The sequence below is a fragment of the Bubalus kerabau genome, chromosome 11, assembly GCF_029407905.1.
Source record: "Bubalus kerabau isolate K-KA32 ecotype Philippines breed swamp buffalo chromosome 11, PCC_UOA_SB_1v2, whole genome shotgun sequence".
NCBI classification, from domain to species: domain Eukaryota; kingdom Metazoa; phylum Chordata; class Mammalia; order Artiodactyla; family Bovidae; genus Bubalus; species Bubalus kerabau.
Genome location: NC_073634.1, coordinates 14292419 through 14527819, shown reverse-complemented (window position 1 = coordinate 14527819; position 235401 = coordinate 14292419). Strand labels below are relative to the sequence as shown.

Here is a 235401-nt window from a genome sequence, read left to right as displayed (position 1 = left end):
TCTGACTCTCCTCCTAACCGTGGCCTGAGTGGGAGGAGGGAAGCCCTAGGGGCCAGTGGGTGGGGATGGGGCCAGGGGAAGCCACATTCCTGGAGTGTCAATGATCTCTGGGCTGGGCAGAAGTTGAGCCCCCGAACCAGCTAAAAACAACAAACAGCTCCCAGGAGGGATTTGCGTCTGTCCAGAGAGTCGAGGATTTCCGTCCGGATGGCGGCCGTGGCCAGTGAGGCTCTTAGCAAATTCCCCAGAGACCAGAAGGCCCCTGACCTAAAAGCATCATTTTGAGAACAGACCCCTCCCTTGTCCTTTTCCTCCTCTCACCCTCCTAGGGAGGCCCTGTGCCTAGGTAGGGGAGGCAGCAGCCCCTCTGACGCCTGGGAGGCGTGTGGAGAAGAGTCTGGGTGCATTCCTCACCTGGTCTCTCCAGTACTTACCCCAGTCCAGCGAGCAATGCTGTTCTTGACATTTTATACCCTTAGCCACACCGAAGCGTTGCTGGAGATGCTCCATAAACACCTGACTGAATGAATGGGTGAACGGAGGAAGTGATCGGCTAGAAGTCACAGTCATGCTGAGGCCAAATTGGAGCCGGAACCCAGGGCTGCCTGACCACGAACCACACATCCACTGCCTGGCAGGGGAGGGCATCGGCTCCATCAGCTCCTCCCTGCAGAGGGCGGACGGTGCTTGGAGGTCCCAGAGAAGAAGCCAGGCCTCACCTCCTCAGGAACTCTGGGAGCTGCCTGGAGCTGGAGGAGCGAGAGCTGTCAGGAGGTGGCCAAGGCTGGCCCTGAGGGACTGTGGAAGAGTCTAAAAGAGGCAGAGTTGCCAGGGATGGTAGCATGCACACGATGGTGCATGTCAATGCCAGGTAGCTTTCTGCCTGGCGCACACCTCTCCCTCGGAAGTCCCTCCTGGCCCCCAGGCAGTCCAGAATGCATCCCCCCTGCAATGCCTCCCTCCTGTCTTCCGGCTATCAGCAGCTGAGAATCTACCAGAATCCCTTTTCTACTCCTTTCCTTGCAGTGGGCCCTTAGTGGGTGCTCCATTCAGCACCTGCTTTATAAAGGGTCCCTCGGCAGAGTTTCAACTCACCCCCTCATCCAGCTTTCTGCCCTCTCCTGCTCCTCCATCCTTCTGTCTCTCTCTCCCTATGGGCCTCCCAGCAGGCCTGACCCTCCTAGAGGATAGGTTTGCACCTTCCTCAGGGCCTTCCCACAAAATCCTGTCAGCTGTTGGCTGGTTGCCACTGTTTCCCCACCCCCACCCTTCCCACCCACAATTCACAAAGCCAAGCCCTGATGCCTTAAATCCATCATTTATTGCCCACAGCTCAATAGTATTACAGAAATCACAGAGTTTGAGGAATTTTCTGAGAAGGTTAAAAAGACACTGCAGAGTACCCTGGGAGGGAACGCAGCGTGTGTGCTGGTGCCTCGCTCCCTCTGACCCAGGGCTGGAAAACCACCTTGCTTCCGTGCCCCGGCCCTTCTCCTCTCAGGCCATCAGGACAGGACACCCGCTGGCTCACAGTCAGGGATTGGAACGGGGTCGGTCGGTCCTCTCAACGTCTTGGGCTTTTAGTCCCTGTGCACTCAGATTACTCTCTGGGATGGCAGCAGGGTATCCCCAAGCCTGCGGGAATGTTTGAAGTGACCAGAGGAGGGTGGGCTGGGACATCAGGGCTCAAGAGTCAGTGGCAGGCATGCCCTGTGCTCTGGCACAGCTGGGCCAGGCCCTGCCCTCAGTGGGTCCTGCCTCAGCCTCCATTCCAGATGTGAACCAGTCTGCCCACGAGGCCTCTTGTCCTCTGGCCTCAGCAGAGTAGAGGGTGTATGTTGACCAAAAGTTTACCCTCACGGTATTTAATGCAGCCAGACCAGGACTCAGCACCTGAACCGGGACCTCTGTCACTATTACACTGAGCTATCGGGATCCTTTGCCACCCACCCCTCACTTCCCTCTCTCCAGGAGAAACCCCCTTAGCTCACATGAAATTGCATTGGGAGCATGACAAGAAATCACCCAGGAGACAATGTAAGTAGGTTATGAGACGCCGAGGCCACAGGGCTCCCAGGGTTGGGGCAGCAAGCACACAGACTGAGTTGGAAAGACCCCCGTCTCTGCCAGGGCCCGGGAGGGGATGGGAGAGGGGCTGGGGTGGGCAGTTTTGGTCCCAAGGTAAAGTGCAAAAGAACAAGACCCTGTGAGAGGTGGGGCAAGGTGAGCTTGAAGTGAGCTTTTCACGAGAGGCCCCAGACATGCCCAGCCCCGAGTCGTTGGCACATTCCCATTACAGGGGGATTAGCTGAAACCACCTGCCCGTCCAACACTGCTCACACCCTCCATGTTTGTCTCCGCCTTCTGCCTTTACCGATGGGCTGCTCCTTTGGAAAGTGGGGAGCCCTCAGAGCAGTATCCTGCAGAGCTAGCAGGGGGCATCAGGGTTTGGCTGGGAGGAGAGAGCAGCAGGGGCTTCTGGGGGTACCCGGTGTCAATGCCTGTGGGAGGCGCACCTCACACTACCCTGCCCTAAAGACAGGAAGAGCCGCCCATGGCCACGCATGTTCTGCCCTGCACTGGTCCTTTCCTGCCCCTGTGTGTGTTCAGCTCTGGCCAGGTCTCTTTCTCAGGGTGAAGTCACCAGGGGAGCATATCAAAGGCTCCACTCCAGCTAGGGCCAGGTGAGGGATGCCTGGAGGCCAGGCTTCCTCTTTGGGCCTTTCAGACAGGGGTGTGGCAGGGGGGTTATCCTGTTCATCCTCACCGCAGGCCCTGCTTCCCTCTGCAAAGCTCCTGCAGAGCTCTCCTCTTTCTGGCCTGCCAGTGGGAGCCAGCAGCAAGGGGCCTCAGAGACCTGTGCACGGTGAGAGGCGACGGCACGGGCACGTGTGCACACGCAGGCCCAGGCGGGCACTCTGCCCCCTGCTCCAGAACTGTAAGGTGTTTGGCAAAGGTCAAGTGCTCCCAGGATGTTCACATACAGAAGGGCAAGGTTCCGGTGCTGAGGCCAACCGCTGGCCATTCCAAAGGAGCCTGCCCCATTCCCAGTCCAGTGTCCACACTGGGGATGTGCCTGGACTGCCCAGCCACTGAGCAGGACGGGCAAAGATGAAGTTTAGCGGAAAGAGCAGGTGGGAATGCCTCCGTACAGTCCTCTGGTTCCAGACAGAGAGTGGAGACTCAGTGAAAGGAGTAGACTTGTCCAAGGTCACACAGCCCATGAGTGCCAGAGCCAGGGCCCGCTGTTCCGGGGTTGACACTCTCAGGTCGATGCCTAGAGATCTGGGCTTTGGGCACAAGACCCTCCTGCTCGGGAAATGATGAGCTGGGTAGCCGACCTGGTGGCTGGAAATGACAACAGGCAGCCCGGCTCCAGCCCCACCCTCGGCCCCAACACCCAGCTTCCAGCCTGTGCCTGGAAGGAAGACCTTCCCACAGAAGCCAGAATGCAGGCACAGTTTCCGCCAAACACTGCTCCTTCTTAGGGCCTCCTGCCTGGAGCCAGAATCATCTCGGGTCCCAAACGGATGAGGGCTCCCTGAAGGGTGACGACAGCCTCGGTGTGTCACTGGGCTTCACGCAGAGGGATTGGTTTTGCAGGAGAGGTGTGAATGAAGGCTGGCCACACTCAGAGCCAGCTGCCCAAGGAATCTTCCAGTGCCCCTTGACTTCCTGGGCCACTTCCTGAGCAACTTCCTCACAGCTGGTTCATCTGCCTGCCTCCCCTCCCCAGCCCAGGCAGCCATCGGGCCTGGCCTCAGTAGCATCTTAAATCCAGCAGCCCAGCCACCAGGACCACCAGCTCCCAGGCCTTCTCCTCCTCCCACCACCTGCTGCCTCTGGGCAGCTGTAACCAGGCTTGATTCTGATTAAAAATAAAAAAGAAACTAAGTATAAAAGGATCCTAACCCTACCCCGTGGGCACTCTACAATTTTTCAGCTTCACACATAATTGTGCTAAGTAGAGTTTTGACAACCCCACGTAAGGCCCAGAAATGCACTTGATTATTTTTTATAGTAAATGTGTCAGAATTCTTCTCCCTTATGTTAATTCGTGAATAGATTAGTCTCCCTACCACTGTGGGGGGAGTGCTCCCCCAGGTGGCCTGGGACTGGGGGTGGGGGTCAGCTTGTCTCTGCCCGCAGGTGCAGCCCACAGGACTCCTTCCTTGCCCCCAACTCCTGGCCTGGACAACGCTCTGTCCCCAGGCCGGCCGGCCACTGCTCACAGTCCCTTGTTGTACACCACTGTCCTGCTGCTCGTGGCCCGGGCGATCTCAGGCTCTAACTGGCTTGTTTCGATCTGAGGAGAGAGTGAGAGCAGAGAGGAAAGGTGAGGGGAAGGGAGGGAGGGGACAAGCGGGGAGCTGGGAGCAGCAGTCAGGACCGCCTGGTGCTGCCGCTTCTCCTCTGCCCCCGGCCCCCAACCAGGGCCCACGCATGCCGCCTCGTGGCACATCTTCCTCTTTTCCTGTCCTTTTGCTTAGGGGCTCACGACACCCCTTCCAGCCAAAGCTGTACCTCATCCGCTGCCAGCACGTCCATGTAGGGGAAGGTCCTACCTTGAGTTCTCCATCTCCCTCATCTCCAAGGACCTCATCCCCCAGGGCTGTTCCACCCAAACTCAAATCCAAACCCCACCCTCTTGCACCCCACTGTCCCCTGTCCCTCCAAGCACCCTCCTCACTCTCCTATCTGCTTTCAGACCACCGACCCCAGCCCCAGACTCTCTAGAGCTGTCTTCACATCCTCCCCCTCCAGCTTGGATGTGAGAGGCCACCACTTGAGCCTCTCCAAGCTGCAAGGTCCTTCCGGCCTGACTGGCAGAAGGAGCAGCTCCATCACGCATCTACCTTCTCCCCACTTGAACCTGACCACCTAGCAGAGACTGCTCAGCGTTCACTGTCCTTGACTTTGGCTGGACCCTCACAGTGGCCAGAAAACCCCCACCCCTGGGCCACATGGTTGGTCAGCTCCATCTCCCATTCTCCACAGAGGCTGCCTAAAGCCTCCTCTGCTCTCCTCAGCCTCCCCGCCCTCAGCTTTCCACTCATCTTCCTACCTTGGAGTGAAAACAGAAGGCCTCACGAGGCACCCCTCAGCTTCTCGTCAAACCCATGACCTACCTGTGTCCACACTCTGCTCCGGATCTGCCCTCCTGCTGCCCCACTGTGGCTATCCCTGCCCCCGGAGGACCCCACACCGGAGACCATTCCCAGATAGCCCACCCTGTTGCCCACCTTTTCAGGGACTCCTGCTCATCAGCAGAGAACCTCCCATCTGACACCCTCCCTTACCCCGGGTCATGTTCCTGCTACCACTGGGGCTCTCTCCCCCCATAACAATCACGCTTCTTTAAGGCATTGTCCACTCCTTTAAGGGCAGCTCCAGCTCCTCACCTCCCACTGATTTCCCAGCCCACTGCAAACCTGGCTTCTGTTTCCACTCCCCTCCACAAAAGTCTTTCTCTCCAAGCTTACTGCCAGCTGCCTTTTTGTGACACCTACTGGACGCTTCTCAGGGTCTGGGGGTCCCTCTTCCCTGCGCACAGCTCCATAGGTACTTCTACTCGACCCATCTAGAACAGAACTGAATTCCTCATCTCTTCCTCCCCGACCCCAGCTTCACACCACCGTCCAACGGTGCTCTGGCCAGGGACCGCGGGGACTTCCAGACCTCCACTCTCCTTCCCTCCCCTCACTGTCTCACCCCCTCCAGCCCCTCTTCCACCACAGCCAGGGTCAGCCTTCTCAGCAGCAAGTCCGATCATGCCTCTCTTTGTTGTGAAAGGGCTCACCGGCACCACTGCCCTCAGGGCCCCAGACCCTGCCTCGCTCTCGCCACCCTGTCCGTGGGAGTGGAGACACAGCGCACCTGCCTATCACAGTGCCCCAGATACGCTGGCTTACTCACGCCCCGAGTCTTTGCCTGAGCTGCCCCGCTGCCTCTTCCTCGCCTGGCCTACTCTGAATCCCTGGTCCTCCGCTCAGCTTCCAGGCCGCTGCTTCAGATATCTTCCCTCATCCAGGCTGGGTGTGGCCACCTCTCCAGCCCCACACTTGCCTCCCTCTGTACACTTGTAGCACATGATTTGAGGCTGACTGCTTGCTCCTGCTCCTCTTCCCACGGTAGATCGCAAGCTCCATGAGGCAGCGAGTGCATGCTGCTGTGCATCGTGCATCCTCAAGGCCGGGAGACAGCAGGTGTTCTCAAGTGTTGAGCCAATGAGTGGAAAGAAGAAAGGCAGAAAGTACCGGGAGGGTGGGGTCCCCTGGGAGTCCCCACAGCAGCCCGGATGTTGACCCACAGCTCTGGGGGCTGAGCCAGTGGGAATGCCGGAGCCCCTAAACCTGAGGGAGCCAGGAGGGAGGCTCCGTGAGGAGCCCCGGCCTGACCCCTGCCCTGGGTTGAATCAGGAAGCACCAGTCAGCTCAGCTGAGCCTGGTCCCAGGTACGTGCTATATATCAAGACATGGCAGCCCTGGGGAGCAGGCAGGGGGTGCCATAGCCTGGCCCAGCTTTCGGAGAACTCAGGTCTGAGGCCAGACAAGAGGGGATTCACTGTGGACTGCAACTGGCAGGGACCCTCCCCCTGTGGTCTCTGGTATCCCGATACACAGCCCACTTGAGAAGGCCAAAGAGGCAAGAAGCAGGCTCAGGGCCCAGGCCTCATCCCCACCCGCTCCCCTCAAACCACCTCCTCCCTGCATACCCCGCTGGCCTCCGAGTCCTCTCCGCCCCACCCGCTCCCCTCGAACCACCTCCTCCCTGCACACCCCGCTGGCCTCCGAGTCCTCTCCGCCCCGGCCGCTCCCCTCATCCCCATGCTGCCCCGACACAATGCACAGCGCCCACGCTTAAAAATCTAAATGCTTTTGAAAATGTTTAACCTAGTTAGACAAATTAGCAAAAATTTGTGCAAAACAATTTAGGTATTTAAAATATTCAATGTTTTTAAAAAACTGGAAAACTGTTCTTAGCTTTCAGCTGCAAAAACCAACAAAATATAACATCCCAGCAATCTTACCATGAGGTGTAACATAACCCTTCGGGAAAGCTGTTAAACAGCTACTGAGGCATCCTGGGAAATAGCACTTCATTTATTCAAATGCACATATGTCAGGCTTTTGCACCATATGTCATTCCAAGCTATTTACAGTAATAATTAAATCTTAATCAACGTTTAACCTCTGTAAAATGTTTGAAGAATCCTAATCACCCTTCAGACTGCACTAATGAAGGAGAAATATATAAACATAAAAGGAAAATGATGCATAGATATCACACTGGAAAGAACAGTAATTGCAAAATTGTATTTCTTTTAAATATAATCAGTAAATGATGTAAAGTAAGCCAAGGAGTATTTTAAGTTAAGACATCTTGGATGTCAGAGGTGTGAGCAGCTAATTTTGTTCTGCTACCCATAACAGATGTAGCATATTTTATTTTAGTGCCATTATTAGCAACTTCCCATGCCGGCTTTCACTGAAGCACTGAGTCCCGCATTAAAATCAGAGAGGCTGCTCACCACCATGGTGGAGGACCACGGGCCAGGGCCACAGCCTCCTCGGCCCGTTCCCTGGAGAGCACTGGCCCTGGTGGAGACCGAGACCTCATCCTCTCAGTGGGGCTGTCACAGACCCAGGCTCCCTCCTCCAGCTCCCCACTGAGCTGAGGACAGCAGGTAGGAGGGAAGCAGGGGGGAGACGCAGGCAATGGGAAGGCTGCGGGGAAGGGCGGTGGTCGAGGCCCTCAACTCAGGAGCAGGCACTTGGGGACAGATGGCATCTAAGGCTTTTCCTCTCATTTCAATTCAGTCGGCCCTTAAGTAGCGGATGCTTACGGCTGCCAACGCCATACAGCAGGCTGGGCACACAGAGATGGACAAGACCAGCCCGTGCCCTTGAGAAGCTTCAAGTCTAGGGGAGGAGTCAGACAGGGAAGCAGATGGGTTCCAGAGAGACAAAGTGCCATGGCAACTGGGGAGGAGTTACCACGCATTGGGGGTTACCATGCACCGATGAAAGAACAGGAAAGGAAGACTTCTCAGGGGAGGGAAGCCAGGAAGAAATGGGTGTTTTGATGAGAGAGGGCAGAAAAAGCTTGCTGGGGAAGAGAAAAGCATTAGCTGGCCAGCACGGCATGTTTGGTGTGGGCAACGGTGGACAGGTTGGAATGTGGCAGAAATGGAGGCGGAGCTGGGACAGGCAGGCCCTCGTAGGCCACTTGAATATGTCAGCATTTTATCTGAGGGCAATAGCCATGCAAGGCTTCTGAGCAGGGGTGGTCCAAGATCCCCATCTTGCTGGTGGTGGTGGGATGGAGGAGTAAGTGAGGGGGCAGCTTCAGGCATCAGAGAAAGATGCCAGGTCTTCCCTAGGATGCCGCCAGTGGGGGCTGACAGGAGGGTGTGCGGGGATCCTTTCTGAAGACAAAAGCCATAGGAGTTGATGACCAATTCCATGTGGGGGTGAGAGGGAGGTGTGGAGGATGACTGTGCGTTGGATGATTGCTAATTCTAGCTCGGGAGCCGGGGTGGCTGGTGACGCCATCCTCAGAGGCAGGGGAATATGGGGGGTGGGTCGGAGTGGGAGTGTGGTAGGCTTGGGTCTCCCAGGTTGAGGAGCGGGGGAGGCAGGTAGGTCTTGGGGGTGGAGCTCTGGGCAGGTCCCTGGGCAGAAGAGTGAGCCCTGGATGTGAGAGCACAGTCGGAGCCCCGGAGTAGAGGAGCTTGCCCAGAAGAGCAGATGGCAGGGGAGGGCGCCAGGCCTAGGGAACAGGCACATTTGAGGGGCGGGTGTAGGGAACAAGCCCATGATGGTGGCCTTGGGGGTCCAGCCCAAGGAGCGGAGACAGTGACAGAGGGCGCCACAGACCACAGCAGCATGGACATCAGGCAAACACAACGGCCCCGGCGAGGACTGAGAGGCTCAGTCTTTGCTCTTGGCAGCGGGATTTGGGTGGGATTTGGGTGGGATTTGGTGACCCCCTAGAATCCAGGAGGACTCCTAACCCTCACTTAGCCTCTCACTTCTATCACAGGCCAGTTCAACTGCTCATTGGTTAAGGCCTCTCCAGTTCTCTGACCATAGCTAGGGCTTGAGCCAATGCCCCAGCATCTCCTGGACTCACGGATGCTGGGACCACTGGGGGTCCTCACCACTGGGCCCAGCAGGGGAGGCCGGGGCAGGGACCTCTGTGCTACCTGCCCTTTGACGATCACCTCTCTGCGGTTGGTGGTGGTGGGTGGTGTGGGCCTGAGTCTCCTCCACAGAAATCATATCCAGGGCTGTGCTAGTAAATGAATGTGATTCAGGTACCTGAATGAATGTGATTCAGGTACTGAGGGAGGGCAGCTAACCAGCTCCAGGGCCCCGAAGTAGAGACCAGGAATGTGTTCTCTGGAGCTCCCCCTGCTTCACGTGCTACGTCAGCAGCAGAACAAATAGTGTGATGGCCACACTGGCTCACAAGTGGGTTGTGGATGGAGGGAGAGGCCAAGGCCCAGTGAGAGGAGTGAGTGTAGCAAGGAGAGGCCACTAGCATCAGCCCAGAAGACTAGAATCCCTGGGGAGGGGGCCAAGGGCAGGGGCTTGACCACAGAGAAGCTCTGAAGGGCCTCCTCTGGGGAGAAGGTGACAAGGAGAAAGAAGGCTGGACAAGGACTGGCCACAGGGAGAAGGGTGACCCAGTGCAGGCAGCCCAAGGGGCCTGCAGGAACCTATGGGTCCCTTCCTTCATCTGACAAACCCCTCCCCAGGTGCCTGTCGACCAGCAGCCTGGGCCTCGAGAGAAGGGATGTCTAGGATGGGGAGCCAGAGCCCTGGCTGAAGTGATCCAGCAGCACTGGCTGATGGTACCCCACCCTAGAACTGGGGGTGTCAAGAAGACATGGGTTGCTGGGAACAGCCCCACTTTGCCTTGAGATGAGCAGTGCTGTCCTGCTCACACTCAAGGACTGCCAGGCAGAACTGCACCCTGGCTCCCACAGCCTCATCCAGATGCCCTCCCCAGCCGAGGCCCCACCCTAGTCTCCAGACCCAGCTCAGACTCTGCTCCCCTTGGAGCAGATAGCCCCAGACTTCCAGCTGCATCTATGGTCAGAGGCAGCAAGCAGGAAGCACCAGCCTCCCCGGAGTACCCCCAGGCCCACTGGCCCCGGAGCACCCTAGAGCGGCCAGATGGGCTTCCTTGGTGGCGCTGGAAGGGTTAACCCTGAGCTATTCGCCTCTGTCTCCTGGCTCATCTTGGATAGGGGGCAGAGGCAGGAATGCATGTGGGGCCACCTCTGCCTCCGCAGCCTGGGAGCACACACACCTGCAGGCCGCAGCCCCCGGATAGTTTACATATTTGAACCTGGAGCTAAGGTGCTGAGACATAAACAGGAAACTGGATCCCCGGTCTGTGCCCCATTCTCTGCGGCTTTTACCTACTACAAAGAAGTTCCTCCTCCTTGCCTTTCTTCTGGTGGCTTTTCTGCCTCCCTTTCAAAGGCGCTGGGCAGGGGGTGGGGTGATACGCATGACCCTGTGACATGGCTCAAAGCTGCCTCCTGCTCCTGGTCAGGGGTCTGGGCCTCTGAGGGTCTGCAGGCGGTGGCGACATTGACACAGATCCAAAGCCCAAGCCGGCACCAACTTGTCCAACTCTGCCAAGCATGGAACCAACTTGCCCACTGGGCAGCCGCAAACCACCCTCTCTCATCAAGGCTGGGCAGATCTCAGGTCCTGCTTAGATATGCACGCCCAGGCCTGAGCATCACCCTGAGCATTCTCAGAGGACAGGGGTGTTAGGCCAGGGCTGGGAGCAGCTGGGGCCTGAGCCTAGATCCCTGGGCCAGGCCTCCAGTGGCAGCGCTGGGCCCCACTGCCTTCCCAATGAATGTCAGACTCATCAACTGGACACTCAAGGCCTTCTGCCGCCTTCTCCTGCCTCCTCATCCACCAACTCCTCTCCATCATGTGTTCAGGCTTTGAGGCCTAATCCGCTAAGGCTGCCTACCACCTCCAGGAAGCCTCCCCTGATCTTCTCAGACCAAACCCATTGCTGTCGCCTCTGGTGCCCCGGGCACTTGTTTCTTCTCCACCACACCCCCAGCCTCGCACTGATTCGTACTCTTACCAGCTGTGAATCCCGGGCCCGCCCCCACATCAGTGTGAGCCATTCAGGGCAGTTTCGGTCACCTTGTGCATAGTCAGTCCTCCATAAAAGTTGAACCAAACCGAACTCCTCAAGTCCGGGGATCTTATGTTATGTTTTCCATCCCCCCCACCCCCGCCAGGCAATGTGCATCCAGGGAATGTGCAGAGCCCCCTCCCCATTTGGAGCTCCCAAGGGGCCCCCTGCCGGGCCAATCTCAGAATCATTCTACCGCCCCCATCTTCTTCAGGTCTCAGTTTCCCCATATGTGTGGTGGGGAGATTTTCTACTCCTGGGGCTGCAATGTGGATAATACCAAGAAGTGGATGAGAGAACCCTTTGGAGGCTTAGAAAACCTGCTTAAGGAAGTCAGGACTCCATGGTTATCCCACCACCAGCCTAGATCTTGCTTACCTGTGTCTCCTCACAGCTCACAGGACTGAGCCCTTGCTGTGGGCCAGGTACACCCGAAATACTTTGCATATACTGACCCGTTTAATTGTCTCCGCAAAAGCTTTGCATAACCAAGCCTCCTTCCTTCCTGGCCTCTATTTAGATAGGTGTTCTAGAAGGTCCTGGAAAGAACTGGGGAGGGATGGCCTGAGAGGTGGCCCTGCTGATGCCTGTCACCAGGGCACGTGTGTGCATGTTCGTGCACGTGCTCGTGTGTGGGCTTGCGTGCACGCGCAGGTTTGGGGTGGGGGTGTGCAGAACAGGCAACATGACAGGTGGCGTTGGCGTTCCTGGGCTCCGAGCGGCTTTGCCATTCCCATCCATCCCTCCTGGGGGGTCCTGTGGGCAAACTCCAAGAAAGCAGCGGGCGGGGAGGCGGCAGATTTCTGATGGCAAAAATAGCCCACTTCAGAGTTCAATAGGGACTGATTAAAGCAGTAAAGGAGAAAAGCCCCAAACAAACATCTCCAAGCAAAGTAGGAAATGGATTCAAGATTGGAGGGGAGGAAACACCTGCTCTGGGAGATGGTCAATCTTGGTGGACCTAAGAGGGACACGATGCCCCCTAGACATCGCTCTGGTCTCGTGTCAGCCCTGGAAGAGTGGGAGAAGCAGGAAGCAATGAAGTCAAGGTGAGCCCAGATAAGCCATGCTCTGCATTAGGTGTTGCTAAATAGCACCAGTTCTTAGCCTTAGCGATACCCGGAGACAGTACTACCATCCTGGGGAGGGAGTTGGGATGCAGGAAACATGTGACCAGAGTCTACACGTGTTGGGTGAGACAGATCCTAGTGGGGCTCATCAGGGAGGACTTCCTGGAGAAGGAACCTCTTCCAGAACAGCTTGCGTGCTAAGTTCGGTCGTGTCTGACTCTTTGCGACCCTATGGACTGTAGCCCACTAGGCCCCTCTGTCCATGGGATTCTCCAGGCAAGGATACTGCAATGGGTTGCCATGCCCTCCTCCAAGGGATCTTCCTGACCCAGGGATCGAACCCATGTCTCTTACGTCTCCTGCACTGGCAGGCCGGTCCTTTACCATTAGTGCCACCTGGGAAGACCTGAGTATGAACCTGAGCTCATTCCCAACTCTTCCCCATTCTTGGTTGGGAATTCAAAGGCTTTCTCAGAGAAAAAGAGGCAAGCTAGGAGAGACATTTGTTTCTGGCAGGTCACAGCTTCCAGCCAAGCTGGTTGCTATCATTTACTTGGGGGCTAGTGATGAGGAGAGAGATGGTGGAAGCTCTGGTACCCACTGGGGGTACCCACATTTTTTTCCCATACAGGGATGGTGTGCCTCTTTGTTTCTTAACTATGGAAGCTGGGAGGGGGACCTGGGAGGAGTAGGGGAGTGAACAGGGGCATGGCTAAGCTTGACCTTCAAACACCTCATCTAGAGCATGCACGTGACCTCTAAAAGCCAATCTCTGAGACCAGGGTGACTAGAGTGAGGACATGGGAGGGCCTGAGCTTCTGGTGCCCTGGGCCCTCCAGGGCTGAGTTAAGGAAGGGCTCGGCTGAGAGGGAGAGGTTGGGGGTTAGCAGGGCTGATGGGGGAGCTCTGAGCAGGAAGCCCTGGGGGCTCAGATGATGTCTTTTCTTCCTGTCAAGGTGTTTGGCAGAGCCTGGAGGGGCAGAGGGGGTTTCCCTGCTGAGGTGTCAGGGACCAACAAACCAACAATCCACAGTCAGCAATCATAGGGCAACAGCCCTCGCTGCTGGTGAACCAGACTCCTGGCCCCACACAGACCCTGCGAAGCTGGTGCAGGGGAGAGACAGAGACATGCAACCCTCGCTGCTAGTGAACCAGACTCCTCGCCCCACACAGACCCTGCGAAGCTGGTGCAGGGGAGAGACAGAGACATGTACACACTCGGGGAGCCCTGGGCCCTACAGAGGCAGTCCAGCCACTCTTTCCTGTGCTCCCACCCCTATTGCTGCAGGGAGGGCTGAGGAGCTGAGTCAGGGTCCAGGGCCCCCAAGGCATGTTCCAAGGAAGGTTCTGCCCATTTGCCACTCAGCACCGTTCACAAGCCATGCCTGGCCCCGGAGGGTGGTGCACCCACACTACCAGAGAAGCACCCTACAGTCAGCATCTGACTTAAGGTCCTACAGCCCGCCATCAGCTCTCCTGGCTCCAGTACCAGGGCCCAGTTTCATGGGTTCACTTCCAGAATCCTAATGGACAGAACCAGGAGAAAGCTTACTTCCAACCCCTCATCTTGTGGCAAAGGAAACGGAGGTCTTGGGGTGAAGCCCAAACTCACACAGAGAGTTGAGGTGGGGGAATGCCAGGCAGAGGCGAGGAGGGCATACCCGGGGCACGTGGGGCAGCCCCCAGCCTGAACCCCACCTAGGGACAGGACAGAGCCCCCAGGGGCCCCTGGAGCCCCGAGCCTGACTCGTCCACAGAAAAGCCCCACCTTTTCCTGTGGACACATTTCAACCTCACCAAACCAGCTAATTATTGACAGTTGGTGAAGAGGAGATCTCACTTTTTCCTCCTGTTAAACTGCTCCTAATTAGTTCCCTGTCACCACGGCTGGCTCGCCCGCCCGCCGCTCGCCGTCGCGGTAATCCCGCCGCACAGTGTCTCATTAACCTTTTGCTCCTCTCCTGCCGCCTGCCAACAAGATGAAGACAAAAACAGATTGTCGAACAATGGCTCCGGCTTGTATGTGCTGCCCGGTTCCCCAGCCCCCCAAGCTCCCGGGGGAACCGCGGGGGGAAGAGAGGGGAATGGGGTGGGGGAAAGCCCAGAGGAATCGAGGGAGAGAGGCACAAAGAGAGAGGGAGACAGAGCGGGCAGGGCCACAGGCGGGGCACTTGGCAAAGGTGCTGCCTCTTGCTGTGGGGAGACAAGAGGTTCATTAAATGGGATTGGAAGTGCTCCCAGGTGGGGAACACTGGCTGTCAGAGCGGGAGGGACGTTCATCATCCCCAGGTCAGCCAAGCCCACGGGCCCGGAGACTGGACCTTGGACATCTCCCTTGAGGGACCCTAGGCACCAGCATGTGTGTGTGTGTGTGTGTGTGTCTGGGGGAGGACAGAGTTGGCAACGTTGGCCTGGAGCCCAGAGCCCCAACCTCCAGAGAGGGCAGGGCCAGAAAGGTCAAAACAAACCAGGCCCCACATGCCACAGGGCGGCCTCTGCGACCGGCGCGGCCCTGGGCGAGCTCCAGCACAGCACCCTGCTTTATTTCCATCTTAGCTGTGCCGCACCCGACATTCCTTGGTTATTGGGTTTCTATCTGCCTTCCCAGAACAGAGCTCCCTGAGAGCAGGGGCTATGACATGGGCCTCCCAATTACAAGGAAAAGGGGAAAGCACCCCAATATCTGCGGCGGGGATGCAGATGGGCCCATTGCTGCCTGGGCACAGCCTGGCTGAGTTGGCCTTGGCCAAGCCTTAACCTGTAGGCCCCAGGATCCACCAGGACACACCCCACATTCCCTGTGACAGGACCGGGGCTCAGAAGGGAGGCCAGACCCTGCTTCCCCATTCTCACACTCAAGCTCCTAAGGAAGCTTCCTACCCAAACTGCTGGCCTATAGGCCCCCATCCCCACCTGACCTCAGCTCTGGGTTGGAGAACAAAGGCAGACTTCAGAAGGTCCCTGTGAATGTGGACATGGATTCCCCATGAAGGAGGAGGGCTGGGGGAACACACTGGGAAGTTCCTACTGGCAAATTAGCAAGGAGCCCTCTGGGGTTCAGACCTGTGCCTTCTCACTTGACAGTAAGGTGGGGGTGGACGGGGAGGGTGCTGGAATCCTTCTGTGAATACAGAGCCCCCTCCATTATTACCAACTCTGGGCCTTGGGCACATTGCTTATATGCCTCAGTTTCCAGTTGTAAACATGGAGTAATACTGGTCCTGCCTTGCAGGACTGTCATGTTCTGGAATCACACTTCACCACCATATCAACCAGGGTCCTCTGCTTACTGGACCCCAGGACCCCCGGGAGGCCAGGCCTTTCCGCCCTGGGCTGTACGACTCCTTCCCCATCACGGCCCTCTCCCCGGGCTCCCAACCCCCCATCTCACAGGAGAGCGGCCACCCGATGTGTCCCATCCCTTGACTGTCTCACAGAACACCGGCGAGTGACACTTTCTTTGCTGTTCTCCAGTGGCTTCCCATCCCTGAGCTCATTTCTCAGAACAGAGACAGAATCCTGACCACCACTTTGCCTCCTCAGCTGCTTTGTCCAGCTACAGCCCCGGGCTGCCAAGCCTTGTCAACCCCTGCTAGTCCCCTCCGCAGCAGCTCACTTGCAGGGAGCCCCCTCCTCCTCAAAATGGCCTTGTCCTCAGGGTCCATGAAAGCGCTCATCAGGTTTCTCCCCTGGCTGCTGCCTCCCATGGCAACCTCGACACTTCTAGGGCTTTAGTCTCCCCCATGCATCAAAGGTTCCATGTTCCCCCCCCAAAATCTCTCCCCAGAGCCTGAGACTCATATATCTAACTGTCTAGGCAACACCCCTTGATAAACAGGAGTACTCCCTTGACTTAAGGAATATTAGGAAGATTTAATACAAGGCACTCAGAGACCCCAGCATGCTGCCTGGCCCAGTAGATGTTTAGTAAATGGTAGCTATAATTATTATCATTTGCAATTTTAATTTTAAAATTAGCACCATTTTAATAGGCAGAAACACTAGTTTGAAAAGAGTAGACAAAACTCTCCCAGCAATTGAAGAGGGGATTGAAGTTGTTTCTTCAACTTCTGGGGTTAGTGGGTTGGAAACCCCATACCAATCACTGCAGGCCAGCCATTCTAGGAACAAGTTCCTAAATTCCATCTCCAGGTCACCTAATTAATTAATTAGTGTGCCAGCGATTACTCCTATTGACAGCCTTGGTGGCTCTTGGCAAGGTTGGGTCAGCCCAAGCAAGTCCAGACTCATTGTGGCAAATCCCATTGGCTTCTGGGATGTGAGATGTGATCCCCACACAGCAGAAGCAGCACCTCGTTAGAGAGAATTAATTGGGAGGAAGAAAGAGGGAACGAGGTCCTCTCGGCCTGATGGCCTTTGTGCCACAGGTCAGAGACAGGCCTCCAAACACCCCATAATGCACAGGCCAGCCTGCATTCTGTGGGGTTGATGCAGGCGAGGAGGTTGCTCTGAAAATCATGGCCCTACCCTCCTTTCCCAGAGAAAGTTCTAGAGATTTATTACAAAATGACTATGTTCTTCTCAATCTAGAGAAAGAGGCTTGGGTTGCAACGAGAGGGACTTTGGTTAGACACCCAGAACTAACTTCCACGCCTATTTGTGGCAGGCATGGGGGAAGGAAGGAGCCTGGACGTTGCTCCCTTAGACCACCTCTCGGCAGCCAGAGCTGGAGGCTGGAGTGGCTGGACTGTGGCCATTTCTCTGTTACTTGTCCCAGAGCAGCAGCCTCCAAAGACCTACAGCTCTAGACTCCACCACCACAGAGAGGCTCCAGCTCCCTCCTCTCTCACTGCCCCAGGGTAGGTGAAAAGAGAGAAAATCCCACGAAACAAGTAGATGCAACACCTCCTGGGAGCTCTGAACTGGAAGCCGGCATCTGAGGTGTTCTCCCACATCAGTTTCTGGCTTATCTGTGACTCTGGGCTGGACCCTCAGCTTCTCTGGGCCTCCATTTCCCCCCATAGAGAGCCAGGGGGGTGCTAAACTGGATGACCTTGAAAATTCTTCCAATGGGACAGGCTCCAGTTCCCTCGTGGGCTTTCTCTGCCCTGGGTCTCTCCCCTGTGCAGAGGGGTAGAGCTATGGGAGCTACTCCAGGCTTCTGAAAACAGGGGTGCTTGCAAGCACCTGGAGCACTCAACTCTTGCCCAGAACTGCAGACGCGGCCCAACTGCACAGAGATGCAGTTCGTGACTATGGGGAGTGTGGGCTCAGGCCTTCCACATGGGGATGCTTGGACCACTAACAAGTGCCCTCCCTCCCATCTTCGGAGCTTCCAGGCAACCTGGAACCCCCCGTTCCATTTAGAGTCCCTAAGCATCAGGATATAGCTGTTCAGCTTTGGGAGTAAGCTATAAGGTTTGGAAGGGTACCCCAGCTTTGTAGCAAGGCTGGGCCCGTGGGCATGAGGATACTGCTTTCCATCCACGTGCCTTGGGCTGGCCCCCAAGACAGGAGCCCCTTCCCATTATAGCTTCCTCCTAAAACTCTGGGACTCAGTGGAGGGAAGTGACGCCAGTCCATACCCTCCTTGGGGCCTGGAGGCTGGGTCACTTCCTCCTGCTTTAAGACCCTATGTCTCCAGTCCTCGCAGTCTAGGTGTAACACCCAGGACCTTACTTCCACCTTCCTCAACTTCCCTGGGGGAGCCTGGCCCCTCGCACTCCCTCTGGCGAGGACTGAGCAGGGTTGGTGCTGCAGCCACAGCCGCCATCTTCCCATGAGCTCAGTGACGCCGTGGTCGTTCTTTGCCTCCATAGGTCTGCCTCTGCACCAAACCTTGCTCTTCTCACTCAGCTTGCTAGTGCTTCTTCACCCCAACCCAGCTAAGATTCTGGAGTCCTCTGCTCCTCCTGAACTCATACCAGCCTCCCAAATGCCTCACCCAGCCAGACAAAACTGGAGCTGGCCCCGTACCTCTGGGTAGATGATCCCTGGCCACCCCCACAGCCCTGAACCTTCCCCCAGCCATCCCCTCCGCTGGCCCCTGGCCCTGCCCTCCAGGCTCTCTGACTTCCTTGGTCCCCAGTCTCTCCTGCTCTCCCCTCTGAAGGTCTCCAGCCTTCTCCATGGCCCTCTGACCTCCCCTTCCCACTCTCCTCCTTCCTCTGCTCAGTCTTGAGACCCCAGGAGCTATCAGAACAACTTCCTTAACCTCCCACCCCTGAACTCCACCCCAACCGCATCTGCCTCTCCCTACTGAAGGGGAGAGGGGTCACCGCACCGAGTGAATCCTCCGAACTGCTTTCCGTGCCCTGCCTCCCCAACTTCATGGACATGCTCTCCATCCTCCCCCTCCAACGTCCTCCTTCTCTCCTGAGGTCTTCCCTTTGCATTTGCTCAAGCTCCAGTCTCTCCCATTTGTAAACAGTGAAAATAAAGCCTCTCTTGACCCCACATCTCATTCCAGTGGTGGGGCTGCTTCTCTCTTTCCCCTTGGCTTCCTTCCTCTTCTCTCTTTTGTATCCCAAGCCTCTAGACCAAGCGGTCAGCCTGGCACCCTGTTTCCTCACCCCCACCCCCCGCTGAGCCCCACTGATCCCTTGGGATGGGGTTTGCCTTCATGTCAAGAGATACCAAGGACACTCTTCAACCTCACAGAGCTTGACCTCACAGGAAGGTCTGCTGTCTAAGGACGCCCCCACGTCTCATCCCACTTGGCTCTATCCCTACCTCCCTGGCCACTCGTCCTTGGGCAGCACGCTTCTGGAGGCCTCTTTTCACCACACACTCCTTGACTGGTCCTACCCACTACCCTGGCTTCCATCACTGTTTAGGCTGGGGGCCCCTGCTTCTGTCCTTCCAGCCCAGGCCTCTCTCCTGGATTCTAGACCCAAAGCCAAATCCCACAGGGCACCTCCGTTCATGTGTTCCGCAGGCTCAAGCCCCATGCACGCATCCAGCTCCACTCGCTGTCCTCCCGCATGTCAGCACCTCCGTGTCTCCATCTTGTTTAGTACCTACATCTGCCTGGTAGCCAGGCGCATATCCTGCCGGTTTCTTGTCTTCCCACCACATGCAGTTCTTTGTTAAATCCGGATAAAGCTGCTTCCTAACTCTCTCTTCAAGGACCCACTTTTCTCCATGCTCACTGCCAACAGCCTGGTCCAAGCCACCATCCTCTCACTGGACGCGCGCCACTGCCTCCTGAAGGCTCCTTCTCCTCTGGAGCTGCAACCCAGCCTCACCATGCAAGCACAGGGACCATTCAAAATCAGGACTCTGGTCCTGCTCTGCAGAGCTCTTCTGTGGTGGCTTCCAGCTTCCCAGCACCACCTGACCCTAGGCCCCCTTACCCAGCCCCTCATCTTCCCCCCTCTCCGCCAGAAATGCAGGCCTCAGTTGCCTACCTTCATACCAGGTGACTTCAGCCTATGTGTCCCCTCACCTCTTACATGCCTGGGCAGCTCTAACCCATCCTTCAGGCCCCATGAAACGCCATGTCTCTCTAGGCGCCGTTTGGGCCCCTACTGACCCCTCCCACAGCCGAACACCTCCCGTCCTCACACCACTCACCGTTCACTTGTTATTCCTTGTGTCATCGCTGTGTTCACTGCCTGACCTCGGCTCTTTGAGGTTAGAACCTGGGCCTGTCTCATTCATGTTCTAACCCCAGTGCCTAGTTAGCCCCTTGCTAAGGAGTCAGCACTAAGTATTGGTTTATAAATGACCAAACTGCAAACCTTCCCTGTCCTGCCCTTGAGCCCCTCCCTCCACTGACCTCTGACATCTGAGGGAAGAGGCTGATGGCCAGCGGCAGGGCCAGGCCGAAGGCTGCCAGGCACACAAGGCTTTGCACAGGGAGGAGCAGCCGGGGACGCGCCTGCAGGAGAGCTGTCCTGTGGAAGAGAGCGAAGGGGGAGCCATGAGACCCGGAGACAGAGTGAGCTGGCCACTAGCCACCACGCTGGGTCCCACTGGGCCCAAGGGCCAGTGCTAGCCAGTAGTCAAATAGCAGTGGAGAAATTCTGTCTTGGGGACCTTCACCCATTGGCACCCATTTCCCCAGGCCCTGCCCTGAAGAACATTGCTGGTTGAACTCTCAACCACAGCTCATAAACGAGCACTTGTGGGGGCCCCACCCCACTGCATGTCCACTGTGGAAAGAAGACCCCGAATGGGGACAATAGAGGAAGCTGCCGATCCCTGCTCCTGTGCAGGGGCTGGGGGGACCTCATGGGGATACAGCAGAGGAAGATGGTCCTCTGCTGTATGAAGGCAGCACATAACAAACCACACACACATTCACGCGTGCACGAACACGCATACACACATGTGCATAGCCAGGAGGGGATGATCCTCTTCTGGGTATGGGAAGATTACATGCCGCCTGGTCAACTTTGACCCAAAAGCCACAGAGGAAGACAGTGACTTGCCCAAGGCCAAGGCCAAGTCTGCAGGAGGCAGGCAGGGCTGCTATCTGGACTCCTGACTCCCAGCAAGCACTGTCACTGAGCTGCTCCGGCTCCTGCCTTTGGACCCTCTGACCACATCATCGCCAGCTCACAGCTAACACCCCTCCCTGCAACGAGTGTCAGGAGGGATTCTTGGACAGGAAAGGGGTATGAAAGCCTCCTCCCTCTGGGGCCAGGTCCCCCAGCCCCATGACGGAACAAGCTCTCCAGACAGAGTGGGGACCATAGTGGTTGGCAGGTCCACCTTCACTGTGTTGTCCATCAGAGCATCTCGTTCTGTACAATCCACTGGGTCCTAGTGAACACCACAGGCCATCTACCTGGGGGAGGCCTGGGGTGGGATGCACCAGCAGGATGGATTATTTGCCAAGGGATGTTGGGTGGGTACTAACGCTGCCCTCAGGAAGTGTCAGCCTTCACTGGAGGAAGACCGGTTCTGTGGGAAGAAGACGGAACTGGGACTCTTGCCCTCCCCTCCTGGAGCAGGCAGGGGAGAGACCCTCCTGGGGGCTGTGCCTCAGTGTGTGGGCAGGCAAATCCCACACCTCCTGTAATTACCTCCAGACACAAATCCCAAGAGTGACTCTGGCTCTAAGGGGACAGCAGAATTGGGAGCAGTGGTTTTCAAACTTTGGTATCCAGGCTGGGGTTAAACCGGGCTCACCTTCATGAGATCCTGATTCTGTGGGTACCACACCTGGGAACCCTCCCTGAGTCTGAAACAGGTGATCCCCAGACCACACTCTGGGACAGTCTGGCCCAGAATGTGCCTGCTAAGGTCCCAATAATGATCCAATTACTTGTCAGTTCTATTCAGTAAAAGACGGGACACACTAAGTACTCAGTGAGGGGTGTTAATGTTGCTGTTGTTACTGCCCTTGTTTCCAGCTGGAAGGAGGTAGATCCTGGTGGCTGGGCTGTCCCCCAGCCCTCCCCACTGGCCTAGACCCCACCATCTGACCAGCTGTTGAATTAAGCCTGAATTGATCTACTGGGGAGGGGAATTTCCACAGGATTAAGAGCAGTGGGACAGAATGGCCCAAATCAAACTCAAACCCTTCTGGCCTTCCCTCTGCCTCAGTCCAGGGGGCTTCCTAGGTGGCGCCGAGGGAGGAAAGGAATAGGCTGAGCTGACTCCATCTTGCAAAAGAAGGAAACTCCATCTTGCACTTTCAGTGAGCTTTGGACCACGTGCCTGGTAGAGTTAGGGGAAGCACACTGAAACTGCCCACCCTGGCCAGGCTCTCTAGGAACCATTCACACGAACTGTTTTACGACAGGAGGTCCTGGTAAGGAATACAGAACTAATAAGCCACCACCAACCGGAAGAGTTCAGGAAAGGTCAAAAGGAGGCACCGCGTGTCCGTCCACTTCCCAGAATCCTTCTCGCTAGCATCCATCTTGGCTGAGCGATGCGTGTGCCACCAGGAAGGACTGAATCAGAATGATTGGCCACCTGGAAACTAATCCCATCACCAAAAAACCCGAGACTGCGAGCCACTTGGCAGAGCAGTTCTCCTGGGTTCCCTTACCCTACTCCTCTCCACCCGGGTGCCCTTTCCCAGTAAAATCTCTTGCTTTGTCAGCACATGTCTCCTCAGACAATTCTTTTCCGAGTGTTAGACAAGGGTCTGCTCTCGGGGCCCTGGAGGGGAGGCCCCCTCTTCCTACAACAGTAGCAATGGGGATAACATACCTATGGCCGAACTGGCCTCCTGGACTGATAAACACCAGATTCCATACCAAGATTTCCCATTGCCAAAAAGAATGTAATAATCCCCTACGCAGTCAATCACCTTTGTAATCTTTATGGCACCGATTGGTGTAGGCTACAATGTATAACCAGCTGACCCTTCTGATTATGAATCATGGCTGTAACCTAATTGTGTCTCCCTTTAACACGTTCCAGGCTAGGTTTAAGGAATTTGGGGATGTGGGCTTGAGCAGTACATTTAAGGTATATAAGGTTTTCACAAAAGTCGGTCAGGCTAAGAGGAGACTCTGCCTTGGGCCTGCTGGTGTAATAAACTGCACTCCACTATCTGCATTGTGCTTCTGAGTGAGTTTATTTCCCGGAACGTGTGGCTACAACAGCGCCAGTGATAAAGAGCCTGCTTGCCATTTCAGGAGACATAAAAAGACTTGGGTTCAATACCTGGATTGGGAAGATCCCCTGGAGGAGGGCATGGCAACCCACTCCACTGTTCTTGCCTGGAGAATCCCATGGACAGACGAACCTGGTGGGCTACAGTCCATAGAGTTGCAAAGAATCAGACATGACTGAAGAGATTTAACATGCACAACTTCTCCAGCAGGACCAGGAGGGGCAGTGACTGGGACCTCAGGCCCTGAGGGTGGCCAGAGCCTGGGGACAGACAGGAGGGTGTGTTTTCCCTGGAGGCACTGTCCCTCCCCCAGGGTCATGGAGGGAGGTTTCCTCCCTGAAAGGTGAGGGGCAGGCCATGGGTTCATTCCAGTGGGGACACTGGACAGACTGGCCCCCTCCACGTGGGGCTGTGACCTCCGCTCCTCTCTCAAGGTGGCTGGCTGAGGTCTTCACTGTACAGGCCTGGCTCCCCACCCGGGAAGGAGGCGGGCTCAGACAGCAGCCAACAGTGGGCTCTGAAGCCCCAGCCCGGGCGGGAGAGTGAACACAGCAGGACAGGGGGAGGGGTGGAGGAGAGGGAAATGGCAGGGAGGAATTGGAAAGGCAGCTGGGGGAGTTAGAATATGCAGATGGAGAGATGTGCGAATGCCTGGGAGAGAGGAAAGACCCGGATCCCAGGGACTGAGGGAGGCTGGGGAGCGGCCTCAGGAACCACCGTGGAGGGTGTGGTCTGAACCGCAACCAGCTGAGACCCGTCCTGGGAGGGCAGTGAACCCAAGGCCCCAATCCAGGGCAGGGACGCAGGGCTGGGGGAGAGAGCCCCACACCTGCCTCTGAGTTGGGGGGATCACGTGGGGGTATGGGGCTGTTCTCCCAGCCCAGAGTCCAAAACCAACTTCCTCCCCAGGACCCTGGAGCAGGAGTGTGAGCCCCGACCTGAGAGGAGGGGTAGTGGAGGGTGTGCAGCTCCTCAGAGGGGTGCCCTGCTCTGGTGCTAAAGGCTTCTTGGCTTCTGACTTGAGACTCCTTTCCTTTCAGTCTCAGAGACGGGACATCTGAACATGCCCCCCACCTGTGCTATCCTAGCTGGAAACCCAGGGACCTCGTCTCTGAGAGCTCCCCTCGAGGGGAGAAACTGAGGCCCGCCACACAACAGCTTGTCTCCCCATTGTTGTGCATTCCCTCAGCACTTGGAGCAGTTTTACTTTGCGCTCCATTAATTTGCAAGTAGGCTGCTTTGTAAGTGTTCTTTTGTCTTTTTTCCCTGGCGGTCCTGACTCCCTCACCCAACCAGGGCTCCCAGGGTCGAGAGTCAGGCTGCCTCCCCCAACAGCCTCCTCAGCAGAGGCCCCGCCATTAGCACCCTGCATGGGAAGGCTCTGGGGTGCTCGACAGGGGGGCCTGCTGGGTGGTGTAAAATGCCAAGCTGTAGCAGACCAGGTAGTTAGGGGGGCGATGCAGTGGTTCTCCAGGTGGGAAACTGACCAGCCAGACCCGGAAGCAGAAGCGGTGGCGTGGAACCCCGCCTCCAGGACTCTCAGTTGGTGCCTGCGCGGCCCCGCCCCCACCTCTCAGTCCGGCAGTTCCCCCTATATGTGAGGTTAGTTATGTCTCTGAGGGTGCAAACTGAGTCTTGCCCACCTTATATTCCTGGGGCAACCCAGACTGGACTCTTTCTCCTCCCTCAGAGACCCTCCCACGAGCTTTAAGAAAGAACCAACCAAATACAAGGCTGCCAGGAAACCCACTAACCCACACCTACCTGCCTTCGGGGCTTTTTCAGGACTCAGAGCTGAGCCAGACACGGGGTGCCCGTAGTCCAGGCTGATTCCAGGCCAGGATGTTCAGAACTGGAACAATCTCACCCCACCTCCCGTGAAGCCTCCAACTCATGGGACACTAACCACCACTCCACTTACTGCAAACCCAGTTCAGATGTCACCAACAGCCATCACATACATTTTCCCTCTGCAAATTTCAGGTTCAAGATTCAGTCGCCTTGAAGACAGAAGCCCCCCTACTTCCTCTTTGCCAGGTGGGGTCCTTGTGTGCCCTAGTAGTCACTGGTATTTGGGGACAGCCTCAGGTCACCAGAGAGTTATGTCTACAGGGTCAGGGGCACCAAAGCAATCACTTCCAGGATTTATTTTTGCAACTTCTAGAGGAGATTAATTTTCTTAAATCTCAGTGTTCAATATGCCATCCCCACTCAGGTACTCACTCCCACCCTGCACCTCCCCTCTTCCAGGGGAGAAAGGGATCAGCCCCATAGCTGGACACAGGGCTCCTTTTCTTCTCCTAGGCTGGGCTCTCCAAGGTCCACACAACAGGCCCAATCTTGCCCCCAAAGCCTTCCTTTCTACCAAATCCTATCTTGATCTCAGAGTTGGCTGCAGCCCCTTTCCTCTGGACCAGAACCTCCTCAAGATCACCTTGACCCTGTTCACACACTGCTGGGTCCCACCTGCAGCTGACCTGTGTGTGGGTCTCCCCCTTTATCAAAACACAAGCTTTCTGAGACCAGGTCCCCAAATTTGCTCCTCCCTTGTCTCTATGTGGGGTGGATTCCAAAGACGTGATTATGTGCTGGATCCAAAAACCCAAAAGGCAGCCAGTGTGGTAGGAAGAGCCCAGCTTTGCAGCCATCTTCCTGGGTCACGCTTGGCTCTGCCATTTCCTAGTGAGTGACTGTAAGCAGATGATACACAACCTCTTTTTGCCTTCCTTTCCTCATCTGTAAAATAGGGATACCATACTGACCTCATTGCACTGTTGTGAAGGTTAAATGAGATTATTCATTCATTCAACAAACACTGAACATCACTATGTGCCAGGAACTATGCTAGATACTGTGCCAGGCAGAAAACAAAAGGAATTTACCCACCTCCATGGGCTTCCCTGGTGACTCAGATGGTAAAGAATCCTCCTGCAATGCAGGAGTCTTGGGTTCGATCCCTGGGTTGGGAAGATCCCCTGGAGAAGGGAATAGCTACCCACTCCAGTATTCTGGCCTGGAGAAATCCATGGACAGTGTAGTCCATGGGGTCACAAAGAGTTGGACATGACTGAGTAACTTTAAAAACAAAAGTGTAGATGACATTCTAGTGAAGCAGACAGATAATATACAGCTAGAAAAAGAATCTCAGATATTGGTAAGTGCTGTATGTAAAAATAAGTCAGTGTAGCCAGGGAAGGAGTCCTGGTGGCTGTCATTTCAATGGGGTGGTCAGGGAGGGCATCTTTGAGGAGATGGCATTTAGGTAGGGACCTGGCTGAGAGAGGACTGGGATGTAACAAGTGTTTAATAAGGGTTCGATGCTAATTGTCATTTGGTTTGTGAGAATAAGAAAGTCCCTAAACTGGGGAGAAGCCCCTGACCCATGCCTTCCATGGAGTGCCACCAACCCCATCCTTGTCCTACACAGCCCCAAGCCCATCTACAGCCTTGAGGTGCCCCCTTCCAGGCTGGGCCCCCAGAGGGAGGGAGCGATCACCTCTTCACTTGTACCTGCACCAGACCTCCAGGCCTTTGCTTATCTTCCTCCCTGCACTTAGAACCATTCCCTGCTTCTTGCCATCCTCCTAGACTTGCCCTCATCTTCAGGGATCTGCCTGCTTCTTCCCTCCTCCCCTCAGCCTTTCCTCCCAGCAGCATCCCCATCTTCATCATTCAATTTTACCCTCATTAATTAATAGAATCACTACATCACTGTTCTTATTATTGTATCTCCTCTGTGCTGTGTTGTGCTTAGTCGCTCAGTAGAGTCTGACTCTGTGACCCTATGGGCTGTGGCCTGCCAGGTTTCTCTGGTACATGGGGATTCCCCAGGACAGAACACTGGAGTGGGTTGCCTTTCCCTTCTCCAGGGGATCTTCCCAACCCAGGGATCGAACCCAGGTCTCCCTCCTTGCAGGTGGATTCTTTACTGTCTGAGCCACCAGGGAAGCCCAAGAATACTGGAGTGGGTAGCCTATCCCTTCTCCAGGGATCTTCCCGACCCAGGAATCAAACTGGGGTCTCCTGCATTGCAGGCGGATTCTTTACCAGCTGAGCTACCAGGGAAGCCCTTACAATGGGATATCACTTGTCAATTAAAAGGAACTGACTACCATAACAATTATATTAAGCAAAAGCAGATATCTCTTTTAGAGACACAATCATGACTCCTGACTCTTTCTTTAGAGTCAGGACAAATATGTTCTCAGAACATCCCTCTGAGGGTGGCATGAAGGTTAATACTATTATTTTAGAAATGGAGAAACTGAGGCATAGCGAGGTGGAGACTCACCTCACTGCAGATACTTGAAAGGGGTATCCTGGGTCCAAGTCTTCCCACCACAGTCCTCAAACGCTCTCTCTATCACTGGTCCTGTGCTATGCACTAATAGAGTGCGTACACACACACACACACACACACACACACACACACCCCCCTAAGAAGCGCCAGCCCTGCCTTGTACGTCAGGACCTCCCTCCCAGCTCCTAGCACAGGGTCCTGAGCAGGGAGAGTCCATTAATTCTCACAAGATGATTCCAGCAGTCCTTTCAAGGACAGTCAGAACAAACTAGGGCCCTTGCCCTGGGCCAGCAGGGCCCCCTCCCCTCCACCTCCACGATGGCCGCCGTCCTGGCCCCACTCACTTCTCCAGCATGGACATGACGATCGGGGGTAGCACCAGGATGGGCATGGGGAGGACCACTCGTGTCAGCGCTGTCTCCAGCAGGGCCTGAGGGGCAAGCAGAGGCTTGGTGAGCAGGGGCTTCTTGGGGGTGGGACAGCTGCCTGGCAGCAAAGCCCGCCCTGGAGCCCCTAGGTGTGTGTACTGCTGCTAAGCACATCTGGCTGAACAGAATAATTCATGGAATTGCTCGCTAAGCTGTATTCCCGACAACAGAAAAAAGCTCTCCCTGTCTTCCCATCACAGATTCCCATCACCTGCCACGTGTGGGGGAGGGGTGGCAATACAGAGGCAGTCCCAGGAAGGGGCCTGAGCCCAGGGAGGTGCCCGAGTTGGGAGTGGAGGGTGGCGCTGCGGCTGAGAGGAAGCACATGGAGGACTCGAGATGCTCAGAAACAAAGCAGGCGCTGGAAGGACCAGAACAAACAGCTGGGACCTGCTGAGCTGCCTGAGGTTCCTCGTGCCCAGTGAGAACAGAGGTTCTGGGACTGACTTTCTCTTTTGGGCCCCTAAAGCATCTCCTGGCTCTGGAGGAGAGTCTTTCTTAGCGACAAGAAGTCAACTTTGTAGTGGGAAAGGCTTCTGCTGAGTGTCTGCGGTCCCCATAAGGGGTCTGCCTGGGGCCTGGCTCGGGGGGTTCCCTCAGGAACCCCGGGCAGTGGCGGCTGTCGAGGTATAGCTCAGTGGCATCTCTGCATCCTGATGGTCGCTGTGATGCAGGCTTCTGGCTCTCAGAGAAGGCTCAAGGAATGCTTGTAACACGTGGGTCCCTGGAGTCTTTCTCCAGAATGGCAAGGGGCCGGCAGCCTCAAGACAAGGGAAGCCCAGGGCTGCAGAAGAGTTGGGGGTCCCTGCTGTTTGGACCACGTGAAGGAGCTATCACTATTGACCACCCTCTCAGGAAGTCAGGGAAGAGTCTAGGGCTGGATAGGAGGTTAGGGTCAGGTGGGAAGTTGAGGCTAACTCCCCTCTGATGAGGGATCGGGGGCTGAATATTTCTCCCAGGAACCTGGGTTCTTCATCATCAGCTGCAGGAAGGCCTGGGAGAGGGTCCCTTCAGTCTCCTGAACAGGCGTAAGGATGTGGGGTGGGGGTGGGGGGGCGGGCACCCAGAGCCTGTGCAGAAAGCAGAGGATGTGGTGTGGACGCCAGCACCCTCGAGCTCCTTGCCCCTCACAAGCCGTGCACGGACACTTACTTTCCCAGTGGGGCCAGAGGCTTATGGAGATGGCCTCGCTGACAGCGCAGTGGGGGCCGCATGTGCAAGCTGATGAGGGAGAGGGGCTGGAGAAGAGGGGACCCAGCACTCAGAGGCTAGAGCAGGACATGACACTAGTCGCCATTAGGATGAAGGCCGGAAAGCACAGGGAGATATATATACAGACTGGAATATTTTAAAAAATTGTTAGAGTGGGTGAGGCTGGTGAAAAGTGAAAGAAGTGAAAGAGGGCCTCTTGAAACAAAACACTCTTCCCCAAACCATCTTCATGGCTTCCTGCAAGCCTGAAATCCCTTCACCTTGGCCACACTCACTCCCTGGTGATGTATCACCTGCAGAAGCGCCTGTTAGCACAGAACCACAAATCATCCACTTCCACCTGTCCTCTTCTCACCCAGGGGGATATGAAGGCCCCAGGAGCAGGGCTCTAGGTCCTGGGGAAGGGAAAGAAAGCTCCGGGGCAGGCGGGGGGGCCTCCTCTGCCCTCACCAATTAACAGGTCAGAGAAAGCAGGTCCTAAGGGGCTGGGATAAGAGATGGGGATGCTTCCTAGGGGTGAAGAGGTTGCTGCAGAGAAGCAAGGGTGTCTAAGAGGCAGGGCTGGCGAGGGCCAGACCTGAGGCCTGTGGTTCACATGGATGGGAGTGGGGGGCGGGGGCGGGGAGGTGCGCTCAAGAGGAAAGGCAAGGGCACGGTGGACAGAAACCCCTGGGGAATAATCATGTCGAGGGAAAACTAACCAGAGCCTCCCCACCAGCCCCCTGCGCCCCCAGATGACCCACATGTCTGGCAGCAATCTTGGAGGAGCCCACGAGGTTGCCATCACCGTCCAAGACGTCAATTCCCTCCTCCAGCTCCCCGTATCGCATCAGAACCACATTGCAGATATTGGCGCTGGCTGGAGAGAGAGAAGGGAGCAGGAGTGAGGGGGGAGATGGCATTCTACCTTGTGGAGAAGACCACTGGGCTCCACCCACACCAAGCAACGAAGCTTCTGAATAAATGCCGGGGCTTCCCTGGTAGCTCAGCGGGTAAAGAATCCGCCTGCAATGCAGGAGACCCTGGTTCCATTCCTGGGTTGGGAGGATCCCCTGGAGAAGATCCTCTCTGGGTACCCACTCCAGTATTTATGGGCTTCCCTGATAGCTCAGATGGTAAAGAATCCGCCTGCAAGGAAGGAGACCTGGGTTCGATCCCTGGGTTGAGAAGATCCCCTGGAGGAGGGCATGGCAGCCCACTCCAGTATTCTAGCCTGGGAGTATTCCCATGGACAAAGGAGCCTGGTGGGCTACAGTCCATGGGGTCACAAAGAGTCGGACACGACTGAGTGACTAAGCACGGCACTGTTCCGATAGTGGATGGAGGCATGGCTCTGCTGCCTATCAGCCTGGTGAAGGATGTGGGGCCCTTGGGAACCTGGAAAACAAAGGTGGAAAATAAATAACCAGTGTGAGTGGGGAGGGGAAACTGTTCAGGGCTCAGAGAGCAGCCGGTTATCCAGGACGCTGCTTTCCTCTCCTCAGGGGCAGGCCCCACCGGCAGGCAAAGTGGATGCCCATCCAGGAGGGCTCTGTGGCTTGAAGGCCAACCCCCACTGGTGCCGGACACTCCACTGTCAGCTCCTCAGTCCCGTGGCTGCCTTTCTGGGCATCCTCTTAAAATGCCAGCTGCCCCCCACACTTAGCCCCTTGCTCCTCAGAGTGAATCAAGCTCGCAGAGACTTGCTTCCCTGACAGCAGGTGCCAGAGCAAGCAGGAACCTCAGTGCTCACCCAGCGCCTCCCCCTCATCATATGGATGGAAGATTGAGGCTCAGAGAGGGGGGTGACTTATCTGAGGCCATACAGCCAAGTGGGACAGAGCCGAAAGGCTACAGTGCCCCATCCTCTGGGTACCCAGGAAATGGACGAGTTTGGGGTGGGGGCTAAAGGCATGCCTTCTACATGCTTGATTCAGATGGTTGGGTTTCCTCCTTTGGCCATGCCTCCACATCTCAGCTGAGATCATGGGGACCTGGGCTGAGGGGACGGCTCCTGGCTCCTTACTTCGGCAGAGTGTGCCGACTTTGGGGGGCCACCCATTAACTGGCTTCTCTCCCCTGGGATTCACATGGCTGGGCCTGGGCCCAGGGCCGGGTGTGGGTGCTGACCTCGCCTGAACCCTGGTTCTGCTCCAGGATGGAAGTGGGGGGACTTGGGGATGGTGGGAGGGTGGGCAGTTGGGGGGGTGACAAATGTGGAGCCCGCCTGCTTCACTCCTCCCCCCAAAGCGCCTTGCTGTGTTTAAAGTTTTAATTTTTGCTAATTAATGTCAATTAATTTTGTATAATGAGTGTTTAATTTTGGGGAGTGTGTGAGCCTGGGAGCGACTGCAGTTCTGGGCTGTGAACGCTGATTAGCATCAACACCTGCTGCTTCCTCACTCCCTCCAGTGAGGGGGGGCGCCAGGGTTTGGGGAACTGGAGGGCGGCAGGGCCTAGTGGGCAGGTGGAGTAGGAGGAGGACCGCAGATGCTCCTGGTGCCCAAGCCAATGCTAGGGAGCAGAGCGGGCCAGGGCGCTTGCAGTTGGGGGACCCGGCCCTGCAGGTGAGGGGCCGCTCGAAGCCCTGAGGGTCTCTGAGCCTCCGTCTCCTTTTTCAGTAAAGCGGGGAGGTGGAATAAACAGAGGGGAAGACCGAGGTACTTTGCAGCCTTTGGAGAAGAAAAGCAGGAGACCCAATACAGTTTTGAAACGTATTTACAGCACATATGCTGTCTCCGAGTAGCTCTCGTGTTTCCACACGACACACAGTCACAGTGGGAGCCATGGGCAGACCTTGTCGGCTTCAGTCCCTGCTGTCTCCACAGCAGCCACACTCTCCTGTCTCAAACAGGGGCTCTCAACCGGGGCTGATTTTGTGAGGCATTTGGCAAAGTTGGAGACATTTTTGATGATCACGATCTGGGGGGGGGCAGGGGTTGTTACTGGCATCTCTGGGTAGACCAAAGACTAAACATCCTTCAATGCACAGGACAGCTCCCACAGCAAAGAATTATCCAGCCCAACACGTCAGTAGAATTGATGCTGAAAAGCCCTTGTCTTAAACACACCCAGAGACTGAGAGTCAGGCAGGTGAATCTGAGGTAAAGGAGGAGAGAATGGGAGCCTGGGTTTCAGGCCAGTTGGCCTTGGGTTCCAAGCCTGGCTCTGCATCTCCTGCTCCTCACCCTTAGAGGTGAGCTCCTGATAGCCCCAGGGCCCCTCTAGGGCTTAGGGTCCAGAAGGGCCCCCGGAGAGGCCTGGGGTAGGGACACCTGGCCTGTGTTAGTGACTCGCCCTCTAGTGGTGGCAGAGATGTACTGCAACCTATCACACCCTTGGGACAGCCAGGCCCCTAAGTACTAGGAGACCCAAGAAAACCTTTGGAGATGATATTGAGGTTTTCTGCCCTGAAAGGCATTAATCTCTGCCCTCTGAGAATGCATTCTACCACCACCACCACCACCATTTCAGGAAAGGCAAGGCCACAGGAATGTGGTTCAGGGGAGGAGCAGCTGCTTAAACTCACTCTATGAGTTCTGCTCCCTGCCGGCCTCCCAGGTGTAAAAATGGGGATGCATTTAGTGTGTCCGTGAATTTCTGGGTGCTGGCTGAGCTAACAGGCTTGTCCAGGTAGGGGGAAGCCAGGGACAGCTGAGACATGTCAAGTCCGACTGTGTGCGTGTGTGTGTTTTGACGTGCATGCGGGAGACAGACAGACAAGAGAGAGCATGGTTTTGGAGGTGATGGAGTTGCTCCAGGCTGCGGTGGTATCTCTGCTTTCTGAAATTTCTGAATATGTGATGTGGCCTCAGAAGGATAGAGGAGGTCGTTGGTTCAAACACAAAGCCACTTGAGATGAAAGATAAAGCATGAAAGGAAGTGAAAACCCAGCGTCCCTCCCTGTCTGGACCCTTTTGAGAATGACAATGTGCCCCTCTCATCTCAGCTGCGAGATGGAAAAGGGATGGCCACCTCAGAATGATGGCAACCCCAGGCTCCTCCCAGTGAACATCAACTTTCTTACTGTCAACTCAGACAGCACGCGCCCTGTAATCTCTTCAGTTGACTCTGTACAGTGGTTAGCCATTTATTGAGCACTTGCTGTATGCACCGGTACTAGCCATCCCTACCTCTGAGCAACAAGAATGCCAGCCTGTCTCAGTGATTCCATTGTCTCTTCCAGAGCTTTAAGTTCTACTGTATTCCTTTCAAACCCTCCCAGATCGCTCTTATCCCACTCCTGAAAAGTTCAGCTCCAGCAGTATGGTCACTGAGAGACTAAACAAATGAAAAGAGAGAGAGAGACCAACCGTGGGCTACGGGTCTTCTTTCTAGCATACCAGCAAGATCCATTATTGATAGTATCAGCAGGTTAATTAAGCAGTCTGTTAGTGATAATGTTAAGAAAGCTGACACATTTTCAACTCAGATTGACACCATTCAAGACTCAGGCATAACTGATGTTGGAGCAGCGATGCTGCGAGATGTCAGTGGATGAGAGAGAGAGAGAGAGAGAGAGAAAGCGAGAGAGACTGCTTCATGCTGATGGCGAGCTCCGTGTCAAGGCCTGAGGAAAATATGCTCTTGACTACCGCAGATGTTCTCACATCAGACACACCACGATGCAAAATCATGCAGATTGTGAGCAGCTAATGAAGTGCCCGTGTGAAAAGGACAGCGTGGGGAGGAAGAAAGAGCAGCAGACAGAAAGACAAATGTGCAAGAAGGTTCTCAAAAAGAAGACTACAGGGGAGCTTGCCCCTTGAACTAGCACCGGAACAGAGGCATAGATCAATGGAGTTAATAGTCCCGAAACACTCCCAGCTGTAGGGGAAAGGAATTTCTGTAAATGCGGTTGTTATCAACTCACAGGGCAAGGGCCATTCAAAATATGGGGTGGAGCAATGGGCTATTTATCTGGGAAAATCAAACACCATAACTGCTCTGTTCTAAGAAGCATTTTCTCATATTTTAACAGTGCAAAAATCGCAATGTGCCTTACAATGCGTGTGGCAGGGGAGACCTTACTTGCTCTTCACCACAACTGCCTGTGCATGGGCGACCTTAGCCACGTGTAGAGGCATCTGTTCATCCAAGTGTCACCTCAGCTGCCCACAGCAATCCACACAGAATTTGAACTTAAACTTAGATTCCTAATTGTTGCCTAAAACATCTTTTTAAAACTTACACTATAATAGAGCATGGACATGAAAAGTTATTGTACATGCAGAAGATCGTCTGCCAGATACCAGGCAATGCAATTAAAGGCAGCAGAAATTGCCAAACCATAGATAGCTACCCTAAAGAAATGCTTGCCCATATGCACAAAGAGACATTTACAAGGATGTTAATTATAGCACTGTTTGTAACAGCAAATAATTAGAAACAGCCTAAATGTCCACCATTAGGGAACTCACATGGGGAGATCGCCAGAACAAACTTATGTGAGCAGACTTACTGAGTATGTACAGGGTGATTTACTGAACGTAAACCACATAACTGGTACACACACGTGTCTGCATAAATCCCTGGATAATGTTCTGGAAGGGTCACACCTCACCAAGTGATCCTCTTGGGGAAGAGAACCAAATTTGGAAATTAGGGATTATTGAAGGACTTCTACTTTTTTACCCTAAATTTACCTAGACTTTGCATTTTTGCAAAGAGAATGTAACCAGGCTTTTCTTTTCTAAAAGTTGAAAAGGAAATGCCAAACTTCTTGAAGTAGATCAGAAAAATTTCAAACCCCAGCAGGAGTTGGTGTGACCTATGCATGGGTCCTGTACTTAGGCATCTGTTTCAAAAACTTTCTAAAGAAGCTGATTAACTTTAAAAATATTTTTTTCCCTCAAGTAAAGAATAAAATGAAACCACAAGTATATAAAGTAGGAGTTGAAAAAAAAAACTCAATAATCTTTTATGTGTTTTGAAATTATCCTGTTAATTTAAAAGGGACTAAAAAGGGTCAAGAGTAGAGGCAGAGATTACAAAAAGCAGTGCTGTTCATGATGCTGTATTTAACAATCAGTGCCCAAAACAGAATTGTAAAATGTGGAAAAGGCTGAGATTCAGACTCTGTGATATTGAAAAAGTGATTTGGATTGAATGTGCAGTATATGCTTATTTATTCCTTCAAATGAAATATAGTCCTCTCCTCTTCGGAAAGATTGTTACATTAATGCCTCACAGCTAAGGTATCTTAGAATTAAGAAACAATGGCATTTGATACCTATTTATGAACCATATTACAAGAAATGGGAAGCTTGAAAATATATTTATTATATATGACAAAGGACTACTGATATGAAGGGTCTAATGGAGGGTCATGGTGACTGACTCCCCATAATTAAGTATAATATCCTTCCCTTGATCTAGGATGGGATGTGTGACCAACTTAAATAATGAGGGTGTCTGCAGGACTTCTGGGAAAGTCCTCCACCCACTAAAAAAAAGGTGGTGGTCAGCAGAACCTTCTGTCCTCTGGACAGTGGTGGGTTTGGATATGAAGTTTGGAATTGCGGTTGCCATCTCACAACCATGAAGGGAGTAAGCCTGAAGATGAAGCCCCTGGCAGAGCAAAGATAAGGAAAGATTGGCCTTGATGCCTGAAGGGACACTTGAGCTCTGTAAAGTAATCATTATTATTTAAGCCGGTTTGAGTTGAGGGTTTCTGTTACTTTCAGCCAAAAATGATCATAAAATACATAAAGAGCTTTAACAATTATTAAGAAAAAGATATAGTGATTAACAGACTCAAAGAATGAACTTTAGGTTACCAGGGTCGGGGAAGGGTCGGAGGAGAACATATTTGGAGTTTGGAATTGACATACACACACTACTAATAATTAAAACAGATGGCCAACACGGACCTACTGTATGGCACAGGGAACTCTGCTCAATATTCTGTAATAACCTAAATAAATGGGAAAAGAATTAGAAAAAGAACAGATACATGTATATATATAACAGAATCACTATGGTGTATATCTGAAACTAACACAACATTGTCAATCAACCATATTCCAATATAAGATAAAAATTAAAGAGAAAAATACAATGATCAAACTCACTGAAAAATATTTAAGTAAAAATTCATAAAGAAATACTTTTAAATATTTTAAAATTTAATGAATGTGAACTTATAATCGTCAAAGACTGATTTTTGAATCTAAGAAAAAAATTAACCTGCAAAAATTCTTCATCTTTGGGTGTAAGCAAAAAATAAGGGAGTTTGACTCATTGGTTTAATGGTTTACAAATAGCTTGGGCTTGTTTTCTCACTTTGTTGATGGTGTCTTCTGTCATGCAGTTTAACATACATATGTGTTTGTGTATGCTCAGTCACGCAGTCATGTCTGACTCTTTTTGACCTCATGGACTATAGCCCACCTGGTTCCTCTGTCCATGGAATTTCCCAGGCAAGAATACTGCAGTGGTTTGTCATTTCCCATTCCAGGGGATCTTCCTGATCCAGGGATCAAACCCATGTTTCTTGTGTCTCCTGAACTGGCAGGCAGACTCTTTACCACTACACCACCTGGGAAGCCCTTTAACATACAATAGATCGTCATATATGTTGTCAAATAAGCGATCCTTTCCTCTCTGGTATATACATTTTGTATTACCAAGAAACTCTGTCCTTACTCCAAAAATGTTCATCTACATTTCCTTCTAGAAGCCTTAACATTTTATTGTACACATTTAGGTCTTCAATCTGTCTGAAATTTGTTGGACTGCAAGGAGATCAAACCAGTCAATCCTAAAGGAAATCCATCCTTAATATTCATTGGAAGGACTGATGCTGAAGCTGAAGCTCCAATACTTTGGATACCTCATATAACAAGCTAACTCATTGGAAAAGACCCTAATGTTGGGAAAGATTGAGGCAAAAGAAGGAAGGGGTGGAAGAGGATGAGATGGTTAACTAGCATCACCAAATCAACGTACATGAATTTGAGCAAACTCAGGGAGACAGTGAAGGACAGGGGAGCCTGGCATGCTACAGTCCATGGGATCCCAAAGAACAGACAAGACTTAGCAACTGAACAATAAATGAAAAGAAATCTCCTTCTCTCTCTTCTATTTGGAAACCCAAATGCCCAGTGAAGTTAAGAAAAGATTCTCAACCATACTGGGAATTGGAAAGCGCAAATTAAAATGAGGAAGATCCATTTCAGATGGATAAAAGTTAGTTTTAAAAACTGATAATAGGGAGGAGGGTTCAGAATGGGGAACACATGTATACCTGTGGTGGATTCATTTTGATATATGGCAAAACCAATACAATATTGTAAAGTTAAAAAATAAAATAAAATAATAGAAAAAATTGATAATAGCAAATGTTGAAGAAGATGTAGGGAAACAAAAATCACCCTTGCAGGCAGAGTAAAAGCCAATCTGCTCATTTGGTGCAGGTAGAGATGGATTTGCTCCTTGGAAGAAAAGTTATGACCAATCTAGTTCAGTTTAGTTCAGTCACTCAGTCATGTCCAAATCTTTGCGACCCTATGGACCACAGCATGCCAGGCCTCCCTGTCCATCACCAACTCCTGGAGTTTACCCAAACTCATGTCCATCGAGTCGGTGATGCCATACAACTATCTCATCCTCTGTCGTCCCCTTCTCCTCCTGCCTTCAATTTCCCAGCATCAGGGTCTTTTCCAATGAGTCAGCTCTTTGCATCAAGTGGCTAAAGTATTGGAGTTTCAGCTTCAACATCAGTCCTTCCAATGAACACTCAGGACTGATCTCCTTTAGGATGGACTGGTTGGACCTTCTTGCAATCCAAGGGACTCTCAAGGGTCTTCTCCAACACCACAGTTCAAAAGCATCAATTCTTCGGTGTTCAGCTTTCTTTATAGTCCAACTCTCACATCCATACAGGACTACTGGAAAAACCACAGCCTTGACTAGATGGACCTTTGTTGGCAATGTAATGTCTCTACTTTTGAATATGCTATCTAGGTTGGTCATAACTTTCCTTCCAAGGAGTAAGCGTCTTTTAATTTCATGGCTGCAGTCACCATCTGCAGTGATTTTGGAGCCCAAAAAAATAAAGTCAGCCACTGTTTCTACTGTTTCCCCATCTATTTGCCATGAAGTGATGGGACCGGATGCCATGATCTTAGTTTTCTGAATGTTGAGCTTTAAGCCAACTTTTTCACTCTCCTCTTTCACATTCATCAAGAGGCTCTTCAGTTCTTCTTCACTTTCTGCCATAAGGGTGGTGTCATCTGCATATCTGAGGTTAATGATATTTCTCCCAGCAATCTTGATTCCAGCTTGTGCTTCTTCCAGCCCAGCGTTTCTCATGATGTATCTGAATATAAGTTAAATAAGCAGGGTGACAATATACAGCCTTGACATAGTCCTTTTCCTGTTTGGAACCAGTCTGTTGTTCCATGTCCAGTTCTAACTGTTGCTTCCTGACCCGCACACAAGTTTCTCCTGTATAGCAAGTCAGGTGGTCTGGTATTCCCATCTCTTTCCGAATTGTCCACAGTTTATTGTGATCCACACAGTCAAAGGCTTTGGCGTAGTCAATAAAGCAGAAATAGATGTTTTTCTGGAACTCTCTTGCTTTTTTGATGATCCAAGGCATGTTGGCAATTTGATCTCTGGTTCCTCTGCCTTTTCTAAATCCAGCTTGAACATCTGGAAGTTCACGGTTCACATATTGCTGAAGCCTGGCTTGGAGAATTTTGAGCATTACTTTGCTAGTGTGTAAGATGAGTGCAATTGTGTGGCAGTTTGAGCATTCTTTGGCATTGCCTTTCTTTGGGATTGGAATGAAAACTGACCTTTTCCAGTCCTGTGGCCATTGCTGAGTTTTCTAAATTTGCTGGCATATTGAGTGCAGCACTTTCACAGCATCACCTTTTAGGATTTGAAGTAGCTCAACTGGAATTCCATCACCTTCACTAGCTTTGTTCATAGTGGTGCTTCCTAATGCCCACTTGATTTCACATTCCAGGATGTCTGACTCTAGGTGAGTGATAACACCATCGTGATTATCTGGGTCATGAAGATCTTTTTTGTACAGTTCTTCTGAGTATTCTTGCCACCTCTTCTTAATATCTTCTGCGTCTGTTAGGTCTATACCATTTCTGTCCTTTATTGTGCCCATCTTTGCATGGACTGTTCCCTTGATATCTCTAATTTTCTTGAAGAGATCTCTAGTCTTTCCCATTCTATTATTTCCCTCTATTTCTTTGCACTGATCACTGAAGAAGGCTTTCTTATCTCTCCTTGCTATTCTTTTGGAATTCTGCATTCAAATGGGTATATCTTTCCTTCTCTCCTTTGATTTTTGACTCTCTTCCTTTCACAGCTATCTGTAAGCCCTCCTCAGACAGCCATTTTGCTTTTTTGCTTTTCTTTTTATTGGGGATGGTCTTGATCCCTGTCTTCTGTACAGTGTCATGAACCTCCATCCATAGTTCATCAGGCACTCTGTCTATCCGATCTAGTCCCTTAAATCTATTTGTCACTTTCACTGTATAATCATACGGGATTTTATTTAGGTCATACCTGAATGGTCTAGTGGTTTTCCCCACTTTCTTCAATTTAGGTCGGAATTTGGCAATGAGTTTATGATCTGAGCCATAGTCAGCTCCCAGTCTTGTTTTTGCTGATTGTATAGAGCTTCTCCATCTTTGGCTGCAAAGAATATAATCAGTCTGATTTCGGTGTTGGCCATCTGGTGATGCCCATGTGTAGAGTCCTCTCTAGTGTTGTTGGAAGAGGATGTTTGCTATGACCAGTGAGTTCTCTTGGTAAAACTCTATTAGCCTTTGTCCTGCTTCATTCTGTATTCCAAGGCTAAATTTGCCTGTTACTCCAGGTGTTTCTTGACTTCCTACTTTTGCATTCCAGTCCCCTATAATGAAAAGGACATTGGATGTTAGTTCTAGAAGGCCTTGTTGGTCTTCATAGAACCATTCAACTTCAGCTTCTTCAGCATTACTGGTCGGGGCATAGACTTGGATTACTGTGATACTGAATGGTTTGCCTTGGAAATGAACAGAGATCATGCTGTCATTTTTGAGACTGCATCCAAGCACTGATTTTCAGACTCTTTTGTTGACTATGATGGCTACTCCATTTCTTTTAAGGGATTCCTGCCCACAGTAGTAGATATAATGGTCATCTGAGTTAAATTCACCCATTCCAGTCCATTTTAGTTCGCTGATTCCTAGAATGTAGATGTTCACTCTTGCCATCTCCTGTTTTACCACTTCCAATTTGCCTTGATTCATGGACCTAACATTCCAGGTTCCTATGCAATATTGCTCTTTACAGCATGGACCTTGCTTCTATCACCAGTCACATCCACAACTGGGTGTTGGTTTTGCTTTGGCTCCGTCCCTTCATCCTTTCTGGAGTTATTTCTCCACTGGTCTCCAGTAGCATATTGGGCACCTACCCAACTGGGGGGGGGGGGTTCATCTTTCATTGTCCTATCTTTTTGCCTTTTCATACTGTTCATGGGGTTCTTAAGGCAGGAACACTGAAGTGGTTTGTGCCATTCCCTTCTCCAGTGGACCACCTTTTGTCAGAACTCTCCACCATGACCTGACCATCTTGGGTGTCTCTATATGGCATGGCTTAGTTTCATTGAATTAGACAAGGCTGTGGTCCATGTAATCAGCTTGGCTAGTTTTCTGTGACCAACCTAGACAGCATATTAAAAAGCAGAGACATTACTTTGCTAACAAAGGTCCGTCTAGTAAAAGCTGTGGTTTTTCCAGTAGTCATTTATGGATGTGAGAGTTGGACTATAAAAAAAGCTGAGAGCCAAAGAATTGATGCTTTTGAACTGTGGTGTTGGAGAAGACTCTTGAGAGTCCCTTGGACTGCAAGGAGATCGAACTAGTCAATTCTAAAGGAGATCAGTCCTGAATATTCTTTGGAACAACTGTTGCTGAAGCTGAAACTCCAATACTTTGGCCATCTGATGTGAAGAACTGACTCATTGGAAAAGACCCTGACACTGGGAAAGATTGAAGGCAGGAGGAGAAGGGGATGACAGAGGATGAGATGGTTGGATGGCATCACCGACTCAATGGACATGAGTTTGAGCAAGCTCCGTGAGTTGGTGGTGGACCGGGAAACCTGGCGTGCTGCAGTTCCTAGGGTCGCAAAGAGTTGGACGTGACTGAGTGACTGAAGTGAACTGAACTGAGAGATGGGCATTAACTCTGACGTGATCATTTCACTTCTCTGTACTGACCCTCGACCACTGATTCTCAGTACTGGCTGCACAACCGAAACCAAATTGGAGGAAGGACCCAGATGTCTGCATCGCTTTTTAAAGCCCCCCAAGGTGGTCGTTTGAAACCTCTGGCCTGGAGAAGCTCCTACTCGTGTGCACATGGACGCGTGTACAAGGCTGTCTGGTGCAGTGCATATAATAGTGAGAAACTGCAAACAGCCTGGATGTTCCCAATTAGTCTTCAGAAGCTGAGATGAATGCATATGTATTAACACAGATAAATCTCAAAACCACAATGAAGAGCAAGTTTAAAAGGGTATATTCAGCACAACATAATGTAAACTTAACATATAAACAATGCAATTTCTGGTTTATGATATAGACACATAAGATACAATATAAAGACACAAATGGGGAAGGTGAAAGTCAATAGCCTTCCTCAAGAGAGAAGAAGGAAAACAGAATTAAAAAGCAGAGGGCAGAGAAAGCTTTGGGTGCATCTAATATTTTATTCTCTATTTCCTATATTATTCCATGTGTTGAAATAATATATCACAATCTTTAAAAAAGCCACAGATGAATTATTGTGACTATTAAAAGGATAAGTTGGAATTTTATGACTGTCATGGAAAGACATCCAAAATTGACTGTGAAGTTAAAAAGAGATTTATGACCCGTATACACAATATGATCTTACTTATATCAAATATGTATTTATATTGGCATGTTTATAGTATATAAATACAATAAACAGGCAGAGATTCCTATACTTTGAGGTATTTATTTGAATTTGGAGGGATATATACCAAACTTATCTCTGAGGAGAGAAGTGAAATTGTTTAACTTATATAACAATCAAGTATTTTCAGAAAAAAAAACAGAACAATTTTTATTAAAACAGAACCCAAAATACTCTAGTGGAAACCAGGAGACTTGAGCTCCAAGCTCTCCAGACTCCACTTCTTCTCTCTCTTCTTATTTTGCAGGTAACAGGTACATACAGTAAACAATCCAAATCACGAAAAAGAGTAAATAATAAAAAGTAAGTCTCCTTCCAATCCCTGACCTTTAGTTTACTCCCCTCCCCTTAGGCAGCCACTGTAGCCAGATTCTCATGTCCCTGCCAGACATGGTCTATTTACAAGCAGACATGTATGTATTGATACATCATTCCTTATGTATACACACACACTTGAATCACACCAGACTATACAGCCTTTGTCTTTGGAGGAGTGGCTATCAGATGGGAGTGTGTAGCCTAATACTGGCTTGATTTCGTGATATCCCTCACATTCTGCCTGTGAGGCTGGGCTGTATGGCACACGTGCGTACATGCACACATGCTTCAGTTGCTTCAGTCGTGTCTGACTTTTAGCGACCCCATGGACTGTAGCCCGCCAGCCTCCTCTGTCCATGGGATTCTCCAGGCAAGAATACTGGAGTGGGTTGCCATTTCCTTCTCCAGGGGACTTTTCCCGACCCAGGGATCAAACCCAGGTCTCCCTCATTGCAGGCAGATGCTTTACCATCTGAGTTACTAGGGAAGCCCAATACACCAGTTGGGTGGACCTATTTCAGGCATGCAGTCCACAAAATCCCCAGTCGTTATCCTAAGTACCCCAATCAAATCAAGTTCAGCACCTCCACACTTGTGCAGCTGCATTTTTTTAATAGTGAGCTTTACATCAAAACTTGTGAGATCTTTTTGGACCCTGGTAGGTGGCTCAGTGGTAAAGAATCTGCCTGCCAATGCAGGAGATGCAGAAGACCTGGGTTTGATCCCTGGGTTGAGAAGATACCCTGGAGGAGGAAATGGCAACTCACTCCAGTATTCTTGCTTGGAGAATCCCATGGATAGAGGAGCCTGGTGTTCATGGAGTTCATGGGGGGGTCTCAAAGAGTTTAACATGACTGAATGACCGAGCGCGCACACACACCCTTGCCTGTGAATTCATAATCATTGCCAAGTTGCTATCTCCTTTCCTTGTGTGTGACCCCTTGACCTCCTCTGACCAAGGCAGGTATAAAATGAGTGAGGGGACAAGACTGAAGGCGGAGCCCTAGAACACACCACTGGGAGCCTTCCCTCTGCTTGACTCGGGCCCACTGGCCCTGTCCTCTTGGGGCCTGACACACACCAGGGCCCCATGCCAGTTCTAGGGCCCTGATCCTGGCACCCAGCCTGGCCCGCCTCCCCACCCAGATCCAACCAAGAAAGGCTGAAGAACGTGCCCAGGGTGACCGAGTCATCCACCCTAGGCCTGCCAACGGAGTGAATGACAGTGACTGCAAAGACTTGCATGAGAAAACAAAACATTCAAAAAAAACAATTAAAAAAAACACACCACAGTAAATTCTAAGCAGCCACAATGCGGCTACCAATGTCATCTAAGGTGATACAATGTGGTCACAATGTCATCAGGTGGGGTTTCCCTTCTGGGCGCCCAGTTGCAAGCCATTTTTACTCAAACGCTAGGTGCCGAGCAAAGAGCGGGGCTGGGGGTTGGTGATGAATGAGATCCAGTCCCTGTCTTGGAGAGCTCACAGTCTGATGAGGGAGGCGGACTCAAAAACAAAATGAGCAGTTCCAGGACAGACAGAGGCACACACAGGGTGCTGTGGTGTAATCCTGACTGGGGCTCCCAGGGAGGGCTTCCTGGAGAAGGTGGTGTCTGAAGTGAGAAATGAAGGCCTGGCAGCCAAGAGAAGGCAGAGTGTGGGAAGAGCAGGCACTCCAGTCAAACAGAGCCTTGTGCAAGGGCCTGGGGCCCAGACAGAAGGGGAGGCACAAGATTCGCCACAGTGCGACAGGGTTCGAGCAAGGCCAGAGGCCACGTCCAAAAGGTGACTCAGGGGCCTTGAGGCTGCCTAAGGTGGGTGGATGCAACATTAAGTATCACTGAGCCAGACAGACGGAGGGTAAGTCACAAGGCCCAGGACACAGCGGACACAGGTGTACCCTGCTGCCTTCCAACCACAGGGATGGAGGAGGCGACGCCTAGCGATGGACCTCAGGGGCTTGGGCACACTGCCAGGGCCACATCCTGGTGAAGGAAGAGGGCGGATTGAGCACCAGGAGACAAGTGGGAAAATGAAGGGGGAATCAATGACAGGGAGACCCGTGGTCTGGGGCGAAGGGAAGCATAGAGACGGGGGTGGAGGTGGGGCACTCTGGCTATGAAGCAACAGAAGACCTCCCCCAAAGGCTGCCCAGACACCCCGAGCAGCAGACTCCCTGCTGAACACAGAGACTTCTTCATGGCAGTGAAATAAGCTGTGACATTTAATGTAAGGGACTGCTGCCAACAGCACACGACGAAGTCACTTTCCACAAAGGGATAATTGAGGCTCCATGCAGGAGGGTTATTCCCGTGCAAGGAGCTGACCGGCTAGCACTGAGGCTCAGGCCTCCCCCATCGGGGGCTCAGGCCCAGAGGGGGCCCTGAGCACATGACACTACCTGTCCGCTGCTCCACGTGGATGCAGCCGGGCAGCCTGGGGGGTGACCTTCAGAGCCTCCTACCCTGCCCCGCGCCACATCCACAGAGCCGGGCACACAGGGGCACTGCCAGGTGACACCCGGGCCTCCACCTCCCAGCTCCAGGCCACAGTCCCTGCCATGCCCACTTCTCACCAGGTGGGTCTATGCCCTTCCCTGGTGTCCTATCATGGAACTGACACCTGCCTCTGACCCTGCCTGCCACTCCTCCAGGCTCCCACCCCAAGGACTCACAAGAAGGCTGTTTGTGGAGCCCGCCTCCCCTGGAATGGACTCTGCTCGTGGAGACTGGTGGCTGGACCTGGGGGCGGGGGTATTTTTCCGACGCCTCCTCGATTGACCTTTAATTACACTGTTTGCCCAGCTCCCCAAACCATTAACTTCCACCTCACAGCAATTGCACATCAATTAATGGAGGGCCTGCTCTGAGCTCCAGCTCCTCAACACAATTAAGCGTGACAGTCCACAAATAAGAAAGAACTGAAGAATTAATTAAGGTCTAAACAAATTAATTACCAGTCCCCAATCAATTCCAATGCCAGCACACATGCTCCTGGGCTCACCGGCTTTCCTAACATCTCCACATATAAATAGAAAGTGAGATTTCCCACATGATTGCTGTTCTAGACCGGGCATGGTGAGGCTCTGAAACCACCTTGAGGGAGAGAATTGGCTGCAGAGAGCGTCCTTGGGGCTTCCCACGTACTCAGCACACACTCACGCACACACATCAGTCGCACACACGTGTGCACAGCCCTAGCTGAAAAACGAGGGAAGAACTGGTGGAGTGCTCCAGGTGGCAGAGTGCTCCAGGTGGCAGAGTGCTCCTGGTGGCAGAGTGTCTGGGGCTTGGCACACCCAGGGAAGGCCTGAGGTGACTGTCACGGAGGCCCCCACGGGGAAGGGCTGAAGCAGGGTCTGGCCTGATGCCAGAGAGGGGTGGGTGCGGCATGAATCAGGTGTCCTGTGCCCAGTCTCGAACCTCTCTCCTGGGCAGCAGTGGGGCACCTCCCAGACTTCAAGCTGGATCAGGACAGGGCAAAGCAGTGGAAAGAAGCAGCTGGCCCCAAGAGCTTCCTTGCTCCCCAGAGCCTGAGTCCCCAGCCCACCCAGGGGAGAGGAGGGAGGGATGTGGCGGCTGAGCACAGGGCACCTGGGCCCTCTCAGGACCCTCTCTCACCCTGAATGGGAGACCTTCTGCTGCTCCACCCTCCCACCCCCACCCTGGCAATCAGGGCTTGATTTGATCCCTTTCACTTGCCTCAACCTGCTCCCCATGTGCACTGAGGGCTCCATGAGTTCTGTCTCTCCATTAGTCCAGGGGTCCAGAGAACCAACAAGCTCTGAGAAGACTTCTCAGTGGCCTTGATGGTGGCCAGCCGAGAGGTGGACGCCTGGAGGGCCCTAGGCCCTGCCAGTGTGCAGTGGGGCAGACAGGTACTCTGTCTGGCTGGAGGCCCCAGGGGATAAGGTGCAGGAGGCCAAGTGCAGGAACTATTCAGTGGCTTAAGGGGACCAGGGGGCTTTTAAGCCCCTAGGGGGTGAGGTGCATGCCTGTTTACCCTGAACACTACTGTGTCCGTCTTGGCTAGGGGAGTCAGCAAATGCCATTGTAGGTGGGCCTAGGATGGGCATTGGAGGCCAGAGAGATGGAAGCCCACATGTCGGAGAGGAGAAAAGGGGCAGGGTGTGGAAGGCAGGCACACAGCCAGGACTTGGACAGCAGTCTGAGGAAGCAGATAGAAAGGGCCCATTGCTGTTAGGATCCTGGTGAGCTAGGACCATCAGGGCTGCAGACCTCACCATGAGCACCCCGTGCAACTGGCTAGGGACGCGCAGGACTGCAAGACCCTCTGTGACGGCTGGACCAGACTCCGCCTCAGCAATAAGATAGGAGAGGAATCGGCTGGAGCCCAAAGAGGGACAGGTCAGAAAGCCTCGGAAAGGGTCAAACCTGAGAGCAGGGGCCCTTCTCCTGAGGGAGCCCCCAGAGAGATTAAGACCACTTCCAAGGTCACACAGCAAGATAGCTGGCCGAGCAAGGCTGCAATGGGTCCTGGTAGAGTCCTTATCTGAAGTTTGGCTCAAGGACAGATTACATCTTGTCTGAGACCAAGATCCAGTCCAGTGCAGCTGAGAGCTGCCCCCTCCTCAGGCTGCATCTGACCCCCCAGCTCAGGACGGCGAGGAACACCAGATCGGCCGCTGTGTTCACTCAATTAGGCCCCTTAACAAAGTCAGATCTAAAGAGTTATTCCATTAATGGCCCACACCAGAAATAGCTGAGAGTTCATTAAAAGTGTGGAGTTGCTATAGCAATTATCTGGGTCGGCTGAGGATCAGCCGGGTGGCTGGTCCTGGGAGTTCGTTAGCCTCCGGGCCCAGGAGGAGGTGGGGCTGCTCAACAATGATCTCTCACCTACTCACAGGGGCTTTTCAGGTGCTTCAAAGCCCTTTCTGAAGAACAGAGCTAGTCTGCCGTCTTATCTGCTCCTCACTCAGCTCAAGGCTGTGGAAAGGGAGGTACTGGTGCCCACATCTCACAGATGGGGAAGCTGAGCCCTGGAGGTAAAGAACAGGGTTGGGACCATGAGCTTGGTCTCACACCCTGCTCTTCAGACCGAGTCTTGGCACCAGGGAGCTCTCGGGACCTCTTGCCCCTTCTGTGCGTGCCCCAGCTTTGTCCTCTGGCATCAGATGGGGGGCTCGATGTTGTGGTTCAGACACTTGTTTCTCCTCTTGTACCTTCTCCCCAAATAAAGTGTAGGCTTCTTAGGAGCCTGGCTGCGCTTTATGGGATCTCAGGGCCCAGACCTGGAGCATCTATTGTGAATTCATGACTCCAAGACCAGCTAAGGCTCTGCTGAAAGCAAGTGAAAACACCTACACACATACACACGCACGCACACACATGCACACACACACACACACACACCCCTACCCATCCCTATGATTAGAGGTCCCTGAAACATAAAGGGCTTGGAGCACCAGATTTAGTGGGAGCCTTGAACCTTCTTTTGTGTCAGGAACCCGAGGCCCCTACACCCCTCTCCAAATAATGTCTCTAAAGTTTATGCTTTACAAGCCAAACAAGTGGGATTACAAGGAGATTATATTGAAATAAATTATCAAAATATTTTTTCAATTGTGATATAGTAAATAGATGTGCTTTTAAACTACTGAATAAAAAAAAAAACAAGATCTTTAAGTGGATCTATTAACTTATAATTTGGGGTTAGTGTTAAGCACAAATGGTATTTTTAAGATCTCTGTAACAACTGTAATATGACATGAAAATACCTGTGATTTCTACTGGGGAGAGTCACGGTCCTGCTTTCTACTGCAATTTGCTGCCTATATTCACAATGGAAGGAAATGTTACATTTCAGTTTGTTGTTTACTTGCTCAGTCCTGTCCTACCCTTTTGTGACCCCCTGGACTGTAGCCCACCAGGCTCCTCTGCCTGTGGGCTTTCCCAGGCAAGAACACTGGAGTGGGTTGCCGTTTCCTTCTCTGGGGGATCTTCCTGACCCACGGAGAGAACCCACATCTCCTGCGTTGGCAGGCGGATTCTTTACCCCGATCACCCTTTCTTCTACCTGCATACATTTTCCTCCAGTTGCCCCAGGCAGAACTCCCCCCACCGCAGTGTCAAGAGAGGCTTGGAGGGGCCTTCCAGCTCCCCAGAGCCCAGCAGCCCACGTGCCCAGACATTCCTGTGCACACGTGCACAGAAGCTCCTCGCTGTGCAAGGCTTACCTACGGCAGGGAATGGCACAAATCTCTGGACGAGAAGGCGGGTGGCCGGGGTGAACTTGTTGGCTTTCTGAACCAGGACATTAAGGCCCACCTTCGAAAGAGAAAACAGAGAGAGTGTGTGCTGCTTCAGCGGCCTGGGGAGGAAGGGGCAGGCGGGGGAAGAGCAGAGAGCGAGGGCCACCATCTTGCCCTACAACTGCACCCCAGACCCACATCCTCAGCCCCACCTGAGGCTGCCGAGCCCCAGTGCGGCTCCTTAAAGCTTCACTGCCCAGGCGTCCCAGTGAACTGGCCTGGAGATAGCTACACACACGCACGCAGGCACACAGCCTCCTTGGGGACAGGACAAGGGATGGTAGGATGGTTGCTGTCAGAAGAATATATAAGCTGGAAGTAGGTGAAGTACAGGACGCCCCTCATTCCTACTCAGCTTCTTTTTTTTAACTTTTTATTTTATACTGGAGTGTGGGTGTGGGTGTTAAATCGCTTCAGTCGTATCCGACTCTTTGCGACCCAATGGAATAGACCGCCAGGCTCTTCTGCCTACGGGATTCTCCAGGCAAGCATGCTGGAGTGGATTGCCATTTCCTTCTCCAGGGGATCTTCCTGAGCCAGGGATCAAAGTCTCATTTCTCGTCTCCTGCATCGGCGGGCGGGTTCTTCGCCGCTAGAGCCACCTGGGAAGCATGGTTGATGAACAAAGTTGCGTTGGTTTCAGCTGTATATTAACGTGATTCAGTTATACATATACATGTATCTATGCTTTTTCAGATTCTTCTCCTATTCAGATTGTTATATAATATTGAGAAGAGTTCCCTGTGCTATATAGTACAACCTTGTTGGTTATCCATTTTAAATATAGCAGTGATACATGTCAATCTCCCAGCCCCCCAACCTTTGCCCTCCCTGCCCGGTAGCTGTCAGTTCATTCTCTAAGTCCGTGAATCTTTTCTGTCTTCCAGCATCTTAAGCACCACATTTCTGGGGTCCCACTGTGAGCCCAGCCATAGGCCTGGCCAAACTGAGAGGGCTCAACACAGGGAGACCCATAGGTGACTGGAGAGCTAAGCAGAGCCGCCCAGAGCAGGATGGGGGTTCAGGGGACATCCTGGGCTCAGTGACCACCTTCAGACTCTAGCTCCCTTCACTCAGGCCGGGGCATCTGGGCCTGCCTTGCCTTTTCCATGGGCACTCCCAACTCCAGTCCACCCCCTACACTGACCCTCATCTTCCTAGAACACAGGTTCAATCATATCCACCTCCCCATGGCCTGTGAAAGAACTGCCATCTCCATGCAGCAGTCGTGGCCTTCATAACCTCCCTTCCCCACTCCTCCAGCACTCCATTCATTCTCTCCATGATCCAGTCAGCTGGTCACCAACACCATCTGCGTTTCCCACCTCAGGGCCTTTGCCCATGCTGGTCCCTGTGCCCCAAACTCCCTCCTTCCTCTGCTCAGTCCCCGCCTGTCTTGTAAGGCCCACCTCTGCACTCTACCTCCCATGTCGCTAACACTGGGAGTCATTTAACCTTTGTCTGCCTTGGCTTTCTTGTCTGTAAAAAGGGATGATAACATCTGACAGCACCTAGGGCTGCTGTGAGAACGTACTCACAGTGCCTGGCACGAGCCTGGCACATAAGAGGCCTCAGTGAAAGAATCTAGGTAGGAGTGATGTCACCTCTCCCAGCAGAAAGTCGCTCCCTCGCACATCACTCCCCTCGTCCCCAGCACTCACTACCCTGTGAGTCTCTGAGCATGGCGCCCTGGCCAGACTGAGGGGGAGGGACTGCGCCGTTCTCACCTTCAGATGTCTGGGCACATAATACAGGCTCAGCAAAGCAGTGGCTGAGGAATAAATCAAGAAACCAACAAACAAGTGGATGGATGGAGAGACCAGCAACAGCTGGAGGAAGAGCATCATGGAGAAGGGGGGATTGGGCTGGGGAGGACTCTGGTGGGAAGACAAGCATGAGCGCAGACACAGGGAGACAAAAGAGGAGCCTGTAGCCTAGACGAAGGGTGTGTAGAAGCCTCTGCTCCCCCAAACTGAGGCCAGAGCCAGGCCTCCCCTGGGGGCCTCCTGGCCTGACAGGACCACGGACAGCCTGCTCTCTGGTACACCCGGCGGCTCAGCAGGCCACCCTGCACCCGCAGCCCTGGCTCTGGCCTCCACCTTCTGGGTTGTCGGGGAGAGGCAGAGCCTTGGGAAGGCCTCCAGGGCATCGGGGTGGATGCCACAGCAATCAAATCAAGCCATGGCCTGGTGCAAATGGCCCAGACCAGGCTGCAACTGTAAGACCCGGGAAGAGAGCAAGTGCCAGCCCACCAGCCGTGGGCAGCCCGGGACCCCACACCAGGAGCCAGAGTGCTGCCAGGCAAACCCAGCTTGGGCTCTCGGGGGCCTGGCTTCCATTTGAAGCCTCAAGCTGGTGGTCAGAGTCCAGTTCTTGTCCTCTCTGCCTGCTCAAGGAGAGGCAGGGAGACGCACGGCAGCTTGGACACACTTAGGGGGCAGGGCAGTGCAGGTGGGTAGGCTGAGGGGATGCCAGCCCACCCTGGGCCCCGCAACCCTGCTACACAGAGGGAATTCACCAAGGCCAGGTCTCCCCACTCTCAAACAGCAAGTGACTATTTTGGTGACTCAGAAATGGTCACCCCCAAGCCCTCCAAAATACCAGGGGATATGTTCTTACAGAATGCCAGTCTAGAAGGAGGACACAGGCAGGCGTAAGCGATGAGGAAGAAGGAGGAAAGGGGCAAGTGGAGATACCAGGCCAAGTGCTGAGTGCATCACACGAAACATCTTACTCCAATCCCCACTGCCAGCCTTAGAGACAGGGCGTGTTGCTCTTGAACAGATTCAGGGAAGTTCAGGCAGATTCAGAGAGGTGACGTAACTTTGCTCAAAGACGTCCTAGGTAATGCTAGGACTCAAACCCACAGTCTGCTAATTCCAAAGCTTTGCTCTTGGCCACGGTGCTATTTTCTTTCCAATTGTCTTCTATCTCAGTCAGGAATGTCTGACAGGCCATTTTTTTAAATGACCACAAGCCATTTCAGACTGGCTGTCTATAGCACAAAAGCCTCCCTGAAGAGACCAGCCTGGGGCCGAGGCCCAGGTGAGCGGAAGGCAGCTGCAGGTAGAGAAGACGGGGCCCCTGAGCCACCTCTTAAACCTGGCAGCTAGAAAACTGAAGGTCTGGGTTCAAAACCCTCTGCATTTGTTTGGAAAGACACAGGGAGTGCTGGAGGAATGGGGAGCAGGAGAAGCCAGCAGGGAGCTGGAGCCCTTCCCGAGGCAGCCTTCTGGGGACAGGCTGGGCTGGCGGTGGGGGAGGGCAGGAAGGAATAGGGGCCACTGGTTGAAGCAAACACTCAGACTTGCCTGCTCCGTCAACCCTTCCCCACACTTGGCTGACCAGCTGACGGTGCTTCCCAGAGGCTAGGATTAGCACAGCCCAGAATGATGACCAGCCTGTCTCCCCCAGGCAGGGGGCTGGGACCAGAGAGCTTTGGTATATGTAGTCGCAAGCTCGCTAGGAACCCATGAAGTCACTCTGTCCACTCATCGAGGATGGGCCTGGTGGCAAGAAGGCATGAATACAGGTGAGGCCTCGACCCAGACCTTATTGTCCCAGCAATTAGGATGGCCACAGTCTGGGAAGGAACCAGGGTGGGCTGCAGACTGGGGGTTGGGAGCCCGTCTGTTCTGGTTCCTCAGGGACCCTTTGGCCTGGAACATTTGGTAGAGCCCATTAAAATTAAAAAGCCAAGTGGCTGATGGCTCTGAATGCCAGCTCACTTTCCCTGGCATGATGGGTCCTGTTTAAGGGAACCAGCTGGCATTAATGGCACACAACTCATCACGAACAGCAGCTAGCGATCAGAAAAATCTGAGCTAATAATCGGGTTCGGGAAAGATAATGAGATATGGAACAGTCACTGCTGAGGGTCCCCCAGGGTTTGTTTTAACAGCCTCCAGATAAACCACAAAATAGAAATTAACCAAACAGGGGCTCCATTTTGGTGGAGGGGAGCACAAACAGGATGGGGATTTTGTATAAGAATTCCCCATGGGGCCAGCCGCAGGGGGCCTGGGAGAAGCCACAGCCCAGGACCCGTGGACAGCAGGTTGGGCTGAGAGAGCAGGGGACCTACCTCTCTCCAAGCTCTGCTCCCAGGAGGCTGGATTTGCCATGGGCAGCTGAGAGCGCAGGAGGGGAAGGAGGGAAGTCTGGCAAACCCCCACAGTGGAGAGAGATGCTGACCGGCACCAAGAACTGGGGAGGGGTGGGAGACCCGCGTCCCAAGACCTTCAGTGTCCTCGGGGAACACAGCTGATAACTGTCTCCTTGAGTAGGAGAGGCCTTCCAGGCCAACACCAGCCTAGCTTCTGCGAGGCCAGAGATGAGACACCGGATGGGACTGGAACAATGCCTGTGTCCTCCACTCCAGCCCACACAGCTGGCCCCCTGCAGGATGCCTCTATCTCCATGGGCTTCAGGCACTCCACCTGCACACACAGCAAATGAGGGTCATCTTGATCTTCCTCACCCACATCCTGTCTGCCTCTCCCATTCCCAGCTCAGCTCTTCAAGCCAGAACCTTAGGGGTCTACCTGGACAGGAGCCTCTGCTACCCGACACCCAGCTCTGTCTGCTGGGTGTCTTAAGTACAGCTATTTCTCTCTCTCTGCTCCCACCATTTAGCTCAAACACCCATCACTTCTCCCTGGACAACTGCCCACCTCCTAACTGGGCTCCCAATTTGCACTCTTGACCCTTCTAATCCACAGCAGCCAGAGTGGAACCAACACGCATGAGTCTCTCAGTGGTTTCACTGCATTTAAGCCCCACACGGCCCTACCTGACCACCTGGCCATGCTTGCAAGGCTCCGGTCACCTCAGCCCCGCCCTGCTCCTCCAATGAGCCAGTTCCCTCCCTCCTTCTCTCCCACCTTTTCTCGCAAGCCCTGTCCTCTCTCGGCTTCCTCGCTTTTCAGCTTGAACATCAGGCCCTCAGAGAGGCCTCCTCTTCACTCAGGGCTCCCCTTTTACAGCCTCTCACGAAACCTGGAGCTCTTCTTTCCACATACCTATCACAGTCCCTAAGTACATTCATTTACTTCTTAAAATGTTGGGAATCAAAGTAACACGTGTGTATTATTTAAAACAGAATTATATGGAAATATTTTTATCTGTGGACACTTTACTAAACATCCGTCTCTCCCCGTAGGCCCTAAAGTGCTGGGCACAGGGCTTGTGTACATTCTTATTCTTTATGGAATTTCTGGTGCCTGATGAAATGAGTAGGTGCTTCATAAATGTTTCTAGATAAATCAAGTGACTGATTTCTGAAGCAGAGAAAAAAAAAAAGAGCCGCAAATGAGACTTGCCTTGTGCAGCCACCGCTGTCCACCTTGGCAAACACAGCTCTATGGGGCCAGATGCACCTGCAGGTCTAAGGCCACCTGAGTGGATGGTATATCCACTCTGCCAGGAGGAGGGGCTTTGAGGGGGCATGCCCCCTCCCCCAGGGATATGAAGGCTTCTGAGAAAGGGGATGCCCAACTGAGCCCTGAGGGAGGGTAGGAGGCAGCCAGGTAAGAAGGGAGGGGGACTCTGCAGGCTGCAGAAACATGAAATACCAGGTTGTCTGCAGCCAGTTCTGCAGACTAACGGCACCTGCCATAAGGGGTCCAAGGCACCCTGGAGGACAATAGACGGGGCATGTCTGAAAGGAGGGAGGGCATGAGGTCAGAATTTAGGATCTACTTTTGGGTGGTGGATAATAAAATAACCAAGTGGTCATACAACCAAGTATGACAGTTGGACCATAAAGAAGGCTGAGCGCCAAAGAATTGTTGCTTTTGAACTATGGTGTTGGAGAAGACTCTTGAGAGTCCCTTGGACTGCAAGATCAAATCAGTCAATTCAAAAGCAAATCAACCCTGAACATTCATTGGAAGGACTGATACTGAAGCTGAAGCTCCAATACTTTGGCCACTTGATGGGAAGGGCTGACTCATTGGAAAAGACCCTGATGCTGGGAAAGGTTGAAGGGAGGAGGAGAAGGGGATGACAGAGGATGAGATAGTTGGATGGATCACCAACTCAATGGACATGAGTTTGAGCAAGCTCTGGGAGACGGTGAAGGACAGGGAAGCCTGGCATGCTTCAGTCCATGGGGTCGCAAAGAGTTGGACACGACTGAGTGACTGAACAACAGCAACAAAGGGGTCAGGGGTTTTTGCGGGCCCTGGTGGAGCAACGGCTGGAACAGGCCAAGGAATCTCTGAGGTACCAAAATTGCCCACCAGAGGGCGTGCATTGATTCAATAGAATAAAATCTTGATAGCAAGCGGTGGGCCCTGAGCCTCTATGGAGGTCAGTTTGTCCTGCAACCCCAATCAGGCTGTTGTTTGGCAACAGGTTCAAGAGCAAAGGGCCAAGGTGGCCAGGACAGAGTTGTGCACAGGTTCAAATACCAGTCAGCTCCAGCCACAGCTGTGTAGCTTCTTTGCTAGCAATAGTAACCAACACTGACCCCTGAACCATGCCCCACAGGAACCTGCTGGCCACTTGCTGGAAAACCATTTATATCAGACCCCTTCTGTCTAGGAAGGGACAACAACTTGTCCTCCCCAGGATAGATGTGGAGCCGATATCTGCTTCAGACTTGTCACTGCCAGCGTCACCATCTGCAGGCTTCCAGAACACTTCAGATTCTGATACAGGGTCCATACAATGGGCCCTCCAACCTGGAAGCCACACAGAGTGACAGAAGAGAGGCAAGAGTCTGGTCTGGATTCCCAGGCTGTTGGTCTCCTAACTCCAACAGGCTCAGAGAAGAGTATCTGGGCCTGAGCTACACCCTGGACCACAGAGGACACCCAGAGCTATACCCTGGATCACAGATCATACCCTGAGCTACACTCTGGACCGTGAGGACATCCTGAGCTACACCCAGAGCTACACCCTGGACTGCAGAGGACACCCTGAGCTATATCTTGGACTACAGTAGACACCCAGAGCTACACCCTGGACCACAGAGGACACCCAGAGCTACACCCTGGACCACAGAGGACACCCAGAGCTACACCCTGGATCGCAGATCATACCCTGAGCTACATTCTGGACCATGAGGACATCCAGAGCTACACCCAGAGCTACACCCTGGACCACAGAGGACACCCAGAGCTACACCATGGACCACAGAGGAGACCCAGAGCTACACCATGGACCACAGAGGACACCCAGAGCTACACCCTGGACTGCAGAGGACACCCTAAGCTATACCCTGGACTACAGAAGACACCCAGAGCTACACCCAGAGCTACACCCTGGACCACAGAGGACACCCAGAGCTACACCATGGACCACAGAGGACACCCAGAGCTACACCCTGGACCAGGAGGACACCCTGAGCTACACCCTGGACCACAGAGGACATCCAGAGCTACACCCAGAGCTACACCCTGGACCACAGAGGACACCCAGAGCTACACCCTGGACCACAGAGCACACCCTGAGCTACACCCTGGACCACAGAGCACACCCTGAGCTACACCCTGGACCACAGAGCACACCCTGAGCTAAACCCTGGACCACAGAGGACACCCTGAGCTACACCCTGGACCACAGAGGACACCCTGAGCTACACCCTGGACCGCAGAGGACACCCTGAGCTACACCATGGACCGCAGAGGACACCCTGGACCACAGAGCACACCCTGAGCTACACCCTGGACTGCAGAGTACACTCTGAGCTACACCCTGGACCACAGAGTACACCCTGAGCTATACCCTGGACCACAGAGGACACCCAGAGTTATACCCTGGACCACAGAGCACACCCTGAGCTACACCCTGGACCACAGAGGACACCCTGAGCTACACCCTGGACCGCAGAGGACACCCTGAGCTATACCCTGGACCACAGAGGACACTCAGAGCTACACCCTGGACCACAGAGCACACCCTGAGCTACACCCTGGACCACAGAGGACACCCTGAGCTACACCCTGGACCGCAGAGGACACCCTGAGCTACACCCTGGACCGCAGAGCACACCCTGAGCTACACCCTGGACTGCAGAGCACACCCTGAGCTACACCCTGGACCGCAGAGGACACCCTGAGCTACACCCAGAGCTACTCTCTGAACCATGGGGACACCCTGAGCTACACCCTGGACCACAGAGAACACCCAGAGCTATACCTTGGACCATGAGGACACCCAGAGCTATACCTTGGACCATGAGGACACCCAGAGCTACACCCTGGACCACAGAGGACACCCAGAGCTATACCTTGGACCATGAGGACACCCAGAGCTACACCCTGGACCACAGAGCACACCCTGACCTACACTCTGGACCATAAAGCCACTTGAAGCTACAACCTGGACTGCAGAGCACACCCTGATCTACACCCTGGACCATGAGAACACCCAGAGCTACACCCTGGACCATGAAGACACCTGAAGCTACACCCTGGACCATACAGCACACCCTGACCTACACCCTGGACCATGAGGGCACCCGGAGCTACACCCTGGACCACAAAGCACACCCTGACCTACACCCTGGACCATGAAGACACCTGAAGCTACACCCTGGACCATACAGCACACCCTGACCTACACCCTGGACCATGAGGACACCCTGACCTACACCCTGGACCACAGAGGACACCCAGAGCTATACCTTGGACCATGAGGACACCCAGAGCTACACCCTGGACCACAGAGGACACCCTGAGCTACACCCTGGACCACAGAGGACACCCAGAGCTATGCCCTGGACTACAGAGGACACTCTGACCTACACCCTGGACCATGAGGACACCCAGAGCTACACCCTGGACTGCAGAGGGCACCTGGAGCTACACCCTGGACCATGAAGACACCTGAAGCTACATCCTGGACCATGAGGATACCCAGAGCTACACCCTGGACCATGAGGACACTGAGCTACACCCTGGACCACAGAAGGCACCTGCTGAGGACGCTGATGAAGACACTGAGGCACAGAAGCCAAGTCAAGGACAGACACTATTTTACTGACTAAAGCCACTTTTTCCTTCCTGCCTCCCTGTGGTGTAGGGAGGTTGGAAAAGTCAAGCTGTGCTGTTGGCTCCCCACTGGAGGACTTTTACCCTGCCCCCTGGTAGACAAGTGTTTCCCAGGTGCTCTGAGACCAGAGGGGACTGCAACAAAAATTTTGAGGGGCTCTTTAAGTGTAGCAAGGGGTTGCACTCTACCTACCTGCATACTTGGTTCCTGGGCGTTCTGCAAGACTACACCTGGCTTGCTCTGTGCTTGAGCTGTAGCTCAGGGTGTCCTCCATGGTCCAGGGTGTAGCTTAGGGTGTGCCTTAGGAAATGCCTGGCAAGTTGAAGCCACTCCATAAGTGTTACCCACTATGCTTACTTGCCAGTCTGACTGTCACGGGGGCATGGAGCTCCAGTAAGCAAGGGGAACTGGGAGGGGTGGGGCTCAGCCCAGGCACCCCCTGGGATACCTCCTTGTGCCCACTGTCTAGGTTAACAGACAATCACTGCATCCTATACAGAAGGCAGTGGCACCCCACTCCAGTACTCTTGCCTGGAAAATCCCATGGACGGAGGAGCCTGGTGGGCTGCAGTCCATGGGGTCGCTAAGAGTCGGACACGACTGAGCGACTTCACTTTCACTTTTTCACTTTCCTGCATTGGAGAAGGAAATGGCAACCCACTCCAGTGTTCTTTCCTGGAGAATCCCAGGGGCAGGAGAGCCTGGTGGGTTGACGTCTATGGGGTCACACAGAGTCGGACACGACTGAAGTGACTTAGCAGCATACAGAAGGGACCCTCCAGGGCCCAGGCCCTTTAGGAATAGAGGTCAGCATTTCTCCAACAGGGCAAGCCTTTGACCAGTGAAGACCTGGCTGAAGGTGAAGAGTTTGAGGATCAGGCATGAAGCAACGTTCATCCTGTGGCTCTGCCATCCAGCTCCTGACTGTTCCCATGAGCCTTTAGCCCTGCGCCTTCCTCTCTGGCCCCAAGTCCACTCTTAACCAGGACCCCGTGTCCAGACAGGTGGTCCACCTACTGGCCCTGCCAACTGCTCACAACTTCCCCTCCAACCCTCTTCTGTCCACACCCTCTGCAATGCCCCAGGCCCCTGAGCCCAGGCAGGGGTTCCTGGCAGGGCTCTCCTCAGGACTGACAAGGCACTCATGGTAATTCATGGCCGGCCCCTGCTGCCCCACCCCCACCCGCTTCATCGTCCCCCCATCACCATCACTCCTTCCACGGCAGCCATGCTCATTCCAGACAGCTTCTGGAATCTGTCCTGCTCTCCTTCTCCTGGTGCCCCTTTGGGCACTGTGCCCTCTTTCTGGAGCACCCAGGCCTGCCCTCACCCTCCAGCCTGTCTTACAAGAGCCAGCCCTGCCCTCGCCCTCCAGCCTGTCTTATAAGAGCCAGCCCTGCCCTAGCCCCTGCAGCCTGTCTTACAAGTCAGCCCTGCCCTAGCCTCTGCAGCCTGTCTTACAAGAGCCAGCCCTGCCCTCGCCCTCCAGCCTGTCTTACAAGTCAGCCCTGCCCTCGCCCTCCAGCCTGTCTTGTAAGAGCCAGCCCTGCCCTCACTCTCCAGCCTGTCTTATAAGAGTCAGCCCTGTGTGAATTAGGACGCTCCCAGTGTCTTTCCCACCAAATCACTTTTATCATAATCATGGTGACACCACAGAATATCCTCAGCTTCTTCCCCTCGCAGCACCTTGAAGGTCACACGGGTCTGTGCCATCCCCCAGCACTGGCGAAGGGCCTGGCACTCTTGCAGTCCTGAAGGGAATGACTGGGTCTCCCTCCAGTAGCCAGGACTCGGCGGGGGTGACCACAGAAACGCTCAACACAAACGCCCGAACTGAAGCACAGCGAGCACTGACAGAACTTCCTTTGTTAAAAGACAGCAAACTGCTAGATTTCAAAAATAACTTAAGACGAAATTTCTTTTTTATTCCCGAGTAAGAAGACAGACATTGCCAGATCTATTTAGAGGGTTCACCAAAAGGCTGCTAACCCCCCCACTGGTGGTCCTGCCGCCAGTAGGAGACCGCAGTTAGGGGGCACACAGTGGGGACTGATTCTTGGGGCTGCTGCCCAAGGTCAGGGGCTCTTCTGAGAGGGGAAACGGGCTGTCCCAGGTCCGGAGAGAGGGCTGGACTCACAGGGCCTAGCCTTGACTCAGCAGGTCCTCAGTCTAGGGGATCTGCTCTGGGCTTGTCAGCCCTCATCCACGCCGCCTGCTTGTAGGACTCACTTTAATTAATGCCAGAACTGGGCCAACCACTGGGGCCGTGACACTTGTTTGCAGGTCATCTCCTCCTAACAGGCTCACCCTGGGGCAGGAGGGAGAGGGGTGGATTTGTCACTAATTGAAGCAGAGATCAGTTAATGAGGCCTCGAGGCCTGGGCTTCCAAAGAACAAGGGAAAAGGAAAATAAAATAAAGCCTCTTTCTTTGGAGGTTTCATGATTTACACACACAAAAGAAAAGCAAGCAAGCTGCAAATTTTCCAAGTCAGAAACTCCACTCCATCTGCCGGAGTTAGACCCTCACTGTGCGCAGACGTCAGGCGGGGGGACAAGCCGCTGGCGGGTGGAGCGCAGAGGGGCCTCCAAAGCCAACCATCGATCAGCAACCTAATAACAAGTGATCATGGAGCACTGCTCCGCACCCCGCTCTGTGGGGGAGAAGACACGGGGCCTGTCCCTGTCCCTGGTAAATGTGAAATCCGGCAGAACGATGAGAGGACAGGACATGGGGCGTAACTGAGCGAGTGTATGAGAAAGACAGAAGTTTCTAGGACTTGGGGCTGGCATAAAGGGAACACTTCCTCCAGGGGCTCTGCAGCTAGGAGGGGAGGGGAAGGAGGGTGTCCCCAGCACAGGTACACCCCCTGGGGGCTATGACAGCCCAGCACGAGGCCCCATCCCCTGTGAGTAAGGCCCTGGCTCAGCAAGCCTGGAGGGCCCTAAGTCCCCAGGAACTCTGCAGCTTGGGCGTCAGAACCCTCACCCCACAATCTGGGCTGGATCCGGCCCTACAAAGTTGGGATGGAATGACTGAGGGCTGCAAGTGTGGGGCAGTGAGGACTGGGGGTGCAGAGAGCCCGGAGCCCTGGGAAGAAGCCATGTCCCCATCCCTGCAGCCCCAGGCCTGCTGGAGAGGGCTGTCCCCCAGGACAGCGAGCCCCTTGCACTACAGCCCAACCCAGCCAGACCACTCCCCGTGTGGCTTCCTCCTCCTGGCTCCTCCCCACCTCCCCGTACATCCCCTTACATCTCAAAGAAGGAACTTGGGATTTTGAAGCCACTAAAACAGGCACAGCCATGGGCCCCGTGTATCATAAGGAGCAGGAGGAAGGTGACAGAGCCCCTTCTCCTCTCTCACAAGGTCCCCTGACCCTGACCAGCAACCCCCAGAATCAGAGATCCCAATTAGTATGACCCTCAAAGATATGAAGTCTCATGCTGGGTTGCAGGACCACCGGGGTGGGTTAGCAGCCTCTTGATGAGTGATCTAAATGGATTTGGCAATTCTGGCTTCATGCTTGGGTAAGACATAAGGAAAGGAGAGGGATCTCAGGCATGAAGTGGGGACCCCCCCCACTCTTAACAGGTATTTGGAAGTGAGCCTGGTCCACGTGGGAACAGAGTAAATGAGGCCATCTCAGTACAGCCACAAATCCCTGTTTTGGAGAACGGTGAAATAAATGGTGGTGTGTGGTATCACCACCATACCATATGGGCATCACCCATACCAGTGGGTCAGTACATGGGTGTGAACCACTACATTTATTTAAAGACTTGGGAAAGATGCTGCTGTGGCTGCTGCTAAGTCGCTTCAGTCGTGTCCGACTCTGTGCGACCCCATAGACGGCAGCCCACCAGGCTCCCCCGTCCCTGGGATTCTCCAGGCAAGAACACTGGAGTGGGTTGCCATTTCCTTCTCCAATGCATAAAAGTGAAAAGTGAAAGTGAAGTCGCTCAGTCGTGTCCGACTCTTAGTGACCCCATGGACTGCAGCCCACCAGGCTCCTTCGTCCATGGGATTTTCCAGGCAAGAGTACTGGAGTGGGGTGCCATTGCCTTCTCCAATGGGAAAGGTGGGTTTTACAAAAAGATGAGTATATGCAAATTTTTATTAAGTGTAAACGTTTTTAATTTTGCATTTCCTGATTATTTTTCTTGCCAACTACCTGTACTTATTGGGTAATGAATAAAATAATGAAAGTGTAAAGTGACTCTTACCCTCCGGAGTGGGCTATGGGAGACCACCCAGCCAGGATGGAGAGAGGACCAAAGACAGGCGCAGGGGTGGGATGAACATGCCAAGGTCTTGGGAGCCTGGTCTTCACTCTGGCTCTGGCTCAGGCCCTTCGCTGGGTTACCTGCCCTCTGCCTTCAACTGGGCAGATAGTCAGTCTAACATAGTCAGTCTACAAACCTCCCCTGCTTAGTACCTGCTGTATTCTCAAAGCCCTGTGGGATTCAAAATGAGTCTACTGCCCCTGTCTTGAGGAATTCACAGAACTCCAGGAGGGCTTGGACATGTGACCACATGACCAAGGCCACCAAGAGGGGACCCAGGGAACACAGGCAAAGACTAAAGGGGAGCTGACATCTGGACCAATCCTGGGGCTGGATTGCGAGGCCCTTCACTGCTGCATCAGCCACGTTGCTGAGCTTCCTCTGAGGAAAGCGGCAGGTAAACATGCATCCCCCTAGAGCAGGCTTCCTGCCCCGGCGGCGGGCCTGTCAGCCCTTCTCATGGCCCGCGGGCGCTGCCTCCCCTCCCCTCCCCTCCTGTTCTCCCGAACCTGGAGCACTGGCCTGTGCTCTCCCTCTACAAAAGCGTCGCCTTCTCTACCTATGGTCTTCTTTTCTTTGCCTGACAGCCCCCACACAGAAACCTCTGCCTCCCGCGCTGCTTGCCCAGCCCTGACCCTCAGACAAGGTCTGGCCCGAGATGCTGGGGGGACAGCCGCAGAGCAGCAGGGTGGCGTGGATGGCGCGGGGTGGGGGCTACTCACAGCAATGGAGACGGCACTGATGACGGCTCCCAGGTAGCCCTGGATGAACTTGGATGCAGGTGAAGGCTGAAAGATACAGAATTTCAGGACCCCAGGGTGCCCAAAGCTCCCACCCTTGCAAACGGCCTCAGCCACGAGGGACATTCCCGCCCAGTAGCCTGAGGGGCAGGAGAAAAGGAAGGCCTCTGGGAGCCAAAGGGATCCATGCCTCCCTCAGCACAGCTCCGCACATGGAAACACGGAGCAGCTATGTCCAGGGAGATGCCGAAGGGCCCACTGCTCTTCTGCCCTATTCTAGAAAAGTCCTTGGCAGACATTTGGCTGGAAGTAGAAGACAGCAAGGGCCAAAATAGGTCACTTACGGCTGGGGCAAGCAGATCCAGTTAGGAAAGCTAAATGTTGCGAATGGGCTGTTTGGCACCCAGAGTACGTTCTCAGTGGAAATGGCAATGTTGAGGTGGCCACAGCCTGACTGGCTCTCACAGGCCTCGTCAACCAAGCAGGTCTTTCAGGACACTAGGAGGCTGTTGCTCCATATTTCTATGGGAAAGTGGATCCCAAGTTGTGACACACAAAATTAAGCGAGAGCCGCGGAACTACGACAGCAAGTCTGGAGATGTTTGGTCTAAGGTGAGTGGAAGCCAGCCAAGCAGAGCTGTCCAGGTGTGGAGCATCTGAGAGAGACGTGGGCCAAAGGTTTAGACGGGAGAAGGTGGCGATGTCCCCGGAGAATCAGGCCCAGAAGTTGTTCCGTTCATCCCAGCTCATGACTCCCCTGTCACTCCCCACCAAGGCTGTAAGTGCCCAGACCTTCTCCTCCCCAGACTGAAAGCCCCCAAAGGGACCTAGACTTCCCCTCTCCTCTGGTGCCTTTGGACAGAAGTGTAGGGCACCGACACGGGGAGAGAAAGCCTTGCCAGCGCAGTCCAGGAGCCCAGCCCTTCCTCGCCAAGAGAAGGATGACTGGGCCTCTGCTGTGAGCTCATCCAGGAGTGCAGGGCACTTTAGGGGGACAAGCTAGTCCTCTCAGACCCCTCACCCTCACAGGCGGCCCTTTACAAAGCTTTGCAGCCAGCAATCTTGGGGCACCGGGGCCGCTTCCAGGCAAACTTGGAGGCAGATTTAGAGGAATTCAGTCCCCACGTGGCTAATGCTGTCCTGATCCAAGGGCTGCCCTAGAAATGTTCAGAAACCAGCGGGGCTTATCCCTTTTGCCTTCGGCACCACACTCCCACGTGATGGGCCTTCGTCACGCTAGGTGAACAGCCCCTCCCTGGTGGGGCCCCTCCGGAAGGGCTGGCAGTAAAACCCCGAGGAGCAGCCCTGATGGAGGCATGCCACATGGCAGAGAGGAGAGGGTCACCCTGCCTGCAGCCCACCGCCAGGCGACGGTCTGCCATGCTCACCTTGGTAGCGTTGCGGTTTGCATAGTTGACACAGGCGTTGTGGCTCTGGTTCAGCCACTGAAAGGCAAGGAGAAGGGGCGGGGGAGGAGAAGTCAGGAGAGCTGTGGTCACCTCCCTGGAAGCTAGGTCTGAACCTGGGAGGCCACAGTCCTCCAGAAAGACACGGGTCTCTATTCATGGTGGCTCCATCCACCCCCCAAGGTAGTACGACCAGCCATCCTGATTTGTCAGGATGATGCAGGTTTCAGCGCCGAAAGGCCCCATTCCTGGGAGACCCCTCAGTTCCTGGCAAACCAAGACACTGGCCCCATCCCACCCAGCTGTCCATCTCAGACCAGACCCGGCCCCCTCTCCCAGAATTCTAGGGTCCACTGCCCCGGATGGGCCACTGCCTCTGTCCCATCATCCTTTTTATATTGATGACTGGACCAAAGGTAGACACCACTCCAGAAGGGCCCTGGAGCGGCTGGCAGCCTTGGGCCCCTTTCAGAATACCGCAGCCCAGTGTCCCGCACCGCCTGCAGAGCCTAGACATGGACACTATTAGTAGTTTTTTCCCCCTTCAGGAAGACTCTGACATTTTCTCCTGAAGACTAACAGGTTTTTCTTCCTGTCCTGCTTTGCCTACACAGACACACACAGAGCTACTGTTCTGAGACAGCCACAGCCCAGACTGCCTCCAAGGGCAGAGACCAGGGGACGTGATGCTCTTTCACGAACCTCACTACCGTAGGGCTGAGGGTGGATTATCTCCCCCATAGATTTGGATGAGGCTGATGTCAAAATGAGGCTGAGGGCCTCGGGTCACTGGCCACGGAACAAGCATCCAGTTGAAGCCAGCCCTCATCCCCTCTGGCCCAAGGGCTGCCGGGACCTGCTCAGCAGGACCGAAGTCCTGGGGTTTCTCCCAGTGGCTTCCAGGTTGGGGAGGAGTCGGAATGGGGCAACTTTCCACAAGGGGACTAGAACCAGCACTTGTTGGGTGCCCTCTCGGGAGCCTTCTGTTCGCAGGGAAACTGTTACCTGCCAGAAGACAGTGGATGCCAATGTCTGATTGGGCAAGAGAAGACCAACAACCTACGAGAGAGAAAGAAAAGGTTAAGGAAGGCAGAAGAAACCCCCTATACTTTAGCAAAGAAAAAGGACACAGTCACAAACAAAAGTCAGCTCGATCTGTACAAACTGATGTGCTTGATCTGTACAAACCAGTGCCCAAAGTGAGTTGACATACAATGAAGAAACCATGGTTGCAGAATTATATGACAGCATAATCCCATTTTTATAAAGGGAAAAAAACATCACATATATATCATATACACAAATACACATACATATACATATCTCCAAGCATCAAAAAAATCTATAGCACAGCACGTAGATGTCCCTGCAGGTCAGCACTTCTTCACATTCTTCTTGAGTATTTCTGTATTCTTTTTAACAACAGACATGTGTATTTTCATAATTGGTGTCCAAGGGAACAATAAAAAGAAAGGAACACACAAAACAAGCCCCTTTACTTCCACCCAGCTAACCTGGCTTCTTTGCACCCTAGCTGTCCAACAGAATTTTTGTGAGGACTCAATAATATTCATTTCAAAGTCTTTAAAGGAGATCAGTCCTGGGTGTTCATTGGAAGGACTGATGCTAAAACTGAAACTCCAGTACTTTGGCCACCTCATGCGAAGAGTTGACTCATTGGAAAAGACCCTGCTGCTGGGAGGGACTAGGGGTAGGAGGAGAAGGGGACGACAGAGGATGAGACAGCTGGATAGCATCAGCGACTCGATGGACATGAGTTTGGGGGAGCTCCAGGAGTTGGTGATGGACAGGGAGGCCTGGCGTGCTGCGATTCATGGGGTCACAAGTAGTCAGACACGACTGAGCAACTGAACTGAACTGAACTGAAAGGGTGTGTGCTCAGTCGTGTCTGACTCTTTGAGACCCCATTGACTGTATCCCACCAAACTCCTCTGCCCATGGAATTTTCTAAGCGAGAATACTTGAGTGGATTGCCATTTCCTCCTACAGGGGATCTTCCCAACCCAGGGATCGAACCCACATCTCCTGTATTGGCAGGCAGATTCTTTACCACTGGTCCACTTGGGAAGCTCCATATTTAAAGGCCTTAAGTGTTTTAACAACACAAGTAGGGAAATTTATATATTATCTCTGGGCCCCCATGAAGCAAAACCTGCACTATATTTAGGCTATTGAATGAAACATAGATGTCTAATAAGTATTTGTTGAATGTGTGAATGAATGAATAAATACACACATATGACCAAGTCTGGTTACATTAAGTGTGGACCCATTATTCCCAAAGCCCAAATATCACCTAAGACCTAGACCCAATGACTTTATTCTTTTGGTTTATGTCCAGATTAATTGCCTGATCTTGACACTGACCAAATCTTGGACTTCAAGAATTCATGTGTGTCTGTGAGATTTACCTTTTGAGTGCTTGTGTGAAAAATAACATCTACCAAGTGCTGCTGCATATGGAAAAAATGTGCACAGCCATCCACATATTGACTTATTTATTATTCCTGTAGATAAAATGGCTCTTTGGCAAGAATTTCTGTAAGGAACAAGTATAAACATTCAATTCTATGCAGTAAATCAAATTCTAGACATCCTTAGCAGCATTAGTAAATCATGTTTTAAACATTAAAATGTTTTAAAACAGTGAAATGCATACACATTTATATTTATTGGCCCATATCAGTTTGAATAAAATTATATAATGTAAAGCCATTCCATAGCACCAGTGGAGGATTGTCTTATGATATTTTTCTCCCCCAAGTAAGATCCCAACTCGATTTTTCTTCACAATGACAGCTTAGGGTGCTGGAGTGAGAATCAGGGACCTGGGGTCTCAGCTTTGGCTCTATTCCTGTGTGGTCTCCAGCAGAAGGCTTGCCCCTTTGGGGTTCTAGCTTTCTCCCCTGTAGGATGAAGAGGTGACCTTGGAGTTCCTATCTCAACTTAAATTCTATTCCCAGAGTCCAAGTAGTAGGTATAAAGCCAATACAGATGGTTCCATTGTCTGTAAAAGGGAATTTTCCCACCAGTCCTGCCAAGAAGGAACCCCAGGGGACCCAGAATTTCCTCCTAGTGCCCTAGGCAGGAGCCAGACCATAGCAAGGAAGTTGAGCCTAGAGAGGCCAAAGCTGGGCAGACAAGTGAGCCCATGAGTGTGTGGTATGCATGTGTGTGTGCACATTCTCCTGCCCTGGGATGTACATGTACGTATGTGTATGTCTGCCGGCCTCCTGAAGCCCAAGGAAATAAAAGCTATTTTCCACTGTTGGGAAACCCATTCCCTTAACCCACTGGTTTACATAACACAGGTGTGTTATGAACTACATTGCTTCTCCCCCTCAGTTCCCTTTGCACCCCCTGAACTGCGTTTGGGTCACCAGGACCATCATAAGATGTGGCCCATGGGACTCATTGTATTTACCAGACAGCTGTTGTCCAGGACACTCACTGTCCATTACATTGGTCCCCTTTATGAATCCTCTTGGAGGAAATTTTCTGGTTTCAGGATCAGAAATTTATACTTCTGAACATCTGGTTTGCATCTATCTCATAGACACAGGGCATCCAACTGTGTCCCTCTTTGCACTGACTGTCAAGATGTCCAGGCTGGGTCTCCACAACCCACATCTGCCAAGGAGACAGACCACACTGCATGTGTCCTGTGTGAAACTGGACTTATACTTTTATTTTATCTTTTCTTCTCTAACTTTCCTTTTGTCTCATTTTCAACTTACTTGTTTTTTCTATGACATGCCTTTTTTATGTGATATTGAGTTATTTTTCAGAACAAACCTGCTAAGTCACTTCAGTCATGTCCAACTCTGTGCGACCCCATAGACGGCAGCCCACCACCAGGCTCCGCCGTCCCTGGGATTCTCCAGGCAAGAACACTGGAGTGGGTTGCCATTTCCGTCTCCAATGAGTGAAAAGTGAAAAGTTAAAGTGAAGTCGCTCAGTCGTGTTCGGCTCGTAGCGACCCCATGGACTGCAGCCTACCAGGCTCCTCCATCCATGGGATTTTCCAGGCAAGAGTACTGGAGTGGGGTGCCATTGCCTTCTCCAGTGGCACCCTACTCCAGTACTCTTGCCTGGAAAATCCCATGGATAAACCTAAACTAAAGCAAATTAGTACCCAGTCTATGCAAAACACACACACACACACACACACACACACACACACACAGTGTAACCAGTGGGTTTTTCATCTGGTTGGCCAATCTGACCAGACTCCTGTCCCAAACTCCTGCACAGGCTGGGCACCTGTGCCTTGGCACACTTTCTTAAAGAGATGAATTAATCGATTGATTTCACTAAGCATTTTTCATTATGTCACTTTCAAGATCTTTCTTATCACTTTGGGGTCCAAACAAAATAAAGATTACTTTCTATATTCTACAAATGGGGCAACTGAGGCTTAGACACATTCAGTGATCTGCCAGAGGCTTCAAAGCAAGCTAGAGAAAGAGTCAGGTCTCTTGATTTCTGGCTTGGGAGCCCCACCTCTCTAGGGCTTCCTTGTCAAAGCTCAGCTGCCTGAGTACAAAGGAAAAGTCATATTATATGCCCATTTTCGAGCATCTTCTATGCACTGAGCTCCATCAGCTTCTGGAGGAACCTACCAGAAGAGTTGAATATATAGCATCGAACCACAATAAACACAAAGACCGAACAGGAAAATGTATGGGGATGTCTTCTATAACTCCTGGGCATGGAAATGACTAGATGGTTTAAACAGGTATTTAGATGTGTGTAAAACTGATAAGTTCTCACATCCAAGCAGGAGGTGAGGAAAAGAGAGGTCTGGTTATCTGCCAAAGGAGGTGGTAGGCTGGAGCTGAGGTGTGCATGTGTGTGCTCCTGGGAGCAGGAACAGCTGAGAGATGAGCTTCATTGGAGGCGGTTCAGGCAATCAGCAGATGGGAGTCCAGGGAGGGTGAGGTGAGAAGACAACGGAGCACCACGCCACACTGGCCAAAGGGGACACAAGGGAGCCATCTGAGGCTGAAGCAAGAGGAACCGGGACCCGCCTTCCAGGTTCCTACCGTGGCTGGTGGGGCCGCAAGCACGCGGTGCCAGCCCCGCTCCCTATTAGGCAACACGCAGCACCATCTGCACAATCCCAGGAGCAAGAGCAGATATTTTATAACTTCCTTTTTTCTTTTTAAGTCTAAATTAAAAATAAATGTTCCTTCAGTTCTCAGATGTATATCTCTGGTGCAACCTGCCCACATTCCCTCACGCTGCCCTTTCCAGAACACGGCAGGGGAAAGGAGGAAAGAGATGAATAGAGAGAGGGAGCCAGTCCGCTGGCTTCAATGCCAGTGGATGGCACCTCTTCCAAGACGGAGATGCTTCAACGTGGCCGCTCAGCGGGTAGAGAGCCCAGAAAGCGGCTGGGACCAGGGAACATGAAGGAGAGCCGACAGCCAGAATTCCCAGCCTGCACCCTATCTTGTCGCAGGACCTCGGCCAAATCGCACATCCTATCTTTGCTCCCATTTATAGTTCATAACACGACTGGGGTCCCCTCCACGGCTCCCGCCCCCTGGCAGCTGTCCTCTCTGCACATCTGTCTGCCTTGGCTTCCTCTTCCCATTGGGTGGCCGGCCACAGGCCCTCGTGACCAGTGCTCAGGCTCTGGTGGTGGGAGGAGCTGGACTCCAGTTCTGGTTCTTATATGTAGTGGCTGTGTGACCACGCACAAGTAACTTGAGGTCTTTGTGCCTCTGTTTTTTCATCTGTTAAATGGGGACGGTCGTGGTATGTCTCTGGATGACCAGGAGAAGAAGTGAGGCATGGCAAGAATCGGGCACGGTGTCTGGAACAGAGCATGCGCTGCCCCCCGCCCCAGGTGTTAGGTGTTAGTATCGTTCCTCTCCTTCTATCTCATTCTTTTCTAGTCTTTGCTGTTCTCTCATGTCTCTGACCTTCACAGTCTACATTACACAATTGAGCAACATTTAGTCCACAAAAGGTAGTGAGCTCCTGATGGTAGAATCAGGGCTTTTCTCTCTGATGTTCCCCAAAGCACTCAGCACAAAGTTGGGCCCACAGCACACACTGGAAGAACACTGCTAACTCATCATTAAGGACGTTAATTCATTCTTGGCCAGGGAAAAGATCTATGATGGATTGTGACAATGACCACCATCATCCATCTCTTTCTTACTCCTTTTATTAAAGTCTGATTGCATGAGGCTGTCGGCCTTTGAAGAGGGGGCAGATTGAGTTTGGTCCCTGCATCATACCCGTGCCAGGGGAGGAATTTGTTTCCAAGCTCTTGGTATTGCTGTGGCCAATGGCATGTGGGAGGAAGTAGCAGTGTGCCAGTTTGAAGCCCAGGCCTCAGAGACCTTATTTATGCTGGCCCTCTGTGCTCCTAACATTGCCAAGAGGTGACATGCCCTGACTAGTGTTCTCATTCATCCAAGGAGGATAAGATGTGAGGAGCAGAGTCCAGCCTGGTTGAGCTGACTCCCAGTTGACCCCAGACCTGCAATGAGAAGCAAAACTGCCTCAATCAAGCCCAGTCTAGAGCAGCCAAACTCCCAGGTAACTGCAGATCCCTAAGAAAGACTGCTATGGCTGCTGCTGCAATTTTGTGGCTGTTTGTTACACAGTACTATAGTAGCAATAGCTGATTGATACAGGGATTACTTCATATAAAGAGCCAATATGCTGTCCTTCCTAGGGAAAATTCTGTACCTCTACTAACGCACCTGTACCACCACTAATGTCTTCCCTAGTGATGCTGCTTCCTGAGCAGCCCAGCTTGTCAACCTACTCCAACTGGTGACCATTGGCCCAGTTCTGGGGCCACCCTGGCTGGTCCAGAAAGAAGGGAAGTTTGTAACTGAGCCTCATCTCAGGACAGAATGAGGAACAGGGCCGATTGTACCCCTATGCAACTGGCTCACAAGAAAAACCACAACTTCACTTCAGCCCGCCACCTTCAGAGCGTTCTAACCTCTGCAAAGAGAAGGTCTCAGCGTGGGAGACAGGCACCAAATATCCCTGTCTGCTTGGCCAGAAAGGGGGCATGAACAAGTGAAGACAAGGGCGAGGCAGCAAGTCTGCGGGCCACAGTTCTGGCCACTGTGATACTGGGACTCAGAACTGAGCAGCCTCCCGCCCCTTGGGCTGGCACTCGTATGAAAGTGATTCAAGTGATAAGAAAAAGAAAACTTTAAAAGTATAAAAACAAATTCAAAGGGGAAACAGGGTGTGTGTCTAAACAACTGAGTGGAGAAATTTAAGTCAGGGGAAGACTACAGGGTACAGAATCCTCTTGCTTGGCAGGAGAGTGGCAGAAATACTAGCCCTGCCGCCCGCCACCCCATCCTCATTTGGCTAGTCCCTCCTCACCCTCTGGGTTTCAGGTCAGTTCTCACCTCCTCCAGGAAGCCCCCTCCAGCCCTCAAGATGACGTGGGTCTCCTGTCACATGCTCTCTCAGCACCCTGCCTGCCCTCTTTGCAGTATTTATCTTGGTAGTAAATATATGTTTAAAATCTGTCTTCCTTGAGAGCTTCCAGATGCTTCAGAGGGATGAGACCACATAACATTCACTTCTCAAATACCCGGGAGTCCTCGCCGGCAAAGCAACAGTTCTTGAGCATCACACGCTTCTCCTCCACACTGATGCGCTCATTTCTAAAATGTTCCTCTTCATTTTCAAAAGACCTTGCATGGGCTCTGGTACTCGACAATTTGCCTGCTTTTTCCTTCGACTTTGTCTCCATCTTCTGATCTCTACAGCTAATGGTCTGAAAAGTAACACTCGGGCACATTAGGGTTGCCGCTATTTAAAGCAGCCCAACCATTTCAAGACAATATCTTTTGTCAAAGGAATGTTTGTCCCTGACTGGTCCATTCCAGTTTAACTGAACCCCACCTCTTGGATGGTGTAAACTAAGCCAGAGCTGCAGTGAGAAGCAAATCAGACACCAGCCATTTTGGTGTCTGATTACAATGGCCAGGAAGAAAATTGCGGTTGGGATTGAAATGTGTGAAAAAGTGGAGTCTGGGATGAAGAGGGTTAGGAGATGTGAGAAAGGCCCTGAGACTCAGCCAAATCCTCACGTAAGTGGACCCTCCACGGTCCACCCGTCCTCCCCACAGAGAGGATGTGACTTATACCAGCTCCTCATGTCCCAAGAAAATATCAGGTTTGGACGTAACCTGAGACCTCTGAATTCACCGACAGGATGCTCCTGGTCTGCCCTCCTCAGCCTCCCAGCTGGATATGAGGGGTTTCAGCCTTGAGTAGTGGGACTCCCAGAATGACAGGAGAGAGGAGAGGAGGACGGCAGTGTCAGGGAGCTCAGGATTGAGAAGGGAGACACAGAGGCTGCCTGGGAGAACCTCAGGCTCGCTACCCTGAAACATTATGGGGGCCAAGGGTAGAGGCTGGCAGCTGGAGAAATGCAGAGAGGACAGGATGGGGGCCCACACCCTGGCCCTGCCTCTCCAGGTGCCCAAAAAGCACAGGGCTGCGTATTTCTTGAAGGAAACCTGAGGACTTAGATGCCAATTGTCAGAAGCGATCACAGTTGCTGGGGGTCTTTCTGGGAAGATACCTGAAAAAGGGGAGCCCTGAACTGCACCCGCCTTGGGAACAGCCTTGGTGCACTGGCTTAGCCGCCATGCTTATGTATAAATTGGGATCTCTTTGCCACACATCAAAGGGGGAAAAGTTTCCATCTTCAAATGTTAAGCTTAAAATAAGACACTACATGGGTGCCAGTAGATCTGTGAAATCTGCTGACTAAACTGGCACCAGCTTCTGGGAGAAAACCAGCTCGTTTCTCCTGAGCTCTGGGAGTGAGCAGGATGGGGGCAGGGTTACTCTCAGGCAAGGTGGGAGCAGCATGGCTGGGGGGTATCAAGTCAGGGATGCTCACCTGGGAAGGAGGTAGTTTGGGTATTACTTCCAGAAGCATCTTAGCCAAGACACCTGCCAGCCTGACTCACCCCTTCCCTTTATCACTCAGGGACCCAGCTCCTGGCACATTCGCTGGCACCCCATTTCTATTTTGGTAAGCATTTTAGTGGTTTCTGCATGTGTATATTTCTTACCCATTCTATCAGAGCAGGGGCTTCCCTAAGGTATGGACTGGAACCTTCACTCCCCTTCAGACCACGCCCTTACTGAGAAGTTCAGTGCTCGCGGGAGATAGCAGGGTCTTAGGAGAGGTGATGTGGCTGATGGAAGCCAGGCCGGGGGTTGAAGTGCCCAGACAATCACAGTGCTCCCTCCTTACTGGGCAAGGTGGTGGCCCCAAGAAGGGAATGGGACCAATGAGTCTTCATGTTGCTTATCCACACCAAAGTGCCCAGACAGAAGGCCACAGGTTCTCCACAACCAGCGGCTCCTCCTGGGACCTGGCCTCTGCTCCAGCTGTTCTGAATCCTGGGATACAGCTACCTGGGGCTAAGAAGTGAGTCTCACCTAGGAAGGCTAGGTGAGTATTGTCATTTTGCTCCAGCTGACACTGAGACCATCCCAGGTCATGTTGCCCATTAATCCCAATCATGTGTTCATACAGGGTGTCAGAGGCTAGGATTCCTATTCTCACATCCTACACATTTCTTCACAGAGGGATGTTTGCTCCAGGCTGGGAGGGACTGGTCCTGGTAGGACATTCAGTGTCTACTTCAGCAGTAAAGCCTTGAGCAACACGGGAATCAGCACCCACGTTCCTACAATGCCTACAAGCCCGTAGTGGCCCTGGGGTGATTGATTTGTCTTAGGAAGAAGAGAGAGAGGAAAACTATGGGGTGTCCTCAATAACACTTGTGAACTAGAGAGAGTGTGGACATCCCTTGGGTTGGCTAGATTATACCAGTTGATGGCAGCCATTAATTTTGAAAGGGGCCAGTTGACCTATGAGGAATAAGCCCCAAACTCAACTTCTGTGGTTTGAGAGAGACGATACTGCCAAATGATATAGCTCTTTATTTTTAAGCATTGATGGACTATTTATTAAAAATTATTATGGAAGATCCTTGTTTGACTACCTATAGCTATTCTTCTCTTCTTTCTCACTAACAAATCCCTATAATTGGGGATTGACTATATATATCCAGCTGATTTCTAATGTAATATAAACAAAACTGTTGTGTGACACTCTGAAGAGGACTACTTAAAGGAAAGTGACTCACATAAGAGGTACATCTTTTTAGTTCTCCCTTCTTTCTCCTCCCTGGGATGTAGATGTGATGACTGGAACTTCAGCAGCCATCCTGGGCTATGAAGTTACTGACACTAGAAGCCAGCACTGAGAATGATGTAGAAAAACAGAAGTCTGGATTCACAATGACTGTGGGTTCTGCCTATCTCCAAAATTCTTTAATCTGAGAGGGAAATAAATTATTTTGTTTAGACTAGTATTGTTTTGAACTTTTTGTTATATACAAACGATCCTACTTCAATAATTTCAAAGTTATTTCAAAAATAAAAATATAGATCATTGTATGAAAACATATTAGACATAGCCAAGTGCCTGATATACTCAGAAGCAAATTCAGAATCCTAAAGAGTTTTTCATTAGAAGGAAAGAATGAGAATAAATAAGAATAAATTCAAAGCAATAAGTTAAAAAAAGCCAGCCATAACAAATCAAAGAGGAAAAGTGGATATTATGAAAATAAGAAATGAATAAATTAGAAAATAAAAACAGAAGAATTGATAAACACATCTAAGAGCTGATTCCTAGACACAACTCTCAAAAATCCAGTTATTTTAATAAAGGAGATGGAGGTGAGAAGTGGGGACAAGACTCAAAGCTCAATCCTAGGAAAGACCATTATATTTTAAGAATCAATATTTAAAACTTTTCTACCAAAGACACCAGAGAGTAAAGAAAGAACGGTTAGGAGAAGAGATTTGCAATATATATAATTCAAAGGACTAATATTCAAGTATATAGGGAATTGGGGAAGGAAATGGCAACCCACTCCAGTACTCTTGCCTGGAAAATCCCATGGACAGAGGAGTCTGGTAGGCTGCAGTCCATGGGGTTGTTAAGAGTCGGACACGACTTCACTCTCACTTTTCACTTCCATACATTGGAGAAGGAAATGGCAACCCACTCCAGTATTCTTGCCTGGAGAATCCCAGGGATGGCGGAGCCTGGTGGACTGCCGTCTATGGGGTCTCACAGAGTTGGACATGACTGAAGCGACTTAGCAGCAGCAGCAGCATATAAGCAATACTTACAAATTAATTAGAAAAATATAGTCAATAAAAGAATGGACAAAGGATGTTAATAGCTAATTCATAATAGAAGAAATGTAAATAGTCAATAAATATACAAACAGAAGTGACATCTTTTGTTGTTCAGGGAAATTGTGCATTGCCTTTTACACAGGAAGCTCAGTTTCTAGAATGGGCCCTTAAGAAAGCCTCATACTTGTACAAAAAAAGCTTTATAAGGATTTTCCCACAGCACTGTTATTTCTAATAGAAAATTATCAGAAACAATCTAAATCCATCACTATGGGAGAGAATGTTACTCACCAGGAAAAATGGAACGAGAAGGGAAGGAAGGAAAGAGATCTTTACATAGGCAAACTACTAAGTGTAATTAAGCTATTTGTAGATAAATAAGTATATTTTTGTATTTTTAATGGAAAAAATACAAAACAAAACAAAAATTTTAGTGATGATTCATATTTATGCAAATACCTAGAAAAAAATCCTGAAAGTTCACATTAAACTTCTCACAGAGGTTACTTCTGGGAGCAGATTGAAGTTCAGGATTGTCAGAGGAACTTTAATATTTTTTTGCATTGTTTGAATTCTGAGTTGAGAGAACATATTCATGTATTACTTGTATAACTTTAAAAATATTCTTTAAAAAATTCTTAGTGATATTTTTGAATTCCAAAGAACATATTCATGTATTACTTGTATAATTTTATAAAATATATGGAGAAGATTTTTTTAATCCTAAGTATATTTCTGCACTCCAAAGATAAAGAGAAAAAATACCAAAAGATCCCAAAGGGAATGGGGGAGGTTTACCTATAAAGAAAAAGAGAATCAGGCCAACTATTGTTCATGTATAAGAGGGAAAAAAAATCATTTCAGATATGCAAGGACTCAGAAAGTATTGCCCACACACTCTTAATATTATTCAAAAAAGTACTCTAGCCAAGCATAGAGAACACACACACATACATACATACATACACACACACACGCAACCTAAATACTTGTGAAGTTTAATATAGGTGTTAAGCAAGGGTTCAAAAAGCTGGTGAGATTCCAGACTATATACAAAATCTGGGCAAGTGTATATGAATGAAATGGTATAAAACAGGGTAAGATGGTGTGCTAAAAATCTCTTCCTCTATGAATAGGATTGGGGAGGTCCTATTTCCTATTCAGTTATTGATATTGATAAGGCAAATACAATGAAATCTCTCTATAACACATTACAGGTGAATGGTAACTAGAGAGGATCAAGATGCTCCCCTTCCAAACTACTTAAGAAACAAAAAGGACCGATAAAAATTATCAGTCTAGTATAAATCAGGAAAATAAATGGAAACAGTAACAAACTTACTACTGGATGGCTGGGATTAGTGCTCACAATAACCAGTGGCAGAATAAATATGAGTAAGTTCCATTAATTATTGAAGTTAAAGACAGTTTCTCAAAGTGGGTTAGAAAAAAAAGTAGATTTCAGTTCAGTTTTGTCTATGAGAGACATATACACATAAATATCACTCCACTGAAAATGTGTAGGCAACAATTTACAAGTCAAACAAACAAAAAGGGAATAGAAATATTAACATGAGATGAAGTAGAATTCAAGACAATGATATTCAAAGAAACAGATATTTCGTGTGTGTGTGTATGTGTGCATCTGTGAGAGAAAGAGAGAGGTGGGAAGGTGGAGATTATAACCTCAAGAAGATAAAAATGTCATGAACCATCCAAACCCCACTGCACTGAAATACACACAGCAACAACCATGAGAAATGCAAGGAAATTAAACACACACAATTATGGTGGGAGAAGTTTATAATACTTTCTCAGACTATTTCAGAATAATGTAGAAGTTTCAGGGAAACTACAAAGGGATAGAGATGAGAATGATATTCCTAAACATGCTGATACATATTTAAAATACATGCATAAAATGAAAGATTTCAAGTGTACAGAGAAGTCCAGAGGATAGTATAATGAACAGCCACATACTGCCAAATCTAATTATTTTGTTAAATTTTTGTGAAGATTTTCTTTTTAAAAGATGAAACATAAAAGATACAAGTGAAGCTCCTCCTGTTCGGCTAGACCCCACTGCCGCTCTCTCCAGAGGTAAGTAGTATCGTGAATCTGTCGCTGAGTGTTCCCATGAATGTTTGTATGACTCCATGAAAAATACACCCATAAATATATATTATTATATATTATGTTATATATTAATATATAGTATATATATTGCTTTATGTATTAAAACATTACATAAATTACATCAGACAGTATTATTACTCTACTTTTTTTTTCATTCATCATTGTTTTTGAGATTTATCAGTACTGACAAATGTAGCCCTGTTCATTTTTTCTTTCCTGTGTTAAGTTTTCTAAAGTATGACTAAATCATGACTTATTTTTCCATTCTCTTGTTGATGGGCATTTCAGTGGTTTCCTTTATTTTGCTGTTATAAACAGTGTTGCAAGTATTTTCTTTTCATATAGAAAGTGTTTTGTGTATGAGGTGAAATCTAACTTTATTTCTTCTCCATATAGGTAGCATCATTTGTTAGAAGGTCCATCTTTTTCTCCACTGAACAGTCAAATATCAAGCTTCCATATGGGTATGGACATGTTTCCAAACTTTCTATTCCACTCCAATGATCTATTTGCTTATCCCCAAACCCAAACGAAAACTCAGTTGGTAAAGAATCCACCTGCAATGCTGGAGACCCCAGTTTGATTTCTGGGTTGGGAAGATCCACTGGAGAAGGGATAGGCTTCCCACTGCAGTATTCTGGCCTGGAGAAGTCCATGGATTGTATAGCCCATGGGGTTGCAAAGAGCCAGACACGACTGAGTGACTTTCACTTTCACTTTTATACTACTTCCCAGGGTGACTCTCTTGTTACCACATTCTTGAAAATTGTCTTGGCTGTTCTTGGCCTGTAGCCTGTTCATTAATTTTTAGTATCAATTTGTTAATTTCCATGAAAAATCCTGTTATTTTGATTGTAATTCTATGCAATATAATTTGAAGAAAATGAGTATCTTCATGATTACAACTACTTCTACCCAAGGTGATATATTAATCCATTTATTTAGTTGAAGGGTTCCAGTGGCCTTCAATAAAGTGCTGTAAGTTTTTCCATAAAGGTCTTGCACATCCTTTCTTGAATTCATTTTGGGTAATTTATTTTTTCTTCAATTTATTTTGGGTAACTTATCATTCTAAGTGCTATTTTAAATGTTTTTTTTTTTAATCAAAATCTAAATGTTTGCTATAGGCTTATAGGCAGACATTACTTTGCCAACAAAGGTCCATCTAGTCAAGGCTATGGTTTTTCCGGTGGTCATGTATGGATGTGAAAGTTGGACTATAAAGAAAGCTGAGCACCGAAGAATTGATGCTTTTGAACTGTGGTGTTGGAGAAGACTCTTGAGAGTCCCTTGGACTGCAAGGAGATCCAACCAGTCCATCCTAAAGGAGATCAGTCCCGGGTATTCATTGGAAGGACTGATGCTGAAGCTGAAACTCCAATACTTTGGCCACCTGATGCGAAGAGCTGGCTCATTTGAAAAGACCCTGATGTTGGGAAAGATTGAGGGCAGGAGGAGAAGGGGACGACAGAGGATGAGATGGTTGGATGGCATCACTGACTTGATGGACATGGGTTTGGGTGGACTCCGGGAGTTGGTGATAGACAGGGAGGCCTGGCGTGCTGCGATTCATGGGGTCACAGAGTTGGACACGACTGAGCAACTGAACTGAACAGAACTATAGGCATACAGCAATGATTTTATATATTTGTCCTACATCCAGAAATCTTATAAAATAGTAGTTCCAATAGTTTGCCTATTCTCATGAATACTTGTGTTTATTCCTTTCCAATCCTAATATTTTCCATGTCTTATTCTACTTGTTAGTCTCTTAGGAAAATGACGGATAGAAGCACTATTGTCAAACATTCTTACTCTGTCCCAGACATTAAGATTTTACCTTTATTTGATTCATCTTTAAGAATGGTACTTGCAACAGACAACTCAATCAAATAATGGGTGGAACTCAAGAGGGAGGGAATATATGTATACTTATAGCTGATTCACATTGTTGTACAGCAGAAACCAACATAACATTGTAAAGCAATATCCTCCAATTAAAAAAAATTAATGGGTGGAAGACTTAAACAGATATTTCTCCAAAGAAGACATACAGATGGCCAACAAACTCATGAAAAGTTGTTCAACATTGCTCATTATTAAGAAATGCAAATCAAAACTACAGTGAGGTATCACCTCACACTAGTCAGAATGGCCATCATCAAAAAAATCTACAAATAATAAATGCTGGAGAGGATGTGGAAAAAAGGGAACCTTCTTGCCCTATTGGTGAGAATATACATTGATACAGCACTATGGAAAGCTGTATGGAGCCTTAAAAAACTAGGAATAAAACTACCATATGACCCAGCAATCTCACCACTGGGTGTATACCCTGAGAAAACAATAATTCAGAAAGACACCTGTGCCCTAATGTTCACAGCAGCACTATGTGTGACAGTTAGGACACGGAAACAACCTAGATGTCCATCAATAGATGAATGGATAAAGAAGCTGTGGTGCATTTATACAACAGAATGTTGCTGTTGTTGTTTAGTCGCTAAGTCATGTCCAACTCTTTTGTGACCCCGTGGACCGTGGCCCACCAGGCTCCTCTGTCCATGGGATTCCCCAGGCAAGAATACTGGAGTGGGTTGCCATTTCCTTCTCCAGGGCATCTTCCCAGGGAGTGAACCCACATTTCCTGCATTGGCAGGTAGATTCTTTACTACTGAGCCACCCGGGAAGTCCCACAATGGAATATTCCTCAGTCATAAAACAGAATGAATTTGAATCAGTTAAAGTGAGGTGGATGAACCTACAGCCTATTATACAGAATGAAGTAAGTTTGAAAGAGAAAAACAAATATTGCATATTAGCAAATATATATGGAATCCAGAAAAATGGTATTGATGAACCTATTTCCAGGGCAGGAGTAGAGACACAGACATAGAGAATGAACTTGTGGACACAGTGGGGGAAGGAGACGAACTGAGATAGTAGCATCGACATATACACTCCCACGTGTGAAATAGCTCGCTGGCAGGAAGCAGCTGTCGAGCACAGGGAACTCGGCTCAGTGCTCTGTGATGACCTAGAAAGCCGGGATAGGGGTAGGGTGGGAGGGAAGCTCAAAAGGGAGGGGACGTATGTATACTAAAAGCTGATTCATGTTGTACATCAGAAACCAACGCAAAATAGCAAAGCAATTATCCTCCAAATAAAAAAATGTTTTAAAGAATAGTACTTGCTATGGGGTTTGGTGGTTTTTCTCTTTTTTGACAGATATTCTATTAAGTTAATGAACCTCCCTTCTAGATCTAAATAATCTTTTTTTAATAATTATAAATGGAGTTATATTGTATCAAATGATTTTTCTGTATCTAAGTTATCATTTCTCCTTCAATTTGTTAAAGTGATAAACTACATGAATACATTCTCTAATGTTACCATTTTTGGTAAATATTATATGATATATTGTAATACATTGCTGGATTCAACTTGTTATTATTTCATTTAGACTATTTATGTATAATTTCATAAGTGATATTGGCCTAAAATTTTTCTTTCTTATATCTACTTACTTGGTATCGGTCTCAAAGTGCCTCATAAATGAATTGGGGAACATTTCCTCTTTTTTATTCTCTTTAAAGAGTTTTTTAAAGATTGAATTTGGCTATTCCTTTGAGTGTATTCACCTGAAAGATCATAGGAGCCTAGTGGTAACTTCTGGTTTGTTTGTTACTTCTTTGGTGCATATATTTTAAGCAACTGATCTAATTTCTTTCTCTTTACAGGTCTTTTCAAATCGTGTATTTCATCTTGTTAGGCAGTTTTTGGTAATCTACACTTTTTTAGAAAAGTATCCATTTTTTCTAAGTCTTCAAATTTACTGCCTCAGATTGCTCAATGCATTCTGATCTTTTAAACTTCTATTATAGCTTTAATTATTCTATCTTTTAGTCCTAGTATTGTTCATTTGTATCTTCTTTCTTTTTTCTTGCTCATTATTGCCAGAAATGACTATTTAATTACTCCTTACAGAAAAGCTACAAATTTACCCTTAATATATATTTCCAACAATATCAAAACACATATGTACAAGAGTATCTATTCTTGCGTTATTCATACTGGCAAAATAATGGAAACAATCTAAATGTCCATATGTAGGAAAATACTGGAGTGGGTAGCCATTCCCTTCTGCAGGGGATTTCCCGACCCAGGGATGGAACTCAGGGTCTCCCACGCTGCGGGCAGTTCTTTATTGTCTGAGCCACCATGGAAGCCATGTAAGAAAATAGTTGAATAAATTATGGGACTTCCACATAGTATATTGTTATGCAGCTATTTTTTTTAAAAAAAAGAATGAGGAAGATCTCTATAAACTGATATACTGTGATTTCCAAGGTATGTCATTAAGTGAAAAAAAACATTAGACAAAAGGGTTATATAGTATGCTGCTGCTGCTGCTAAGTCGCTTCAGTCGTGTCCGACTCTGTGCGACCCCATAGACGGCAGCCCACCAGGCTTCCCCGTCCCGGGGATTCTCCAGGCAAGAACACTGGAGTGGGTTACCATTTCCTTCTCCAAAGCATGAAAGTGAAAAGTGAAAGTGAAATCGCTCAGTCGTGTCTGACTCTTAGCGACCCCATGGACTGCAGCCAACCAGGCTCCTCGGTCCATGGGATTTTCCAGGCAAGAGTACTGGAGTGGGGTGCCATTGCCTTCTCCGATATAGTATGCTACCTTTTATAAAATAGAAAGGAAAATATATTTGCATTTGCTTATTTTTACAAAAAAAAAAAATAGAAGTATAAGGTTATTTACTTAGAGAGGATAAGTGGGAAGGACCTCCCATGAAGGGTTAGAGAGGGAAATGGAATTGTATTATGCCTTTTTAATATAGCTAGGTGGTAAAGAGCCTGCCTCCTAATGCAGGAGACATAAGAGACATAGGTTGAATCCCTGGATAGGGAAGACCCGCTAGGGATGGAAATGACAACCCACTCCATTATTCTTGCCTAGAGAATCCCATGGACCAAGGAACTGGTGGGTCACAAAAAGTTGGACACGACTGAAACGACTTAGCACACAGCATGCAATATAGCTTTGACTTTTGAATTATGTTGATATTTTATATAGTTTCAAAAATACAATAAGAATGGGGAAACATCTGAAATTCAGTGGCAACAGAAACAAATAAACTTAACTGTATCTCAAATAAATAACATATACACACAGAAGAATATAATTCAAATAACTTTTGAACACAGTCCTCTAACTATATGCTCTATAGGTAGGATCTATTCCATGGACAAAAAGAGCTTCAAAGAAATCTTGATGTTTATTTAATACATTTTGTTGGATTAATATATGTTTGAGTGGCATTAATGCAGAAATTCTGAAGTTCTTTTATTTGTATATACAAGATTTTGTAACTGAATAAATACATTGTTGTATTCTCATTCAGGGAGAAGAAAGATTGTAGATATGGAATGGAAGGAGGGGATTAACTCTGAGATGTTGGATTGGAATTAGACATATTAGTCTGAAGTCATGATTTTTAAAAAGTTGTATGTCCTAGATCTGTCTGCTAAGAGGGCCTAGAAACAATGACACTCCAGGGACAATGAGCGCAAGCACACCTAGCTGGCTAGATTTTGGTTTCTAAATACCATTCCCCTTGGAAGGGAATCAGGCTCTTTGGAGAAATGGATGAGCCCAGGTACAGAGCAGAGAAACGACAAGATGAGTTTGGAGTATCCATACACTGTGCCAGCAAGTACTGAAGTACATATTCAAAGAATAAAAAACATGTCATGTCAAATGGCCAGAAAAATTGCCTTAAGGCTCTCTACTGGTCAAAGTTGGCACAATTTTTATAAAAAATTGAATAATGACCAAAGTAAATTATTATCCATGGAACACAAAAAAATAGACAAGACCATACTGATAATTTTAAGAAACAAGAAAGTGGGAGGCAGAAGTGAAGACCCTTATTTATAGGAGGCTATAAATTAATAAATATAGAATGATATTTATGAAATAAATAGGAAATTTTAGACTAGGTAAATATCCGGTTCCCAGTCATTTTTCACTTAGTGGTTTTAACATCTGTTGGGCATCTTGGCCATCAGTTTAGGCTAATATGAAAAAAGTTACTATAAACATTTATGTATAGATTTTGTACAGACATGTGTATTCACGTTTCTTAAAGTAAATACCTAAATGTAGGATTGCTGACTCACATTGTAAGCATATGCTTAATCTTATAAGAAACTGCGATATCATTTTACACATACACCTGCCCTGAACCCAGCCCCGATTCTAGGATCACATCTCACACTTAGTTGTTATCTCTTTGGCCTCCTAGGTAAAATGTAAGAGAAATGAGGATGTGTGGTGGAACATTATGCAGCAACGAACTAGAACAAGTTAATACTACATATAACGATAAGGCTCATATACAGCTGAATGAGGGAAGCCAAGCCCCCCAAAAAGTTAATTTATATAAGTGACTCCATTTATACAAAGTTTGATAACAGGCAAAATGAGAACACAATGAAGGAAATCAGAAAAGTGGTTCCCTGTGAGGATAGTGGCTGAGAGGGGTTCATGAGAGCTTTCTGAGATGCTGATAATGCTGTTTATCTAAGTGATGTTTACTTTGTTGAGCTCACTTTGTGAAAATTTATCAAGCTGTACATTTATGACAAATGCAACCTTTCTGTATATTCGTTTTACTGCAATATAAAAAAAAATTGAATAAACTTAATCTCGATTTCAAAACTGGACAAAAATAATGCTGAGTTCTTCAGCTTTCAGAAGGCATCCTTACTTTCTGACTTCCCAAGCTCCCTGGAAAAACTTTCCTGTAATCAAACCAGCAAGTCCTAATTACTGACAATCTATGGGAAGAGGTTTGATAACACACATCAAGAGAATTAAAAAGAAATACATGCTTTCTACAATAATTCCCCTCCAGGAATTTATCCTAAATCAGTAACTCACTCAAATATTTATGAATGGTGATGTAAAGCTATACATTAAAAAATACTTAAGAAAAGAAAACCCTTTGAAGGTAATACTTACAATCGGCGTCCCAAAAGGAATGTAACCTGTGAGAGGGCAGAGAAGAGTCAAGCTGTATAATCCTCGGCCCCACCTGCCTTTCAACTGAGATGGCACAGAGACTTCTGACCTTGATCTTAGCAGTCGCCCCAAGGAAAGGGCTTGTCAGTTAACCAGGAGGCATCTCCAGCCCCCAGACCTTCTCCCAGCTCAGCCCTCCCCAGGACAGAGGGCTCCCCGGTGTCCCCCAACCTCTTTGTCTCTGTTCCCCTCAGTTATTCTGTCCTAAAACCAGGGCCCCACTCCTGAAGGGGGCCACCCACGGCTGGGGCCCTGGCACTCTGCCCTCGGTGGTCCTCCCATGACTTCTTCCATGAGGCCTCACACCCCTGCCCACACTCCCCACAGTGTCTCTGAAGGCCCTGGAATGTCCTCCACCTTCCCTCATCTTGTCTTTCTAAAACATACCCTTACTTTCTTGGCATTATGACCATTACTGGAGCCTTCGTGCCAGAGCTCTCTGACTCTCCAGGGCCCTGGCTGGACATCGACAGGTCAGGAAAGGGCTTGCCTGTGGTGCAGCTGGGCCCTGAGCACCATCTCATGGCTGCTCACGGCCCCGGACTGTGACACGGCTCCCTCCTTCACCCACACTGCTGTAGGTGGGCATCCTCCTGTCCCAGCCTCTAGCTTCCAGCAGCCAGTCAGCTGGTGGCCGAGCAGTAGGGAAGCACACTCGTATGGGTCACTTCTAGAGCAAACGTTGGTCTCCTGCGTATGCATGCCAGGAGACCACTCTCCTACCCTCAGCACTGGGGAGACGCCCAAAAACTGAGCAGAGAATTGCAGGATACACTTGTCTCAGGGGGAGAGCCTACTATGGCCCCGTGCAGGTACTGGGGAGCACCCATAGCCACGGTTACAAGAACCTTCGCTGCCTTGGAGTTCCTCACGGCTGAGCCAGGGTCACGGGCACTAACGGCCCCGGTTTACACAGTGACATCACCCGGCTGGCTATATTCTCCCACCCTCATGAGGTCAGGCTCGCTGAGGGTGGGGACACTGACTCACCTCCTGGACTGAGAACATCCCCTGGGGGCTTCCCAAGGCAGCAGTCAGCAGCCCCCCAACCCACCCTGCAAGTCAGAGGTGATGGATCCCCTCAATCACCCTGGGAAATGGCGTGGAGGAGGCATCAGCACACTGGTGTGAGACTGGCCTCTGTTTTGTGACTCTGGACAAGGACCCTAGCCTCTCAGAACTGGAGGCAGGGTAACCACGCCGGCCCCAGCCAGTGTACAGGCAAGGGCTTTCTAGGCCACTAAGCTGTACATAAGCTGTGCGTAGCTCAGTTGGTAAAGAATCTGCCTGCAATGCAGGAGGCCCTGCTTCAATTCCTGGGTCAGGAAGATCCCCTGGAGAAGGGATAGGCTACCCACTCCAGTATTCTGGCCTGGAGAATTCTATGGACTGTATAGTCCATGGGGTTGCAAAGAGTTGGACAGGACTGAGCAACTTTCACTTTCAAGCTGTACCTCTAGTAGCCACAGGGTAGGGACTTCCTGGGGGCAGGGATCTTAGACACATTCTCCCATTGCCCCTCTGCCCTCTGGTCTCCGTGCAATGGGAATCTGCCTCCCTGTGTGTGCAGTGGTGCAAACTCAGCGTGTACATGCAGCTGCTGCTGCTGCTAAGTCACTTCAGTCGTGTCCCACTCTGTGTGACCCCATAGATGGCAGCCCACCAGGCTCCCCCATCCCTGGGATTCTCCAGGCAAGAACACTGGAGTGGGTTGCCATTTCCTTCTCCAATACATGAAAGTGAAAAGTGAAAGTGAAGTCACTCAGTCGTGTCCAACTCTTCACGACCCCATGGACTGCAGCCCACCAGGCTCCTCCATCCATGGGATTTTCCAGGCAAGAGTACTGGAGTGCGGTGCCATTGCCTTCTCCGGTGTACATGTAGAAGGCAGGTTAAAAGTAGGATCAGAGACAAGGGAGTTAGACTGGGGATTCACTGCATGAAAGGGCTGAGCAGGGAGCGGGGCTTGAAAGGAAGGCACTTTGCACGCACAGGTAAGAGAAGGGTGACTCATGGAAGGCAGGGCTGTCCCACAAATGTCACCCTGAAGCTGCCACTAAGTGAGCGGGGTATCAGCCTGGAGTGGGGGCCCCAGATTTACCTGTGGATGCCTCAACTCCATCCCAACTGCTCAGGCAGAAAAGACAGACACATTTCAAAAGCTCCATAGGCTGGCCAGTCTTGTGCAGTTGAGCCAAAATGACCATGCAGGTGCAAGTGTGGCCATGTGTGCAACAGGATGTAACGTCCGGATGCCCTTGGAGCTGCGACCCTCATAAGTGGCCCAAATTGAGAAGAACTAGAGGGTCCCGAGGGCTTACCTGACATTCTAAAAGGCATGAAGATCTTCTCATTGGTGTCCGGATGTAGAACAGCCTGGCAAGAGCAGGGAACAGGGCACAGGGTGACAACTGGGGAGGGGGAAGGGACGTGGGAGAAGAGAGGGGGAGGAGGTGAGGCAGCCCCCCCGGGGAGACTCCAGTGGCCCGTAGCTGTAGCCCACCTGGCCTTGTGGCTGGTCAGTCCTCCCTACCATTTGGGGCAAGAAGAAACCAAACACAGGCCACAGGCGGAGCTTCCCCTCCTGACAAATGCTCAAACCGAAGGCAGGCACGGAAGACCCTCTGTCCCCCATGCCGTGTGCACAAGAAACACAACCAGGATTCATGAAGAGAACCCACAGGGAAGGAGCTCAGGGGGCCCAGGGAAAGGCAGGCTGACCTGAGCGCTAGTCTTCAGAGATTCAGGCCCGGTGCAGAGCATGAAGGAAGCGGGTGGGGTGGAGTGGAGTGGGGTGGGGTGGGGTGGAGTGGGGTGGGGTGGGGTGGAGTGGGGTGGAGTGGGGTAGGGGCGGGGCAGGGCAGGGTTTCAGAGGTCAGCAGAAGGGAACGAAGGAAAGGAATCCAAAATGGAATTACCTGCTTGATTTTCTGTGCGCTCCAGAGCTGGAAAGGAGGAAGGGAGAAAAAGAGAGGGAAAGAAAAGAAGGAACAAAGATTAAAAGCACGTATTAGTTTAAGGTCTCATAGCCTCATTTTCTAGCCAGGGGCTCCATCTCAAAGGGCTTTAGAGGCTCAGGCTGTTTAGAGGCAACCAGCTGCCCCTGGCTGCCCCAGCTTCCCTGGACTGTGGGCAGGTGGCATCACCAGGAAGGAAGGCCAGGGATCCCAGAAGAGCAGAGCTGGGGGGACTCACCCAGACTATTTAAACCAAGGGATCTCAACTCTGACTGTGCTGTAAAATTACTTGAAGAATTCTTCCAGTGTGTTCCTAACACTCCCTAGTTCATTTTAAGGTATAGATAGGTAAGAAGCCCTGATTTAAATGAAGATACTTTTCATTTAAGTACCTTCATTTCATTTCATTAGGTAGATACTCAGCTGTCTCCCAGAATCACAAGAGACCCACAGCATAATTTTTCAGAGCTAGACAGACTGGCTGGATCCCTGGATTTGCCACTTCTACCTCTGAGCCTCAATTTCCTCATCTGTAAAATGGGAATAATAGCTTGTTGAAGAGGCATATGAAAAGTGCCCAGAGCAGTGCTGGACACACAGTAGGTGCTTTACAAGTGCTAAATCTTATAGATATTATTATTCTCATTTTTGTTATCATTGTAAGAAGGTTGTGCACTTTCATATGAATGAGGAGGTTGTCTCTTCCAGCACAGTGTGGGGACAGGCTATAGGAACAGAACAATTTGTCAATTTCTTCAAATAATAAAAAATACTATACTTCATTGACTCTGCTGCTGCTGCTGCTGCTGCTAAGTCACTTCAGTCGTGTCCAACTCTGTGTGACCCCAGAGACGGCAGACCACCAGACACCCGCGTCCCCGGGATTCTCTAGGCAAGAATACTGGAGTGGGTTGCCATTTCCTCCTCCAATGCATGAAAGTGAAAAGTGAAAGTGAAGTCGCTCGGTTATGTCCAGGGACTGCAGCCTACCAGGCTCCTCTGTCCATGGGATTTTCCAGGCAAGAGTACTGGAGTGGGGTGCCATTGCCTTCTCCTCATTGACTCTAAGACATCATTTATCCTAAGATATACTAATTGTGCCACTAAGAAAGAAAATTATGGCATAATACCATGATGTCCATCAGTTAAAAGATTCACCCCATTTAAGAGATGATAATATGTGATAAAATAACCTTTTGGAATCAAGAAAATATGGCAAGTAAAAATGTACACTGTAGGCAAATGAAAGGCCAGTGCGTCTTTAGTGGATCAAGAAGGGTACGAGGTCAGAGGGGCGACCAGGTAAGCACTGATGTTTAGAGTTTTATAATGGAATAGCTATGCTTCATTTATATGGCAATGTCATTTGGGATATAAATTAAGCTGCAGAATGCTACTAGGTAGCAATAATAGAGTTATAAAATTGACATACAGATTGTCTGCTACTTACAATGAGGTTATGTCCCAATAAACCCATTATAAGTTGAAATTATCATTGTCAAAAATGTATTTAATATTAATACATCAAACCTACCGAACATCATAGCTTAGCCTGGCCCATCTTAAAAGGGCACAGAACACTTACATTAGCCTACAGTTGAGCAAAATCATCTAACACAGAAGCTATTTTATAATATAGTACTGAATACCTCATGTAATTCATTGCATACTGTACTGAAAGTGAAAAATATACTGGTTGTGTGGGTACAGAATGGTTCTAGGTATATCGGTGGTGCCCCCTTGATCTCGTGGCTGACTGGGAACTGCGGCTCACTGTCTGTCCAGCATCACAAGAGGGTACCAGACCACGCATCGCTAGCTAGGAAAAGATCAATATTCACAATTCAAAGTACAGTTTCTCTGGATGCATATCATTTTCATACCATCATAAAGTCTGTAAACTGTAAGCTGAGCCATCGTAAGTCAAGGACCATCTGTATTAAAGTTTATGCTTTTACCAACAGTCGAGTCCTTAAGTCTAATTCACAGTCTAATCACTCTGATTTTAGATACATTTCAAACATATTTGATTGTCTGCTATTCCATATCCAGAAAGATTAGAGGCAGTAGATTTTTTTTTAAATTATAATTGAGGAACAGAGGGGACTAAAGAAAGAAAAACCAAATGTAGAATCACTGTTAGCCAAAGACAGTATGTGAGAGCATAACAGTCGAGAAGTAAAAAAATGATAATAGGTTGATCTTTCGTTGCTCAAAGAGTGCCTTGCTGAAGTGCAACCCACCAAGTCCCAGCGCCGAACCAGGTGTGACCCCAGGCCCTGGGCACAAACTCCTGACACCCAAGGCTCTCCACCCCAAGTCAGAATCCCCTACATCCGTGTCCCCTCACCCTGTGGGGTCATGGCCCAGATCCTTGGAGCAGGGTCCTGCCTTTGAGTGCCGGCCACAGCATCTCCCAGAGCCGTGCACACACAGCAAACCTAAGACTTGTTTTTTTGTTTTTTTTTTTTTTAAACTAAGATGTCTTCATACAATTCTTATAAATAAAGAAAAAGATCCCCTGCCTGATGAACAGCCTGGGCTGAAAACACTGATCTAAGACATTAAAGGACAGTGTAAACAGCAGGCACTAGAACCAGCAGTCTACATTCCTATCCCTACTGAATGTGTGACCCAGGGCAAATTGCTTTGCCTCCATGCCTCAGTTTTTCCATCAAACAATAGGTTGTTGTAAGGACGATGCTTGATGCTCCCAACAGCAGGCATTTCCCTTTGGGTAGACAGCTAAATCTATGCTTTCCAGCCTCCCCACGGTCAGGTGGGCTCACACGACCAGGTGCCAGCTGATGGGCTGTAGGTAGAAATGGAGTTCGCCATTTCCAGGCTTGGCCCCAAAGCCTCCCACAGAGGAGCCATTGGAGGACAGTGAGGCCCTAGAAGACAGGAAAGCTATAAGGTAAAAGGAGCCTGGCTCCTGGACACCGGCATGTGCTGAGTCCCTGTGTGGCACTGGACTCTGACATGAGTGAGAAACAGACCTTACTGTCTAAGGCCCCTAAATCCAGGGGGTTTTGTTATAGCACTTGGCTTACACTGACCAACACAGAAGTTCGCTGAGACATGTATGTATACCTGAATACTTGGCCCATAGATCATGCTCCATAAATGTCTAACATAAAGGGGAAGTCAGTCAAATGAGCAGTATTTTTCAAAGAACTTAATTATTTCTCAATAAATTCATCTCTGTTGTTTCATTTCTACAACATGAGTAGACTACATCACACAAAGCAACTCATCTCAGAGAGACTAAGTGACTCTGCTGTGGTTCCAGAGGCCTGGTGGCAGGACGAAGATGGAGGCCTCCTGGCCTCCAGACTCGTGTGCCCCCTGTTCTCTGGAGCAGACTGACGTCTGGTCTGGCCAGGGTGACAGCCAGACCTGAGGCATGAGAAGAGGAAGAGGACCTTGACTGACGTCACCTGAGGTCCCAGAACCTCCCTTTGCTGCTGGGCAGCAGATGCGCTTCCCCAGCACCTGTTCCTTCTCCCCCTCCCCGGGAAGACTAGCCAAGGAACACTTGCTACCCACGGCTGCATCTGTGTCCCTCAAGTTCAAGGGCTGCCTCCTCTACCCCCACCCAGCAATGGGAGACTCAGGCAGGTGCTGGCTTGGCAGCAAAGGCAGAAGTTCAGCTGGAATGTCAGCAGGTAAGGCCAGGAGGCCCGAGCTCACAGACGTGTTCCCTCCCTACAATGACACCCACACACATGGTGTGGGCAGGCTAGTGCCACAGATAAGAGGCAATGGCCCTGTTATCTATTTGAGTCTCACACTCAGAAAACTGTTTCCATAAGACAGATGAGAAAAGCAAAGCTCAGCCACACCCAAGTTCTCACAGGTGGAGCCAGAACTTCAGGTTATGATCTGTGACTTAGATTCCTTCATTCATCTTCATGCATTCATTCACATTTAGTGAACAAGTGCTATGTGTCAAGCATCTTTCTGAGGGCATTGTACATATTAACTTATTAATCTTCTCAACAACCCTATGCGGCAGGGAGTAGTGTATCTCCCATTTTACAGATGTGGAAACTGAGGCACTGAGAGGTTCAGTGATTTGCCCAAAGTCCCACAGTAGCACTGGGATTTGAACCCAGGCCGTCTGGTTCCATAATCCCACCCAAATCCTTATGCACGCATCTCTAAATGCTGGCACACCAGTTCACATTGTTCTGTCCCTTAAGGCATCTAGTATAATCTGGAGATCTTTCCACATCAGAGCATGGAGAGCAGTCTTATTCTTCCTAACAGAAACATTGAATGAACATATAAACTTCACCCTATTCAGTTCAGTTCAGTTGCTCAGTCGTGTTCGACTCTTTGCAACCCCATGGACTGCAGCATGCCAGGCCTCCCTGTCCATCACCAACTCCCAGAGCTTGCTGAAACTCATGTCCATTGAATCAATGACACCATCAAACCATCTCATCCTCTGTCGTCCCTTTCTCCTCCTGCTTTCAATCTTTCCCAGCATCAGGGTCTTTTCCAATGAGTCAGTTCTTTGCATCAGGTGGCCAAAGTATCGGAGCTTCAACTTCAGCATCAGTCCTTCCAATGAATATTCAGGACTGATTTCCTTTAGGATGGACTGGTTTGTTCTCCTTGCAGTCTAAAGGACTTTTAAGAGTCTTCTCCAACATCACAGTTCAAAAACATTAATTCTTCTGTGCTTAGCTTTCTTTATGGTCCAACTCTTACATCCATACATGACTACTGGAAAAACCATAGTTTGACGATATGGACTTTTGTCAGCAAAGTAATGTCTCTGCTTTTTAATATGCTGTCTAGGTTGGTCATAGCTTTTCTTCCAAGGAGCAAGCGTCTTATAATTTCATGGCTGCAGTCATCATCTGCAGTGATTTTGGAGCCCAAGAAAATAAAGCCTGTCACTGTTTCCATTGTTGCCCATCTATTTGCCATGAAATGATGGGAGCAGATGCCATGATCTTTGTTTTTGAATGTTGAGTTTTAAGCCAGCTTTTTCACTCTCCTTTTTCACTCTCATCAAAGGCTCTTCAGTTCCTCTTCACTTTCTGCCATAAGGGTGGTGTCATCTGCATAGCTGAGGTTATTGATATTTCTCCCAGCAATCTTGATTCCAGCTTGTGCTTCATTCAGCTCAACATTTCGCATGATGTACTCTGCACATAAGTTAAATAAGCAGGGTGACAATATACAGCCTTGACATACTCCTTTCCCAATTTTGAACTAGTCCGTTGTTCCATGTCTGCTTCTAGCTGTTGCTTCTTGACCTGCATACTGGACTTTCAAGCTATTTCCAATCTTTCATTGTGGTAAAATACAAATAATAACATGTACCATTTAAGCATTTTGAAGTGGACGTTCAGTGGCATTAAGTACATTCACATTATTGTGCGGCCATCACCACCATCCATCTCCAGAATTTTTTCACCTTCCTCAACTGAATCTCTGTACCCAGTATGTACTAATTCCCAAATCCTCCTCCCCTCAGGTCCAGGGAACTACCATTCTACTCTCTTGTCTCTTTAAATTTAACCACTCTAGGTATTTCATATAAGTAGAATCATACAACATTTGTCCTTCTGTGACTGTCTCATCTTGTGCTATTATGACCCTACTCCAGTGAATGTCCCTGGAGTTACCACTCTTATATCAATAATATTTAAAGGAAAAGGATGAATGTATGCAGGTATCTCTGGCAGGATACAGAAGAAACTGGTCCTTACTCTAGGGAGAAGTGGGGAATTGGCAGACAGGGAAAGGGAAACATTGTATGTTCTATTTTCTTTTGATGACTTTAGCATTCAGTAGATTGTTCATGTGTTGGCGGTTTACTCACTAAGTTGTATTCAACTCTTGTGACCCCATGAACTCTTGCGACCCCACGAACTGCAGCCTGCCAGGCTCCTCTCTCTGTCCATGGGATTCTCTGGGCAAGAATACTGGTGAGGGTTGCCATTTCCTCCTCCAGGGGATCTTCCAAACCCAGGGATCAAATTTAGGTCTCCTGCATTGCAGGCAGATTCTTTACTGATTGAGCTACCAGGGAAGCCCTTGTTCATGTGTTACCTACCCAAAAATAATTCTTAAAAATTTAAGAGTAACTATTAGAAAAATAGAAATAACATGCACAACTTTTCAGCTCTTTATAGTCCTCTATGGCATAGACTGTTAATGGTCCAACAAAACCTATGTCCTTTTCTGCCATAGTAATAGAAAGGTAGAGGGCAGGTGGCTGACCTGCTGCACTACATTTCCCAGCCTCCTTTGCAGGGCAGGTGGTTGGCCTGCTGTACTACATTTCCCAGCCTCCTTTGCAATTAGGCTTATCCTTGTGACTGAGTCCCTTAGTGGCATCTGAGAGGAGGTGAGATGTGCCTTTCCCTAGCCAGCTCCTCCCAACCTATACTTTCTATCACCTGCCTGTGAGCCAGAACAACAATGTGGCTGCAGCCCAGCCTGGGCCAGGCAGAGGGAAGAACCCAAGGAGATGGTGGAGAAACATGATGGAAGGAGCCTGGGTTCCTGATTGACCATGTGGAGCAGAGCCACCTGCCCATCTGGAACTTGAACTATGACACGGGCAAGAGATAAACATCTATCTTGTTTGAGCTGGTGTGTTTTGAGGTCATTTCATTACAGCAGTTAGTATAACCTTAACCAAAGTAACCCATCTGGGGTTTGGGGAAAGTGCTTCTCACGCTGTCAGGGAAGCCTCTCCACAGGAGAGAGGAAGGGATGAACACCGAGTCATGTTGAGGTTCTTCTCATGGCATCTGGAAGTGCTTCCACCTCAGGAGGTTTTGGGGTGAGAAGGGAGGGACAGCTCCATCTTAAATTAACTTCCTAGTCATGACCCGACCTCATTTGGGCTCATCCCATCTCCAGCCTGCACCAACAATAATTAGGGTCACAGATCTGGGGCCTGGGTCAGCCACTAACTTGCCTGGTCTTCCTCTGCAAGTCACCTCACTCCCTAGAATTACATTGTTTTGTTTTTTTAATTAATGAGACAGGAGATGGAAGCCAGTCTCTCCAAGGTCCCTTCCCATCTGATGATGCCAATTCTGGCTTTCAGAGAGCCCAGGACAAGGACTCGGGCCTGATTTTTTGAGTCTGGGTTTTTCCCTGCGACATGCTGGGCCCATGAGTTGAATGCTGGATACAGAAATGGCAGCAGATATCACCCACAAGCCAAGAGCTGGTTGCTAATTTGAAGTTTAATGAGCTAACCCTGCAAACAGGTTACAAGCAAGGAAATCCTGGAATGTAAAGCACTTGATGGAGGCCAAGGAGACATAGTGGACAATCCATCCACACTGAGAATCTAGAACAGGGAGCCCCCTGCATCTTCTTGTTGATCCACCACAGCAGCTCCATTTTAAGCTACAATTCCTCAGTGTGACCTGGTCTCCTTTGGGCTCAGTCATCTCCCTCTGTGTTTCTGGCTGAACATTAAAATGCATAGACCCGATCCCTTGGAATTTACTGGTGCAGCAACAACCAGTGTGGATGTGAGACTTTCAACCTTTCTTGATTTCTCAGCTTGCAGAATGAGGACACAGAGGACATGGGGAAACAGCCTGGGAGAAAGGTTGCTGGAACAATGCAGACGTTTGCTGATTTCAGAAATGGCCTAAGTCTCAGCTGAGTTGCCATTTGAACTTATCAGGAACCCAGTGCAGAGCCCAAGCGAGGGGCAGAGGGTGGGCCCCAAATAAACTTCAGGGGGAGAAGCCCCTCCTTCTCAGGGCAGAGACCTCCTATGCTCAGACCTCAGATGGAGGAGTCACTGCCCAGGCCTTGTCCCCAGTCTGACTCCTTCCCCTTCCCCTCTCCTCTTTCCAAGCTGCTTCTCCAAATCTCTGAAGCAGCAACAACAGAGCCTATTTAAAACAACCTCTAGAAGGTAATTAAACAGAGCCTGAAAGGGATCCTTCTATAAGGCAGAGGATGCCTTCATGACACAATAAGAAATCTTCTTAATTCATCATTTGGGCCAATCCTATTACTTCTCACCATTAACTTTGTTGCCATGGTTACTCCCAGGTAATATGTACAAATGCAAATCTACGTGGGGCAAAAGATGGGCCAATTTTACAGATGAAAGGAGACAAATATCCCCCCTTACTCTGCTACACAACACACATGAGCAGTCACGACTTCCATGTACACACAGCTTCTCTCTATTAAGAGGCTGGAGCCTCTAGTCAAACCCTTTTGTGAATTGGAATTACAGATCTCCCACTTGCTAGCCATGTGACTTGGGGCAATTTACTTGGAGATGCGGGTTCAAGCCCTGGGTCAGGAAGATCCCCCGGAGAAGGAAATGGCAACCCACTCCAGTATTCTTGCCTGGGAAATCCCATAAACAGAGGAGCCTGGCGGGCTACAGTCCATGCAGTCACAAGAGTTGGACACAACTTAGCAACTAAACAACAACAACTTAATTTTTTGAGCCTCCATTTCCTCATTTGTAATATAGGAATATGAATACTTACTTTCAAGCTTATTGTGATAATCAAAAACAATTCATTTATCCAACAAATATTTATTGAGCACATATTGTGTGCTGGGCACCACTCTAGGCACTAAGAATATATCAGTAAAAAAAAAAAAAAGAAATCTCTGGTTTTGTGGAGCTTACATGATTGTGGAGACAAACAATAAAAAAATAATAAAAAAGGAAATTTGCTCATATGTGAGAAGGATGAGTGCTTCAAGAAACACGGGAAAGTAGAACAGAGTAAGGATAGGGAGAGTGTGCTGGCAGCAAGGATGGATTTTTAAAAATTTATTGTAGTGGGGTCCTCACGAAAGGAGCGGGTGAAGGATGGAGAACATTCCGGAACACGATGACATGACCAGGGTCACAGCTTCTGTCACAGGGGGGACAGAAAAGAAAAGGCTAGGCTGGAGCTGGGCTGGAAGAGGGGAGGGAGAGACACAGGCTGCATCCTCCACCCCCAGAAGCGCCTCTACTCCTTGGATCCCTTCATTGGCATTTGGGGCTGGGTAATTCTTTGTCGTGGGGGCTGTCCTGTGCGCTGTAGGCTGGAGTTGGGCTCCCTAAAATTCCATCTCTTGTCCTGCCTCTGGTTCTAGTGGCTCCTTCTTTTGCTCCCCCAACTTTTCTTTCCCTGGACAGATTCTCAAGTAGGATGATGTTTAGTAAGGTGGTCAGGGTAGTTTTCATTGAGATGGCTTTAGAGAAAATACCTGAAGGAGGAAGTGAGCCATGCAGATACCTGGTAGGAGATTTTTCTGTCCAGCAGAACAGCCAGTGCAAAGGCCCTGAGGCAGAGTGGGCCTCCCAGCCTATCTGAGGGACAGCCAGGAGGCCTGTGTGACTGACGTGGGCTGAATGAGGGAAAGAGCAGTAGGAAATAAGATCAGAGAGGAATTGGGGCTTTGCAGTTTTTGCTGAGGACTGTGGCTTTTACTCTGAGTTTTTACTATAGGGTGGTCCTTAACAGGAGGGCAATTTTCCACCCAGGGGCCATTGGGAAATGTCTCGTCGTGAATTGGGAAGGAGTGCCATTAGCACACAGTGGGTAGACCAGGGGTGTTGCTATACGTCCTACAGTGCACAGGGCAGCCCCCACGACAAAGAATTACCCAGCCCCAAATGCCAATCGTGCTGAGTCTGAGAAACCCTGGGGCAGAGGAACAAACCCTGGAGCAGTTTCACAGGTCAGTCTGAGTGCTGTACTGGGAATGGGCAGAGGGAGCCCAGGTAGAACAGGAAGACCACCCAGGAGGCCACTGCAAGACCCAGCCCGGAGATGCTATACAGCACCCAGTACCACTTCCAGCATATCATACAAATGCTTCACCTAATACTGATCACTTGCCTGTTTTGTGCTAATAATAAGGGTCAGCTTGTAGCTGCCCCAGAGGTGCTGGTTGCTGATCAGGATCCCAGAGGCCAGGGGTCAGGGCAAGTGGCGGGGGCAGGGATGTCAGTCAAGCTTCTGATAGACAATCCTGCTGATACCCAGAGAAGATTCAGGGTGCAAGTATTTTTAACTCTCTGGTATCTTCTCTGCTATTTTCAGCAAAACCCAAACACAGCTGACCCCATTTCTGCTCTGCCAGGGGAGGAGACCAGCAGGATCTCTCACATCTCAGCTGCCCTTTCTCCTTGGCAGGTTGCAGGCAGAACCCATCCTTCATGGGACCCCTGGGCAACCACTGTGCTGGGTGCTGAGCAGGCACCAAGGAAGGCGGGCTGGTTCCCAACCTCTGGGGGTGTGGAATGATGGACCAGAACCACTGCTCAGAAGCCAACAGTGGCTCCCTGCCCCCTCACTTCCGACCACCCCCGCCGCTCCCAAGCTGGTTTCCTTTCAGCACTTTTCCCTCCCCATATACCTGGTACAGAAGGATCCAACCACAGTTCCACTGTCCTGCTCCCCTCTTACTCCAGGACAACACAACCAGCATCTCTTCTGGGTTCCAGAAACTTTCACAATCTGGCCTGAAACTTCCCAACTTCCTCTCTCACCTTCTGTCCCTCTCTCATCATGCACTTTCTCTCCCTCTCTCTCCACTCTACTTCCCAGCCTTCGTCTGCAACTTACAGGGACGTCCCTCTCATGCCTTGGGTCTCTCTACATTCTACGTCCAACTGCTTGTGTCCTCCACAAAGCCTTTCCTCAGCACCTGTGTTCTCAGGAGTCTCTCACCACTGAATTCCTACTACCACAGCCTAAATCCTGCCTCCAGCCACCCCCTTACATGTGCGCCTGCGTGGAAGCTGGCTGCATGAGGGCAGGAGCCTCCCAGTGCCCACCTACCACTGCACCTCTCATGTACGAGGTGCTCCACAGATGCCCACAGCCTGGCCTGACAGGGTTAACCGCGCAGTGTGACTGGGGCTAAGAGACCTGCACACATGCCAAGCCCCTCTGATGGCACTTCTACCCCACCCGCCCACTCTGCCTGTTAGCGCACACATTCCACTCCAGAGTATTACCTTCCCTTCCAAATCTATCTTCAGACAGTGAGTGAAAAATGGGCATTGGATCTTCCAGGTCCAGTGTCCCTGTCCCACCACACATTAGTTATGTAACCTGAGATAAGTTTTGTAATCTCTCTGAGCCTCATTTTTCTTGCCTGTAAAATGGGATCAATATAGGCATCAACCAAACAGGGCTTCTGTGAAGATTAATTGAGAGAATACATATAAAGTGCAAATATTTAGCATGGCTCCTGGCCTTTGGTGAGCTCACAGTGAGTGGTGACTCATTACCATGGAGGTCTTCCATATTGAACCCCACCCATCTCCATCCATACCAAACCATCCCAGCAAAGCCCCGGCGTATAAAAAGCACACAGCGCAGCAAACACTCAGAAACTTAGCTGCCTGGGCTTACATTTTCAGTCTCATCTATGGCTTTGTTGTTTAACTGATAGCTGCAGTCTTTATTAGAGTTCCTAGCACATCAAATGTATACCTGTCAAGCCCAAAGAGTAAATTGTACTTATTTTTATTTTACCGTTAGGACTAACTTTTCACTGGTACAGCAACCTTTCAACAAGTTAACAGTCTCTGGAGGAGATATCAGCCACCCACTAACCCAGGTCATCAGGTGTGAATAAACTCTCAATCTGCTTGTAGCCCCCTGGTGGGATGTTGTAACTGGAGGGCAGATTAGGTAACAAATTAGTGCATAAGATACCCAGTGGTGCCCAGACATTGCGTCAGGCCCATAGGCATCAGCACACAGCCACAGGCTTCTGACTCACACGCCTGCAAAAGGACATCAGGGGAGGTACAGAGCCCAAGAGCACACAGGCCGCCCTCCAGACCAAGGTCAAGAACCATCCCAGCCTCTTCAGACAGCACCGGCATGACCCTTGAGCAGGGCCAGCCTGAACCAGGGATGGGGACTTTGTGAATTTCTGATCCCTGAAGCTTCCCAGATCCTGAGCTGGTATGTCACTACCTACATGCTCTTGCTGTGGCCGTGGAGGCTGGTGGGGGCCAGGGCTCTGTAGACAAGGTCCAGGAGGTACTGTGAGAGCTGCAGCAGAGCCCAATCCTGATGTCTGGGGAGCCGGGAGGGCGCGGGGATGGGGGCTGAGCCGTGGACTCACACCTAGAGCACTGTGCTGCCAGCCTCCAGAGGGGCGCCGCAGGCATCACCAGCTGGAGCCAGAATGGGGAGGAGCAGCTAGTGCAGGTCCCCCCACCCTCCCCCAGCTAGTGCAGGGTCCCCCACCCTCCCCCAGCTAATGCAGAGTCCCCCCACCCTCCCCCAGCTAGTGCATGTCCCCACCCTCCCCCAGCTAGACCAGGTCCCCCCACCCTCCTCCAGCTAGACCAGGTCCCCCCACCCTCCTCCAGCTAGTGCAGGTCCCCCCACCCTCCCCCAGCTAGTGCAGGGACCCCCACCCTCCCCCAGCTAGTGCAGGGTCCCCCTGCCTTCCCCCAGCTAGACCAGGTCCCCCCACCCTCCCCCAGCTAGTGCAGGGTCCCCCTGCCTTCCCCCAGCTAGACCAGGTCCCCCCAACTTCCCCCAGCTAGTGCAGGGTCCCCCTGCCTTCCCCCAGCTAGACCAGGTCCCCCCACCCTCCCCCAGCTAGTGCAGGGTCCCCCCAACTTCCCCCAGCTAGTGCAGGGTCCCCCCGCCTTCCCCCAGCTAGTGCAGGGACCCCAACCCTCCCCCAGCTAGTGCAAGTCCCCCCACCCTCCCCCAGCTAGTGCAGGGTCCCCCCAACTTCCCCCAGCTAGTGCAGGGTCCCCCCGCCTTCCCCCAGCTAGTGCAGGGACCCCAACCCTCCCCCAGCTAGTGCAGGTCCCCCCACCCTCCCCCAGCTAGTGCAGGGTCCCCCCAACTTCCCCCAGCTAGTGCAGTGTCCCCCCGCCTTCCCCCAGCTAGTGCAGGTCCCCCCACCCTCCCCCAGCTAGTGCAGGGTCTCCCGCCTTCCCCCAGCTAGTACAGGGACCCCCACCCTCCTCCAGCTAGTGCAGGGTCCCCCCACCCTCCCCCAGCTAGTGCAGGGTCCCCCCAACTTCCCCCAGCTAGTGCAGGTCCCCCCACCCTCCCCCAGCTAGTGCAGGGTCCCCCCAACTTCCCCCAGCTAGTGCAGGTCCCCCCACCCTTCCCCAGCTAGTGCAGGGTCCCTCCACCCTCCGGGCTTCCCAGCTGCCTGGAGGCACATGAGAGCTTTCGGGATAGAAAACAAAGCAGGCCCAGAAAACAGGACAGGCAGCTTTAAGCTTCTGAAGGGAACAAAGAGAGGAAACATGGCCTCATTTCCCAACTCTTGAAAACTGGAAAGCATCCCAAGAGGAAAAGCCAGGCTGGAGGGGAGCTTGGGCTGAGAGCAGACACAGGGGCAGGAAGGGCCTGGAGACTGGACTCCTCTGGTCCATGAGGAGCTGCCAGGGTCCGAGGACCGGCCCCCAACTCTAGAGAGGGGCGTGTCAGGTCACACCAGCGGGCTCCTCGGTGCCACAGCCAGAGGGCAGCACTTCGCTCAGGAATAAGGACATCCGGCCCTGCCCTGTCTGCTGATGGCTGCTCCCAACCAACTCAGCAGGCAACACAGACTCCTGAAGATAGACCTTGCGTAGCCAGCACTGCGACATCGTGCGTCACTTCAGGGGCCCCGCACAAGGGCATCTGGCCAAGGAGCTGCCTCTCTTGGCACCTCTGCCCCCTCTCCATGTGGCAGGCTGCTGTCCAGCACATTGGCCTGTCCCTTCCTCTAGGGGCCGTCTTCCTCTAGGGGCCGTTCTCTCTGTGCTCAGGATGTTTTTCCTCTGCCCCATCCCAGCGCCCCCTCCTCACTAATCCTTGGTCATCCCTCAGTCTCAGGTGAGAAATCTCTTCCAGACTCCCTGCTTCTGGTCAGGTGACTCCTCTGCTCTCCCACGGCATCATGTATTTTCACTGTCGTGGCCTGGATTCTGGGGTGTCCCGGGGGCAGGACCCTCCTCCAGCCTCTCCCCTGCTCTCCCCCAGCTCCTAGCACCAACACTGGCCTGGAGATGCTCCGTAAATACATAGCAAAACAAACTGGATTGGGGAGGGCTGATGGCTTAGCCACCTGGCCCAGGGAACACCCAGCCAGGCACCAGCGGGTCGCGTGGACTTTGTGCCTAAAGGTGTGAAAAGGCAGGGCGGTGCCTCACAGCACCAACAGAACAGAAGAGACTACAGCACAGGAAAACGTGTTTCTGGACGGAAAACAAGCAGAGTTTTAGGAACTGATCCAGCAGAGAGGAGGAAGCCATCCCTCAATGCCCGCAGAAGCCACACTTGAGAAGCCAGGCCATCACCCCCAGAATACCAGCGAAGTTCAGGACTTGGAGGGCCCAGGCACCCCAGGAACAAAAGGTTAATCATAGGGCTAAACAGAGGAACTTGGTTGGAAATCTGAATTCAAAGCAGTAGGACCCCTCGGCCTTCCCCACACAGCAAGGGGGCTCTCACCGCCCTCGTCTGTGTCCCCCGAACACTGGAGGGTTATCAACCTTCTGGAGAAACAGAATCCAAGTGACTCCAGACTTGGGAACACTAGCCCAGTGGAAAGAGAGAGCTGCTGCTGCTGCTAAGTTGCTTCAGTAGTGTCCGACTCTGTGCGACCCCATAGACGGCAGCCCACCAGGCTCCCCCGTCCCTGGGATTCTCCAGGCAAGAACACTGGAGTGGGTTGCCATTTCCTTCTCCAATGCATGAAAGTGAAAAGTGAAAGGGAAGTTGCTCAGTCGTGTCCAACTCTTAGCGACCCCATGGACTACAGCCTACCAGGCTCCTCCGTCCATGGGATTTTCCAGGCAAGAGTACTGGAGTGGGGTGCCATTGCCTTCTCCGGAAAGGGGGAGCAGGTGAGGCTAAAAGCAGAGAAATCAATGAAAATCTGCAAAGTGAATACTGGGGCTTCAGCCTTGCTCCTCTAGTTGGCTTCCAGAATGCAGAGGTGAGAAGATACTGTATTTACAAAATAGGAAGAGGATCCTGCTGAAAGGAATAAAGAAAAGAAACAACCAAATAGCTCTCAGAAATTAAAATTTGTACTAGCTGAAGTTAAAAATCCGATAGACACGTTGAAAATAAACTGAAGGAAATTTCCTGTAAATCCAGACAGAAGGAAAAAGTGAAAGAATAGAAGAGAAGAAAAGGATAAGAAAATCTGAGTATCAATCTAAGATGTTGAATATTTGACTAATAGGAATTCCAGAATGAGAAGAAATTATCAAAGAAATAGTATAAGAAAAATTGCCAGAACTGAGAGACAGGAGTCTTCAGATTGAAAGAGGTCACCAGAAACCCAAAATAATAAATTTTAAAAGACATGGCATTGTGGAATTTCAGAAATAAACCATATACATAGAGAGGAGATCCTAAACATTCCCAAAGAGAGAAAACAGGTCACTTGCAAAGAATCAGGAATAAAACAGCACTGGATTTTTCAAAAGCTAGACTAGAAGCCAGAAGAGCAATGTCTTCAAAATTCTAAAGGAAAATGTTGTCAACCTAAAAATTGGAATTTTCTCCTCAGCCAAACTGTCAGTTAAAGCTGAGTACAGAATTACAATTACAAATTACATTTTTTTCAGATATAAAAGGACTCCAAATTTTCTTTCCACTTACCCTTTTTCAGGGAGCTACCAGAAGAGGTCTTCCACTGAAATGAAGGTGTACACCAAGAGGAGCTGAGGGAGCTGCGCCCCAGAATTGAAAATTTCAGGGAAAAATACAGACGTGAAAAGGGCTTCCCTTGTAGCTCAGCTGGTAAAGAATCTGCCTGCCATGCAGGAGACCTGGGTTCAATTCCTGGGTTGGGAGATCCCCTGGAGAAGGAAATGGCAACCACTCCAATATTCAGGCTCGTCTGGCCATGGGAAATCCCATGAGCCTGGCAGGCTACAGTCCATGGGGTCACAGAGTCAGATACAACTGAGCGAGTAAACCACCACTACCATTAAAAATATCAAAAAGCTGCTAGAAGATACAGTAAGAATTAGAGATGGTACAAAGAAAACTCTGTCAGTGAGAAAAACGAGGCAATTATTAAATCCAGATAAAACATAAAGTAAAAAAGGAGAGGAAACATAATCATATACAACAAAGTTGTAGTATTATTCATATAATTGTCATAATGTGAATATTGAATATCCATAGACCCCAAAACTATGGTAACTATTTTGGGAGGGTGATGAGGGTAGGGGAGAGAAATGTGTTTATGGAGGTAAATAATAAGAGAGATGGATCCTCAACTACCACACAAAAGAACTAGTTGAGAAATAGCAGTACAGATACGCTTAGTTTGAAATACAGGTTTCTATCTGAAGAAACAGCTAATAGCATTTGCTTCTGGGGAAGAGAAATGGGAATTGGGGAGAGATGGGGCAATAAACTATTTTTCCTTACAAGTGTTTTCGTGCTATTTGACTTTTTGAACTTTGTAAATAAATTACTTTGAAAAAAAAAAACTGTGAGATTAATTTTTAATAGCTTTTAAAATAAAGCTTATGAACAAAAAGAAAAACTTCAGCACATTAACCATCTGTCTCTACAATCACTAGAGCTGCCCTATACTACATCTCCCTACCTTCCCCCCAAACCAGACAAAACCATCAACTTTTCAATTAGCTCTAGTTCAAGTTTCTACATGATATTAACAAAACAGAAATTGCAGTGTCTTAGCCTAATTCCATGGAGAAGGCAATGGCACCCCACTCCAGTGTTCTTGCCTGGAGAATCCCAGGGATGGGGGAGCCTGGTGGGCTGCCGTCTATGGGGTTGCACAGAGTCGGATATGACTGAAGCAACTTAGCAGCAGCAGCAGCCTAATTCCACACTGTCTCCTCCATCTTTCTCATCCTCAGTCTAAACTTCCGGATAGTGGTATGCTGGTGAATATTTTTGAGAAAAAAGTCCTGATTTATAGTATCTATCAATTTCCATGGTGTAAATTCTCACATTGTGGCTGATTTCAAGTCATCACTGTGACGTCCCTGAATGTGGAATTGGGAAAAGATGCACATCTCAGCGCCAGCAAACTATTGCCTTAGGTTTCTCTAGTCTTAGCAGCCTCCATACTTCCCACCAGACCAGCTTACAGGAGGGCCCTGAGTATCCCCTCCAAAACCCAGATGTCCACAGGAGATGTAGCAGCAGTAAAAGTGGATTCTGAGGGGAAGAGAAGTGGTTCTGGCTGCAGGGCAGGGATAGTGAATTTGCCACCTTCCTTCCCCACCACCATTCCCCCACCCCACCTCCAGCAGAGTTACCTGCTCATTGGTAACCCCCGGGCGCAGGGTCCCCTGCTTATAGTCTTCCAGCAGTTGCACAGCCTCTCTGAGACGTCTCTGCAGGCAAAGAAAAGGGACACTGAGGGGCAGAGATCCAGGGCTCCAGCAACAATTTCCCTTGCAGAGGTGCATCAGTATTGATCCAGCACTGACCATCTTCACAGTGTGCAAGACCTGCCCTTCAGTTTATGGGACACACGCAAAACAATAAAGAAGGCTATAGCCTAAACGTCCTTTCACAGGGAAATGGATGAATGTTTGCCATTTACCCAGTGTAATAATACTATGCACGTTATTCGGTGGTTTAAAAAGTAACGTAGATCTCCATGGCCATATCTCCAAGGTACTTTTTTAAGTGTGAAAGCAAATTGCAGAGGCGTATGATGCCATTCAGTGTACCAAACAAACAACACACACACACACATAGAAAACATTATTTCCTATGAGAATATCTATGTGAGTAAATGTATCAAAAAAGCTCTAAAAGGAGACCCGCCAAACTAGTGACAGAGGTTACCTTGAGGTAGGAGGAAAGAGTTCAGATTTGGCAAGTGGCGTTGGAAGAAATTTTAGTCTTAATTGTAATATTGAAAGTTTTTATAAAGAGAACGTATTTATGTAATACTTATATAATTTCTTCTCAACATTTAAAAAACACTAGCAGAGATTTACATACTAAAATACATATGGCTACAGTAACTGATGGGGAAAAAATAAGAAAATAGAATTGTATGATTTTTAAAATCTTAAAAACTAGAGACAGCAACACTGAGAAAAGGCAGTCTTTGTCCACCGAAAAGACTTGTATAAGAATATTCATTGTGGCACTCTTCAAATAGGCCCAAACTGCAAACAACTCAAATGTCAGTTAACAGACTGGGTAAGTATACGCACACAATGAAATATTACACAGCATTTAAAACGCAAACTACAAATATGTTACAATTGGATAAATCTTCTCAAGAATGGCACCCTGATATCTCTCATCCCATGTTCTTCTAGAACTTTCCCATATCCCCCATCCAGAGGTAGAGTCTATGTCCCTCCATGTGATCCTCGGCAGGCCTTTGTGACTGCCTTAACAATAGAGTGTTGCCAAAGTGAGGCTGTGTGACTTCTGAGGCCAGGTCATGAAAATGCCTTGCATTTCCACCTGGCTTTCTTGGGATGGTTGCTTTCTTGAAACTTAGCCATCACATTGTAAGGAAGCCCAAGTAGCCTATGAAGAGACCCATGTGGATAAGAACTGAGGGCCTAGCCCACAGCTCCAGCTAAGTGACCAGCTAATGGTCAGCAACAATTGGCCCTCCATGGAAGTGAGCCATCTTGAAACAGACCTTCTCCCCGTCAAGCTGCCTTAGCCAAGGCTTCGAGACAAACCATCCTCTCTAAGTCCTGTCAAAACTGAAGGCCAGTGAGCAAAAGAATTACCTGTTGTTATTTCAAGCCATTAAATTTTAGGGTGATTTGTTGCATGATAATAGAAGGCCAATTCACATAATGATGAGCAAAAGAAGGCAGATGCAAAAATTATATATAAATTTCAAAAACAGGTCAAACGCATCTATGGTGGTAGACGTCATTATGGTATTACCTTTGTGAAGGTGGGTGGGGGTGTTGACTTGGAGAGGGCATGAGGGAACCCTCTGGAATAATGGAAATGCTCAGTGTCTTGATCTGACTGGTAGTTACACAGTATAAACGTGTATCAAAACCCATTAGGCCATACACTTTGGATTTATGTATTTTGCTGTATGTACGGTATATCCTTTTTTTAAAAAAAATCAATAATAAATAGACAACAGTGAGAGAAGGCAGTCTATGTCCAAGTCAGATGAGGAACGGTCATCAGAGATGCTCATGATGAGGGAAGAAACCAGGGAAGCCACCCTGTTCCGCTTTGACCGAGGGACAAAGTTGGCTAAGGATGGGAGTGCAGAGAGACCTCCACAGAAGCCCCTGGTCCAAAGGCAGGATGCAGCTCCTAGGCGGGTTGCCCCATGGGGCATCTTCTGAGCAGGCTGGTCACATAGGATGGGAAAGGAACAGCCACCTCCCGCACTAAAACAGCAGGACTAACCCCAGCCCAGACAAGCCATTCGGGCTGTCAGGAGGCCAGGAGAACTTCTTACTTGGGAGCAGCCCGACTGCTGTAAAGTACTGCCTCTTCCCTTTCAAATATATGTCTATCAATTTCTGAATTCCAGAGTCCTTCCCCAGAATCTCTTTGCTTTCAAAGTAGAGACAACTTTGAGTTTGTGTTTATTCCAGGTGTAATCCACTCTGTTAGAAAAAAATGTCAGAAAAATCGAAAGCACACACAAAAATGTTGTAATCGCCTGTAAACATACCACAGAGATAACCACTGCAGAAGTTATTATTTTCCTTCTAGACTTAATACATTTGCTTTTCATGTTGGTTGATTGCTCTAACGTGCTTAAGTTCAACAGAAAGTGAGCAGTTCAGTATTTGAGGCCAGAGTTTAGTTAGACCCTTGCTGTCTCTGCAACTGCCCCCCAAATCCTCCTTGTGATACGACAAGCTCCCCGCTCCAAGCCTGCTTCCTGCCAGCCTCAGCCTTGGCCCCACAATAAGTGCTCTACTTTCCACCCTGAATGGTGAATGACCCTGCGTTCTCATTATGTTCCCACTCCAGGGATTCAGTTCCTCTAACAACCTGGCCAGATTCCATCTCATTCCACACAGTCATCAAAGGGAGGCCTCTTGCCACAGGATTAAGTTCCAAAGAGCCCTGATCTTGGCGCTCATTGAGAAAGAACCAAATCCAAAGCTTCCCGAGATAGGCCTGCTAATGCAGGACTGGGACAAGCTAGCATGTGCTTGTCTGCTTCTGGGCCTTGCTAAGCCTCAGCTTGGCCTCCTAGCTCAGAGACTGAGGGATAGCACTCCCAGAGCCTCTGTGGGACAGGCAAGGCCTCAGGCCTTGCCTTGAGAGGTCCCTGAGGGCTGGCTGTTCTGGGAGCTGGACTTCTCACAGCAGAGAAGGGAACCAATTTCAGGGAGCCTTCAGGGATAGGAGGAGGGTCTCTTTGCTTGGAGTCCTCCTCTCACCCTGATGCATTGACACACTTGACAGAAAAGCCCTGGGCACGTGAAGGATGGGGAAAGCAGGAGGTCAGTGGCAGGGTGAAATTTGCAGGAAATCTTTTCAGTCAGGAACAAACAGGCAGCTACGCCCTGAATGCTAAGATGGTGAGGGGCCCAGCCGGCCTGGAGACAAGGCTGCAGGCCCTTTTCTGGAGCCCTGGGCTTGGGGACGGACAGCCCAGGTTGCTGCTTCCCAGACTCCATCGCCTGCCTGCCAGAAATTGTCGCAGCAAGACTCTCTTCTTGTATCTGATAAGGCATGATCTCCAGAAAGTCTCTCTGGAGACAGGCACCTGGGAGGTCTGCTCCAGGGCAGAGAATTTGAACAGAGGTCCCGCCCCAAAGCCCCAAGGGGAAGAAGGAAGCCAAAGGGCAGTCCTGCAGTGTTAGGGTGGCGGCAGAGAGGGCAGGAGACCCTGACAGACAGGAATGGGCATGTTGGAACACAGGACGGAAAGGCACAAAATGGGAAGATGAGGAGTCATCAGAAGCAAAGCTAATCTCTTTGGAGGGAAGGGGTATACCTTAGCCAACCCCCAAACTAAATGCACACAGTATAATCCATGCTTGGCTAGGGAGCAAGTCTAAATGATTTGAATATTTTACTTATTATAATGTTTAATATGTTAAGATATACAATGGGCGTGACAGCAGCGGACCAGGAGGTGAGGATTACCCAGAAACATTTCACCCCCACTTGTGATAAAGGCCACCCACTTTTCCTGCAGGCCCTTGCCCCTGATCTTTCCTATACCACCCCACCACCCTGGGTTGTCTGTCCCCACCCATGTCCGTCCTTCAAGGCTCAGGGCCATCTTCAGGAATCTTCCAGAAAATTTCCCTCTGCCCTCTGAACACTCAGAGAGCATTTGGTTTGCACTTCTTTGAGGTCCATGGTCACTCACCACCACGTGCCCCTGTTACCTGTCAGAGACTGCAGGGTGCAGGGAGCGGGAGACTGCTGTAGGTTATGTTGGCTGAAACGCAGGGCACTCCTACCCCAGTCCATCACCAACACGGGGCCACACATAATGAGCACTGATAAATATGAGGCTGCTGGGAGGAGAGGTGAAGGGTATAATCAGGGTTAGGGACCAGGTTCCAAAGCAGCAGGCCAGAGGCCCTTGAGAGCTATGCTGGTTCTACGGAATCGTGGGATTCCAAGAGACCATGCCCTGTTCACACAGGATGTGGATGACAGTACCCCTCTGTGAGTGTCTGCTGAACCATGTGGACATTCCTTTCTCTGAGACAGCTGGGGTCCGAGCAGGAAGGGCATTTCGATGCCCAGGGTCACAGAGTGGGTGGGTGTCATCTAGGAATCTCAAGTCCCTGCATTCCCAGCTCTGGGCCATTTCCATGAGACGTGACCATGGAAGAGCCTCCTGTCCTCCAGATGGTCAGTAATTGAAAGAGGGGTGGTCTCCCAGAGAAACCATAGAAATGCTTGCATCCTGAAAAGCCGATGTCAACGGTGGCCAGGTACCCCACGTAAGAAAGGGAAGGGCCTTCTTTATTCTCATTCAAAGGCAAGCCCAGTTGCTGCTGCATATTTAGCAAAAGTGGGTACAATTGAAACCTGGACATTTCAGGCAATCAAAATTTGGGAGTCCCACTTAAAATAGGGGGTGGGGGAGAAGGGAAGAAGGGAAGGAGAGAAGGAGAGAGAGGAAGAGGGAGAAAGGAAGGAAGGAAGGAAAAGAGAAAGGAAAAAGAAGTGTCAATGGTCAGGGTGAAAATGAATGTGGGGAGCGGGGTTGGTGTGCATGAGGGAACGGAGCTGGCGGTAGGGACCGGGGCAAGGCCTGCCTTGATCGCTCAGTATCTAATTGCTCTCACCTGGGACAGTCTTGAATCAGCCAAGGGCAGGGCTGTGCATTCTTACCTTGCCTGCCACATCTTCAACCATTCCTTTCTGGCTCCCGGATGGTGGGATTTGGGGGCCAAGGCTTTGTGCAGGCAGAGTCTCAAGCCCTTCTCTCATCCTCCCTTGGCCTTCCTAAGCCCTTCTTGCTCCTTCCCAGCAATCCTGGGACCCACAGAGTTATCTGTGCTGAGACTGTTTCCTAGCTCAACCACAAGCTACCTCTGGGAGGCACAAGAGAAGGGGAAACCAGGCACACGTTTCCCTGTGGCCAACCTCTGGCCACCTTCAGGACACTGAATGTGAGTTAATTCTGACAGCATTACAGGTGGTATAGCCCTTTAGAAAGTAAATCTGTCCAGCTATGCCTAAGAACTTTAAAAACAATCATGGTCTACATCCTGGATACCCTACTTTTGGGAATATTTTTCTAAAAGAATAAATTTATCAGAAATGAAAAATAATTTGCCTAAAACTATTTTTGGCAGGAAAGAAAAAGGTAGGAAACAACCTATCTGTTAGACCTAAAAGCCTAACAGAGATGGATATTTATACTAAAAGACTTGACTTCCTAAAATTATAAAGACTTGGAAATAAATGAAAAAAGCAAATAAAAAGTCTATGTTCAATGTAATAAGCATGATAAAAATGTATACAGATGGGCAAAAACCTGAAGTGTATAAGGGTACTGAAATTTGGAAATTTTAAAATTTAAAATTAGACTACCTGATGCTGTCTAGAATGCATTTAAATGGATAGTCTTACTACTATTGACAGCATAAACTGATAGTCTTGGTACAGGTTGGTACAATTTGCAGGGCAATTTGGCAATATATATCAAAAGCCTTAAAATGCCTTTCATTCAGAAATTCCACTTCTAGGAATTTACCCCAAGGAAATAAAGAGAAATATGGGGAAATATATGTACAAGGATATTTATCGCCATATTATTTATAATGGCAAAAGACTTGAAACTACCCAAATGGTCAATAGAGAAGATGATTAAGTTTTAGAATAATCACCTGATGGATTACTATGTAGTTATTAAACACACTTTGAAATAACATTTAATGACAAGGAAAAATGCTCAAGATATGCTATATGGAAAAAACAATATATATCATGTATACATATGTCACATATGATTTTAAATATATATTTACATATATATATATATATATATATATACACACACAATACATACAGAGAGAGATCATCCTTGACTTACGATGGGGTTCATCCCATCATAAAAATTTCACTGTAAGTGAAAATATCACATCTTAAGTTGAAAATACATTGAACACACCTAACCTACCCGAATATCATGGCTTAGCCTGGCCTTCCTACACGTGCTCAGAACACTAACATTAGCCTACAGTTGGGGAAAATCATCTAATGCAGACTCTATTTTATAATAAAATGTTGAGTACCTCGTGTAATTCATTGAATACTATACTGAAAGTGAAAAACAGAATAGTTGTGCGGGTGTAGAATGGTTCTAAGTGTATCGGTGGTTCCCACGAGTGATCACGTGGCTGACTGGGACCTGTGGCTGTCGTGGCCCAGCATCGCAAGAGAGAATTGTACTGTATATCACAAGCCCAGGATATAATCAAAATCCACTATTGGAACCATGATTTCTACTGAATGCATACTGCTTTCACACCATCACAAAGCCCATAAATCGTAGACTGAAGTCAGGGACCGTTGATATAGAGAGAGAGTAAGATACAGATATAGATATAGATATAGATATAGATATACACACACACATTATACAAACCATCCTAATTTTGTACAGATATATACACTAGAATGATAATTGTGATTATTTCTTGCAGGAGAGATAATGAGCAGTTTTTATTTTCTTTTTTAGACTTTCATATGTTCCAGTATTTAAAGATTATTACCAGAATCACAAAACATCAAGAGGCACATAGTGTCAATTGTTTTCATTGGTCATCTGGTTGAAGGAGTGTTCTCCAAGCTCACCACCGTAGAAGTACCTTTTCCCTTAGTAATTGCTAAGCAACATTTGGAGGCGACATTTACCTGAAAGACTAAGAATATCCTGTTTTACAACAACATTTTATTCCATGCAAATAGCATCTGTTAATGATCCTGGTTGAAATCAGTTATTTCACTGAGGACTGCTGCTGCTGCTGCTAAGTCACTTCAGTCGTGTCCGACTCTGTGCGACCCCATAGATGGCAGCCCACTAGGCTCCTCTGTCCCTGGGATTCTCCAGGCAAGAACACTGGAGTGGGTTGCCATTTCCTTCTCCAATGCATAAAAGTGAAAAGTGAAAGTGAAGTCGCTCAGTCGTGCCCAACTCTTAGCGACCCCATGGACTGCAGCCTACCAGGCTCCTCTGTCCATGGGATTTTCCAGGCAAGAGTACTGGAGTGGGGTGCCATTGCCTTCTCTGTCACAGAGGACTAACAATGTTTATTTCCTTCAACATTTATTAGCTGACATTCTTTTAAGAATAAGAGCTTCCCTCTTTCATATTTTTAGTTTTACTATGGACTCATGGATTCTTTTTATTATTCAATGTATTATAATCCATTGTTTTTCTTCTTCTTAATGTTCAAATTGTCCCAAATGTGGCTAGTGGGACTCAGCCACTTCCTGTTCCTGTGTCTCCATCATCCTAGAAACATTTTCTTACTTTCTGTAGCAATGCTCTTTGCCTCAGGTGTGGATTTGGCAAACTCTCCAAGAAGCCCTGGGTGCTTTTAGTAAGCGATGGCATTTAGGCACGAAGATCTGAGTGCCAAGTGTGTCCCCTGTTACTGGGGTGTCATTGTTTCTAGACCCTTTTAGTGAGCAGAGTCAGAAAACTGAGAAATATAAATAAGTATATGAATGTATATGTGCATAAATCATGAGTTCAAACTGATTCCTCCAATTCAACTACAACATAATGTAGTTTTTGCCTTTTCCCCTACTTCATATCTGTATCTCCCTACTCCTGCGATGAGAACCCTGGTTCCCAATATCAGCGTAATGATTTATTCTGTCCTACGACACACCCAAAACAGTCTCAGATTACTTCACAAATACTAGTAATGAGCTTGTGCTATTTGACTGCTTCCGTTGGTTTTCCATGTCCTTCAGAACGATGATCTGCCAAACATTCATTCTCTTAAATAATTATTGAATTCAGAATAGCAAACCCGTTTCACATTCAGTTCATGACTTAAAGTAACTTAGATGTCAGCTGGTACGGCCTTTTCCTTAGAGATCTAGATCTAATTCCATGACCCACATGAAAGGATGAAGCTAGGGCTTCTGCCGGGTCACGGGGGTTTCCTTCCTCAGGCCCAACTGTCCACCTACAGCACCAAGAGCAGACTCCCGGCCCCTCAAGAGCCCTTTAAAGAATGAACTCTTGCAGAGACTTCAGGAACCAGGCAGATTTTATGACAATATAATAGGAATGATGGTGGAAGGGACAGCACCTTTCACAGCATGCATGACCAACCTCTAAAGAGCCCCAGACACTGGCCTTTCCGTCCATCATGGTTACTTGCTCTCCTTCCCACTGTTTTCCCCTCGTGTTCCTTCTCTCTCCTCCCTCTTAAGAGGATCAGAAAAGCACAATTCTTCCTCTTTTGTCAAACAGGCAACCTCCTTCCTCTCTGAAGCCTTGCTCAAGACATTCTTAGAACAAAGACAGCCTTCTTCCTACGAGAAATTATGGTGAATAAAATTTGCTCTTTGCTCCACCTCATTACACACACAAGGGCCGGAAACTTTTTAAAGCTTCGTCAGTTATAAATTACAAACAATAGCTGCAAAACTCTCTCAAGATGAGTCTATCCATTGACTCAGCTACTGCCCCTCAGAACTGGGTCACCAGAAGGCTCCAGCTCCACAGCATCTTTCCACTTCAGGAAACTCTGGCTTCCAGAGCCACCTCTCATGTCCTCCACTCTCCTCTCACACAGGTGAGCCGGCCTGTCCAGATCTCCTCCGCCTGGGCAGCCATCACCCCACGCTCCCTCCCAGGATGCAGCCTAGGAGTGTCCCAGGACACTCTGGGAGAGAGACAGTGCTTTGAGGGCATAAGCCATGGTCTTGGGCTGAGCCCAGCAGCAGGGGAAACCTGGCCCTCCTGATAGCACTACGGTTGTCGGAGAGGGGCTCAGGTAAGAGAGTCTTTCCTCTTCCTGCTCCTAATTTCCATCGCTCCCAGGCAGATGGCCTTGCCGAGCTACCTGCCTGCATTGGAACCAGGGAGGGACAGAAGGGCCCACTCATGGCCCTTTCGGATTTTTTAGGGCTTAGAAGATCTTCTATGGGCAGAAAATTTCCAAAAGGCAAGTAGTACTGGAAACAGTCCCCAACTGGGATGCAGTAGGAAAAGGTGTAGCTCTTTCCAGGAAGCCTATTGGCATCCTTGATGAAGAGAAGAAACAGAAGTTTGAAAAATATTTTTACCTGATTGTTGCATTGGTTATTTTCTGGTCATTAAATAGTTAAGAGTCTTTGACATTTCAATTAATGGTTAAAAAAAAAAAAAAAGTATAAGACTTTTAAATTTACTCAGAGAGAAATAGGCAAAAGATGGCTTAGTAATGTACAAAGATGCTGAGGTCTTTCAAAATGCAAGAGTAGAAGAAAAAATGTGGTACAGGAAGACAGCAGTAACATGAAATGGTCTGGGGATGAGAGGAGTGTGAACTAGAGAGGAGAAGCTGAGAGCCCCCAGTACAAGCGGTGTGCTGCCCAGCTGCCCCCAAAGCGCCTGCCTGCTCGTGGTAATTGGGGGGAGCACTGATATACGTCCAGACCGCCCAGGACTCCCTCCACCATCTCTCAATGTGCTGCCTTCAAGTTCACCATTAGCACCGCCATCTTTTGAAATAAGCATTTGTCTCTGCCGCCTCCTCCATCAAGCAGGACGCATTTATGTTGGGATTTTTGTCACAATTCTGTCTAGTTGGGCACCATTCCAGAGCTTTCAAGAAAGACACATAACCTAGGCTGGGTAAGTAGTTCCTCTAGTTTGGTGCGCCTCCAAATTTTTATGTAATCCCATTGATTACTCCTTAGGAGAGTCCTGACAGGGCCCGGAAGTACAATAGCCTTGCCCTTCAGAGACACTATACCCAGAAATAAGGTCAGCCAGGTAAATACTAGAGTCCTTCATCCTTCCTGAGCTGCAGCAGGAAATCACATATCAGGGTAATCCCCACATTTCCCATAACTGGACTGCTCTCCCAGGCACAGTGGGGATGGAGAGATGGAGATGGTTCTAGGGCCAGGTGCCCAGCAGACCCTGTGCTTCTTTTTCTTCCCAGAGCTGAAGCAAGCCAATGCTCAGCACAAAGGTGAGCAGAGAAGGGCTGCCTACTCAGGGGGCTGACTCAGAGGCTCAGTGCCTTCCGTCAGGGTACGTGGGGACCTGGGGTGGGGAGTTCAGGCCTTCTTCCAGCTTGGGAGAGCTCCCTAAACTTGAGTTACCTGAATAGGAATGCAAAGTGGTCAAAAATAAGTGTTCTGGAGACAAGCTTACCTGGGTTCATACCCTGGCTCCATCACTGGCCAGCATCATGTGCCTGAGACTTAACTTCTATCTGTCTGTTTCCTCATCTGGAAAATGGAACTTAAAATAGAATCTACCTCAAAGGGTTGTTTTGAGTTAATCCGACAAGCTAATACATGTAAAATGTTTATGACACAGCTTTGCTCACAGAAAATCCTTAACAAATATTCACTACATTATATGTGCATGCATTCCTATAAACGTTTGTAAATACAATGCAAAGGATAGAAAGACACACTTCTTGGGATGGCTCAAAGAAATCTGATGGTAAATGTGACAATATCAAGGATTAGTGAGGATGTGGAGCGACTGGAACACTGTGGATGAGAATGTAAAATGGACAGTAATCCTTAAGCAACTTTTCGGCAGTTTCCTATGAAGTTAAATGTATACTTACCATATGCGCCCGCAACCCCAGTCCTAGTTACTCACTCAAGAGAAATGAAAGCATACATCCACACAAAGAATGCTCAGAGCAATTTTATTCATAATAATCAGAAAATGGAAACAGCCCGTGTGTTCATCAGCAAGTGGACAGAAGAAACAAGATCTGGAACACCCTTTCAATGGAATGCTGCTCAGCGGCAAGAAGGGATGAAGTACTGATATATGTGACAGATGAAGCTCAAAAGCACCACGTCAAGGGAGAGAAGCAGACACACAAGGCTACGCACTGTAGGACTTCACTCATACGGCATCATAGAAACAGCAAAACAACAAGAACAGAAAACAGGCGAACGGTTGCTGGGGGCTCAGCAGGGGGTTGGGGAGATGGATCACAAATGGTCATGAGGAGTACGGTAGGATGACAGAAATGTTCTCCATCTTCATGATGAATGCTTCACTGTGGACACTTGATATGTCTGTCAAAACTCTTAGGAGTGTTCACATATAAAATATAATGTATGCCTGAGTCACAATCTTACCTATCAGAGGAGGGGAGTGAGTAGGGAGAGGGCGCGAAGGATCTTCTTGTTCTGAACCTTTTGGATTTTTGTAATGAGCACATAACCCATGTACTTGGTAATCATTTTATTGAAGTGTGAAATGATAATGACATATCTACCTTGAAGGGATGTCGTAAGATCCAGATGAAATGAGATAATGATGACCTGCGCATCTTCCAAAGTCACAAGGTATAAAGGCCAAGGGGCCTCCATTGAGAGTGACGGCCATGACTCACCTCAGTGACAAAGAGTGTGCGAGGGTCGATGATGTCCAAGAAGTGCCTGAAGCGACCAGAGAAGGATGTCTGGAGAAGGGGCGGGAGAGGAGAGTGCATCAGTTGCTGTACCCCTTTCTCTAGACAATGGGGAACCCACCCACAGCTCGCCCTTACTGTCAGGGTCCTACAGTCACGGGCTGAGGCCTCTCGCTTCTCAGTGGCCTGACGGCAGCTCTCCCAGGTCTGGGGCTTTCTAAAGTCAACTCAGAACGACCATTGAGACATGTCTGACCCAATGTCTCTTCCATGCGCCTCCCATTTTCCTCCCTCTTCTCCCAATGCCCTGAGATCAACTCCAAGCCTTTCAGCATCTCCGAGAACCACAAAGCATGATGGTGAGAGGGGCGGTCTGGTCCCCAGCCCTCTCCCAGTCTGCCCGGCCCACCACAGCCTTGGTCTCTTCCCAAAGTCCAGCACAGGCTCTGCCGCCAGGGAAAGCTCCCCACCGCAGAGCTCAAGCGCGGATACCCAGCTTGCAGCCCTCAGGCCTTCCTTCACCCACGCCCCAGGACAGAGGGCCAGCTCCCCATCCTTATCCCTGAGCAGGGGCCTTGGAAAAGGAGGGCATTGTGCTAAACAGGCCACAGGCATTAGAGCACAGTGAAAGGAAACCAAGCAACGCTGCTGCTGGGCCTTCTGCCCTCAGGACAGAGCCAGTTTGGCAAAGCCAAGCTCCAGGGGAGGAGAGAGGGGACCGAGCGAGGGGACAAAGGGGAAAGCTGCAAACGCTGGGGTTCATGCCTCACTATCCTCAGGCTCCCTCCCACATCCTCCCTGGAGCCCCACAGCTCTCCAAGCCCAGCTTCCACGCCTGGGAGGAAACAGAACACGCCCACTCTTTTCCCTTTTCACTAGGACATCAGACCCTGCAGCCAATTTCTGCTCCTTCCTCTCCTCAAAAAAGACCGAAAACAGACCTGGGTCACCACAAGGTCTCCTGACACACCATGGCACCCTCTGCCTGGAGCAGCCTCTCCACCCCACTCCCGGCCCCAGCCTTTCACAGATCTATCAAGCTTCCACACCATTGCTAACTAAAACGGTTGCTTCTCTAACTTCTTATACATCAGAGGCCTAAACCATCCCCCAACTTACACAATGCTTAATCAGAGATGTTCAGAAGTGTGGGCAGAGGTGTGTGCTGAGAACACTCACTGCTGCATTATTTATAAAGGTGAATTGTGAAAATGACGATGCATTCACAGGATGGAACACACACAGCCATCATGTTTGGGACAATGTTTATGCCATGCAAAAAGCCTGTGATTTGTGAACTGCATCTAAAACGCATGATTCCAACTTAATAGGAGATAAACAGAGTGAGATGGATACTAAATGGGGAGCAAGGAGACAGGATGACACCCACTAAAACAAACCAGGGTTCCTTAGAGCAGCAGACCCCAACCTTTTTGGTACCAGAGACCTGGTTTCTCATGGAAGAAATATTTCCGCAGACTGCGGGTTGGGTGGGGGGAAGGGTTCGGGATGATTCAGGCACCTTACCTTTCTCGTGCACTTTATTTCTATTATGACATCAGCTCCACCTCAGAGCATCAGGCATTAGATCCCAGAGGTTGGGGACCCTGACTTAGAGAAGTGGCTGATTCCAGGGCTGAGGTAGGGAACGAACACGATGCGACTGGCACATTTTGTTGTGCTAGAAAGGAACGAACTGCCCCTCCCCAAATGACAGGGGCATGTCAGAAGGACCAATAAGACGCAAACGGACTCGGTGCGTCTCTGAGAAGTTCCCAATTGGGTTCACAGGGTATTCTGAAGGGACTGAGTCTAACCATGTGGAAACATCAGACAAACCCAAACTGAGGAGCATTCTGTAAAATAAATGGCCTTGTTCACCAAATATGCCAATGCGGTAAAGACAAAGAAAGGCTGAAAAACTGCCCCACATTAAAGGAAACTGAAGAGATAAGGCGACTGAACATAACGTGTAATTCTTGAATGAATCCTGGACTAGAGGGGGAAATGCATTCAAGGACATTGCTGAGACAAAAGGATAAAACTGGAATAGGATCACAGATTAATAAAAGGATTGTATCCATGCTAAATTTCCTGAATAACCACACTCTGGTTATTGCTACAGACTGAATATTAATGTCCTCTCAAAATTCATGCGTTAAATCCTAAACGCCTAGGTGATGATATTTGGAGGTGGGGCCTTTGAGAGCTGATTATATGAGGGCAGAGTCCTCATGAATGGCATTAACAACCTTATAGAGACGCCAGAGAAACCCCTCACCCTGTTCCACCGTGTAAGAACAGAGTGAGCTGTCTATGACTAGGAATCAGACCCTCCCCAGACACCGTATCTACCAGTGCCTTTGTCCTGGACTTCCCAGACTTCAGTACTGGGAGAAATTAACTTCTGTTGTTTATAAAGCACCCCATCTATGCTATTTTTATTATAACAGCCCAAACAGACTAAGACAGAGATAAAAGAGAATGTCCTTGTTGTTAAGGTTACAATGAAGTATTAAGGGATAGCTGAATAGAATCTACTCTCAAAACGTTGAGAAAAAAATGGTGTGTGGATATACAGGGCAGCAATAAAACCTTGAAATGCAGGTACTAGTATTCTATTTACAGATTGAAGATGTTCTTAGTATCATGTGCATTTGCTGTCTTTCCTGGCTTTATGGCCACCTGTAGACAAAGAGCATAATCAAGGAAATGTGATAAACTGTTGAAAGCTGGTGGACCTAAGCAAAGGGCATACGGAATTGAATTCTTCTTGCAACTTTTCTGTAAGACTGAAACTGCTTCAAAATTAAAAGTTCAAAATTACATTATTTAAAAAGCTACATGAAAATATATTAAAATGTTAAGAGAGATAGCCTCTGGGTAATAAGAATATGGTACATTTTTATTTCCATATCTTTTACATTGCTTTTTAAACGAAAAAAAAAATCAGTATTATATTATGTACAATAATATAAAGAAGTAATATTCTATTTTTATAATATGTATTTAAATAAAAATAGACTGATATATTACTCGATTATAAACTGCTGAAGGATGTGGGCTATTGGATGTTCTTTCTGTATGTGCCTTGGCTCCTAGTCACGTGTCACAGACCTAGAAGAAGTTCCATAAATACATCAGCCCCAACATGAATGAGTGGGCTGCTGAGCAGCCAGTGCCCTGGAGGCTTCCTGGAGTGATGCAGCCTGGGCTGGACCTTGAAGGGAGGGTAGGATGTGAAAGGGACAAGAGTATTAGCAGTTAGCAGCCCAAGGAGGGAAGAGGATCAGCAGAGGGGAGGGCCCGGAGGAGAAGGGCCTAAGGGAAGTGCTTCTTGCAGATGATCCAGGAAAACATCCAGCCTCTGACTTGCCCTGTGGTCCATCACTGTTTTCATTCTGTCCCAGCCTGCTGACCCTGCTGTATCACTCTCCACCACTGCCACTGGGAGAGAGTCCTAAGTAAAGCATTCTGCTCCGTAGATGCCTACCAACCCCTACTGGACTAGCTGAGGGAAGACCACAGTGAACAAGCCCACAAGGAGCTGAGACCATCAAGAGAGACAAACAAGTAAAGAGATAACTATAAAACTAAGTGAGGCATCATAACAGGCACTGGGGACACAGGTTATTTCTCCCTAGAGAGTCAGGAAGCTTCCCAGAAGAGCTGGCATGGGCGGATGGATGAATTTACCGAGGAGAGAAGGGTATCAGCAGGAGCGCAAAGGCATGCAGGTTCAGGTCAGAAGCTGCACCTGGCTCCTGCAGTTTGTTCAGTCATTCACCAGAAAGCTGCTGGAGACCTACTGCGTGCCCAAGGCTGTGCTAGGTCCTGAGCATAGAGCAAAGTTGACTGGCTGGGGAAACGAGGAATAATATAGTCATAGTAATGCCCAGATTTCTAGTCAGACACAAATGCTTACTAACCAGGATGAGGAAAGCAAGAAGCGCATTGATTCAGTGGAGAGGAAGATAACAGCTCTGGATTGGTCATGTACACTTGGGACACTTAAGAGCCTTCCAGATGTAACTTTTCAATAAACATATATAAAGGTCTGAGATTCCCTTTATGTGCACACATGACAATGTCCTAACCCAATCAGCCAAAGAACCTCCCCCTGACCCACCAGGGGAAAGTTAGGCTTCCTGACTCACGGCAAAGATGGAGGCCACAAAGCAGAGGAACCATAAGGCATTTTGTCAAACAAGGGAGGAAAAACTGAGTTAGTGCAGAATCCTGCAGAAAGGTAGAGCAAAATTTAAATGAAATGGTACATTAACAGGCTCAAGGCAAAGCAGGGCTGCGGGGAAGAGGCCTACATAGGTCTGGACTGAGAAGTAAACAGAGGGTTTTGTTTCTTAAAAACTATAAAATTCAGTTAACCATGGCATGGGATGTCCAGAAACTCCTTATATGAAGCCCTGCCCTTGTATTGATTCTCTGAGTCAAAGACCCACCAATCAAAAGCAGGATGTTTCATTCCTGTTGCCAAGTAGAGGAGGTCATTCAACACCTGGTTCTAGTAATAGAAGGATTGAGCCATTAGCCATTGCAGTGCTGACTTTCAACACACCCTGAAAGGAGTCTAGGGCAGAGCACTCTGTGCTCTGGGGAGACTGGTAGAACAGCCCTTCAGAGAGTTAAGTATTTCTTTCAGGAGAAACTTTTAGGAACCTGGATTCTTACATCTTCCCATTCTTAGAAAAGCACTAAACCCATTAATTAAGATATCTGTTCCTCACATATAGCAGCAAGCTTCTGAGATGTGTGCTTGATCACACGTAACCCCTTTGCCAAAATCACACACAGGCTGACCTCTCCCCCCTTACCTCTTCAGAGCGCTCTGAGAGGCTGCCTCCCAGACTGTAGTCCTCCACAGACAGTAAATAAACTCAACTCACAGTTCGTACAGCCTGTGTTTTTGTGTTTGTTTGTTTTCCTCAATATTGACCCTACTGATATAAACAGCACGTGAGTGCGTAACAGTCGCTCAGTTGTGTCCAGCTCTTTGCAATCCCATGGACTGCACAGCCTGGATTTTAGACTGTAGCCTGAGAGGCTCCTCTGCCCATGGAATTCTGCAGACAAGAATACTGGAGTGGGTTGCCATTTTCTTCTCCACTTAAGCAGCGAAGTTCCTGGCAATCCACAACCTTGGAGACTGTGATTTCTCAGTGAGTACAAAAGAACGGCTACTCAGTGGAGGAGGTGGCTGGGGCCCCTCAGAGCTGAGCAGCCTGGAGAGAAGCACTCTTCGCAACTGCCATCATGTGTCTGTCTTCCCAGCCTGACGCATAACATGGCAACCTCACCAGTCTTTATTTTCTCAACAGTTTAGTAACAGGGTCTTTTTTTTTTTTGCCCTCCAAAATTCACTTTTTACCCCATCAGATAATCAGTGGATTTTTTTTTTCCTTCCCTTTTTCTTCAACGGAAGAGTGAGTCAAGTAATTCCTTCCCTTTCCCCTCACAAGAAAGGTGAGTCAGCTACTTCTCAGCAGGGGCTCGAGGCCTGCTGCTTCCTAACTCCCAGGCCTGGCCCAGGAGAGCAGAGCCAGAGAGCTGCCTCGGGAGCAGCAGCCCAGCGCAAAGGCCTGAGAAGAGACTGACAGCAGGCCTGTGTCCAGACCTCTACACGACTGCTCACCTCATCCAGACTGCTCATCTGGATGAGGAACTCCCTGATGAGGCACTCACTGAAGTTGTAGCCCAACAGCAGATAGGCTGGACCAGCTCAGTGGTCCTTACCTGGTAACACACTGAATCCCCTGGGTTTTCTAAAATCCAGGCTGTACACCCAGGGATTCGAATTCTAGTGGCCTGGGGTGGGCTCCAGGCATGAGAGTCTGTTTAAAAACCTGCCCAGGTGATTACTGTGCAGCAGGGGTAAGAACCACTGGACTCGAAGGTGTTGACCGTCTCCAAGGCACAAAGAAACCCTAGGACCAGCCCTGTGAACAGTCACTCTCTAGCCTATAGGACGTAAATGATTTAAAAACATAACTACCTGCAAGGCACTTTCACTTCAGAACTTATTTCAGCAAACTATATGAGAAACTTCCCCATTGCCTCCTGACTCTCAGCCCACACAAACCTCTCCACCCTGGAGTGAAGAGTGCATTTCTGGGCCCACAAGCTGCCCAGACCCCAGAGGCAGCCCTCAACAAGCCACCTGCTCTGTTCTCACAGGCCTTGGTGGATTCGGGGCCCAGCACACACATAGCACACCCATACCCCCAGTCATCTTAGCAGATAAGTGAGATTCTGAAGGAACAAGGAAGTTTAAAAATAATAATAATAAAGCAACCATTTCTGGGTAGATTAAATCACAAATGGAAAGAATCATATATGTTTTTTTCCTGTCCTGGGGCCTCAACTTGCCAAAAATGGTGTCAGCCCTAAAGGAAGAAAAGAGTGGGTTCAGGAAAGGAAATGAGTAGAAAATAAGTAAAGAGAGCAGTCAGAACACAGAGCTCCCCCATGCACTCTGGCCATTTCACCAGGTAACACGGGGCCATGGGTAAAAGCATGGACTTGAAGTTTACAGGAACAACAGGGGGCAGAGGAGCATCTTAACTAATACCACAGAGAAGCCTTCAGCCACGTTCAGAATGGGAAAATTGTACAGGACAAACAACCCAGTTTCTTCAACAAATACTGGGTTGGCTAAAAGGTTTGCTTGCAAAACTTGAACGAACATTTTGGCCAACCCAATAGAAAGAAAGAGGGATGAACCAATAGATTAACGTATCAGTCAAATATAATGTGTGCGCTCTGTGGGTTCTAATTGAAACAAAGCAATTGTTTTTAAAACACAGTAAGGGAAATGTGAAGAGTGCAATGGACTGAACGCCTGCCCCCACACTCCCAAAGTCAACGTTGAAATCCTAACACCCACCTCCCACCTCAAGGTGATTGTTTTAAGAAGTGGTCTCTTTGGGGAAGTATTAATGTCCTTATAAAAGAAACCCCAGAAAGATCCCCCCTCCCTTCTGCCATGGGTTTCAGCTAGAAGATGCTATCTATGAACAAGAAAGTCAGCTCTCATCAGACAATGAATCTGCTGGTGCCTTGATCTTGGGCTTCCAACTTTGAGAACTGTGAAAAATAAATTTCTGTTGTTTACAAGCTACCCAATCTACAGTATTTTGTTGCTGCTAAGTTGCTTCAGTCGTGTCCAACTCTGTGCAACCCCATAGACGGCGGCCCACCAGGCTCCCCTGTCCCTAGGATTCTCCAGGCAAGAACACTGGAGTGGGCTGCCATTTCCTTCTCCAATGCTTGAAAGTGAAAAGTGAAAGTGAAGTCGCTCAGTCGTGTCCGACTCTTCGAGACCCCATGGACTGCAGCCTACCAGGCTCCTCTGTCCATGGGATTTTCCAGGCAAGAGTACTGGAATGGGGTGCCATTGCCTTCTCCAACAGTATTTTGTTACTGCAGTCCAAATGGACTGGTTTGATGATATTAAGAAATAATTATTTTAGGTGTGTTAGTGGTATAGTGGTTATGTTAAAACTAATTTTAAAATCCTCTGATATCATATGAAAAAGAAGGCACTTCACCTCTGTGATATTCTCTCCGTAAAACCCATAACTGTCTAACCATGAGAAAAACACTAGACAAACCCCAACTGAGGGACCTTCTAAAAAATACTTGACCAGTACTTCTCAAAACTGGTCATTAATAGTCAAGGTCATTAAATAGAAGGTAAGTCTGAAAAACTGTCATAAAACAGAGGGCAGACTGAGGAGACATGACAACGAAATGCAATGTGGGATCCTAGAACAGAAGAATAACATTAGTGTAAAAAATAGTAAAATCCAACGGTCTGGAGTATAGTTAATAGTGATGCTGGTTTCTTATTCCGACAAATGTGCCACGGTAATCAGAGAAGATGACTTTAAGGGAGACGAGGTGAGGCTTATACAGGAATCCTGCTACTCGAATTCTGCACACATGAAACGATTTCCAATGGTAAAAAGTGTATTTAGAAAAGCTAACTTAAACAGTCTTTCTGTTTTAGAGTTACCTATAGCAGGTAGAGTGAACTAATGGGCTTCGTATTAAAATAATTCCCTGATTGGGGGTGGGAAGCATAGAAATGAAGCTGGCCTAACACTGGTAATTGCTGAAGCTGGGTGATGGGTACACAGAAGTTCACTGACAATTGTCCTCAATTTTGTATGTCTGAAAATCTCCCTAATAAAAAAGTTGACAATAAACAGAAAACCGCAACTCTGGAGCCAGACTGCCTACTGAATCTGTTTCTTTGTGTGCCAGTTTTCTCACCTAGAATATATAGGGTAATTGTCTCAACCTGTCTCACATGGTTGTCATGAAAATTAAATTGGTCAATACATGAAAAGGTTAGAACAATGCTTGGCTAGCATCATCATCTTATGGGGAGAAAGATGTTCACAGACCAAAGCCCATCGAAGCAAGCTTTCTCCACCCTCTGACACGGCTCAGAGCTCCTCCTTCCCCTGCCCCCTGCAGAGAGAGATCCTTGAGGAATGAAAGCAAGAAGGGTTCTGGGGGACTCCAGGGAGTAAGGAAAGACTCTGTCCAGTCTTGCAGAAAATGGTGTTATTGGTTAGTGGATTAAGAGCAGTGTCCCTGGTGTGGGCTCTGGGATTGAACCCTGGATTATGAACCATTCAGGGTTCAAGGTGCTGAACGCAACCAGTGTGGTTGGAAGCAGGATTCCAGGGAATGGATGGGGGTTTGACTGGAGGGCAGCAGAGGTGGGCCATGCAGGCCTTTGGGGTCTTCAAAATAGAGGTCTTTTCTCAGAAGCAGGGGAAGCCACTGGAAGGCGTTTAAGAACATGTGTGTTGAGGGAGGGTGCGGCATTGCCTGATCAGACCTGCACTGTTGGGACTCTGCCATGTGAAGAGGAAGGGATTGGAAAGGGGCCAGAGTGCAAGCAGGGAGACCTGGTAGGAAGCTTCTGCAGTGGCTCAAGAGATCAGTGAATGGCAGCTCAGTCTAGGAATCCAGCAGTGGAGACAAGTGGATCTGAGAGCTATATGAGATGAAAATCCTGTTTGTATTTAGAGGGTGAAGGAGAGGAAGTCACAGGGGACTCTGGGCCTCTTGGAGTCAACTCGATGGCAGTTTGGGCTGCTTGCACAACCAGGGAGTCGTGTGAGACAGGCAGAACTGGAGGAAAGGCAGGTTCCTTAACATGAATGAATATCACATGCACTGTGCTTTACACAGGGCTGGAGGAGAGCTGCTGCAAAAGCAAATATAGCAAACACTTGCTGCCCTCGGGAGTGGCGCCAAAAAGAGGTACCAGCAATGGCTGCCTCGACAGAGCCTCAAGTATGCGTTTACATCTCCAGCAGGGATAACAGCAATGGGCTCCGTCATTCGGAGCCACTAGGAGGTTCTCAAATATCTGTGTGTGACTGTCCCAGGACAGTTGCTGGAAAAAAAATGAACCCATAAATTAATTGAGCACATTACTATGTGCTGAGCCCCAGCTCAGGGTATCATGAAGACAGGCGGAACTGCAAGAGCGGACTCTCCTCTCAGAGTGTGTTCACCAGTGTTGAGGAGGACCAGTAATCACACAGAGGAGTAGGGATATTAGAGGACCACAGGGCAGACTGCAGTAAAGGCTGACTTATGAGGATCCCACTCGGGGTAGTCAAAGAGCTGGGCAGGAGGGGTCCCATCAGGGGATAAGGGAAAGAAGGGAGGAAGTGTTTAAAAGGAGGTGGGCCTGAGTCTTGCAGGACTAGTAGAATGTGGGGTTGGGGAGTGGGGAAGGGTCAGTTAATGAAGGGTCACTCAAGTCCAGGCACAGGCACCCCAACAGGCCATTCGGGTGGCACCTTGCACTGGCAGGGTGAGATCAGTCTTGCCTTAGATACTTGCATGCTGAGATGGTTTATTTTTTAAAGGAATTAAAGTCTTGTTTTAAAACAGTGAGGATATTTTCTCAGAAGGCTCAAAAGCGCAGCTCCTTAATTAGCAAAGCTCAGTGCACCGCTTTGCTGGAACCAGTCCCTCTCCCACCAACATGATAATAACCAACCAATCAACCACCGCACCGATCTTGGTACAACTTTCTTTCTTCCTGCAAACTTCTTTCCATCCGCCTCCGTGGCGCTCCCCCCGCCCCCCAACCCCAGGCAAGCCTGATTCACTTTAGCCAAGTCTCTTTGCCCCTTTTCTTAACAAAGTCCAGCAGGGACCCGGGTATGCGGTGTAGGAACGGTCCCTCCCAGGCTCCTGCCCGGGCAATAAGTCTGAATTGCGGACTCTCTCTCCTGGGCCGAGGGAGAGAAAGAGACTCCCTGTCGTGAGGAGAGGAGGGTCCGAAGGAAAAGGACGACTGTCACCGTGCTCCGAAGAGCCATATAGGGTCGGACAGAGACGAGCGCTTCGTGGAGATCGCAGCGGGTTAGGGGGCTGGGGTAAGCTCCCGGGGACGCGGACCCTCCGAGCTCCGGGGATGACACAGCGTTTCCTCTGCACCCCCGGCTCTCCCCGCACGTCCTCACTCCATCCCCGACAGGGCACCTGCCGGCCGACTGGCTGCATCAGCGGAGGGGACAGGGCTCGCCAGGCACCCCTCGGCAGGCGGTCCTAACCCATCCCCACTGCGGACCTAGCTTGGGGTGGAGAGCTGGGAGCGGAGCAGCTCGGAAAGAATGTGGGTCACCAACTGGGGAAAAAGTTAGAAGGCATCTCGACCACGCCAACTTTTCACCCAGGGCCGGATTCGAACTTTCCGCTTGGAGTGGGCGGCTGTGCTGCCCAAGCGACCCTGAAGCAGCAGCTTGGATCCCGGGGCTAGGATCCCCGGCCGCGGTGGGCAGTGTCCAATCACAGAGCGCCTCTGGCAGGAAGGGCTGGAGGGCGCGGGCGGCTGGGGAATGACGGAGCCGATGGCCAATAGGGAGCCAAGACATCAGCCCTCGCCCACCCCACTGACCAATGGGAAAAAGGTGACTGTGGCCGAGGTCCACCAGGCAGTAGCTGCAGGCTCCCTGGTGGCCGCGGGTCGGAGACCCTAGGGCTAAAGAGGCTTTTGAAGAGGAGTTTGCTCGTCCTCCCTGTGCCACCCACCGACCCTCAAGCCACAGCCCGGTCCTCACCTGCTGGAAGCGGGGTTTGCCCAGCTGGAAGGGCGGTGCATCGGTCGAGGCATTAGCGGCACTAGCCGCCGCCGCCGATGCTGTAGTCGCTGTATCCGCCATGGCCACTGACGCCTGCAATCTCCGGCCCTTTTAAAATGTCCCTCCTCGGCCCCCGCCACAGCTGCCTGTCCCGATTGGCCATAAGCTACCGCAGCAAGCCGAAGGCGCAAAGGGTTGTGGGGAGTGTAGTTTTTCTTGTCTCGGAGCTTGACAACCCTGGACTGCGGAGAGTTCCAATGACTCAGACTGGATCTGGGTTCCTGCCGCTAATTTTGCAGGCGTCGGCAGTCCGAGAAGAGGGTGCGTGTACGTCTCTTAAGATCTCAATAGGGGTCAGTCGGGAGACCCCTCGCTGGTACTGCCCCTAGAATTTTGAGTTGAACCAGTGGGCGTCGCCCCTGGAGCTGCAGCCCAGAAGGACATTACTAACATGGGTCTGACCCTTGGACCAGATGGGCAAGGACTCCAGACGTAGTAGGGAAATCTTGGAAAGCTTTTTTACGAAGAATCGCACTGCAGAATCTTCATGCAGGTCCTTCTGTCACCACGCTGTCCGTTGGCTCTTGCTCGCCAGTCACCCTGATTCAGCTCCTGGAGCATTCTGGGCGCTCGTCGCCATTGACCCAGAAGATATTAACTTTTGGCCTTGGCCTAACGCAGGCTCTCTCTAGCTTCAGCCTGAATATTGCGTTTCCCGATCCTCGCCCTGCTTGGGCAAAATCTTACATGTTCCTATCAGCCAGAACTTCCCTTTCGCAGCCGTTGCATTTATAATTATTTATGGTTTTGAGTCGGAGAAGGCAATGGCACCCCACTCCAGTACTCTTGCCTGGAAAATTCCATGGATGGAGGAGCCTGGTAGGCTGCAGTCCATGGGGTCGCTAAGAGTTGGACACGACTGAGCGACTTCACTTTCACTTTTCACTTTCATGCATTGGAGAAGGAAATGGCAACCCACTCCAGTGTTCTTGCCTGGAGAACCCCAGGGACGGGGGAGCCTGGTGGGGGAGCCTGTCGTCTATGGGGTCGCACAGAGTCAGACACGACTGCAGCAGCAGCATGGTTTGGAGTATCCGCCTTTTCTTCTGTGGGGTCCACAGGACAGGAGTTGTGACTTTGGGATTCATTGCTAAGTCCTCAGTGCTGAGAGGGCTCAAGCAGAGACTCAAATATCCTATTGCTGTAAGAGTTAAAACAGCAGGGGCTTAAGAGCCCTGGCAGCCTTCTCTTCCTCTGGCCAACAGAAGATCTCTTCTGGGTGCAATTCCAGGGCAGGAAGAGAACTGGGGATGGGGAAGGGGAGTTTCAGAAATGCTTAACAACCATCAGGTACAAGGACTTTCCCTTAAGCAAGAGTACCACCAACTGTAGAGCAAGGCACCAGCAGGGATAATAAACACACTCATGCAGAATAGACTAGCAGATTCCCAGCTGAATTATCTGGTCAGTGAGCCAGACTAGGGGGAGGACTATGGGAAGGACAGAGGGAGAGCTGCCTGTTTTGCCCAAGAGGGCACTAGAAATGTTTGGTTTTGACCTTAGGAACTTCCCTAGCCACTGACCAACTTTGAGTCTCCTCAGGCTTATGGTGAAGTGCAGGGTTGGCTCATGCCTTATGGACACTGCATGATCTGTAGCAGTCAGTTCCTCATCCATGTTAAACCACAAGAAACAGACTTTTCCTAGCTGTGGAGAGTCTAGCTGGCCATGAAGAACCATCTGTATCTTGGATCTGTATCTCATCCTTCCCTACTAGACTAAGTGGCTTGAGAGTAGGAATCAAGTCTTGAAATCCCTCTGTATTTCCCACAGTACTCAACAAGTATGGGTAACCTGGGAATGAGAAAAGACTTAGCCCAGCCCACTGGGTAACACTGTGCTGCTACCCGAGGTCAGGGCAGGGACAGTATCATCCGAGAACCCCAACATCTTGATTAAAAGCTGCTTTCTTCCTGAAAAAGCCTCCTTCATATGCCTATCAACAGTAACACAACAGAGCCACCTACAGTATGTTAATTTTTTATTCATCATAAAGTGCTCAAAACATGAAGAACAAGCTCTTTATAAACAGGCGTTACAACTAGGAAGACAAACAGCAAAGCAGTACTGTGCCTGCTCCCGCCCACCTCACCTGCAGCTCTCCTCCAAGTGGTGGCCAGGAGCAGCAACAGCCACAAGAACCCTGGGCTTCAACCCAAAACTCTTTTAAAGAGACCTCTGCCCTGGGCATTTTGGAAGCCCACAACCAAGGGTGAGCGGAAGACCAGGGTCAGGCCTGGGACTGAATAGTGCACAGAGGAACATTGAGTGGAGGAGTAATCCCCCTCCTCCTGAAGTGACACCCTCAGTGACCCCCCCCCAAAACATGACTAAAGTCTCGAGCACCCATGGACACTCTTCAGCTTTGCTGAGTGATTCTTAAGGTAGATGACATGACAGGGGCTTTCCCCCATGTGTGGGGCTCCTCTGCTTCATCCTGGCAGAAGGAAGACGTCACCCAGACAGCACATCCCTTCCCGTGGCTTTCCCCACAGGCCATCTCACGAAGAAGAGGTGGCCACAGAGGAGCTCTCACGTTTTCAGTGGGCCAGAAGTATCCCCCTTCAGCACTTCCTCACCCCACAGGGTTTGCTAAGGCAGAGTGCCCCCAGCCACCAAAGATTTCCCTGCAGATGCCATGGGGAAGCCTGTCATGTTTTCCACAAGCAAACCAGAGGCTGTGTCAAAGGGTAGACACTTTGTTTCAAAGTGCACTGCAGCAAAGCCAGGCAAGGACATGGGGCAGAAGGGACAGGCTGGTCAGCAGCTAGTGGATGAATGGGAGGGCAAGAAAGGCTTTTTCCTAAGTATAGGCAGGGTGGGACCTCCCACTTCCAGAATGTGATTTTTATCCTAAGACCCTCCTCAACTGGGGAGGTGGAGGAGATGGCAGGGAGGCTGAGAGAGCAGCAGCAGCTTGGCCAGACCCTTAGCTGGAATTAATTCTACGGGAAGGGGCAGAGCATGCAGCAGCACTGCCCTACCCTCCTTTCCCACTCCCAGGCTCCCAAGAGATCCAACCCCATGTGCTCAACAGGAGGAAAAGGAAACACCAATTAGGGGGAGAGGTCTACATCCAGAGGCTTTTGACCCCACCCACAAAAGGCACATTTTAATTGGTTTCCAAAAGTTCAAACCCTGCACTAGCAGGGTTTTAGTATCTAGACAGGCAACGAGAACAGAGCTGGAGGCTTGATCCCCAAACATAAGCAACCCAAAGCCCGGAGGTGAGTGAGGAGGCACTCTCCCAACTCTGGGCCCAGCTCTCCACACATTCACACGTGACACTCACTCGATGCAAAAGTCAGAAGAGGAGGGCGGGGAGTGGCCTCCGTCTTCTCCCTCCATCCACGCTGCACTCGCTCATGAAACAAGCAGACTCGGACATGGCAGAGAAAGGCTAGACCACGAGGCTCCCTGCTCCCGGGGGAATGGATGTGAGGCTGAAGAGTAGGTACCCTGGTTGCCCACAACTCACAGATATTTGGGCAGCTTGGTCCCTGCCACAGCCCCAATAATACCAGGAGCCCTCCATAGGCTGGAGGGAGATGGAGAGGACAAGGGTTTAGCTGTGGAAGAAATGGGGGTAATAAAGTATGTCCCAGGTACCACATCAAATTGGAGCTCACCCTGGTTTCATCTTGAGGGCTAAATTCTTTGTTCCAATTCCCTGGAGCCCCTATAGCTAAGGGGTATGAAAACAGGCAGGTGGGAAAGACCCAGAGCTCCCAAAGACACACAGGTTGTCCACAGTACATGACGGTGCCTGTGGGAGTCCCCACGGCCCCCTTCCCAGCAGCCCCGGCTGAGGGAGGAGACAGGGGGAACAGGCTGGGGCTTAGTTCAGCGGGAGGGAGGGAGGGAGGAGCCCTGTGGGATAGCAGGTCTGCGCCAACCCTCCGGGATGGGGCTGAAGGGGGCTACTTGGGGGGAGCAGGGGGGATCTGCAGCAGCGTGGGCGAGCTCTCCATGATCCGCACCAGCAGCCGGTCGATGTAGCTCTCCAGCTCCTGCACATGCTCGTCCCGCTGGCTCAGCTCCCGCTCCCGCTGCAGGAGCAGGCCGATGAGCTCGTCATGGGTCAGGTGGTAGTATTTGGCCGACTGGTCCAGCACACCAGAGTCCTGAGGCCAGATGGAGGGAGTGTGAGCAGAACAGCCTCAGACCCGCCCACCCCACCCATCCACAGCCCTGTTTCCCAACCCCGGCCCTAGGAGCTGCCTCTGTCCCCAACGCCAGGGACAGCCTAACTGGCTTCAAGGCTCTGCCCAAGTGGGGCCAGGGGCCAGGGGCCAGGCCTGCTTCTTGCTCCAGCCTGCCTGGCACACCTCCCCCGCCCCCAAACCTCGAGACGCCTGGCATCTCTTCAGAGTACCACACATCTGGTCTGAAACCCCTGGCACCCTGCGGGACCTCACCTTCAGCCTCTTGGCGTCCGCAGTCTGGCCAACCTGGGGGGCTGGAGCCACAGGCTGAATGCTGCTGGAGGTGACTGTCTTGAGCTTCTCCAGCCCGCTGCTCAGGGCTGTGCTCAGACTGGAGCGGGACTGCTTCCGGTCAGGGCTCCCCTCCACTGGGGCAGTGCTGAGGGGCTTCACAGGGTGGGGACTGTGAAGACAGATGGGAGACGTGTTACGGGGAGAACGAGTGGCACAAGGGAGAAGGGCCACCTCCTCTGTGGGGCCAGCAGGGCTCACCACCTGGCGGCCCCTTGCCCTGCTCTCCGCCTGCCACCACCTGCCCCCCTCCCTCCCTCAGACCCCTCCCTCTTCATGGAGACAGCCTAGGCGGTGCTACAAACTTCTCTGGACCTAATCCCAGTCTTTAGTCTTTAATCCCAGAACCCCCAACCCCCCAACTCCCTCCCTCCCTCCTCTTCTCTATTATAACTTTTCTCTAGGGTGATGATCAATCCTCCCAGTTTCTTAATTTTCCCAGGACGAGGAATTCCTAGCAGGTAGGTCTTTTAGTGCTAGAACCGGAAAGACCAGGCAAACCTGTGGTGCTTGGTCACTGGCCTACACAACTCTACTGGTTGCTTGCTAGCAGAATTTACACAGGCCTGAGAAACACTCCCTCGAGCTTGTCTGAGCTTGTCTTCGTCTAGCCATACCCCTCGGTCATCTCCACCTCCTCTTCCTTCTCACCAGAGCATGCGGACTGCATTCTCTCTGTAAGTTCCCACCTTTCATCGACTCCTCAACCCATCAGGACAGCGGCCCCCACTGGCCTGTCACAAGCGTTCCTGCTGAGGCCACGGACCCCTCAGCCCTCACCTCACTGACCTCTCTGTGGTCCTCCCCTGGCACCGCTCACTTACTCTTCCTTTGGGCTGCTCCTTCTGCCTGGTTGGAAACCCCAAACCTCTGTCTGGCTTCCAGACACCTGACATCCTTCCCAGTCTCAGCTGAGGGTCTGCCTCTCGGTTCCCGCCCCAACCCCTGCTCTCCATCTCCAGCCCAGACTGCACCCCTGAGCTCTAAACCTATGTAGACAGTTGCAGACTGGCTCCTTCAGGGGCCACACTCATCTCCAGCCTGACTGCCCTTTCAGGAGCTCCCCGGCAGAGAGTATCAGGCACCACTAGCTTCTTATGGCTCCAATCAGAAGCCTAGGAAGCCCTCTGAACGCCCTCCTTCTGCTTCAACCTTGACAAACATCAAGCTCTGCTGCCTTCTCCCACACTATCCCCTCCCCTCCAAGCCAGCACTGGGTAAGCCTTTTTCCAGCCACACCCAAGCACCCACCTCCAACCGCTGCCCCATCCGCTGTGGATGACGGTCTCCCCTCACCCCCCACCCACCAGCTCCCTATCCAAGTGTGTGTGCCAAGTCGCTTCAGTCGTGTCTGATCCTTTGCAACCCCATGGACCGTAGCCCACCAGGCTCCTGTGTCCGTGGGATTCTCCAGGCAAGAATACTGGAGTGGGTTCCCATGCCCTTCTCCAGGGGATCTCCCAATCCAGGGATTGGACCCGGGTCTTCTGCAGTCCTGCTTTGCAGGCAGACTCTTTACCACTGAATCTGGGAAGCCCCTATCAAAGTAAGAAAACAATCTCCACCACAACCGGGCCCCAGGTCTGTCCTCCAGCCCTACTCCCTCTGTCCCTCCAGCCAGAGGAAAACATGCTCTCCGTCACCTTCAGGTTCTTATAAAAGCTGTTCCTCTGTCTGGAACACTGTCCCTCTGCCTGTCGGCCTGCTAACGCCTGTTCATATTTCAAGGCTGTGCAAGTCCATTTCTTCCAGGAAACCTTCCTGATCTCCCCCATGCTTACTGGGGCAACTCTCCTCGGAGATCCCCCAGCACCCGGTACCTGTCACAGGTACCCAAACTGCAAGCACTAGCCTCCAAATCAACTCACCTGCCTCTAGGGCACCTCTCAAAATTCTCACTTACTTCACAGAGGATTTGGACTATTCAGTGGGAGGAAGCACAATGGCTTAGTCCAAGGCCCTGACTACACTGGAGGGAGGCCCAGCCAGCCCCAGAGAAGCCAGCTCTGGCACTCAGGACAGAGCTGTGGATTCAGTGTCAACCCAGGAGGAGAGGCAGAGAGCCCAGGCAGAGGCAGACAGTAGGGAAAAGAACACATCCAGCCCGTCCTGCCCATGGAGGCGTTCACATGAGGAGGAAGATGCAAAGGCAGCGCTCAGGCCACCGAGGGGCTGTGCCAAAGGAGGGGAGGAATACAAGTGGGGCGCAGAAACACCCTGAATGGGGGCTTGGAGTCCTGAGCCCTTGGTCTGCTTGTCTGCTACGTCTGGGGACCCTGGACCCCGCAGCTCTCACAGACTTCATTTCCTCATCTGAGAAATGGGGACAGCTTTACTTGGCCCATCCATGTCATGATGTAAGGAACATGCCAAGTACAGACGTGATGCCAACTCTGAAGAGAATAAAACTTCCAGAAAGTGGTGATTATAATTAGAAGTGGTACTGGAATGTGGCAGCGCCAGCTGAGGGTGCTGTCATCAGAGCAAGGAAGCTATAATCACCTCCTCTCTCCCACCTCTGGGATCAGCATCACCACCTCTCACCGGAACAGCAGTCGGGAGCAGCCCAGACTCCTTCCCACCCACTTCTCAGAAATCAGCACTGGCCCTCTGGGGCTTCCCTTCCCTGGTTCACTTTTGTCTTCTGTCTGGACTGGGAACTCCTTGGGGATACAGGAGTAGTGTCTTTCATCTCTGTTCAGTGGCTGACATACAGTGGACACTCAAGTGAATCTGGATGCCCAAAGGTATGAGCTGGTGGGCTGGGGGCCTACAGAGGCCAGTGCTCGAGCCTGTGCCCCCTGCTACCCACCCCTGCCTCTTCACTCAGCTCTCCCAGAGCGCCAGACTCCCTCTGAATTTTGTGCTCCTGCTAAGTCGTACACCATTCCCCACAGTGACCTATCTCTGCAGGACTCAGCTCCGGTCACCCCTCACCAGGCACCTGGTGAGGTCTCGGCCTCCTAAGTCTCCCAAACAGACCACTGCCACAGTGACAACAGCCTCACAGCATCCACTGTCCTCTCAGCACAGTCCTAAGCACGCTGGGACCACCCCGTGAAAGGCACAAATGCAAACCAATGAGCACCTGCCGGAGTCAGAAAAAAACAAACCTTTTTTCTGGGGGTGATACACAGGGAGCATCTTAGATTTTCTTTTGTCCTCTAAAGGTATTTTGGCTCTCCTCTCTGACCCCAGTGCCAGCCCCTTCCCTCTAGTCTCTGCCTTCACAACCTACTTCCCCAGGCCTGCCTTGGAGGACATGGCCCCCATCTGACAAGCTGAACTGCCCCAGCCTCCCTTGTGCTGAGAACCTAAGCTCTCATCTCTGCTCCCCTGCTGGCCTGTATCATTCTCCCCACTCCATGCCTCCCCTCTTCACCTTATCGTCATCATCCCCCAACTCCTGACCTATGGGGGGCACCTGCTGGCCCAAGGTCCCAAGAGGAAGCAGCCTCCGAGCCAGCACCATGGAAGGCTCGTGTCTCCAGAGCTCTGGGGTGAAGGAACCCCTCACCCACCCCCAAAGGGGCTGAGGCAGGAATGTGAACACCTCAGTCCTTGGGCCGCTCTGCCCCCCCTTCACCCCCTTTCCCCCTGGAGAGCGTTTTCTGGTGACCGCTCACCTGGCACTGGGCTGTGGATCCTCAGCTGGTCGTGTCTCCAAGGGCAGAAGCGCAAGCGGGGAGGCTGGGGTGCCTGCAGCGTGGTCCTCCCCAAGTGGGGTGGGGGGGCTCCCAGTGGGGGAGGCTGGCTCCCCGGGGGGTAGGGAGGAAGAGGTCAAGGTCCAGGCTCCAGGCAGGGGAGAACACTGTGGGCTGGGGCTCCCGTGGTGGTGGCTGGCCCCGGGCGGGAGAGGGGGTGGTGGCAGGGCAGGTTCTGGGGAGGTGGACAGCTTTTCTGGACCAGAGCGGATGGAAGATTCCCTGGACCCTGGAGGGGATGTGGATGGGAGGCTGGGGGAATCCTGGCTCCCCTGAGACGTGAAGGGGTTCAAGGCATCCTCCTCTGAGAGCCTTAAGCCAGCCTGTCGGCGGCTGCCTGTCGGGAACCCAGGCCCCTCTCCTGCTGGATCCTGGCACTGGGCCTCAGGGTCTTCTCTCTTTGGAGTCCCCCACATCTGCTGAAGAGCCAAGCTCTTTGAGTAACGGGGTGTGGGGGCAGGGCCCTGAGGGCAGCTAGCGGGCACAGAGAGGCAGGGCCCGGATGCCGCAGGAGGGCTGGCACCCTCTGCTAGATCTGGGCCTGGCCCACCCAGCGCGGCTCCAGAGGAATGGCTGTCAGACTCCAGCTCGGGCTTCTGGGCCTCCTCCTCCTGCTCGGCCTCCTGGGGACCAGCGATGGGTGCACGTGGGATGACATCTTCTTCTCCCGTCTCTGACCCCCTGCGACTCAGCCCCCCCACCGCCTCCTCCTCCACCGCCTCTGCCTTCTTCTCTTCCTCCGCTGCTGCTGCCTCCTTCTCCTGGGAATCTGAAGGGGTGAAGAGACGCGGTGGCTTGGGAGGTGGTGTCTGGGGCTGCAGCCCCTGGTCCAACTCCCACTCGGGCTTGGACTCTGAGTCTGGCTCCTGGGGGGGCAGCCCCCCGCTCCTCTGGGGGCTCACAGGTTCTGGTGACCGTGGCTGCATCTGGGGAGGAGGCAGCTCATCAGATGACCCTCCCTGCAGGACCGGTGAGGTAGTCTCTGCCGCAGGAGAAACGGTGACCACATCCCATGGCCAGGAATCGTCCACTGTATTGAGCTCATGGAAGACCTGGCTTCCACCTCGGCAGGTCTCCTCGTCCTGGTGGGCCTCAGGGAAGCTGTCTGGGCCAGGCAGCCTCTCCCACACGCTGATCACTTCTGGGGAGCTAAACAGAGACGTCGCGCTATCTGCCGGACTCTGCCCTGCTTCCCCTCCTGGGGCCGGCAACTCCCTGTCTGCTCCGGAGGCTGAGGCTCCCGGGTGCAGCTGGGCTGACGCGGGGGGCAGACAGGCCCCTTCTGACCCGAGGGGCCCTGGGTCAGCCACACTTGTGCTCGGACAGTCCAGTCCCAAGTCCGGAGGAATTCTGGGCTCCAGCCACACGCTGCTCCCACCTCTTTCTCCTCCCCCAGGGTCCCCCTGGAGCTCAGCTGCCTTCATTGTCATGGCCCCGGGGCCTGGGTCTTGCAGCCCAGTCGCCTCCAGCCCTGCTCCTGGTGGGGCCAGGATCTCACTCCTGGCCTCTGGATGCAGCCTGCTGGCAGCAAAGATGTTGAAGGTGTCGTCCCACTCAGGCAGGGCTTTCCCAGGGGAGGCCAGGGGGGTGGGGTTGGCCCTCGAGGCACTGGGGAGAGAGGGAGCAGGTGAAGGAGAGTTTAGTGCTATGTCGGCTATGAGTTCCTCGAAGAAAGGGTTGCTCTGCAGGGAGGTGAGGAACGGGTTGGTGAGACCCGAGAATCCAGATGGGGTGGCTTCGGGGATGGCGGCGGCAGCGGCAGCAGCAGGGGAGGCGGCTGCACCAAGGTTAGTGCTTAGCAGGGGAGCAGTGGGGGGGGCCGGAGCACAGGGGGAGCAGGGGTGGTGGTGAGGAAGAGCAGCCAGGCCAGATTCTACCTGAGGAGACACGTCCAGGCTGTGGGGGGAGACAAAACCGTGAGCCTCCTGGTTAATGCCAAGACTGGAGAGGCCCCTGCTGAGCCCCACGGCCTGCCCCCCACCCTCCTGGGGAAGAGGTGCCACAGTGGTACGGGCTGGGCTCAGGGATGCGGGCCCGGAGACAGAGGGAAGCCCCTGGCACGCACATGATAAGGCAGCACCCCCAGGACAAAGATGCTGGACAGAGCTCATCTGATCCTCACACCAACCCAAGGAGCAATACTCCCACTTTACAGGTGGGACGAGCCCATGCTGATAACTACTCAATGCCAGACTGCCATCTGAAGAACCAACTAGAAAGCACTTTACATCTCTTTATGGACTGAGAAAAGAAAATACCAGCTGGTTGGGAAAGGATAGACAAACCAGAGAAAAGCCAGGCGCAGGTATGTGGCTGGACAAAGTCAGGACTAAGAGAACCCAGCCGGTGCCTGACCTTCTGACTCCTGAAACAGCCTGGGTCCTCCTGAGCCCTGGCGGAAATGGAAGGTGACGATGGGGCTGTTATCAGAAGCGACACAGTATCAACCAGACAGAACCTTCTGTGGTGGCCTTCTCGCTTCTGGGAGGGGTACCATAACCAGCCAAAGAGGATGAGACACTGCTGAGGATGTCTGCCGCCAGGCGTCCACCTAGCCCAGCACCCGGCAGGCAGCCTCTTGCCAAGGACACCGGCAGGCCAGGCTTGGAAGTGACCCTGCGAGGAGACCAAGGCTGGAACATGGCAGCAGCAGCAACTCTAGATGTCACCAGGGGCCTCCTGGGGCCCCCCACACAGATCCCTGGCTCCCCTAGGAAATCCACTCCCTGATGATACACTTACATTAACCAAGACACTTGCTGGCTTTCAGGTGCCCCCTCCGGGGTCTCCTTGAGGGGAGCACACCCTGCACTTATGCCTTATCTATGGCATGCAGCTGACTTGAGGGGAATGGGAAGGGACAGACTCTAAAATGAGAGCTCTTGGCTTCTCTGGGACACCCCCGGGACTCAGACAGAAGGCCAGAATGATAGCACAGGGAAAAAGGGGGGCCTGACACTCTCATTTTCAGCAGTCCAACAATGCCTTGCAGCTCAGCCCACCTGTCAGACCCAGACCTCAGTGGCCTTGCCTGCTATTTTGAGTACCATCTTCCATCCCCACAAGCCCTAAGACCCCCAATTCCTCGATCCCTGCCAGCCCAGATGGAAACATCCTGAAGAACTCCTATACATCTGTCTTCATTCAAGCAGCTCCTTCCCACGGGGAAATGCTGGGGGCGAACTCTGAGGTCGCAGAGGCCAGGCTTCAACAGTCAGCCCAAGAGGAAGGAGGGCAGGGGTAGGAGAGGCGCCTACAGAAAGAAGCCCAGGAGTCTGAAGCCAGGACGCTTCCGGGGAGCCAGGGCCCAGTCGGACCTCGTCTGGGGCTGGGCGGAGGCCGGGCCAGCTCATCTGCAGACACCAGGGGCAGGTGATGGGAAGGAGGCCAGTTCAACCAGCAGCACAGGTGGGCTTCCCAGACAAGCTGGAGTCTATCAGCCTAGTCTCAAAGGTGGGACACAGTCAGACCCCAACCCCTGGGCTTCTCTTAAGAATCCAGCTTCCAGAGACTCTTCTGAACCTGTTTTTGCCCTGTAATAACTCCCGGCAGGCAGGGCGGAAAGGGTGGGGGGCGGGGCGTATAAAGTCCTGCCTTCTCCCACCTCACCAGGGCTTCCCAGAACAGCTCTGCCTCTACGGTCAAGACACACGGTAAAGACACTGAGAGAGGGAGGACGCTGGGCCCAGAGTTCCCTTCTCCCTCCCTCCAGAAACGTCTGCCTCAGGGGCCAGGAGAGCAAAGCCCCACCACTGTGTGGTCCAGTCCACCCCACCATCGGAGCACCAACCCTGCTGGCAGGGCTCGGCCCCAGGAGCAGGGCTGAGCGAAGCGGAGCCAGCTCTTCCCAGTGCCCTTGATGACAAGTGGACAGAGGGGTCTGACCGAAGCAGCTCCATCAAACATGAAACAGCCCCAAGCTTAACGCCACAGCCCTCCGCGCCGGCCTGGCCCCACTCACCCGTGCGGTCTTGCAGCAATCTGGCAGACTGTCAGAGCCACAGGGCAGGAGAGGGCAGGGAAAGAGCTGGGAGCCCCAGGCTTGGCTGGCAACCCTCCCTCCACTGGCTCCCCAGAGGGGCACATGAACCCGTTGGTATGGCACCCGCAAATGGCTTTCCCTAGAGGAAGGAGCTCCAGGTACAAAGCCTAGCTAGCAGCCGCCCCAGAGCCAGCACTTCGCCAGTTCATCTGTCCTCCCCACCCCCATGCGTCCCCCAGCTCCACACCAGCTGCACATTCTGCAAGTTCTCACTTTACAAAGTCCCCTCCCAGGAATTCCTTTGCGGTCCAGTGGCTAGGACTCCACGCTTGCGCTGTGGAGGGCCCAGGTTCAATGTCTAGTCAGGGAACTAAGATCCCCCAAGTTGTGCAGCCTGGGCAAAAACAAAAAAAAACTCCCCTCCCTACCACTGCATCTGACACTGATCAGAGATATGTTGCCGTGTGGGGCTGTCTTTGCAGGGTATGCTCTGAGAACAGGGCCCACTATGCCAGCCCCGCACACTGCAGCCCTGCTCCTCCCGACCCCCACCAAGCATCGAGGTTTCAACATATCCTGACTCATCTTCTCTTCCAGGACCAAAAGCTGGGGAAAGAAATCAGAAGTCCAAGGGTCTCTGCCCCTCCGGTGTGAGAGAATAAAACTTCAGGGCCTTAGTGTTGCTTCAGGAACCTTACAGCAATTGGATGAACCCAGCACTTAATATACCAATCGTCTGCTCACTCTGACAAGCACCCTCTTCTTAAACACAGCCGTCGCTGGGTGACTCCCTACAGCATGAGGAGGACACCCCTGTAGCTAGGGGCGAAGCTGCACTGGTGGACAGATCTTCCTTAGACTGAGACGAGCCGTGTGTCCTTGTTAGTTCCATGCACTGGTCCCAGGGGCATCAGTTCAGTTCAATTCAGTTGCTCAGTCGTGTCCAACTCTTTGCAACCCCATGAATTGCAGCACACCAGGCCTCCCTGTCCATCACCAACTCTGGGAGTTTACCCAAACTCATGTTCATAGAGTCAGTGATGCCATCCAGCCATCTCATCCTCTGTCGTCCCCTTCTCTTCCTGCCCCCAATCCCTCCCAGCATCAGAGTCTTTTCCAATGAGTCAACTCTTCGTATGAGGTGGCCAAAATACTGGAGTTTCAGCTTTAGCATCATTCCTTCCAAAGAACACCCAGGACTGATCTCCTTTAGAATGGACTGGTTGGATCTCCTTGCAGTCCAAGGGACTCTCAAGAGTCTTCTCCAACACCACAGTTCAAAAGCATCAATTCTTCGGTGCTCAGCTTTCTTCACAGTCCAAATCTCACATCCATACATGACCACTGGAAAAACCATAGCCTTGACTGGATGGACCTTTGTTGGCAAAGTAATGTCTCTGCTTTTGAATATGCTATCTAGGTTGATCATAACTTTCCTTCCAAGGAGTAAGTGTCTTTTAATTTCATGGCTGCAGTCACCATCTGCAGTGATTTTGGAGCCCAAAAAAATACAGTCTGACACTGTTTCCACTGTTTCCTCATCTATTTCCCATGAAGTGATGGGACCAGATGCCATGATCTTAGTTTTCTGAATGTTAAGCTTTAAGCCAACTTTTTCACTCTCCACTTTCATTTTGATCAAGAGGCTTTTTAGTTCCTCTTCACTTTCTGCCATAAGGGTGGTGTCATCTGCATATCTGAGGTTATTGATATTTCTCCCGGCAATCTTGATTCCAGCTTGTGCTTCTTCCAGCCCAGCGTTTCTCATGATGTACTCTGCAGAGAAGTTAAATAAGCAGGGTGACAATATACAGCCTTGACGTACTCCTTTTCCTATTTGGAACCAGTCTGTTGTTCCATGTCCAGTTCTAACTGTTGCTTCCTGACCTGCACACAGGTTTCTCAAGAGGCAGGTCAGGTGGTCTGGTATTCCCATCTCCTGAAGAATTTTCCACAGTTTATTGTGATCTACACAGTCAAAGGCTTTGGCACAGTCAATAAAGCAGAACTAGATGTTTTTCTGGAACTCTCTTGCTTTTTCCACGAGCGGATGTTGGCAATTTGATCTCTGGTTCCTCTGCCTTTTCTAAATCCAGCTTGAACATCTGGAAGTTCACGGTTCACGTATTGCTGAAGCCTGGCTTGGAGAATTTCGAGCATTACTTTACTAGCGTGTGAGATGAGTGCAATTGTGAGGTAGTTTGAGCATTCTTTGGCATTGCCTTTCTTTGGGATTGGAATGAAAACTGACCTTTTCCAGTCCTGTGGCCACTGCTGAGTTTTCCAAATTTGCTGGCATAGTGAGTGCAGCACTTTCACAGCATCATCTTTCAGGATTTGAAATAGCTCAACTGGAATTCCATCACCTCCACTAGCTTTGTTTGTAGTGATGCTTCCTAAGGCCCACTTGACTTCACATTCCAGGACGTCTGGCTCTAGATAAGCGATCATCACACCATCGTGATTATCTTGGTTGTGAAGATCTTTTTTGTATAGTTCTGTGTATTCTTGCCACCTCTTCTTAATACCTTCTACTTCTGTTAGGTCCATACCATTTCTGTCCTTTATCGAGCCCATCTTTGCATGAAATGTTCCCTTGGTATCTCTAATTTTCTTGAAGAGATCTCTAGTCTTTCCCATTCTGTTGTTTTCCTCTATTTCTTTGCATTGATCGCTGAGGAAGTCTTTCTTAACTCTCCTTGCTATTCTTTGGAACTCTGCATTCAGATGCTTATATCTTTCCTTTTCTCCTTTGCTTTTCACTTCTCTTCTTTTCACAGCTATTTGTAAGGGGCATGGAGATCTACAAACGCTCTCCCCCAGACACTCCCTAAAAAGGCCAAAGCCAGCCTTTCAGGCATCCCCAGCCCAGCCCACATGCCTTCAGCCAGCACCTCCCACGACTCCATCCTGGCATCCGCCTAGCAGGTACCCTAATGTCCAGGAAATGTAACAAGACACCGTCTCCATTCATCTGGGCAGTGAGGTGACCGGGACAGGGGCGGCCTGTATGCTGCAAATGCAAAGTAGGGAGACCATAAGAGTTATCTTCCAAACCAGAATATTTTTAATATAGTAAAGGGGACTATGCCAGGAAAACAGGCACAAACAGGACTTAGGGCCTCATTACCTGTAAGTCACTGGCACACGCCCGAGTTACGTGTTTACACCACTAAGGATGCCCCTGAGACCCCGAGTTCTCTCAGTAGCCAGCGCACACTCCAGGTTCATTGAGACCTCGCTGTTCACACCTGGTGAGGGGCTGGGGCTGATGCAGAGACTGCTAAAGACCACCACAATACATATGCCTCTAGGCTGGACCATGAGTACCCTCAATTTTTTAATAAAATGTCTTTATACAACACCTGATCTGCTACTGAGCACAAAGATCCATGGTTAGTGTGAAGGGACGGGACAGGAGCCTGAGGTACCCTAAGAGGTCACCCTAAGAGGTCACCCTAAGAGGATCAGAAAGGGACAGACACAGAGAGCACTTGTTTTGGCACTGGTGGGTTTTACACGCACGGTCATGATGGTCCTAAAACACACACTAAAGTAGCCTGTGCTGCAGCCCAGGGTGAATGGCCCACAGCAGGGCTGGTAAGCAGGGCCTAATCCAACGGCCCAGATCTGAACCACCCACTCCCTCCAACACACACACAGAGGCACACATGCACACACACACACACACATGCTGGTAGGGGCTAGTGTGGCAGTCATGGGACCTGACAGACGAGGGGCAGGGCAGGAGGAACAGGAGGACCCCCTTCCTGGCCTCTCATACTCTGGCTCCTTCTCCAACAGCAACAGCTTTTCTCTGCACACAGAGCACAGCACAGCCTGCCTCTGGCCTCTCCCGGGGCTCAGTGCCGTGTGGGAGCACTAGAGGGCGCCGCTGCCCTGCCTAGTGAGGAACACCCAGCACTCCTCAATGGTAGCCCTGGGGCAGAGGCATCCAAACCTCTGGGTCTGCAGACAGGCTCCCCTGGGGGTCTCGCAGCTACTTTCAGTCACTCCAGTTCTAGGTGTCCAACTTATGGCTTCCTGCCACAAGTTCTTCCTGCTCACCTCTTATTCCGTGCTCAAAAGCCCCAAGCCCTCTGAGCAGACACCAAAGGTGGTTTTTCCCCGACCAGCCCCCACCCCCGAGGCACACTGGGCCAGGGTGACACTGACAAGGCTCGAAGTCCAGGTCACTCTACTCCAAGAGCATCCCTCCCCTGCCTGGGCACCAGGCCGCAGAGCCTGCTCTGCAGCCACTGTAAGCAAATGGGCCCCAGGGAGGCCAGGAAGCCCCATCGGCCCTCCAACCTGCAGAGGGTGAGCTTGGAATTCAAGTCCAGAAGGACAAAAACCTCAGCTTCCTTATGTTCATCAGTCATCCAACTTCTCTTGCCTCTGAAAGGCCATCAGAAGACATGGAGAAACTGAAGGAAAACGGTAAGCAGCAGCAAGGACAACCCCCACATCACTCAGTCACGGCTTGCAGAGCTCTGAGCCCAACGCCCGGCACTTGCCTAAAAACTGCCTTACAGAGAAACGTCCCCTCATCCCTCCTGCCCTGGAAAAGGCCCAGAGACACCCCATGGACGGCAGCACTGGCCTACGGTCTGTGCCCCTCCTTCCACCATACCACCTACAATCTCTTAGTGGCCACAGGGCCACTGTCTCAGCCTGGGCATCTGAGAAAGGCCCACCGCTCCTTCCCCTAGGCAGCAGGCAGCCAGCAGTTCCCCGGGGCTCCAGCGAGTAGGGCTGGGGAGCAGGGACAGAAGCTGCTCCTAAGTAGGAGAAACATCACCCAGAGACTGATCCCCCCACATACTCATCTCCGAGGCTGTACGGAGAGCTGCCAGACGGTCAGGGCTCAAAGCTAAAAGGCCCTGCATCTCTCTCCCAGCTCCCCTGAGAACACGCAGAACTTCACAGGGAAAGAGAAGAACCGGGACTTCAGGAATCCACGCCTCCCTGCTGGGGAAGAGGCTTAGGGCCCTTCCCTCCACCCTACCTTTTACCCTTTACCACTGTGCCCAATCTTCCCCCTCCACCTCTGGCCCACATATGCACTGACGGGGACGGGCGGGCTGGCTAAGAGAACAGTAACAGCCACCCTTGCCACACTGGGTGAGGTTGTCGCAGAGGCACCTGTCCAGGGCTGACTCCCAGCCCTTGTAAGGGCGGGATACCTGCTCCTGGTCGAAGCCCAGAGCCCCTCCCTGAGCCCTGCTGGACAATGCAGCAACCTCCACCGGCACCAACTCAGGAGGAGGCCAAAGGGCTAAGGTGGGGGCTAGGGGCTCTGCCCCGGGCCTAGGCTGAATGACTGCACTCTCCTCCCAGGTGGGGCTCAGGACATTCAAAACAGAGCAGCTGCTATCAGCACACACCCTACCCCAAGACCAAGAGACAGCAGAAGGGGCCAGGGCCCCAAGAGTCCCCAAACACACGGAACAGGTCACAGATTTCAGGGGAGCTGCCCACAGCCTCTGGCCAAGCCCTGGGAGCAACCAGGGGTGAGTATATGGGGGAGGCGTGGGCACATCCATTACTCAACTCCTTTCTCTCAGAGAGAAGAGAGCAGAGAGCCAGCTGGGACAGCTGGTGGGAAGTCATCTAGGTTCAGACAGGGTGCTGCTGCTAAGTCACTTCAGTCGTGTCTGACTTTGAGCGACCCCATAGATGGCAGCCCATCAGGCTCCACCGTCCCTGGGATTCTCCAGGCAAGAACACTGGAGTGGGTTGCCATTTCCTTCTCCAACGCGTGAAAGTGAAAGTGAAGTCGCTCAGTCACGTCCAACCCTCAGCAACCCCATGGACTGCAGCCTACCAGGCTCCTCCATCCATGGTATTTTCCAGGCAAGAATAGTGGAGTGGGGTGCCACTGCCTTCTCTGTGAGACAGGGTGGGGAAGCCTCAAGTGAGTCCTCAGTCCTCGCCTCTCTACCTGGCAAAGCTTCATGACCTTGAGGCCAGCAGGCAAGAGGTGGAGGTTGGGAAGCAAAGAATCCCAACAAATGGCCTTTCCTGCTTTTGTCCTCTTCCTCCCCCTCCTCAGGGGATAGGTGTGCCAACTCAGGAAGTGAGGCCCACGGGATCCCCAGAGTGCCGTGCCCTTCAACTCACCTGTGTCCATGTGTAGACAACAAGCCTTGGCTTAGGGAGACAGGGTTCCCCCGCTCAACCATGCAAAGCCAGAGCCCCAGCAGCCTGCCCCAGGGCCCCAGCCGCTCCACCCTCCCTGCCCCGGGGTTCAGTGCAGACACCCCAGCATCTTTCCCGGGGACCAAAGCTGGTCTTGCCAAGGACATACCTGGGTTTCTGGGATGGCTCCTTGGCTTCTCTCAAGCCAAACCAGCTACTTTTGGCCTTTTCCTCCCCACTGGACGAGTGGTGGGGGGAGGCTCCCAGAGTGGGGCTCCCCTTCTCCCCCAGAGAGCCTCGGCGCCCCATCTCGCTCCGACTCAGCCCCTGGTGGTGATGGTGGAAAAGGCCCATCCGGGGCTTCCGCTCCTCCTTCCGGGCTCCCTCCTTCTCCACCGCAGCCTCAGAGGAGGCCACCATGGGGGTGGTGACCTGCACCGGCCTCCCCTCCGAGGGCCGGGCCCCCTCCTCCTCTCCAGAGCGGCGGGCCCCCACGGCCAACACTCTGGGCTGTGAGCTCAGCTCCTCCTGTCCAGGCACTGCCTCGGAGCTGCTGGGGCGGCGGCTACCTCGGGCCCAGGAGTCGTCCGCAGACCGCGGCCCCTCCTCGGAGGGCCGGGAAGAGCCAGCGTGCAGGGAGCTGGAGGGTGGAAACGGGCCCGAGATGGAACTGCGGTGCCGTGGGGGCGCCGGGGGCTCCTCGTTGTATATGTGGCTCCCGTTGACACAGAGAGAGGAGCGCGAGGCCCCATCGAGGTGGCCCTGAAGGTCAAGAAGGGCCCGGGGAGGCCCTGCCCGCATCTGGCTGGCCTCATCACTGTAGGTCCGTTTGTGGGTGAGCAACTTGGGGGACTGTGCAGAGTCCCGGCCTGGAAGGGAAGCACACGTTGGGTGAGATGCCTGTTCCCCCCCGGCCTTCCCTACAGCCAAGGGAACAGCCCGCCCTCCGCTGCCCTCGCTCACCCCCTTCTGAAGACAGCCAGCTGCTGCGGCTGGGCGAGCGGGTGAGGAGCTCGGCGCCGGGGCCCTGGTAGGCCAGGCTCCCGCTGGCCGAGGACAGAGTGCTGTCTGAGCCCAGCGAGGTGTTGGACTGGGTCAGCGAGGACTTCCGCAGCTTGTTGCGGAGGAAGAAGCCTTTGGCTTTGCCCATCTTGCCCAGGCTGCCCAGCTCGGGGTCCTCCAGGGCGCTGCTGGGGAGGATGGCAGAGGCAGATTCCAGGTCAAACTTCTTCTTGCCCTTCATCTTGTCCTTGATCTTACTGAAGGGGGACCGCGGCTTGTCCTTCACAGACAGGTCGAACATGCTGGCGCTGAGGTTGTTGCGCGTGAACTGGATGGTCACCTGGATCTCCCCGCGCTCCTTCTCCTTCTTGCCCGCCTTCGAGTGCAGCTTGTACCACCTGTGAGGAAGAAGAGGGTGTCAGGGGTCCAGTCACAGGGACCTCCCAGAGCCCCTCCCTGCCCTGAGGGTCATGACAGCCACCGCTGCAGGCTCCCACAGGCCTGGGAGGAACCCTTACAACTCCAGGCCCCAGGTACAGGCGCAACTACCCGCATTTCCCCCATCTACATCATCTCCTCTGACTGGTCGTAGCCCAAGCTCTGCTGTGAGCCACCAGTGAGTCCTAGAAAGAACAGCTCTCCCCGAAGCCCAGGGCCAGGAATGCTAGTGCACAAACACACACACACACACACACACACACACCTCTCACGCCCTTACTTACTCACCCAAAGCCCTGCCAGGCACACCTCTGCAAGATGGAGAAGCAGACAAGATGGCATAAAAAGGCCTTAAGCAAGAGACCCAGGGAAGGAAAGCGCACACCTCTTCTGGAAGCAACCACCATGTGTTACAAAGGAATGGGGAGGGCGGTTCTCATCTCCCCTCCATGCACAGCTCACAACAGGCCTGGGATTTTACAGATCAGGAGGTCAAAGCTCCATGGTGAGGTAACTCAGCCAAGAACAAGCAGCCAGGAAGAGACTGTAATTAACAATAATGCACTGCTCCTGGCTCATCAATCATAAATGTACCACACTAATGTTAATACAGATGCTACTAACAGAGGATACTACAGCAGGAGCAGGGAGGGGGTATATACGGGAGCTCTGTGCACTTTCCACTCGTTTTTCTGTATACCTAAAACTACTCTAACAATAAACTCTTAATTTAAAAAAGCAGACAGAGTGAGCACAGCGAGAACGTGAGCAAGAAGCCATGAAAGAAATAATACAAGGAAGTTCTCCCGAAGGCCGTGAGCGCCAGCACAGATGCGCCCACCAGCATTCAGCACAGCGAGCAAAGAAAGACCTGGTGATGGGGATCACTGAGGTTTCAGAGCCCCAGGTATGAAAAGGAGACTAGAGGCTCCCACAGAGGGGAGACAGGTCCATAGAACACATTCAGAAATCAGAGCAGCATCAGGTCCTCGTTAGCAACACTGGACACCACATGGAGCCATGCCTTTGCAGTTCTGAGGGAAAAACTCCCCAGAATTCTAGACCCAGCCAGTCAAGTTTTATTCCATAATAAAGTCCAGTGGAGGGCTCAAAGACCCTCAGAGTATACACACACCACACACACATACCCCCTATAGCACACACAAACACTATACATGTACCCCACCGCACACGCCTCAGTCCCTGCTGTGGTGGTCATCTCCCACCTAACATCTGCTCACCCCACAGCACAAGGTCCCTGAGCTTCTCATGGACATAAGGGGTGGGAGATCTTTTGTATGAAAGCCCCTATATATGCAAATGTCCAGATTAAGTCACTGAAAGGAATTGGTGGTGTTGGTGGTTTAAACCTTGTAACTTAAAAAAAAAAAGTCTACCCAGGGGCATTTCCAGTTGGATCCCTTTGGAAGCATCCATCATGACTAACCTCTTGGGTGCCCATCATGGGCTCTGCACCTGGCCTCTTCTTGGTGACCACTGGGTAGCCTAAGTAAAGTGAGCCCTGGCTATTGGTTTTCCCTCCCAAACCTGAAAGACCACCCCCTGGGAAGGCTCGCTCAGGACACAGCACGAGCAAGGAGGGCAGAGGGAAGTGCTCAGAGCAGGGGTGTATGTGTTTCTGTGCTCTCAGATGAGCAGGGGCGGGGAAGAAAGATGGGGGAGGCAAGGCGAGGAGCAGAGAAGGGAGCTAAGAGACAGACCGATGGGATGTGTGTGAGGAAGGTCTGGGGGCACGAGCAGACATTTACTAGAAAGACAAACCAGCGAGCACCAATATCCTCACCCTGGCCTTCTTAACCCAACATCCACCCTGGGCCTGACCCTTTAAGTCGTCCAAGGGCAAGTCAACTTGCTCAAAGCTGGACTAGACCTCATTTAGTACAAAAGGATTCTGGGAGGTGGGGCAATGAGAAGTATTAATATATGGACTCCAGCCACAAAGCCACCAAGCCCTGAGTGACGGGAATCAGCAAGCACAGACATCCGTCTCCGGGGCTGAGGTCAGAGGCCCTGAGCCCTAGCCGGTCACGCGCCACATACCATGGCATTAACAGTGGTTATCTCTGGGGGTGAGGCTGCAGGGCACTATCATTTCCCACTGTCTATTTTTGTCCTGTGTGAATTTTTTATAAGGGCCATATATTACCATCGTAATAGGAAAGAGATGAAAGAAAGCCCCATCCTTTCTTACACCCTCAGCTGCCTGAGACAGGTGGGCTCCTCGCCACTCCATCCAGCCCCTCAGTCACCGAGGATGTGTTGCCAGCCAAGCCTGGGGCTCGGGTCCTTGGCCCCAAGGATCCTTGTCCCTGCCTTTCCCAACGTCCACTGCATAAGGCCACTTTTGCTGCTCCTGCTCTTCCCGAGGGAATCTGGGGTTCTTCCTCTGTACCTGCTTTTCAGGGAGACAGCAGGGAAAAGAAGGCTTTCTTTGCCATTTTCTGGCTGTCACCCTCCCCATCCGGAGCAGAGTGAGGATGGCTGGGATCCGCCTCTGGCACCTCAGTCACTGTCACCATCTGTCTCCCTACAGGACACGGGCAGGGCTGGTCGGACCCTGTCAGGTACTTGGAGCAGGCCTTCTCCCAGGAGTGTGACCCGCACAGGCTGAGCACAATGGCAAGGCCACCAGCCAACCGCTCCTGGACGAAGCCCTGTCACTCTCATCCACCGGTGAGACCTGGCCGAAACCAATCAGGACCTGACCATGGCCTGAGCACACACCCAGATGTTGACTCACAAGACAGATTTTATCTTCAGAGCTCTGCTGCTGTGGTACCCTAACCTGCACGCATCAGTGTGGGGTTTCTTTATACCTACTCATACCAAGATACAACCTAAAACCCACTAAAGTAGTAAGGCCAGGCCTAGAAAATATTCCCCATTGGCTCAGTGGGTAAAGAATCTGCCTGCGATGCAGGAGACGTGAGTTCAATCCCTGGGTCAGGAAGATAACCCTGGAGAAGGGAATGGCAGCCCATTTCAATATTCTTGTTGAAAAACCCGATGGACAGAGGAGCCTGGCAGGCTACAGTTCATGGTGCCACAAAGAGTCAGACATGACTGAGCGACTGAGGAGCAGCAGGCAGCAACAGGCCTAGAAAATCTATGATTTAAGGTGGAAGGGAGTCCATCCTTGGGTGACTGAATTCACCAGACCCAGTGCGAAAACCACAGCAGGCTGGTCCCCTGCCTACTCTACATGCTTCACGGATCAGAGACCAACTCTCCCTCCACCTGGGTGCCTCATCAACGACACTCAACTGGGGGACTTCCCTGGTGGTCCAGTGGCTAAGACTACTACTCCCAACACAGGGGGCCCAGGGTCGATCCCCCTGGTCAGGGCACTAGATCCCACATGCCACAACTAAAGATCCCAAGCGCTGCAACCAAGACCTGGTGCAACCAAGTAAATAAATTTTTCAAAAAGGAACACTCAATAGATACCCAGAAGAAACCCATGTCTCTCCCCTGCCCAGCCAAGGCTTCCCTTCCAAAGTCCGCTGAACCTGCTTCTTCTGAGAGAACTGACCCTAGAAATGCTCATCCCTCCCCCACCTCCCCCCCCCGACCGGGGACAAGTTACTGAAGGAATACAGACATGGGGGAGGGGCGGGCATCATTAAGTGCTTTCTGGGAATAAAGAGTTCCAAAATGAACAAGGCCTCTTCTAAAATGGGACTCACTAGTTCAGGAGGAAGGACAGTGATTCTGACCCAATACAGTTTCCCTGACACCCACTCAGCCCTCAAAGCCTGGATCCCTCGGCCCCTACAGCATGTAAATCACCGATCTGCACATCCTTCCCTGCAGGAGCCTAACTGTTCCACTACGTGGCACCCACCTCAACTCCTGCACCATCCGAGCACCTAAACTTTCCAAAGCCTGGACAGCAAGTGCTCAGGAAACAAGGGTTTTGACAATGATCATTATCTGGGACTTATCCTAGGTATGATTGCAGCCAAGGCATGCTCCATCAGGAAAAAAGTAGGAAGAGAAAATTCCTTGCATGTAAGAGGTATGGGACTTCCCTGGTGGCTCAGATGGTAAAGAATGCACCTGCCATGCAGGAGACCCGGATTTGATCCCTGGATTGGGAAAGCCCCTGGAGAAGGAAATGACTACCCATTCCAGTATTCTTGCCTGGAGAGTATCATGGACAGAGGAGCCTGGTGGGCTACAGATCATGGGGTTGCAAAGAGGTGGACACGACTGAGCGACTTTCACTTTCACTTCACTTTCAAGAGGTATGCACCGCTATAGACGCTGCTCTTCAGGAGTGACATACAACAGAGCTTCTCAAGTATTAATACAAAAGCATCACTGAGCCTAGTTAAAATGCAGATTCTGATGCGATGGGTGCAGATGGACCTGAGAGGCTCCATCTCTTCCCAGCTTCCAGGGGATGCCAATGCTGCTGGCCTGTGGACCACACCTGAGAGGCAGGACAAGTGACTGGTGCTGAAGACTCCGCAGAGCTAGACTTACTGCATGCTCAGTGTGTGCCAAACTCTGTATCTCCTTTATTATCCACACAGTCCAGGAGATGAGATCCACCATCCCCATTCTGTGGATGAGGAAACCAAGTTACACAAAAGGTTTGTGACTTGTCCAGGATCAAATAGCTAGTAAGTGATACAGTCAGTCCTTGAACATGAAGCTGCCTAACTCCCAGTCCACATTCTTAACCTTCCAGGAGCAGCTTTTCTCATTAAGCAGGACATCCTGAGAGGACAGAAGCTGGAAAAGGTCTGGAGTACACGACAGAGGCCCAGAGAGGCATGGAGGTGGGATATGGAGACCAGAACCCCTTTCAAAGTGTTGGCACAATCCCAGGAGGATGGAGCCCCGAAGGTCACTAAGGGAACCACAGGGTTTTGCCCTGTCCCCAGACCATTAAAACCATGTCTGGGAGCAGCCCAGCCTCCTCTAGCAGCCATTAGCATTCAGACTTCAGGGGTAGGGGGGAGGGGGTAGCGGGAGGAGACGCAGAACCACAGAAAACCTCTACAAGGGCCCTGGCTCGGTCACCATACCTCCCCCTCAGACTCTGTCTGACAAAATTCAGCAGGCCAAGTATGAACTTAGGACTCAGCCCTCAGCCTCCTACCCTGCTGGACCCCTCCCCACCCTCTGCGGGGGTGCAGAGGACAAAGGTGGGATGAAGGAGGGTGGTAGTTTCCTAACCTGTTACCAAGACTCTGGCTTAGCTATTGCTACGAGCGGGGCTCCCAGGCCTACCGTGCCCAGCTTTCCACCCGTTTCTCAGTAAACAGAGCTGGGCTGACAGCTACCAGATAGCAAAACTGGAAAAGCCACCACCCCGGGAAAGCAGACCTAAGGCAGATGTCAAACACACACATGTAAGTGCCTGGCTGGCTTCTTAGGATCCCCAAGGGCAGTGGGGTCCTTGCCAGCCACAGGGCCAGGCACACCTGACTTGTCTCCAGTTCTTACTGAAACCAAGTCCCCCTGCCGACCTTTTCCAGTTCTGTCCTCTCAGGATGTCCAGAGGCCCAACGTGTGCATTCAGCTTGTATGACAAGCACTGCCCACTGAAGGTTAATAATGTGGACTTGGAGTTAGGCGTCTTCGTGTTCTAGTTCTCTTTTATGATTTATCTCTTGATTCAAAACTTTATTCCTTTGTCCCACCCCTGTTCCCCCAGGATTGAGGAGTACCAAAGAAAAAGGGAAACTGAAACCAAGGAGGACTCTGTGGGGCCTTCCAGGACACACAAGCCCCTCCATGTCCTGTTTCTTGCTTGCAGGGAACAAAGGGCTTCAGTATCCTAGACCTTCCCTGAGTTCCACAGAGCAGACTCAAGTAGTTAATGATTAGAAGAGTGGAGCCACTGGATTTCAGGGGTGCCTCCAGGAGGCTGATGCCTATCTTCGAGGTGCTCTGCAGAAGCTAAGGCCCCTCCACCACCTGGCAGGGGGTGGCGACTACTTATTGACCACAACAAGCAGGTAGACCCAGACTGGTTGGAACCAGAAAGCTGATGACTGAGGCTCCCCAAACAACATCCTGTTACCTCACCACCGACTGACCAGAAGAAGGTCCACGAGCTAACTCCTAACAGTCTTTACAAACCTTTGCCTGAAAGCCAACGGGGAGTTCAGGCCTTCTGAGCACGAGCTGCCTGTTCACCTTACTGCCACCCTGCAGATAAACACTGTTCTTTACCACTACCCAGTGTCAGGAGATTGGCTCTGCTGCGTGTCAGGCGAGCAGACCTGAGTTCAGTTCAGTAACACTATCAGTCCAGAGTTCAGCTTATGACCCAAATAATGGTGCCCCTTTCTAAGCATCCACTCCTCATTTATTTCAAATTCCAAACCAGGAACCATCCTTGTCTCTTTTTCCCCATCACACCCCACATCTAAATTTTGAACTCTATGGACCAACTACATCCAGATTTCAACCCCTCTCACCAGTGGCAGCCTACAGTACAGTCCACCACAACCCCCTGCTGAATATCACAATTCCCTCTCACCTGCCTCCCTGCCATCCGTGCTTCCTGAAGCAGGTGGGTGAACCTGGACTGCATCCCACACTGCTCCTCAGCATGGCAGAAAAGGACTCATCTTTTGGGTCCCGGCTCCTCTGATCCTCTGCATATCTCATCCCACACTGGTCTTCACTGTGTTCCCACCTCCAGGCCACTGCTCTTGCTTTTCCCTCTGCCTGAGACACAGGCCCAGATCTGCACTTACTCACTCACAACAGGTCCCCATTCGTCTGAACTTTCTCAGTCTTCCCTGAGTACCCCAACTACAACTGCTCCTTAACTCTGTTCTATTTCTTCAGCATACTACCACCACCTGACAGAGGGTGTGTGTGTGTGTGTGTGCATCCCACACAGTGAAACAACAGAATGGGGAAGGCTAAACATCTCTTCAAGAAAATGAGAGCTACCAAGGGAACATTTCATGCAAAGATGGGTACAAAAAAGGGCAGAAATGGCAAGGACCTAACAGAAGCAGAAGAGATTAAGAAGAGGTGGCAAGAATACACAGAAGAACTGTACAAAAAAGGTCTTAATGACCTGGATAACCACAATGGTGTGGTCATTCACTGGGAGCTAGACAGAGCAGTGTGAAGTCAAGTGGGCCTTAGGAAGCAACACTACAAACAAAGCTACTGGAGGTGATGGGATTCCAGCTGAGCTACTTCAAATCCTAAAAGATGATGCTGTTAAAGTGCTCCACTCAATATGTCAGCAAACTTGGAATACTCAGCAATGGTCACAGGACTGGAAAAGGTCAGTTCTCATTCCAATCAAAAAGAAGGGCAATGCCAAAGAATGTTCAAACTGCCACACAATTGCACTCATTTCACATGCTAGCAAGGTAATGCTCAAAATCCTTCAAGCTAGGCTTCAACAGTATGTAAACCAAGAACGTCCAGATGTACAAGTTGGATTTAGAAAAGGCACAGAACCAAAGATCAAGCTGTCAACATCTGTTAGATCCTATAAAAAGCAAGAGAATTCCAGAAAAACATCTACTTCTGCTTCATTGACTACGCTAAAGCCTTTGACTGTGTGGATCACAACAAACTGTGGAAAATTCTTCAAGAGATGGGAATACCAGACTACCTTACCTGGCTCCTGAGAAATCTGAATGCAGGTCAAGGAACAACAGTTTGAGCTGGACATGAAACAACAGACTGGTTCAAAATTGGGAAAGGAGTATGTCAAGGCTGTATATTGTTACCCTGCTTATTTAACTTACGTGCAGAGTACATCATGTGAAAAGCCGGGCTGGATGAAGTGCAAGCTGGAATCAAGAATGGCGGGAGAAACATTAATAACCTCAGATACACAGATGATACCATTCTAATAGCAGAAAGTGAAGAGGAACTAAAGAGCCTCTTGATGAAGGTGAAAGAGGAGACTGAAAAAGCTGGTTTAAGACTCAACATTCAGGCTGATTCATGTCAATGTATGGCAAAAACCACCACAGTGTTGTAAAGTGTTTTGCTGCCAATTAAAATAAATAAAATTTTTAAAAAAGACTCAACATTCAAAAAACTAACATCATGGTACCTGGTCCCATCACTTCATGGTAAATTGATGAGAAAAAATGGAAAAAAATGACAGATTTTCTCTTCTTGGACTCCCAAATCACTGCAGCCATGAAATTAAAAGATGCTTGCTCCTCGGAAGAAAAGCTGTGACAAACCTAAACAGCATATTAAAAAGCAGAGACATCACTTTGCTGACAAAGGTCCATCTAGTCAAAGCTATGGTTTTTCCAGTAGTCATGTATGGATGTGAGAGTTGGACCATAAAGAAGGCTGAGCACCGAAGAATTGATGCTTTTGAATTGTGGTGCTAGAGAAGACTCTTGAGAGTCCCTTGGACTGCAAGAAGATCAAACCAGTCCATCCTAAAGGAGATCAACACTGAATATTCATTGGAAGGACTGACGCTGGAGCTGAAGCTCCAATACTTTGGCCATCTGATGTGAAGAGCCGACTCATTGAAAAGACCCTGATGTTGAGAAAGATTGAGGAGAAGAGGAGAAGGGGGTGACAGAGCTTGAGATGGATGGTTGGATGATACCACGGATTTAATGGATATGAGTTTGAGCAAACTCCAGGAGACACTGAAGGACAGGGAAGCCTGGCATGCTGCAATTCATGGGGTTGCAAAGAGTCGGACATGATTTAGCGACTGAACAATACACTGCTGTGTAATGTCTGTCTTTCCCTGCTCTACAGGAGGAACTTTATTCTGCTCATCTGTGTGTCACCAGGTTTGAAAGAGTGGATATTCAAGTATCTTTTCAATTAACTAACAAATTAATCTATGCAATAACTTAGGAACTTGTTTGTCCCTGTTCACAACTGACCGTATATGTAATGTTTACATCACCACAAACCCACAAGTCTTAATCATGAGACCAGAAGCTCCCAGAGCAAAGAGGGTACCCCCTGTCCCCAGAAAGAGCCTCCTGAGGTGGGAGCCACATGCCAGGCTTCAGGGGACAGACAGTTCCAAAAGGATGCCTTCTTTAACCCTGAAGACCTCATCCCCAATCCCTGAGCTAAGAATTCCATCAACTTCCCTGAGAGAATATACCCATCAGCTCTGGTAAGTGCCCATTTCCTGAATGGAGGTCAGGCGTTGACCCCATGCTAGCCCGTCACTAGGGCAGTAATCTTCGCATCAACAACTACACCTCTCATTTAGCATCTACTGTGGGCAGGCACTGTACTAAGCACTCAACACAGCAAATTAGATCCAAATAATACCCTTAACAGCCCTGTGACGCAGGTGTGGGAGGCCGACCTTGAAAGTGGCTACCAGCCTGGACTCTGGAGCCTGGCTGCCTGGTCTAAGCCCCAGCTCACCACATAACCAGCTGCGTGACGGAGAGTGGGTTCCCCTATCTCTCTATGCCTTTTCATACTTATCTATAAAATGAGGGTAATGGATGTTGGCTGCCTTCACAAGACCACGCTGACAATTAAACAGATTACACGTGAAGCACTCAGAACAAGGTCTGGCACACGGGAAGCGCCACCCAAGTGTTAGCTCACATGTTTTGCAGATGCAAGCATGAGAACAGAAGTCCACAGGGTTACGGCACATGCTTCTTTTTTGTAAATAGAGGAACCAGGAATCTCAGGCTCCTTGTCTCCAGAGCAGCTGACCCTGATCACTGCACTAGACTGCCTCCCTCCCCAAGTACAGCACACACACACACCTGGACCCAGAAACCCCCATGTTCCTTCCCAACCAAGGAATTTCTCTAAAGCAGGGGGTATGTGTTAGATAGGAGCATTACATCTCTATTTCCCCTCATCTCTAATTGAAATTTGGCACTTTTTTCAATTATGAATTTTTGCAAATCTTTGTAGAGCAGCAGTACCTGTGAACGCGCCACCAAGGGAAACCGGGCATTTTCAGACCACGTGACAGCTGCAGCAGGCGTTGCCAAGTCTCGTCTACACTCATCACCTCTACCACTACTTTGAACTTTAAAGTTACAGGCTTCTGCTGCTATCCGAAAGTAGAGGATTCCTACGTTTTATGCTGAAATGGCATACAGTGAAAAAGCAACTACCTTAGAACACATCTTGCTACTGCTGCTGCTAAGTCACTTCAGTCGTGTCCGACTCTGTGCGACCCCAGAGACGGCAGCCAACCAGGCCCCTCCGTCCCTGGGATTCTCCAGGCAAGAACACTGGAGTGGGTTGCCATTTCCTTCTCCAATGCATGAAAGTGAAAAGTGAAAGTGAAGTCGCTCAGTCGTGTCCGACTCTTAGCAACCCCATGGACTGCAGCTCACCAGGCTCCTCCGTCCATGGGATTTTCCAGGCAAGAGTACTGGAGTGGGGGTGCCATCGCCTTCTCCGCATCTTGCTAACAGAGGCACAAAATAATAAAGCACATTTAGAGATAGAGCTCAAAGCTAAAGCGAGGGCTCTGTGGAAGATGCTGAGTGTAGTTACCAGAGGAGGAGCTGGACGATGCTCCTCTCACTGCTCGGGCTGTGCTGCCTCTATAGGGCTTGCTGCAAAGCACATGCTGAGCATGTCTTCCCCTTCCTGTCCCAATGCACGGCTCCCAGGCTGAGATGCCAAATGAGAGGACAGACACCTCATGTCCCATTGGGTACAAGAGAGCCTTGCTGGTAAGGGGCAAGGAACCAGCCAAAGGCTCTGCAGCTCCTGAGCATCTCGCCACAGTGCAGAGTCTGATCCTCCAACATCCAGTAAGGCAGTGAAGGCGACTCCAGACAACCAAAAGCAGCCAGGTGCACCTGCTGCCTGGGGGGCAGGCTGCTCCCAGAGCTTTTCCTCGTGTCCCCAATACCACAATCTCCAACTTTCCCAGGCTGGTCCTCACCTGAGCCTTACCTGCCTACTTATCTGCAGCTTCTCTCTTCTGGCCGTAGCCACCATCTTCAGAGACAGGCCTACCTCAGGCTAGGGGACAGCTACCACCATGCTGGGGATGAGGGGCCTGCAAAGCTGACAGCTGTAGGAATGAACTGCCCAAGACACATGAAGCTGAGAAGCCCTGAGAAGACAGCTGTGCTACCCGCTGTCCTGGCTGAAGCATCTCCTAAAAGAACCACCAATGTGAAGGAAAGATATACTGATCCAGTTGTCCTTTCCAGGCTTACTCTCCCCACTGAGCCTCCCCAGGGAGTCAGTACAAGTGGGGGCTACAGAGCTCCAAAGCGGAGAAGACTGCAACTCAAAAAGCACATGTTGGGGGAAACTCTAGGAGAAGACACCAAGATACCTGTCCATAACATTCTGATGGGCATAACAATCTGCCCCAAATCCCTATTCTAGGCCAGCAGCCATCAGTCACTTCAAGCAACATTGTATTGATTAAATCGCTTGCTTTGAAAAGGCCTGAGGGCTTCCTGGTGGCTCAAACAGTAAAGAATCTGCCTGCGATGCAGGAAAACCGGGTTTTATCCCTGAGTCAGGAAGATGCCCTGGAGAAGGAAATGGCTACCCACTCCAGTGTTCTTGCCTGGAGAATTCCATGGACAGAGGAGGCTGGACATCTACAGTCCACAGGGTCGTGAAGAATCGGACCAACTGAGTGACTCAACAACAACAGCTGAAAAGGCCTGAAGCCTTCAGAGACCATTCACCTCGTCTCCCTCTCTCCAGGCTCACAAAGTCCTGCAATTTCTCTTCGGCAGGAAACCATCATGTAAGTGACCGCTGTCATCACACTATTGTGGATTTCTAATTTGCAAGTCAACCACAAACTGAAAAACAATGGCAAAGAATTGCCATTCCTGATGTTCCTATGTAGAATGACCAAATAATCACAGGGAAAACTAAAACGCTTCCTTATGCCAGATTCCTACTAATAAAGGAAAAAAAACAACTAGAGCCCTAGGCAGCAATCATTAATGGATACTAAAATCCATTGGGAGAAAGGCTGAATGGATAACTCCATGGTAGCTAGGTCAGCTAACAGTCCAGAACCCACTGCTTAACCTCAGCCCCACTGAAGTGGAGATGGAGCCGGTGTGCCTGCCGAGGCCATGCAGCAGAGTCAGCCTCCTCGGGCAGAGGAACTCCTGCAGGAGGCAGGGTCTAGGGAGCAGGCCTTCCAGACCTAGCAACTAGCCCTCAGGGGCTGCAAAATTAGGGTGAAGGACATCAAAGGGGAAGCCATCAGCCACAGTGCAGATGCTCTCAAGGACAAGTGACTCAGCTCCTCCCTCAGGTAAGGGAGGAGGGGACTGTTGCCCTGGGAGACCTAACAACTAGGCCCCGGCTGGGAGGGAGCCCCGTTTGGATCCTGATTCAACAAACCACTCATAAACAGGGAGTCCTGATATCAGGGCAATTTGAATATGGACTGGATACTGACTGGATGATTAAGGAACTGCTGATTTTGTCTATCTGTTAACAAGCGTCATGGTGATGTTTTTTGAAAAGCACCAGCATCTGTTGGAAATGGTTGGAAACACATACTGACTCAGCTATATTCTCCTTCGGTCCCACTTGAGACTAACAGGCCCTTTCTGTTAGATCCCTGTGGAGGTGAGGGTAGCCTTGGGCCAGGACACAGGTTTTCTTCTCCCTGTCCTATGACTGCGCCCTGCTCCTGGTCGCATACCTGAGCCTTGTGCTATCTACACATCTCCATAGCCTCAGCACAGGGCATGGCACGTGAGATCCTGACAGCCCATCCTGACAACCACCAAGTCTCAGAGGCATAGGGAACTTGCCCATGAAATCCCATCTAACCAGAGGAGCCCTCAGTCAGGCTCAGAATATTTCCAAAGTATTTGCCAAAATTAAAAAAAAAAGGGGGGGGGGAGTGTCCTTGAGAAGCTTACATAATAGTAGGGAAATAAGACAGCCACATAAATAAAAGAAGAAAGTGATTAACACCACAAAAATGTACAAATAAAATGCACAGATAGGCTAAATGAAAGAATATTTCAGGAGAAGTGGTAAAGGACCTGATAAAAGAAATTTTCACATATTGAGATACAGGAAGTCATTCTGGCTTATACCTGAGAAAACCTGAATCTTATACTCACTAAAATAGCCTGTTTGTGGCCTATCAAACATACACTGTTGCTGCTGTTCAGCTGCTAAGTCGTGTCTGACTCTTTGTGATCCCATGAACTGTAGCATGCCAGGCTTCCCTTTCCTTCACTATCTCCTGGAGTTTGCTCAAACTCATGTCCATTGAGTCTGTGATGCCATCCAACCATCTCATCCTCTGATGCCCCCTTCTCCTCTTGCCCTCAATCTTTCCCAGCATCAGGGTCTTTTCTAATGAGTCTCTTCGTATCAAGTGGCCAAAGTATTAGAGCTTAAGCTCCAGCATCAGTCCTTCCAGTGAATATTCAGGGTTGATTTCCTTTAGGATTGACTGGTTTGATCTCCTTGCAGTCCAAGGGACTCTCAAGAGTCTTCTCCAAAACTACAGTTTGAAAGCATCAATTTTTCGGCACTCAGCCTTCTCTATGGTCCAACTCCCATCTGTACATGACTACTAGAAAAACTGTAGCTTTGACTGTATGGACCTTTGTCAGCAAAGTGACTGTCTCTGCTTTTTAATATGCTAGTCTAGGGCTGTCATAGCTTTTCTTCCAAGGAGCAAGCGTCTATTAATTGTGTTGCTGCAGTCGCCACATGCAGTGATTTCAGAGCCGAAAAAAATAAATGTCACTGTTACCACATTTTTCCCCATCTATTTGCCATGAGGTTACAAACATACATTGGACATCTGCTTTAATTATTAGAGAAAAGACACTAACAAAAGGTAAAGCATGCCCGTGTTAAAAATAAAGATTAAATACTTCTCTTCTTGGGACACCAATGCTCATAAATTCTCATAAGTGAAAGTCGCTCAGTCCTGTCCAACTCTTTGTGACCTCGCGAACTATCCAGTCCATGGAATTCTCCAGGCAAGAATAATGGAGAGGGTAGCCGCTCCCTTCTCCAGGGAACCCAGTGCTGGTCCCCCTTTAACGATAAGATTCCCTTCCCAGGTGGAAGGCCATGCTGACTTGCTGTGTGCATGCTTATGGGTGGGTGGGTGGGTGGAGATCTTGACATGTATCCTTGACTTGTTTCATGTTCTTTGTTCTGACAAGATATATAAACTTGTGCTGGAAACCATGCTTCTCCAGAGCAGTTTCTCAAGAGTAATCTGGAAAGTGGGTGTCCAGGCTAATCCTCAGTTTGGCTCAAACGAAATTCTTTCCTATTTTTATAATAGGCTGTTTATTGATTATTTTCATTGACAGATGCCAACACTCATACTGGGTCTTGAATGATGGGTCAGGAGGCAAGGAGGCAGGTGCAGAGACACTCCAGGTGGGAGGAACGGAATATCCAGGTGCTGAGGGCTGGAGAAGTGAAGATGGACAGAAAGGTGCTTTGGAGCAGATAGAGGAGACTGCCCCAAACATCATGCTAAAGAGCTCCAGCTTTCCTCTGGGCCTGGAAGAGCACTACAGGGTAGGAAACAAGGATAAGACCTACGGCCGCTGGGCTCTAGGAAGAGCACAGGGCAGCAGGGAAAGGGGCAACGAGAGGTGAGGCCACAGAGCCAGCCAGAGCTGAACCCAGGACAGGCCCCACAGCCAGGCTGACGCAGGCAATTCCCTGTGCCTTAGCAGTTATTTCTCATCATAAATTAATACACTGGCATTCTGGCTTATAAAAAAGCTGAAGCAGCTATGCTAAGTCTGCAGGAGACGTTAAAAAAAAACTGCTTAAACTAGGACAGGAGCAATGGGGAGGGCAGGGAGGGGCCCAGAGTGCCTTTCTCCAAGCCCTCGTCTTTGGCCCTGCAGCGGAGCCACTCCACCTGTGCCGTCACTGCTTACTGACAGCACGGAATGCTCCCCACCTTTCACCCCCACAACCCAGGGACTGGGCCTGCTCTAACACATGCTGGATAGACGAGACGGCATTGACAGGGCTTAGCTTCAGTCCCAGAAATAGGTTGGGAAAAATAATTATTTTAGGAACTTCCCTGGTGATCCAGTGATGAAGAATCCACCTTCCAATGCAGGGGATGCAGCTTTGATCCCTGGTCAGGGAACTAAGATCCCACAGGCCACAGGGCAGCTAAGCCGATGCGCCAAAACTCAGAGCCCACGTGCCCTGGAACCTGTGCACCACACTAGCGAGAAGCCCACATGCTGCAACTAAGACCCAATGCAGCCAAAAAGTAAATAAATTTTCTAAAAAATAAAATATTAAAAAAAATATTTTAAAGGAATAGTGGAAAAACCTCAGTTCAGTTCAGTCGCTCAGTCGTGTCCAACTCTTTGCGACCCCATGAATTGCAGCATGCCAGGTCTCCCTGTCCAACACCAACTGCTGGAGTTCACTCAAACTCACGTCCATCGAGTCAGTGATGCCATCCAGCCATCTCATCCTCTGTCATCCCCTTCTCCTCCTGCCCCCAATCCCTCCCAGCATCACAGTCTTTTCCAATGAGTCAACTCTTCGCATGAGGTGGCCAAAGTACTGGAGTTTCAGCTTTAGCATCATTCCTTCCAAAGAACACCCAGGACTGATCTCCTTTAGAATGGACTGGTTGGATCTCCTTGCAGTCCAAGGGACTCTCAGGAGTCTTCTCCAACACCACAGTTCAAAAGAATCAATTCTTCAGCGCTCAGCTTTCTTCACAGTCCAAATCTCACATCCATACATGACCACTGGAAAAACCATAGCCTTGACTAGACGGACCTTTGTTGGCAAAGTAATGTCTCTGCTTTTCAATATGCTATCTAGGTTGGTCATAACTTTCCTTCCAAGGAGTAAGCATCAAAAATTTTAATTTCATGGCTGCAATCACCATCTGCAGTGACTTTGGAGCCCAAAAAAATAAAGTCTGACACTGTTTCCACTGTTTCCCATGAAGTGATGGGACCAGATGCCATGATCTTCGTTTTCTGAATGTTGAGCTTTAAACCAACTTGTTCACTCTCCTCTTTCACTTTCATCAAGAGGCTTTTGAGTTCCTCTTCACTTTCTGCCATAAGGGTGGTGTAATCTGCATATCTGAGGTTATTGATATTTCTCCTGGCAATCTTGATTCCAGCTTGTGCTTCTTCCAGCCCAGCGTTTCTCATGATGTATTCTGCAGAGAAGTTAAATAAGCAGGGTGACAATATACAGCCTTGACGTACTCCTTTTCCTATTTGGAACCAGTCTGTTGTTCCATGTCCAGTTCTAACTGTTGCTTCCTGACCTGCATATAGGTCTCTCAAGAGGCAGGTCAGGTGGTCTGGTATTCCCATCTCTTGAAGAATTTTCCAGTTTATTGTGATCCACACAGTCAAAGGCTTTGGCATAGTCAATAAAGCAGAACTAGATGTTTTTCTGGAACTCACTTGCTTTTCCGTGATCCAGCGGATGTTGGCAATTTGACCTCTGGCTCCTCTACCTTTTCTAAACCAGCCTGAACATCTGGAAGCTCACGGTTCACGTGAGGAAAATCCTCAGTGAGCTGTAAGACAGGAGGCCCAGGTTCTAGTCCTGGATCTGACTTACAAAGCGGCTTTCAACCACCCACTTCACCTCTGTAAAAGAGGGATGATAAAATAAGCCAGTGAAGACGGGGAGAAATACCAACTAAAACTGTATAACTCAGAGTTTGAAGAGCTGGCTGGAAAAGCTTTCCCCAGAGGCTCCTCCATCTAGATGCCTTCCCTCCTCCCCAGATCTCCAGCCGGCTGACCTCCTCACACACCAGCAGATAGGATGCAGGGAGAAGGCCAATCCCTTACGGCTCTCAATGTTCACAACCTAAGCCTGCCTTTGATTTGGTATCAAAGGTAAAAACTGCAAGCCAGACTCAACTGCAGGAGAGGACAGTGCCCCTTTATCAGGCCAGAGATTCTTACCACCTACTCTGGCTCTGGGCAACAGTCCTCAGAGCCCAGAACTGTCGTTTCATTAGCTGCCCCTACCTTCGTGGGCATGGGCTGCTTGGGCTCGCCTCAGCCCAGTCAGGCTCAGCCTCCCCCCCGCCTAGGCACAAACTTCTCAACCAGTCCTCACCCCTCCTCCTGCTGTAGGCTCCAAAGGTCTGTCTCTGTCAGCTTGCCTCAGGCAGAGGCCAGGGACCCATGCCTACTTGGAGACAAGTCTAACCACACAGCAACAGGAAGTATGGACAGTTGAAAGCATGATGTATGGGAAAAGCACTGGGCTTGGGGGTCAGAAATCTGGCTGCCACTAATGAGCTGTGTGACCTTGAATAGGTCATCCCACTCCTCAGACCCCAGTCTCAACATCAGTAAAAATGGGGGTCAGCCTGCCTGCCCTCAGGGAAGAAGGAAATGAGGTGATGCTGGGAAAGCACTCTGAGAAGTAGGCCAACCCACACATAAAGATTTGGATTTACTGTCTGTCGGGACCTTTTATGGGCTGTCGTCAGCCCTATGGGAGGAAGGTGGCCCAGGACCAAAGAGCGATGACCCTGCCCAGGACAAAGGAGAACCAGCAAGATGACCCTCTGAGGGGACTCTCTGGGAGACAAGGGATAAGGAAGAAATTCTACTTACCCACACTCCCCTCCCCGGTGCTCCTAACCCAATATTCACCCCGAACCAGAGTCCTGAGTTCCAGAGGATAAAACTAAGTATGGCCGTCCCCCTGCTAGGGTCTCGGTTCAGACACAACAGGTGGCATGCTCAGTCCTTCAGTCATGTCCGACTCTTTGCAACCCCATGGACTATAGGTCACCAGGCTCCTCTGTCCATGGGACTTTTCAGGCAAGAATACTGGAGTGGGTCTCCGTTTCTCCTCCAGGCAATGTTCCAGACCCAGCGTCTCCTGTGTCTCTTGCATTGCAGGCAGAGTCTTTACCTGCTGAGCCACTGGGAAGGCACCACAACAGGTGGACACAAGCAGTAACATCCCTCTGTGGGGAAGCCAGGCTGATAGTAGGTATAGAACCGTGGACATGAAGAAAGCTGCATTTGTGCAAACACAATGTGAGGGGGAGAAGAAATCTATAATGCATTGGCTTTTAAAAGTACATGAGATCTGGTAATGCTGGTTGCCTCCAGAGAAAGGAGCTAGATGACTCAAGATCAGGGCAAGGAAAATTTTCCACAGTGTAACCTCTGTATCTTTAGAATTTTTAAACCAGTAAACTACTCAAAAATAAATGTGAAAGAAAGCCAGGCTGTTTTGCTGAGAGAAGCACATAGCTAAACTAACTCAGCTCCCCTCCACTCCCTTTCCTGGCCCAGCCCATCACACTTCCCTTCCCTTCCAGAGGGGCAGTCTCCCTCCCAACTCACCCAGCCCCTATCACACCTCATCTGTCATTCAAGGCTCTACCTCCTACACACGGTCCACCCTGATCACACCAACCCTGGTGAGTTGGTCCTTCTTTTGATCCTTTCTCTCATACTTTTTATATACTGCTTTTTAGTTAATTACCCTTCCTGTATTAAGTCTTGCCTCAAACATATTTTTGCCTTCCTAGGGAAAGGGCTATAAATTTTCTTTCTCATGTTTCCTCCAAAGCCCTAACCTTGGCACAGTGGTTGCCCAGTAATTACTTACTAGATGTTGAACAAAAGAAGGAAAGAAAAAAGCAAACCACCACATGACTGTAGGAAGAGGAACCAGATGGCTCGGAGGGTTCCGTCACAGTCAAACAAGCATGTCATTTTTTGGGAAAGGTCAGGAAGTCTTGTATCTGGTGATGATATCCCAAGCCCAGCTAGACTGTACAAGTCAACGAGAGCAAATCTCCCTGGGGTGGGGGTTGGGGGTGTCTGGGGCTGAGGCAGAGCTTTCCAGCCCCTCCCTCACTCCTATGAGATAGTGTAGTGGCAGTGATACCCTCTTCCCCAAACGACCAGGCAACACCCCCATCTCCTGAGAAAGATATGACTAGACACAGAGCTGCAGACTAAATGCACTTATCCCAGCCAGTCAAGGCCTCACACAGGAGAAGCATGGAAGGTCATGCTTCCAGAGCCTCCAAGCCTGACCACAGAGATGGACTTTGGGGAGGAGAGATGAACCCTAAGGAGGGCAGCTGCGAAACACCAGGTTCCATGCAAAGCTGAATGCTGGGAGACATGAGGGAAGACTCAGACGGATGGTGCAGCATGGTGCTGAAGAGCACAGAATCTGGAGCCAGACTGTCTGGGTACAAGCCTGACGTCCGTGTACTAGGTACCTTTAGAAAAGTCACTTCACCTCTCTGCGTCTCAGTTTCCTCACTTGTTAAACACAGTAACAATAGCTACACCTCAAGAGGTTGTTATAAGCTGATGGAAGACAAATTCTCAGGACAGCGTCAGCACCTAAGCAGGACATAATCAATGATACACTAGACAAATGAGGCAATGACAATTCTCCAAAAACAAGTGCTACGTGCGGTCTGTATGGGAACTCAGAGCAAGTTGGGTGGCAAACGGGATCCCTGATAGCCAGCCTGACAGGTCTGGGGTACCTCCTCCTCCAGGAGGCCTTCTCTGACCACAGCTGAGCCCAGGGATTCTGTCTGCTCTGAAATCTCCAGTGTTTCCTGGCTAGACCCCAAAATACAGCACCTGGCCATGGCCCTTCCTCCAAATGTGGGGTCTATCCTCCTAATAAGACTGCACCCTCTGAACATGCAGGCTGGGGTGTCCATGTGCTCCCCTCCTTTCAACTCCCCGCCCAACCAGTGGCCTCCCCTGGCCTCTGCCCAGGCAGAAAGGCCTGTGGATTAGACTGTTCCTCAGCGTCTCAGAGAAGTCCCAAGGCCCCCTTCCCTATCCCAGTGGAAATGTCCCCATCTCCCTAAAACCCCTCTGGCACTTCCACAGAAACCTTGGGATGCACTCAGGGCCCCGAGTGCCATCTCTTCTTTACCCCAAATCCTTCAGCCCTTCAGGCTGCCAGGGCCTAAGAGAAACCACAGAGCCCCACCCTTCCTAATTGCTACATAGCTGAGAGCCTGCCACTTGCCCTCCCAGCCTCCATTTCCACATGTCTAAGCACTCTGACAGCTCTGACATTAGAATTCCACTGTCAAGGTCAGTGTTTCCATTTCCCACCCCTGGGGTCAACTGAAGGTCAAGGTGGCCCCTGACAACACCCCCCCTCCCCCACACCACCAGCACTGTCTCCTGGGAGCTAAACTAGCTTATTATGCTCACTGAGGAGACCTGGGCCCAGCCCCACAGGCCAGCTCAGTCAGAACAAAGCCATCAGACTCCTCCTTGACGGAACTGCCAGGTGCAGAAAGGACCCACTTCATGGACTTATCCCTATTACTTGGCCATGAGGAAGGGCAAGGCTTCTTCACGACCACACCAGCTTGCAGCAGACAGCCCTGAGCAGGAAAAAAAAATAAGGTACAGACTCCCAGAGAACACACAGAGCTCCTGTCATTGTGTTAATCTTCTGTCCCTGCGCAGGGTGGGAATGGCAGGGGAAACCGCTGGACGAGGCCAGATGAGCCTTTTAGTGTCGCTGTTGCTGGCGAGTGTGTCACAGCACCGGGGTGGCAGCAATAAAGAGAGCAGGCAGCCCCATCAGAAGAAAGGCACAGCCCTCAAGGTCGCCCGCATGGAGCTCTGCTGAGTCGCGTCTGTCCCCGGCTGCCAGCAGGGAGGGGAGGACAGGGCCAGCTGCGGAGAGAAGGGAAGCTGCTGTGCTTGCCAGTCTGACGGGGGAGTCACTTCCTACCCCTCCCCACACCCCCAGACACGGCTGCTCAAGCAACCCCAAATAAAAACTGCCCCATAACTCAGGGAATGCAGCCTCCCCAAGTCCTAACTACTGCTTTTAAGAACAGCCACACCCTTCCCAGCAGCCAAGCAGACTTCCCCAGTGGCCAGGTCTGAGGCTGGAGCAGGAGCCAGAGTCAAGGACCCTCATGGCCTCAGCTGCTTCCAGAGGAGCAGTCACAGCTGGAAACCAGCAGGGACAAGGCTGTGGGTCATGCACCATCTGTCTACAAGAGGAACACGCAGTCCATCTGGAGGCTAGGGGACAGGTGGAAGCCCTCAAAGACCATGCCACCTTAGACCAGCAGGCTACACTGGCTTCAGGTGCCTCTCCCAGTGCCCAAAACCCTCCTCGAGGAGGTCTCAGGCCACCACCACCAGCCAGGCAGAAGGCTCAGGTCTCCAACCTAAGTCCTCCGCAGCCACAGGCCCCGCTGAGGCCCTCATAAAATCAGTGAGACAGGTCTAACCAGGGCTGATCGAGCCACTTAGAGGGCCACAGCTGCAGCCTGTCCATGGTCCCATTTTAACCCAAATCGAGGCCACAGATGTGGCCTTTCCAAGGAGCCAGACTGTAACCCTCTGTCCAACAGGCCCAGGAAGGGGGTTCTTTTAAGGAAGGGACCATTTTTCTCCACACAAGTACCCACTGGGGAGTACCATGGATGGCACTGAGGTACAAACCAGAAAGGACACATCTAAAGAAGCTAAAGCAGGAACTTCCTGCAAGTCCAGTGGTTAGGACTTGGTGCTTTTCACTGCAGGGGCCTGGGTTCGATCCCTTGTTGGAGAACTAAGATCCTGCAAGCTGCTTGGAGTGGCCAAAGAAAGAGGCATCTCTTGGGATTTTCAGACCCACGGTGAACCATGAATGGTTTTACTGAAGGGAGAGGGTTATAGTTAGTTTCCTTGTGTATCACATTAAATATTGTTTCGACAATTTTCTTTTTAATCAATTGGAAGCCTCCGGTGAAATCCCTCACCTCAAATAGCATCCCACTGACAAAGCAGCTTCGGGGACTGTTGAGGTATCTAGTACCCTTGCCCTCATCATCATTACCATCACATAAGGAGGGCCCTGGGAGTAACCCAACACGAATATCTTGAAAGCTTGCTATGTCTCTAGGACAATAATAAGACTTTTAGAGACACCACTGTATTTAACTTGTACAATTCTATGACTGTTATCACATATGACCTTTTCAGAATTGAAGAAACAGGTTAAGTAACTTGCCTGCTAATAAGTGATAGAACTGGGAAATCCCAGTTTTCATGTTGCTGCTGCCCTGCCAAGAAAGATAGCTGCAGAGATCTAAGGCTGATCTGAGTGTGGCTCTAGAACTGCAAAGGGCTCCCAAGACTAGACCAATTCTCAAAACTCCAGCAGCAAAGAGAATGGTGGAGGGCTGGGAAGGGCCAGGTCATTTCATCAGGAGCTCTCATACTTCTGTGAGTACCCTGCCACCACAGTCCTGGGGCTTCCCCAGGTGCTAAAGTGAAAGAAAATGAAGTCGCTCAGTCGTGTCCGACTCTTTGCGACCCCATGTGCTGTAGCCTACCAGGCTCCTCTGTCCATGGGATTTTCCAGGCAATAGTCCTGGAGTGGGTTGCCATTTCCTTCTCCAGGGGATCTTCGCAACCTAGGGATCAAACCCAGGTCTCTCGCATTGTAGACAGACGCTTTACCATCTGAGCCACCATGGAAGTCAACACTTCCAAGGTGCTAAGTTCTGTATTATCTCCTCCTGTCACGTGAGAGGCTCCTCTAAGACAGGGGACATCTCCCAGATCATAGCTACCAGGCTACCAAAACCTCTCTCCACCATCACTGCTGTTCACTGACCACCAAACATGTCCAGGAACTAGGTGCTCATTTCATCTCTTATATCAACCCTGTCAAGGTATGAATTAGCCCATTTTACAGATGAAAATACTGAGGCACCAAGAGTTTACTTGACTGGCCACAAGGTGGCAGGTTTGGGAAGGGAATCTGCAACTCCACAGGCCCCTCCTCTTAAGCTTGAGACTGCTTTTCCCTAGTCAAGTGCTGTCTGGGCAACCCAGGGCCATCTGCTCTCCTTAAGAGCACCACAGCTGGTTCCTGGAGTTCTTTGCCTCCATTATCCAGAGCCGAGGAGGGCACACCCCAATCCTCTCCCCACTGGAAAATGTGCCGACTCACTGTCTTAGCAGTTCAGGCCAAGGTGCTCCAGGAAAGGCCATGAAGAGTGGCCATTAGAGCCAGAGGTGGAAGGTGCAAACTAGAGCAGGGGCAGCAGCCCTCACCCTCTGTCAATGGGCATGCTGTTTGGTCCCATAAACTAAAAGATTGGGCTGATTTCACAGGCATTTCTGCTGCCCATAAGTCCCCTCCTCCTGCCCCCCTCCAAGTTCTATAAATAACCTAGGTCAATGCATCACAGGAAAGGCAGCCAGGTGGGTGTGGAAAGATCCTGTGGAAAAGATGACTTCTCTAAAGTAAATTAAAGCTCCCACTGAGATCAAGGGGTGGTACGTCCAGTTCTCCAAGAGGGACTGTCCTTGGCTGAAAACAGGTGCATGCGGGCCGAAAGACAGGGACAGCTCAGTTAAGACCCAGAGGCCAAGAAGAAAGCAAGAGCAGGAACTGAAAAAAATCAAAGCCCCTCCCCAACCCCCTCCCCCTCCCCGCAAGTCACTGACCTCACAGAAGCCCCTCCCCACAAGCCTAGAGACTTTGTGTCTGTGCTCTTAGTCGCCCCTCTAGTAGTCAACACCCCCCCTCTCCTCAGCCCGGGATGTGTTATCTACCAGTCTGGTCAGATTAGCTGAGAGGTGGAGACTGAAGGACCAGGAAATAAAGGGGTGGAATTAATTTTGGGGCAGGAGCCTCTCCAGGAAAAGAAAGGGCTAAGAGAGCCAAAGAAGAGCTTTCTGCCCCACCCCACCCCCTTGGGCTCCCTGAGCCAGGCAGGGGGGAGAGGACAGAAAAGGGGAGGAAAAAAACAAAAGGAGGGCCAAACTATACCACATGATCCCACAGCCAGCAACCAAACAGCAAGTCAGGAGGGAAGGCGAGGCCAGGGGAGGGAGAGAGGGAGCTAGGTCACAGCCCTCCCCAAACCCGCCCTGTGCTAACTGGTTTCCCACCAAAGCCACAACGAGCCATGAAGCCCTTCTGTACCCACGTTTTTAAAGCGTTCAAGGTCAGATCTTTTCTGTCCAAATCCTGCTTTCATCTGGGTCTGTACCAGGCTCAATCCTTCTCCAGCAAGCCTTCCTAGATTGACTCAGTTGGATGCCATTTCACTTGGGCAAACCTTTCCAGCACCTGTCCCAACCCCTTACCCTCCTCATCCAGGAGCCATGGGACCCCTGACCCCCAAACCCTTACACTCCCCATCCAGGGGTCATGGGACCTATGGGTGGCATCACCCCAGTTAACTAAGTGAGAGACCCACGGCTGGTGGTCAGGCCTGGAGACAGGCTTCCAGATCCTGCCCAAGCCCAAAACAGGAAATGAGGCTCCAAGTCTGAAGCCTTGATCTTAACACAGGGAAAATTAAATGCTGCCAAAATAAATGATTAAAGAAAAAAATAATAACTCATTGGCCTTTCTAGGTATAAGAGACTGGGAGACCATCTCCTGCTGTGCCTTAAGCACATGCTGCCTCCACCTCAGGCAGGACACCTGAAGCCTACCTAACTAATGCGTTTCCTTCTTAGAGGTCCTCCTGTTCTCTGATCAGGGACGCTGAAGAGTAGGCTTTGGGGCGTCTCTAAGCAGCAGAGGGCATCCGAGTGCCAGGAAGCAGCAGATGCCCTCTGCAGCCTCTAGATCTGGTGTGGCGCCTCCGTTCAATCGCTGCCCTCCTCTCACAGGGCGAGGCAGCGCCTCTCCACTTCCCTGCGGGCCTGGTGTGGAACAGGCGTCCGCAGGCAGTTACCCTCCCCTTCGAAGAAAGTGGGGCAGGCCCAGAGGCCCCAGGAATGGGCCCCAGATTTTCCTTCTTGAGGTTTCCACAGCCCAACAGACTCTGGATCCCACTCCTAACTTCACTTGACAATCTACTCCTCACAGTAGACCACCATTCTCAACCCCCCAGGCCTCCCAAAGATCTGCCAGCAACCAAACACAGCCCAGAGCACACTTGGGGGCCGGAAGGAGACCCTATATGTGAAGAACCAACTTGTCGGTTTACGCCCTTGAGTGCCAGGCAAAAGGGCGCACCGCCCGGGCCAAGGTGTGGGGTCCTGCGTCCCCCAGCCCCGCCCCGCGAGGCCTTTAACCGTTTCCGCTCCCCCGCGCCCGGCACTCACTGAGTGTGCTGGGCGCGGCCTGCGCCGAAGACCTCATCCAGCGCCACCGTGGCCTGGCCCAGGAATTTGTCGACGCCGATGAGCGAACGGTGCATGGTGGTGAGCACCAGCTGGCAGGCGGCGGCTGAGCCCGCGGCCCAGGGCGCCGGGCCCGCATCGGCCTCCTGCGCCCGTAGCAGGCCGTCCAGGGCGCCGGGCGGCAGCTCGAAGGAGCATTCCTCGCGCCACTCGGGACATCCTGGCGTCTTCTCCACCACCGACGTGCTGTACTTCTCGCGGCCCACCTGGATCACCGTGTAAGCGTCGCTGGTGCTGCCCGCGCCGGAGCTCTTGCCCCGCAGCCCGCGGGCCCGCAGCACCGTCACCTGGACGTGCGTGGGGAGCCAGCGGGAGGGCCCCGCCGCCGGCTCGGCGCCCCGCACCAGGGCCATAGTGGGTGAAGCGGCGGCGAGCGAGGCCTGGCCGAACCAGGACCGCAGACACCCGGACCAAGTAAGAAACTGGACAGCGGCGGAGGGTGGCCAGGAGCCGGCTCGGAGCGCCGCCGCAGCTGCGGGTTGGGCCGGGCCGGGCTGGGCCGAGCCGGCCGCCGCCTCCCAGCCTCCCCGGCCGCCGGCCGCGCCGCGACGTCAGCGCCCCGCCTCCCGCCCCGCCCCGCGGCCGGCGACCCGCGACTAGCGACCGGGACCCGGACCCGCGCGATAGTGCGGCAGAGCCTGGGGACGGTGGCCGCCACGCCCTCGCCCCGGCAGCCGCAGACCAACCGGGAGCTAGAGGTCAGCCGGGTGCCGCGCGGGCCGTGGGAGGGGCGCGCGGCCTCCGCAGAGGAGGGGGCGGGGCTCCCGCGTAGGTACCGCCCCCAACTGGGGGCGCCCGGGAAACCCTGCCTCGCTTGGGGCCCGCGCCGCACCCTCGGCCGGGTCTGAAATGCCCGCTCCGCGCCTCCCGGCCAATCCCAAGCCTTCCTTCAAGACGTCCCTGCTCCGGAAAGCCCTCGTCCTAAAACTGCCCCGCCCCACCCCTCCCCTGGATGGCCATCTCCTTTGCGCTGGCAAGTGGGAGCCATGCGGACCCGGCTGCCCCCTTGGTTTCTCCTCCAGCCTGCCCTTGCCGGGGAAGTTCTCCGCGTGAAACCAGAGGCGATTCACGCTACGCCGCGTGATGGTCCCGGGTCAGCGACCCGAAAGCGGATGAGCTGCCATTGTCTCCCACTTCTACGCGCGGGAGGGACCAAGTATGCAGCCAGAACCCGGCGAGGGAGTCCAAGGAGCTCGCCCTCAGCGGCCACTGCGGCGGAGAGCAGAGATGAATAAATGAGTAACCACATCAATATTTAAGTGTTCACTCGGACCGCTGGGGCTCATGCGTCCCGAGTTGGGGAAAATTATAGGCTCTGGTGGAGGTTTTAAACAATTCCTTATGTCCATTAAGTGCCTACTCTGTGCAAAGCCCTTGGTATTACTTGCATGCTTGGTTTATTATTGATAACGACAACAGCGGTTAATAATTGCAGATGCTAAATTTCGGCCAGTGCTGGCCCATATGTTTTACATGCGTTACCTCATTTTGTCCCCAAAGCAGCCCTGTGGGGTGAGTATGGTTTTTAATCCTTATTTTCAGGAAGATAAAATTGCAGCTTAGAGAGGTTAACCTGCCATGATTCATAACTGGAAGAAGTGGTATGTGAATCCACACAGATGACTCCAAAGTCGTTTTTGTTGTTTTAGTTTTAGAGCCTGTATTAAAAATCGTATTTTAAAAAATATATATGAAACACAGAGCTTAAAATAAATCACACAGGACAGAAATGCTTATGATGAAAAGCAAAAAATTTCCTTCCCACCCCTCATTCCAGGGTTAATTTGGGGCCTGGCGGTTACCTCCCCATCTCTACATGCTTACATAGTTTATCTAGATTTATCAGGACTGGTCACTATCTATTGTCTTCCTACTATGACAGATAATGATTTAGATCCTGCCCACTTTTCTCTCTCAATCTTATGTATTGTAGTTATGCTTTTGCTGTTGTTGTTGTTCCTCTATTGGATACTTTGATAGTGAAGTGAAGTGAAAGTCACTCAGTTGTGTCTGACTCTTTGTGACCCCATGGACTGTAGCCCACCAGGCTCCTCTGTCCATGGGATTCTCCAGGCAAGAATACTGGAGTGGGTTGCCATTTCCTTCTCCAGGGGATCTTCCCAACCCAGCGATCGAACCCAGGTCTCCTGCATTGCAGACTTTGATAGTGGAAACCTTTATTTCTTCTTGGGGAGACTTCACAGTACTTATTGATGTTTTATGCTGTGAAAGAAGGATGCCAGAATCCCCACTTTTCCAGGCCATGTCCTCTACCAGGAATATGGTTGTATACCAGGTACATGAGACCCATGGGAGCATATTATGCACCAGGGCTCAATCCTTCTACCTCACCTATGATCAAAATGGGGTGAAGGAGTGCACTCTGAGCCAGCAGCCGAGCATCCCTGTGGACAGCACCTAGCTTTGGAGACAGCCACCTCTGCCTATGGATCATGGCTCTCTGCCACTTAACAACAGTAAGACCTGAAGGTTAAGCCAGCTCTCTAACCTCTCTCAGCCTTGTTTCCTGATCTACAAAATGGGAATAATGATTCCTACTTTAAGCAGTTGCTGAGATTACATGATAGAGACCATCACAAATGATCTCAAATCATCTGAACATCATATATAGCTTCTTTCTGATTATAAAATTTATTTGGAAAATACAGAAAAATATAAAGAAGGAAATAAAAAATAGATTAGGATCTCACTGTTCAGAAATAAGCACTGTTAACAACTTGTTGAATTTCCAGTCTTTACAGTATATGTTGTTGTTTTATATGCATTACGGTCGTGAGGGAATTATAATGTAATGGTTAAACCTGGGCGCTCTTGAGTCCTTGTTCTACGAATTGCTTTATGTGTACTTTTTCATTTTCCTTTGAAGACAACCCTTTAAAGCAAATGCTATTGCTACCTTTGGGCTTCCCGGGTGGCTCAGCAGCAAAGACTCCAACTGCAATTCAGGAGATGTGGGTTCAATCCCTGGGTTGGGAAAATCCCCTGGAGAAGGTCATGGCAACCTACTCCAGTATTCTTGCCTGGGAAATCCCATGGACAGAGGAGAATGGCGGGCTACAACCCATGGGGTTGCAAAGAGTCAGATACAACTTGGCGGCTAAACAGCAGCAACAAATTGCTACTTCATCTTCATGGATGAGGAAGCTAAAGCAACGAAAGCTTGGATGATTTTCCCCAAGTTTGTAACCAGAAAATTGCAGACTGGACTTGGGCTCAGGTCCAAGCGACTCGACTGCCTGTGGTACTCTGCCCTTAAACTAGCTTAGTTTGTTGGCCGTCTAAGCCTACTACATCATTTGAAGTCAGTAAAGCAGGAAGTGTTGTCATACCCATTTTACAGATGAAGAAATTGAGGTATAAAAAAAGGTTAAACAGGCTTACCCAAGGTTAAGAGTCAGGATGAAGCCACACTTTAAGAATGAACTCCCCAGGGCTTTGCAAATGAAGGTATCTTTGCCAAGCCATGACTAGCATATGCTTGTCATTGTCCTTTAATGGCTCTGTTTCATGGGTTTTTCTTAGCTCTCCAACATGACAGGACTGGCTCCGTCCACCCACTTCCCTCCCCCTCCCCCATGGAGTAGTAAGGCTCCAGGAAAGGGCAAAAGAGAACAAAGATGGGCTACTCCCTCCTTCCTCCTGCCCTGGCCCTCATAATTTGGCAAGCTTAGGCTTCCTGCTAGCCTGGGATTGCAGCTGCAAGAGGGCAGTGAAGTCAGGAAGGTCTCCACTGCAGGCCACTTGGCCCTAAGAGAAAGGGTGGGCTCTACTAGCTGTTTGCAGTTGAAAAAAGAGCAGAAACTCTGAAAACATTGAGATCTTGGCCACCTAGAGGTGTTTTCTGCTCTAGGAGATGAGACCACCCACTACAGTCTGATGTGAGGGTTAAAGAGAGAACCCTCCTGCTTCCTCTTCTTCCCCAGGGCTGGGTGTGTTCTCTGCCTTCCTGGGCCTCTCTAGTCCATTCGGGACTGTTCTTGCTTTGAAACAGTGGTCCTTTTATGTAGTTTCCACTCATTGCTTCCCTGTGCAATATCATAACGCTTCCATGCAGGCACTATAAAATGCATTTGCCCGGCTCTGCAAGCTACATTTCCCCCTGTCCTTCGCCTCTCCCTCCCACATCTATTTTAAAGGGCTTTTACTATAATTGACTTCCCTGGTGGCTCAGACAGTAAAGCATCTGTCTACAATGCGGGAGACCCGGGTTCGATCCCTGGGTGGGGAAGATCTCCTGGAGAAGGAAATGGCACCCCACTCCAGTATTCTTGCCTGGAAAATCCCATAGACGGAGGAACCTGGTAGGCTACAGTCCATGGGGTCACAAAGAGTTGGACACGACAAGCGACTTCACTTTCACTTTACTGTAATAGAGTTGCCCAGCCTGGGTTTAAATCCTGGTGCCACCACTTACTAGCAATATAAGCTTGGGCAAAATACTGAACCCCAGACTCTCAGTCTTCACATTATAAAATGGGCCTAATAATATATCTAATAATTCATAAGATTAGTATGAGAGCTATCTAAACATACCCTAAGCAGTGATGAGAACACCTTAGAAATCTCTGCTGAAAGCTAAAAGTAGTACCTTCTTGTTCCCTTTGCAGTTCTTTGATTGCCAGTGAGATTGAACATTTTTTTTCAGTTATTACTCATCTGTGTTTCCCCTTTTAATAAGTTTATTTTTGAATTGTCTTTTTTCTATGCCCAGTTTTCTTTGAAGCCTTAACTTACTAATTTATATTAACCCTGTCTATGTTAGGAATAATAATACTTTGCCTTTTTTATTTATCGCAAATATGTTTTGACATACATTATGGAGTCAAATCCTTGAATTTCTTCTAATATTTCAAGCTTATGTTCTTCCACACTCATAGGTCCAATAATATCCGTTCATATTTTTTCTAGTTTTTAAGTTGTTTGGCTTTTTCTTTGTTCCTTCATTCTCTTTAATTTCTTCTAGAAAGTATTTTGATGAATGACTTGAGATGAAAATCTAACTCTGTCTCCCCCAACACCTATCCAAGTTCCCCAATATTTACTAAAAAACCCTGTCCCTTTGCCATTGGTTTTCTTGTTCTTATATATACAGAGTCTGAACTTTTTACTCTAATCCGCTGACATTTATATCTTTCTGTCAGTGCTATTCCATTTTGGTTATTGTTGTCTTATAAATGCTTTACTATAGCAGAAGGGAAAATCTTCACTCATTTCTCTTTTTATAGCTGCTCTCAGCTGTGTATTCATCCACATGAGCTCTAATTCTTTTTGGAATTATAAGAGAAATTGTTATGAGAAAAATTGACATCTTTTCAAACAATAGCCATACTCCTGACTTCTGTTTAACATTGTGCTGGAGGTTCTAGCTAGGGCAATTAGGCAAGAAAACAAAATAAAACTAGATTGGAAAGGAAGAGTAACACTATCTATTTATAGATTAGACGACCTTGTAAACAGAAAACCATAAGAAACAATTAGAACTAATAAATGGGTACAGGATACAAGATCAATATATTAAAGTCAACTATTTCTACATACTAGCAATGAACATTTTTTAATAAAATTAAAATAATTCCATTTATGAGTATCAAAAAAGAATAAAATGCTTAGAAACAAATAGGACATAACAAAAAGAAGTGTAAGATTTACACATTGTAAACTACAAAACATCACTGAACGAAATTAACAAAGACCTAATTAACAGACATCTCGTGTTCATAAATTGGAAGACTTAATATTGTTAAGATGCCAGTACACCCCAAGTTGGTCTGCAGATTCAACACATTCCCCATCAATATCCCAGCTGCTGTTTTTGCAGAAATTGACAAGCTGATCCAGGAAATCATATGGAAATGCGAGGGACCCAGAATAGCTAAACAAATCTTGGAAACAAAAAACAAAGTTGGAGGACTAACATGTCCCGATTTCAAACTTACTACAAATCAAGACAATAAGATACTGGCATAAGGATAGACATATATCAGTGGAATAGAATTGAGATTCCAAAAATACACCCTTACATTCATGGCCGACTGATTTTTCAGTAAAGGTTCCAAGACCATTTCATGGAGAAAGAATAGTCTTTTCAACAAATGGTGTTAGGACAGCTGGATATTTGCATGCAAAAGAATTAAGTTGGACCCCTTCCCTACACCATACACAAAAGTTAACCTAAAATAGATCATAGACCTAAATGTAAGCACTAAACCTATAAAACTTTTAGAAGAAATATTCATGACCTTGGGTTAGGCAAAGCCTTCTTAGATACAACACCACAAGCACAAACAACCAAAGAAAATAATAGATAAACTGCACTTCATCAAAATTAAAAACTCTTGTCCTTTGAAGAACATCATCAAGAAAGTAAAAGGACAACGAATGGGTTGAGAGAAGATATTTTTAAATCATAATATATGATAAGGTGCTGCTGCTGCTAAGTCGCTTCAGTCGTGTCCGACTCTGTGTGACCCCGTAGATGGCAGCCCACCAGGCTCCGCCGTCCCTGGGATTCTCCAGGCGAGAACACTGGAGTGGGTTGCTATGTCCTTCTCCAATGCATGCAAGTGAAAAGTGAAAGTGAAGTCACTCAGTCGTGTCCGACCCTCGTCGACCCCATGGACTGCAGCCTACCAGGCTCCTCCGTCCATGGGATTCTCCAGGCAAGAGTACTGGAGTGGGGTGCCATTGCCTTCTCCGGATAAGGTACTAGTATCCAGAATATTTTGGAGAAGGAAATGGCAACCCACTCCAGTATTATTTTTTTTTTAATATATAAAATTTTATTTATTTATTTGGCTGTGCTGGGTCTTCATTGCTCCATGAGCTTTTCTCTAGTTGTGGTCAACAGGGGGTTACTTTCTGGTTGTGGTATGCAGGCTTCTCATTGTGATGGGAAGCTTCTCATGGCTTCTGTTGCAGAGCACAGGCTCTAAGGTTCAGTAGTTGTGGCTCATGGGCTTAGCTGCTCTGCAGCATGTGGGATCTTTTCAGACCAAGGATTGAACCCGTGTCCCCTGCATTGGAAGGTGGATTCTCCACCACTGAGCCACCAGGGAAGCCCCACACTCCAGTATTCTTGCCTGGAGAATCCCGTGGATAGAGGAGCATAGTGGGTTGCAGTCCATAGGGTCATACAGAATCAGACACGACTAAAATGACTTAGCATGCACACCCATACAGAATATTTAAAGAACTCTTACAGTTCAACAATAAAGACAAATAACCCAGTTTTAAAATGGGCAAATGATTTGAAAAGATATATCCCTAAAGAAGATTTGCAAATAGCCAATACATATGTGAAAAGATATCAAAATATTAGCCATTAAGGAGATATAAATCAAAACCACAATGAAGAATTTCCTTGGTGGTCCAGTGGTTAAGAATCTGCCTGCCAAAGCAGGAGACACAGGTTCAATCCCTGGACAGGGAAGATTCTGCATGACTCAGAAGGACTAAGCCCATGTGCCACAACTATTGAGCCTGCGCCCCAGAGCTGTGAGCCGCAACTCCTGAGCCCACATGCCGCAGTTACTGAAGCTCCCACACCCTAGACCCTGTGCCCCACAACAAGAACAGCCACCTCAATAAGCCAGCACCGCAGCTAGAGACAGCCCATGCGCAGCACTGAAGACCCAGCACAGCCAAAAATTAATTAATTAACTATAGGTCCCCTAAAAGCTTAAAAAACCCACACTGAAGTACCACTTGACTCCCTCTAGAATGGGTATATTTTAAAAAGACAGATGATAATGAGCATTGTCAGGATGTGGAGACCCTGGAACCCTCATACATTGCTGGTAGGAGTATAAAATGGTACAGCTGCTTTGGAAAACAGTTTGGCAGTTAAATTGTTAAACATGGGAGCTATCATATCACCTAGCAATTTCACTCCTAGAAATATGCCCAAGAGAAGTGAAAACATGCGTCTTACATAAAAAATGTGCATGAATATTCATCCCCAGATTCCTACCCCAAACCTCCAAACCTATCACCACCTGCATTCTTCCTTTCTCAGAGAAATAGGTGTTCCTGTGTGCTTAATGTTCCTCTTTTTGCCTCGGAATAATCCAGGGTTCCATCTCTTCCTTCATTTGTTTATTTCATATCCACTGGCTCCTTCATCTCTTCATATAACGCATGCTCAAGTCACTCCTAATAAACACAAGAGAAAACAACAAATCCCTCTATCAGTCTGTACCACGTCCTTTCTGTCAGGCTTCCTGAAGATGATTTACCTTTATCTCCTTCTTCCCCCTTCCTACCCTGAACCACCGCAGCCTGGCTCTCCAAGCTCCCACCCCATCTATGATTGCAGCATCCCAGGACTGTCCTTCAATCCTTTTGTTACTTGACCTCTCTTTGGCATTCAGTAGTTAACCATTCCCGTCTCCAAACTCCCTTAACCCCACTTTCTGCCTCTGGGCCTGTTTTTACACTTTTGCTCCTGCCTCTCCCTCCACTCACTACTAGGTCTACTGCAGAGGCTTCTTTTCCTTCCTCCATTTCTTTTTATTTATTTATTTTTGGCTTCGCTGAGCTTTCATTGCCGTGAGGGCTTTTCTCTAGAGACAAGCAGGGGCTACTGTTTAGGTACGGTGCGTAGGTTTCTCATTGTGGCAGCTTCTCTTGTTGTGGCGCATGAGTTCTAGGGAACACAGGCTTCAGTAAGTGCAGCTCATGGACTCTAGAGCTCAGGCTCAATAGCTTAGTTGCCTCACAGCATGCGGGATCTTAGTTCCCTGTCCAGGGACCAAACCCACGTCCCCTGCAGGGCGGGGGATTCTTAACCCCGGATCACCAAGGGGATTCAACTGCTGGACCACCAGGGATGTCCCTTTCCCCCATTTCTTAACGTGGGTTTATTTCCCAGCTCTCTTCTCTTTCCACTTCTCAGACTCTCCCTGGAGACTCACTTCCTCCCACATGGTTTTATCCACCTTGTATTTTTCCCCAGCTCCCATAGTTCTGCTTCCACGCCAGTCCTCTTTCCTGAGCCCTGAACCCACCCTTGTGAATGCTGCAAACATCCCCCAAATACCTCTCACTCAACAAGTTTGTATTCATTTTCTAGGGCTGCTGCTGCTGGGTGGCTTAAACAACACAAATTGATTTTTCTCAGTTCTGGAAGCTAGAAGTCCAAGGTCAAGTTGTTGGCAAAATTGGCTTCTTCTGAGGCCCTGCTGCTTGGCTTGCTGGTGGTGGTCTTCTTGCTTCCTCCTCGCATGGTTTCCCCTGGCCCAGGTGTTGTCCCTGTCCTAATCTTCTCTTCTTATAAAGGATACCAGTCGTGCTGGATTCAGTTCAGTTCAGCCGCTCAGTCATGGCCCACTCTGTGACGCCATTGACTGTGGCACACCAGGCTTCCCTGTCCGTCACCAGCTCTCAGAGCTGCTTCAACTCATGTCCGTCAAGTTGGTGATGCCATCCGACCATCTCATCCTCTGTCGTCCCCTTCTCTTTCTGCCTTCGATCTTTCCCAGCATCAGGGTCTTTTCCACTGAGTCAGTTCTTCGCATCAGGTGGCCAAACTGTTGGAGCTTCAACTTCAGCATGAATATTCAACTTGAATGAATACTGAATATGCAACTTCAACTTCCAATGAATATTCAGGACTGATTTCCTTTAGGATTGATTGATTTGATCTCCTTGCAGTCCGGGGGACTCTCAACAATTTTCTCCAACACCAGAGCCTTCTTCACAGTCCAACTCTCACATCCATACATGACTACTGGAAAAACCGTAGCTTGGACTAGATGGACCTTTGTCAGCAAAGTAATGTCTCTGCTTTTTAATATGCTATCATAGCTTTTCTTCCATGGAGCAAGCATCTTTTAATTTCATGGCTGCAGTCACCATCTGCAGTGATTTTGGAGCCCAAGAAAATAAAGTCTGTCACTGTTTCCATTGTTTCCCCATCTATCTGCCATGAAGTGATGGGACTGGATGCCATGATCTTAGTTTTTTGAATGTTGAGTTTTAAGCTAGCTTTTTTACTCTCCTCTTTCACTTTCATCAAAAGGTTCTTTAGTCCCTCTTCACTTTCTGCCATAAGCGTGGTGTCATCTGCATATCTGAGGTTATTGATATTTCTCCTGGCAATCTTGATTCCAGCTTGTGCTCATCCTACTGGATTAAGGCCCATTAATATAACCATATTTTACCTTAATTACCTCTTCAAATGGAGAAGGAAATGGCAATCCACTCCAGTACTCTTGCCTGGAAAATCACATGGACGGAGGAGCCTGGTAGGCCCTGGTAGTCCATGGGGTTGCAAAGAGTCAGACATGACTGAGCGACTTCACTTCACTCTATACTTTATCACTGGAGAAGGAAATGGCAACCCACTCCAATATTCTTGCCTGGAGAATCCCATGGACAGGGGAGCCTGGCAGACCGTGGTCCATGGGGTCACAGAGAGTCGGACACGACTGAAGTGACTGAGCAAGGCAAGGACCTCTTCAAAGGCACTGTCTCCAAATACAGTCACAATATGAGGTACTGGGGGTTAGGACAAAGGAATTGGCGGGAGGAGCAGGGGAGTGTCAAAATTTAGCCCATAACAAAGTTAATAGTTGAACTCATCATCTCCCCACCATCGCCACCAACTCCATCTGTGTAATCCCTCTCTTGGTGAATCTCTCAAGGCCCTCGCCAGAAACCTAGAGGGTGTAGTATCCTCTCTAAGGGTGAAACTAAACAGAGGTGTTCCCACAAGACTTGGAAGCCGCATAGGGTGTCTGCCTCCTGCCTGCTTACTCGATACCATATTGGAAGAAACTGCCAGAGACTACTAGTATTGTGTCAGACAAGGACTCAGGAGCCGACTTGGGGGCTTTCACTGGCCCGAAGTGCAACAAATAGGGCATCAAAGGGATAATAAATCAATGCATTGAAATACATAAAATATATTTAATGATCTCATAATGATTTGTCATCATTAGAAGATACTAAGGAACTTGTTAGGAGGTTCTAGTAGGAGAGCACAGCTACTAATTTACCCTTAACCAAAAAGCCATCCTGGAGGAAGGTCATCCTCTCTGACTTGAGCATGCAGCTTCAGGAAACACATACACAGAACTGTGAGGGAGGAACAGGACACCCACCAACCCAGCCACATCGGCCAAATCAACCCTGGCAATCAATGGGTGAGAGGATGTCAGAGGAGCCAACACTTTATGTTTTAAAACTGCTAAATAAAGGGGAAAAAGCCTCCCTTTCTATATGAACTGCAACATGAGGTAACAGAATAGCAGATGAGAATATTTTTTTTAATAGAATGAAATGAATTTTTTTTGTGTTCCCACAAACGAATGAAGGAGGAATGACTGAAGTGGAAGATCACCATCTGGCAACCTGGAAAGAATGAGTAGATTAGGCAATGATTGTCCATGGCTGTTGACATGGCACCAAAAAATAGATAACTGGTAATTATGCACCTCCTGATGGAAGAACCATACCACCACTTATGAGGCAGTCTTGCCCCCAAAATCCAGCCAGAACCTGCTCATGCCTGTAGATCCAACTACAAATTTATAGGAAATATATGGGACAGAGAAAAATGTTGAACAACTCAGGGACGTAACCAGTAAAGTCCAAACTGTGGGAAATTACAGGACAATTTTTTTCAAAAAAATAAATTGCAAGGAAAAAAGAGCTAGAGGAAGAACCCAGAAACTTGAAAAATACATTTTTAAAAATGAGTAAGTACTGCCTCCTCCCATAGCAGTGAGTACATCCAGCACCCAGATTGTGGCTCCTAAATACCATTCACCGATGAAAAAGAACCAAGATCCTTGGAGAAATGGCTGATTCTAGGACTAGGGCAGGGATAGTATGAGATGGGCTTGTATGATTTTGTAATGCCAGAAAACAAGGAAGTCCTCAGGAAGAAAAGAGGGGAGGGATAGTGTCAAAAGAGTACAGCCACCAACCTGAAGGAACTCCCAGTGGCCAGAGCTGAAGTAATTTGAGCAATAAAATATATCACAGTAGTGTTGGATTACAACCCAAACCTAAAGTTATATGAATAAATGATTGAATAAGTAAATAAGAAGAGAAAATTCTTCCTTACGGAAGAATTTTTTTTTTTTTTATGTATTTATTTTTGGCTTTTCTGGATCTTCATTACTATACTTGGGCTTTTTCTCTAGTTGCAACAAGTGGAGGCTACTCTCTATTTGCATTGTCTAGGTTTCCCTTTGCGGTGGCTTCTCTTGTTGCTGAGCACAGGCTCTAGGGTACAAGGGCTTCAGTAGTTACGACTCAAAGTCTAGAGGGCAGGATCAGTAGTTGTCTAACACAGGCTTAGTTGCAGCAGGTGGGAACTTGCAAGACCAGGGATTGAACCTGTGTCCCCTGCATTGGCAAGCAAATTCTTAACCACTGGACCACAAAGGAAGTCCAAGAATTCGAACAGATACTGCTTCTCCAAGAAGTGAAATGTAATTCACCTTTCCTTGGGTGTGACTGGACTCAGAGACTCACCTTCAAAGAATAGAGTATGAAAATTAGAAATTTTACAGTGACAAAATCTGACAGACACCACCTTAATCAAGTGATCTAGATTAACATCAGTTCAGTTCAGTTCAGTCGCTCAGTCATGTCCGACTCTTTGCTACCCCATGAACCACAGCATCCCTATCCATCACCAACTCCCAGAGTCCACCCAAACCCATGTCTATTGAGTGGGTGATGCCATCCAGCCATCTCATCCTCTGTCGTCCCCTTTTCTCCTGCCTTCAATCTTTCCCAGCATCAGGGTCTTTTAAAATGAGTCAGCTCTTCACATCAGGTGGTCAAATATTGGATTTTCAGCTTCAACATCAGTCCTTCCAATGAACACCCAAGGCTGATCTCCTTTAGGATGGACTGGTTGGATCTCCTTGCAGTCCAAGGGACTCTCAAGAGTCTTCTCCAACACCACAGTTCAAAAGCATCAATTCTTTGATCCTCAGCTTTCTTTATAGTCCAACTCTCACATCCATACATGACCACAGGAAAAACCATAGCCTTGACTAGACACACCTTTGTTGACAAAGTAATATCTCTGCTTTTGAATATGCTGTCTAGGTTGGTCATAACTTTCCTTCCAAGGAGTAAGCGTCTTTTAATTTCATGGCTGCAGTCACCATCTGTAGTGACTTTGGAGCCCAGAAAAATAAAGTCTGACACTGTTTCCACTGTTTCCCCATCTATTTCCCATGAAGTGGTGGGACCGGATGCCATGATCTTCGTTTTCTGAATGTTGAGCTTTAAGCCAACTTTTTCAAGGTCCTTTTTCACTTTCATCACTAGTGATAAATCATATTGATTAGCATATGTACAGTGCAATAAGGGCATTTCACCCCTGTGCCTTTATATTATAAAAACTCATAGCCCTCCTGCCCTGTAGTTGGGAATGTAAACTGCTACAGCTACTATGGAGAATAGTATGGAGGTTCCTTAAAAAATTAAAAATAGAGCTACCATATGATCCAAGAATCCCACTCCTGTGCATATATCTAGAGAATACCATAATTCAACAATACTTGCACACCAATATTCACGGAAGCACTATTTACAATAGCCAGAACATGGAAGCAACCAAATGTCCATCAACAAAGGAATGGATAAAAAAGATAGGTACATATACGTAGTGGAATATTACTCAGCCATCAGGGCTTCAGCAATATGTGAACCGTGAACTTCCTGATGTTCAAGCTGGTTTTAGAAAAGGCAGAGGAATCAGAGATCAAATTGCCAACATCCACTGGATCATAGAAAAAGCAAGAGAGTTCCAGAAAAACATCTATTTCTGCTTTATTGACTATGCCAAAGCCTTTGACTGTGTGGATCACAATAAACTGTGGAAAATTCTTCAAGAGATGGGAATACCAGACCACCTGATCTGCCTCTTGAGAAATTTGTATGCAGGTTAGGAAGCAACAGTTAGAACTGGACATGGAACAACAGACTGGTTCCAAATAGGAAAAGGAGTACGTCAAGGCTGTATATTGTCACCCTACTTATTTAACTTATATGCAGAATACATCATGAGAAACGCTGGACTGGAAGAAGCACAAGCTGGAATCAAGATTGCCGGGAGAAATATCAATCACCTCAGATATGCAGATGACACCACCCTTATGGCAGAAAGTGAAGAGCAACTAAAAAGCCTCTTGATGAAAGTGAAAGTGGAGAGTGAACAAGTTGGCTTAAAGCTCAACATTCAGAAAACGAAGATCATGGCATCCGGTCCCACCACTTCATGGGAAATAGATGGGGAAACAGTGGAAACAGTGTCAGACTTTATTTTTCTGGGCTCCAAAATCACTACAGATGGTGACTGCAGCCATGAAATTAAAAGACGCTTACTCCTTGAAAGGAAAGCTATGACCAACCTAGATAGCATATTCAAAAGCAGAGACATTACTTTGCCAACAAAGGTTCGTCTAGTCAAGGCTATGGTTTTTCCTGTGGTCATGTATGGATGTGAGAGTTGGACTGTGAAGAAGGCTGAGCGCCGAAGAATTGATGCTTTTGAACTGTGGTGTTGGCGAAGACTCTTGAGAGTCCCTTGGACTGCAAGGAGATCCAACCAGTCCATTCTGAAGGAGATCACCTCTTAATCCTCTACTCCTATCTTGCCCCTCCCCGTTCCCTTTCCTCTCTGGTAACCACTAGCTTGATCTCTGTATCTGTGAATGTTTCTTTTTTTGTTATATTCACTGGTTTGCTGTATTTTTAGATTCCACATATAAGTTATAACATACAGTATTTGCTTCCCTCTGTCTGACATTTCACTAAGCGCAATATCCTCTAAGTCTATCCATGTTTTTGCAAATGGCAAGTTTTCATTCTTCTTTAGGGCTGAATAATATTGCATTGTGTGTGTGTGTGTGTGTGTGTGTGTAATCAATTTAGTCGTGTCTGATGCTTTGCTGCCTTATGGACTGTAACCTACCAGGCTCCTCTGTCGATGGGATTTTTCAGGCAAGAATACTGGAGTGGGTTGCTATGCCTTCCTCCTTCTTAACTCAGGAATCAAACCTGTGTCTCCTGCACTGCAGACAGATTCTTTACTCCTGAGCCACCAGGAAAGCACTGTATTGTTATACATTCATCTGTTATTGAACCCTTAGGTTGCTTCCGTATCTTGGCCATTGTAAATATGCTGCTATGAACATTGAGGGGATCATATATCTTTTCAAATTAATGTTTTTATTTTCTTCAGATATATAGCAAGGAGTAGAATTGCTGGATTAGGGTAGTTCTGTTTTCAGTTTTTTTATGAACCTCCATACTGTTTTCCACAGTGGCTGCACCAATTTACATTCTCACCAATAGTGTACAAAGGTTGCCTTTGCCCCAGATTCTTACAAACATTTACTTTTTGTGCTCTTTCTGACGATAGCCTTTCTGACAGGTGATATCTTATTGTGGCTTTGATTTGCATTTCCCTGTAATAACATTGTGCATCTTCTCATGTGGCTGTTGGTCATCTGTATGTCTTCTTTGGAGAAATGTTCAGGTCTTCTGCTCATTTTTTAATCGGGTTGTTTGCTGTTTTTGATGTTGAGTTGTATGATCTGCTCGTGTATTTTGTATATTAACCCCTTATCAGTCATATCATTTGCAAATATTTCCTCCCATTCAGTAGGTTATCTTTTTGTTTTGTTGATGGTTTCCTTTGCTGTGCAGAATGTTTTAATTAGGTCCCATTTATTTATTTTTGTTTTTAGTTCTTTTAGACACAGTCAAAAAGAATATTGCTATAATTTATGTCAAAAAATATTCTGCCTATGTTTTCTTTTAGTTTTATGGTTTCCTGCCTTACATTTATGTTTTCAATCCATTTTGAGTTTTTCTTACATATGATGTGAGAAGATGGATTAATTTCATTCTTTTGTGTGTATCTGTACCATTTTCCCAGCACCACTTATTGAAAAGACTAACTTTTTTCCATTGTATAGCCTAGCCTCCTTTGTTGTAGATTAACTGACCATAATTGCATGAATTTATCTCTGGGCTCTCCATTCTGTTCCACTGATCTACACACACACACAAAGGTGTGTGTGCCAGTACCATACTGTTTTGATTACTGTAGCTTTGTAGTACAATCTGAGGGAAAAGAGACCTCTTATTCTATTTTAGAAAATATTACAAAATCATTGTTATGTGAAGACATTGTCGAATGAAACCAAAAAACAATAGGAGAAAAGTATTCTTAAAGTATGTGAGTTGGTTAGCTTTTTGAATTACATTGTTTTCTGGATTGCAGGATGTTTTTGGAATTTGTCAGCTTAAACTTTTTTTTTCAATTTTGGGGGCAATTTTAAGTTTACAGAAAAGTTGCAAACATAATATAGAGAGTTCCCATTTATCTTTAACCCAGCTTCCATTAATGTTAACATTTTATAGGTACATTGACCAAACTAAGAAACCAACATTTGGTACAGTATCGTTAACTAGACTACAGACTTGAGAGTTCACCAGTTTTTCCATTAACATCACTTTTTCTGTTCAAGATCCAATCCAGGATCCCACATTGCCTTTGCTCATCATGTCTCTGTAGCTTCCTCCCATCTGTGATGTTTGTGTGTACGTGTGCTGAGTCACTGAAGTCATGTCCAACTCTTTGCGACCCTATGAACCATAGCCTGCCAGGCTCCTCTGTCCATGGGATTCTCCAGGCAAGAATACTGGAGTGGGTTGCCATCCCCTCCTCTAGGGGATCTTCCTGACCTGGGAATTGAACCCATGTCTCTTACGTCTTCTGCCTTGACATGCAGGTTCTTTACCACTAGCACCACCTGGGAAACCCTCTGTGATGTTTCAGTTCAGTTCAGTTCAGTTCAGTCACTCAGTCGTCTCCGACTCTTTGTGACCCCATGAATCGCAGCACGCCAGGCCTACTTGATAGCAATTCATTAAATGATACATATGCTGTATATGATTTTCTGAATTTTATGTTATATTTAACAATAACAAATTAAAATCAAAAACAAAAAATTACAGTAACTTCTCATTGCTCTTAGAATAATGGCAGCTAGCCTCACCCTGGCCAGTGAAGCCAAATGACTTTGTGCCAGCCTATCTCTGCCTGATTCATAGTGGCCTGGTCAAGCAGGCCCCCTTTCTGTCTCTCATATTTTACCTGCTCCTTCCTGCCACAGGGTCTTTGCACCTGCCATTTCCTCTACCTGGCACACTCTTCCCTCCTCTTTGCCAAGGTAACTCCTACTCCTCTGTTGCTATCATTTCAGCATCCTTCATACAATCTAGCCTTGACTGGCCGCCCTAGCTGGGTAGACTCTCCTTGCCACAGGCTCTCATTGCTGTCCACAGTGCTGGACTGGTTTGAGTGGCTATTTGTTTCTGTCTGTCTCTCTGCTAGACCATAAGCTACATGAAAGTAGGGACCGCATCTGACAGTAGGGACCACCTCTATCGGCTTCCTCCACAGTGTCTGGCAGGTAGGAGATGCTCAATACTATTTGTTGATTTCAGAGATGAATGAAAATCATAAAACATGCTTAAAAGGTAGGGGAGGAAGGGAGAGAGGAGGAGGGAATTACCGCAGTGTTTATAGCTTATTCATTTTTCATGGAGATGGGGATGGAAAATCATTAGATACTGATTGTATATGAAGTTGCCATTAAAAACTTCTTAGGAGCGTGGATCCTGGTAAGTCAGAAGATAACCCTTTTGTTTCTGCTGCTCACCTGAATGGGTTCTGGATGAAAAAAACTGGTTCATGAGCTCCTCAAGGAGAGGCTAGAGAATCTGACTTGCTGTGCAGAGTGCGAATTTCAAGTTTCCCACAGCCACAAAGCAATCCACAAGGGAGAGGCAGGCAGAATAGATCGGAAGGAAGAACAGACAGCAGAATCAGCAAAATTGCAAGAGGCATATGCTTTTAAGCCCGACTTTTGTTATTAATTTCTAATTTTAGTGCATTATGGGCAGATAACATGGTCTATATTATATTGATTCTGTGAAATTTATTATAGTTTCTTTTATGGCCAATTTAAATGTTCTTCTGACTCAAAAAGAATGTGAATTATTTGTCCAGTGTGGGGTTCTTTTATATCTAATTGATCAAATTTATTAACTGTATTGTTTATATCTTCATTGATGGTTTATGGTTTAGTCACTAAGTCGTGTCTGACTCTTTGCAACCCCACCAGGCTCCTCTGTCCATGGGATTTTCCAGGCTAGAATACTGGAGTGGATTGCCATTTCCTTCTCCAGGAAAGGATATCTTCATTATCTCTATTTAAATTTTGTCTTGCTCTCTTGGTGTCTAGGTTTCTAAGAGGAATGACTTTGGAGTTACACAGGCTTAAAGATATTTCTCTGTAAGTAAAAATATAAAGACTAATTTATAAAAATTATACCTTTTTCAAATTATGGAGGTTGGGGAGAAACAACAAAGAAAACACAGACCAGAAAGCAAATGAGGGAAAATGAGAGTATTAAAAACCAATCTGAATCTGTAAAAGATGACACAACTAAATCTATCTGGTTAACAATCACTGAATGGGATAAACTTGCAAACTAAAAGAAAATACTGTAGGATATAATTTAAAAAAAAATAAATGAAAATATATGCTATCAATAAAGATAGCCTAAAATAAAACTGCTCAAGGAGTTTGAAAGTAAAAGAACGAAACAGTGGGTTTTAAAAAAAACTTGACAAATTGATTCTTAAGTATATTCAAAAGAGTAAATTCAGAGAGTAACAAATATTTGTTGAATGCCTACTAAGTGCCAGGCATGTGTTTTAAAGCTGCAATAATTAAAACAATGGGGGTAGAGCCAAAAGTAGACCAACAGAGTCAGCAGGAACAGAACAGGAAGTCTGGAAATACCCTTACATGTGCATAAGAATTTAATCTATGATAAAGATGATAGCTCAAACACATAAGGAAAGGACAACTTTACTTCCTACTTGTAAAAAATAAACAGCCATAAATATTCAATATAAACTTAAGAGTTTCAGCTTAAAAAAAGGTATCAGATAGACTAAAGATCTTAACATTAAAAGTCCCACTTAAGTAATAGAATAAAATTTAGAAGTTTACTTTTCATATTTGGAGTTCCATCTCAACTGCTCAGAGAATTTGAATAAACAGTTCACAAGGGAAATGTAAAGGGCAGTTAAACATGGAGAAAACAAAGCTTAACCTCAGCGGTAGCTTAAATGATAAATCAATATGACAGCGATACCCAGTGGGGTCAGGGGGCAAAAGGACACCTTTGGGGTATGAACTGCTGCTGCTGCTGCTAAGTCACTTCAGTTGTGTCTGACTCTGTGCGACCCCATAGACGGCAGCCCACCAGGCTCCCCCGTCCCTGGGATTCTCCAGGCAAGAACACTGGAGTGGGTTGCCATTTCCTTCTCCAATGCATGAAAGTGAAAAGTGAAACTGAAGTCACTCAGTCATGCCCAACTCTTAGCGACCCCATAGACTGCAGCCTACCAGGCTCCTCCATCCATGGGATTTTCCAGGCAAGAGTACTGGAGTGGGGTGCCATTGCCTTCTCCGGGGGTATGAACTGGCAAAGCCTTTTTGGAGACCAATTCAACATTATCTACCAATCATTTAAAACAGGTAGTCCCTATAATCTGGCGATTGCATTTCAAGGACTTTACCCTGTAGAAATCCTCACATAAGTATACAAAGAACATTGTATAAGGATGTTCATTTCTGCATTAAAACACCAAACTTCTTGGAGTGGAGTGTAAATATCCATTAATAGAGATGAAGTCACAGCCTATCAGACAAAACGGCCATGAGCACTGCAGGCTGCTGAGGAAAGGGAAGCTGTAGTCTCACTGGCCCTGTGCTAGGGAAAATTTCTGGCAGAGCCTGCTGGTCAGAGGTCCAGGGTCACTCAGACCTTCAGTCCCATCGGGGACGGGCTCTGGTCTCCCAATGCCAGAGTATTTTTATGCTGCTAGACTTCAGCTTTGGTGACTGACTTATCATTGATTTTGAGAAAAACAGTTAAACCCTGGGCCTTTTAGTTAGGAAAGTTGTAAAGATATATACAACATCCTATTTTAAAATAAAAAGGTTTAAAGCAGTAAGAATCTCTGCACATTTTATACTGCTGGTGATGGAGGGGGAAAGTGTCTTTGTAAATGGTTCCCATTCATTCGTGTATTGATTCAACAAATGAGGAACAGACACAGCCTCTCAAGAAGCTCCCTTCATGAGGGGAGGAACTCTTGTGAAGGAATGGATGTGTGTATGTCTGTGTGAATCGCTGAGTCATGTCCGAGTCTTTACGACCCCATGGACTGTAGCCTGCCAGCTTCCTCTGTCCATGCGATTTCTTAGGCAAGAATACTGGAATGAGTTGCCATTTCCTTCTCCAGGGGATCTTCCTAACCAAGGAATTGAACCTGGGTCTCCTGTATTGCAGGCGGATTCTTTACCACGTGAGCCACCAGGGACTCAGAATTCTCCTGGCAAGTCTACTAGAGTGGGTTCCATTCCCTTCTCCAGGGTATCTTCACAACCCAGAGATGGAACCCAGTTCTCCTGCGTTGCAGGCAGATTGTTTACCATCTGAGCCACCAGGGAATGGATATTAAATATTTAACTGCAAAAAAGATAAAACTACAAAGTTCAATAAGCACTGTGAAGGATTATGGGAGCCTGTATTATGGGGCTTATATATAGGGGACTATGTTATAGGGGATATAGGTAGACTTCATTTCAGTTGGTCAGGGATGGTTTCCCAGAGGAGATTACGTTAGGTGAGACCAGAGAAAGGAATCCCAGAACAGTTTGCATAAAAAGGAAAGGACTTGGAATTTCCGTGGCAGTCCTGTGGTTAAGACTCTACACTTCAAACTCAGAGGGCTTGGGTTCAATTGATGGTCTCTGGTTGGGGAACTAAAATTCCACATGTCATGGGATGCAGCAGAAAAATTAAAAAGAAGGGCTTGTGCAAAAGTCCAAGATAAGGAATTGCTGGGAGCATTTACGACATTAACAAAAGGCTGGTGTGGGCCACTTTAAGAATTTGGGATTTTCCACTAACGGCAATGCAAAACTGTGGATTAGGAAAATGTTGCTTTTCAACAAGTGTGATTCAGACCAGGCAGTCTCCAGAGCCAATGTTTTTGGCAAGAGTGTGGGTATATCCTGCTCAAAACAGTTACCCACAGGAAATTGGGAGGAGAGCCAGGAAGGCAGCCAGAGTATTCTAGGCCAATCTCCTCTTCAGAATGGAGACCCCCAGTGGGAGAATGGATATCCCAAGGGGCCCCCATTGGCAGTGCCAAAGCACAGCTGTGGGGCTGTTTCATGAGACTTTCCATCCAGATGCGGAAAGTACGCCGAGGGTGTTCTTAGGTGGGGAAGGGATTTGGGAAACGGGTAAATTGGGGTAAGTTCTGCCATATTGATGGGGAAAATTTGTACTGTCTAATTTTCCAATTTAAAAATGTTCAGAGTATGAGATTTTAAAGTTTTTATGTGTTTTCAATGAATTCAAAATTTATAAAATATAAATCAAATATGTTTGAGATTGGACATTATATTAATTTCCTATTGCCATTTACAACAAATTACCATAACACTGGTGATTTAAAATAGCACACATGTGTTCCTTTAGTGTTCTAGAGGCCAGATATCTGCAGTCAGTATTAACGGTCTAAAGTTAAAGCATCAACGACCTTGAGTTCTTCTGGAGGTTCTAAGGGAGAATCTACTTCCATGCCTGCATTCCTTAGCTCATGATCCCTTCCTCCAGCTCTTGCTTCCATTTTCACATTTCTTAATCCTGTGGTCAAATCTCCCTCGGCTTCCTTCTGATAACAGTGCTTGTGATTATATGTAGGGGCCACATACCTAGATAATCCAGAGTAATTTTCCCATTTCAAGATCCTTAACAATCACATCTTCAGAGTTCCTTTTGCCATGTAAGATTATATCCACAAATTTAAAGGATTAGCCTCAATATCTTTGGGGCCATTTCAACTTTTCACAGGTATATAGTTGAATACAGCCCTCAGATTTCAACCTGTCTCAGATTTTTCCCTCAGCTACAATAATAAAATATCCCTAAATGATCCCAATACTCTGGTCCCTAAACTTATGATACTTTTTAAAAAACAGTTTTACTGAGGTTCAATGCATATGCCATAAAATCCACCCATTGTAATTACATAAGCACACGCACAATTCTTTTTAGTAGATTTTTAGAGTTTGCATCTGTCACAGCAATCCAGATTTAGAACATTTCCATCAACTCAAAAAGTACCCTGTGCTTATCTGCAGTCAATCACCATTCCTAAGTCCAGCTAAGGCATCCACTGATCTACTTCTGTCTGTATAAATTTACCCTTTCTACTTATTAATGGGGTCATACCATATAGTCATTCGTGTCTAGCTTTCACTTAGTATGTTTTTGAGTTTCATCTGTGTCATAGTGTGTATCAGTAATCAGTAGTTATTCCTTTTTATTCCTGAGCATAAATCACATTTGTTTATCCATTAACCTATTGATGGACATTTGGATTATTCCCTGGTTTTGGCTCTTACAAATAAATGGCACTGTGAATATTCATATATGAGTCTTCGTGTGGACGTATGTTTTCATTTCTTTGGATAGATACCTAGGAAGGGAGAAACTACCAAGCTGTTTTCCAAAGTGGCTGTACCATTTCCCACTCCTATTTGGAAAGTATGAGGGATCCGGTTTCTCCACATCCTTGCTAATACTTGTATAGGATATCCTTTTCTCGTTGAATCGCTTTGGAAACTTTGTCAGAACTAAATTGACTTTACATGTGAGGGCTTATTTCAATTCTATTCCATTGGCCTATATTTCTGTCTTAATGCCAGTACCGTGTTTTGTTGATTACTGTAATCTTGTAGTAAGTTTTGAAATCAGAAATTGTGAGTTCTCCAATTTTTTTCAAGATTGTTTTGGCTATTCTGGATTCTTTGCATTTCCATATTAATTTTAGAATTAGCATGTCAATTTCTGCAAAAAACAGAGCTGGGATTTTAATAAGGATTGCATTGAATTTGTAGATCAATTGGGGCAGTATTATTATATTAACAATAGTAGTTCTAAATTTCGTAGCATTTTCTATGTGCAAGGTCATGTCATCTTTGAATAAAGACAGTCTTACTTCTTTTCCAATGTGAATGGCTTTATTTTTATTTTTTACTTTTTGGCCTTCTCATACTAACTAAAACCTCCAGTACAACGTTGATTAAAAGTGGCAACAGCAGATATCCTTGCCTTGTTCCAGGTTTATAGGGATGCAGTCTTTTATGATTACATATAATGTAGACTGTAAATTTTAGTTAGATACCCTTTATCACATTGAGAAAGTCCCCTTTTATTCCTAGCTTAAGAGTTTTTATGGTTATTTTTATTCCTAGCTTAAGAGTTTTTCAAATGCTTTTTCTACATCTCCAGAAATGATCATACGGTTTTTGTCCTTTATTTTATTAACATGGGATTTACCCTCATTGATTTTCAGATGTTAAACCAGCCTTGCACCCCTGGGATAAAGGTGACTTGGTTATAGTGTATAACTCTATTTAAATGTTGCTGGATTTTATTATATAATGTGTTAAGGATTTTTGCCAAATGTGTTTATAAGGGATATTGTGTAGTTTTCATAGAATAATTGGCAGCTGTCCCCTTCTTCTCTGCTTTATGAAAGAATTTATTGTTGATCAGTCGCTCTGTCGTGTCCTACTTTTTGCGGCTGCACGGACTGCAGCACGCCAGGCTTCCCTCCTTCACTATCTCCCTGAGTTTGCTCAAACTCATATCCATTGAGTTGATGATGCCATCCAACCTCTGTCAGTCCCTTCTCCTCATGCCCTCAGTCTTTCTCAGCATCAGGGTCTTTTCCAGTGAGTCAGCTGTTTGCATCAGGTGGCCAAGGTATTGGAGCTTCAGCTTCAGCATCAGTCCTTCCAATGAATATCCAGGGTTGATTTCCTTTAGGATTGACTGGTTGGATCTCCTTGTTGTCCAAGGGACACTCAAGAGTCTTCTCCAGCACCACAGTTAAAAAGCATCAGTTCTTTGGCATCAGCCTTCTTTATGGTCCAATTCTCACATCCATGATGTGACCTTGCAAGAGACTGAGCCAATCTTGCCCTGAGTGTGTGGGAGTCTCCAGGAGAGGTGTGGGTTGACAGTAGCGTGCTGTGGGGGCAGGAGCACCAGCAGCAGCAGTCCTGGGAGGCGCAGTGCCTCGACATAAGCCCTCTTGGAGGAGGTCGCCGTTAGTTTTACCATAGAACATATAGCCCATCATAGAGACTGCAGACTCCATGACTGGGCCACCTCAGGCCAAACAACAGGGAGGGAGCACAGCCCCACCGACCAGCAGAAAATTGGATTAAAGATTTGGGAAGCCTGGCCCTGCCCACTAAAGCAAGAACCAGCTTTCCCCACAGTCAGTCCCTCCCATCAGGAAGCTTGCACAAACCTCTTATCTTCATCCATCAGAGGACAGACAGAAGAAATAAGAGCTTCAGTCTTATGGCCCCCAGAATGAAAACCACAGCCACAGAAAGCTAAGCTCACATGGATCACAGCCTTGTGTAATTCACTGAAACTATGAGCCATGCCATGCAGGGCCACCCAAGAGAGATGGGTCATGTTGGAGAGTTCTGACAAAATGTGGTCCACTGGAGAAGGGGATGGCAAACCACTTCAGCATTCTTGCCTCGAGAAACCCATGAGCAATATGAAAAGGCAGTAAGAATTTATAAAAGATAGTATTATATCATCTTTAATTATCTAAAAGAATTCACCAGTGAAATGTTCTGGGACTGAGCTTTTCCTGGTAGGAAAATTTTAAGTATGAATTCTGTCTTGCTATCAGTCTACTCAGATTTTCTATTTCTTCTTGAGTCAATTTTTATAATCTATATCATTCTAAAAATTTGTCCATTTCAACCAAGTTGTTAAATTTGTATTTTACCCCCTTGTATTCCCTTACATTTGCAAAATATTCACTTTTATCCTTTTCATTTATTTAGGGTCAGTAATGATTTTGTAATTTGTTTTTTTCTTTTTTTTTCTCTCTTTGTTATTCTAGCTAAAGATTTGTCAGTTCTGTTAATTTTTTCCAAAACACCAGCTTTTTGTTTTATCAGTTTTTTCTCTATTATTTTTTTTCTATTTCACTTACTTACACTCTAATCTTTACTATTTTCGTCCTTTTTCTTGTTTTGGATTTAGTTGGCTCTTCTTTTTGCAGATTCTTAAAGTAGAAACTGCTTCTTTTCTAATCTAGATGTTTAAAGCTACAAATTCCCCTGTAAATACTGCTTTTACTACATCCCCAAAATTTTGGTATGTTGAATTTTCTTTTTTATTAAGTTAAAAAGATGAATAATTTTTCTTGTGATTTCTTCTTTGACTCATGGGTTATGCCTAAATGTGTTGTTTAATTTCTGAGTATTTGGAGATTTCCCAAATTTCTACCTACCCTCAATCCTTAGGCTATGATTTTTCCTGTGGTCATGTATGGATGTGAGAGTTGGACTGTGAAAAAGGCTGAGCACTGAAGAATTGATGTTTTTGAACTGTGGTGTTGGAGAAGACTCTTGAGAGTCCCTTGGACTGCAAGGAGATCCAACCAGTCCATTCTGAAGGAGATCAGCCCTGGGATTTCTTTGGAAGGAATGATGCTAAAGCTGAAACTCCAGTACTTTTGCCACCTCATGCGAAGAGTTGACTCATTGGAAAAGACTCTAATGCTGGGAGGGATTGGGGGCAGGAGGAGAAGAGAATGACAAAGGATGAGATGGCTGGATGGCATCACTGACTCGATGGACGTGAGTCTGAATGAACTCTGGGAGTTGGTGATGGACAGGGAGGCCTGGCGTGCTGCGATTCATGGGGTCGCAAAGAGTCAGACACGACTGAGCGACTGAACTGAACTGATTATATAGAATATTAATCTGAAGTTATTATGGATGCACTTTCTATTTATTTTCATTGGTCTTAAGTTTGTGCTTGTTCTTGCTATTGTTGTCCAGACAACACAAAATTTTACCAGTGTATTTAATCACACTTACTCTATATATTTCTTGCAAAGTCTTCTGAATATGTCTCTTCTTGTTTGTGCACTTCCTCCAAAATGTCTTAAATTTTTTATTATAAGAGTTTTCATACTTCTAAGAAAGTAAAAATGATAGTAAAATGAACATCAATATATCCCTCCCCCATAACATTTTTAAACAGTTTGCTTTATATATTAGGTTAAACAATTCAAAACCCTTCCATTGATATTTCAGTTTGTCCTTCCTTTTCAGCTCCCCAGAGATATTTTTAACGTGGTTCCTAGTACAGCAAGCATTTTGAAACTTTGTTGCCTGAGAATTTTTTAAAGGATAGTTGATTTATAATGTTGCATTACTTTATAGCACAGTGCTATAGCATAGCACTTTATAGCATAGTGATTATTTTCTTTTTCAGATTATATTCCATTATAGGTTATTACAAATTATTGAATATAATTCCCAGTCCTATACAGTAAATCCGTGTTGCTTATCTATTTATGTGGAGTAGTTTGTATCTGTTAATCCTATATTCCTAATTTATCTATCCCTCACTCCCCTCTTTGGTAACCATAACTTTGTTTTCCGTCTGTGAGTCTGTTTTGTATATAGATTCACTTGTATTATTTTTTAGATTTCAAATATAAATTGTATCATATAATATTTATCTTTATCTGTCTGACTTACTTTACTAAGTATAATATTCTCTAGGTCTATCCATGTTGCTGCAAATGGCCATACTTCATTCTTCGTTAGGACTGAGTATTATGCCATTGTATGTATGTATGCCACGTCTTCTTAAATCAGTTGTCTGTTGATAGGCACTTGGGTTGTTTCCATGTTTTGGCTTTTGTAAATAGTGCTACTTTGAACATTGGAGCATGTGTATCTTTTCAAATTAGAGTTTATTTTTTTCCCAGATAATATGCCCAGGAGTGGGATTGCTGGATTATATACTAGTTTTATTTTTAGTTTTTAAGGAACCTCCATACTATTTTGCACAGTGACTATACCAATTTACAATCCCACCAACAATGCAGGATGATTCCCTTTCCTGATATATTTTTTTCACTCTTTTCACATTTGAAAGATAGTTCAGGTCAGTCGCTCAGTCATGTCCAACTCTTTGCGGCCCCATGAACCACAGCATGCCAGGCCTCCGTATCCATCACCAACTCCCAGAGCTTACTGAAAATCATGTCCATCAAGTCGGTGATGCCATGCAACCATCTCATCCTTTGTTGTCCCCTTCTCCTCCTGCCTTCAGTCTTTCCCAGCATCAGGGTCTTTTCCAGTGAGTCAGTTCTTCACATCAGGTGGCCAAAGTATTGGAGCTTCAGCTTCAGCATTGTCCTTCCAATGTATATTAAGGACTGATTTCCTTTAGGATTGACTGGTTTGATCTCCTTGCAGTCCAAGGGACTCTCAAGAGTCTTCTCCAACACCACAGTTCAAAAGCATCAATTCTTCGGCACTCAGCTTTCTTTATGGTCCAACTCTCACACATGACTACTGGACAAACCATAGCTTTGACGATATGGACCTTTGTCAGCAAAGTAATGTCTCTGCTTTTTAATACGCTGCTAGGTTGCTTATAGCTTTTCTTCCAAGGTGCAAGCATCTTTTAATTTCATGGCTGCAGTCACCATCTGCAGTGATTTTGGAGCTCAAGAAAATAAAGTCTGTCACTGTTTCTATTGTTTCCCCATCTATTTTGGCATGAAGTGATGGGAACAGATGCCATGATCTTAGTTTTTTGAATGGTAAGTTTTAAGTCAGCTTTTTCACTCTCCTCTTTCATTTTCATCAAGATGCTCTTCAGATCCTCTTCCATTTCTGCGGTAAGGATGGTGCTGCTGCTACGTCGCTTCAGTCATGTCCAACTCTATGCGACCCCAGAGACAGCAGCCCACCAGGCTCCCCCATCCCTGGGATTCTCCAGGCAAGAACACTGGAGTGGGTTGCCATCTCCTTCTCCAGTAAGGATGGTATCCTCTGCATATCTGAGATTATTGATATTTCTCCCGGCAATCTTGATTCCAGCTTGTGCTTCATCCAGCCCAGCATTTCGCATGATGCACTCTGCATGTAAGTTAAATAAGTAGGGTGAGAATATACAGCCTTGACATACTCCTTTACCAATTTGGGACCAGTCCATTGTTCCATGTCTGGTTCTAACTGTTGCTTCTTGACCTGGAGGTCAAGATTTCTCAGGAGGCAGGTAAGGTGGTCTGATATTCCCATCTCTTTAACAATTTTGAAAGACAAGCTGGCTGTATATAAAATTATAGGTTCAAAGTTATTTTCCTTAGTACTTAAGAAACACTGCTCCATTGTCTTCTTGTGCCCAGTGTCGTAGCTGAGAGGTCTAGCATCAATCTAACACTGTTAAAATTTTCTCTTTGGTTTTGACTATTTTTTTTCTGTTTTTGTTTGCTGTTGTTGTTATTGTTGTTTTGGCCACACTGTTTGTGGGATCCTCGTTCCCCAAACGGGGCTCTCAGCAGGGAAAGCGCAGAGTCCCAACCACTGGACCACCAGAGAATCCCCTCTCCTGTATTTTTAAATTTTACCATCTAGTGGGTTTTCCTTTCTCTCTTTTATTTTCCACTCTATGGCCTTTTCAATCTGGTCATTCATTCTTTTTAAACCTGAAAAAAAAAAATTAGATCCTTTGTTCTTCAAATGTGTTCCTCTTTTCAGTTTCATTTTATCCTGGATTCCTGTTGCACGGGTGTGGGCATTCTACTTCTATCCTCCTTATTTCTTCAACTTAATTTTTTATGTTCTCATTCTTCAATGAGTCCTTCTTAAAGTGTTTCTCAATATGGTATTCTAATCTATTTTTATCAGTTATATATCTCATTTATTGTGTTCTTTATTTCAGCTATTACCTTTTTCATATCTAATACTTTCCTTTGATTCTTGTAAGTGTTTTCTTGTTTTTCTTTTACACTGCTAATATATCTTTTGTGTATTTATAGAACTGATTTGAAATCCTTAGTTCATCTCTACTAAAGAATACTGCTGCTTCTCTCCTACTGTTTCTGATCTTAAATGTTGTGATTTTATTTTTCTTTCGGTTTAATTTTACTCTGTGAGTGTCTCAACATTTTTGGCTTGTGAACCCCTATTCCCTGGGGGTATTTACTGTTCTACCCTGTACTGCATTTGAGGGAAGGACAGAAGGCCATTCAGTGTCTGCCAGCCTATTAACTTCAAGGAGAGGACAGGGTTTCAGATCTCAACTGGAGTACCCCAGGCATCACACAGTCACAGGTCATCACTCCTGCTTGTTTGCATTTGGTCCCCAAACTCCCTGGGTTCTTGATTTCACTTTCTACCCTGTGCTCAAAGGGAGCTCCTCTATTGATTTGAGGGAGGGGCCAGCCTGGGAATTTGGAGAGCAAAAGATGGGGTGAGGAGTTGTTCAAAACAGTTGTTCCCCAAGTTTATCAACTCGTGACCCTGGCAGGGCTTTATGCCGCCCTTAGTTCATCCCCATAGACACCCTGACCGGTGGTCCGGGCCACTGCATCTGCAGTTCTGCAGCAAAGAATAAATAATGCTCACCCAATGCAAAGATGTGGACGAGGCAAGAGCAAAACATCAATCACTTCTCCACACCTGTGGTCAGTTAATCTTTGACAACAAAGGCAAGAATATACAATGGAGAAGAGACAGTCTCTTCAGCAAGTGATATTGGGAAAGCTGGACAGCCACATGTATATCAATGAAAATTTATTTGATTGACTTGAACAGTTCCTTCAATTTAAACATTCCTTCACACCATATACAAAAATAAACTCAAAATGGCTTAAAGTCTTAAGTATATAAACATATATGTGATACCATAAAACTAGAATAAAACAGGTAAAATATCATCTGGCATAAACTGTAGCAATATTTTCTTAGGTCAGTCTCCCAGGATGATAGAAATAAAAGCAAAAATAAACAAATGAAACCGAATCAAACTTACAAGCTTTTGCACAGCAAAGGAAACCATAAACAAAATGAAAAGACAACCAGTGGAGCAGGAGAAAATATTTGCAAATGATAGGACCAACAAAGGCTTAATTTCCAAAGTATGCAAACTCGTCATACAACGGAATAACAAAACAAACACCCTGAACAAAAAAATGGGCAGAAAAGCTAAATAGACATTTCTCCAAAGAAGACAGGCAGCGTGCGGGAAGATGGCTGAGCAGGTGACCAAGTCGGTGCTGTTCGTGTGTCTGGGTAACATCTGTCGATCACCCATCGCAGAAGCGGCTTTCAGGAAACTTGTAACTGATCAAAACATTTCAGATAATCGGAGGACAGACAGTGCAGCGGCATGCACGTGTGAACTAGGAAGCCCTCCTGATTATCGGGGCAGGTTTGCATGAAGAAGCGTGGTATCCCCACGAGTCACGTTGCCCGGCAGGTTACCAAAGAAGACTTTGCCACTTTTGATTATATACTATGTATGGATGAGAGCAATCTGAGAGATATGAATAGAAAAAGTAATCAAGTTAAAAACTGCAGAGCGAAAATCCAACTACTCGGGAACTAGGATCCACAAAAACAACTTATCATCGAAGATCCCTATTATGGCGACGACGCTGACTTTGAGGCCGTCTACCAGCAGTGCGTGCGCTGCTGCAGGGCCTTCCTGGAGAAGGTTCGCTGACCCGGCCGTCCCGCTGTGGCCCAGGCTCGTCCCCCGAGGCCGTGTGTCAAGTGTCAAGAGTGTCACCGTTCCCGAGCCAAGGCCGCAGCCCTCTTGTAGATGGAACTCAGTCTTGGTGTTTGGCGAAAGAGTAAATAAAAAAATCTTTGATTCAGATAGTTTATGGGGTAAGAGTTCCTTAGACGAGCTAAACCTCCCACTATGCCCCAGTTACAAAAACAGTGGAACAGTCGAAGTAGTGGAGCAGCACAGTAGGCCACAGAGAAGTGAAGCGAGACACCCCTCGGGAGCCTGCACTGCCCCTCCTTCTGTGGACTGACCCTGCCCTCACCGCCTCGACGGGGCCTGGCGCCCAGCGGTGGTGAGTTGCCACTGGCTCGCAGTGCGCAAGCGCACACTCTCAGGCCAGGAAGGAGCAAGGCTCGTGGGATTCATCCTTAGCACCTTAACTCCTTCTTAGTTTGTGTCTGTGTAGTTCATTTCATGAGGAAGTCACCTTATGTGCTCCCATTTGAACCCCTTTGCCTCTGGAAATGTAGTTATATCCAGGAGAAGGGCGTGTGTGAGGGTTTAGGTCAGTTGGGGGACTGTGTCTGCTTCTACATGCGTATAATTGCCTGAATCAACTATAGATCACCTTGTGTGGGAAAAAGTATCAAGTTGGAAAAAGTCCTTTTATGTTGGAATGCTTAAATATTGATATATTAAGTATTTTTTTGTCAGTGCCTGGTTATAGGGAAATATACATAATTTGTGCACACTTTGAAATAACTGATCTAAAATTCATATGAATATATGTCAGAAAAAATTGTTCTCAAATAAACTGGAAAAATTACAAAAATACAACTGAGGTGCAAAAAAAAAAACCCAAAAAACAAGCAGATGGCTAACAAGTACATGAAAAAATGCTCAATATCACTAATGATTGTGTGCGAGCTCAGGCTCAGTCATGTCCAACTTTTTTGCAACCCCATGGGCTGCAGCCTGCCAGACTTCTCTGTCCATGGGATTTCCCAGGCAGGAATACTAGAGTGGGTTGGATTTCCTCCTCCAGGAAATCTTCAGGATTTTTCAGGGATTCTTCAAGATTCAGGAGATCTGTCACTTAGCTATTGAAAGCCTCAATAAAGTTAAAAGACTGAAAGAACACAGAAGGTGATTGCAGAGAAGAAAGCATTTAAATGAAAAATTAATATCAAAATGAGGAATTAATATCAAAAATACTTTTTAAAAAACCCATGTATTTGGAAATTGAATGTCCACTTTTAAATGATGGGTATATCTAAGAAGCCACAACAAGGAAAATTAGAAAACATTTGTAACAGAATAAGAATGAAAAGAGAATTTATCAGCATTTGTTGCATGCAGCTGAAGCTGCTCAAGGCCACTGAATACAATGTGGACACTAGAATAAGGTATGAAAACGAATAACGAACACCAGCATAAAATTTTGTGAAATGTGAACACAATTTATTTAATAATTCAAAGCAGGTGGATTCTTAATCTCTGGACCACCAGGAAAGTCCACCTATTTATCTTATACATAGTAGTTTGTACATCTTAATCCCATAGCCCTATCTTGCCCCTCACTTCTCCCCTCTCTCCACTGGTAACAGCTAATTTGTTCTCTTTATCTGTGAATCTGTTTCTATTTTGTTAATATTTACTCATTTGTTATATTCTGTTTCCACTAATTCTACAAATTGTGCTGTAGTCTCCCCACTTCCTTCCAGGAGTGTGGCTTACTATATACTTATGAAAGGCCCTCCTGCTACAAAATTATTAGAGGTAAATAATAGTAATGATAATAATTACTACATAAAACATAGCATTTTTCTGAGTTCACTAGAAACAAGAAAAATTTCAAAAGAAAAAGAAAAACAAAACAAAATACAAAGAAGCAAAAACCTTAAGCTAAAGAGAAGGAAACGGCAACCCACTCCAGTGTTCTTGCCTGGAAAAGTCCATGGACAGAGGAGCCTGGCGGGCTGCAGTCCATGGGGTTACATGACTGAGCATGCACACATGAGGATGCAGGGAGATGGGTTGGTAGCAATTAACTGGTAGAACTGAAAAAAAAAAAAAAGCCTTAAGCTGAAACCAGAATGGTAAATGATAGGAACTCAAGTCAAACGTCAACAGCGCCCTCCATCAATCTGCAGGACGGAAGCAGGGTGGGGACCCGAGTCTGGGGCTCAGCCCCACAGTCAGGACTCTATGAGGAAACCGAGGTTGTTCCAGCCCCTTGTGTCCAGTTTCTCCTGGAAACAAAACAAGACGCTTTCTGGAGAAAGTATCTCTAATCACCGTAAATAGAGTACCATCCAAACCATGAACAGTGAGAGTCAGCAGATGTAGATTCTCAGTGAGAATGAAATTATCAGCTACATAATGAAAATGCCTATGTATGAAATGTTTAAGGAAATAAGAGATGGAATCACAGATGAGCAAGAGAAAAGAGACTATTTAAAAGGACAAAATAGAATAGAAAAAATGAGTGCTTCTAGAAAAGAAAAATGGAATTCTTAAAGTGGGAAAACTTAGTGGATATGGAGCAAGGGCAATATAAGCATGTTGATGTGATGCAATGTACAGGACACAACCCTGTGTACAAAGTGGTCTCAACAAAATAAGAACCCAGACCTCAACAAGCCTCCGGGACTGCCTTCCAGTTTACATCAACACAAGGCAAAGGAAAACTGGCCACCACACCATTAGGAAGGTCAGAGGTAAGAACAAAAACTGGGACATTCCACAAGACAACTGACCCAGTTTCTTCACCATGTCACCATCACAAGGAAAGCAAACAAACGACAAAGAAAAAAAGATAGCTCTAGACTAAAAGAAATTTAAAATACACAATTACTAAATGCAGTATGTTAATCCTAATGCAAAGAGATGAACTATGAAAAGACATTTCTGAGAAAATTAGGGAAATTTGAATATGACCTGATATTAGAGAAATTATTGTTAATTTTGTTAAGTGTGATAATGGCATTATGTCTATGCAAGAAAAAGGGTATATATTTTAGGGGGCTTCCCTGGTGGCTCAGATGGTAAACAGTCCACATGCAATGTAGGCAACCTGGGTTCAATCCCTGGGTCAAGAAGATCTCCTGTAGAGGAAAATGGCAACACACTCCAGTATTCTTGCCTGGAGAATCCCACAGACAGAGGAGCCTGGTGGGCTACAGTCCATGGGGTCACAAAGAGTTGGACACAACTGAGCAAAGTTGCATTAGTCTAGATTTTGTTTCCAAATACTTCATCAACAGCAAACACACACCCTCACAAGGAAAAGATGAAGCAAGTTTGACAAAATCTTGATAATTGTTGAATCTGGGTAATGGATATATGGGATTTCATTAAAATGTTCTCCCCCAGTTTTCAGGTATGTTTAAAAAGTGAAAGTCGCTCAGTCGTGTCCGACTCTTTGCGACTCCATGGACTATACAGTTTGTGGAATTTGGGCCAGAATACTGGAGTGGGTAGGCTTTCCCTTCTCCAGGAGATCTTCCCAACCCAGGGATCGAACCTAGGTCTCCCACATTGCAGGTGGATTCTTTACTAGCTGAGCCACAAGGGAAGCCCCAGGTGTGTTTGAAATTTTCCATAATAAATGACTTTCAAGTCTCTAGAGAAGGATATTATACTTATCTTGTTAACATTTATAAAATCTCCAAAATCTTACTGTTGAAGAATGCTTTATAAATTCTATCTGAACAGTTTTATGCTTGGTCTTCCTTATTCATTTCTCACAGTAATTAATACTTATAGAAGGACTTCTCTGGTGGTCCAGGGGCTAAGACTTCATGCTCCCAATGTGGGGGAGGGGGGCAGGTTCGATCCCTATTTAGGGAACTAGATTCCATAGGCCACAACTAAAAGTTTGCATGCTGCAGCTAAAGATCCCACAAGTAGCAAATGAGATTGAAGATCCCATGTGCCACTACTAAGACCCACTGCTAAATAAATAATAAATGTTAAAAATAATACTTGTAGAACACTGTGTAACATTCTCAAAGTGTCATCACTTTGAGATCATTGCAATAACCTTGTGAGGTACATATTATTGTCATGCAAAAAAAAAAATGCTGTTTTTTTCTTATGCATAAGGACCAGTAAGATATCTCACCTAAATTTTCTTTTTTTTTTAACATTCCAATATGAGGTTTATTTCTAAAAACATTCATCTTTTTCCTGCCAACTTTTCATCTTAGCTGGGAGATATTTTTCCGTCTGTAAAAGTAATACATTCTTGCTGTACAAAATTTTAATGACATAAAAATATAGAAGAGGGGGAAAAAATCACACATCATCAAAATGCCCAGATGCAGCAATGACTATCACTGTAATATATTTCCTTCTACTCTTTTAAACATATGGTCTTATTAAATGCTGAATAATTATAAAAGAACATTTATTACATATGTTTAAGACATAAAGAATAGAAACACAATTAAACATCAGTGGATCCACCACCCAGTTAGTAAGCCAGAACTTCTGAAATCTCTGCTGCCCTTCCCAGATCCCAGCCCTTTCATCCCGAATAGCATCAAGGTGTTTTCAATTTTGTTGTTTTCACTTAACTTTTCTTTATAGTTTTACCACATATGTATTAAGCAATTTCACGTGGTCCAAACTGCACCCATTTCGAAGCAATATGTTGCTTCATTTAGTTTTGACTTTTCTATAAATCCTATTGCGTGTATTTTTCTGTAGTTTGCTTTTTCATAGTCATGAGATTCGTTCATGTTCATTTGCGTAGCTGTATTGCATTTCTCACTGCTCTATTGTGTTGCAAGTACCACAGTCTTATCTATTTTTCTTATTCTATTTTCAATGGATCACACTTTAGTTATTTCTGTATATAATTTTTATGTAACTGAGATAAATGTGTATATAATTGATTTTTTTGCTAGAAATTGTTTTACATAATTTTGTACACTATTTTTAAAGTTTTATATATATCATGTAAATGATTTAAAAATATTCATTTTATATACATATAATAATTTACAGTGATGGAATTTAATCTTCTTTCAGTTTTACCATCAACAAATAATACTACACAGGGAACTGTATTCAATATCCTGCGATAAGCCATAATGAAAAAGAATATATATGTTTAAAAATACAAATAATACCACAATAAAAAAGCATTTCACTGGATATGCTGAGCAATGGATTATATACAACTGAAAATGGATACAGTGAAGAAAGAGCTGAAGAAATTACTTAAAATGCAGCAGAGATAAACAGGAAATGGAAAATGTGAAAGATGGTTTAAGAGTCGTGGAGTATAGAATGAAAAAGCCTGTAATTTGCTTAACTGAAGTCCCAGTAGGGCATTACATAATAGCAAGACTGTAGGAGAAGCAATATATGAAGAGACAGAGGAAGAGTATTCCAGAACTGATGAAGTATATGAATCCACAGATTCAGGATGGATGCACAATATAATATCAAGTGGGATAAATAAAAAGAAATCCACCCCTAGATGCTTGTAAGGAAACTGGAGAATACTAAAGACAAAGAAGGAGTTGTAAAAAGCCACCAGAGATTTAAAATTTTTTGTTCAGTTTAAAAATCTCATAATCTTGAAATTGGATTGGAAGTATCACTATGAACTCATGACTTACTTTAAAAAAAAAGAAAAACTGGTATTTTCCAGCTCTGTCCTCTGAAGAAATGACAATCCAATAGCAATAAGCACCTTGAGTGACCAAGTTTTGCTCTCTGAATACCATCTCTCACAAAAACGAACCAGAGCTCCCTGGAGAAATGGCTGATTCCAGTTACGGGCCAAGAAATGTACAAGTCAAACCTAGGAGATCAATTGAGCCATAAAGAAGGAAGTTGCAAACAACTACCTGTTGTTGTTCAGTCGTTAAATCATATCTGACTCTTTGCAACCCCATGGACCAGCACACCAGGCTTCCCTGTCCTTCACCATCTCCCAGAGTTTGCTCAAATTCATGTCCATTGAGTCGGTGATGCCATCTAACCATCTAATCCTCTGTTGCCCCCTTCTCCTCCTCCCCTCAATCTTTCCCAGAATCAAGGTTTTTTTCCCAATGAGTCAGCTCTTATCAGACAGCCAAAGTGTTGGAGCTTCTGCATCAGCCGTTCCAATGAATATGCAGTGTTGATTTCCTTTAGGATTGACTCTTGATCTCCTTGCTGTCCAAGGGACTCCCAAGAGCCTTTTCCAGCACCACAATTCAAAAGCATCAATTCTTCAGCCCTCAGCCTTCTTTACGATCCAACTCTTACCTCCGTACATGACTGCTGGAAAAACCATAGCTTTGACTGTACAGACCTTTGTTGGAAAAGCAATGTCTCTGCTTTTTAATATGCCATCTAGGTTTGTCATAGCTTTTCTTCCATTAAGCAAGCATCTTTTAATTTCATGGCTGCAGTCACTATCCACAGTGATTTTGGAGCCCAAGAAAAGAAAATCTGTCACTATTTCCATTTTTTCCCCATCTATTTGCCATGAAGTCATGGCACTAGAGGCCATGATCTCTTAGTTTTTTGAATGTTGAGTTATAAGCCAGCTTTTTCATGCTCCTCTTTCACCTTCATCCACAGGCTCTTTAGTTCCTCTTTACTCTCTGCCATTAGGGTGGTGGTATATGCATATCTGAGGTCGTTGATATTTCTCCCAGCAATCTTGATTCCAGCTTGTGCTTCATCCAGCCCAGCATTTCAAATGATGTACTCTCCACATAAATTAAATAAGGAGGGAGAAACAACCATCTCAGGAATTTTTAAAAGATCATAGGAGGCAACTTGAAGGGACTTTGGCTAAAGATGGGATCACTTCAGCATAAAAAACAATAAATGATAATGACTGCATATTAAAGCACATGGAATACAGAAACTTACATAATTTTATAATCTCACACATACACACCCCTCACCTTTGGGCACATCAACTGCATTTTAATCAAGTAGTTAATGAAGAAAAGTTTCTGACGAATAAATTCCAGCTAATAAATGGAGAAGGCATCACAGATTTGAAGGAAATCACCATTTTACACCCCCTAATTCAGTAAGAGATGAATTTAAAATCAAAGTGGAACAACCAAACACAGTGTACCTCCTGGCCTGATGCACAGGGAGCTTTTCCCAAAATAATTTAACCTAAATCTAATTAAGGCCTAGATATAACTGCCAATTTATGGGAAATACAGGGTCCAGAGGAACAAGTGGGAGAAGGCAATGGCACCCCACCCATGCCTGGAAAATCCCATGGATGGAGGAGCCTGGTGGGCTGCGGTCCATGGGGTCGCTAAGAGTCAGACACGACTGAGCGACTTCACTTTCACTTTTCACTTTCATGCATTGGAGAAGGAAATGGCAACCCACTCCAGTGTTCTTGCCTGGAGAATCCCAGAGACGGGGGAGCCTGGTGGGCTGCCGTCTATGGGGTCGCACAGAGTCGGACATGACTGAAGCGACTTAGCAGCAGCAGCAGAGGAACAAGTGAGATGACGCCCAAAGAAGCAATCAGACGAATTCTGTGGGAAAATCTACAGGCAAAGTTCTGTTTTTATCAACAAATAAACAGGTGTAGCGGGGCTAAGACCTTTATAGAACAGAGGAATTTGAACATGCCGAGGAATTAGATGATATTAAGAAATTAACATAAAAATAAAGCAAAATGTCCTCATCTATCAAAGACACAATCTGATCCATATACATAATGTGGAATTTGCTTTAAACGCTTCAGCAAAAGCAAAAAAAAACTTCCAAGGAGGGGAGGCAAAATAGAGGAAACTCTACTGGCAAAATGTTAACTTCTGAACCTGGGTGTGGGGAATGAGGAAGTTCACTAAACTCTTCTCTCTGGGATACATTTGAAATTTTCCATAATAAAAAGTTTTCCTGGACATTCTCTGGTGGTCCAGTGCTGCTGAGTCCTGGGTTCAATCCCTAGTCAGGGAACTAAGATCCCACAAGCCTTGCAGTGCAGCCAGGAAAAAGAAATTTTTTTTTCTTAAGGCAATCTGAAAGAAAAGCCTTATCACTCACAAAGAAACAACAATTAAGCAACAAAGACTGCTTAACAACAAGAGTGGGAAACAGAAGATAGCAGAACAATATACTCAAAGGACCAAGAGAAAATAGCTGCCATGCTAGGATTACATACGCAGCAAAACTATCTTCGAAGAATGAGGTGGGAACGTCCCTGAAACTCCAGTAGTTAAGATTTCAGCTTCCAATGCAGGGGGTATGGCTTCCATCCCTGGTCAGGGAGCTAAGATTCCACATGCCTGTGGCCAAAAAGACAAAACAAAAGTAATATTGTGACAAGTTCAATAAAGACTTTAAAAATGATCCACAGGAAAAAAAAAAAAACAACCTTAAAAAAAAAGAAGAATGAGATGAATTAGGGACATATATATATAATGATAAGGGCTTCCCTAATGGCTCAGATGGTAAAGAATATGCCCGCAATGCAGAAGACCCAGGTTCAATCCATGGGTTGGGAAGATCCTCTGGAGAAGGGACTGACAACCCACTCCAGTATTCTTGCTTGGAGAATTCCACGGACAAAGGAGTCTGGTGGGCTACATACCATGGGGTCGCAAAGAGTCAGACACAACTGATGGACTCACACTTTCTTTCATACATGACAAAGACTAAGCTTAACTTGAATAAACTTATACGAAGAATGTTCTTTCAGAAAGAAGGAAAATGATCCAAGAAGGAAGGTCAGAGATTTAAGAAGGAATGGTGAGCAAAGAAATTGGTAAACGTATAGGTAAACAGATATTGCCTATAAATGATTCTAATAATGTCTAATTTGTGGGGTTTAAAAACATAGCTAAAATACTAGAAAACAATAGTATCTCAGAATGTGGTGTATCTCTTCACTTGTTAGCTTTTCTTCTTTTCTCTTAAGTAATGCTCTAGAGTTTTCTTCATATAAAAGTTGCCCCTTATTAATTTAAATCCTTGATATAGTGTTTTTAATTTTTTTACTGTGTAAAGTATAAATTACATAAAATTTACCATTTTAACCATTTTAAAGTGTATACATACAGTGTTTTATAGTTTTTAGTTCCTATTGGAAATGGTATCTTTTGACTTTCATGTTTTTTAATCACTTATTATTGTGTAACTGTTGATTTCTGTATGTTGATCTTGTATTGGCCACTTAATTCTCTTGTTCATTAAAACAGTTTTTCAGTTAATTCTCTTTTCTAGGTATATAATAGCAACATTTGTAAACAATATAACAAATTGTAAACAATTTGTAAACAATAATATTTTTATTCTTCCTTTCCAAAAAGTAGACTTTCTTTGTATCTTCTTGTCAAGGTGGGACCTTTAGTACATGTTGAATAACAGCAATGATAATGGACATTTTTGCCTTAGTCTTACTATTATGGGAATGCTCTTAACAATTCACCATTAAGTATGGTATTGATTTCTGGTAGTTTCCCTTCAACATGTTGAGAATATTTCTTTCCATTTTTAGCTTGCTAAAGTCTAATGAATCCTAATAAAGCTGAGATCCTCAAAGATCTCAAAGATCTTCAAAGATGTGTTCCATTCAAAGATGTATTATCTGGCCTCCAAATAGAAATCAAGAAGAAATTACTATTTACATCCTACTAAAAGAACACACATTCCAAGAGCCCCCTTTTCTTTCCTTCCTCTAATTTTCTTTTACTCTGGAGCTACTCTGGAGACCTTCACATTTCCAAACCCCGAACTTTTTTAAGCCCCAATACAGTAATGCCCCCCCTCCCGACCCCACATGGATTTTCTTTCTCTAACTTTTAAAATGTACTCTTTTTATCAGGTACTTAGTCTCTCAAGCTAGGGGCCCCACCTTCCCTCCAGCCTCTTGGTTTCGTCTCTCTCTTTCTGAATATTTATTTATTTGGCTGTCTCTGTCTTGGTTGCGTCGTGCGGGATCTCTTGGTCATAGTGCACGGACTCTCTAGTTAAGGCACACAGACTCCAAAGCGGACGACGACGGGCTCTGGTAGTTTTGGCGTGCAGGCTCAGTTGCTTCATGACATGTGGGAACTTAGTTCCCTGACCAGGGATCAAACCCACACCCCCTGCATTGCAAGGCTTCACCACGCTTTACCACTGACCCACTAGGGGATTCCCTGTTTCTCTCTTCTCACTCTCTGGGCCCTGCATCGTAAAAGGTCCTGGGACCAGGCTGGCAATCGGGAAACTCATCTAAAGCGTCTCATCCCTTGCATCTGTTGCATTATCCCTTTGTTATTCTACAACCTCTCTGATGTGTCCACTTCCTCTCTTCCCAGCCCTTAAATACTAAAGCTCCCCAGGCCTCTGCGTTTGGCCTCTTTCTCATGCTCCCTAGACATTCTCGGTCACTTCAGGTCTTGCACCATTGCATACAGAACGATGACCTCAGATCTTTATGTTTGAGGTCATCTCTCCCAGCTCCAGAATTGTATATCAATCACCCAATATACATCTCCCGCGGGATGTATCTCAGGACCTCAGTCCCCACAGGTTCAAATCTCACTCACTTTTCCTGACTACCACCACACTGCTCTCTCCTGTATTCTTGGCTTTTGAATGTTACACATGCGAGAAATGTGGACGTCAACCCACCTCTCTCTCACACTTGCTTCCCACGTTCAACAGCTTATCGGAACCTTCCTATCACATCTCACCTGGCACACCCCTCCCGGCAAGGAGCAGAGGTGAACTGAGGGCGCCCTCTGCTGATGGTTTGAAGAAACTACAACTCCTTTGAGCACCTGCACTCCTAGAGTCGCTCGCAGGACTTGGACCAGATCGCTCCACTGAATTTGATTGCTTTGCTCCAACCAGCAAGGCCACCCCCAGCGAGGTCTTCGAGCAGTGGGGAAGTCACTCATCGTCCTCTCTTCCAGCCGCTGACCATCCTCACTGAACCCACTGCTCCACAAGGCACACCGCCCCTCTGCCCCTTCCCCTTCCCTCCTCCCACCTCTCGTGGCTCACAGCCAAGTGGAACCTCCTGGAAGCAGGAGTCCCTCGCTTTCCCTGAGCTTAGTTGGACATGCAGCCTGCTGGACCAGACTCTGGGTGTGGACGGATCTCACCTTTGAGTGTTTAGAAAGGGCTGCCCCTTTTGATTGCAGCCCTGAAGACACAGATTTAAAGGCTCCACTTCCCCTTGGATGGAGGGTGGCAGCCAGGGAGGGGTGAGGGGAAGCCGTATGCCAGGTCCCACAATTTTGTGCATGTGGGTTGGACTTCATTCTCCTGTAGCATCTGATTAAAGTGTCCTGGGTTCACAGCTCTGCCACCTCTGAGATGGGTCCCATAGTCTAATGAAGGAACAAACAACAGGCAATGGAAGGTGGTGGAGGGAGACCAACAGGCCTTAGTGTCATTCAGAAGGTGGGACTGACTGGGCGTGGTGGTTGATTAAAATCATTAAATGAATATTAATTGAATGTTTCTGAGTGCCAGACACTGTGTAGAACCTGAAGAAAGGGGGCAGAGGGCGGGAGGAATTCCCAGGTTCCTAGTGTGAGAATCTGGAACCAGGAAGTGGAAAGGACAGACTTGAAGGCTAAGGGAGCCAGATGATGGGTCCCACATGGACAGACTGAGTGGGTGGTGCAGATAAGACCACGTGAGAGGCCCAACGGACAGCTGACAGGCAGGCTGGAGCTCAGGAGTGACAGCAGGGAGCTGATGGGAGCCCTGTAGCCATGGAGAGTGGCTCCTGGAGACGGGGGTGCCGAGTGAGGAGAGAGCCTGAGAAAGAGGCCACAGAGGACCAGGCAGACAGGTAGGGAGAAGGTGTGTGGACATGGAAACCCAGAGTGCTTCAGAAAGAGGAAGGGGCAACAGCCAGAAGTCCTAGGGTAATAAAGGTCTTGAGAGGTGGCCATTGGACTCAGCCACAAGGAGACTGAGGGGATGGACAGCTTTGCTAAATGGGTACAGGCAGCAGGTACACTAAAGTGGACAGAGAATCTGGGAGTGACAAAGGGAAAGCTTCGCATATAGGAATTCTTGGCAAAGAAGGGTTTGTCTTAATGAGAGAAACCTGAGTGGGGTCTAGAAAGGAATCAGGGAGAGTAAGTTGAAGAAAAAGGACAAGAAGGAGTGGTCGAATAGGTAACATAACACGGGGCCCCAAACAATTTGGCCAAAAGTAATCTGGTTTGAGATGGGATGAGATTACTTAAATATCCAAAAAGGGATTGTTTAGGTTAAATAAATGTCCAACAATATGGAATTTATAGCAAAATATTCATCTAAAAATTGGTAACTCATTGGAACAAACACAACATTGAACAATATAATTTTAAATGTCTCTTTTATTATGTTTTCTTATCACAAAGAAATACACACTTATTTCAGGAAAAATCAGAAAATGCCATGAAACAAAGACACTTAAAGCACCCATGATGACACACCCAACGTTACTTATTCTGGAATTTTTTGTTTCAGTCCTTTTCTGTGCATAGATAATTACTCTGCAAAACTGGAATCATAGTGCACATACTTAGGGCATGCATAGTGTTGATGTCCTGTTGCAGAGCAAGAAACCCCAATTCTTAGTGAACTAAAACAGCAAATATTTACATTAATCCTCCTCGTTTGTGTATTCTGTATTTGTGAACTCACCTACTCATGAAAATTAATTTATAATCCCACAATCAATTCTCAAAGTGTTTTCATGACCATTTCTGTATGTGTGTGTGTATATATATATGTTTGTGTGCTTAGGCACTCAGTTGTGTCCAACTTTTCACAATCTCATGGACTGTAGCCCACCAGACTCCTCTGTTCATTGGATTCTCCAGGAAAAAATACTGGAGTGGGTTGCCATTCCCTTCTCCAAGGGATCTTCCCAACCCAAGGATCGAACCCACGTCTCCTACACTACAGGCAGATTCTTTACCATCTCAGCCCCCAGGGAAGCCCATGTGTACATACAGAGCAGCAAAATTTGAGCTGCCCTGTGGGTGCATTCCCAGCTGAGGTTGAATAGGTTCCCTGATTCAGTTTGCACACTGTAAAGAAGTATCCTTTTCTTATTCTATTTAGTGCCATACTTTTTGTATTTTTGCACTTTTCACTGGTAATTTCACTGTTTAAAATGGCCCCCTTAGCCATAAAAAGGATGTGATGTGCTTTACAGAGAAAGCACGTGTGTTAAAGAAGCTTTGTTCAGATATGAGTTACAGTGCTGTTGGTTAATGAATCAACAATATATATTGTTATCCTTAAATAGAAACACACATAAAACAGGCTTATTGATCTTAATCAGTTGATAAAAATGTGACCAGAAGCTTGCAGAATCTAACTATATTTCCCATAGGAGCAATGGTTTAGCTAATTCAGTGTGACTATAATTCCTGGTGACTATATAGAACATGAATAACAAGAATCAACTGAATTATCTCATAAGTTCTGTAGGCCAGAAATTTGGGTACTTAGCTGGGTGGCTTTGGCTCAGGGTATCTCATGAGGTTGCAGTTAAGTCGCGGGCCAGGGCTGCAGTCATCTGAAGACTTGTCTGAGGCTGGAAGTTCTGCTTCCAGCATAGTTCCCTCACACGGGTGTTGGCAGGAGGCCTCAGTTCCTCATCGTGCGGGACACTCCAGAGGGCTTGCTTGTGTGTCCTTGTGACACAGCAGCTAGATCCACTAGAACAAAGCAAGGAGAAGGTCACATGCCTTTACACCCTGGTCTTGGAAGCTTTACCCACTACTGTAAGGGAGTCAGTTAGTCCAACCCACATTCAGAGGAAGAATATCAGAGAATTTATAGACAGTTTTAAACTACCACAACCAAATACCTCTGGAAAAAAAAAAGGATGAGATACTAATAAAATTTTTTTCCTCTGAGCATAAGAACTGGGTGTCTGGGAGAGGCGCGGGAGAATTTTACTTTGTACCCTTTGCAGATATAAAGGGTACAATGTAAAGCTATTAATCATCCAAAAAAATAAATTCATTTTAAATGTCTCTGGAATATTCTTTTTTTCATCAAACTGATTTCAGTCCACCATAGTTGTTAAAATGAGACCTCTGAGAGGGTCGGGCTGGTTGAACTGGAAGAACAGAGGCTGGTAAAGAGAAGTTTGAGTCGAAGGGATTCTCTTTTGATGGCCACTATTTTGTTAAGTGGGAGGCTTTGTGGAGGAGGTAAAATTTAGCTGAGCCATAAAAGATGGGATGGATTTGACCCAGCTGAAATGAGAGGGGATGGCACTCCCAGCAAAGGAATGTGTGAGCTGAGATAGAAACGAGGGACTTAGGAGAACAGCTGGAGGTTTAGGGAGGCAGGATGGGGAGGCTGGGCCCAGCACCTGGAGGACCTTGTATGGCAAGCCTGGCATCAAGGTTCTATTCAGAGGCAGTGAAGGCTTTTGATCCAACTTATGACCTAGCTAGAGCAAGGCTTTAGGGCTACCAATCTGTGAGCCGAGTGTCAGTCAGATATGGTAAGGTCTGGAGGCCAGACACTCTGGCCCAAAACAATCTCAGTGAGTAAGGCTGTGTCGTGATGCAGTCTCACCACAGACTCTGGACTACTCGAGACCAGATCCTGGACTCACCATTTCCTAAATGTGCTGATGAATCTGAGCTTCAAAGGCAAGTAGAATCTTTCTTGAAGTGTGAGGTTTCACATTCGCTTAGTAATTCTTGCATTGTGCTTGGTACACAGCAAATACTTAGTAAGAATCAGGCTTTATTATCAAGGGAAGCTTAGCCCCAGACTGACTGGTCTGGAATTAGAAGGGGAAGAATCACGGGAAGGGCGGCTCTGGGTGACTAATTAGTAGGAGGAGAGAGTGGGGGACACAATGTCCCCCAGTTTCCTGGAAGCACGCCAGCTGCATAAATAAAGCCAGGGCTGGTAGGTGAGGACCAGCTTTGGAGGGCAGCGAGATGCTGAGTCGGATTTGGGATTCCTGGCTCACAATGTGGGGCCACACTCCAGTGAAGTTGATTAGAGCTGAGAACAGAGCTCAGAACTGTGGACTTAAAGCAGGAGCTGCCTAATAGCAAGTGTGTCTGAAGATGCAGGTGGGACAAGAGAGAGCCAAGGACATCTTGCTGAATGTGTGCAAGGGCCATGGGGAGGAAGTAGAAATGTGAAAGAGATCATCAGACAAGTAAGGGACCCAAGAAAGACCAGAAACCCTGAAAGGAATGTTTCAAACAGAAGGGTGGTGTCAGCAACATCGCTGGCCTCTGAGAAATCGAGGAGGGTGAGAATGAAGGGTCGGTGGTGGCCTTGGAGACCGCCTTTCACTGGTGTGCTGGGGGCACAGGCCAAACTGCTGCGGGCCAGGCAGGAGTGGAGAAGGGCAGCAGCTGGCAGTAGGCTGTACGCTGCTCTTTTAAGAGGTCCACCTCTGAGTTATCCTGTAGTTCTGCTCAAACCAGGGCCCAGGAAGCACATAGATGTGCTCCACTTTTTGAAAGCGCACCCCACACCAAAAGACTGGCATCAGTAACTGCTTCCACTAACCCAAAGAAATTAGAAGAGGAGTTTCCCTTTGAAGTGAAAATAGCCTTCAGCATTTGTTTTGCAGTGAGCTGTTACGGAGGCAGCTCGAATCTCCAGCAGCAAGAGGGGCACACCAGGGCCCTTCCGTGGATCTACTCTCAGCATCAGCCACCACAGCTCTGAACCATGTCTGTGAGCATCTGTGTTTTATCTCCACTTAATCTGTGCATCCGGGGAAGGCAATGGCACCCCGCCCCAGTACTCTTGCCTGGAAAATCCCATGGATGGAGGGCCCTGGTGGGCCACAGTCCATGGGGTCGCTAAGAGTCGGACACAACTGAGTGACTTCACTTTCACTTTTCACTTTTATGCATTGGAGAAAGAAAGGTTGCTCCTGCCTGGCAACCCACTCCAGTGTTCTTGCCTGGAGAGTCCCAGGGACGGGGGAGCCTGGTGGGCTGCCGTCTATGCGGTCGCACAGAGTCAGACACGACTGAAGAGACTTAGCAGCAGCAACAGCAGCAATCTGTGCATCTGTTAGCAAGATGTATCCTAAGGTATATGCTTCTTTGCTTTACTCCACTTCAGCTTATGAAAGGTTTCACAAGAACATTTTACTTTCAGAAAGCGGGGAAAACCTGTGCAGGATATGTATTACAATATTGTAATTCAAAAAAATCAGAAATCACCAATACAGAGTTGTTAAGGGAAGTATGGTATATCCAATACTCACAGGAAAAAATGAGACAGAGCTATATGAATTAAGAGGGTATAATCTTCAAGATCCACTGGGTGAAAAAGGCAACAAAAGCAAAATATGTGTATTATCAGATCACTTCCATTTTTAAAAATTATGTTTTCTCTTTTATACACACACACATGTGCACGTGCACACACATGTTTTTGGAAAAATACAGAGAAAAAGGTAATGGAGGCTGCCTGGGGTGCTAGAGGCCTGGGAGGAGATTTGCTCCCTTTAATTTTAAATAACTTACTTGTGACCCAGCAACCCCACTCTGAGGTATTTACTCAAGAGAAATGAAAACTTACGTTCTTATAGAAACCAGTCTACCAAAATACATATAGCAGCTTTATTCATTATAGCCCTAAACTAGAAACTACTCACATGTCTCTCACCTGTCTTGCGTAAGCAAACTGTGGCACATCTATACAATGGAATGCTGCTGCTGCTGCTAAGTCGCTTCAGTCGTGTCTGACTCTGTGAGACCCCATAGATGGCAGCCCACCAGGCTCCTCAGTCCCTGGGATTCTCCAGGCAAGAACACTGGAGTGGGCTGCCATTTCCTTCTCCAATGCATGGAAGTGAAAAGTGAAAGTGAAGTCGCTCAGTCGTGTCCGACTCCTAGAGACCCCATGGACTGCAGCCTGCCAGGCTCCTCTGTCCATGGGATTTTCCAGGCAAGAGTACTGGAGTGGGGTGCCATTGCCTTCTCCGACAATGGAATACTACTCAGCCATAAGAAGGAACAAGCTATAATACACACAATGACATGACTAATTCTTAAAAGTGCTGTGCTGAGTGATGAAGTCAGATATCAAAGGCTACACAGTCTAGCGTTCCTTTTATGTGACATTTTTGGAAAAGGCAAGCCACCAGGAAGAACAAATGAGAGGCTGCAGGGCGCTGGATGGAGGAGAGGCTGAGGAAAGAGACGGCAGGAGGGAATTGGGGATAGAATGCTGTGTATCCTGATTTTGGTGGCGGTTACAGGATTCTCTGTAGCGGTCAAAACCCATAAAACTACACGCCAAAAAGAGAGAAGTTTAAATGTATTCCAGTTTAAATGCTGGGGCTAGTTCTCTGGTCCTTCTTTGTTCCACCCTGTGTTGTTTGTCTCAGTTGAGCCAGTTAAAACGAACAATCATGGCCCTTTTGAAGGTGACTTCCAATACTTTTGGATGCTTTCTCCGGGTTTCTAAAGATGAAGGTGAAGCCGCTGGCCTCCGGGCCAGTGAAGGCTGAGATGGGCCTGGCTTAACCCAAGTTAAGGTGGACCTGGTGTGCTGCAAGTCCACGGGGTCGGCTGAGCGACTGAACTGAACTAACCCAGGTCAGGAAAAGGGCTTTAGGGAGCCCAGGGTATTAAGGATGCTTTTTAGCACGATCAGAGAATTGAGGAGGGAGGTTGACCTGAGGACCAGAACCCTGGGAGGAGGTGAGCTTGCGCAGGAGTGCTGCACCTGGCAGAGGGGAGGAGCAGAGCGAGGTGGGGGGGCCGGGGGAGGAGCAGAGCGGGGGGGGGGGGGGGGGCGGGGAGAGGAGCAGAGGCGGGGGGGGCGGGGGGAGGAGCAGAGCGCGAGGGGGGGCGTGGGGGAGGAGCAGAGCGGGGAGCGCGGGGCGGGGAGCGCGGGGCGGGGCGGCGGGGACAGAGGGGGCACCTTTCCTGGCGACCTTAGGTTGGCTTCCAAGTCTGTGGGGCGTGTCTGCCTCCCGCCCCACTGGCTAGGGAAAGGGGGCGGCAGTGATGGCCAAGATAGGCCTGGCTGGGGGAGCGGAGGAGTCAGGGGTCGGCGGCCAGGCCCCCAGGCTGGGTCACGAGGGAGCTGGACTCGTGACTTATCAGCCTCATCGGCGCCTGCCACACTCCACCTCCCCTCACCCCGACCAACCGCTCCGGCCCATTGCCCCGCCCAAGGGAAAGGGTGGAAATGGACTCTGCTGGATTTCATTCATGTCTGCATTTAATTGCCCACGAAAGTACTGCTCGCCCGCGGGCGCATCTCCAGAGCGAGCAATCAGGAGGGAAAGAAGGGTGGTAATAGCCCACGCTTGCTGACTGCAGGCACTGTTCTTAGGGCTTACGCCGTGTGCCTGCGTGCTCAGTCGCTCAGTGGTCCGACTCTGCGACTCCATGGACTGCAGCCTACCAGGCTCCTCTGTGCATGGAATTTTCCAGGCAAGAATACTGGGGTGCGTTGCCATTTCCTTCTCCAGGGAGCCTTCGGGGACCCAGGGATTGAACCCGCCTCTCCTGCATTGACAGGAGGATTCTTTTATCACTGAGCCACCTGCGAAGCCCTCTTAAAGCTCAGTGTGTATTAACTCATTTGATCTTTAAAACACCTTAACCTAACCTATGCCCACTTTACAGATAAGGAAACTGAGACACAAATCAGTTAAGGAATTTGTCCCAGGCCACTTTGGAACTTGGATGGGATTTGGTTCCATTCTTAAAACACTCCACAGTGTTTTGAGTTTTTTCGTTTGTTTTCTATGTAGAGGCCTGTCTCTAACGTCTTTCAATATAGGGATCTCTTGGAGGTGGGGGTGAGCGTTGGCGATGGTTCAGTTATAAAGACAAACCTCTGGGCTGCCGCTTAGGTTGGTAGTGAATGCAGCCATCGCTGCCACCTTGTGGTCATGCCAGCAAAGAACATCCTCTCCCTGTTCCTCCGGGACTTGAAACGAAAGTCTCCTGGCTTCCTCTCCTGACTAGCAGGACCTCTGACCACCAAGGCTTTCTTAGGAGGGCCCAGCAGCCCCGACAGTTTAGACAGTGTTTTCCAAAACTGCATTTTGGAACCCATTAATCCTTGAAATCTATTTAGAGGATCACAATCAGTATTTTTAAAGGGAAAAAAAATGTTTAATAGAAAAACAGTACATGACATGTACTAAGGGCAAACATCTTTTTGTGGAATTTCTGTTTCAGATATATATACATGTGTGTATTTGGATCTCCTGGGAACCTATTTCTCACTATGACATCAGGCCAAAATGATTGAAAAATACTGATTTGAGAATCTAGACTCCCTGGGGTTAAGTATCTATTTTCTGGTATGGGGGACCCTCCAGGACTGGAAGATGCTATGCTGGGGATGCTTAGCAACACTCTGAGTTAATTATTTAATTGGGCGAAACATCCATTAAGGAGGATTCTCACTTGCCAGACAGCCTGTGAGTAAACATGTCGAGAAGAGAAGAGTGAGGTGTTGGCGAAAGCTGCCATTCACCCTGGCTCCTCCCCTGGCCCCCACTCCCAGCTGGGGGAAGGGACCCTGTAGCGCTCTGCCCAGATGTGTCTGCAGCCTGGACCAGGACAGGCTGATCGGGCAGGTCTCAAAGGCAGACTGTGTCCCTGAGGAGGGAAGATGTGGCTTGGAGCCCTCAGCCCCTCTACCGACATGTATGGGGAATAACGTTAGAGTCAGGAAAAGTCATTCATACCAAGTAGCTCACCACAGAGGAGATTTAATTTGAGAATCCAGTTACAGGAGCACTGGAAGAGATAAAAACGGGGGAAGGTGAGGCAACTCAAAGACTAACTGTTGCAGGAAGCTGCTAGAACCCCAGAGCTGGACTGTCAGGGGAGGAGGTGCTGTTGACTGGAACCTGAGCTGGAGCTGCCAGGGCAGAACTACAACTCCAAGGGGCCAACACCTGGGAGCTGGAGCCATCGGGGAGGGTGCTGGCAGAGGCTGACTGCACAGAATAGAAGCCAGTGGAAGCAGAGAGAGGATAAGAAGTACTCTGGGCTTTTTCCTCCTCCCACCCTCCAGTCACCCACCAGTGCTTCACGTTAGTTTAACCCAGCAGTAAACCAGTGGACAGAGCAGCTTGCTGCTCCTAAGTCTCTTCAGTCGTGTCCGACTCTGTGGGACCCCATAGACGGCAGCCCACCAGGCTCCCCCTGGGAAACACAATTTGCAGGGGTCAGCTCCATGCATACAGGGGAGAGCAGAGAAAGGGCAGGAGGTGAATGGAAGTGCAAACAATGACCAGCACATGAAGCCCATGTGATGCTGGGTCTGCAGGTGTGAAGGGTGAGGTTTTCTTTGAGAGGCAGAGACCTGAGTAGTGTGCGCTCTGGGTGTGCAGAACAAAGAGAAGTCTGGTTTGCACCTGTGCCTGTCAAGCTGCTATATAGAAACAGAATCTCAAGGAGAGATTTAGTGCAGAGAATTAGATGCGTTCCAAATTGTTGGAAGAGCCGGAATAGTGAATTCAAGACTGAACACCCAGGAATGATTTCCAGAAGAATTCTAAACTGACCCCAGTAGCACTACAGCCTCTGAGACCATCTCTTGGGCTCATCTTTTGAATGCATTCAAAACCACTGTAGCTGCAATCCAGAGATCAAGAAATCAGAATGAAGCCACCACTGACATAGTCACCGCTGTCTTTGCCTCTTGAAATCCAGAAGCTAGGAAACAGACCATGAGAAGCTGCTGTAGACAACAAGCAAAAAACCCAGAAACAGCCAGAGATGAGAAACAGCCTTCCCCTCACATCCACCTTCCAGACGTCATGGATATGACTGATTTACTGGAATCCTATTCATTTCTAGAGAACTTGAGCTGCAAGGGAGCCTGGGAAATGCAGGTTTTCGTTTTCCAGCCTCTTCATTGGAAAGAAAGGTGACATGGGACACTGAGGAAGCCTGTTCTCCTTGTCCACCATCCCACTTGGGGTGGGAAACTCAGATGGAGGAAGCAGTGCAAGACCGCAGGCTGCATGGTGTGAAGGGGACTCCAAATGGTACAGACGTTCTGACAGGGCTCGCCGTACGCTGTACGCCTCCCAGGGTGGTATATGTATATTCACGTATACTCGGGGGCCAGCCCCTGCACAGTTCATTCTATCCTCCCACCTACCTCATAAGACAGGGCTTAATACATCCCCATTTACTCATGGAAATGGAAGCTCAGAGAGGTTAAACAACCTGCCCAAGAGCACACACAGGAAAAGGGCAGAATAGGGCATAGAACCAGGGCTGGTTGACACCAAAGCTCTGGTTAGGTGTGAAGAGGAAGACGGAAATAAAGTAGACGGGAGATGGGAGGGGCTGAAAGAAGAACCCCCAGGTGAGGAAGCCACATGAGCAGAGGCGCTGCGGGGTCTGAGTGTGCTGGATGTGGGCAGCAGTGAGCAGGAGGTCCTGGGGGGAGTGGGTATGTTGAGGGGAAGGGCGGAGGAGGAGTGGGTCCAGGCTCAGGAGGAGACTGCTGTGCACACCATGAGGGGCACTCGCTGGGCAGAGAGGGAAGGGGAGCTGCAGGCTCACCACTGCCTGGGAAAGGGGCAGGAACTGGGAGGCAGGCACTGGTGAGGAAAGAGTAGGACCGGGTTCACAGGAGGAAGCTGAGGCTCAGTGATCACAAGAGCATCAAGGCAGCCTTGCCCAGGTGTGAGCTGTTCTGTCCACTACCAAGTAAGCATTATTTCTGGGCTGGAGAACAGGCACTGCCGAGGAGAAAGAGAGCCATGCTGACCGCTGTTCAGTAGCTGGGGGTTCCTGCCTTGTCCCATCCGCAGCCCACCCAGGGGTAGCCCGGCCAACTGGGACCTCCCCAGGGTCTCAGGGGGCAGCACTCATCTCTTGATGGCCTCATTCATTCCTCCTCCAGAAAGCCTTCTTGCATTACCTCCACCAGGAGCTCCTGGAGCCAGGGCCAGCTCCATGGGCATATGGCCTGTGCAACTGCCCAAGCCCCATGCTCAGAAGAAGGCTCCATGCTTGGTTCAGTGCTTTACCATCACCATCTTGAAATTCTCAATAATATTTTAACAAGGGACTCTGCATTTTTTGCTTTATTGACTGCCCCAAAGCCTTTGACTATGTGGATCACAACAAACTGTGGAAAATTCTTCAAGAGATGGGAATACCAGACCACCTGTCCTGCCTTCTGAGAAATCTGTATGCAGGTTAAGAAGCAACAGTTAGAACTGGATGTAGAACATCAGACTAGTTCCAAGTCAGGAACAGAGTACGTCAAGGCTGCATATTGTCACCCTGTTTATTTAACTTATATCCACAGTACATCATGAGACACACTGGGCTGGAGGAAGCACAAGCTGGAATCAAGATTGCCAGGAGAAATATCAATAACCTCAGATATGTAGATGACACCACCCTCATGGCAGAAAGTGAAGAAGAACTAAAGAGCCTCTTGATGAAACTGAAAGAGGAGAGTGAAAAAGTTGCCTTAAGGCTCACCATTCAGAAAACTAAGATCATGGCATCCGGTCCCATCACTTCATGACAAATAGATGGGGAAACACTGGAAACAGTGAGAGACTTAACTTTGGGGGGCTCCCAGATCACTGCAGATGGTGACTGCAGCCATGAAATTAAAAGACACTTGCTCCTTGGAAGAAAAGCTATGATCAACCTAGACAGCATATTAAAAAGCAGAGACATTACTTTGCCAGCAAAGGTTCATCTAGTCAAAGCTATGGTTTTTCCAGTAGTCATGTATGGATGTGAGAGTTGGACTATAAAGAAAGCTGAGTGCCAAAGAATTGATGCTTTTGAACTGTGGTGTTGGAGAAGACTCTTGAGAGTCCCTTGGACTGCAAGGAGATCCACCAGTCTATACTAAAGGAAATCAGTCCTGAATATTCACTGGAAGGACTGATGCTGAAGCTGAAACTCCAACACTTTGGCCATCTGATGCGAAGAACTGACTCACTAGAAAAGACCCTGATGCTGGGAAAAACTGAAGGTGGGGAGAAGGGGATAACAGAGGATGAGATGGTTGGATGGCATCACTGACTGGATGGACATGAGTTTGAGTAAGCTCCGGGAGTTGGTGATGGACAGGGAAGCATGGCTTGGGGTCGCAAAGAGTTGGACATGACTGAGCAACTGAACTGAACTGCATCTTCACTTTGCACTGGGCCCACAAATTATGAAGCTAGTGCTGCCTGGAATGATGAATAATTGAAGAAAGGTTTTCGGTGATTCCTGGGCATTGGGGGGGGGGGGGGGCTCCCCATGGATCTTTCAGGGAGGGTGGCTGAAGGCCTTGGAAGGCATTCCTCCTGTGGTTTTGGATTCCTACCCTTCACATGCAGCCAGTATATTCCTTGTAAATATGCGTGACTCTCCCATATCCTGTATCCAGCCCAGCTCTAGGCTCTGAGAAGCAGGGCCTGTATCAACTGCTCAGTGCACCTGGGCCCTCCCACCCCTGCCAGCTCCACAAAGAGCCATGCACACAGTGGGTGCTCCATGGGGCCTGCTGAGCCAGTGTGAAGGCAGGCCAGGAGGCTGGGTGGACAGACTGACCATCTCCAATGGTCCTCTTCTGCCGCCTGGGCTGGAGTGGAGGGGGGAGAGAAGGGAGGGAGACCAAGGGTGTCTGTGTGTGTGTGTATGTGTGTGTGTGTGAGCAGAGACAGAGGGAGGGAGCGGGCACATAAAACAGAAACAAATAAAGAGTTCAAATGTGAAACGATTAAAAAAATAAATCGAAGAGAGTAAGATAAGGCAGTGGAGCCTCTGCTCCCTAGTTAACATTCATTGGATTGAATAATCAGGCTTCATTATCTCAAATTGTCTGCATATTTGCCCTCAAAATGCTAATTTACAGTTGGCTGGGAGCAGTCTCGACCTATTTTGACTAAAATATTATTTCACTTTATTGAGCATTGTTCTTAGCTGTCGGGCATCTTGGTTCACAGGGAAAGGAGGGGAAGAAATAGAAGGAGAGAGGAAAACATTTTCTATCAAAGCTCTGCCCCGCTCAAGTCTGATTACGGGTTCCCTGTTTTGCGTAGAAATGGCATTTCTAAGCCTCCAAGTAAAATTAGAGTCTTTATCATTTTCTTTTAGGGGATAGACAGTTTATCATTAATCTCAGTGAAGGAAATAGGAGAAATAATTTTTTGTTGTTTTATTGAAGGGGTGAGAAGTCTTGCTCACCACTGCCCCCCCTCCCTCCTCAGTGCTGAGGCAGCTGGCTCCCGCCTCCTCCATATTCTCCTGACATCCAAAGGTCTGGAATTCTCTGCCTCTTGCCCTTCTCTGTCCTAAAGGCCCCAGTGACCAAAGCAACGGTCGCAGGTTACTCACAAAAGCTCTGGAGTTTGGCTGGACTTCCCCAGAATCTCAGCCTTGGAAGTCTTTCTTGAAGACGTGAGCTCCAAATTTGATTCTATGATTAGAATTAGAAAGACAAAGCCCTCCCTGGAGCTAAAAGTTTGTACCCATCCTTTCAAGCCTTGGTTCACTTGTGAGGACAGTGTTCCAGACAGCGGGCCGTGGGCCCTGGGCTGGGTTTCCACTCCACTGAGCCGCACACACACTCTCCCAATCTCCCTGCAACCGAGGGCAGGAGCTAGTGTGAACTGTCCCTGGGTCAGGCTGTGGCCAGGCCAATTCTGTCTGTGGTCAAAGTTACAGGGAAATGAACCTTCAAGTTGTCTTAGTTCAGTTCCCAGAATCAGATGACAGAACTGAGGATAGAAATTGGTAGATGGAGGTGGTGAATCCAGTTAGCGGGCCATCGGTGCTATTACTGTTTGGGAGGCTTCTCTCCTCTCCTCCAGCAAGCTCCTTTCTGAATGCCCTTTTTGGTCAGCCCTCCGACCTTTTTGTCATCTCTTTCCTGTCATAGCTCTTCCCTAGGAAATGAGTGGCCATTCTGGCCCTCTGGATTGCTGGTGCCTTCTGCCTTGCCTTCCTGTGAAGGTCAGCCCAGGACCTAGGAGACCGTACACCCAGCCAACAGGCCTCCAGCTCTCCTGCCGCAAAGCCATCCTCCCACAGCCAGCCAGGCCTTCCAGCTCCTCCAGAGCCTAAGGAAGCTGTCTTCTTCTTCTCTACCCCAGAGCAAGCGGAAGCCGGAAGTTCCCAGTGTCCAGAGTCACGGCGTGCCCTTGGGCAGGTTGCACACAGCACAGAGGCACTGGCCAGGTGGGCAAGGGCTGAAATACAGCCCCTGCTGCCTTCACTGAGTCCTGTGCTGCCCTGGCGTGGAGCTGCCTCTGCCCAGAAGGGTCCCAAGTGGACAAGGGCTCAGAGCTGACTCACTTCTCTGCCCCACCTGCCCTAACCCTCTGAGCTCAGCCTTCCCCCAGGGCTCCTCTCCTTCTGAATTGTCCTAAGCATGAATGTGTTGTCTGGATCGAGACCCAGACTTGACGTGTCCACTCCTGTCTCCCATCCTGGGTCTGTGTGGAGCTTGGGGCCTTTCCATCTGTACTCATCAGGAGCCAAGGCCCCCAGGCACTGGCCTCTGTCCACTTACTGCAGCCAGCCGCTGTCCCTGCCTGGGCCTCCATGCCTCTGGTCACAGTAGACCAGCTTCCTGTCCCTCAGCTTCCTGACCTCCTGAGACACTGGACTTCCCAGACCCTCCTTTCATGGCTCCCTCGCCAGCCTAGGCCTAGGGACAGCATTCTCTGGCCACTCACAGGGTCACTGGTTGGGGACATCGGAAGGCAATATCACCAAACAACCTATAGACACTCCAGCCATGATGCACACAGAGCAGATATCACACACATACATCCCAGTCAACACTGCAGACACTCCACCGACACATCCCTCCCCACAGACACCACTTACCCTCACCCTCGGCAAACACTACACACATACAGACACAAGGCAAGAGGTACTACAAACACACCCACACTCAGCAGACACACACACCCAGCTAACACTGCCCCCCACCAACCTATGCTCATAGCCGACAAAAGCCATGTATACCCTCTGCTGATAGAATACGCATACACCCTCACACTTTCTCAGGCACCCACACATTCATACACAGCAGACACCACACCCACACACCCCCAACACACACTGTATGCACACCCACCTGCTCACACGTGCCCTCACATTCATTGGAGTTGGTGGCCATACACCTGGTATATAAGAAAGCTGAGGAGCTCCCACCAGTCCGCACTGAAAAGCATGAGGTGGAGAGAACTGCGCCTTTGTAATCTGCCTGATGAGATGTAGGAGGAGGAGATCCCACCGCTTCCAGGGTGCAGGGCTCAGGCTTTAGCTCAGTCCTGTCACTGCAGACATGTGACCTGGGTCACCCTGTCCACAACCAGAAATAAAGCAATAGGAGGAACTGTCCAAAGTCTTCAGACAGGCATTAGGGCCCTGGGTATATACTAAGGGCCACCCCGGCCTGGGTGCTGCAGGGCAGATAAGGAATTCCAGGCCAGGCTTGGTCCCTGCCCTCAAGGAGTCACCATCAAGCTGGAGAGAGAAGCAGGGCTTCGAATCAGAGGATGTAAAAACAAACACACACCAATTGTGCAAATTCACTCTCAGGTGGAAACCCTGAGGATCAAATGGGGTTCGAGGTAAATCAAACAACCCCAGGGTGGCCACAGCAACTGGCCATGTCTACAGGGAAGAAAGAATTCAGACTTGGGAGTGAAGAAGGAGGGAGAAACAGTCATTTATTCATTTATCAGCTATTTACTTACTCAGCATCTACAGCCTTCCTAGTTCTCTGAGGAAGGAGACCCCTGCCTTCTGCCACTTCTATCCCAGCTGGGAGATGTCAAGTGGGTGTCAGGCTGTGAGGTAATGGGCAGTGCCTGGGGCTACCCTAGGACAGGGGAGGGCTCCTAGGGCAAGAAGGCAGGCCTGGGACTAGGGCAAAGCAAGGAGACCCTCCCTCCCAGGAGCCGCCCGTGTGCCGTGCAACCTCCGGGGGAGTGCCCTTAAAAACTGTGCCCTCAGTGGCGCCTCCCTTGCCTCACACTCATCCCAGTTGTGTTCAAGAACACTAAGGGGAGGGGCCTAGGCAGGAGGCTCCAATCTGCTATCAAGTCCTCCTAGCCTGATTTCTCCTCTATGTCTGTCTCGGTTTTTATCCTCCATTTCCATAGACCCCCAGTTACCCTGGCCCAGCCTCTGGCCCCAGCCTTAGCTTTCCTTCCCTAGGCGTCAGGGTGTCAGAGGAGGTCCCCCCTCCCTACCCACCCCCTACCCCCACCCTCCTACCCCCCCACACCCCACCCCCACCCCCCCACAGCATCAAGCCCTGCTCCTGCACAGAGAAGCCAAGCTTTGAACTGTGGGCCTAGGCCCAGAGAGGTCTCAGAAGGTTAAGGTTCAATTCCCCCGCTACCCACCCCCCTCCACCCCGCCTGCAATGGCTGTTCTGGGAGGGGAAGGGGTGCACTGTGGGGACCTAAATGGGAGACTGGGAAGAAAGAAAGCTCACCCTAGCTAGGAACAGAGTCTGGTCCCGATGAAGCCATCATTCGGGCCACAGTGGGTTTGTCCCCAAAGGCTCCCGTGTCACCCTCTTTCTTTTCCTGCTCTGATCTCTCTCATTAAGGACCTGTATAATACAAGTAAAGTGAAGTCGCTCAGCCGTGTCGGACTCTTTGTGACCCCATGGACGGTAGCCTACCAGGCTCCTCCGTCCATAGGATTTTCCAGGCAAGAGTACTGGAGTGGATTGCCATTTCCTTCTCCAGGGGATCTTCCCGACCTAGGGATCGAACCTGGGTCTTCCGCGTTGCAGGCGGACACTTTACCATCTGAGTTACCAGGGAATCCCGTATAATACAAGAGACCATGTCTGTTTCCCAGCTTGGAGCACTTGGCACTCTGCACTCCATATTCAGTGGAGAAAGACTGAACGCGGATAACAGTGACGCCCAGGCCTCTCTGGCAGACTTCAGGAAGTGGGACCCTCAAAAAACTGCAGAAGCTCTGGGGCCTGGGGGGTGGTTTGGGGCACACAGGGGCCTCTCAACACCCCCCAGCTCCATAGCTGACTCTCACAGTGTCAAGCTCAGCTAGACCCCATCCCTCACCTAACGAAGGCCAGCGCGATCTGGGGTCTCAGCCTGGCGGGCCCTGCCAAGGGTGTGGGTGTTCTCTTCCTCCCCCCACGCTCATTTCCCCCTGGCAACCTCGATGCCCTTTCCAAGGACGTTCTCCGCCTTCAAGGCCGGATTGACCTCAGCAAGAGGGGTTCTAAGAACAAGAGGTGGGGGACGGGTAGGTGGGTCCCGACTGCCTCCTAGGCCCCGGGGAGAAGGTGGGGCGCCCCTCCCGGAGCCCTCGACTGCAGCGCTGATCAATGGGCCGCAGCCGGCGGACTGGGCCGGACCAAAGGATTAGGGTGGAGAAGGGCAATTACAGCCGAGCGGCCGGCACCGGCTTTCCTCCACTGCGGGGCTCAAATGCCACATTTCGGATGCAGCGCCGCGCCGCCCTGTTTGCTCGGGGAGTGGGGGCTCCGGGGCAGGAAGCCAACTCGCAAGAGTATCGGAGATTAGGGCCCGCGGCGGCGGGGGCGGGCGCTGGACAAACACGCGGCGGCCGCCTCAATCCGCCGTCCTCTATTCCGCCCGCGGCGACGCAGGGCCGGGACGCGGGGAGGCGCCCACGCGGGCAGGGGAGGCCGCGGCCCCTACCCCGCCCCGGGCTCCGCGCTCCCCCTGGGACGCTCCGCCTGCAGGCGCGAGCTGCGGGGGCGGGGCGCAGAGCCGAGCGGCGCCTGGCGGGGAAGCGATGGATTTTTTTTTTCCCTTCAAATATTTATCAGTTTTGCTCCTTAATAAGCTTACACGTGGAAGACCAACTCCCTTAAAAATTGGGTTGGTACCATAGATCATGGTGGGAGAATGAGAAAAAGAAGGAGGGCAGGGATGACAAGGCAGGACCTGAGTGGAGTCGGGAGGACAAGGAAGGGGAAGACGGAGGGCGAATGGAGGAAAGCCAGGCGCGACCCTCCTCTCTCCCCGCACCCCTACCTCCCCATCTGCCTGGTGGGGTGAGGGCAAAGAGCTCCGGCTGGGGATGGGAAAGGAAAAAGAGGCAAAGGTGGAGGTGTGAAGACCTGGGAGCGGCGGGGCCCTGGCCGTGCGAGCGCAGGGAGCGAGCAGCACTGAGGAGACGCCCGCAGCCCCGGGCCGTGCGGCAGAGGACGACGCCTCCTGTGTCCAGGGGCTCGCGCTGCCCGGCGCCGACCGCCGCCCTCGGCCTGAGGTCTCCGCTGCTCTGGGAAGCGAGCTTTTGATAAGCCTCCAGGAGCGCCGGAGGACATGACCAGACTCTTAACCCAGAGCTTCCAGGGATCCAAAGGCCAGAAGGACAGTCTGGGACCCCAGAACAAATTCTGGGAGCTGTAGGATTCACCCCATGGCTTCTGCCACAGCCCCAGCTACGGCTCCTCCTGCCCTTCCACAGCTCTCAGTCCCTGCTTCTTCCTGTTCCCTGAGCAGACTGGCCTTTCCTACAAACCTGCCTTTGCTGAGGTTTCTGGGAGGGTCCAAATCCTGACCACCCATCAAAGCACAGCAAGCATCCAGTCTCTTCCTCCTGGAAGCCCTCTAGGGCTTCTCCAACTCAGAGCCTCTTCCAATTTAGCATCTGATTCCATCTCAAGACCCCTCTGTTGTGGGCCCTGGGCCTTCTCTCTTCTCTTTCAAAGTCGGACTGTATGTTCTCTTAGAACTGAGCAGTTTGGCCTTGAATAGGATCTGCCCACACCCGCCCCCACCTCCAGACAGCTGGAGCTTAAAAAGTTAGTGGGCTGGTCCGTGAAGTACTTGTGCCCATGAGGGCCTTTGTCCCTTAGGAGTGACACAGGTTCTCTCCCAGGGAACCCCACCCAGTTCCTCACTCCTCTGACTGGCTCCTCTGTTCCTTCCCCCACCCCACTGAAATCCCTTGGGAGGTAAGGCCACTTTGTAATCTCCCCTGTTCTTGGAAAGCTTATGAAGTCCCTTCTCTGGCTGTTGACACCTCTGAACTAAACAAGCTTCATTTTCACCCTCTCCTGAGGTCCTTAGTGAGCTGCTGGAACCTCTAGAAATGATCAGTTCAGGCAACTACCAGTTCCTAGATTTGGGAGGTTAAGCCCTCACCTCAAGAGAGGTTGTGGCTAAAACCACCAGGAAGCTGCCCTCACCATGGGTGGACATACTGACCCGACAGACTGTGCAGCCGGTGGAGGGCAATGCAGCCACATCAGCCATTTCAAATGAGCCTCTCTCTCATCCCAGGAGTTACACAAGAATCTCTCCTGAAAAGTGCTTGCAGGGAGCACAGCACCTAGGAGGATGCTTGTCATGAGGGGAAAGAGGAAAACATCTTAAAGCCCATCAGTGGTGGGCTGGCTCAACCATTTGCATGCTGTGCAACCGTTTGTGAAAAATTTGGTGGAGGTATATATACCGACAGAGCAACGTGTCCAATATATATTAAACAAAGAACAAAGCAAGTTTAAAATAGTTAAAAATACTTTGATTCAATGATTTTTTTGTAAAAATTGTTATAATAAATGTTAGTATACTTATGGGACAGAAGTAAACCTGAAAAAATGGTGGTTATTTTGTTAGGAGATTATAAAGAAGCTTTAATTTTCTTAATAATAATTTTGGTATTGTTTAATTTTTATGCAAAATGTATATATTAGCTTCGAAATTCGAAAAGAAAAATAAGTCTATGGATCATCTTGTCAGGACGGAAGGGTCTTGACTGGAAGCACATTTGAGGCTGGCAAGGGTTATGCTCTAGCAGGAAGACGGTTCCACCAACACAGTGACATCTCCTAGGTGTGACTGCGTAGGAGGAGGGGCCTTTCCTCTAAACCTCCCCGCCTGCTCCCGCGCCGTCCCTCCCCTCCCTTCTGCCCCAAGGTTGGGAAGGTAGCCAGAGGAGAATTGTAGTCTTTTTTTGTTTTGACATTTGGGAATATCCTGCAATTGGCTGTTTTCTTCCAGCCAATTGTACCAGCGGGTCATGCTTGTCTCTACCCCGCAGTTAGGAAGCGTTGGCTTCACCAGCCGGAAAGCAGGGATCTTAGACACCGGACACAACGTCCCTCCTTGCCCCTCTAGTGCCCTCGGGGCACAGCGCTGCGTACCACCTCCCGACTCGGGCTTCATTTCCCTGAGTTTCGGTCTGTAGACCAAGTTGATCCTAACCCCTAACTAACTGCTAAGTCACTTCAGTCGTGTCCGACTCTGTGTGACCCCATAGACGTCAGCCCACGAGGCTCCCCCGTCCCTGGGATTCTCCAGGCAAGAACTGGAGTGGGTGCCATTTCCTTCTCCAATGCAGGAAAGTGAAAAGTGAGAGTGAAGTCGCTCAGTCGTGTCCAACTCTTAGCGACCGCATGGACTGCAGCCCACCAGGCTTCTCCGTCCATGGGATTTTCCAGGCAAGAGTACTGGAGTGGGTTGCCATTGCCTTCTCCAACCCCTAACTAAGCTCCCGGGTAAAAGGCCTCTTCTTCCTTGCTCAGGCTGCTGGCGCGCTCTCGCCAGAGCTGCCGAGACCCAGCGGATGCGATTGCAGCCTGCAGCCAGCGGAGGCGGTGCCCACATCACACGGTCTGCGCGCGCCCCCTGCTGCCCACTGTGAGAAATGACACTCTCCATCGGCCGGGCCCTTTGGCCCTTCAGTCGGAGAGCTAAACACCAGGACCCCTTCTACCCAGGCCTTGTTAGGTCGGCGCCCAGGCATTAAAAAGCAAAATGGTGCCTCCGTGAATGGGCACAGCACCCCCGAGGCTATAATCCCACCTCGGAAAAGGCCTAAGTGACTTTTCTGCATCACGTTACGCAGGTAAGATTCAGGAGCAAACCACAGCCTGTTCCCTGACAGCGAGTCCAGAGCTCTACGAAGCACTGAGGGAACAGGGAGTAAATTCTCCAAGCACTGTATGAGGAGCTCTGCGGAGACTGAGAAGATAGGGTCCTGCCTCCCGAGAGCCTAGAGCCCCAGAGCAGGAGCAGGCCTGGTTCTGTGTCCTGTAAGCGGCCTTCGCCGGCCAGGGGCCAGCCCTGTGAGTGTAGCTGCTCTGTCCTGGGCTGGACCTGCCCAGGCGGTGAGCATTGACAGGGGCCTCCCCCACCAACTCCAGCTGTGCTCCCAGCAAACAGAAAAGCCCCCCGCTCAGGAAAGCTCCAGAAGCACCCCTCCCCCAGGGCTGAAGCTGTGAGTTCCCTGGGGAAGAAGAGACAATGCAAGGTCAGGGCCAGAGGGTCCTGAAGGGAAGAGACGGTGCCCTTCTGCTATGTACCAGCTGTGCCACCTGGATAAGTGGCTTGCCCTGTCTGAGCCTTATGTTCCCTATCTGTAAAATAGCATTCATAATTTGTCACAGGTTGAGAAATGGATTCACTGCTACAACTTTGCCATATCTGCACACAGCATATGACCTGTAAATGTCCATTAACAGTGTAATGGAAAAATAAATTGTAGTCTATTCGTTTTTTGAATACTCTGAAGAAAGTGAAAGTTACTCAGTCTTGT

At 49.1% G+C, this 235401-nt stretch overlaps 2 protein-coding genes and 1 pseudogene across 9 annotated transcripts; 1 reads left to right on the top strand and 2 right to left on the bottom strand.

The window, feature by feature from the left end:
• Positions 1–1302: 1302 nt before the first annotated feature.
• SFXN5 (sideroflexin 5) lies at positions 1303–127389 on the bottom strand. 6 transcript variants are annotated; one of them, XM_055539662.1, is made up of 15 exons: positions 127240–127389; positions 116108–116176; positions 104378–104455; positions 87085–87111; positions 86488–86542; positions 84107–84132; positions 64691–64744; positions 63668–63724; positions 62262–62327; positions 48183–48273; positions 29472–29587; positions 29004–29033; positions 27433–27518; positions 19990–20107; positions 1303–4306 (listed from the first exon to the last, which is right to left on the bottom strand). In XM_055539662.1, exons 1-15 carry the CDS (start codon positions 127339–127341, stop codon positions 4229–4231), a joined length of 1053 nt encoding a protein of 350 aa, XP_055395637.1. In that variant the 5' UTR covers positions 127342–127389; the 3' UTR covers positions 1303–4228. The 6 variants fall into 6 exon arrangements, with proteins under 6 accessions (XP_055395637.1, XP_055395639.1, XP_055395638.1 ...); XM_055539664.1 differs by lacking the exon at positions 29004–29033 and having other exon boundaries at positions 127240–127388; XM_055539663.1 differs by lacking the exons at positions 1303–4306; positions 29004–29033 and adding an exon at positions 13015–14216.
• Positions 127390–129286: 1897 nt separating this feature from the next.
• On the bottom strand, positions 129287–172782 carry RAB11FIP5 (RAB11 family interacting protein 5). 3 transcript variants are annotated; one of them, XM_055539659.1, is made up of 6 exons: positions 172121–172782; positions 146607–147043; positions 145813–146512; positions 135443–137416; positions 131739–131928; positions 129287–131444 (listed from the first exon to the last, which is right to left on the bottom strand). In XM_055539659.1, the coding sequence occupies exons 1-6, from the start codon at positions 172549–172551 to the stop codon at positions 131241–131243; spliced, it is 3936 nt and encodes a 1311-aa protein (XP_055395634.1). In that variant the 5' UTR covers positions 172552–172782; the 3' UTR covers positions 129287–131240. The 3 variants fall into 3 exon arrangements, with proteins under 3 accessions (XP_055395634.1, XP_055395635.1, XP_055395636.1); XM_055539660.1 differs by having other exon boundaries at positions 135443–137128; positions 172121–172781; XM_055539661.1 differs by lacking the exon at positions 135443–137416 and having other exon boundaries at positions 172121–172776.
• Positions 172783–202029: 29247 nt separating this feature from the next.
• Positions 202030–203249, top strand: LOC129622355 (low molecular weight phosphotyrosine protein phosphatase-like; annotated as a pseudogene).
• Positions 203250–235401: the final 32152 nt, after the last annotated feature.

What these genes read in the sequence shown, in the direction of transcription:
- SFXN5 (XM_055539662.1), bottom strand. Translation starts at nt 127,341, where the DNA reads ATGGCGGATACAGCGACTACAGCATCGGCGGCGGCGGCTAGTGCCGCT. An exon ending in CATCCACTGTCTTCTGGCAG is followed by an intron (nt 63,725 to 64,690) that starts GTAACAGTTTCC and finishes CTTGCCTTTCAG; the next exon opens with TGGCTGAACCAGAGCCACAA. An exon ending in AGGTGATACATCACCAGGGA is followed by an intron (nt 27,519 to 29,003) that starts GTGAGTGTGGCC and finishes CTTGCCCCTCAG; the next exon opens with GCCCTGCTGGAGACAGCGCT.
- RAB11FIP5 (XM_055539659.1), bottom strand. Translation starts at nt 172,551, where the DNA reads ATGGCCCTGGTGCGGGGCGCCGAGCCGGCGGCGGGGCCCTCCCGCTGG. An exon ending in CTGGCTGTCTTCAGAAGGGG is followed by an intron (nt 146,513 to 146,606) that starts GTGAGCGAGGGC and finishes CTTCCCTTCCAG; the next exon opens with GCCGGGACTCTGCACAGTCC. An exon ending in CGGACGCCAAGAGGCTGAAG is followed by an intron (nt 131,445 to 131,738) that starts GTGAGGTCCCGC and finishes ATCTGGCCTCAG; the next exon opens with GACTCTGGTGTGCTGGACCA.